Source organism: Achroia grisella, unplaced genomic scaffold (assembly GCF_030625045.1).
Source record: "Achroia grisella isolate CSIRO2021 unplaced genomic scaffold, CSIRO_AGI_Agris_v1 utg460, whole genome shotgun sequence".
In the NCBI taxonomy this organism is placed as follows: domain Eukaryota; kingdom Metazoa; phylum Arthropoda; class Insecta; order Lepidoptera; family Pyralidae; genus Achroia; species Achroia grisella.
The window spans coordinates 1,572,279-1,860,636 of record NW_026712870.1 but is presented as its reverse complement, the minus strand read 5'-3'; the positions used below and the strand labels follow the sequence as shown (position 1 = coordinate 1,860,636).

General features: G+C 38.3%; 11 protein-coding genes and 2 long non-coding RNA genes across 15 annotated transcripts; 6 read left to right on the top strand and 7 right to left on the bottom strand.

Moving 5' to 3' along the window:
* Positions 1-34,592: 34,592 nt before the first annotated feature.
* Positions 34,593-39,463, bottom strand: LOC131845208 (uncharacterized). The gene is made up of 2 exons (XM_059194249.1): positions 36,747-39,463; positions 34,593-36,645 (listed from the first exon to the last, which is right to left on the bottom strand). The coding sequence occupies exons 1-2, from the start codon at positions 39,461-39,463 to the stop codon at positions 34,593-34,595; spliced, it is 4,770 nt and encodes a 1,589-aa protein (XP_059050232.1).
* A 25,973-nt stretch (positions 39,464-65,436) lies between these two features.
* Positions 65,437-108,637, top strand: LOC131845207 (follicle-stimulating hormone receptor). Its single transcript, XM_059194248.1, has 13 exons — positions 65,437-65,572; positions 65,739-65,847; positions 77,005-77,073; positions 77,938-78,081; positions 88,776-88,916; positions 92,030-92,095; positions 98,273-98,416; positions 101,018-101,089; positions 105,171-105,297; positions 106,277-106,442; positions 106,563-106,739; positions 106,819-107,013; positions 107,136-108,637. The coding sequence occupies exons 1-13, from the start codon at positions 65,437-65,439 to the stop codon at positions 108,458-108,460; spliced, it is 2,871 nt and encodes a 956-aa protein (XP_059050231.1). The 3' UTR covers positions 108,461-108,637.
* Positions 108,638-109,793: 1,156 nt separating this feature from the next.
* Positions 109,794-115,983, bottom strand: LOC131845190 (uncharacterized). Of its 3 annotated transcripts, none has more exons than XM_059194230.1 (3): positions 115,523-115,983; positions 111,934-112,114; positions 109,794-110,529 (listed from the first exon to the last, which is right to left on the bottom strand). In XM_059194230.1, exons 2-3 carry the CDS (start codon positions 112,045-112,047, stop codon positions 110,245-110,247), a joined length of 399 nt encoding a protein of 132 aa, XP_059050213.1. In that variant the 5' UTR covers positions 112,048-112,114; positions 115,523-115,983; the 3' UTR covers positions 109,794-110,244. The 3 variants fall into 3 exon arrangements, with proteins under 3 accessions (XP_059050213.1, XP_059050214.1, XP_059050215.1); XM_059194231.1 differs by lacking the exon at positions 115,523-115,983 and adding an exon at positions 113,632-114,100; XM_059194232.1 differs by lacking the exon at positions 115,523-115,983 and adding an exon at positions 113,453-113,524.
* Positions 115,984-116,591: 608 nt separating this feature from the next.
* LOC131845189 (thioredoxin-like protein 4A) lies at positions 116,592-119,870 on the top strand. Its single transcript, XM_059194229.1, has 3 exons — positions 116,592-116,912; positions 117,863-117,999; positions 119,574-119,870. The coding sequence occupies exons 1-3, from the start codon at positions 116,835-116,837 to the stop codon at positions 119,785-119,787; spliced, it is 429 nt and encodes a 142-aa protein (XP_059050212.1). The 5' UTR covers positions 116,592-116,834; the 3' UTR covers positions 119,788-119,870.
* Positions 119,871-121,181: 1,311 nt separating this feature from the next.
* Positions 121,182-170,674, bottom strand: LOC131845206 (uncharacterized). The gene is made up of 25 exons (XM_059194247.1): positions 170,436-170,674; positions 169,302-169,345; positions 168,299-168,529; positions 143,762-143,875; positions 142,744-142,866; positions 137,229-137,434; positions 136,536-136,665; positions 135,665-135,759; positions 134,620-135,633; positions 134,242-134,342; positions 133,984-134,094; positions 133,549-133,717; positions 131,718-131,841; positions 131,121-131,282; positions 130,025-130,405; positions 127,794-127,897; positions 126,910-127,025; positions 126,439-126,608; positions 125,633-125,838; positions 124,985-125,254; positions 124,269-124,377; positions 122,858-123,684; positions 122,536-122,725; positions 122,202-122,502; positions 121,182-121,458 (listed from the first exon to the last, which is right to left on the bottom strand). The coding sequence occupies exons 1-25, from the start codon at positions 170,527-170,529 to the stop codon at positions 121,184-121,186; spliced, it is 5,667 nt and encodes a 1,888-aa protein (XP_059050230.1). The 5' UTR covers positions 170,530-170,674; the 3' UTR covers positions 121,182-121,183.
* LOC131845216 (uncharacterized) lies at positions 163,893-165,564 on the top strand. Its single transcript, XR_009357626.1, has 4 exons — positions 163,893-164,287; positions 164,743-164,869; positions 165,190-165,324; positions 165,506-165,564. It is a non-coding gene; the product is annotated as an uncharacterized LOC131845216 (long non-coding RNA).
* On the bottom strand, positions 164,928-166,566 carry LOC131845217 (uncharacterized). Its single transcript, XR_009357627.1, has 3 exons — positions 166,549-166,566; positions 166,234-166,454; positions 164,928-165,172 (listed from the first exon to the last, which is right to left on the bottom strand). It is a non-coding gene; the product is annotated as an uncharacterized LOC131845217 (long non-coding RNA).
* Positions 170,675-171,005: 331 nt separating the features above from the next.
* LOC131845193 (protein cereblon) lies at positions 171,006-184,426 on the top strand. The gene is made up of 10 exons (XM_059194234.1): positions 171,006-171,156; positions 171,362-171,480; positions 172,837-173,036; positions 175,258-175,428; positions 176,236-176,343; positions 177,365-177,489; positions 179,838-179,977; positions 182,504-182,606; positions 183,373-183,517; positions 183,907-184,426. Exons 1-10 carry the CDS (start codon positions 171,144-171,146, stop codon positions 184,049-184,051), a joined length of 1,269 nt encoding a protein of 422 aa, XP_059050217.1. The 5' UTR covers positions 171,006-171,143; the 3' UTR covers positions 184,052-184,426.
* A 4,917-nt stretch (positions 184,427-189,343) lies between these two features.
* On the bottom strand, positions 189,344-192,124 carry LOC131845203 (uncharacterized). Its single transcript, XM_059194243.1, has 4 exons — positions 191,657-192,124; positions 191,243-191,373; positions 190,383-190,555; positions 189,344-189,636 (listed from the first exon to the last, which is right to left on the bottom strand). Exons 1-4 carry the CDS (start codon positions 191,978-191,980, stop codon positions 189,488-189,490), a joined length of 777 nt encoding a protein of 258 aa, XP_059050226.1. The 5' UTR covers positions 191,981-192,124; the 3' UTR covers positions 189,344-189,487.
* A 541-nt stretch (positions 192,125-192,665) lies between these two features.
* LOC131845195 (vacuolar protein sorting-associated protein 26C) lies at positions 192,666-197,710 on the bottom strand. The gene is made up of 7 exons (XM_059194236.1): positions 197,560-197,710; positions 197,331-197,474; positions 196,354-196,602; positions 195,741-195,902; positions 194,454-194,550; positions 193,490-193,615; positions 192,666-192,865 (listed from the first exon to the last, which is right to left on the bottom strand). Exons 1-7 carry the CDS (start codon positions 197,614-197,616, stop codon positions 192,780-192,782), a joined length of 921 nt encoding a protein of 306 aa, XP_059050219.1. The 5' UTR covers positions 197,617-197,710; the 3' UTR covers positions 192,666-192,779.
* A 288-nt stretch (positions 197,711-197,998) lies between these two features.
* Positions 197,999-263,971, top strand: LOC131845194 (kinesin-like protein Klp68D). The gene is made up of 12 exons (XM_059194235.1): positions 197,999-198,370; positions 202,034-202,129; positions 209,305-209,430; positions 215,503-215,775; positions 239,490-239,683; positions 257,477-257,641; positions 258,084-258,220; positions 259,313-259,451; positions 259,589-259,638; positions 260,235-260,553; positions 261,817-262,159; positions 263,542-263,971. The coding sequence occupies exons 1-12, from the start codon at positions 198,266-198,268 to the stop codon at positions 263,656-263,658; spliced, it is 2,064 nt and encodes a 687-aa protein (XP_059050218.1). The 5' UTR covers positions 197,999-198,265; the 3' UTR covers positions 263,659-263,971.
* A 3,315-nt stretch (positions 263,972-267,286) lies between these two features.
* LOC131845197 (uncharacterized) lies at positions 267,287-269,958 on the top strand. The gene has a single exon (XM_059194238.1). It carries the CDS (start codon positions 267,384-267,386, stop codon positions 269,349-269,351), a length of 1,968 nt encoding a protein of 655 aa, XP_059050221.1. The 5' UTR covers positions 267,287-267,383; the 3' UTR covers positions 269,352-269,958.
* Positions 269,959-270,788: 830 nt separating this feature from the next.
* On the bottom strand, positions 270,789-281,976 carry LOC131845196 (eukaryotic translation initiation factor 2D). Its single transcript, XM_059194237.1, has 12 exons — positions 281,818-281,976; positions 281,481-281,739; positions 280,507-280,679; positions 278,667-278,808; positions 276,471-276,642; positions 275,797-275,926; positions 274,987-275,083; positions 274,239-274,444; positions 273,347-273,488; positions 272,530-272,682; positions 271,683-271,826; positions 270,789-270,976 (listed from the first exon to the last, which is right to left on the bottom strand). Exons 1-12 carry the CDS (start codon positions 281,871-281,873, stop codon positions 270,881-270,883), a joined length of 1,770 nt encoding a protein of 589 aa, XP_059050220.1. The 5' UTR covers positions 281,874-281,976; the 3' UTR covers positions 270,789-270,880.
* Between the last annotated feature and the right edge of the window lie 6,382 nt (positions 281,977-288,358).

Sequence of the window (288,358 nt, the reverse complement as noted above, 5' to 3'; positions counted from 1 at the left end):
TTTTAAAGATTTAAACATACAGGGACAGACAGACTGCGATAGTGACTTTGTTTTATACAATGTAATGATTATACTGGCTCGTTGGTATTTCATTACTTTATTCCTGCGTGGGTATTTACAATAATATACTTTGTTTATCAAACTCTCGTCCCTCATGGCTCTCTAACAATGTTCAACTTGAAGAATGTACAAAAGTTGAACATTCTTTGGTTTGCTCTCAAAACGTGGATATTAATAATATGCAAAACCTTTTTAATGTATGAATGTTTCACGTGCCCATGACACAACTGAGCCCAGGTGACTGTTTACTCTCACACTTGATACTTATGCTCCTCCGATCGATCCCCCGTACAATTCAAACGAGGACCGATGTTACGACGGCCTGAGCCGAGATTCGAACCCCTAGCGATGCCCTTAGACTAAAGTCGTATCCGTCAGGCGGAAGTTGGCCTTCAGCCGCTCCATAAGTCCTTCCTTTGGTGTGGAGTATCATCTGCACTGGCCCCCTATCGTCTGGTGAAGCTGCAAAGGCCAACTGCGGTCACAAGCAGAGTAGTCCGAAAAAAAACTTGATACTTATAAGATTAAACGAAAATGAAATGGCACCGATGAAACTTGCACTTCACAAATAAACATTCGACTATTTAAAATACTGTAATAATAATTTATTCATTTTATCTTGAACTAGCTGTGCCCGCGTCTTCGTTCGCGTGGTCATCAAAAACACTACGCAGCGCAAGCAACGGAAAACCTCGAATATGAATAAATTTTCTCAGTTTTTGCAACATTTTTCACTGATGCTTTGCTCCTATTGGTCGTAGCGTAATGTTATATAACTTAAAGCCTTCCTCGACAAATGGACTATCCTACATAAAATGAATTTTTCAATTCGAACCAGTGTTCCTCACATTAGCGCGTTCAAATAAACTCTTCAGCTTTATAATATTAGTATAGACTAGCTGTACCCGCGACTTCGTCCGAATGGAATATAACTTAATTTTTCTAAAATAAAAGTAGCTTAAATTACTCCTTATTACATCAGCTACCAGCCAATAAAAATCCCGTCCAAATCGGTCCAGCTACTTTGGTGTATGTATCGTATTTATATTCATATGCATGTAGTAAGAAGCGGTTATTTCAATATTACAAACAGACACTCCAATTTTATTTTTATGTATAGAGTTAAAAATGTTGTTGTTTGTTGTCGCGACCGGCCGCCCGCCGCTGTCACCACCGCCCCCTCCGCCGCGCCGCCGCCCTACTAATAAGCTCCCGATAAAACGTAGCAATCACTTCCTATTTATTCTCTCTTCCGCGGTATTCTAATTTAAGTGTCGTTTTCGTAGAATTTATTGATTTTTTTATATTATTCATACTTATTTGTTTTGAATTAAAATGAAATAAGAGAAGTATAGTAAATACGAGGTAAGGGTAGGCCATATTAGGGTGGCAGGGTCGCCATATAAGGGTGGTGCTTGTTAGGCAAATGATATGTACGACATTTGAGTTTAGTTGTTTTGTTTTAAATAATAATAATAATAATATCAGGAGAATTCTCACAGCGCCATCTAGTCCCAAGTTCAGCTATCTAAAGCTTGTGTTACGGGTACTAGATAACTGATACAAGTACATTGATTTTGTTTTTCGTAAATACATAGATATTATACATAGAAAACACCCACACCGATACAAACAATCATACTCATGAATACAAATGTTTGTGCCGTGCGAGGAATCGAACCCGCGACCATCGGACGTAAAGCGATGTGCTAGACCGCTAGACAACCGAGGTCGTCGTTTATTATCCTTACTAATATTATAAATGCGAAAGTAACTCTGTCTGTCTGTCTGTCTGTCTGTCTGTCTGTCTGTCTCGCTTTCACGCCAAAACTACTGAACCGATTTAAATGAAATTTAGTACGCAGATAGTCTAGACGCCGAGGATGGACATAGGCTACTTTTTAATGCGAAAAAAGGGTTGTAAGGGGTTCAAAATGGAAATACAAGGTTATCTTTATGCGGTTGAATCCTTATTCGTCATCTTTTCATTTCACTAGCTAACAACCAATCAACACATCGCGTGCGTTTGCGCCAATAAGGTATCCATCACAGAGAACAAAACCACAGATAACATAATGTAAAACGAAAGATCTTGCCGGAAACATGACGTTGACGTTTAGTGAAAATATTGTTTTTGACACTTTTTTATGATAAAATCGTATATCGTGTGTATGTGTTTTTTCTTTAAACCTGAAATTGGCCGATTGCGAGACAGATTTGGCGATTTTTTTTATCAATTTGTTTTACGGCTCTGGATACAAGCCCAGTTTAGCCCAACTTAAAGTTTTACAATATAAATTACAAAAATTAAAGTCAATATCCAATGTTAAATAATAATAAATGTCAAATGTTGTTTCCCTGTTCTGAACAACTTAAAAAAAAACTATTAAGTTTTCTTTTTAAGTTGTTCAGTACAATCACAATTTCTTCAAATTTTATTATTTACATTTTTTAAAGAATGTTGTGGTGTGGCACTATCCGAAATTAAATTATTTACCCATTTTTGTAGGTTATACAGAAATAATGTGTGGGTGTTTATTTAAAAAGCATTAACACAAAATTAATAAAGTATAGGTATTAATAAATATATGGTTGTTGTATCCTAATAGAATTTTCTTATTTTTCACTAAAATAAAAACTAACTGTCTTTTTTTATAAAATAAATGACCTTTTCATTATGCCATATATTATGGAACTATTTAAATTATTTAGCTGATTGTAAGAAACAAAATGTTGGTTTGTAGATTAATACTGTAAAATTATTATTTGTACGGAAACGATAAAAATATATTTTTGTGCTGCGACAAAAACTAATATTATAAATGTGAAAGTAACTCTGTCTGTCTGTCTCGCTTTCACGCCAAAACTACTAAACCGATTTGAATGAAATTTGGTATACAGATAGTCTAGACCCTGAGAACGGACATAGGCTACTTTTTAATGCGAAAAAAGGGTTGTAAGGGGTTAAAAGGGGGGATGAAAGATTGTATGGAAGAATCGTCATTTTTGAAGCTAGAAGCTTGAAACTTATTTTTGAGACTGTTGATTAAATATAAATAAAAATGACATTCAATGTTTGTAAAAAATTACCCTTAAGGGGGTAAAATAAAATAGGGGATGCAAGTTTTTATGTAAATTCGTCATTTTTGAAGCTAGAAGCTTGAATCTTATTGTTGAGACTGTTGATTAAATATAAATAAAAATTAACATTCATTGTTTGTAAAAAAATTACCCTTAAGGGGGTAAAATAAAATAGGGGATGCAAGTTTTTATGTAAAATCGTCATTTTAGAAGCTAGAAGCTTGAAACTTATTTTTGAGGCTGTTGATTAAATATAAATAAATATGACATTCATTGTTTGTAAAAAAATTACCCTTAAGGGGGTAAAATAAAATAGGGGATGATAGTTATTATGTAAATTCGTAATTTTTGAAACTAGAACGATGAAACTATTTTCATTGGTTCTTTTGGGGTAGATTTTTAAAAACCCCACTAATGTTATAACTGTGAAAGTAACTCTGTTTGTCTTTCTGTCAGTCTTACGCTCCAAAACAAAATAAAAATTTAAATGAAATTTGGTACACAGTTAGTTTACACCCGGACAAAGAATATAGGGTACTTTTGAATGTGAAAAAAGGATTGTAAGGGGGTTGTAATGGTAGGCTGTATGGAAGAATCGTCATTTTTTAAAACTAGAAGTTTGAGACTCATTTTTAGGCTGTTGTTTAAATATCAATAAATATGATATTCAATGTTTGTAAAATGTTTACTCTTAGGGGGGGGGGGTAGTAAAATAAAATAGAGAATGAAAGTTATTGTGGAAATTTGCTGTTTGTGTGGTTGTGGAAGCTAGAACGATTAAACTTTTTTCTTTGTCTTTTTAGGGTTAGTTTATTAAATACCTTACTGATATTATAAATGTGAAAGTAACTTTATCTGTTTGTCTCGCTTACACGCCAAAAATACTGAACCGATTTAAATTGAAATTTGAAACAGACATAGATAGACTAGATCCTGAGAAAGGACATAGGTTACTTTTTAATGTGAAAAAGGGTTGCAAGAGGATTAAAAGGGTAGATCCAAGGTTATATAGATGTATCGTCATATTTAAAGCTAGAAGTTTGAAATTTATTTTTTAGCCTATTGATTAAATATTTATTTTTACTTTTTATCATTTTTGAAGCTAAAACGATGAAACTTATTTATTTGACTTATATTGTGTTAATTGAGTTAAATATTTTTTCATTATTTACGCGGACGAAGTCGCGGGTACAGCTAGTATGCTTATATATTAGTTACTTACTAAGTACATTCATCCTTACAGACTAACCATGAGGAAGGTACCAAATAAATTTGTTTACCACTCTGATCTCTGGTAGACTAGTACGTAGGTTACACAGTTTTTGTCTGTTGTACATCATCATCATCATCAGAATGACCGACATAGCCCGAAGAATTGCGATACTGAAGTGGCAATGGGCAGGGCACATAGCTCGTAGACAGATGGCCGGTTGGGGCAGTAAAGTCCTCGAGTGGCGACCGCGGACCGGAAGACGCAGCGTGGGAAGGCCTCCAGCAAAGTGGACCGACGATCTGGTCAAGATTGCTGGAAGGCATTGGATGCGAGCAGCGCAGGACCGATCGTCATGGAGATCTTTGGGGGAGGCCTATGTCCAGCAGTGGACGTCTTCCGGGCTGAGATGATGATGATGATGACTCATGTATGTGTTATTATGAAGAAAAAGAGATTTTAAAAATTGTAATATAACCAGTACGCAATTATTTTAAACTGGATTATGATGTATATATTCAGTAGATACATATACAGTAGTAAATATAATTTGTTCTCGTTCCGATCAGTTGCACGTTACATATCAACTGTTACTTAGCAACATGATTACTTATTTTAAATGTGATGGATTACAGTTTTTCTTCTAAAATCAATATGCCTAATACCGTCCCTCAATCCATTACATTGAAGACAATTCTACATCTCTACACTTAAATAACATACATAATATAAAACAATATACAGAAGAGTAAACAATAGAACAATAGTAGCAAAAAACATATAAAAAACTAAATCTGTTAAAATACTAATCACTAATTATAGTTGGACCTATACATGAAGAAATTATTTTAAACTAGATCCATAAATGATATTCTAATTTTATTATATTTATTGAATTAATTTAATAATAATGGCTATAACAGAACAGTAGAGAGGTCCATCCTCTGCCACTGCCACCACTAAGAAATAGACCGTTTTGTCTCGATTATTACTTCTAAATTTTATAATAAGCAGCAATTGTAATATTTTATTACTTGAGACAACTAAAAATTATTATTATATTTCGTTGAACATCAAAATAACATCTATTGAACATTTGTAATTACGGAGCATATCTGAAATGATAGTGTTGTATCTTGTTAATGAAATTAATCTATGAAATTATTCATTGTACCTATATTTCCTTGAATTCATTCATTTCATCTTGGATGCATTTCTTAAGGAATTGCTCATTCTACAGCAATGAATCTGAATGGATGCTGTGCACGGAATGGAAACTAAGACGGAGGGCACCGTGACAGAGAACTAAGTTCAGCACTATACTAAAGCTGACTATCATTGCACACACAATCACGTTCCCTCTAACGAAAAATTATCTGTATATAAATGAAAGATTAAGGGAAGGGAATCGCAGGCAAAGCTAGTTTATTAATGTAATTTCTAAGCTCACTTATGACCGGCTATTGTGGTGGAGGCGAGCTCATTGGGATTCAGCTGGCGAGCGACACTCCGCAAACAATACACGATCTATTTATTCCACTAAATAAGTAACAAGGCGCAGATGTCATGGCTGTAAGCCGGATTAGGAGCTCGTGAGTGTTCCGATTATACAAACAGACCACTCCACTATCTATTATTAATACATTCCCAAGCAAACATTGACCAAATAGTCATTTATTTATTTAAAACTGTTAGACCTACAATGAAAATCACTAGCAGTTTTTATATTCGTTTATCCATATTTAAAATATCATCATCATTGCTTTGCCTTTATCCCACTATCTGTGGTCCGCGCAGTATGTCATTCTCTTCCACTGATCTCTATCGGCCGTCATATCTGAGCATACTCTCCTTTTATTCATATCATCTTTCACACAATCCATCCATCTTTTTTTAGGGCGTCCTCTCCCTTTCCATCCATTCACATTCATACACTTTCCTTAAGATATAATCCTCGTTCCTCCATCGAGCATTACATGCTCCATATCAGCTCAATCTGTTACCTCGCAACTTTTAAACTTCCTCATATATATACATTCCTTATTTTGTCATTCCTGGTGACCCCATACATCCATCTCAACATTCTCATTTCTGCCACATGCAAACGCCTTTCGTCCGTCCTCTTTACAGCCCACCATTCAGATCCATACAAAATTTGATCGGGCATATGTGTTAGCCCGGATTCATATTTAAAATATGAAAGCGTGCTATAATAAACGTCTATAAGCATCTCCCTTATTTTCATTTATAATTACTAAAAGTTGTAATCGAAATTCAAAAACACCACACTATCATCATCATCATCATTTTTCTAGACAAATGTGGAAGTTGTAATAAGTCAATCACCTGAAAGTTAACTGAACTTTTTTAACATGTAATATTATTGTTGTTAGATAAAAAATGGAGAGTTGTTGCTTCAGATGTGGTGATACTACTGGTGGTGGCTGGTGCTATTGCACAAAATAAATTGCAGTTTAACACGTGAAAAGCATACCCACCAGCAGTTTATTCGTTGGTCTCTCGAAGCGATACTGCATATTGCGGACTTAGTTACATAACTTGACATTTGACAACAATAAAAAAAAGACAATCCCTATGTGAGAAATAAGATTTTTTCAATGTGTTAAACAACCACCAACCAAAGAGGTCTCAGCGATGTGCGAGCTCCTTGTCGGTTCCATACGCCAGGGTATGGATCTTCACACAATAAGTAATGTTTGCTTGCAGATGTTGTAGGCGACACGTAAATATCCAATGTTTAATATGTGATATACTTAATGTTAATAAAGGCGGGTTATGGCGAACGTAGGTACGAACGAGCGCCACCGCAGAGCCTCTCGCGTTTTTTCATTGTACTACACTGTTGCCGCGCTTCTTGTTCTTTCAACGGCTCGCGCGCACCTCCGCAACGCAATAAGCGAAAATAACCTAAAAATGTATATTTTCTTCTGCATCGTCAACAGATCTGCCGAAGACAACTTCATAAGCGAGGTGGATAGCAGCTCGGTGGGCGGCGCGCGGTCGCTGCGCACGCTGCGGCTCGCTCGCAACCTGCTGCGGGAGGTGCCCACGCACGCGCTCGCCTCACTACTACACCTGCAGACGCTGTCAGTACAGGATTTGATTTTTTGATTGACCGAAATTTCGTTCTCGAAAATCTCGGGATTTTTTGTAACAAATCCCGGGATTTTCGGGATTAACAAAATTTTTTTTGCACGAAACGAAACGAACTTAATGTCTATTTAACATTTATCGGCCATCTTGGATAATGAGCTGATTGCGGAATTAGTTTGTGACGGCGTTGTGTGTGGACGTGTACAAAAGTTCGTCTTCACGGCGATTTTAGATATGAATTTCGTAGTAAATATTTCGTTGACTATAAGCGCAACGTGTCTTTTGTTAGAACTATAATGATATGTAAGAATTACTATATTTGTCGAAGTCGATGGTTTCGCATTCCTACTTGTCTTACATCCCTATTGGTTGTAAGGTATATTTCTAGGTTTCTCTAAGTGAGTCTAATAAAGTTGATTTTCTCAAACTTTAATTTTTAGTAAGTATGTATTACAATTTGTAAACTACAAATATTAGTCTTCAACGTAATTAGAAGCATAGTTTTGTTTGATATAGCTTTAAAATAAAACTTATTACCTATTACCAAAATAAAAATAATTTACTGACTTTTCATTGCCACTGCATTCCTAAATTGATCCCGGTATTATTATTCAGTAATCCCGAAATCCCGGGATTATAAAAACTAGTCGGGATCATACTCTCTTACTGTGAGTACCACATCACTCAGTCTCCATATGCTCTGTTACAGTATCGGTTAAAAGGTTCAATTTGACATTACAAGTATGGTATTTTTAATTTTAAATACGTTACATTGTGTTCATTCAATGAAAATAATAAAATATCTTCTTGTTTTTCGTACGTACGTTACACGTATGTATGACTATTCTGGTTATTACACTGTCCTATAACATTTTCTAGGTTTGCGAGAGGAAATCTCTTTTTAGAGAAAAGCTCGCCCTTGTACATGACATTTATTGTATCCCTGTTTTTATTTCCTACTAGCTGTACCCGCGACTTCGTCTGCGTGGAATTTAACTTTATTTTTCTAAAATAAAAGTAACCTAGGTTACTCCTTATTACATGAGCTAGCTGCCAAAAAAAGTCCCGTCAAAATCGGTTTCAGAATTTCAGAGATTTGTTGGAACAAACAGACAGACAGACAGACAAAAATTGTAAATAATGTTATTGTACAATAAAGAATAAATAAATATTAACAACTGATTCCTCATGTGTTGGACCGTGTCTGTTCAATATGTATAGTAAGTGTGAAACAATTTGAACATTATTTGACAGTGAAGTTATTGAGGCTGTCTGAGGAAATAAATAGGCCGTGTAACATTTCACAAGTACGTTCTCACGCATATAGCAATATGCTAATCTGGTGATATTTTCACAACATATTATCCTAATTCCGGCGCAGATGTCACACAGTAATACAGCGATATTTCACCACTCCCCCCACCCCCTACCGCAGTCTCCGCTCTTTTTCTTCCCCCCCTCGCCCCCGCCTCACCGCGCCGCACGTCGTTACATCATCACACGCAACGTCATATTATGAACGTATTCCTACTACCTCCTACTACCACATGTAACATAATGGGGGAAGGGGATTGTTAGTAATGGGTAGTAGTAATCCCCATTGCGAGCGATGTACCATGTTAGGTACCTCCACGCGGTTCCTTCTGGAAACCATCGTGATAAATTCTTAGTGAATTTGTCGATGTGCTAACTGACCTGACCTCATGTTCATCCGATCACCCTCCACTGGTGCCCCGCCAGCGTAAACCGTTAGCGCAAGGCCATACCAAGGTGTACCATTACATTATCATAAAAAAAAAATACCATCATGCCATAAACAATAAATAACTCAATATTTATGTCTCTGGTAAATCGCAAGTAGAAAAAAATTGTGAGTTCATTGAGCGAAAGTTCGCTCAGTGAACTCTCAATTTGTAGATTACCGCCAAAGTGTCTAAAATGCTTTAAACGCGTTATCAGTAGGTAATGTACGTAATGTACGACGCGATGACTGGCGCCGTTAAAGACGTTAAAAAATATAATGTACGTTATATCTTGTAGTATAGTACGTAGTACGAGTATATTACGCCCTCAGATGAGTTAGGCTGGATTTCACCAATCGTAGTATAAACACGTTCAAGAAAACGGAGTTCAGCGTGAACTCGAAAAAAAGAACGACGTTGATCGCGTTTTACTTTAAATGGAATTCACCAACATTATACAGATCGCGTTTATCAAAATTAAGTTTAGATGTTCATTCGTTCACAGTGTTACACGCTCATAAAATAATATTCGATGCAGTGGGTAATTTAAATAAAATAATTCTAAGAAATATTTTCCCGATATTATATTGTCAAAAATTTGATTGATGACTGTTTGACAACTTCTTTAAATACGTTTAAAGAGTAAACTGTAGCAAATAAGACACTACAAATTTCGCTAAACACGTTATGAATGTGTTCAATTCAGAATTTATAAACGTGTTTAGCGAAATTTGTAGTGGTGAAATGCAAAATGAAGCTTTGAACTCATTTAAACGTTTTAATGGCGTTCAGTTTGAACTAAACTCGATCAGTTTCTTTGGTGAAATCCGACCTTATTACTCTCTAAACCTCGACCAACATTATCTCTTCTCATTTATAAATGTTAAAATTATGTATGTCGCAAAATTTTATACTAATTTACATATTCCTTTAATGTCTGTGTACACATGAACTAATGTGTACCAGCAGCCTTCACCACGAGCCTGACTTTTAAGTTAATGTTGATGTAATAAAAAGGTTTCATGAAATTTCCACATCAATGAGCCGGCTCTCCAAACACTTATATTTAAACATCATAAAGTACGTCCGTGCATATGACACTCTAGTACGTGAATATTTCATGATGAGCATGTTATTTCAATTTTATGTACATCTATCTATATATATAAAAATGAATTGCTGTTCGTTAGTCTCGCTAAAACTCAAGAACGAGAACGGCAGAATCGATTTGGCTATTTTTAGTCTTGAAAAATTTATGGAAGTCCAGTAAAGGTTTAAACGGTGCTAAAATATGAATTGTATTATATTTTCCCGTACAAACTGCTGATACCTGTCAAACGGGTGCGTTCAGAAATTTATTGCGTTACTAAATTTCAAAAAAACATTACTAATTCAATTTTGAGGCGGAACGGAGTTAGCGGGGTCAGCTACTAAAATATATAATTACAAATATGTGAAATTGAAATAGGTTTATAAAACTGCTACGCAACGAGTCCAAGTCCGTTTGGGATGTTTTGCAATCTTCTCTATGACGTCATTAGGGCGCCATCTGCCGCGTTGTGGTACTAGTGAAATATTCGGCACGATCCGATGGGAAAGTTCAATTGGTTTATATAATTTCAAGTTGAGTTTGTTTATACATTTGAAGACGAATTTAAATTATTATTATATAACATTTAGTTGTCGGGAACAGCAAGTCAAGATCCTTTCCTCAGCTTATATTAAAATATTTCGTGCATTCACGCGCGACAATCCATTAGGGCTTCATCTACTATACGTATAAGAAAAACTAAATTATTATACAGCAAATAATTCATAAAATGTAAACGATGTAGATAACGTTATATGCTTAGTTAATAAAATTAACCACTATATTCAAAAGCAACGCGTAGTCGTGTTGACATAACTATTTTTAATGACTGTATATTTTATATTAATAATTTTAATTCGAGGAGAAACTACGGTCGCTGATGGTAAAGATATATATTTTAAAATCGACAACAAAAATAGAACGAAGGAAAAATACTATTTAAAACGTTGTTTAGGCTGTATATGACAATGCTGTTGCTCATAAGTTATAAAAAGACAATATGTAATCTTGAATCAAATATCATGGAATTTACACGGAAATTTTATTGTTAGACAAATTATTTTTATTTCCATCAACCTCGAATTTATTCAAACGTAAATATAAAAAAAATAACAAAAGTCTAAAAAGGTGCGTCATGCACAACTATACTTAACTATATCTATAGTACATAAACATATTAAACTGACATGACACAAACAATCTGTTTACAGTCTCCCTCAGCAAAACAACCCCTCACCTATAGTGAGGCTGCTATAGCCATCACAGGTTCTGTACACGAGAAAATGTCTGTTAAACAAAAGTAAGTCAACATTTGCGTTATCAATTACGAGAATAAAACCACAGAACCTTGTTGCCTCTCGTTTCGTCTCGTTTCGTCTGGATTTTCTTAAATTCAGTGAAGTAGAATGTCTTGTTTCCTTATTTAGCCCAATCCTCTACAATTTAAAAGCTTATCTGTGTCCCTAATATCTAAGTACTATATAATAGAAATGCTCGCCCGCCGCGGCGCCGTCGGCCCGTAGTATATTTACTTGTTGAATTTTCCTTTCCTTTTACGATAAAACTATAAGACCCCTTAGCTTCGGCAAAGGTAATCTATCTATATTTACTTTGAACAAATTCAATTTATTTCTGTAATATATTTATCTTCACGCCGAGTGCTGTACGACATAGATAGAGCGAACCTAGCACCACAGTGTGCTACTGTCATTTATCATACAATATAGTCGTGCCAGTTCTTTACGATTATACAAAAAAAAACTATAAGACAAAAAAAATTACGTTCATAAGCAGCTATAATGTCCTACATGAATAAATGATGTCTAAAGTTCAATTTGAACATGACATTTATAGTTGATGGGAAATTATAAATGTTTTTGATACAATTTGTCTAACAGCATAATATATAGGTAATATCTCAGTAAATATGTCAGCTTCTTGCAAGATAAGTAAATAAATGACCATATACAACTGACACGCTCTACTCACCTCGTTACAAACAAGGCAGATTTGGACTTTTACTACATATATTTGTAAACTCACACATATACATAATAAAACACCCCAAAGTATAGTAACAACCATACTTATAAATAATTATTACTGCGCGTGAATCAAACCCGGTAGAATTGTAGTGGGCAAGGTCAGGATCGTGAACGTAAACTTTTATCATCCATTTTCTGAACTGGTCTGTTCTAGTTCCGGTGACTTTTGATTCCTTTCGACAGTACGTGATCCATGTATTTCCTCAAATATATAAATAAAATACTTACAGTAAATAATTGATTAACAATAAATAATCCTCATCACTGTAGCTTTATATATGTTGTGATGAGGTGGCGCTACATAATATATTATTTGTTGTGTAGTATGTAGGTAGTGAGTATACCGGTAAAATGATTGCACTATTTATTAGACGTTATTAAGTTATTGGTAGTGAGTGTGCTACATAAATATATGTTAGTGGACACGTAAACTAAGGAAAGGGTCTCAAATGTCGACAGAAATATTACAAGTGTAGGCACAAATGCATGATAATGACATGGTGCACCCGCCTGCGCTAACGGTTTACGCTGGCGGGTCACCAGTGGAGGATGATAAGATGAGCATAAGGTTAGGTTAGTTAGCACATCGTGACAAATTCACATGGAATTTATCACGATGGTTTCCAGGAACTGCGTGGAGGTCAACCTGACATGATACATTATTAGCAATGGGATTAAAAGTATATTGTTTATTGTAAGTATATACCAGTGAAATAATTGTACTATTTATTGAATATTAGTAAGTTTATTTTGTGGTGTCCGGACGTAGACTGACTTTACACTAATTTAAATCTATGTTAGTGGAGTGGTAAACTAATGGAAGGGTCTCAAGTGTTGACAGATATATTACAAGTGTAGGCATAGCTTAGCACTTTTTTCTAAATCGTCTCACTCACGTATTTCAATATTGTAAGTACGATCGCCGGCCTTATACGTACAAACCATATACTGGTAGGTACGTATTGTCTGCCGTGGACGTGTGTCAAAGTTGTCTTGTATGTATTGTATAACTTTAGGAACGACATTACATTAGAAGACGAGGAAGTATGAAAGTGGCGCCGGTGTCAGAGAGGTTGAAGAGTAATCGTCTATCATGGTATGGACATGTAATGCGTAGGAATGAAGATCATATCTTAAAGAATGTGTTATATATGAATGTGGATGGTTATAAGGGCAGAGGAAGGCCGAAAAAAGATGAATGGACTGTGTGAAAGATGATATGGTAAGAAAGTAAATAACGAGATGACTGCGAACAGAGATGAATGTAAGAGAAAGACATATTACGCCGAACACAAATAAATGGGATAAGGAAGAAGCAGATGATAAAAAACGTTAGATTACGTTTTCCCCGTTTCTCCTTCTGAGAACCTTGGGTATCAAACTTTTCCACACTGTACTCGGAGGCCTATTTCGAAATTTGAAATCCGAATCCTATGCGACCAATACTCGTCAGAACTTCAAATTAATTTGCGAACTCTCAAATTATCAAAAAAAATTATGTTAAGTAGCGTAGTGATCTAAAAATCAAATCAAACGAATTCGTTATAGAATACGACTGAACACCGTTGAAAAAGATTACTCGTAGCATACCTCTACTTTATATAAAAATAGGAAATAATGTTATTATATGTTAATTTTTTGACGTGAATATAATATTGTTGGTTCTGTTATCTGTACGAAGTGTATCTGTTATGTTATATACTCTTTGTTGCACTTTGAAACTTAAAATAGTGTGAATGTTTTAATGTAGGTTTGCTCAATCAACGTACAATAAGTTGAGTCCTGTGTAGTCATTTCACTCGTCTGTTTCAGATTGTTGCCTAGGAATTGTAGATATATTTAACACTAGCTGTTCTCGCGCTTCGTACGCGTGGAATTTGAGTTTATTTTTCTAAAATAAAAGTTACCTAAGTTACTCTTTATTACATCAGGTACCTGCCAAAAAATATTCCCGTCAAAATCGGTCCAGTCTTTTTAGAGATTAGTCGGAACAAACAGACAGACAGAAAAAATGGTAAAGAAATGTTATTTTGGTGTATGTACCGTATTTATATTCATATATATGTAGTAAAAAACGCTTATTTCAATATTACAAACAGACACTCCAATTTTATTTATATGTATAGACAGAGTATCTATGTTCCTGTAGGACGCGGCCGCAGCCGCCGCAGCCGCGCCGCCCTCTGAATAAATTACTTTAATGGTCTCGAAAAAATAAAATAGTTAGCTAACTCGGTTTAACGGCAGAGAACTCCGTAACGACAGTTGCTTCGACATCAAAATGTGATTTAAAAAGTAAAACAAAATCTAAACTGCGATAGAAACTTCAAGCAGCGATTAATAAATTTATATTTATTAATCGCCGCTTAACGCTCGCCTGCCCAATAATGCAAAATTATGATTATTACTTGGACTGACAATTATGACGCGCGCAAACAAATTATGACGCAAACTTAGCTCCCGTTTATGATAGACATTAATAAGGATAAAGATGCATTCAACGTCCTCGACGTTGTTATAAAGATCTTTGGATCCAATCCAACAGGCGAGATTTTATTATGTTGCATTTTATGATGAAACTTTAACATTTCCGCTTCTTGTTTGAAAAAAATATAATAATAATTGTCTAATACTACCAAGAGTACACTATGGTAATCATTACATAGTACAAAATAAAGTCTACTAAAATAACGCGACGTATTTTGTGATTTTGATTGATGAGAATGGTTTATCCTATGTTGGAATTACCCTTAAATGAATTCAGAACATCTGTTAAATCATATTTACTGAGCAAAGCCTATTACTCACTAAACGATTTCTTGAATGACGAGCTTGCATGGCAATAGTTATTCATGCACGGGATTTTCATTTAATGTTAGACATAGACACCTATATAAATATACATTGTAAATAAACTAGCTTTAAAAAAAAGTAATTCAATTGAGTTTCTTGCCAGTTCTTCTCAAGTTGGATCTATATACCGAACTGGACGGTAGGGAAAAAAATAAAATTAGAATGTAAAAATTTGACGTTCATAAGCGGCTAAAATGTCCTACATGAATAAATGATTTTTGAATGTGAATTTGAATATATGTATAATTCATGTACACCCGTGCGAAGCCAAGGCGAGTAGCTAGTATAATACGAAATCTGTTATTACAATGAATAGTAAACATACTGCACAGCACGCTACCGTCGCTGTCAAAGTTACAACTGAGGTCGGAATTGCAAAGTCAAAAATAATATACGACGGTACACAGCCAAAACTATAAACCACAACTCACATTTGACTCGCGAAAGTCACACGGAGGCTACTAGTGTATACGTAATGCGACCAGACGTCCCGTTTTGAACGGGACAGTCCCTTTTTATAAATACGAGTCCCGGTGCCTGTAAAATAAATTCTGGGACACAAAATTATGCCATTTTCGGTAACCGTGCGAAATTTTGAGTAGCCTAGCCGGTTGTTGGTAATTAAAGTGAATATAAAAAACGTGACAATAGTGTCATTCTTACTTAAAATCTCTTAAAAAAGCTAATTTGATCCTCCGATAAATATATAAATATAACTATAAATATAAATCTGACTGAACAAAATGTTTAATTACATTTATCATTTATATTATATTTTTAAATTCGTAAATTTTAAGCTAACATTTTCTGAATATATAAATTTATTGAAGAGTTTCTTCATTAATTGTTAATTGCCCTAAATAAACCGATGTCCCGTTTTGAGCCGAAGAATGTACACATGAGAGGTGTGAGCGACGCGCGACGGCAGGATGCTGCACGTCAGGCCCCGCCGCCGCCGCCGCCGCCGCGCCGGTCTAACAAACACGCACACATCTAATTGAATCGTCGTCATGTTTGAAACGAGCCGTCACCTACGTCATGCTCGTTTACATTGCACTCGCACTAGAGTGCTTCATTAGAAACGTGTAAATGTTAGCTTTCAGAAGGTTTCGGAAGTGTGTACACGCCGTACTAAAGCCCTTAAAGACGGATAGAATAAAATAGAATAGAAAATCATTGATTCCAATAAACTTAATCTAAGCACTTTTAGTCATATTTAACTTTTTTTTAATTTACTGCTAATTCGGAAAGCTCATCACAAGAAGAACGTGCAATTTGCGTGTTGTAACTTTACATTTTCATATGTAATGTAGAAAAGAGCTTATTCCTTTTTAAAAGGCCGACAACGTACTTGCAATTCCCCTGGTATTGCGGGTGCTCATGGGTGAGCGGTAATCACTTACCATCAGGTGAGCCGCATGCTCGTTTGTCCCCTGTGTTATAAAAAAACATCGTATTTAATAATATGGGTGGAATTAATTATTTATTAAGCACAATATAGGCTGACACTCAGGGATGCTGTCTTGAGTATTACAGCAAAAATGTTCTAGCTTCAGAAAAGGAATATTATTTTGTATGCATCCGTTGTAGTGGACTTAACAAGCTATGTGTTGTTCATAATGTTGTGAGTGATTGTTGTGTGAGTGTTGTATGTGAGTGGTGAGAGTCGATGATATATAAGATTTTTTAAACAAGTTAGTTTTTGTATAGATAGATAGATAGATAAGTTCTTTATTCAGCCATTACAAACACATAGCATACATGAGATACATTTTATAAATAGAAATAAAGTTTGTATGAAAAGTTTGTTTGAAAGTATGTATGATAATGGAATGCACCGCCTGCGCTAACGGTTTATTCTGGCGAAGCACCAGTGGAGGATGATAACATGAACATGAGGTCAGGTCAGTTAGCCCATCGTGACATATTCACCAAGAATTTGTCACGATGGTTTTCAGGGGAAACCGCGTGGAGGTCAACTTGACATGTTCCACTACTAGCAATGGGGTCATCAGTCCTCCCTCAACCTTTCCCCCTCGCAGCTTCAATCACAACATGTATGTCATGCAAAATAAAAATCAATTAACAAATTCTTGGTGAATTTGTCACGATGGTTTCCAGGGGGAACCGCGTGGAGGTCAACCTGACATGGTACATTGCTAGCTACTATTATATAAACGCAATATTATTATTAACTCCGTATTAATGTTAAGTTCACTTACTTTGACTCCACGATACAGGCATAGCCTGGGTCATAGATCAAATGTTACTTAAGTTTTCCGAAATAAAGTGATTCTTTATTCTATTGCTGTCCCCAACTATCGTTTAGAAAAAGTCCATAGGTCTTTTATGGGAATGGAAAATATAATAAAAACATATATCAATCATATTCACTGAGCAAACCCCTATTACTCACTAAACGAATACTTGAATGACGAGCGTGCATGGCGATAGTTGTTCATGCACTGGATTTTCATTTAATGTTAGACATAGACACATATATAAATATACATTGTAAATAAACTGGCTTTAAAAAAAATAAGTTCAATTCAATTGGGTTTCGTGCCAGTTCTTCTCAATTGGATCTATGTACTGAACTGGACGGTAAGGAAAAAATAATGTATAATATAAAAAAAATTGACGTTCATAAGCGGCTAAAATGTCCTACATGAATAAATGATTTTTTTATTTTAATTTGAGTTCTATTCTATTTTGGTTATAAATTCACTACATCGATATAAATCATAGTGATGGACCGTTCGCGAAATATATATTTTTTATTTGATAGTGATATCTTTACCTCGTCCGCCTTTATAATGTACAGCAGACATTTGTTACGAGTGATGCCCAGTTGTATGTATCCGTCCGGATGTAGGAGATGACAGGCCCGGGCCCGGGTGGACGACGACCCTGACGGAACACGGACATGTTTATGTATAGTAGAAATAGAAACAGAAACAGAAATAATCTTTATTAGAAATAGAAACAAACTTAATATAAACACTTTTGAATAGTCACATTTTTTTTATTCTACCACTCATTCGTGCAAACTCATCACAAAAAGAATATGCGAGAAACTTGTGTGTTGCTCTTGTTTTTTTATAGATTTACAGTAACAAGGATTACGCATGCGACAATCAGCATAGAAACCTCTACGAACTTAATCTTTGTTCAATCAGATAACATTGTCAGCGCTATGAAATACTAGTCCAGGGGTTCCCAAACTTATTTTGTCTATTGCCCACTTTGAGAATAAATTATTTTTAGCGCCCCCCTTTAGGGCTGCAGCGCCCACAAGGGGCGTTATCGCCCACTTTGAGAAAGGCTATACTAGTCAATAAGTAGTAACATTAACATGTGGTAATACTCCGGCAGGAACCTGGCGGGGAACTTGATCAGCGAGCTGACGGACTCCTCGCTGCCGCCGCTACCAGCCCTCCACACCCTGTGAGTATATTACACTACAAACATATATGACTTCTTATTCATAACTAGCAGTTCCCGCGAATTCGTCCGCATGGAATTTTACTTTATTTTTGTAAAATAAAAGTAGCCTAAGTTACTCCTTATTACATCAGCTATCTGCCAAAAAAAGTCCCGTCAAATTCGGTCCAGCTATTTTAGGGATTAGCCGGACCAATCACACAGACATAAATTGTAAAAAATGTTATTTTGGTGTATGTGCCGTATTTATATTCATACGCGTGTAGTAAAAAACGGTTATTTCAATATTACAAACAGACACTCCACTTTTATTTATATGTATAGATGTATAGATAACGTGGGTTTGGTTATTCTCTATCAAGCCATTTTCTAAAGTCAAAAGATAATGACTTCACACCCAAATAATTAAAATAGGTTTGTAAGATAGTCTTAATCTTAATTATAATCATTACATAGTATAGAACAAAGTCGCTGTCGCTGTCTGTCCCTATGTATGCTTAAATCTTTAAAACTACGCAACGGATTTTGAAGCGGTTTTTTTTATAGATAGAGTGATTCAAGAGGAAGATTTATATGTATAATACATGTACACCCGTGTGAAGCCGAGGTGGGTAGCCAGTAATATTATAAACGAGAAAGTATTGTATTGTAAGTATGGATGTTTGTTACTCATTTATGCAAAAACTTCTTAACGGATTTCGATGAAACTTTACAGTAATATAGCTTATACGTCAGAATAACACATAGGCTATATTTTTTATTGAAATTTAACGGGTGAAACCGCGGACCCTGCTAGTTTATGATAAATACACTGGTCACAAATAACGCCTTTGTTTGAATCTCAGACGGGAGGCTGTTTAATGTAATCTCAGTATATTATATGCCTGAGATAACTGTTTAAATATTAGAGAGATGGCTTCGGTAGTCTAGCGGTTTAGTACACCGCGTTACACGTGATGATCACTGGTTCGATTCCTCGTACGGTACAAACATTTGTATTCATGAATATAATAGTAATCCCCTCCGATTGATCCCCCGTTCTATTCAAACGGAGGTCAGAATTACGACGGCCTGAGCCGAGGTTCGAACCCCTAGCGGTGCCCTCAGACTAAAGTCGTATCCGTCAGGCGGGAGTTGGTCTTCAGCCTCTCTATAAGTCCTTCCTTTGGTTTGGAGTGCCATCTGCTCTCGCCCCCTATCGTCCGGTGAAGCTGTAAAGGCCGGCTGCGGCCGACAGCATTAGAGCAATCTGAGAAAAAAATGAATATAGTAGTTTGTATCGGTCTGGATTTTTTTCTATGTATATTAAGTATGGATTAACATAAAAAATATCCATGTATTTATATCAGTTATTTAATACCCATAACACAAACTCTGCTTACTGTGAGACTAGATGGCGCTGTGTTAATTGTCGTAACATAACTTATTATTATTATTCGTCAAATTTTGTTAATTAATATCACTGTATCCAAAGATATATTACTAATTAAGTGTGTACACTGTTACATTGTAGGTAATGTGGATATTTGTAGGTATCTGTCGGTCTGTTTGTTACAAGTAGATATTTGTAACAAACAGACAGAAACAAAAATTGTAAAAAATGTTATTTTGGTGTATGTACCGTATTTATATTTCAATATTACAAACAGACACTCCAATTTTATTTATAGGTATAGATGATAATAAATAACAATAGGAAAATGTAAGGTGGGGTGACACAGTTTAGACACAGCAGTGCTTTGTAGACAATATTGAATTTGTCTTACCAGCCATTATTAAATGCAATTATTATATTGATGTATCTGGGTGACTGTGTCCTATAGACTTGATACATACACAGTATCATATTACAGCTATAAATACGAGAGCAGCGTTACCTTCGCACGTTGCTCGCCAACAGACTCCACCAAAGTCAAACACTGTGTTTACTCACGACTCACGACGTAATTAGCAATGTTTGTAAATAATGCAGAGCACAAACAATAACATTTAAACAGTATTCAGTACTGTATTTGTTCACAGTAAATTTAATTGTAGGTACTGTATTTGCTCATTGCCTTTAATGTCTAGACTGATTGAACATAGTTTCGATGTAGACGAAAGGGTTGCCAGGTTTACATGGGAATCCTTCATTGATCTATTTCGGCTATTGTAGCTATTTCTTGTTAATATTGTAAATTCTTTATTTAAATAATAGAAATAGAAGTAGAAGTAGAAATCGAATTCAAATAAACTCATTACAAGCACTTTTAAATAGTCATATTTTGATTATACCACTTGTTCGGAACACAGATTCGTCACAAGAAGAATGAGCCAGAAACTGGTGTGTTGCTCTTTTAAATACATGTTTTTTGTTATATAATTACAGTATAACAAGTAAAAGGCATGTGATAATCAACATAGAAATCGCTACGCACTCATTATTAGTGTAATCAGATAATATTGTCAATATGTTGATATAAATGTAAATTATTTATTTAAATAAACTTAAATTTAAACACTTTTGAATATTCATAATATTTGTTTTAATTTACCGCTCATTCGTAAAGCTATCTCATCACAAGAAGAACGAGCAAGAAACTTGTGTGTTGCTCTTTTAAATAATCCTTATAAATTCACTTTTTACAATTCGAAACATGTGAATACAAACCACCCCCTAGCACTAATTTATTTAGACTCAAATATAAATATACATTAAGATTAAATCAGTCGTAACGATAAGAGCAGAACAGTACAAGTAACACTCGTTCACGAGTATGACGGATGAGCCAGCCGTCACTGCGTTCGACCATAGTTTCGATGTAGAAGAAAGGGTTGCCATGTTTACATCAGAATCCTTCATTAATATATATTTCGGCTATTGTAGCTATTTCTTTTTTTATATTACAATTTTACTAAATATCTATCCAAGATGATAAGGCGCGAAAGTGCCGTCGTTTAGAATAGAATAGAAAATCTTTATTCAAATAAATTTAAATTTAAGCACTTTTGAATTGTCGTACTAATTTTTTAACTGTACTGGTCATTCGGCCTTTTCATTACAAGAAGATGCTATGAGAATTGTCGATGATTCCAATCTCTCTGGCGGTATCGAACCACTTAGCTTGAGGCGAGACTTCGCTTTATGTGTTCTACCGAATATACAACGGACTATGTTCTGAGGAATTGTTCAACATGATACCTACGGCCACTTTTTATCATCGCACCGCTCGCCATTGACAGGGAATATGTGGGTACATACCACTAGAACTTAAGTGGTCTCGGACAGTGCGGTTTCAGAGGAGCTACCTTCTGCGTACACTTAGATTGTGGAATGAACTATCTGCCGAGGTTTTCTCAGGAGACTACAGCATAGGGTTTTTCAAGAAGGGTTATTAAGGTTTCCTAAGGGTCTGTAACGCGCACGTGACACCTCTGATGTTTCAGTCGTCCACAGGCTACGGTAATCCATTTACCATCAGATGAGCTGTATGCTTGTTAGCCACCATAGTAGTATAAACAAAAAGAAAACAAATTTTTAATAATAATTATAAATGTGTGAATAAAAACTACCAAATAGCATTAATTCAATACATTAGTAACTAAATAAGAGTAATCAGTCGTAGTGCTGAGATCAGACCTATACCTACAAGCAGCACTCCTTCACGAGTATGACGATCACTCGGCTACCAATATCGCGGAATACTATATGTATACATTGTGATAAAAGTGCTACAGCCGCACTAATTTATTTACAGCGCGCGCTAAATGTCAGAGGAAGCGTGGACACTATTGATTACAGCAGCGGCGGGTGCGAGCCGGCCCAGCCCGCCCCGACAAACAACGAAACGACTATTCGCAGGGAAATAAACATCGCATCGAGAACGTTATTTATTTGTACACTTTACGCTATAACGGCACAAGGCACAGCCCGCTCTAAGTCAGGGGCGGATCCACCTAAGGGTTTTTGGGCCGCAGCCCGTGGCACCAAGGATACAAAGGGCCCCCAGTCCCCACTGAAACGATATTTAGAATATAAAAAAATACCTAGAATTTTAAAAAAGCCTATCATAAGCTTTTTATTAGAGGATGATAATGGAATGGTGCATCCGCCTGCGCTAACGGTATACGCTGGCGGGGCACCAGTGAAAGATGATAACATGAACATGAAGTCAGATCAGTTACCCCATCGTGACAGATTCACCGGGAATTTATCAGGATGGTTTCCAGGGGACACCACGTGGAGGTTAACCTGACATGGTAGATTGCTGGCAATAGGATCATTAGTCCTCATTAACAATCCCCGTCCCCCCCTATCGTAAGGTTGGCAGCTCTGAGATCAATTAACCCATGCAAGCGCGTTTATCGAAAGGAATTTATTTTTTTAGTTGAGTAACATAAGTTAGGCTCAGGGAGTAGACTCAGCCCAGGGCCCCACAAAGTCACGACCCGCCCCTGCTGTAAGTAATTCAAGCAGAACACAATTAGTTTGTTAGCAAGTTTAACGGAGCATTTCCGCACACGGGCCAACACATACCCAACAAACAAGCTCTGATACAAACACAATTGTTACTGTAATCACAATTAAATTTAATTTCTAATTATAACACTCTGTAACTGCGTGCGTGGTACCGTAGAATTAAAACCCAGAATCATTCATTTGTATAATAATAATAATAATGCTAAGGCCCGCGTGTTTGAATGTATTACCCCTGTAAAAAGGGAGATATATATAATTATAATATTAATAAATAATAATAAAATAATAATCGTACATACCAAGATTACCGGCAAAAACAGTATAAGCTCAACACATACAACAAACATACAGCTCATACTCTCGTATGAGCTGTATGACCAGTATGAGCTATTTTTATTTTAAAAAAACAAAAATAATAATAATATCTCAGGACAATTCACACAGCGCCTAAATGTCCCAAGCTAAGCAGAGCTTGTGTTATGGGGGTACTAGACAACTGATATAAATACGCAAATACATTTTTTTATGTAAATAAATACATATTTTACATAGAAAACACCCAGACCGATACAAACAATCATACACATAAATACAAATATTTGTACCGTGCGAGGAATCGAACCCACGACCATCGGATAGTAAAGCGGTGTACTAAACCACTAGACCACCGAGGCTGTCAATAACCTTTACATTTAATGTACTGTTATTTTATAATAACCAGCTATCGGTATAGTTATCGCTATACATGTATTATACATATAAACATTCTTCTTGAATCACGCTATCTATTGCTAAAAACTGCATTAAAATCCGTTGCCTAGTTTAAAAGATCTAGAGGGACAGACAGCGAAAGCGACTTCATTTTATCCTATGTAGAGATATATCGGAATGTGTTGTAATGAACTACCTGCCGAGGTTTTCTCACGAGACTACAGCATGCTGTTTTTTAAGAATGATTTCTTAAGAGTCGGCAATGTGCACGTAACACCCCTGGTGTTTCGGGCTTCCAAAGGCTACCGATGATGGTAACCATTTACCATCAGATGGGCCGTGTGCTTGTGTGCCACTATAGTAGTATCACAGATAACATAATATTGTAGTATAAAAAAAATATTATGACCGCTATAATGTCTGCGTGAATTGACCAATAGCTTACCCCAGCTAATAACACGATGGCTCCCAACAAGGTGGGGATGTGAGATTTAGAACAGCTCCCCTGTGTAGAGACGGACTCCTCAGAAAGATTTTAGTTCATGAAGTAATTATTTATTTAGTGAAACCTATAAATAATTTAATGAAGAAGTTTTCTTTAGGGTCGTTACAGTGCGTTGTTTCAGTTTCTAGGTCGAGATGCAGCGAGTATCCATACTTATTACAATGGAACTGAACTCGATCTGTACATCAATATTATAAATACTAAAGTTTCTGAGTATATGGATGGATTTTTGTTACTCTTTAATGCAAAAACTACTGAACGGATTTCGATGAAACTTTACAGAAATATAGCTTACATATCAGAATAACATATAGGTTAAATTTTATGCAGGTGAAACCGCTGGCACAGCTAGTAAAAGATATATGAGAAAAAAATATATTTGTATTATTGTTTACTAGCTACTGGCCCCGGCTTCGCCTGGGTGTACATGTGTTATATATATAAACCTTCCTCTTGAATCACTCTAACTATTAAAAAAACTGCTTCATAATCCGTTGCGTAGTTTTGAAGATTTAAGCATACGTAGGGACGGACAGACAGCAACAGTGACTTTGTTTTATACTATATAATGATGCGCCAATTCTCACTAATGTACTTTGAAATAACACGCACGTCGCCGCGGGCTCAGATAGTAGTTACAATGCAAGGCGCAACAATATATAATATATGTATTCATATTTTTTTTAATGAACTGTTATCAATATTACCTCTGTGTTACTCATTCCTACAAATAAATATCACACCAAACTGTGAAAACTGTACGTACACAAGATCATTAGCACAGTGACAATATCATCACGTTAGAGTTAGCTCATACAAATAACATACAACATACAATATCGAGACGTGTGCGGGGCGTTGTATGAGTAGGGTGGGGGGGTGGGAGGGGGGGGGGAGACCTTGGGTGAGTCACCACCGCCGTCTTACTATCGTGTTCCTGCATCAGTTCCCGCGTACAATATTAATTTGCAATCAACATTGTCGAGTGACATCCGACATCCGAGTGTCCGGCGGCGCGGAGTCGAGATAGCGGCTTCCTTCCGCGACGATGCAGTTTGGTGCGACCGGCCCTGTACCCCGGTACCTACCTACTCAGCGCCACATCAGTATGCAGCGCACGCCGCGGTCGCAGAGTCGAATGCCGCGTGAGGAAAACACGCCGGCTGCCTTTAATGTATCGATGACGACGTGCGAGGGCCATTTCTGTCTTTTATTGCCCGAAACAAAGCGGTTAAAAGAACGACAGCAATTTCGGCAGACGATCTCCGCAAATTTGGGTCGTGGGCTCGGTGTGCCGTCGAAACAAAGGGAAAGGGCCGCCCCCGTTTTGTACTGCGAAGTTCTTGGCTAACGACGAATACCATACAGAGAGGGCCCTATTGTACATTTGTACCGCAGCCGCCGTACACTTTGCTTGTTTAACCTTAAACGTACTGAAAGCATTTAAGGAGGACAGACGAACAGTCAATTAATGTATTGCAACAACCGGCTTTCGTAAGTTGTACTCGCAATGCTAATTGCTCATTCCAATCGACTGTAGGTGGATGGAAATCTTGTATAATAATATTTTTAGTGTGTATGTTATGAGATGTCGTGTCAAAACTGATCAGATTTTTTCTGGACAAAAATATTCTAATCTTTGTATAAACGATGATAGATACCTCATTTATAAACAGACTGTAATGGGATCAATATCTCTATATATGACGACCTCGGCGACGGGTCTAGCGGTCTAGCACTCCGCTTTACGACCTATGGTCGCGGGTTCGATTCCTGGCACGGCACAAACATTTGTATTCATGAGTATGATTGTTTGTTTCAGTTTGGGTGTTTTCTATGTATAATATGTATGTATTTACTAAAAAAATATCTATGTATATGTATCAGCTATCTAGTACCCATAACACAAGCTTTAGCTAGCTCAACTTGGGTCTAGATGGCGCTGTGTGAATTGTCCTGATATTATTTTAGATTATAGGTTATGATAGTTAGATAATGAGACTGATCGACTTACTGAGCAATAAATAATACGCGTCCCATCCATTCAATTACTACGCATAAAATAAAGACATTTGAGAGGGTTTAAATCACTAGAAACAGTGATTTATAATACAATCTCAAAATGCATATTTGCAATTCAAAAACCGAAGAGTTTTCTGTGAGTCTGCAAAATGAACCGCTCGCGTGTAAATTCAGCGTCAAAGTTTCTCTACGTCTGCACTCTGACATACGTATTTTAGCAATTCATATCAATATTGTAACTTCTCGAACATCATTTGAAAGTATTGCGAAAATTAATACATCACCATTATCACCTCAGCCCGGAAGACGACAACTGCTGAACAAAGACCTCCCCCAAAGATCTCCACGACAATCGGTCTGCGCTGCTCGCATCCAATGCCTTCCAGCGATCTTGACCAGATCGTCGGTCCGCCTTGCTGGAGGCCTTCCCACGCTGCGTCTTCCGGTCCGCGGTCGCCACTCGAGGACTACTGCCCCAACGGCCATCTGTCCTATGAGCCATCTACCTGCCCATTGCCACTTCAGTTTTGCAATTATTCGTAAATTAATACACTCGATAGCAATTTGATTTACTATCAAACTAATTCCATAACATAAATTAAGGTCATCGGATTAGATTATGTGGGATAATTAAACTAAAACGTCGGCTACATTAATCAGTGTACACGTTGTATAATACAGGACCCAATGTTCTGGCTCACTGAGTGTATGGTGTGGAGCGGGCTTCATCCACTACACAAGTTCTGTTCGATCATTCCAAAGTTTTGGTCGCATTGGATATTCATAACTGTTGTAGTTCTGTTCGGTATTACTATACTTACTGTGTACTGCTGTGTGTAGTTATATTATATATATGATAATTACATACGTGTATCGTATTCATATAACGTCGCATTTGAATCGCGGAAAAAATAGCAGGTTCAAGAAGTGCGTAAGCTCTTTTTTCCTTAACATTTAAAAGAACAGAAATTTCTTTCTTAAAAAAACTTACATAGAACCACTTTTGAACCGCCCTAATTTTTTTTAATCTGCCGCTCATTCGTCATCTGTCTCATCACAATAAGAACGAAAAAGAAACTTGCATGTTGTTCTTTTAAATAATTTAAAAGAGGTGGCAAAGAGACCCGGTTGATCGTATGCCGTGAGGATGCTCCTGTACGGCGTTGGTTTTCACACTGATACAAACAGTCTTACTCAGGAATACAAATGTTTGTACCATGCCAGAAATCGTACCCGCGACCATAAGAAGTAAAAGTAGGTGTGCTAAACTGCTGGACCACAAAACATAATATTATATATAAATTTAGATCTCCTAACTAGTGTTTTAGTGTATCAAAACTATAATAGCTTTTGCCCGCGGCTTCGCTCGCGTTAATTTATCCCCTTAGGGGTGGAATTTATCAAAATCCTTTCTTAGGGGATGCCTACGTCATAGTAGCGTTATGCATGCAAAGTTTCAGCCCGATCGGTTTAAAATTGACAAAGTTTCATATAAACTTTTATGCCCTATTTTATCCCTTTGGGGGTAGAATTAATGAAAATCCATTCTTAGCGGATGCCTACGTCATAACATCTACCTGCATGCCAAATTTCAGCCCGATCCGTCCAGTGGTTTAGGCTGTGCGTTAATAGATCACTACGTCAGTCACCTTTGAGTTATATATATTTATATAATGACCTAATTGAAATACGCAGTAAAGTGCGATAAAGAACGAATCGTATGGAAAGAAAGGGTGCTGGAGTAAAAATGGGCGATTTCAGAAGATTTTATGAGGGCTATCAATTTGGTAGGGCGCATCTCAAACGGCGGCGGCCGGTGTACGGCGCGACAGAACTGGACTTATCTCTACTGCCGGCTATTTGCCTTCGAGAGCTCTTTAACGCTTTGTAGCCACGTGACAGTATTGGATTTTATGGTTTATTGCCTTCTCTATAGCTTCACATTGAACTTTCCGTTTCGATTACGAGCAAAAAATTTTGAGAATCATTTTACTTTCAGTTTATTGGCTAAAGATATGATCAAAAACTACATCTGTATTTTTTTATACTACTATTGTGGCAAACGCATAGGCACAAAGGCATACGGCCCATCTGATAGTAAATGGTTACCGTTATATCTGTATGTACCAGTTACGATAATTTATTATCAATGATTAACCAACACTTATCCAGTCCAGTAAAATTTTAAATTAAACTTGATGTGACCAGTTTTGGCGCAATTTATATTTTTTAATATTTTCTGTAACTGGTGCAAAAAATATTTTTGCACCAGTTACAGAAAATATTAGTTAATAAAAAATATGTACACTTAGATTGTGGAATGAACTACCTGTCGAGGTTTTCTCGAGAGACTACAGCATGGGGTTTTTCAAGAAGGGTATATTAAGGTTTCTTAAGGGGGTCTTCCTATGTGACGGCCTGTTTTTTAGGGATATTTTAGGATTTTTTTTCTACGACCAGTAAATATTTAGAGCTTCAAGTTTTTTATCATTTATTAACACATATTTGGACAGTATAAATATAAAATTTCAGCTAAAAATATTCAGTCAAACTAGAGTTACAGCGCTCTGAACACCCCCGCCTCGAAAAAAAGAACGCACGCAAAGCACGGAATGACCTATAATCAAATGAATATAAAAAAAATTGGATTTTTGATAGACATTTGAAATAAAAGTTGCAAATTAGGCGTTTTTTTTTGTTTTTTGCTATAAAAAAATCGAAGTTTTGAAAATTTTCGATTGATAATAGTTCATTCCATGCGTTTACATATATTGAGTGTGCCCTGTAAATTTCAAGTAATTCGGTCCAGCCGTTTCTGAGATACAATGGAGGAAAGTTTGAAAAACACAGTTTTGAGAAAAACGCGTTTAAAGTTTCAAGTCCGTTAAAAACTATTAAAATATCAACTTACTCTCAATCGGCGATGCCTGGTCCATAGAGTATTCCTTCCTCTTCCTCGTGAAACTCTTTTAAAGCAGATTGTTCAGCTCTTGAGTCAATCCTGGCTTGTTTAACGACATCACTTACGCGCCGCTCAGAGCGTAAGATTCGCTTTTCATCCCGTTTCTCAACATACGCTTGGTGTTATGGCCGGTAAATAAAATCCCAGGGTTACTTCACTGGTTTAATTTCTTGATAGTTACAACTTGCTGACCGTACTGAACTACTGAACTGAATATATAATACTGTACTGCGTAGGAATATACTGAACTGGTACTGGAATAATTTTTCATATTATTATTGGGTCGTCCGCTGGTCCTAACTGGACCGCTGGGTACGGGCCCCGAGCTTGCGCTCCTTGCCCGGGCATTCTGCTGGGGTGAACCATCCCAGCGTCGTTCTTTTACCGGCCGACCTGCCGGCCGGCCGGAGGGCGGCTGCTTCTAAGCAGCCGCCTGTGGGCGTTGTGTGGCAGGAATCATTATGTCGCTCGCCGAGCCGGCTTAACGCCGCCACGTCACGTAAATGACGTGATCACTCGGTGGAGAGTAGGTCGCGCGGGAGCGCGCGAGTGGCGTCCGGTGGGCGCGCGTGGAGAGGGGCGAGGTCGCGCAGGTGCGCTTCGCGCCCGCTGTCCGCGCGCGAGAACATCGCGCGCGTCAACCGGACGACGAACTGCTCCACCGATGGGACCTTGAGGTCGCGGGCGATCACGTCATTACGGACGTACCGTCCGGCATTTGTGCACAGACGGAGGGCGGCGTTCTGTTGGACCTGCAGTCTCCGCCGCTGTGAGGCCGAGCACAGTGCGTACCATGCGGGGGCGGCATATGTGAGCCGCGAACGAATGTAGGTCTTATAAATGCCTACTTTCGTCCGCAGCTGCAGCCTGGATTGTAAGACCGGTCGCAGCATAGCGCGCGCGGCCTTGGCTTGGGTGACAACCCGGTCCACCTGCGGCTTCATACGCAGCGACCGGTCGATTTCTACCCCTAGGTAACGCACTGTGCGTTCCCACTGTATGGGCTGGCCTCTCAGTAAGAGGGGCGGCGGGCATTTGCACCCGGGGCGGGTAAGCAGCGCCACCGTTTTACCCACGTTAACGGTGGTACGCCACTTATCCAGCCACTCGGGGAGCAGGTCCAACAGCCGCTGCATTTTGCGAGCGGCTGCGTAGGCTCGGCGAGACGACGTAAGAAAGGCACTGTCGTCGGCGAAAAGAGCGAGGACGACATCCCTCTCTCCCTCTCGGAGCTCATCCCTCAAGGTGGGGATGTCGTCTGTGTACGTCGCGTAGAGCGCTGGCGAAATGCAGCTGCCCTGCGGGACTCCGGCGGCAATTGGGCGTGTGGTAGAATCACAGTTCTCGACCGAAACATAGAAGCTCCGGCCCGAGAGGAACGAGTCCACTACTCGCACGTATGCTGACGGCGTGTTGGTGTCGAGCAACTTCGACACCAAACCGTCGTGCCACACACGGTCGAACGCCTTCTCTATATCGAGAAATACGCCGACCGTGTAGTGGCCGCGGTTGTGCTCGACAGCCATATGGTGGAGCACGCGCGTCAGCTGCAAAGTCGTCGAGTGTCCGCCTCTGAAACCGAACTGCTCGTCGCGAGGCGACAGAGTCGGTCTCAGGCGGCGGAGCAGGAGGCGCTCGAACGACTTTGCTACGTGCGAGAGCAGAGTGATGGGCCGGTAGCTTGCCGGCAGGCGCTTGTCCTTGCCGGGTTTCGGGAGGACTATGACTCTACCCAACTTCCAGTTGGTAGGGAAGTGGCCGGTCCGGAGTATGCCGTTGTAGAGCCTCGCTAGACACGCTAGGGCTCTACGGGGCAGCTGTGCGAGCGCTGCGGTGCTGATCCCGTCCGCTCCGGGCGCTTTGCGCTTCGGCAGGCGGCTGACGAGCCGCCTTACCTCGCCGGGCGAAACGAAGCTCACTTCGTTTACGTCCGGCGACGGAGCGGTACGGAAATCGCATACGCGACGTACGACTCGCTCGTGGTGCTCGACGACAGTGCTGGGTGCGTCGGCGGCGATTGGATTGGCCGTGAATTGCCCCTCCAAGTGCTGTGCCAGGATTTCTGCCCGGTCTTGGGCTGCGTAACGACGTCTGCCCGTCTCGTCAAGCAACGGGCAGACGGGGGGTCGTGCATTGGTGAGCTGTCGATTGAGTTTGTGCAGGTCGGTATCGTGTTCGCCGGCCCGGGATATGACACCCTCCCAGGCGGCTCCACGCCAATCCCGCACTCCCTCCGACAGCTCTGCAGCCAGGCAGTTGAGCTCACGCTTGACCCGCGGGCAGCGGGTTCGGGCCCATAGGCGACGGAGGTTCTTTTTCCGGGCGAGTTTTTCGCGCAGATGGTGTGGCAATTCCTCTCGACGGCGAGAAGCCACGTTTATTGTGGTAGTTGCCGCCTCTACGGCGGTGCGAATTCGCTCCGTTAGGAGTGTAGAGGCGGCTTCGACACCCGCTGGCGATGATAGTTCGCCGTCGAGGTGTAGATGCTCCAATTCTGCGCGAAAAACACGCCAATCCATCCGCCGCCTCGACGGTCTCGTCGGTGTGGTGGTGGTGGAGAGGTCAAGCGTGGCTAGAACTGGGAGGTGCTGCGTGTCAAGGTCGTACAGCACCTCCAGTAAGACCGGGCAAGGCACAGCCTGCACTAGGGCAATGTCCAGAACGTCTGGGCTATGTGTGGGATTTGAGGGTACGTGGGTTGGGTGCGCTGGGCCCAACACCTCGTACCCGTGGATCTGCGAATCCTGGAGGAGTCTTCGACCTATCGGCGAGCACAGACGGGAACCCCAAGCCGTGTGCTTCGCGTTTAGGTCGCCCATAAGCAGGGTGGGACTCCTCCCATCCAGAACGTTCCGGACATCGGAGGGGCTGAATTCCAGTCCCGGGGGACGGTAAGCTGCCAGGACCTTCAGTTCCGCGCCGTCGACGTTGATGCTGACTCCTATGGAGCGCATGACGCGGAACTCGGGGCGCTCTAACTCCACGTGGACCACGTCCCGACGGACTAGTACCGCCGTACCGCGGTACGCAATGCCCGCCGGTGACGTTTCGTCGCGTCTATACACGTGGTAGTTAGGCACCCTCAACGTCTCCTTTTCTGTGAGCTTCGTTTCACCCAGGAGTATGATGTGCACATCCTGGGTGCGAGCTAGGAGACGGAGGTCCTGGACTTTATCCTTTATTCCCCGGGGTTCCAGTACACAATGCGCAGGCTAGTACCCGCCATTTGTGTACTGTTGGATTTTGGCCAATCCATTTAATGCCGCCGACTTTGTGTCCGCGCCGGCCGCGAGCGTAGTTAGCAGCTCCGTCAACAGGCTAATAAGCATGTTCAGTGCTCTGTCGACGGGCGCTTGTGTGAAGGGCGCGGGCGCGGCGTGTGCCGAACGCGGCGCGGGGTATGCGGTGTATGTGGGAGGCGCGGGAGGTGCGCGTCTTACGTCCGCCAAAAGCGGCTTGAATGCCACTCTCGGCACAGTGTGTGCCGGTGGCGCCGCCTGGCGGCGACGTGGCGCTGCACGCGGGCCCTGATTTGGGACGGCATGCATGGGAAGGGAGGGGGGTGCGTTGTACGCAAATATTGGGGTGGGATCAGGTAGGAAGGGGATTGGGGTTGATGCCGTCACGGGGTCATCTCCGCGCCTCTTCTTGCCGCGTCTTCGGCGGCGGCGCTTTTTAATTGCACCGGCGTCGGCGCCTCGTTGCGTCGGTTCGTTAGCCGGCGCCATTAGGTTGGCGCCAGCGGTTTCCTCGACCGTTATTACGGGAGGGGGAGCCTGGGCGACGTATGTACGAGGCGCCGCGGTGGGATTATTGCGCCGCCGTTGCTGCGCCTTGGGCGCCGTCGACGACGCAGTGGGGACGGGGGGACGGGGCTTGATTCCCCTCTGCCGGGCCTCTCTTTTATACACCGGGCACTTCCGGTCGTTGGCGGTGTGAGGTTTTGCGCAGTTGGCACATGTCGGCTTTTGGTCACGCGGCCTGTCGCAGTTCGCCGCCGGGTGCTCCCCACCACAGCGAACGCATTTTACAGGCCGGTGACAGTTGGCCGATGCATGGCCGAATGCCTGGCATCTGTGGCATTGTGGCAGCACCGATGCCGGCTTCCACGCCTCAACCACGACGCCCCGCATGTACAGGAGCTCGTCAGTCGCGTACAAGCGTGTGAGCTCGTCCCTGTCCATGGGGTCGAGTTGGGCGTGGAAAATGCAGCCGGGGCGGCCGCGACGCGCGGGTATGCCCCGCACTAGCCGCACTCCGAACCCCTTCTCCTGCAGTGCCTCCACAATCTTTTCGTTGGGCGTGTCGGCTGGGAGTCCCCTTATCGCCACCTTGGTGGGCAGTTCCGAGGCCAGACTGTAGAAGTACCAACTTATAGTTGGGTCCTTCTCGCTGGCTTCTATGAGGTATCTCTGGACGGCTCGGAATTCGTCGTCCGTCCTTGGCAGGAATCTGACCCCACTGCCGAAGGGTCGTGCATTTGGAGCCTCCCCCAGGACGCGCCTGAGCTGGTCGAAGTGGCGCGTCCAGTTAGGGAGGCGTTCTACCACTATGGGGGGGTACTTTCCTCGCCCTGTGGCGGGTTCGGCTCCTGCGTCGGCGTTCCTCGTCTGAGAGGGGAGGGGCGGAGCGAGTGCCGGGGCACCCGAGGTGGCAGGGGCTGGGGTGGCGGGGGCCGAGGTGGCGGGACCCGCCGCTACTGCCGCGAATGACGGCGGGGTTCGTCGTCGCGGCGAGGGGACGGGGGGGAGCATCGGCTCGGGCGATTGTGAAACCGCCTCGAGTGCCGCATTTTTCATACAAATTTCGTTGGTTACGTATTCCGGAGGCAATACCTTATCGCGAGTTCCGTGTTTTTAGCTCGATTCTAAAGTTAATTTTCATTATGGCTTTTGGAGTTTTTCGATGTTATTACCTCTGTAACACGTTTTCCCCCTTATAATTCTTATTTACATGTGAACTTTGCATAATTCCCTATCTAAAAAGTACACATACATAATCATCACAATAGTATTTCTTATAAATACAAGGTAAATTATCTCTAACTTACACCGATTTTCACATTTAACAATAGTGAAATACTACAACTATAACAGGAACATTACTTATATCTAGTTCGTTATAGTTATTTTAATCATATAGCTTATATTTACATAACTAAATACGGTTTACATACATTATTGCTCGTTTTTTCATATATCATACTGTTTGTATCATTTACATTATTTTAAACTTATCTATATGATATTACGCGTTGTATTTTAATTTTACATTATTATTGATCTTATTCTACGTTATTTCACGCTGTCCTCTACATTCTCCCCCCGGCGTAGTGACGACGTAGCCTCTTCTGGTGACAGCGAGGTTAGTCTTGCATCCTGGATTGTCTCCTGCAGCACCGCTAGCTTGGAGGTTGGTCGCCGGAACACTCCGCTCCGTGTTCGGACGTCCGCACTGCGCACCTGACCATCTGGGCCCGGATATACATGTTCCACAATCCCTCGCGGCCATGTATTGCGAGGCAGTGACGAGTCGACCACGATGACCACGTCCCCTTCAGCGATCACTCGGGGGTTCTGTGGCGTTCCTCGTCGTGGCACGAGCGTCGGCAGGTACTCGTGGAGCCATCTCCTCCAAAACTCGTCTGCTAGTCCTTGAGCTGCTCTCCAGGCTCGTCTGTCAGCCAATTCGCAGGGTCCCACGTACGGCTGGCCTGTTGATGACCCGATCAAGAAGTGGTTAGGAGTTAACGCTTCAGGGTCGTCAGGATCCACCGACACGTGCGTGAGGGGTCTCGCGTTGATAGAGTATTCTGCCTCTGTCAACACGGTCTGCAGCACCTCCTCTTTCGGTGCCTTCTCGTTCAACGTAGCGATCAAAGCGGTTTTTACTGACCGCACCATTCTCTCCCATGCTCCACCTTGGCTGGGAGCTCCAGGAGGGATGTACTTCCACTGCATCCGATAATGGAGTCCTAGTTCCTGCATGGCTGGAGTCCAATCCGCGTAGGCCTGTCGGAGCTCAGCATCTGCTCCTTTGAAGTTCGTCCCATTATCGCTGTACATGGTTATGGGCCATCCGCGTCGAGCTGCCATTCTTCTTATTGCCATGATTGCGGAATCCGTAGATAAGGATGCTACAAGCTCTAGGTGAACCGCTCGCGTTGTCAGGCACGTGAATAGAGCTCCCCACCTCTTCTCATGACGTCTACCGATCGTCACCGTCATGGGACCGAAATAATCCAGCCCGCAATGAGAAAAGGGTCTGTGGAAGGCTCCCAGTCGTTCTTCGGGTAAGTTTCCCACAGGCGGCTTCTTAGGATTAGCTCTTCTCACGTGACAAAAGGCGCAATCCTTCGTCAAACTTCTGACTGTCGGTCTTAGCTTTAGGATCCAGTATCTCTGACGCAGGTCATTCACCACTCTCTCTCGGCTTCCGTGTCCCGCTCTTCTGTGCTCCTTCATTATTAATAATTTGGTGAAGGGATGGCGACCGTCCAACACGATGGGATTCTTCATATCCGCGGACACGTGTGCAGCTTCGATTCTTCCATCCAGCCGTAATAATTTTTCCTTATAGATTGGATGAAGCCGGTGTAGTGGACTTGTTCTCGGAAGTGTCTTCCCCGTCTTCATCAGTTCTATTTCGGCGCGGAAGCTGTCGTTCTGTGCCTTCTGGAGCCATAAAAGTTCTGCCCTTCTCAAGTGATCGACGTGTAGAGCAGCCCGTCGATCACGGCACTTCTCTGGGAACAGCAGCGCCATTGCTGTCGCCCTGATAAGACGCTCGTAACTAGAGAAGCGTGTTACATCAGGTAGGCAATCTAAACTGCAGTCGTCTTCTACTGCGTGTAGAATGATCTGTTCGTCATCTCGTTCTTCGATGATCGAGTGTTGTTGAGGCCATTCGTTCATTGGTCTCGATAGGAATTCCGGACCGCGGAACCATGGGTCTTCGGGGTTCTCCGGCACGTATCCTGGTCTGGTCGCTATGTCGGCGACGTTCTGCTTGCTCGTTACCCATCTCCACTGGTGTACTGACGTCAACTCGGCGATCTCTCCCAGTCGATGCGATACATAGGGTGTATATCGCAGATTCCCGTTCTGAATCCACTGTAGAACCACTTGAGCGTCAGTCCAGAAGAAAACAGCGTCGGCTATCCATCGATGATCTTTCACAATATTGCTTCCTAGCCTCGCACCGATCAGTGCGGCTTGCAATTCCAGTCGCGGGATCGTCTGGCTTTTCAACGGAGCTACTTTAGCCTTTGCTGCTGCTAAAATAGTCTTAACGTCTCCGTTTTCTTGTTCCAGCCTCCAATAAGCTGCTGCGGCGTAGGCGTCCTTGCTGGCATCGCAGAAGATGTGCAGCTGTCGACTTCTCACTGGACTCCCCCGTTGTAACTTCGCGGTAGTTCGAGGCGGCTAATATGTTCGAGGTTCATTAACCACTTGGCGAAGTTTTCAGAGGCTTCTGACGGCAGCGGTTCATCCCAGCCCAGTTTCTGTCGCCACAGGTCTTGGAGTATCATTTTCGCGGTGATCGTATAGCAGCTGAGTAATCCCAGCGGATCGTATATACTCATGACTGTGCTTAGAGTTTCTCGCTTGGTCGGTGCACGAGTCATATTGTATACTTCTCTGGGAACTCTATTCAGTGAAGTATTAAATTTCAACACGTCGTTCACTGAGTCCCATAACATTCCCAATGTCTTCTGTTCATCTTTGGTGATCGCTTGCGTTGTGTTTTTCGCATGCCGATCTTTCGGTATATTCTTCATAATGTTGATATTGTTGCTCGTCCATCCTCTTAATCTGAAGCCTGCCTTCTTGTGCACGTAGTCCACTTGACTTATTACTTTTTCAGCGTCTTCTTTTGTGGCGTAACTATCCACATAATCGTCCATGTAGTGGGCTTCCGTTATTGCACGAAAAGCTTCGGGATGCGTTTCATTATATTCTTGTGCGTTCTTATTTCTGACAGCGTGCGCCAGAAACGGTGAACTCGTAGCGCCGAAAATCATCGCTGCCATCTTATATGTTGTGGGCGGTTGATTTTCATCTTCCCTCCACAGGAACATTTGCGCAGGTTGGTCTTCTTTTCTTATTTTTATTTGAAGAAACATTTCTTCCACGTCGGCTTTTACGGCGACGGCTTCTTCACGGAATCGAAAGAGTATTCTCATCAGTGATATCAACAGATCAGGGCCTTCTAGCAAGAAATCGTTCAGGCATACTCCGTGGGTTTTAGCTGCGGCGTCGAACACCAGTCGCACCTTTCCCGGCTTGTTTGGATTTCTAACGGGAAAGTGTGGTAAGTACCATTGCACTTTGCTGCCTGTTTCTGATCCGTCACACTTTACAGCGTATTTCTTGTTTACCAAGTTCTGTATTTGTTCTTCGTATTGTTGTTTCTCTTCAGCTGATCTATTCAATTTGTGCTCTAGATTTTTCAGTCTTCTGAGAGCGTTGTTATAATTTACAGGTAACTTGATGTCGTCTCGGCACCATAGGAGTCCGACCTCGTAGTGTCCGTCTTCTCTTCGTTTCGCTGTTCTCTCGAAGATGTCAACGGCACGTTGATCCTGTTTATTTAACTTCTTTTCTGTCGCTATTCCTAGTGCGTCGATTTCGAAGTGTTTCTTTATCATTTCTTCTAAGTGATCGCCTTGTGAGATGACGTTCACTACGTGAAGGATGTTCTCGCAATCTTGCTTTATAATCTTTTTCGGAACGCTTCCATGGATCACCCAGCCGAGCTGTGTTTTAGAGGCAGCTGGTTGATTTTTCTTTCCCATTCTTAGTTCTCTGGACACGATCAGTTGCCAGTTGTCGGTGCCTATGAGAAGTTGTGGTTTCTTATTCTCATAGCACAAGTCTTCTTGTTTGAGATCTTGAAGATGTTCTAAGTCCAATAGCTTTTCAGGTATTGACTGACTTAATAAATTCATGCCGGTCAATGTTCTGGCTGTCATGACGTGTTCCTTTCCGTCTTGACTGCGAATGTTCAACTTTATTGTTCGGCTGTTCATCTCTTTATGTTCTGAATTTATTCCATGCATTAATAATGCCTTAGAGGGTCCGTCGGCTCCAATCGCTTCTGCTATGTCGTTATCCAGCAGCGTGACTGTTGAACCTTCATCGAATAATGCATAGATCTTCGTTTCTCCTTTTGGTCCACTTATCGTTACAGGTCGTATTTTCAGTTTTATTTCTCGTCCGTGAGCAATAGATGCTGTTGCCACGGTGTCTTCGGTTTCTGAGACGGTTGTTACGGATGATGCAACCGTTTCCTGGTGAAGTAGCGCATGATGCGGTCGCTTGCAGCCGTTGCTTCCGCAGCTCTTCGCTCGACAGTTCATTCTTCTATGTCTTCGGGATAGACATTTGAAACATAGCTTAGCGTTCTTCGCCGTGTTCCATCTTTCTTGTATGTTCTGATTGAGGAACTTAGAACACTTAGGTAAGTTGTGTCCTTGTCCACAAGCGGGGCATTTCATGATTTCCTCTTCGTTTTCCTCGGTGTTAATTGCAAAAACCGGCTTCTTCATTCTGAGTTCTGTGGTTTTAACAACAGGTCGAGGTACTTCTTTCTTCACTGTATAGAACCCGTGCTTCAAGGCTCTATCAGCTTCTCTCATCAGAAATTCCGACAGCATAATTATTTCTGGCTTGCTACTTGTTTCTGAAGCCTCTACTGCGTAGTCGTACCACCTGGTCTTCTGATGAGGGCTGAGCTTCTCCAGTATGTCTCTGATAAGCAATGGATTGTGAAGATATCCTTGCTTTAATCTTCTCAGGATAGCTACAGCGTTCTGAATTTTAACGGCGAATGTATTTAATTCGACGGCTGTTCCGCTGAGTCTCGGTAGTTTTTTCATGTCTTCCATCAATCGATCTATGATGACTTCCGGTCGTCCGAAACATTGTTCTAATGTCTTCATTATTTGATCAGGCGGTGTTGCGACACCTAGTAACGGTGCAACTGCTTCTTTAGCTTCCCCGCGTAGGCAGTTACGAAGGCGAGCTAAGTTTTCCATCGGCGTGAAATTATACATGGCAGTTGTATCTTCCATTGCCGTCTTGAATTGTAACCAGTCGGTCGGTGCGCCGGTGAATATTGGTAGTTCGGAGGCTTGACGAGGCGGCGGGCGGCGGGTCATCATTTTTTCTAACACCTCCGCTAATTGTTCTACCCCTCGGCCACGTGATCTTGCTGGAGTAGGAGATTTTTCTCTGTGTGGTGTCTCCCATCCGACACGCGTTTTATAGCCTTCTGTTGTTCGTCTTCTGTGCGGCGTATCTACTGGTTTTGATTCCATCGTTGCAGTAGTGGTGATCTGCGGAGGGTAGGGTGCAGTTGACTCCCCCGTGCTGTTTCCTGGTCGGGGCCACTCTCATTCAGCCAGGCAGTGACGCGTTGCTTCACTTGTTCTGGTGGCTCCTCTTCTTCAGTATTACTGTCCTCTTCTAGCGCGGCCATGTCTGCAGCGAGCTTCTTTTTAATCAGTTCCGCTTCTATCTGCAGTTCCCGTCTTCGTATGGCTGCTAGTTTTTCTTCAGCTTCATACTGCATGCGAGCAATAACGCTTGCAGTGGAGCGGCGCGTTCGTATAGAAATCGCCTTTCGTGGAGTAGTGTACACTGGATCTGGTACATTCTGTACGGTTTCTCGGGCTTCAGGTACTGGCGCTTCCCTTGTACTGGCTGCGGTCGCGTCCGTCCGGTTCGCGGCACGATCGGCAACTGTAGCTCGGGCCTCTCGGTCGGTTTGTTCAGCGGCGCGTGTCCCTCGTTCGGTATGTATCCCGCCGTGTGCAGGATGCTGGCTCGACGACGCTGCTGCCGACGGAGAGCGTGGGGGCTCCGTATATACCCTTCCCGTTTCTTCGTTCCCAGCTTGACTTCTTGTAACGACCATTTTTTCTTCCGTAGATCCGGCTACTCGAAGGACCACACAATGTTATGGCCGGTAAATAAAATCCCAGGGTTACTTCACTGGTTTAATTTCTTGATAGTTACAACTTGCTGACCGTACTGAACTACTGAACTGAATATATAATACTGTACTGCATAGGAATATACTGAACTGGTACTGGAATAATTTTTCATATTTTTTATTATTGGGTCGTCCGCTGGTCCTAACTGGACCGCTGGGTACGGGCCCCGAGCTTGCGCTCCTTGCCCGGGCATTCTGCTGGGGTGAACCACCCCAGCGTCGTTCTTTTACCGGCCGACCTGCCGGCCGGCCGGAGGGCGGCTGCTTCTCAGCAGCCGCCTGTGGGCGTTGTGTGGCAGGAATCATTATGTCGCTCGCCGAGCCGGCTTAACGCCGCCACGTCACGTAAATGACGTGATCACTCGGTGGAGAGTAGGTCGCGCGGGAGCGCGCGAGTGGCGTCCGGTGGGCGCGCGTGGAGAGGGGCGAGGTCGCGCAGGTGCGCTTCGCGCCCGCTGTCCGCGCGCGAGAACATCGCGCGCGTCAACCGGACGACGAACTGCTCCACCGATGGGACCTTGAGGTCGCGGGCGATCACGTCATTACGGACGTACCGTCCGGCATTTGTGCACAGACGGAGGGCGGCGTTCTGTTGGACCTGCAGTCTCCGCCGCTGTGAGGCCGAGCACAGTGCGTACCATGCGGGGGCGGCATATGTTCGTCAAACCGCGAACGAATGTAGGTCTTATAGATGCCTACTTTCGTCCGCAGCTGCAGCCTGGATTGTAAGACCGGTCGCAGCATAGCGCGCGCGGCCTTGGCTTGGGTGACAACCCGGTCCACCTGCGGCTTCATACGCAGCGACCGGTCGATTTCTACCCCTAGGTAACGCACTGTGCGTTCCCACTGTATGGGCTGGCCTCTAAGTAAGAGGGGCGGCGGGCATTTGCACCCGGGGCGGGTAAGCAGCGCCACCGTTTTACCCACGTTAACGGTGGTACGCCACTTATCCAGCCACTCGGGGAGCAGGTCCAACAGCCGCTGCATTTTGCGAGCGGCTGCGTAGGCTCGGCGAGACGACGTAAGGAAGGCACTGTCGTCAGCGAAAAGAGCGAGGACGACATCCCTCTCTCCCTCTCGGAGCTCATCCCTCAAGGTGGGGATGTCGTCTGTGTACGTCGCGTAGAGCGCTGGCGAAATGCAGCTGCCCTGCGGGACTCCGGCGGCAATTGGGCGTGTGGTAGAGTCACAGTTCTCGACCGAAACATAGAAGCTCCGGCCCGAGAGGAACGAGTCCACTACTCGCACGTATGCTGACGGCGTGTTGGTGTCGAGCAGTTCTTTGACACCAAACCGTCGTGCCACACACGGTCGAACGCCTTCTCTATATCGAGAAATACGCCGACCGTGTAGTGGCCGCGGTTGTGCTCGACAGCCATATGGTGGAGCACGCGCGTCAGCTGCAAAGTCGTCGAGTGTCCGCCTCTGAAACCGAACTGCTCGTCGCGAGGCGACAGAGTCGGTCTCAGGCGGCGGAGCAGGAGGCGCTCGAACGACTTTGCTACGTGCGAGAGCAGAGTGATGGGCCGGTAGCTTGCCGGCAGGCGCTTGTCCTTGCCGGGTTTCGGGAGGACTATGACTCTACCCAACTTCCAGTTGGTAGGGAAGTGGCCGGTCCGGAGTATGCCGTTGTAGAGCCTCGCTAGACACGCTAGGGCTCTACGGGGCAGCTGTGCGAGCGCTGCGGTGCTGATCCCGTCCGCTCCGGGCGCTTTGCGCTTCGGCAGGCGGCTGACGAGCCGCCTTACCTCGCCGGGCGAAACGAAGCTCACTTCGCTTACGTCCGGCGACGGAGCGGTACGGAAATCGCATACGCGACGTACGACTCGCTCGTGGTGCTCGACGACAGTGCTGGGTGCGTCGGCGGCGATTGGATTGGCCGTGAATTGCCCCTCCAAGTGCTGTGCCAGGATTTCTGCCCGGTCTTGGGCTGCGTAACGACGTCTGCCCGTCTCGTCAAGCAACGGGCAGACGGGGGGTCGTGCATTGGTGAGCTGTCGATTGAGTTTGTGCAGGTCGGTATCGTGTTCGCCAGCCCGGGATATGACACCATCCCAGGCGGCTCCACGCCAATCCCGCACTCCCTCCGACAGCTCTGCAGCCAAGCAGTTGAGCTCACGCTTGACCCGCGGGCAACGGGTTCGGGCCCATAGGCGACGGAGATTCTTTTTCCGGGCGAGTTTTTCGCGCAGATGGTGTGGCAATTCCTCTCGACGGCGAGAAGCCACGTTTATTGTGGTAGTTGCCGCCTCCACTGCGGTGCGGATTCGCTCCGTTATGAGTGTGGAGGCGGCTTCGACACCCGCTGGCGATGATAGTTCGCCGTCGAGGTGTAGATGCTCCAATTCTGCGCGAAAAACACGCCAATCCATCCGCCGCCTCGACGGTCTCGTCGGTGTGGTGGTGATGGAGAGGTCAAGCGTGGCTAGAACTGGGAGGTGCTGCGTGTCAAGGTCGTACAGCACCTCCAGTAAGACCGGGCAAGGCACAGCCTGCACTAGGGCAATGTCCAGAACGTCTGGGCTATGTGTGGGATTTGAGGGTACGTGGGTTGGGTGCGCTGGGCCCAACACCTCGTACCCGTGGATCTGCGAATCCTGGAGGAGTCTTCGACCTATCGGCGAGCACAGACGGGAACCCCAAGCCGTGTGCTTCGCGTTTAGGTCGCCCATGAGTAGGGTGGGACTCCTCCCATCCAGAACGTTCCGGACATCGGAGGGGCTGAAATCCAGTCCCGGGGGACGGTAAGCTGCCAGGACCTTCAGTTCCGCGCCGTCGACGTTGATGCTGACTCCTATGGAGCGCATGACGCGGAACTCGGGGCGCTCTAACTCCACGTGGACTACGTCCCGACGGACTAGTACCGCCGTACCGCGGTACGCAATGCCCGCCGGTGACGTTTCGTCGCGTCTATACACGTGGTAGTTAGGCACCCTCAACGTCTCCTTTTCTGTGAGCTTCGTTTCACCCAGGAGTATGATGTGCACATCCTGGGTGCGAGCTAGGAGACGGAGGTCCTGGACTTTATCCTTTATTCCCCCGGGGTTCCAGTACACAATGCGCAGGCTAGTACCCGCCATTTGTGTACTGTTGGATTTTGGCCAATCCATTTAATGCCGCCGACTTAGTATCTGCGCCGGCCGCGAGCGTTGTTAGCAGCTCCGTCAACAGGCTAATAAGCATGTTCAGTGCTCTGTCGACGGGCGCTTGTGTGAAGGGCGCGGGCGCGGCGTGTGCCGAACGCGGCGCGGGGTATGCGGTGTATGTGGGAGGCGCGGGAGGTGCGCGTCTTACGTCCGCCAAAGGCGGCTTGAATGCCACTCTCGGCACATTGTGTGCCGGTGGCGCCGCCTGGCGGCGACGTGGCGCTGCACGCGGGCCCTGATTTGGGACGGCATACATGGGAAGGGAGGGGGGTGCGTTGTACGCAAATATTGGGGTGGGATCAGGTAGGAAGGGGATTGGGGTTGATGCCGTCACGGGCTCATCTCCGCGCCTCTTCTTGCCGCGTCTTCGGCGGCGGCGCTTTTCGTAGCACCGGCGTCGGCGCCTCGTTGCGTCGGTTCGTTAGCCGGCGCCATTAGGTTGGCGCCAGCGGTTTCCTCGACCGTTATTACGGGAGGGGGAGCCTGGGCGACGTATGTACGAGGCGCCGCGGTGGGATTATTGCGCCGCCGTTGCTGCGCCTTGGGCGCCGTCGACGACGCAGTGGGGACGGGGGGACGGGGCTTGATTCCCCTCTGCCGGGCCTCTCTTTTATACACCGGGCACTTCCGGTCGTTGGCGGTGTGAGGTTTTGCGCAGTTGGCACATGTCGGCTTTTGGTCACGCGGCCTGTCGCAGTTCGCCGCCGGGTGCTCCCCACCACAGCGAACGCATTTTACAGGCCGGTGACAGTTGGCCGATGCATGGCCGAATGCCTGGCATCTGTGGCATTGTGGCAGCACCGATGCCGGCTTCCACGCCTCAACCACGACGCCCCGCATGTACAGGAGCTCGTCAGTCGCGTACAAGCGTGTGAGCTCGTCCCTGTCCATGGGGTCGAGTTGGGCGTGGAAAATGCAGCCGGGGCGGCCGCGACGCGCGGGTATGCCCCGCACTAGCCGCACTCCGAACCCCTTCTCCTGCAGTGCCTCCACTATCCTCTCATTGGGAGTGTCGGCGGGGAGGCCCCGTATCGCCACCTTGGTGGGCAGTTCGGAGGCCAGGCTATAAAAGTACCAACTTATTGTTGGGTCCTTTTCGCTGGCCTCTATCAAATACCTTTGGACGGCACGGAATTCTTCGTCCGTCCTAGGCAGGAATCTAACCCCAGTGCCGTAGGGTCTTGCGTTGGGTGCCTCCCCCAGTACGCGCCTGAGCTGGTCGAAGTGGCGCGTCCAGTTAGGGAGGCGTTCTACCACTATTGGGGGTATTTGCCTCGCCCTGTGGCGGGTTCTACGCCCGTGTCGGCGATCTTACCCTGTGAGGGCATTTGCGGGGCTGGAGCCGTGGTGGCGGGGGTTGGGGTGGCGGGGCCTGCCACTACTGCCGCAAAGGACGGCGGGGTTCGTCGTCGCGGCGAGGGGACGGGGGGAGCATCGGCTCGGGCGATTGTGGCACCGATTCGAGTGCCGCATATGACGTGGCGTCATACTCGCCCCTATCTAGCGTATAGGAGCGAGGTAGCGGCGAGGGCACACGCGAGGGTGCTGGCGAAGGCTCAGGCGAGGTCGCAGGCGACGTATGTACGTCGCCGTAAAAACGCCTGTCTTCCCCTTCCTCCTCGCTCCCGCTATCCGGCGGGGGGAGGGTGAGCGCGGAGGGGGTGAGGGCTTTCGCCGCACGGTACCCGACTGGGACGGTAGGGGTTGGTAGCCCTTGTCCACAAGCCGGATTCTCGGCGTCGGCGGCACCTTCACTAGGTCAAGGTCGCGGGGGGGGGACTCCTCTACGTCCCTCCGTTTGTCGCCTCTAGCGGGCGAGGTCGGCGACGGCGGTGCGCGTCTTTTAGATGGGCCAGGTTGCGCGCATCTTTCCCCTCTGCCTGGTTCCCGGTCGGCGGCATCATTGCCGCTTCCCGCGAGGGCAGAGGGGGTGCCCTTGGATGCCGGGCGAGCGTGGAAGGTCCCCAGCTCAGTGGCGGGGACCAGCTTGGTCGGGTTCCTTAAATCCCGACGCACAACAGTTCGGGGAGCTCCCCTGTCAGGAGGTTTCCTGGGGGCTTTGCCCCTTTGCGACATCACGACACGAAAGGGGACTGGAGGGGTGGAAGAGGGTGATGTGGGGGCTGGAACCCCACGACGAACCTACCGAAAGATAGGGAATTCCGCCCTGAAAGGGCAAGTGATCACACTGTAAGACAGTCGCAAGTGGATTGCAGCAACGAATTTGCGTCAACAAATTCGGTCTACAATCCTAGCGCGTTCTCTTGCTAAACAAAGTACACTTTGTGTAGTTGGATTACGCACTGTATCGCTCTCAACAATTTGCGCAAGTGGGCACCAGTTGCGGGGCTCACTCTGGAGACTCGACGGCGAACCGGAGTCTCACAGAGGATCACACGACCAACGGTAAACTCAACAAGCAACAAACTGGAAAGCGACCCTCAATTTTTCATACAAATTTCGTTGGTTACGTATTCCGGAGGCAATACCTTATCGCGAGCTCCGTGTTTTTAGCTCGATTCTAAAGTTAATTTTCATTATGGCTTTTGGAGTTTTTCGATGTTATTACCTCTGTAACACGTTTTCCCCCTTATAATTCTTATTTACATGTGAACTTTGCATAATTCCCTATCTAAAAAGTACACATACATAATCATCACAATAGTATTTCTTATAAATACAAGGTAAATTATCTCTAACTTACACCGATTTTCACATTTAACAATAGTGAAATACTACAACTATAACAGGAACATTACTTATATCTAGTTCGTTATAGTTATTTTAATCATATAGCTTATATTTACATAACTAAATACGGTTTACATACATTATTGCTCGTTTTTTCATATATCATACTGTTTGTATCATTTACATTATTTTAAACTTATCTATATGATATTACGCGTTGTATTTTAATTTTACATTATTATTGATCTTATTCTACGTTATTTCACGCTGTCCTCTACACTTGGGCTTCACGACCAACAGGGCATCCCATAATCGACATAACTTTTAAAATACCTTGAAAACCTTCATTAAAGATAATAACTGCTAAGTAGCTAGCAATTTCAACAACTTTGGGACCAGAATGAAGATGTTTAGGAGCGAAAGTCCAAAATATCGCGATATATAAGATCGCGAAATAGACACGTCACTTTTACAAGTTTTACATATAACTATTTCAGAGATTGCAGCAAATACAGAAACAAACTCCAAAATGCAATATGCGAAATTCGAAGCGATGGGAACATTCATGTTCATGTTATTTTTAAGTTTTTTGGCCGAAGCTGATGTAAATACCGTATCATTTTGGTGGGTAAAACGGTTTCCACTAAACTTTCTTTTTTTACTACGACCAGGATGAACATTTCCACTCGTACTTCCTTTCCGTCCACTCATTATGAAAAAAAATAATTTGTAGCTGTTGCTCTCTTCGAAGTTCAACCAAGACTAAAATAACTTCGGTAAAATATTATAACAACAGAAATTTCTGTTTGTCAAAAAGTCTGTAGAAACGTGTCTAAACTTGTATAAACAAATATATTAATAAAAGGGAGGCCAGGTATAAAGCCGACGGTACACAATAGGCCCGGTCTCTAACTGCCAACTCACCGCTCCGAACCGCTCTTTCTTTTACCTGCTGTATCTTTAAAACGACTTCGAATTTTCTAAAATCGCTTTACTACCGTATTCTAGACATGTTAAGGGAGCAATTTATGAAAAAAAAAAAATCGATTTTTTCAACCCATCACATAGGAAGACCCCCTTAAGGGTCGGCAACGCGTATGTGACACCCCTGGTGTTTCAGGCGTCCATAGGCTACGGTAACCGTTCACCATCAGATGGGCCGTAAGCTTGTTTGCCAGCTACGTGGTATAAAAAAAAATGCATGTACAATGACGAGTACAAAAGGCGTCCTTATCGCTAAGCAATCTCTTACAGGCAACCTGTAGGTAGACGGTGAAGATATAAAAAAAAGAGTAGAAGAGGTTTTATTTAAAACAAATTATCCTATTTCTGATCTTATAAAAAAAGGCGTTTTTTAAGCTCTTTTTTTAATTGTTCATCCCTTACGCATTGACTTAAATCAATATCTTTTTGAGTATTAATGAGTAAAAAAGTAAAAGTTTCAAACAACAACGCTAACATACAGCAAATTAATACACACATTTACAACTACATATATAATTTTATCAAAAACTATTTATAAACAGCCACTATAAAATATTACATGGTACCTTAGAGGAAAGTTTATCACTAATCGTTATATATGTATATATGTGAACAGGAAATTTACGAGAATATCTGCACACGAAACAGCTGAGGCGGAACCACACTCTCTTGCCCTATTGTTTTATTACAGACTAGCTGTGCCCGCGACTTCGTTTGCAAGGATTTGAGGATGAACGACGAATTTCCACTCCATTCCCTATTTTACCCCCTTAAGGGTAAAATTCGTACAAACTTTGTATGTCATATTGATAGTCAAAAGCTTAAAAAATAAGTTTGAAGCTTCTAGCTGTAAAGCTCTCTTTTCAACCCTGTTTAAAACCTTTTTTGTACATAAATAAAAACATCATAAAAAACAATTGAAATATATTCACATAAGTCAACAGACAACAGTCTTTGATTTCATACATAATAATGTATAATATATAAAAGAACCGGCAAATACAAACATTTAGTGGTCCTTCGAGATTTTTAAAGCCAACATATGGCAAAATATTTATTCAACAGAATATACCAACAGGTAACCATATAAATAAAAAAGACTTCGACAACACAGAAGTCCGATCAACAGATCTTACAATACAACATACAAACCGTAAGTAAATTACGATATAACTATATACGTTAATATTTACAATATATAATAATCAGCATGGCTGAATTGAAGCGATTGCTTAGCAAACGAGCAATATTAAAAGGCAATCTCACACGCCATTATACATTTATTAGTGATGTCAACAATCACGGCAAAACGTATGAAATAAAAACTAGATATACAAATTTAGAAAAAATGTTGGATGATTTTATGGAAATTCAATTAGAAATAGAGTGTCTACAAGATTTAGAATCAGATATAATAGAGAGAGAAAGTTTTGAGAATAAATATTATGAAACTACAGCTATATACGAGAAATACAGAAACATTAAAATAAACGATAATTCTAATATTAATAGCATTCCTATACAGAAATCAATACATGTCCCTATACCCCAACTAAATATACCTATATATAGTGGAGAGATCAGGGACTGGAATAACTTTAAAAATTTATTTTTATCTGTAATTAATAACAACAACAATTTAACTAAAATTGAAAAATTTTATTACTTGAAGTCTTTTCTAAGGGGTGAAGCCGCAGGATTGATTTCCTCATTACCAATTATAGAGGATAATTATGACATCGCATGGATGACACTTGAGAAACGCTACGAAAACAAAATGTTGATTGTCAATCACCACTTGAAAATATTGAATTACAATACCATTACAAGAGACAATATCAAACATTTTCTTAGTAATCTACAACAATCTTTAGATGCATTAAATACGATGCAAGTTGATACAACGGAAGTAATATTGATTTATTTAATTACACATAAATTGGACAATTCCTTAAGAATGGCATGGGAATTGAGCAGGCAAACTACTGAACTGCCAAAATTGCTGGATTTAATAGATTTCTTAAACTACAGATCAGTTGCTTTCGAAAACGTTAAGGATAAGAATACGAATACTAATACATTTAATACAATGCCGCATACTCATATGAAGAGGACGTCTCAAGTATCGACTTCTCAAGCTTCTGAAACTTGCCCACTATGTCATGAAAAACATTATTTACAAGGATGTGGAAAGTATTTAGCAATGACGCCGCGACAACGTAGTGACTATGTACAGGCTAATAAGCTTTGTTATAATTGTTTATATTCTTATCAGATACCTCATAAATGTAGCAAGGTTACTTGCAAGTTCTGCCGAAAGCGTCACCATTATACTTTACATATGAATATGCATCCTAGGGCAGGTACATCCACTCAAAGCGAGATTAGTCCTGTTATTCAGTCCACAAATGAACATACAATGTCGGGTAATATAGAGACATCAGTCCCACATGCAGCTGCTCTTGTCGCCAGGCCTACTCAATATCCAGGTACGGTTTTATTAAGCACCGCAATAGTTAGGTTGCGTACTCAAGGGGGCGACTGGATAAACGCTCGCGTATTACTAGATTCAGGTAGCGAAGTAAATTTTATAGCTAAAAACTTAACGGACAAATTAAATTCAAAATTGATCCCACACAGTTGCCAAATACAAGGCATTGGTAATTCTCCTAAGATTACACAATATTATACTACATTAAAAATATATTCAACATTCTCTAATACTACTTATATACTTAATTGCAACGTTACTGATAAAATTACTGTTCCACTTCCTCATATGGATATTAATATTGCTAGGTGGAATATACCTTCGGAGTTTATATTAGCTGATCCACAGTTTTTTATAAGTAAAGATATTGATATGCTCATTGGAGCCGAGTTATTCTTTCATATTGTAAATGGAGAAACTATATCTTTAGGCTTTAGGCGTCCATCTATGATTAAATCGACATTAGGATGGCTTATATCTGGTCCGGTAGAGCTTAGGGGTAATAATAATAATAAGGTTGTTTCTCTTTGCTCTTACAATGATATTTGTTGCAAGGACTTATTGACTAAGTTCTGGGAGCAAGATGAAATTAAAGATCCTTCACCGTTAGTTGCGACAACAGCGCAACAGAAATGTGAGGATATTTTCAAGAGCACTACGGTTAGAGATAATAGGGGCCGATTTACTGTTAATTTACCTATCGACGAAGAAAGGTTACAAAAGATAGGCAATTCGTTTAATTTAGCTTATAAATATTTGCTTGGATTAGAGTCTAGGTTTAATAGGTTACCAAATTTAAAATTACAATATAAAGAATTTATCAATGAATACATTGATTTAGGGCATGCATATATTGTGCTTAATTTTAGTTATAATGAAAAAGAAGTTGCGTGTTATCTGCCACATCACGCAGTAATACGTACCGAAGCAATCTCTACAAAGCTTCGAGTAGTATTTAATGCTAGTGCTAAAACATCTAGCGGTTTGTCACTTAATGACGTTCAATACGATTGCCCAGACATTCACACAGATATTGTAGATATTTTATTGAGAATACGTTTATTAAAGTATTTTTTTTGTTGTGATATTGTAAAGATGTTTAGGCAAGTAAATATAAACAGATCGCAAACATCACTACAACGAATATTATGGCGTGACAATCCCACAGAGAAATTACAGTGCATAGAGTTGACAACAGTCACTTATGGTACTAAATCTGCGCCATATCTTGCATTTCGCACGTTATTAGAATTGGCACGACAGGAGGGTGACCACTTTGCATTGGCTTCTAAGGCTATTTTTCATAATACATATACTGATGATGTTTGTTACGGTGCATGCACACTGGACGAATGTAAGAAGGTGATTTCTGAATTAGTGTCGTTACTTGCTAAGGGATGTTTCCAATTACATAAATGGTCAGCTAACCATCCCGAAATTTATGATCATATAAAAGCATTGCACAAAAATAACAATTTAGTCAGTAAAACGCTTATTGCTACAGATAAGGATATAATTAATATTTTAGGCGTTGCGTGGAATAGAAATACTGACGAATTTGTTATGAACATTTCTTTCAATGAGTTGAATGTTTATACTAAAAGGTCTATTCTTGCTTTTGTTGCCAAAATATATGATCCGATGGGTATGTTAGGACCTGTTTTAATAAAGGGCAAATTATTTTTACAAAAGATATGGAAATTAAAATTAGGATGGGATGAGGATTTGCCTGAAACACTTAAGCAAGATTGGATAAAGTACCAACATACACTACGTCATGTTAGTGACATATGTATACCTAGACGCATATTTAAATGCATCCCATTTGAAATTGATTTAGTTGGTTATTGTGACAGTAGTTCTGTTGCTTACGGAGCATGCATTTATATGCTTTTACACTATCCCAAGGAAAACTCTACATGTTCTTTGATATTTGCTAAGTCGAGAATAGCACCTATGAAGGGTAGTACTATCCCTAAATTAGAACTCAATGGTGCTCTATTTTTATGTACTATGATTGATAAGGTAAAAAATATATTTTCTGTAATTTGTCAGATTAAAAATACATATTTATTCACTGATTCGTCTACAGTATTATATTGGATTAATTCAAACTCAAAGCACAAAGAAGTTTATATTAGGAATCGAATTGCAAAAATACGTAATTTATCTAATATTTCACAATGGGCTTATTGTAACACTAAAGATAATCCTGCCGATCTGCTTACAAGGGGTATATCAGTACAGGAGCTGCAATGTTCTAACATTTGGTGGTCAGGTCCTATATGGTTAACAAATCAGGATATCAATTCGTGGCCAATTAAAAAACACCCTTTTCATTTAACAGAAGTTGAGACTGTTCATTGTCCAACTTCACATGTTCTTGCTATAGAAATTCCTTACTTTTCGTATAGTTATTTTAATTCTTTGTTTAAAACCTTTTCGAGTTTCAATAGATTGCAAAGAGTAATTGCGTATTGTAAGCGTTTTACATATAACTTACATAATAGAATTAAAATTACAGATTATCTATCCGTGTCTGAATTACAAGAAAGTCATAATTTCATTATTACAGCTGTACAGGCTGAGTGTTTTAAGAATGAATTATCTAATTTAAGAAAAAACGAAGATATTTTTAATAGTAGTTCCATAAGAAGACTATGCCCTTTTATTGATGATAAGGGACTATTACGGGTAGGTGGACGATTAATTAAGGCAGATATACCATACAACCAAAAGCATCCTCTTATTTTGCCGAATAATAATCATGTCACCAAACTCATAATCCGTAAACTACATTGGCATTTATTTCATTCTGGTATACAAACTACTCTCGCTAACTTACGTTTGAATTACTGGCCCATAAAGGGTAGAAATCAAGTAAAATCTGTTATATATTCATGTATTATTTGCTTAAGATATAGGGGTCGTACTTGTGAACAAAAGATGGCTAATTTACCATTTGCTCGCGTTACTCAACAAAGACCATTTTTACATGTAGGTATTGATTTTACAGGTCACATAATGATAAAACTAAATCGTAAAAGGTGTAGTACTTTTGTTAAGGGTTATATTTGTTTATTCATATGTTTATCAACACGTGCAATCCACTTAGAGTTGGTTTCTGATTTATCTACAGAAGCTTTTATATTAGCATTGAAACGTATGATCTCGCGACGTGGTATTTGCAACACAATTTATTCAGATAATGCGACTAATTTTAAGGGTGCTCATAATGAACTCAATCGTCTTGACGAAATGTTTAAGGATGATAAGTTATATAGCAAAATATTATCATTTACCACAGATTTATTTATTAATTGGAAATTTACAATCCCGTTAGCTAGTCATATGGGAGGCATATATGAGGCAGGAATAAAGGCAGCTAAGAATTTGATGAAACGACAGTTAGGTGATACAAAACTCCCTTACGAAGAATTGAATACAATAATAATACAAATAGAGGGAATTTTAAATTCTAGGCCGTTGTGTGCTATGTCAGATTTACCAAATGATTTAACTTGTCTTACTCCAGCTCATTTTTTGATAGGCAACTCTTTGATGGATCTGCCTGAACCTACCATGATGCATATTCAATCAAATCGACTATCATTATTTCAAAGAATTTGTGTGTTAAAACAACAATTTTGGCATCAATGGAAATTACAATATTTATCAGAGTTACAAAGTCGTCCTAAATGGATGCATCTCAGAAGGAATATACAGACGGGTGATCTTGTCATAATTAAAGGTGAAGACACTCCTCCATGTGTTTGGTTAGTGGGTAGAGTCATTGAAACATATCCCAATAAAGACGACGAACTTGTCAGATCTGCGTTAGTAAAAACAGTAAAGGGAAACTTTCAAAGACCGATAAACAAGCTTATTCACGTACCACTGCAGCACTGTTAGTTTTTTTTATTTCCTGTATATCATTCATTTTATCCATCAATTAGTTAGTTAATATTCACATCTTCTAAGGTGGAGTATGTTTAAAACCTTTTTTGTACATAAATAAAAACATCATAAAAAACAATTGAAATATATTCACATAAGTCAACAGACAACAGTCTTTGATTTCATACATAATAATGTATAATATATAAAAGAACCGGCAAATACAAACAAACCCCTTACAACCCTTTCTTCGCATTCAAAAGAAGCCTATGTCCTTTCTCAGGGTCTAGATTATCTGTATACCAAATTTTATTTAAATCGATACAATAGTTTTGGCGTAAAAGCGAGAGAGACAGACAGACAGAGTTACTTTGGTATTTTTATTAGGATTAATATAATCCAAAGGATATAGTTTATCAAGTTCCTTAACAAGAAAATAAGAAGGTTTCTTTTCGCTGTTAATTGAAGGCATCTTTACTCAAATAGTTATTGCTAAAAACTTAGTTCAACTTTTACAGGTTGTCTATATGAAATTGTTGTTAGCAATGAGACCGCCTTTTTAACCGCCAGAAGGCGGTCTCCTCTTATTATACTTTGTTTGTCTGTGCGCAATAAAGAGTTATTATTATTTTTTAAACTTAAAAAAAATCTCATCTCCCCTCTTAAGGAGAGGAAATGGCAACTTACCCTCGGCAGAAGCACAGTCGGCCGGGGTTCAGGGCCCCAGGGAGAGAAACCGGCGTACAATGCGAGCAGAATCTAAACTAATCTAATCTAATCTTATTATTATTGTTGTTTTTTTTTTATTTTCTCTCAGCTTTTGCTGGTTTTTTTTTTTTTTTATAATTATTACAATAATAGTTTGTTCTTAAAATGTTAGCTACAAGATCAATTTCTTTACTCAGGATATCCGTATTCGTATATTACTGTACCTCCACGAAACAAATTGACAGCAGAACAAAATTATAAAAAGACTAGCTACTCGCCCCGGCTACGCACGGGTGTACATGTATTATATACATAAACCTTTCTCTTGAATCACTCTATCTATTAACAAACCGCTTTAAAATCCGTTACGCAGTTTAAGATTTAAGCACACATAGCGTTGTTTTATACTATGTAATGGTAATGAAGCGTCGGTAGTCGCAGGGGGCGGCGGCGCGGCGGGGCGGCGGTGGGGCGGGGCGGCGGCGCCTCGCCGTCTGCGTCGCCCGCAGTCCGCACAACTCGCCACATAAAAAACAAACAAACAAAACAACAAGACGTACTCCACGATTTTGACACGTGGCTATTACTATTTTGACGGCCTCGGTGGTCGTCCTACTTCCGATGGTCGCGGGTTCGATTCCTCGCACGGCACAAACATTTGTATTCATGAGTATGATTGTTTGTGTCGATCTGGGTGTTTTCTATGAATAGTATGTATTTGCGAAAAAATATCTATGTATTTGTATCAATTATGCAGTACTCATAACACAAGCTTTAGCTAGCTTAACTTTGAAATGTCCTGAGATTATTATTATTATTATTGCGATCCCAAATTGCTGTGACATATTTTAGTGGTGTTCAATTCGATTGGATGGAGCACAATAACTATATTTTTGCTATAACTAGCTGACTCACCTGATGGGAAGTGAAAACGATCTTATCTCCATCGCGGGCAATTTTAAAACAACTTGGATTAGTTTTTTTTTATCGGCTGAGTACCTCTAATGTTATATCTACATTATCTTGTCAGTTAATACTCCAATAAACTAATTCTATTGAGTAAAAACAATATACATGCATCATGACTAGGACCCTCACTGGTCACTATCGTTTCCTCTTCCATTAGGCTACATTTTTATTTAGTTTTTGTGTAGGTATGGTTTTGTTTTTGGATGATAATGGAATGGTGCACCCGCCTGCGCTAACGGTTTACGCTGGCAGGGCACCAGTGGAAGATGATAAGATGATCATAAGGTCAGGTCAGTTAACCCATCGTGACAAGCTCACCAGGTATTTGTCAGGATGGTTTCCAGGAGGAACCGCGTGGAGGTCAACCTGACATTGTACATTGCTAGCAATGGGGTTATCAATCCACGTTACTAACAATCTCCTTTCCCCCGTGTAGGTATGGTTGTAGTCCACTAATGCATAAACGAAATGTCTCCTTACGAAAGTACACACTATCCTGAAGAGATAAACCATCGCTCCTAAAAATATCCTTCAACTCTTCTTCCTAACGAGGTCAAACAGGTCTAAAGAGCCGAGAAATAGCCGAAATCCTTTAATAAAAAAAATATCACGTCACGATTGAATTTGGCTTTAAATTAATCAAATAGTAAGTTGTGTGGAGCGGGTGAGGCGCGGCGTCAGCAGCCATCCGGCGATGATATCGGAACCGGAGGGAGCCGGCCGGCGCGGCGCGGGGTCGACGGCCCGACACTCACCCGGACCGCCAACAACTACTAAAATATCTGGAAGCAGTCTAATAATATATTTATTTCCATTAGTTAACATAAATAATCTGTATAAAGAGTTATCCGCCTCCGTACCACAACACATGTGAAGATTTATATCGCTCGATACTGAATGTATACTAATGGGCTATCGATAATGTTTTGAGCAATATCAATACTATATATCAATAGCATATTTTTATATTTATAAATATCATTACATAGTGTAAAATAAAGTCGCTGTCGCTGTCTGTCCCTATGTATTCTTAAATCTTTAAAACTACGGTTTACGACTAAGATAGAGTGATTCAAGAGGAAGGTTTATATGTATAATACATGTACACCCATGCGTAGCCGGGGCGAATAGCTTGTATTTATATTATATAGTATTTATATACCTATAAATATTGAGTATATGTGTAATTATTTACTTAATTTTATGTATTATACTAGCTGTACTCGCGACTTCGTCTGCGTTCCACGCAGACGAAGTCGCGAGTTCGGTTAATTTTTTTTTTCTAAAATAAAAGAAGCCTAAGGTACTCCTTATTGCATCAGCTATCTGCCAATAAATGTCCCGTTAAAATCGGTCCAGCCATTTCAGAGATTAGCCGGAACAAACAGACAGACAGACAAAAATAGTAAAAAATGTTGTTCTGGTGTACACAAACTATGGACTATGGGACTATGGGAAGGCGTTTGTTAGTAATGTTATGTAATATTATATTATCTGTGGTAATGTGGACTAATATTATATTATATAACTAATATCATTGCATTATCATCCCTTAAAAAATATCACTATTCGCCAACTAAACGCTGCCGTAGTAGCATGGGTTCACTTCCAGGCCGGTGTAGTGCGTGTGTTGAACCCTTGTCGGCGGGGCGTCGATCATCCGCGGGGACACGTGTCGCTCACTGTTGATTTATGAGGGTCCAGCGCAGCGATCCGGTCGCTCCGCCACCCTCCGCCGCCACCGCCCGGGCGCCCGAGCTGATGCCGCCACTATCGCCTCTGACACAGCCACCACTCGTTATAATGTCATATTATTTTTTACTTGAATAAATTGAATAGGCTTTGAAGAGGGTCCACTCATTTTCCTAATATCGAGACTCGTTTTCCTAATACTCTATACTAGCTAATCGCTCCGGCTTCGCACGGTTGTACATGTTCTATAAATATAAACCTTCCACTTGATTATCGTAGTTTTAAAGATTTAAGCATACATAGGGACAGACAGCGACAGCGACTTTATTTTATACCATGTAATGATGAAAAGCTTTTTAAACTGCTTATTGCACATTACCCATTTTCTGCAGATTCCTTCGCGTGGAATTTTCCATTTCCATAGAGATTTAACAAACGTTATCTCAGCGCGCATCTTACTATACAAATTCAAATTCAAAAATCATTTATTCATGTAGGACATTTTACACGCTTATGAATGTCAATTTTTATATTATAATTTAAATTTATTCCTATCGTCCATTTCGGTATATAGATCCAATTGAGAAGAACTGGCAAGAAACGCAAATGAATAATTTTTTTCAAAGCCAGTTTATTTATAATGTATATTTATGTAGATGTTTATGTGTAACATTAAATGAAAATCCCGTGCATGAACAACTATTGCCATGCACGCTCGTCATACAACATCCCTGCAAAAGTTAAACTTGGAGTTGCAGGTCGCTCGACTGCGCTGCTTTTGTGTTAGTTAATGTTTCAATCAGATAGAAGATAAAAGTTAAACTACTGACCAACCTGGTCAGTAGTTTAACTTTTATCTTCCTTGTGATATTTTTGAAGTAACAATTCTTGTCAAATATTATGTAATACGCTTCTAGTAAACATGTATTTTTAAACTTAGAATACGAGCTGAGATTCTTATCAGTTGTTCTCATCTCGAAATCATTCCGAACTGATGGTAGATTTGATATATCATAAGAGTCTGTAATAGACCTACATGAATAAAGTACATAAATATTTTGAATTGGATTTTACTTACATTTTAATTTAATAACTGTCACATTATACTAATATTATAAACGATGTTTTTTTTTATACTACCTAGGTGGTAAATAAGCATACGGCCCATCTGATGGTAAACTGTTACCGTAGCCTATGGACGCCTGAAACACCAGGGGTGTCACGTGCGCGTTGAAATGGATGCATCTTTGTACTATATAGTATACTCTTTCACGCAAAAACTATTAAATGGATTTTAATGAAATTTTACAATAATATAGCTAATGCCCTGAAATAACACATATATAAATTTCACGCGTGTCAAACCACAGCTAGTTAATCTATACATATAAATAAAATTGGAGTGTCTGTTTGTAATATTGAAATAACCGTTTTTTACCACTAATATATGAATATAAATACAATACATACACCAAAATAACATTTTTTACTATTTTTGTCTATATGTCTGTCTCTGAAACAGCTGGACCGATTTTGACGGGACTTTTATTGGCGGGTAGCTGATATAATAAGGAGTAATATAGACTGTTATTTTAGAAAGTAAATATATCATTAGAACAGTACTTCTACTGTTTTAAATTCACGCGTGTCAAACCGCAGACTCAGGTAGTTAATTATTAAATACAGCATTAGAAATAGTCTACTGTTTTAACAGTTTACTACAATAATACAGTACCAATAAATCGGTTGTGTAACGAATGCAAGTTAGTTACGATAATATCACCCATACGAGAGCAATCATTGCGGCGTCTGACTGAACAAAGGAGCAGACTGTCTGCTCAGCGATCACGGGGCGAGCGTTGCTCCTGCGGCGGGGAGTGCTCCCACCAACCACCAGACAGACAGACAGACGTGTACATTACATACATGCGGTCGTCTCGTGTCAATAGTACACAGCAATGTCACGACGCAGACACACCAAGTTAACGCTCTAGGATACCGCACTAGAAATACAATAAATCTGCCTGAAAAAATATTTTAATGTCATATAAAATATTTTGTAAAATAGCTTACTATAAAATTGAATTCGTTAACGATAATAATGTTTTTATAGAAAACTTAAAATATATAACGCTGGCAATATTATCTGACAACACTAAGAATGAGTGCGTAGCGATTTCTATGTTGATTATCGCATGCCTTTTACTTGTAAATAAAACATCTATTAAAAAGAGTTTCAACACACAAGTTTCTTGCTCATTCTTCTTGTGATGAATCTGCATTCCGAATGAGTGGTAGATTCAAATTGTGACTATTCAAAATTGCTTGTAATGAGTTTATTTGAATAAAGATTATTTCTATTTCTAATGATGACGACCCCGGTGGTCTAGCGGTTTAGCACACTACAATATTTTCGATGGTCGCGGGTTCAATTCCTCGCACGGTGTCAACATTTCTATGATTGTTTGTATTGGTCTGGGTGTTTTCTATGTATATTATTTATGTTTACAAAACAAAAATATATCTAAGTATATATATTTTTTCATACATAATATACATAGGAAATACCCAAACTAATACTATATACATAATATAAATCATAGTATAAATACAGATATTTATACATACATACATACACACACATGCTCTAATGCTCATAAATTATAAGTATCATTTGTTTTATTTTATATACATAGTCTATAATACAGTATACATATAAACAAAATTGGAGTGTCTGTTTGTAATATTGAAATAACCGTTTTTTACTGCGTGCATATGAATATAAATACGGTAGATACACCAAAATATTTGTTTTTACAATTTTTGTCTGTCTGTGTGTTCCGTCTAATCTCTGAAACGGCTGGACCCATTTTGACGGGACTTTTTTGCCAGGCAGCTGATGTAATAAGGGGTAACTTAGACTATCATTTTAGAAAAATAAAATAAAATTTCACGCGGATCAAGTCGCAGGTACAGCTAGTATAAAATATATGAAATATTGTATTTATTTAAATTGTATACAATGCTCTGGAGATGGATACAAATAACTGCGACACAGTTTTTTTATATATTAATGTAGTTGTTTACGTTGAACATGTTATTGTTACAATTTTGTATTTGGTTTGAATAAATTCTTTAATTTATAACCGAGCTGTTAAACTGGTAACATTTTTCCAACTTGTATGTTTGCATGATCTAAATCTAAATATATATAACTCAAAGGTGACTGACATAGTGATCTATCAACGCACAGCCCAAACCACTGGACGGATCGGGCTGAAATTTGGCATGCAGGTAGATGTTATGACGTAGGCATCCGCTAAGAAAGGATTTTGATTAATTCTACCCCCAAGGGAATAAAATACGGGATGAAAGTTTGTATGAAACTTTGTCAATTTGAACCGATCGGGCTGAGGCTTTGCATGCATAAAGCTACTATGACGTAGGCATGCCTTAAGAAAGGATTTTGATAAGTTCTACCCCTGTGGGGATAAAACAGGGGATGATGCAGGATGTAAATGTATTAGTTTGAACCTATCAGTACCTAATGGAACGAATAAATTAATACGAACAAAATAATTTTTAGTTCTTTAGGCTACTTTTAGAAACATAATAATAATAATAAAGTCAAATTCTACGCGGACGAAGTCGCGGGAACAACCAGTTTTTGCATATGCACAATACTTACGCAGTTGAAAGACGAGTATTGCATGACTGCATGTGAAGCACATTCCTAACAATATAATATAACTGTACAGTAACAAATTAAACTCATTGTTTTGCACAAAATTGACGTAATTACAAATTATCCAATACCAGGTACTTTTAAATATCTTACGACACTTGAATTTTCTTGACAATTTATATACCTAATAGCCATTTCTGTCATAATACCAATTACGTAATCCATACATCTATACATATAAATAAAATTGGAATGTCTGTTTGTAATATCGTAATAACCGTTTTTTAATACGCATATGATATGAATATAAATACGGTACATTCACCAAAATAACATTTTTTGCAATTTTTGTTTGTCTGTCTAGACAGACAGACAGACAGACAAAACGTACATTCACCAAAATAACATTTTTTACGAAAAATTGTAGTCGGAACAAACAGACAACTAAATAAGATAATTTGAATTATATTTTAAATCTTATTCAATAATTATTTTCTACATCCATTCGGTTGACGATATTGTATTTTAATATTATATTTTATGTACCTATCGTCACAAAATAAAATAGATTAATTGTTTGAAAAAAAAGTAGTAAATTTTCGTTTGGTCGCAACCGGTACCTACTAATAAGCTGGTCCTCCGGTTCCTCTCTGTTCATACTCCGCCGAGCAGCAAATTATTCGCACATCATTATAATAATATCGTCGTAAAACACCAAATAACAGATGAAAATGATGCAATTACTGATGCAGGGATAGGAGGGTCGTTTCAGCGCACTCCACGATGATGTCTGACAGAATAGAATAGAAAAATGTTTATTCAAATAATTGAAGCACTTTTGAATCTGAATTTGATATTTGGGGGAGGCCTATGTCCAGCAGTGGACGTCTTCCGGGCTGAAATGTTGAAGCACTTTTGAATAGTCACCACATTTTTTTCAATCTACCACTCATTCGGTAAGCTGTCTCATCACAAGAAGAACGAGACAGAACTGAAACACGACTACATACTCATCGGCGGTACCCCTCTGATTGATGCCCCGTCCTATTCAAACGGGGATCGAAATTACGATTGCCTGAGCTGAGGTTCGAACCCCTAGCGGCGCGGCGCCCTCAGACTAAAGTTGTATCCGTCAGGCGGGAGTTGGCCTTCAGCCGCTCCATAACTCCTTCCTTGGTTTGGAGTGCCATCTGCACTCGCCCCCTATCGTCCGGTGAAGCTATAAAGGCCAGCTGCGGCCAGCATTAGAGTAGTCTGAAAAAAATATTAAAAAAAAATCGAGGCGGTCGTAATAAACTCTCCTAATGCAATAAAGCCGCTTTCTTTGCTCGGGGATACTCACAATCAGTAGTTCAAACAAGAATTGTGCCTCGTTTATAAGAAGCACTTCTGAGGAAAACTATATTTATACAAATAAAATAAACATCGGGACGGGTTTCTTCGGGAGATAGGGGAAAGAAAGAGGTCGAAGTAAAATCAATATTGTCCGAGCAGTGATAGCGTTGTGAAGAGTTAAATATAACGTTGCAGCCGATCGCTTTGTGGTCCTGTAATTGTTGTTTGTGTTGGCCGAGTGTACGGCGTCACGTCGCGTCGTGCCAGTGAGTGGCGTGCGCCACGTTATTGTTGTTGTGTTGTGTTGTTGTTGTGTTGTGATGCGTTGTGTTGTGTTGTGATTTTTTATGGATGATAATTGTTTGGGACTGTGTGTAGTGGTAATTAAAGGCGCAATATGAATGTATAACAGTATATTATAAAATATATGTCGTAACATAACTAGTATGGTAACAGAAGGCAAGAGCAATAAAGGAATAACAAAATTAACGAACTATATCTTTAAAACTACGCAACGGATTTTGAGGCGGTTTCTTTTAAATAGATAGAGTGATTCAAGAGGAAGGTTTATATATATAATACATGTACACCGTTGGAAGCCGAGGCGAGTAGCGAGTCGACAATAAAAAGATAACTTTCAAACTTACAACTGAACTGCGACAGGTACATCATTAACATCACAATGTTATTATGATGTTATTGACGTCACATTTCAGATATTAGATTGTTATTAGACATTTCACAATTTTGCTTAAACAATAACAATAAAAACAATAATAAAACATGACTATAAATATATACCAATGTGGTCACAAAAGGTGGCAGATTTTTTATTTTTTTATACCACGATGTTGGCAAATAAAGCATACAACCCATCTGATGGTAAACTTTAAATTCAAAATCATTTATTCATGTAGGACGTTTTAGCCGCTTATGAACGTCAAATTTTTACATTCTAATTTTAATTTTTTCCCTACCGTCTAGTTCGGTATATAGATCCAATCGAGAAGAACTGGCAAGAAACTCAATTGAGTTACTTTTTTTTTTAAAAGCCAGCTTATCTATCGACGCCTGAGATACCAGGGGTGTCACCTGCGCGTTGCCGACCCTTAAGAAACCTTAATATACCCTTCTTGAAAAACCCCATGCTGTAGTCTCGTTAGAAAACCTCAGCAGGTAGTTCATTCCACAATCTAAGTGTACGCGAGAGGAAGCTCCTCTGAAACTGCATTGCCCGAGACCACGTAGGTTCTTGTGTAGGAATGAATTCCCTGTCGATAGCGAGAGGTGCGATGGTAAATAATTAGATTTACCCTTAAATAAATTCAAAACATCTGTTAAATCATATTTACTGAGCAAAGCCTATTACTTACTAGACGATTACTTGAATGACGAGCGTGCATGGCAATAGTTGTTCATGCACGGGATTTTCATTTAATGTTAGACATAGACACCTATATAAATATACATTGTAAATAAACTGGCTTTTAAAAAAAAAAGTAACTCAAATAAGTTTCTTGCCAGTTCTTTTCAATTGGATCTATATAAAAAATCTAAATTATAATGTAAAAACTTAAAGTTCATAAGCGGCTTAAATGTCCTACATGAATAAATGATTTTTGAAAAGGCAGTGAGTGAGTTTGGGCATAGATTATCCCAGTTCTGGACACAGTTCATGTGAGATACATCTGAAGCTATGTAGTCTACAGAAGCCACTTTTGTAATTAGAAACTTAATATTCTGAGCGTCATTTTCCGTCTTGCAGTACTTGCCTATTCATCTGTCAGTCGGACGCCTACGTTTCTTTACAACAATTAATTAGAACTGTCAACAATGTCGTCTTCAAAGAGAAAAGGGGTAATTAACAAAATGTTAAACAATACTATAGCTACGTACATCTAATACAGAACCGATGCTCGCTGCAGTAGGCGTGTTCTAGAGTGGAGACCGCGAATTGGCAAACGTAGTGTAGGACACCCCGCAGCTAGGTGGAGCGACGACATACATAGGGTTGCGGGTAGTAACTGGATGAGAAGGGCTGAAGATCGTGCCCAGTGGCGTGCCTTGGGAGAGGCTTATGTCCAGCAGTGGACTGAAGTAGGCTGATGATGATGATGACATCTAATACAATATAACTTATCACGCGGCTCTACTCGTGGTCGTCTGTGTGTATTTATAATACTTTTATCCAATTAGTAGGATATTATCTCGCATATTTCGCCACATATTATCAATAATATGTCAGGACGATTTACACAGCGCAATCTAGTACCAAAGTTAACCAATGTTATGGACACTAGACTTGCAGAGGAAAATCCGGAAGTTGATATTTGCTCAAAAGTTGACGTTCCTTGTCACATCACAACGTTGTTATATTTGTATGTTTTATTGTATATATTATTTATTTATTCACTTATGTTTTTATTTTTTATAGACTAACATACATATAATATAATATTTAAAAACTAATACAATGATATTGCCTGTATGATCACGGCACTGAAGACGGCAATCTGCCACAGTAGCGCCGATATACCACACCTTTCGGCCAGTAGTCCTCTTTCATGAAGGTGGGCAGAAAGTCGGTGGGGACCAGGGCCACAAACGCTTTGAAACTCGCGTTGTGACTCGACTTCAGCTGCGTCACCCTCAATGTCAGGTTACTCTTGGTACGGATATAATCGACAATGTCCTGATCCTTAGTGGCGTAATGTAGACGGGACGGGTACATTGTCGTGGTCGGTGCAGCAGTATTATTGGTATCACTTAACTTTAGTTAATATTATTGACATGTGTAATATATAATAGCACGCTGTGGTCACCTATAAATATAACAACAGTCAGTATAAAACCATTAGAATTGTATAGAATCACCACAGATTTTTATTGTTGTATCTTATGTTGGTAATCCTTAAAAATACATAAATAAATAGACAACAGATATAAATACACACATAACATAAAAAATATTCAGACCGATACAAACAATCATACTCATAAATACAAATATTTGTAGCGTGCGTGGAATCGAAGCCGCGATCATCGAAAGTATGGCGCTGTGCTAAACCGCTACACCACGGCGACCGGCGAATACAATACTTTAGCGTTAAAAATATTCAACATCATGAACAAATATATCTGGCTTTTTTACTTTATATATATATATAGAATATGTGTATAAATGTATCATTACATAGTTTTTTAATACGTTATATTGCTGAATCGGGGGCTACTCTTTGAGAATCAAACACAAAATGTTGAGAGAGAACATGCGAGTTTCAAGTAGAGCAGAAGATTCTGCTATACTTGAAACTCGCATGGATCATCGTAGATGACTACCCTGAATTTGACTGACTCTCCGGCGAATGAAAAATGATCTGCGAAACAGTGCGCCGGTATGTTCACCCCTACCATATTCTAATATATCCAGCGAAAAAACTGCCTGAAAAAACCTACAAATATCTGTTGGGACTCCGTGTCCTGTCTATATTTCCAAGTGTCTGTGCGTCTGTTTCACCGTAACTCCGGTGCGGTGTACCGAAATGGTTTATGTGCTCGGCGACGACTTCATCCCCGAGTTTCGTTTATGGCCTTCGAATTACCATAATGTGATACCCGTTGCCGTAATGGGCATTGTTTCCGCACTTTACGACTCAAGTTCGCAGCGAGATGAACAGCGTTCGTCATTTACGTTAAGTATCCATTGATACGCTGTTTTGTATATTTATTTGATGACCCAGTTGGCACGGCGCTGCGTGCCTCGCGCTCGAAGGGTTCCGGTCTCGATTCCGGGAACGGGACTGTTTTTGTTGTGTACAATACAAATAAAATGTATCGGGAACAGTGGCGTGCTGGCGACTAATGTTACGTCTGTGTCGCAGGGTACTGAAGCGGAATCGAATCACACACATCGAGGACCGCGCCTTCGTCAACACGCCCTCCATACGTGTCCTGTAAGTACCTACTACATTTTTTTATTTACCTAGAATAGCAAATAAAACTTTGGACCGGTAAGCCGTAAGTAACCCTTACCTATGGACATGATCAGAACTACAGGCATTAGGTTATTTTTTGACGGCCTCAGTGGTCTAACAATTTAATACACCGCTTTGCTACCGATGGTCGCGGGTTCGATTCCTCACATTGCACAAACATTTATAGTCATGAGTATGATTGTTTGTATAGGTCTGGGTGTTATCTGTGTATATTGTGTATGCATTTATAAAAAAATTACATTTATTTGTATCAGTTGTGTAGTACTCATAATACAAGCTCTGCTTAGCTTGGGACTAGATGGCGCTGTGTAAAGTATCCTGAATTATTATTATTATAGGACACCACTCATGCGTTCCCATAAGATATCATGCCTTTTATGGTACACAGTTACCTAGATACATCAATATTATAATTGCATTTAATAATGGCTAGTAAGACAAATCCAATATTGTGTACTAAACACTGGCAGTGCTTAATACACAATATTCGATTTATGTGCGTGTTTGTTGTTTTTGTCCGTGTCTAAACTCTGTCACCCCACCTTACATTTTCCTATTGTCATTTATTATATAATATCAATATTTTTATGTACATATTATCAGCCTATTATTACTCGTAATATACATCGTCTCAACCAACGACATAGTATTGTTACCCGCAACACCTCTGTTAGGTATGTTAATAAGTTATAGTCGGTTAATTGTATATAAAAGTAGTATATTAAAATAAAAGTAAATTGCAAACATATAAAGTTATATAGAACGGCATAAAATAATTAGGAATCAGGAGTACAACAGTTTATCAGAATGTCTGAAGAAGAAGCCATTTTGTAGTTTGTTATTTTTCCCGCGCAAACGTAACGTGCCACAGATGCAGAATATTGGCGCGCAGCCGCAGTACGATGACGAGGGCGTACAGCTATGCTGTATGCGCGATGTTAATATGACTATTAACACCTCTTACATTTGACTACATTATTTCAGCCTATAACCGAAATACAGCTTTCAAAGTCTGCTGTAGGGCAGCCAAAATAGCTGACCATAAAGTGGTTACGCTGACAAATTTTCACCGTTTACCTGTGATGCAAACTATCACATCATTTAATCTACCTGAAACCCAACTAACCTTTCACTAGCAATCAATTTAAATTACTTCGACTACATTCAACAGGGGCGGATCTACCTAAGGGCTTTTTGGGCTGCAGCCCAGGGCCCCGAGGATGCCAAGGGCCCCAGTCCCCACTGAAACGATATTTAGTATATAAAAAAATACCTAGAAAGTTAAAAATACTATCATAAGGTTGGCAACCCTGAGATCGATCAACCCATGCAAGTTCGCGTCTATCGAAAGGAGCGGGGAATTTCTGGTCGCTTGTTTTTGGTCGGTGTATTTTTTTTGTTGAGTAATATAATTAAGTAAGATAGCCCAGGGCCCCACAAATTCACGATCCGCCCCTGACATTTAAGCTACATTACTGAATTGAAATCACTAACTTGTAATGTAGAGCGCGTTAAGTTCAGTGGCGACATTTAAAACACTTTAATAATTCTTTTTAAACAGACAATTATTGTAATTGTAAAATGGCTGACTTATGCGAGTGGCCTGTGTGACTGGGGTGGTGGAGCACTATGTGCAACTAACGGCGCTGATCTCTATTTATCGGCATACAATTTATCCAAATAATTTTTGTTAAAATTGTTCGTCGTTTATTCGAACATATTTTTTCTGTAAAATATATCTAATATATATGACAGCCTCGGTGGTCTAGTGGTTTAGCATACCGCTTTACTATCCGATGCTCGCGGGTTCGATTCCTCGCACGGTACAAACATTTGTATTCATGAGTATGATTGTTTTAATCGGTCTGGGTGTTTTCTATGTATAATATGTATTTATTTACAAAAAAAATGCATCCATGTATTTATATCAGTTGTCTAGTACCCAAAACAAAAGCTTTAGCTAGCTTAACTTGGGTCTAGATGGCGTTCTGTGAAAAAAAAAAAATTAAGTAAAATTTATTTTATTATAGGGAATTATAATAATTATGAATAATATTAATTATTATATAAGATTAATTGTTAAATTTATAAATTTCAGATAAATAAATAAAATAATGTTACCACGTAAGTGTTTGTACTACAATGCGCCGCTTACTAACTTCTCAGTTTGCTTTATGGTTGGCTGGGAGAGAACGCCCTTAGGTGTTAAGTTCGCCATATGTACAGTTATATATTATATTTTTGCATTAAATTTTAAATAAATAAATATTAATATTTATCTAAATTTGCATACCCGAAATGTACCTGAATATGTTTAAAGCAAATAAATTTAAAAGTAAATAAATATATATTATAAAACCTGTTTAACCTATATCACTAAAAAAATAAACCCAAGCCAAATGTACCTAAGTAGTATGCGCAAGTGGTCTCAACATCTACGTGCAACTAACTATCTACATTTGCAGCAGTCTGCAGCTCAATATAAATAAAAAAGATACGTTAGTGGTCGTTGTAGCTTATCTGTGGCTAATATTGTCGCCGCCGGCGCCACACACCACCCCACCACCTCACCACCACACCACTTACTTACCTTACATTATACTATACCCACTTACCTTATATTATACTAGCTGTGCCCGCGACTTCGTCCGCGCGGAATTTAACTTATTTTTCTAAAATAAAAGTAGCCTAAGTTACTCCTTATTACATCAGCTACCTGCCAAAAAAAGTCCCGTCAAAATCGGTCCAGCGATTTTAGAGATTAGACGGAACAAACAGACAGACAAAAATTGTAAAAAATGTTATATTTATGTATGTACCATATTTATATTCATATGCATGTAGTAAAAAACGGTTATTTCAATTTTACAAACATACACTCCAATTTTATTTATATGTATAGATTAGGTACATAAACACAGCATACAGTTTCAAATTTGACGCGGTCGTTATTATACGTATAATTAGTAAAAATCACGGGATCTTACCACGTTTTATATTTACTGAGTTCCCGATATTTCGGCAGTGTTTCAACCGCCGTAATTACGGATAAACTGCTTACCCGATTGATTTTTACTAATTATACACAACATACACTGTTGCCACTACGTGTGACAGTCCCAATTCACCACCCACTCTTATCTATTCCTTTATCAATAAGTCCCAGTCATTAATTAAACGTCCAGATTAAATCCGAGCTAAGACCATCCAGTCCAAGGTTACACGCAATCTTCAAATTAATTTTAAATCCCCTATGCATGTTTAAAAAAGAGGCGGAAGGCCTCTCAAGAAGGGAAACTAAACTATAATATTTAAACCATTAAATATTATAGTTTAGTTAATTGTCTATGTTTAAGTTAAACATGACCTATTAAAACATTGATAGCACATGAAACCCTTTTTGTAAAAAAGCCATAAAATTATTGTAATAAAAAATAAATAAAAATCTTTTTTATTTCTGTAGACACGGTCTATCATTTTATATTAATTTTATTGATTTCAAGGTAGGATTTCACCAAACAAACTTTAGTTCGAACTGAACGCCAGTAAAAAACGTTTAAACGTGTTCAAAGCTTCATTTTGCATTTCACCACTAAAAATTTCGCTAAACACGTTTATATCTTCTGAACGCACGATTTCCTACAGTTAACTCTTTAAACGTATTTAAAACAGCTGTCAGTTGTCAAACAGTCACCTATCAAATTGTTGTCAGTATAATATAGGGAATAAAATGAAAATTGCCAGTAGTGTAAAAAAAAATCCTCAATAAAATAATGTTTTACTAGTTTATAAGTAAAGGTTGTTGTTATATATTTTGAAGTCGTCGATAATTATTAAATTAATAACTAAGAAACTTATCCTAATTATCACATAATTGAATTACAATTATTTCTTAAAATTATTTTATTTAAATTACCAATTACATCAAATATTATTTTATGAGCGTGTAACACTGTGAACGAATGAAAATCTAAACTTAATTTTGGTAAACGCGATCTATATAACGCTGGTGAATTCCATTTAAAATAAAACGAGATCAACGTCGTTCTTTTTTTCGAGTTCATGCTGAACTCCGTTTCCTTGAACGTGTTTATACTATGATTGGTGAAATCCAGAATGTATTAAAAATAGATCAGAGTTAGAAAGGCAAACAACTTTTAAAATTGCCTATTGCATGAATATCACTCAGGATGTCACAGCAATATTTTAAATAATCAATATTTAGATTATTATTAAAATAGAGCGGATAAGGGAAATGTACCTGATTAAATACCGAAGACAGAGTGCGTTCCGGTACGAGTCGTCCGGTCGCGCCGCTCCGGTTGGTAACACGTGGTGATCAATCTCTGCCAGGGGCGGATCGTGAATTTGTGGGGCCCTAGACTAAAACTACTTAGGGGCCTGCCTACCTAATTATATTACTCAACTAAAAAAACTTCCGCAGACGCGCTTCTCTCTGATCGGTTTTTTTAAATTTTACCTTTTTTTTAATCTAAATATCGTCTATTCTTTTTATTGTAGTTTTTTTTATACTACTATGGTGGCAAACAGGCATACGGCCCATCTGATGGTAAACTGTTACCGTTTCCTATGGACGCCTGAAACACCAGGTGTGTCACGTGAGCGTGTTTTTGAAAAACCCCATGCTGTAGTCTCGTGAGAAAACCTCGGCAGGAATTTCATTCCACAACCTAAGTGTATTATTGGGGGGGGAGGGGATTGTTAGTAATGTGGACTCATTGGCCCATTACTAGCAATGTACCATGTCAGGTTGGAAACCATCGTGATAAATTCCTGCTGAATTTGTCACGATGGGCTAACTGACCTGATCTCATATCCTCCACTGGTGCCCCGCCATTATTATCATCCTTAAAAAAAAAAAGTGTATTATTGTGTATAGATAAAACGAAAAATACGGAGAAAGAATTGCAAAACTGAAGTGACAATAGGCAGGGCACATAACTCGTAGGACAGGTTGCCGTTGGGGCAGTAAAGTCCTCGAGTGGCGACCGCGGACCGGAAGACGTAGCATGGGAAGGCCTCCAGCAAGGTGGACCGACGATCTGGTCAACATCGCTGGAAGGCATTGGATGCGAGCAGCGCAGGACCGATCGTCGTGGAGATCTTTGGGGGAGGCCTTTGTTCAGCAGTGGACGTCTTCCGGGTTGAGATGATGATGATACGGAGAAAATGTATTCAGAAAGACTATTGACAACAGACTGAAAGAATTGATATATCAAACAAGAATGTACAATATCAGGAACTAAAAATTTAGAATCTAAAATAAATATCTGATTAAACAGATACAACTGTTTTCAGTAGGGGCTGCGGGCCCTTTGTATCCACGGGGCTCTGGGCAGCCCCTAAAGCCCGTAGGTAGATCCGCCCCTGTTCTCGGCTGCGACTAATCGCAGCGACCGCCGCCCGGTTTATCTCAATCTGAGCCAACTAACGGAAACCGCTTAATCTCGCTCCAGACCCCCCGCTGACAACGCCGAGCTAAATGTCTGGAACGGGCCTCAGACCTCTACGGAGCGTGGTATACTAAAACATTATCATTATAGTAATATTTTTGTAATCATTTTTAACTATCAGATGGCAATTGTAAGTAGCTATGACGTGGTCTTGAGTGGTCATGCTCACTAAAATGTCCAGACTTGTGGCGGCGTGGTGGGCCGGGTCATTGAACTCCTTAAAATATGATCGAGCGCAGTGATGGCTGGCTCCTCCGTCATACTCGTGAACGAGTGCTGCTTGAAGGGACTGATCTGCTCTAATCACTACGACTAATTTACTCTTATTTAATTGTTTAACTAGTCGTTTATATATTTAACATTTTTTCTATTTGAGTATATAATTGAATTAGTGCTAATTGGTAGTTTGTATTCACACACTTCAACTTAAAATGTAACAATAAAATTATTTAAAAGAGCAACACGCAAGTTTCTCGCTCGTTCTTCTTGTGATGAGCTTTCCAAATGAGCGGTAGATTAAAAAAAGTGATGACTATTCAAAAGTGCTTCAATGTAAGTTTATTTGAAAAAAATATTTTTTATTCTATTCTTGGATTTAGTACAAAATCACTGCTTTGTCACAAGTTATAGGGCTCCATTAATAATTTTATTCCCTTGCAAAGATTATTTTAATTTACTTGGATTCAATTTATTTAACTCAATTACCACGCTGGTCACAGGTTGTAGGACTCTATTAAGAATTTTCATTCTCTTGCTGAGATTGTTTGTACTTGGTCCATTTTACTCCATCCGGTAGTTGAGCAAGTAACGGATTATAATGTAGTATGTGTTAGAACCTATTCTGAGCGTTTTTTATTCTTTTACTAGCTGATCCTACCTTACTACGTACCGCCTCAAAATTAAATAAATCAAAAATTTTTTTTTTTAGTTACACAATAAATTTCTGAACGCACCTTGTTTGACAGGTATCAGCAGTTTGTATGGGATAATATAATTGTTTTTACTATTTTACATGTAATTTCTTCATATTTAATTTATTTATTTTAGGAAGATTAACAGTGTAATTTGACATATTAAATTGTCCTATAATTAATAACCGTTGATCACCGTTTAAACCTTTCTGGACCTCCATAAATAGTTCAAGACTAAAATTAACTAAATCGGTTCAGCCGTTCTCGAGTTTTAGCGAGACTAACGAACAACATCATTATTATTCACCTTTAAAAAACTATACAAGAATTATCTATGTACTATTTAACCTATAAATCTTACGGCAAAGTAGTTGTATATATATGTTTAATGTTTATATTTATTAATGTTATTTTATTCTATTTTGTTCTTTCTAGTATATGTAATTGGTTTCTATTTATTAGTTGTAATTTTGTTTTAATTATTATCATTAATATTTTAAATAGTGCCCTCTCTCTCTCTCTCCCCCTTTTATATATATATATTTGGTGCCACTGAAAACCAGCTGTATGTTCACCTAGGACATACATTAAAGCTGAGTGGAGCCATTTCAGTGCATTTTTGGATGTAAAAAAATGATTATTTTATGTTTATATTTAATTATCTACATGGTAAATTAAGTTTAATTATATGTACATTTTATTTGCTCTTTTTTTTTCGTTTGTTGTTTATATTGTATTTTTTACATTGCACTGAATAAATATTTTTTTCTTTCTTTCTTTCTTTCTTTCAACAATTCATTTTTATATAGATAGGTTGGAACAAAAAGAAAAGCTTATGGTATGGAATATTCTATAATATCTGCCTGTATCACAAAATTACATATTGTTGTATACGTATATGTATATACTCACACTATTCCTAATGTATAGAAAAAGAACAGTGGCATCGATGACACCTTCTGCTAGAGTAACTATTCCAGCTATTCTGAGGGTGGTTGTGAGAGGGCGCGAGGGGTGCGTGGTGCGGGTGGCGCGTGGTAGGCTGCACCTAATGCCCGCATTTGTCTCCTGGATCCGTTCACCTCGTGTACTTATCCCGACCTAAGCACGCCTAATGAATCGAGGGACGTTTATAAATTGACACCCGATTTGAAAACTGTTGTAACCATGGCTCATGTGGATACTTGGAACAATGGCGGATGGTTAGTAATTATAAATATTGGCCCATCACCACTACTGTATCCCTGTAGCTGTCCCCAAGTATCGTTTAGAAAAACTCAATAGGTCTCTTATGGGAATAGTTATAAAAATTTACAATAAGATACCAAAGGATATAATGGAATTGCCCTTAAATAACTCACTAAATAATTACTTGAATGACGAGCGTGCATGGCAATAATTGATCATGCACGGGATTCTCATTTAATGTTAGACATAGACACCTATATAAATATACATTGTAAATAAACTAGCTTTATAAAAGAAAGTAATTCAATTGAGTTTCTTGCCAGTTCTTTTCGATTGGATCTATATACTAATATAGATCCAATCGAGAAGAACCGTCCAGTTCGGTATATAGTACATAGTGTATATACCGACATGAACGGTAGGGAAAAAATTAAAATTATAGTGTAAAAAACTTGACGTTCTACTGTCTAAATGTCCTACATTAATAAATGATTTCTGAATTTGAATTTGAATTTGTATCACGTCAGGTTGACCTCCACGCGGTCCCCCCTATAGATATAGATAGACTATCCAACCTAATTCTTCCTATCATCATCCACTGATTTTCAAGTGCAAGGTGAACAAGAATACTTAGATACAAAGACATTTTTTAATACGTACATAATATACATAGAAAATACCTAAACCGATTCAAACAATCATACTCGTGAATACAAATGTTTGCATCCTGCGAGGATTCGAACCCACTACAATCTCAAGTAAAGCGGTGTAATAAACTGCTAAACAACCGAGGTCGTCAAACTATACGTATACAGTAGTTGATGAGTAGTTTCATCTCTCCGAGTCCGGCCATCCACCTCCCGGGTCGGTTGGTAACTTAGCTGTTTCTTCATATTTCTAACTTACATTCGCTTTCGAGAGTTTATTCACTAAGTTTCTGCAAATGTCCATTAGCTGCCAAAGTGGCAACTCGCACGAAAATTCAAACAATACTTTATTGTATAAACTTGCTTGGCCTCCGTATCTGGGGTTGCCAACCGTACTCTTAAATAGAGTAATCTACTCTATATTGTGTATGCGTACTGTATAATCTATAACATTAATAGAGTAAGCTATAATTTATTTAGTTCTCATAATATTATATAATAATAATAATAATAATAATAATAATCTTAGGACAATTCACACAGCGCCATCTAGTCCCAAGTTAAGCTAGCTAAAGCTTGTGTTATGGGTACTAGATAACTGATACAAATACATAGATATTTTTTTTTGTAAATACATACATATTATATATAGAAAACACCCAGACCGATACAAACAATCATACTCATGAATACAAATGTTTGTGCCGTGCGAGGAATCGAACCCGCGACCATCGGTCGTAAAGCGGTGTACTAGACCGCTGGACCACCGAGGTCGTCAATATTATATGTAACTGTTTAATTTGACTAACTATTAATAATTAAATATTGTCATTCACAAGTACCTCGAACCAAAGTTAGTGGTGTTGAAAATGACGTTTGTTATAATATCTCGGTCTAGGACACGGGAGGAGATCAATTCAGTTGATGATATCAGCACCTCGCAATTAACAACAGCGTACAACAACAATAGTAACTATTACAAACACAAGTGGCTGTACACGTCGCTATAGAGTTACATTAAAGGTTTACTTATAACGACTTCGATGTCTTAGCTGGCAGCTTCTATATAGTCTATAATAAATATATGTATAAATACTACATATATATAACTCAAAGGACTGACTGACATAGTGATCTATCAACGCACAGCCCATACCACTGGTCGGATCGGGCTGAAATTTGGTATGCAGGTAGGTGTTATGACGTAGGCATCCGCTAAGAAAGGATTTTGATTAGTTCTACCCCCAAGGAGGTAAAATAGGGGATGAAAGTTTGTATGAAACTTTGTCAATTTTAAACCGATCGAGCTGAGACTTTGCATGCCATAAAGCTACTATGACGTAGGCATCCCCTAAGAAAGGATTTTGATTAATTCTACCCCCAAGGGGATAATATAAGGGATGAAAGTTTGTATAAATCTTCATAAATATTCGACTGATTGAACTGAAATTAAAGATTGGAGCTACTATGATGAAGACGTTTGCTTAAATAGGATTTTAATAAATTCATCCCCAACAAGTTTCTTAGGCCCTAATTTTTTACACACGCTAAACAATTACTTTTGTTTAGCGTGTGTAAAAAATTAAAAAATACTAATAAGCCGCAAATACTATACCTAATTAATAATAAGACTTCTTAACGCGAGCGAAATGGCGAGCAAAAGCTAGTTCTTTTTATAAACGTTGTACTTTTGATGTCTGTTTCTGTATGTCACTTTTGATTGTTGTATCTCTTCGTTGTGAGCCCTTTTGGGAAATATACATATTTATTTATTACTACTATTCTGATTTACAATAAAATAGTGGTCGTGATCCCGCTCCAGACTCACTCTTTTTTACACAATGTTTACTATACAAGTGGCAATGGCAAAAATCATATTGTTATATGATATGTATGTGCTGGAAAAGCACTAAACAATACCGATTAAAAAACACCAATTATTTAAAAATCATTATTACAAGTATAAAACAAAGTCGTTGTCGCTGTCTGTCCCTATGTATGCTTAAATCTTTAAAACTACGCGACGGATTTTGAAACAGTTTCTTTAATAGATAGAGTGATTCTAGAGGAGGGTTTATATATATAATACATGTACACCCGTGCGAAGCCGGGGCCAGTAGCTAGTATAAAATAGAAGATACTCTTTTTTGGAAGTCTGTACTCTTTATTTACCTCCTTTTAAATCAGATATACTCTATTTTTATTATTAAAAGTTGGCAACTCTATCCGTAGCTATTAGTTTTAATATATGAGAGTACAATACGAGTATACACTCGTGTTATGTGAATAGTCGGTTCCTTTATTGTGACTGCAGAAGAAAAGAGGGTAATGGCTAAACGCCTGACAGATTTTAATAAATCGTAGAATATATATATCTTTATTTTAGGAGCGATCGGCCAAACTTTGTAGTACGGATCAAACTGCTTTCGTTTGAGCTGTACCTATATTGGTATTGTTATTGTTTATATCAACTGAACAAGGTCAAGTGTAGGGCAGGGCTCCTGTCGCGTTTAGCTTGCACAGTATGAGTTTTATTTGTTTTTTTTTCCTATAACATATTTGTAATTATCATACATGTGGGATTAGATGGCGCTGGGTGACCAACTCACCCATCGCCATCTAATCCCAAGCTATGCAGAGCTTGTTATGGGTACTAGATAACTGATATACTTTTACAGAGAAACAATTTTTTTTTAAATACATACTTAACATACATAGAAAACATCCAGACCGATGCAAACTATCATACTCTAGAATACAAATATTTACAACGTGCGAGGAATCGAACCCAACGAAAGGTAGTGAGCGAATCCCTAGACTACCGAGGCTGTCTGTGGGTAACACGACTTTACTTGCAAATATATTTTTTAATAACTTAACATTTGTTACATGTAGACGGCTAGAAGAAAACCTGCTGACCGTGGTGCCAGTGGCCGTGCAGCACCTCCCACTGCTGGAAGACCTGTAAGTAACGATACCACGAACTGGAAGAGTTGACTCTATGAACTTGTCAAAATGTACTTTTACATTTTTAGAATGGACTAGTATACCCTCCAGAACCAATTTCATGGAAAGTGGTAATTGTTGTCTAAAGACGTTCCTGAATTCACTGATATGGCCGTAGTAATGTTTCCAGTCCTGAGAGCCGATGTCGTGCCTACGTATCTTGTAATTTCACTCCGTATCTCAGTCTTTAAACCAAAACATATAAAGTTACCGTGTTGGAGCAAAGAGTAGTAGTCACAGCACCAGGCACGTCGCCGACACTAAACAAACTTTTAAGATTGAAATTTCTAACAGAATGGTTTTAAAAACAACTGCATGTTAGTATAGTTTGCAGAAGAAGAAACGCCACTACACATCCTATGTGGCTGTAGCCCTCTCATAGATAAACGAAATATGTCCTTTGGAAATTACACTATATCCTGAGGAGATAAAACCATCGCTCCTAAGAATATTCTTCAATTCTTGTCTCTCACGGCTAGACCCGTAGTGTAGCGAACTTTTAATATAACGTATCATTACATACATAGTATAAAACAAAGTCGTTGTCGTTGTCTGTCGCTTTGTATGCTTAAATCTTTAAAACTACACAATGGATGTTAAATCGTTTTTTTTTAAATAGATAGAGTGATTCAAGCGGAAGGTTTATATATATAATACATATACACCCGAGCGAAGCCGGTGTGAGTAGCTAGTCTTTGAATATAATATTCGGTAACGAGCACTACAGATCTATACAGGTCGCAGTGTTACAGGTCTTAGCAACTGATAACAGCCCAAACCCAAAAAAATAAAAATTGTATAATTTGTTGTGTCTTGTTGTAGGTCTGTGGCGAGCAACCGTGTGGAGTCTGTGGAGGAGGGCACGCTGCAGCCGTGCAGGCGACTGGCGCGGCTCGAGCTGCGCGCCAACCCGCTGTCCAGGCTCCACCACCGCGCCCTCGAGCACCTCCCCTACCTCACTACCCTGTAAGTACTACACTTGCTACTTGTGGCAGCTCCGCACTCTGTGATGATCATTCACATCTTTACATAGTATAAAACAAAATCGCCACGGCTGTCTGTATGTTTAAATCTTATAAATTACGCAACAGATGTTAATACAATTTTCAGCAATAGATAGAGTGATTTCAAGAGGAAGATATGTATAATACGTGAAACATTATAGAACAGAAATGTCGTAAAATTAAAAAAAATGTAAACTAATACACGCGTAAGAAGCCTTGGCGTCTCGCTAGTTATGTCACTTTATTATCTCAAATTTAAAATGAATCTGTATTATTTTAAAACATTTTTTTGAAAAGAATATGAATTGTTTCTTGTCAGTTCTTCTCATCTGGAAATCATTCCCAACTGACGGTAGATTTGACATATCATAAGAGTCTGTAATATACCTACATGAATAAAGATATTTTGATATTTTTTTAACCGGTCTCCAATAACATTAACTTCATTTTTTGAAAGATGGCGAGATCTCATCTGATAATTACCAGAATACCGTGTGTCAATTTAAAATGCTGACTTGTCCTTCAGTACTAGAAAGTACCAATAATACCATATAGTTACTTGATGTACCCTTGTATTGAACACTTAATCTACAGTTGTTAACAATGTGAAACCCTCGACGTCATTTGCAGTGTTGCTAAGCCTACAGGTAGATAAGACCATTGTTTGCATTTCAATAACCACCAACTTTGATTAGATACCTAACATTGAAAATATATAGGTGTATCGATAAATATACTAGGTCGCCCTGCCTACCCCCTACATATGTAATGTCCAATTTACACTCAGCCCGAGTGGGCAGGGAAGTGAACAGCGCGAGAGTGTAAACACGAGTGGAAACACTTCCCATGCCATTGGCGCTGCCACTCGCGCTGCCCGACGCACCCTCGATTGTCGGTTTTTCGTGCGCGAGTCAAAGGACTGGCAGCGCGAGTGGCAGCGTGTTTTTACATTCAGCCCTCTCGCTCAGTTGTCGCCGGCAATATTTCCGGCGAATGGCAGGGGAAGCGGCTGAATGTAAACGTAGCATAAGGAGCACTAATAAATGATGACGACTTAGGCTTTGAAGCCGGCTACCGTAAGGAAAACAAAGTATGTTGTGTTTACCACAAACTGCACAACACTGGGGTTAAAGTCGTACGTTTATGTAATGCTTACCTTCCAGAGAATACCTTGACTTCAAGGAAATAGTTTCGCTAATTATGTTGTCAGTACAGCACAGCACGTCCTGAGATAACGTGTCGCAACCACTGTCTCTTTTATGTTATTTCTTTGTTATTATTCTCGCTGTACCCGCGGATTCACACGCGTGAAAATAGCCTATATGTTATTCTGATGTATACGCTATATTACTGTAAAGTTTCATTAAAATAAAATCAGTAGTTTTTGCGTGAAAGAGTAACAAACTACTCGTATATGTAATATATTAGTTAATAATAATACTCACTTAAATCTTTAAACAGGTGGCGTCGTGGTGGCTGCCTGAAATATATACTTAACTATTTTATAATTTTGTGATTTTTGCTATTTGGCAGTTTGTATTCTCATACAAAATGAAAAAATGTTAAGTTGGACAATATTCGAAGGAGCAGCACGCAAGTTTTTAGTTAAACAGCTGATATAATAATAAATACTTTTCTTCCTTCCGCATTCGGAATATAAATGCGAAACACAAAGACTTTTGACTTAAACTGTGAAATTAAAATATAACAAACGTCACTTCAACAGCTCGTGGTCAAGTAACTCAAAACCAACAACTCCCAACTACCGACCTTATTCACGACAGATATACTGACAGCGTGATTGACTGAAGACTGACAGTGTATTGTCGCAGAATGACACTATCAACGTAACGTATGACATGACCCAAGGCTATAATCTTACACCCGTAATTATATTCATCTGGAGCAAGGAACATAATACTCTAAAGAGAAGTGTAACGTACAAAATAAAATGCGTAATAATCCAATACTACTAGCGCAACAAATTCCGCACGGAATATTTTTGCACTAATAGTGGAGGGAAATTCAAATATTTTGCATTTATAATTTTATTACTTATGTCTTTATACGGTCAAGAGCTTCATCAAACACGGATATTTTGCCTTTATGAACAAAAAAAAACCAGGCAAATTTAGACTTGAATGGCAAATATAACATGTGCTTGATCAAGCTGTTGGCCGTCTGCAGGCTTCATAAAAACTACCATACTTTGATAGATGATCTGGAGCAACCACTTGTCGTCACTACACGCATGATTAAGGACGCTTTAGTATCTTGATTGATTGATATTCGACAAATTAATCAAAACATCTTTGTGCTCTCATCTCGGTCTACAGTAGATTCGTGAGATAAGTAATTTATTTGCATACTGCTACTTCAGAAAGCAATTTCAGCCGAGAAAAACTGGATACGTAAATTAAATTTTAATTGGAGTTGATATTACTTTCAAATCGGTAATTAATTTCTTAAATTAATTTCAAGAAGAATACCACTTTATTGTTTTATTATTACTAAATTAAAGGCCTCGGCAGTCTAGTGGATACACACACCGCCTTACTTCCTATAGCCGCGGGTTCGATTCCTCACACAGCACAAACATTTGTATTCATCAGTATGATTCTTTGTATCAGTCTGGTTATTTTCTATTTCTAATATGTATGTATTTACAAAAACAAGTTATCTATTTGTATCAATTATAGCTTTAGCTAGCTTAACTTGTGTCTAGATGACACTGTGTGAATTGTCCTGATATTATTATTACTAATATAAATTTTATTCGTTTTTGGAGCTGTGATGCACATTAAACCTAAACAATCAGTTGTATCGTTTTTAAGATATAATTAATGTTCTGTTCACTACAACTATCTTTAAAAAGAACACACTGACACTTCACAGAACGTCATATTGACCTTACTAACAAATACAAACCGTACAGTGGTACCCTCTACTGTTTACTGTCTGTCCAGTACAAGCATCGGTTGCTCACTCTACTTAGTAGCATAGAGTAACCGGTTGGTCACTCTATTTTCTTGAAATTAAAAATGAATCTGTATTATTGGAAACATGTGCAACATTTTAAAAGAATACGAGCTGAGTTTCTTGTCAGTTCATCTCGAAATCATTCCGAACTGACGGTAGATTTGATATACCATAAGAGTCTGTAATAGACCTACATGAATAAAGATATTATGAATTTGAATTTGTTTACCGTAAATATTTACGACGATCTATTTATCATACAATTTCTCTACAGTAAATATAATATTTTAGGAATTATTTCCATACAAAATTTATGTATTTTTGTATGGAAATTATAGACCAGCAAATTTACCTACATGAATAAAGATATTTTAAATTTGTTGCAACTTACAACACGTGTTACGTAACTATAACAAGCTCAGCACGCCAAACTTTTTCCAATATACCCGATAGGTATCACTTGTATCTAATTAAGTATACTGCAGTATAAAAGAATCTTTACAGTGCATTTTTTCATAAAAAATTGCTATAAGAACTAGAGATAAACGGATAGCAGTTTGGCCGGATACCGGATACCGGATATTCGGCCGGATACCGAACAGCCGGCTTATCTAACTAATAAATACATTTTATTTCTATAACAGTCATTTACTATTGAGTGATTAAAAATTTAAAACTAAAACTAATTTTATTCCTTAAGTAATACTAAGACTAACTAAATAAAGCAAATAATTACTTAAAAAAGTATTTTTTATACCCAGATATTTTTTACTATTCGGCCGGATAATACTAAGGTCACCGGGTAGGCCGGATACCGGATAGTTACCGGATATCCGTTTCATCTCTAATAAGAACTGTACCGACAACCGAAATCTATTAGTTATTTAATTAATTTTCAACTACCACTTTCATTAATTTCTAATTCACATGGCCACTGTATTGTTTTTACGAAATCAATTTGCCAGCATTCATCTGCAAAGGCGACGCAAAGTTTGCAGTCAAAACTCATTTCCGTGTATCTAACCCAATTCAAGTTATAATTTATATTTATTCGAAAAGAATACTGAGCTGAGTTTCTTGTCAGTTCTCATCTCGAAATCATTCCGAACTGATGGTAGATTTGATATATCATAAGAGTCTGTAATAGATCTACATGAATAAAGATATTTTGAATTTGAATATAGTCAATCCTCAACAACTTGATATACGAAGTTCTACCAAAAACATGAATGAAGCCATCTAAGGTACCTCATCCAGGGACGGGGTAGCAGGTGCTCCATCACTTTGTAAATAACATAATTAGTTTTGGTGCTCGCCTCCGTTTTATTATCGAATGTTAGTTTACGAGTGCGTCTGTTCAGTTTGTCCTTTCTATTTACGATCTCTGAAACTACACTGCCTATTTGTTACGCTAACATTTGTTTTGTGACTTCGTCTATGTATATTTCTTAATTATGATTATATTTAATATACTAATGATACTTCTACCATCTTGTGAAGTTTAATTTCTAATTAAGTACACTGTACTGCTGGTACCTATGTATCGTGCACTTAACATGCACAAAAACCAAATCACAGTTCTTGTTCTGTGCCTTGATATACAAAGTACGCCTCAATACTTAGAATAGAAAGCTGATAAAAAAATAATTCTGAAATTACAAATAATATCTTGTTAACTTTACATGAACAACGTTTTTTTTCGGACTACTCTAATGCAACAGCTGGCCTTTAGTTTCACCGGACGATAGGGGGCGAGTGCAGAAGGCACTCCAAATACACTGAAGGACTTATGGAGCGGCTAAAGGCCAACTCCCGCCTGACGGATACGACATTAGTCTGAGGGCACCGCTTGGGGTTCGAACCTCGGCTCAGGCCGTCGTAATATCGAATTTTTGAATTGGACGGGGGATCGATCGGAGAGGTCATGAACAACGTATGGACGTCAAAATACATTACGTCGTTAACTACACTCCTCGTGCGTTATCTCTGCTGAGGATTGAGATGGAACATGTATTCACATAGTTATCACTTCAAATCTGAACACAGCATGCCGGGAAACATATAAACAGTGTTACACACTCCCACGCTGTTGTTAGTAACATTATTTTTAGTTATAAACGTAAGTAGTAAGTCCGCCGCCTCGGGTGTTGTAAAACCTAGCCGCGTCCTTTTCTGACATAAATTTCATTTGTGCTACAAGTGCAAAACCGTTGACACGCCGACATGTCATAAAGTGAGACATAAAAAACGTCCTCGCTGCGCCAAAGATCACGAAAGTTAAGTGGCATCGGGTCATCCGGTCGTCCGGCGCCCGGCGCCCGGCACGGGGTCGATCGTCCGGCTACGCGAACCACTCCGACGACCTACAACTCTCCACACTCTCAGATATCGTCGGTTAAATAGAAAAATGACACTATTCAAAATGTACCTCTTTGTTTTGTCTTATAGACATTCATTTAAAGTTTTTAAATTTATTTAAATTAGATTTCCCTTTAAAGTTTTTATTTACACAGAAGTATTGTATATCATTTTAAAAGTATTTAGATAATGATTAAGACGGCGTGGTTAATTTAATTGTGTTCGGGTTGTACCGAAACTATAAAGATTCTGATAAATGATACTGATAGAAACTTGATTAAAACTGTATATTGAAACTTAAAATATAACTGATTAATGATTGTAATGAGTACGCGCCGCGTCCTTGATGACCGAGTGCGAATTGATTTTAATGAAATGTGAAATGTAAAATAAAATGTTAATGTTGCGAAATAATGTACGATGCTAGCTCGTACAAATTGACTTATATAGAAGGAGGCAATTCTAGCTTATAATTTTGGAAAATGTCATTTTTCTATTTAATCAACGATATGAAGTCATATTCACACAACATCGGGTCCGGACACACCATTACGCAGGAGAACAACTTAACTAGTAAAACTAACTTCACAGTGGCCACTGGCCGTCGTATCTACCACTACCAGTCACAGTTCGTTTTGGCGAAACAGCGACCGCGGACGGCGCCCGGAGCGCTGGAACCTGACCACTTATTTGTGCAAACACTTGAGAGTAGGTACGAGCGGTAGGTAGGTACCGTGTAACAACGTTGATCAACACATTACGTTGCCCACGTGCACTTGTAACATTGTGAAACTATTTTAGTCTTTTTAAACTACTTCCACGATGTTTTCGATCTCTTTACGATCAAGAGAAGAATGAGTAAGAAACTTGTGTGTTGCTCTTTTGAATAGATTTTTTTAAGAAAGAGGCATGCGATAATCAACATAGAAACCGCTACGCACTCATTCTTAGTGCAATCAGATAATATTATCAGCTCTATAAATTTTAAGTTTTTCTATAAAAACATTATTATCGTTAAAGAACTCTTCAATTTTATAGTAAGCTTTTTTACAAAGAAAGTGTTTTATATGACTTTTAAATCTTTTTTCAGGTAGATTTATAAAAACGTAATGTTGGGCTTGTGAAGTGAAGGTTTAGTCACGATTATCATGGCAATCTGCTGCCGTAATGAACAATCACATCTATCGATGAATTAAAATTACATACAGTTATCATATGAGAACAATTTCCTCACTTTATAGTACAATAATTATAATATATCATACTTGAACTCCAAATGTTATAACAATCTCAAAAAAATTCACACTGAGCCATCTTGACCCAAGTTAAGCTAACTAAAGCTTGTGTTATGGGTACTAGATAACTAATACAAATTTATAGATTTTTTTCGTAAATATATATTATATAAAGAAACACCCAGATCCAGAACAATCGTACTCATGAATACAAATGTTTGTGACGTACGAGGAATCGAACCCCCGACCATCGGAAGCAAGACGGTGTGCTATACCACTAGACCACCGAGGCCGTCATGTTAAAATGTAGAGAAAAATGATTTGAAATTCAAGAGTTTTCTTGTTATTCAAAAGTTCAGAATGTGATTCCAATCAAGATATTAATTTCCCTTTACATGTTATAAGAGCAGAGGAGGACGGAAAAAGAAATGGATGAACTGTGTGAAAGATGGTAAGAAAGGTAAATAACGAGATGACTGCGAACAGAGATGAATGGATTTGAAAAACATTAACATTACGCCGACCACAAATAATAATAATTAATAACTCTTTGTTGTGCATACATAAACATAGGACAGTAAGTACAATACAATGAAAATAAATGTTTTACAAAAGGCGGTGTTATCGCTATCAGACATCCTTAAAATAAACGGGATAAAGAAGAAGCAGATGATAAGTTTTACTGTATATTTATGTAACCAAATATCCAAATCCATATTGTTTACAATAACCGTAAAAAATCCAAAGACATTGTTACCTACTTTTCAACTTTCAGTACAGTTCTGTAACGTTCTGTAAGTTGAACGAACGTACATTTTCCTGTAACAAATGGAATGAAGTGCGTCACGTTTTATTTCTTTAATTTGGTCCAATAAGCCGGCGGACAGTTTCCTTATGAATGTTTACAGTGCTATGCGAATACGGTCGCCGATGGACCGGGCCGGCCTTGTAACGGAACATAATTCCCTCGAGCGACTGACGAGCCGGAACTTTGTAAGTTTGACCCAAAAATAACGGAAAGTAAATCTCGTTCATAAGGGAGAATGGAGTCGACCGGCCAGTATTCGAGTATAGTATATACGAGTACGTACACTCCCACAGGATGGAACATGTTTTGTGATACTTACTCAAGAAAATATACATACAAATGCAATATTAGTAAATTATATATATATGATACATATGATAATTATATATATTTGTACCTAAAAAAATATTTATGATTAAAATCTGTTAAAACTGAATTTACCACTAGGATTCCCGTGTCTATTGATAATCTATAATGTTTCTATTATACAAGTCCAGTAAAGTACCACTGTTATTTGTTTCTTTTCATTGTCATTGTTATCTTATATATAAAACTCTCGTGTCACAATGTTAGTTACCACACTCCTCCGATGTGGCTCTATGAAATTTAATGTGCATATTCAGTAGGTCTGAGAATCGGCTACTATATATTTTTCATACCCTAGACAAGGGTTGTCTATCACCAACCCCTATGTTTTAATAGCGATTTTAATTTATATGGCAAAACAACGTTTGCTGAGGCAGCTAGTAATAATCTAAATATATATAACTCAAACGTGACTGACTGACTGACATACTGATCTATCAACGCACAGCCCAAACCACTGGACGGATCGGGCTGAAATTTGGCATGCAGGTAGATGTTATGACGTAGGCATCTGCTAAGAAAGGATTTTGATTAATTCTACCCCCAAACGGATAAAATAGGGGATGTAAGTTTGTATGAAACTTTGTCAATTTTAAACCGATCGGGCTGAGACTTTGCATGCATAAACCTACTATGACGTAGGTATCCCCTAAGAAAGGATTTTGATAAATTCCACCCCTAAGGGGATAAATTAACGCAAGCGAAGCCGCAGGCAAAAGCTAGTTTTAAATATTTTCAATACTTTTACACGAGCACAAGTATTGTCTAATATTACTTCGTATATTGTTAATTGCACTTTGTTCTTTTAGCAATAAAATCAATATTCGAGTAGCATTCAACCGAGGCGGTTTTATTTAGCAAAAACCCCTCATCAATCAATCAATCAATCAATCAATCAATCAATCAATCAATATATCAACTAATATCATTATCACAGAACTGTGGACTTAAAGAGGAAGGCCGAAAAAGAGATGGATGGACTGTGTGAAAGATGATATGGTAAGAAAGGAGGTAAATAACGCGATGACTGCGAACAGGGATGAATGGAAGAGAAAAACATATTACGCCGACCACAAATAAATGGGATAAGGAAGAAGCAGATGATGATGATGATGATGATGATGATGTGGACTTAAAGCCCCACAGTAATGAAATATGCAATGTAACATTCGTTAAATAATGACAATACCGATAAATTAATTTCAATTACTGGATTAGAAACGGTCGAATCAAGTTGATTCTGATTGTATTGGTTACCTAATCAATTACATCGTACTCTCACCGGAGTATCATTCTCGGAGGAATGCTGTCCACCCTGTCCAACCTGTCTCTTGTTACAGATAAAAAGAAAGATAACAATATACCTGTTAAACAACACATTATTGACTAGTATAACTGTGGTGTATTTTTGTATTCATGAGTATGATTGTTTGTATCTGTCTGGGTGTTTTCTATGTATAATATGTATGTATTTACAAAAAAAAAGTATCTATGTATATGTATCAGTTATCTAGTACCCATAACACAAGCTTTAACTAGCTTAACTTAGGTCTAGTGGCGCTGTGGGAATTGTCCTGAAATTATTATTATTATTATTATTATGACTGTGGTATAGTGTTTGCTACCGTTGCAATTCTGATGGAGATATTCAGTGGAATATACAGTAGCAAATATAATTTATTCTCGATCTGATTCAGTTGCACGTTACATATCAACTGTTACTTAGCACCATAATTACTTATTTTAAATGTGATGGATTACAGTTTTTCTTGTAAAATCAATGTGCCTAATAAATTTCTCCCACTCATATGAGACAGCTGTGATTGGAGCTGGAACACAACTATTAATATAAATCTTTAATAATTGTCATAAACGTGTATATTCCCCGATAGAGTTCACAGCGAAAAGTAACAACAACTAGTCAAAATAGACATAAAAATAGATATCAAAAATACAAAGTTTATAAAAAGAATGGTAGACAAGCTGCCAGCAGCTGCCAGCATCTGTCAGCATCTGTCAGCAGCTGTCAGCAGCTGTCAGCAGCTGTCAGCAGCTGTCAGCAGCTGTCAGCAGCTGTCAGCAGCTGTCAGCATCTGTCAGCAGCTGTCAGCAGCTGTCAGCAGCTGTCAGCAGCTGTCAGCAGCTGTCAGCAGCTGTCAGCAGCTGTCAGCAGCTGTCAGCAGCTGTCAGCAGCTGCAGCTAAGACATCGAAGTCGTTATAAGTAAACCTTTAATGAAACTCCATAGCGACGTGTGCAGCTACTTGTGTTTGTAATAGTTACTATTGTTGTTGTACGCTGTTGTTAATTGCGAGGTGCTGATATCATCAACTGAATTGATCTCCTCCCGTGTCCTACACCGAGATATTATAACAAACGTCATTTTCAACACCACTAACTTTGGTTCGAGGTACTTGTGAATGACAATATTTAATTATTAATAATTAGTCAAATTAAATAGTTACATATATTATGGGAACTAAATAAATTATAAATCGAATCCAGTATGTAATTGTTTATAATAAAAAATCATTATATATTAATTTTATTATAAAAACTTTCCATTTACTGATTGAAAACTTTGTAAATTGTAGCATATAATTTTATGTATTTATATACGACTGAAATGGCCACTCTGTTAATATATATGAAGTGTTAACCGATTCCTACTGACTTGCACATAATATAACTACTATATGTAGTACTAGATATCGCTTATTTTTGTATGGACGATACTATAAAGATAATACAGTGATTTTTCTACAATATCGATACAATACAATAACCCTAACATCTGCTAGCTTCCACTAATCGGCATTAAAGACCTTCCTGGAAGTGACTGTTGATGAATAAACATTCATTAACCTGTACTGGTTTGTGTTGTGTGTGTTGACGTTCCATTTTGTTGCAGCGTGCTGTCGGAGTCCCGCAGTCTGCGCGAGCTGCCGTCTCTCAACGGGTCGTGGCGCGTGCGCACGCTGCGTGCCGACCGCGCTCGCCTCACACACCTACCCCACGATCTCTGCAACCACGTGCCGCAGCTGCGCGCCCTGTCAGTACCACTTGAACAAATACCTCCGCTAACTCTTGCATAACCCCTCCTTAATGTTAAGGGGATTGTTAGTAATGTGTCCTAATAACCCCATTGCTAGCAATATACCACGTCAGGTTGACCTCCACACGGTTCCCCCTGGAAACCATCATATTAAATTCCTAGTAAATTGCATACATGCTATGCTAGAAAGTCTCCATTAAACTTACTTATTAAACACCCGCGTTAAATTTCAATTTCTAAAGGTTAAACATTTAAATATTATATTCACTAGATCCTTATGTCCGGAACACAATATAGATAGATTGGCATAAGAAGCAGTGAATTCACTTTTCATCTTAAATACTACCCTTATAAAGAATTTTATGGTCGACTCGTAAAGTACCAAACAAAAAGATAATATTTAATAATATTACTAAAGCTTATATAAAAAAATAGTTCAATCATAAACCTTATTACACCAGCTACCTGCAAATAAAAATCCCGTCAAAATCGGGCCAGCCATTTCAGAATCTTTTCTCAGAGTCCAGACTGATTTTGACGGGACTTTTATTTGCAGGTAGCTGATGTAATAAGGAGTAACTTAGGCACTTTTCTTTTAGAAAAATAAAGTTAAATTGCACGCGAACGAACTCCCGGGTACAGCTCATGAGTGATGTCCAGATGAACGGATCCGATATGGATCAGGTCGGTAGTGAACGTTTGAAATATGAAATTCTTGGATGATATCATCTCGTATATAAATTATTATGTAAATAAATACAAACACAAGCAGATCAAGGACTTCGTTGAGTTGAATTTGAAGAATTTGCAATTACGTTATACTGGCGGTACAGCCACCCTTCACACACAGACATGCATGTCATTTTATAAATTCCATTGTTGAGAATCTCATACACGAGTTTATAAACTGGGTTAAGAAGAAATGACACATATCCTGAACAGAGAAATCTGTATAAATATGTTGATAAGACACACTGGTGCTATTGTACACTTAAAAACACTTACGTCACTTGTGCATTTTCATACATAATTTATCTTACTCGATTCTTTAGCAGATTATTTCAGATTTAAAACAAGGTTATTTAGTTACTTTATTACATAGTATAAAATAAAGTCGCTGTCGCTGTCTGTCCCTATATATGCTTAAATCTTGAAAACTACGCAATGGATTTTGAAGCAGTTTTTTTAATCGATAGAGTAATTCTAGAGAAAGGTTTATATATATAATACATGTACACACGTGCGAAGGCGGGGCGAGTAGCTGGTATAAAATAAAGTCGCTGTCGCTGTCCCTATATATGCTTAAATCTTTAAAATTACGCAACGGATTTTGAAGCGGTTTTTTTTAATAGATAGAGTGATTCAAGAGCAAGATTTATATGTATAATACATGTACATCCGTGCGAAGCCGGGACAAGGAGCTAGTGTAACATAAAATAAAAGACAATCCCGCAGAGTCCATTCAGATGTAATAAATTCACTTCCAAAATTTAAATATTAAGCTTTATGACACCCATAAAGGGACGTAGCGTCGGTTGAGCGGCGCGGGTGCGGCGGCGCGGCGGCGGTGGAGCGTGCCGGCCGAGTCAAGGTCCCGTCACGGGCTGTTATGGATATTACATTTCGGATATAGGAATGCTTATTATACCGGATATGGATACGGATGCCTTACGTTCGAATAATTTCTGTTACGGATATAAATTTTATAAGGAATTTCAAAAGTAAAATATAAATAGCTAATAAAATAGTTACATAACGTGTCTCTTGTTCATTCTTGTGATTAGTCTGCATTCCGAATAAGCAGTAGAATTTTGTTTGAATAAATATTATTTGATATTTCTATTTCTCAATTAGGCTCCGTCCCTATGCGATATTATCCGAAACTTTTATTTCTGATTCGGTTACGGTTACGAATGTTTTTTATATCGGATATCCGATAGTTTCGGTTACGGTTACGGAGCTCCCTACCATCCCTGGTCCCGTGATATAATCCCGAGTTTAGCCCGCATCGGTATTCGATTTGCATAAATCGAGTGCGGCGGACGCTAATCGCCGCCCGCCCGCCGCGCCGCCGCCCGCCGACCGCCCGCCGACCGCCCAACAAACGCCGCCCGCATTATCGCACCAATTTGTCGGCTTTTCGCCACTCGGAATAAATTGCTTTTTTATTATTCCACAGTGAGAATCTTAACCCACTTGTGTCACTGAACAGGTTTTCCACTCGAGCGGTCTGCTCGGCACATCAAAGCTTTTCAATTTGTAATGCGCTGATTTATAGTAAAGTTAATAGATACTGAAATTGTACACTACAGCGTAAGAAGATCCAATCTTTTAATATACATTTTTAATGTTTGGTAGTATATTGAACATATATATATACTTACACGTTATGTAATCCACTTTAATACTCGTATAAGCACTAGAAATATGTAGTCATATTATGCCCTTTTGTGGAATCAAAATTATAACTACATTAAACAAATGAAATACGCTATTTACAATTATAAAAAAATAATTTATTATGTAGCATTGTGCAATTTTTTTTATTCTATTTTATTACTCACTAGCTGTACACACGACTTTATTTTTTTAAATAAATAATAGCTTAAGTTACTCCTTATTACATCAGCTACCTGCCAAAAAAGTCCCGTCAAAATCGGTCTAGCCATTTTAGAGATTAGCCGGAACAAACAGACAGACAGACAGAGAGACAAAAATTGTAAGAAATGTTATTTTGGTGTATGTACCTCATTAATATTCATGTAGTAAAAAATGGTTATTTCAATATTACAAACAGACATTTCAATTTTATTTATATGTATAGATGCACAATAATTGTATTAATTTTGTTGTATAAGAGATCGTTGACAACGATAGCACATTAAGTTCTAAACTACTACTAACAAAGTAAACATATAGAGTCGTTATTTCTCCTTGACCTGCAGCTATTCAGATAATCCATTCTCAATAGATCGGGTCTAGCTCCGCATCGATGAAATGAGTCAATTAGTGAGACAGTTTCTCAGGACGAGACTTTTTGAAAATACACTTTGAGCAAATATTTGTGGTCTGAGTAGTATTGATTATTGTGTGTGTGTGTGTGTGTGCAGGGACCTGAAGGCGAACCAGCTGGAGCACGTGCCCGACCTGCACAACTGCACAGAACTGAGAGTACTGTGAGTATGCACCACACCTACACTTTACACCTATTTACATTATCTAAACCAGTGTTTCTCAATCTATGAGTCGCGACCCAAAGAGGGGGTCGTCGCCTGAAAGAATCTGTGGGTCGCGAAATAGAAAAACACTGATCTATTCTTTAGACGTTACGTGATTGCGGCTTCTGTTTTATGTACATTGTTGCGGGTGAATAATAAGATGTTGCTGGTCGAGACGATGTATATTACTGATGATGATAAACTGACAATGTGTACATAGAAATAATGATTTATATACTAAATAAAAGTAGGAAAATGTAACAAACAGACAGACACAGTTTAGATACAGCAGTGCATAGTAGACAATATTGAATTTGTCTTACTAGACATTATTAAATGCAATTATTATTTTATGTATCTAGGTGACTGTGTCCCATAGATATTCCCCCCTTGAGAGAAAAAAATATATATATTATACACAAAAAAATTATAAAAGTTAATTATGAACAATATAAATTAATAAAATATTTTTTTTTTTTTTTTTTACAAATTAAATCTCACTGTAGGATAAGATGTGCGTCCATAACGTGTCACTTTCAAAGGTCGGCTGTCTTTGACGAGCGGTGTCCGTTACGAAGCCAGCAATTGCTTCGTTGTTTATTATGAATGCTGGCTTGAGTCTATCTATTGACACATTTGTTTCTTTTTCGTCACGCTTGATTGTGAATACTTTTCCTTTGCGTTTGACAACAAAAAATGGTCCTTCGTATGGTGGTGTCAACGTTGGACGTAATCTGTCACATCTCAGGAAGACGTGTGAGCAATCCATTAAACGAGGATGTACAAAAATGTTTTTATTTGTACTCTCTCTCTGTGGGATGGCTGCAACTCGGCTAATATTATTTTTAATATCTTTTATGAAGTCAGCATACGTGATTTTCGGCTCATCATAGAAAAAATTTGCCGGTAACTTGATAGTAGTGCCATATACCAGTTCGGCGGCGCAGCAACCAGTATCTTGTCGATAACTTGAGCGTAGTCCGAATAGAACTGATGGCAATTCTTTTGTCCAATTTCTTGTGTTGGCTCTGGCTTCTAATGCTGTTTTCATTGTTCTGTGTAATCTTTCCACTTTTGCATTAGATTGTGGATGGTACGGTGTAGTACGGAGAGAGAGGCAAGTCCTCTGAAAACGTCGGACTCGAATTGTCGTCCTTGGTCAGAGGTGATGTAGTCTGGACATCCAAAGCGGCAAATCCATCCCTCGTAGACAACTCTTGCAACAGTTTCTGCAGTTATATCTGCAACTGGAAAAGCCACCACATGATTCAGGCCATGAAGTGCATCTGTCGATTATAGTGATAATATATCGTTTATTTTGCGAAGTAGGTAATGGTCCTACGATATCAATGTTTACATGTGAAAAACGCGTAGCAGGCAAATATTTACCAAGCGGTGAATTTGTATGTCTATGCACTTTCGATTTCTGACATTGTAAACATGATTCACACAATTTATTTATATCTGTATTCATGTTTGTCCATATATAATTATTGCCAATTAATTTTCTTGTAGTTTTTTTACCAGGATGACTAAGATTGTGGTAACTTTCGAAAATAGTTTTTCTGAAATCTGGCGGCAAGTAAGGACGTACTATTTCAGTGGAAATGTCACAATATATTTTTTTATTTGTATTTGGTACTTGAATTAATGACATACGTAATGATTTATTCTTTTTGAGTTGTTGTAACTCAATGTCATTCTGTTGACTTTTTTCTAAGTCGGATAAGTCGATAACGGTTGGAAGTGATATTGTTTCGATGACTTAAACAATGTGATAATGCATCGGCAACCGTGTTATCGTGTCCGCTTACATGCTGTATATCTGTACTGAATTGTGATATGAAATCCAAGTATCTGATCCTTCTAGGTGACTCGTCCACCGAAAGTTTCTTCGCAAAAGCATGAGTTAGTGGTTTATGGTCGGTGTATATTGAGAAAACACGACCTTCAATTAATCGTCTGAAGTGTTTTATTGCCATATATATTCCCAATAACTCCCTTTAGGTAGTATCTCGTTTGAGCTTCTGTTAACGATTTGGAGAAAAATGAAATTGGCTTCCATTCGTTTTTAATTTTTTGGTGAAGAACTGCGCCAACACATTTTAAGCTAGCGTCAGTCATCAATGCGATCCTTGCGTTCGACTCTGGAAACGTCATAGTTGTGACGTCACGCATGTCTTGTTTACATTGTAGAAATGCTTGTTCTGCTTCCGTATTCCATACGATAATTGTTTTATCGTTTTTCTTGCTATTTCTTAAAAATACATTGAGCGGAGCTTGATGCTTGGCAGCGTGTGGAATTAGGTGCCTATAAAAATTCACCATACCCAAATAACGACGTAAATCTTTGACTGTCGTGGGTTTAGGGTAATCGTCGATTGCTTTTAGTTTCTCTTGTGTCGGTTTCATCCCTTGGCTCGTTATATGATAACCAAGAAAATCTAACTCATTTTTGAAAAACTCGCATTTGCTCATATTTATTGTAATTCCATTTTCATTTAAACGAGTAAAAATAATTTCTAAATGTTCGTAATGTTCCTTCTCGCTCTCGCTGGCTATCAGAATGTCATCGACAAATATAAAAATAAAGTCTAAGTCTCTGAATAGCGAATCCATAAATCTTTGGAACGTCTGACCCGCGTTTCTTAAACCGAATGGCATTCTTGTAAATTCGAAAAGTCCAAACGGAGTTATAATAGCGGTTTTCTCTGGCTCTGCAGTGGGAATGGAATGATAAGCCTTCCGGACGTCGATTTTGCTGAAGATGGATTTTCCACTAGCAATATACGAGAAATCCAATAACCTTGGAAGTGGATATCGGTCCGGTACGGTAATATTATTCAATGCGCGGTAATCACCGCATGGTCTCCATTCACCATTTTTCTTTTTTACCATGTGCAGTGGACTAGCCCATGGACTGCTTGATGGTCTGCATATGCCAATTTCTATCATGTCCTGAAATTCCTTTTTGGCAGCCTTATATTTATCTGGAGGAAGAGGACGAGCTCGAGCGCATACGGGAAATCCTTTTGTTATGTTAAATAATAATATATAAGTAATGTATTGTTGTATTAAATCGCATATTTTCATGTTTGCGATCGGCCATTTCGCTTAATTTGTCCAGCGTCAATTGCTCAGTAACCGCTAAAACGGTTGTGACTGATGGAGGAAGCTTTCATCCATAATAGTCGGATGGTATCCTCATTAATTTTCCCGCAACCAGCTTCTCTCATTTTCCTCAATAACTGGGACGGTTTTTGATCTCCCAGGTATCATTTCTGCGAGCAGTTTGTGGAAACGTCTGTTCGCTCTCCTCATAACAGTCAACCAATCTGTCTTTAATGACTGAGTATTTATTCTCTGGTGGTGGATTTTAAGTATATCGCTGACTTGGTGGACGACCTCTTTTGGCAGTTTGGATATTACTGTATTATATTTATATTCGTCGCCTTGTTTTTGAGGTGCGATTATTGCCTCAAATTGTGCAAACCACAAACGTGGCGAGTCTGTCCAGAACTCAGGTAACCGCTCTGTGACGGTTATTGCAGCGATGTCTATACAGCTAGTGGCAGACATGCCCGGTGTGCTAGGCATGTTTGTTCCTGTTAATGGCATAACGAGCCATTGTTAACGTTTGATGATTGAACAGCTGGCCAGTATTATATGGCGGTCAGTAGTATGGCAGGGTTCCTTGTTGCGCAGTGTAGCCAACGATTTTTGTGCCTCTTGAATTTCCGTACCGGTGAGACCCGCTTCTGGGAAGCCGGTGGAAATGTGCAATCGTCGGTGCGCAGGATGCCGTCAGCCAGAGATCTCTTGCTTGATCTCGTCGTTTTCCCAGGTTTCGTCTTGATCACGTCGGGCAGATCACGTCGGGGTCACCACTGTTGCGGGTGAATAATAAGATGTTGCTGGTCGAGACGATGTATATTACTGATGATGATAAACTGACAATGTGTACATAGAAATAATGATCTTATATACTAAATAAAAGTAGGAAAATGTAAGGTGGGGTGACACAGTTTAGATACAGCAGTGCCTAGTAGACAATATTGAATTTGTCTTACTAGACATTATTAAATGCAATTATTATTTTATGTATCTAGGTGACTGTGTCCCATATACATGATAGCCTGTGTCCGTATCCTTAATTATCTGTGTAATTCAAACTACCCTCACGTCAAATTTTATTCAGACAATTATTTATGACAATGTAACAAATAGACAGACAGTTTCGCATACATTATACTAGTATGATGTTTCATACGATCGTAGTCTCGAATGAAGATATTGTTTGTGTTAGTCACGTTTGTGATGGCCACTGGGAATCGATCCACGAGGTTCTATTTCTGCAGCCGAGCAGTTCGTTTACTAAACAGCGCTGAAAAATTTATTCTCATACTAGAGCAAGCGGCATAACTGCACCTTCTTCGTCGTTCTTGAGGTTCCGATACGAAGACATTTAATCCTTGATCGAAAAGAATGTCATAAGTCATTATAATTCCTGATTTCCATGGAGTTCAATGTCACCATTTCATTGTAGGTTTATACTACGATGGTGGTTAATAATCAAGCATACGGCCCATCTGATGGCAAACGGTTACCGTAGCTTATAGACGCCTGAAATAACAGCTTTTTACCGATCCTTATGAAACCTGATTGCTTTCTGAAAACTCTTGAAAAACCTCACACTGTAGTCTCTACAGAAAACCTCGGCAGGTAGTTCATTCCACAATCTAAGTGTACGCGGGAGGAAGCTCCTCTGAAACCGCACTGTCCGAGACCGCTTAGGTTTTAGCCTGTGGGGATGAATTCCCTGAAGGTAGTCGTAGGCATCATGTCTTCTTGGTAGATGCATTATCAGGATTGAGAAGAGAAAGGGAAGAACACGCCTTGGAGTACATGGTGACACGCAGTGTGGAGAGTACCCGACCAAACCTCGGTGCATTGTTTTCACATCTCTCCCGATATTCTTACATAAAAATTCAAAATTCAAAATATCTTTATTCATGTAGGTCTATTACAGACGCTTATGATATATCAAATCTACCGTCAGTTCGGAATGATTTCGAGATGAGAAGAACTGACAAGAAACTCAGCTCGTATTCTTTTCAAATAAATGTTGTACATGTTTACAATAATACACAGCCATTAAAAATCAAATTTGGAACGAATAGAGTGACCACCACCACCACCACCGCCACCACATGCTATCGCAAAGAACAAAAAATTTAATGAGTGTTCGCAACCAGAACAGACCAGTCCCCACAAGCAATAATAATATTATTATACCCAGTTACTGTACACTTCGTGAAGTTCGAACGTTGCAATTCTAATAGTCTACATGTAAATAGTTACTACACACTGTAGAAAATCTATACAGATAATGTTTGATTGCTCTCTGTACGTGGTTAACTTGAGTGCGGTTTCAATATTCAATTCGAATTTTATTTTAGCTTTATTCAAATTAAATATTTTCTACAATGAAGGACCAAAATGTAGGCGATAGATTGAGTGGACAGTATGTGTGATATAAATCAAACAATGGATAGAAAATGGTAAATACCAGATATGTTATCGATATGAAATTTCGGATACGGATAGATTCGGATATAGGAATGATTATTATACCGGATATGGATACGGATGCGGATATGAAATCATTTCGGATTATCCGTTAGTTTCGGATAATTTCGGTTACGGATAATAATTTTAGAGGAATTTCAAGTAAAATACAAACAGCTTATAAATGGTTTCATAACTTGTCTCAATAGGCTCCGCCCGTATCCGATATTGTCCGAAACTTTTATTTCGGATTCGGTTACGGATATTTTTTTATATCGGATATCCGATAGTTTCGGTTACGATTACAAACGGTTGTAAGGCACAAAGTGACAATAAAAATATTATTCTCACTTGTGCCTTACAACCGTATATACAATCTACCGTTATAACAATTCTAAATAAAATATTTTTAAAATTGATAGAGAAATAAATATATAAAAATGTGCAAAGAGTTTTCAACAAACAATCTTAATAAAGTAGTATTTATTTTTGCATTTTCTGGCTGTGGCCTGCGTGAATCACGCGTGTGGCGGATGTGGCGGATGTGGCGGATGTGGCGGCTGTCAGGGAGCTATCAGACAATGCAGTGAGGACGCTCGGCGGCGGCGCGCTGCGCGGGCTGTCGCGGCTGCACGACCTGCTGCTGCCCAGGAACAGGCTACGGCGCCTGCCCCGGGATGCCTTCCTGCACACGCCGCGGCTGCAGCTGCTGTCAGTATCAACACACCACACACCACACCCCACACCACACCATATACAGTTAAATATTAAGAAACATAAATAATCTATAATATCTTAATCACATTCTTTTGTTTCTACCGATCATTCGTAACGCTGACTCAAGAAGACTGAACAATTAACTTCCGTCTTACACTTTCGAATAAATGTTATCTATACACATATAAATAAAATTGGAGTGTCTGTTTGTAATATTAAAATAACCGTTTTTTACTACATGCATATGAATATAAATACGGTACATACACCAAAATAATAATTTTTGTCTGTCTGTATGTTTGTTCCGACTAATCTCTGAAATGACTGGATTTTGACGGGACTTTTTTTGGCAGGTAGGTAATGTAATAATGAGTAACTTAAGCTACGTTTATTATAGAAAAAATCTTTTATTTTAGGGAAATAAAGTGAAATTCCACGCGGACGAAGTGCCACCACGCGGGTGCATCTAGTTTTAAATAAATACACATTTGGAAGAGGCCATAATTCATATGCCATAATCAACAAATCTAATCTAATAAAAATCGCTATGCATTCAGTCTTTGTGCAATCCAATAATATTACAACACTATGATCTTTAAGTATTTTCTTTAGATTTAAGATGAGCGTTTAAGAGGATTTTATTCCAATTTAAGATGACATAAGTGGTGCAATCTGCTACAACAAGATGTCCCTAACCTTCGCACATACTACACTGCTTGCCTCCACTGATTTCTGCCACACCAAAGGTCTAAAGCAGTGATTACCAAAGTGGTCTATATCGACCCCCAGGAGTCTATAACAAACTGCAAGGGGTCTACGACAGCGATCATCTTGTTGTTTTTACTTTATGTTACTAAACTTTACTATAGTTATAAATTTACATAAAATCTATACCAAGTAAGAAAGGTGGGTTTACCCAAAACCGAAAAATATAGCACGGGGTATACGACACAAAAAAAATTGGGGACCTCTGGTGTAAAGTGTTCGCTAAAGTAAATCTCGAAATAACTTTCATTCTCGTACGTAATATATAATATCAATAGTTAGTATTAAACAGCAGTAATTCTACGATGGCGGGTAAAGTAACAAACAAACTCCTGTCATATTTACAACATCGTAGATTCCCAGCGTCTACTTTCTTCTCCATTATCTTCCACCTCTCCGAGGGGGCTGGGGGCTAATTTATTTTACGCGTGACGTAAAATACGATCCAACGCGGTCCCGAGACATCCCCGACGGGCGGCGAAATTAAAATTTGTAACTTAATCCCGACTCTCACGTAAAGCGGCGTATTTCTCTCAGCCACTTCGTTGGATGTTATTAAAAGGGCATCGAGAGTTCGTTATCGCAAGCAATCGCTCCAACTTTGAGGACGGCGGGACATTCTTTGTTTGATATAGGTACTACATTAGGGATTAGGGTTTCTTGAAAAAATGTAATTCAATTGAGTTTCTTGCCAGATCTTCTCAATTGGATCTATATACCGAACTGGACGGTAGGGAAAAATTTAAATTACAGTGTATAATCCTACCTGAATGATTTTTGAATTTGGTTGCCAAGCCCAAATTTCAAAAACTAGTAAATTGAAAGGTCAAAAAACCAGGACTGTCCAGTTCATAAACAGAACTCAGTAATAGTGTTGCAATAGTTATATTAATATGTAGTAAAATTCAAGTAATTAATATAATCAGATTTTTAATAACAAGTATTTGATAAAATTATACTGTTGAAAATCAGTAATTAAGAGGCGCGCATATTTTAAAACCCCAGCACGCTGCCAAATAACTATTCAGGACTTTCCAGGACACTTCAAAAACTAGGATAGTTTTTGAAGTGTCCTGGAAAGTTCTGGGAAAAATGACAATGTGGGACAAATGACAAAATGACAATGGGAATGGCAACTCTATACTAGATACTAGCGGAGAGGTGGCTGCGATACCAAATATTTTCCCTTAGTTCAAGTTAATTGGAAAAAGTTTCGTCACCGGTTATGCGACCCGCCGCCTGTCCCGGACACAATGGGCCTCCGGTTCGGTTTTTTTTTTCGCTCTACTCTAACGCTTTTGGCCGCAGCTGGCCTTTACAGCTTCACCGGACCATAGGGGGCGAGTGCAGATGGCACTCCAAACCAAAGGAAGGACTTATGGAGCGGCTGAAGGCCAACTCCCGCCTAACAGATACTGATAGTCTGAGGGCATCGCTAGGGGTTCGAACCTCGGCTTAGGCCGTCGTAATATCGATCCCCGTTTGAATTGAATGGGGGATCGGGATGGGAGTGCCATCTGCACTCGCCCGATGAAGCTTTAAAGGCCAGCTGCGGCCAACAGCTTTAGAGTAATCCGCAAAAAAATGTATCTGCAATTCGATTCCATCTAATTCTGTACCGTTCAGTTCTAAAAAAGAATATATCAACCACCTGTACCTCTATTGTGTTTCTATTCATTGAACCGATATTTAGTATACCTTGATTCAGTATGAACACGTAGTTGTTGATTTGTATTTCTACACTTGTACCTGCATTACTCTGTTTTAAAAACAACTCGTATTAAATTGAATGTATCTCAATTAATTGCATTCCATTCAATTACTTTGCAGGAACCTTGAAGAGAATCAAATAGAACACATCGATATGGAGGCATTCGTGCCGATCTCCAGACTGGAGGACTTGTGAGTATTAATAGCAACTCGTAAACAAACAACACATTCCTAGTTCCTACAGATAAGGTGACCAACTATATTCATTTACTCAGTTTTGTACTCCTTTTTTCCCAAACCGTACTCTTTTCATATCCTGTACTCTGAAAGTACTCATTTGTATAATTTCATACTCATTTATGTTTCTAAAACATTTTTTTAGATTTATTTCAATTATATTTAATACTAGCTGTTCCCGCGACTTCGTATGCATGGAATTTAACTTTATTTTTCTAAAATACAATTAGCCTAAGTTACTCCTTATTAAATCAGCTACCTGCCATTAAAGTCCCGTCAAAACCGGTTCAGCCATTTCAGAGATTAGCCGGAACAGACAGACAGACAAAAATTGTAAAAATTGTTATTTTGGTGTATGTACCGTAATTATATTCATATGCATGTAGTAAAGAACGGTTATTTCAATATTACAAACGGACATTCCTATTTTATTTATGTGTATAGATTATTTTGACAGTGATTTCAATTTCACACGCTAATATTGGTCGCCGTTTCAGGCACTAATGCTGCTGTTGAAAGTGTATTTTCACTAGGGAATGATTATTGGAGCAGTGAGTAGTCGAAACTTTCTGTAAAAACATTATCTGTCCGTTTTAACAGTCAAATTTAATATACGAAATGAGAATCGTTCAGATGTGGCTACAGTATTTAACGAACATCCTCATTTAGCAAAAACAAAACCATTCCGAAGATAAATATGTTTTTAAAAGAAAATAATTTTAATTTTTATCGTTATTTCTTCTTTTTTCACCTAAGGGCCATCATTCATTCATTCATAATTTAAGAGCTACGCTCTTGTCGGTGGAGCTCTTGCCACTTTCCGCGATCTTCCATCATGCTCTTTAATTCTTGATACGACACGACTCCCATTTTGTCCTCAATTTGTTTGATGTAGCTATTCCTTGGTCTTCCCCTCCCCCTCTTTCCTTCTATTTTCCCCTCAATAATAATTTTTATGAAATCATCGTGCCGTATCAAGTGTCCTAACATTTTTCCTCGTCTATTTTCTATTGTGTTCAATATCTGCCTTTTTTCTTTTACCCTGTGTAGTACTTCTTCGTTTCTTACTTTATCCTTCCAGCTAATTCTTTCCATCCTCCTCCAACACCACATTTCAAAAGCCTCCAGTTTGTCTCTTTCCTTTTGGTTTAATGTCCACGTCTCACACGCATACAAGGCTATACTCCAGATATAGGTTTTAATAAATCGTTTCCGTGAGGTCTTTGATATTTTAGCGCTAAAATGTATACCTAAGGGCCAAGAAAATAATTTAAATTTTTATCGTTACTTCTTTTTTCACCTAAGGTCCATTCAAGTATTACGTATACTGTATGGGGGGACGAGGGGGTCTTTGCTTTGCTTATTTTGGATGACATGGGAGGGGGTGTTGGGGGAGTCTTGATGACGATGACGTCATCGGTAGTTATTTACTTTTTTACACGAATGGCAACCCTCACATAGTCTTTGCTAAAAACAATACATTAATTGAAAAATGTTTACGTAAGCATGGGGGGAGGGGGTAAGAGCTTTGATTACTTTTGCTGACAAGGGGGATGGGGGGTAAATAATTGTAATAAATCTGATTACATAACACTTGAACGGCCCACTATGAAATACTCTGTTTGAACAAAAAATAGTTGGTCACCTTACTACAGAATATATATAGTTAAATATTTACTGACGCCCAAGTCTCACTAACAGCATATTGTTTATGGTTCAAATATAACAGTTACCACCGTATAATTCTACACTCGGAACATTGGCCAAATATTTAGATATCGCTATTTAAAGCTTGCGAGTACTAAATCAAACCCTGGTTTAGTTATTTAGTTTAGCGCAGAGGTTCCCAAACTTTTTTGTGTCGTAGACCCCTTGCCATATTTGTCGGTTTTGGGTAGACCCCCCATTCTTACCTGGTAATGTTTTTTTGTAAATTTCTAACTGTAGTAAAGTTTAGTGTTAAAAACATAAAATAAAAACAACAAGATGACCGCTGTGGTAGACCCCTTGTAGTTTGTCATAGACCCCTGGGGGTCGATATAGACCACTGGGAATCACTGGCTTAGCGTATTTATCATTATGACAACAAAAATGTTTAATGGAGTTTTGTACCCGCCTGCACTAACGGTTTATAATAATAATAATAATAATATATTTCTTTGTCTCCACAAAATCATACATAATATAGAGTGCTGCAGAGCCTTTGAGGCATGTAAAATTCTATCCAAAAATACAGATTTGTTCTCCACAAATCTGTATTTTTGGATAGAATTTTACACTGGTGCCTGTACTAGGTATCCGAAGAACCTGTATCACGGGTCACCAGGTCCCCCCACTAGATCTTACATGCTAAAATTTATATGTAGGTACTTTAGATGAGGGATATGATATGGCTACTACATTTAATGATACAGAGAATATTATGTAAAGAAAGAACAATTAAATCTAGTGGTACGTTAATAATGTAAAAGTATCCAACAGAGAAAGAACACTTGTATGCTTGGGTCCATACCCAAGCATACAAGTGTTCTTATTGGTTCGTACTGGCCCTACGCTATAAGTCTTTAGTGTTGATAAATTACCTCTAGACATAGTTATGCAGCACCAGTGGCTAGTGGCGGATGATAAGATGAGCAATTTCCACCTGAATTTATCACCATGGTTTCTCGAGGTCCTTGGAGGTACTTGGAGGTACCTGTAGAGCTATTCTGTAAGCATCACTTACGAAATCGAAAGTGGAATCCGCAATGAGTTTCTACATTGGTATTCTGTTAAACTCGATAGCGACTGCAGCGCCACACGCTAGAAATCGTGGTAGAGAAAAATAGGCATTAGTGATTTTTTTATATATAAAGGCAAACTCGATAGCTCTTTATATTATTATTAGTAGGATCTTTATATTTGACAAGTGATACGAGTGCCTCCAGTGAAGCGATAAGTGAAATGAGTTGATCAAACGCTTACAGAATACCAATGCTGATATAATTTATTTGTCCACATTACATTAATTAATTGTTAACAAATGTGATTCTTAACGGCCTGAGTGGTCTAGCGGTTAGCGCTTATTTTCCGATGATCGCGGGTTCGTTTCCTCACACGGTGTAAATGTTCATGAATATGATTGTTTGTATTTCTCTAAATATTTTCTATGTATATTGTGTATGTATTTAAGTATTTATTTTTTATTTTACCTTCTGTTTTCTCTCCTCTACCAAAAGGTTTTCTTGAATAAATCGGTTAAGCTATTAGACCGCCTTTGTACCTTAATACTATGAATATTGTTTTGTTTTTGTATTTTTTTAAGGTGCAATAAAGAGTTACAAATTAATAAATAAAATTATATATTTATAGCAGTCTAGTAGGTAGTCATAGTACAGGTTCTACTTGGCTTACGACTCGACGGAGCTGAATTACAAGCCAAGTCACACTTGTAATTCGTAATTATTATTATATTATATGTCATAACAACATTATTTTTAAACATATCTATGTAGTTTTAATTATAAGTACCTATAACACACTGGTGCTATGGGTACTGACTAGTGATGCCGGATCGTCAAAGATGTAGATCCGCGGATCCGCTGAATACAGATATTTAGTGTCAAGATCCGCGGATACGGATACCCGGCACATCACAACTACTAGCCCATAATAAATGTTTATATATTCTCAAAAAAAAAATATTCTTATATCTTTGTATCTTGTATATTGTGTTGGTATCTGTATTTTGGACATTATATTTTTATGTATGACATTTAGTTGTAATTATTCATGACATTTTTATTAAATTAATACTTGCACATTTTGACCCACTCAATACTTCCCATGCCACGCTGTATTGGGTTCTCTTTTAAAGATAAGTCCTCCTTTGTTAACATTAGTTGTAATTAATATACTTACAAATGTATTTAAGTGCAATAAAAGAAGATTTAAGAAATACCTGCGCGGAAGATAATTTTCAGATTTAAAAGGGTGTGATTGTGCGGCAAGGGTTCGTTAATATGGCTGTGTTAATAATACGCGTGGTGTTGTGTAGGAACGTGGGCAACAACGTGTTCCCGTGGCTGCCGGCCAGCGGGCTGCAGCGGCTGCTGCACCTCAAGGCCCACAACAACCCCAACCTGAGGCACTTCCACCCCCCGGAGCTGTTCCCCAACATACAGGTCCATTTACATCATTACTTACTTACATCTGGACAACCAACGTCATTGTATAAATTATATCAATTAACTAGCTGATAGTCGCAGGTTCTATTCCTCGCACGGCACAAACATTTGTATTCATGAGTATGATTCTTTGTATCGGTCTGTATGTTTTCTATGTATAATATGTATGTAGTTACGAAAAAATATCTATGTATTTGTATCAGTTATCTAGTACTCATAACACAAGCTTTAGCTAGCTTAACTTGAGTCTAGATGGCGCTGTGTGAATTGTCCTAAGATTATTATTATTAATTTTATTTCGTAGACGTTTAATTAAGACGGTTCGAAATTAGCAAAGTTTCGGAATATAATATTTTAAATAATTCTACTAGTCCGAAATTGTTTAAGGCATAGGCAACATTTTGTTTTTAATAATTTAATAATTAACTTATTGAAATCAAAATTTTACCTAGTGTTATTATCCAGGGGAAAGCCGGAGAATACGATTGTAGGCAAAGATACTGTCCATGTTTCCTCTTAATACAAGAAATATCACAAAATAGTGAACAACAATTAAGTGAACAATTCGTTGTTCAGTATGTTTCTCTCTGTAGATACTTGAGAAAATTAATATTATTAGAATAGAATAGAATAAAGTGAACAATTGGTTGCTCAGTATTATTTCTCACTCTCTCTCAATTTCCCACTGTAGATACTTGAGAATATGAGAATATTTATTTCTCCTTGTTGTTGAGTTTCTTACTTGTCCTTGTTACATAAATAAACAGTTACATATGTTGCGTTTGAGAATATCTATTTCTCCTCGTTGTTCTTGAGATTCTTACTTGTTCCTGTTGCTTGACAAAGTTGCATGTGTTATGTCCTAAGGAATAATGCTGGGAAACTATGCAAGTTTCCCAGCATGGGAGGAGCTGCGTCACCTGTGTGTGCGTGTACTCGTATGTCACTAACGATGTGTGTTTATCTTTGGATGCAGACGTTGGTGCTGTCGTACGCGTACCACTGCTGCGAGTTCATGCCGCTGATGCAGGAGAGCGGCGAGCTTCCCGAGGAGGAGGGCCTCAGCGACTTCGTGCTGGTGCCGCCGCACCATGTGGACCTCGCCGCCTGGGCCAACGTCACCGACATCTGGCCGCACTACAGTCAGTGACTACACTCTACCCACCAAACTGTACACCCACCCACACTCGTCACATGTACCATATGTAACACCGTGCTACGTACTATATCTCACATTCTTTCTAATTCTAACTATTGTGCAGTGAACGCAAGCGACGCGCGAGTCCGCGCGGCGTTGGCGAGCTTGGCTGCGAGCGGCGGAGCGGCGTGGGGAGTGGGGGGCGCGGGGGGTGCGGGGGGCACGCGCGGCGCCGGCGACGTGCGCGCCTCCGAGCTGCGCGGGGAAATCCCGCGCCGCGTGCAGTGCATGCCGCTACCCGGTAAGTGCCATATGCCGTATGCCATCATGGATTGCATATCATGTTAATAGTTCAATAATTATGATTTCATTCACACCAGGTCCTTTTCTGCCGTGCGTCGATTTATTCGACTGGTGGACTCTGCGGTGCGGTGTGTGGGCGGTGTTCCTGCTGGCGCTGCTCGGTAACGGCACTGTGGTGTTCGTGCTGGTGTGCAGCCGCAGCCGCATCGACGTGCCACGCTTCCTCGTCACTAATCTCGCCGCCGCGGACTTCTTTATGGGGATATACCTCGGTACTTACTATATTGTAGAAGAACTACATTCGATATATAACTACGGGAAATGCGTATTATTATACAAACTCATACGACGTGATTTTCTAATTTGCAATTATTATTATTTAATTTTTTGCCAGGTTTCTTGGCAGTGGTCGATGCCGGCACGCTGGGCGAATTTAGAACGCACGCTATCACATGGCAAATGTCAGGAGGCTGCCGCTTGGCTGGCTTTCTGGGCGTGCTGTCGTCTGAACTATCGGTGTACACGCTCGCCGTGATCACGCTCGAACGCAACTACGCCATCACGCACGCGATGCATCTCAACAAACGACTGTCGCTGCGACACGCGGCCGTCGTCATGGCCGTCGGCTGGGCGTTCTCGCTGGTCGCCGCCGCGCTGCCTCTGTTCGGCGTCTCCGATTATCGCAAGTTCGCCGTGTGTCTGCCCTTCGAGACCAGTACGCCCGCGTCGCTGGGCTACGTCGTGGCGTTGCTCGTGATCAACGGCGTCGCCTTCCTCGTCCTGCTGGGTTGTTATCTCAAGATGTATTGCGCCATTCGGGGCTCGCAGGCCTGGAACTCCAACGATTCGCGGATCGCCAAGCGGATGGCGCTGCTCGTGTTCACCGACTTCCTGTGCTGGTCGCCGATCGCCTTCTTCGCGCTCACGGCCGCCTTCGGCGCGCAACTGGTCTCCCTCGAGGAGGCGAAGGTGTTCACCGTCTTCGTGCTGCCGCTCAACTCGTGCTGCAACCCGTTCCTGTACGCGATCCTCACGAAGCAATTCAAGAAGGACTGCGCGCTCGTGTGCAAGGCCATCGAGGAGTCGCGGGTGACGCGCGGCATCGGGCGCTGCCGGCACTCGTCCAACTTCAGCAACCGGCAGACGCCCGCCAACACCAACAGCCTGGCGGAGCGGTCGTCGCGCGGGCAGCACGGCGCGGCGTGCGCGTGCCGGCGGCTGCTGCCCGGCGCGGGCCCGGCGCCGGCGCCGCGCCGCTCGCTGCTGCGCTGGCTGCGCGCGTGCCGCCGCGCCGCGCCCGCGCCCGCGCCCGCGCCGCGCCCGCCCGCCGCCGCGCCGGCGCGCGCCGGCTCCGTGTCCTCGTCCGTCGAGTTCTCGTCGTCGCGCTCCGACTCGTGGCGCGCGTACGGCCGCGCGCCGGCGCCGCCGCGCCGCGCCGCCTCCTGGCTGGTCGCGCGCAAGACGTCGCAGGACTCGAACCTGTCCTCGTCGCGCAACGACTCGTCGGGCTCGAACGCGACGGCGTCGACGGGCACGTGGCGCACGTCCCGGTCGGGCGGCAGCGCGGGGGGCGCGGCCAGGCCCCGCCTCACGCGGCAGCCGGCCGTGTCGGCGGAGGAGCCGCCCGGGTCGCCGGCCGCGCTGGCGCCGCGCCTGCTGCACACCATCCCGTCGGCCGCCGAGCCCGACCTCCCGCCGGACGACGCCGCGCCGCGCTGACCGCGCCCGACCCCGCCCTCTGCCCGTTTCGAAGACTGAATCCCCGATGTCCGTCGTCGAATTTGACGTTCGACGACGTCCCACCTCCGTAAGACGAGTCGAGTCTGAGAGTCGGCCTCGCCCCGCTCGCCGCCGCCCCGGAGTGTCTTATGTAGCCGTCCATTAGCCCCGCCCCGCGCCGCCCCGCGCCGCCTCACCACCGCCCTCGTCGACTGGACTGCGCCCGCAATCCACCAGAGAGTCGACGATGAATGTTCCGAAATAGTGTTTGGACGACTGTCCGTGCGGTAGGCCGTACACCATTGTAGACAAATAATATGATGATTAACTATTTTGTACAGTATTATGTCGCGACACTTATATGAGACGAGTATTAAAAGAAAATTAATATATATTTAGAAAATTTTATGAAATAAGTATATTTATAAATATTGATTAGATTATACCTAGTTACATAATTATTTACAATGATATATAGGTGCGGATCGTACTGTGTACGTAAACTAAGTGATATTATTGTACATTTTAGAATAAAATTATTAATAAAAATTAAGAGATCGTTACAGTTGTTACATACGCCTTACCCGGGCAATGCCACGCTGTATTCCAATTTGTTATAATTCAATTATTACAATTTTATGTACTGAACGGTAACAAACAAGCTAAGTTTTTTTTACAAGAAAAATGACGAGTAAGGTCAAGATCGGGGCGGAGTATAATAGCTCCGCACCGCCTCCAATTGTCACGTCGCCCGCAGTCGTGTCGAGAAGTACTACCAGCTACTTGTACTTATATAAGAGGCAGCAGTTTTAAGAGGATTCCTATGCTCTCAGCTATGATAGCCAACATTGAAACTAAATTCTAAATAATTAATTTCAAGTAAACAAAAATCTGTGAATAATTTCTAATGGTAACACGTAATTTGTAATTCTACCTTTTCGAAAATATTTCAGTTCAATAATTTACTTTGTGGTTGTCTAGAAATTCATTATTATTGTCAGAAATATCTTTATTTCTAAATATTTCAGTACTTATCTCTATCCTTACAGCCTGCCGGTGAGTAGGTACAGTACAACAAATTGTTTGGTATTAATAGGTAACTATTATTCTCAAATTCTGTGTTAATTAATGTCAATTGGGACTACGATTAATATAAATTAATATTAAAATAAATATTTGGAAATGCATTTTAAAATATACCTAAAAGGGTATTATGATACTATTTTGTTATTACTCAAGATTGTTAAAATTATATAAACTTAATATGAAATTACAATACGATGTGTGCCACTTTGTACAATAAAGTAATTATTACGGGTGTGATCGAGATTACACGTAAAGCGGCCCACACACGATACTACAATGAGAGGCAATATCGGAGCATTGGTGGGCTTCCTACATCGCCGCGCGTGTAGAGGAACCAGAGTCGATTTCTGATAGTGTTCCCGACGATGCGATTTTATCTCCAATACGACATCGCCAATAATGCCCCTAATTATAGTATCGTGTGTAAGCCGCTTACCTCTAATATAAAATGGATGTACATAGAGGTGTCTATTTATTGAGTCGTTTGAGAGACGCGTGATTGACGAGACGGTGTTATTTATTTAATTTATTGTAACCAACAATAAATAAATTTATTGTCTATACTGTTCTTTTATTCGTCGGCCCGTCGTACACTAGTAACGAGCACAGAGTAGAGTACGCACACGTCGCGCTCCGAATTCGTGTCGATCGTTGATCGCCGGTCGCGTGGGACGTCGTGTACCGCCGCCAGCGGGGGCTCAGGTGGTGGACGCCTGGTGCAGGGCGGAGGGCTCGCTGCCCGCGCGCTGCAGCCCGCCGGCGGGGAGCGCGGGGGGCGCAGGGGGGACGGGGGACGAGGGGGCGGCCGCGGGGGGCGGTGACTGCGGCTCGTCTACATCGCGCTCGCGCAGCACGTCGCGTCGCGCGCGTCGGCGCCTGAACTCCGCGAACTGGCGGCCGAGCGACTCGTCCAGCAGGTCGGGCCGCCGCCGCCGCTCCTCAGATACTTCAGCGCACGCCTCCTCGTTCTCCTCATCCACTTCCTGTAATTTTGATAATAACACTTTTTTTTTAAAGTTAATGATGCCTAGCACTCGGTAAATAATTTTAATCCACTACACTGACTGCCTACCTGACAGGCAAATGACAATTGGAGGAGATTGTTATTAATGAGGACTAATAACCCCATTGCTAGCAGTATCTATACTATGTTAGGGTGACCTTCACACAATTCCTCCTGGAAACAATCAGGTTAAATTCGTGGTGAATTTGCCACAATAGGCTAATTGACCTGACTCATCCTCCACTGGTGCCCCGAAGCTAGCGCCGCTAGCGGAAACCGTTAGCACAGGCAGCTACACTGTGGCATTATCGTCCATTAAAAAATCAGTCTCATATAATGTTACTATGTCCTGAGAATTCGGACAATGGACACTCAACCATTTGATGACATGAGAATAAACATTCCTATTGAGAATACACCCTGTATTCTCAACAGGAACGTTTATTCTCATCGTTATAACTTTCCAACTATTTATCAAATAACTAGTGAATAACAACGAATAAAAATGGATAAGTCATTTTATTATAAATTAATTTAGTAAAATCATAAATCAAATTTACGATACCAATATTTAGGTAAATCTATTACAGACTTATGATAATATGGCAAAATTACAGTCAATTCGAATTGCTTACGAGCTAAGAAAAACTTATAAGAATATCAGCTCTTATTCTATTCAAATGAATTTTTAATATTTTACAATATTATAGATTCGTTTTTAAATTAATTTAACGATAAAATGTGAACATTAATCGAGAGTGAGTCATAAAAATCAGTGGCCGTAACGCGCACAGATCAATCCCCACAAGCAGCACCCGTTCACGAGTATGACGAGAGTACCAGCCACATATTATCATTGCACTCAATCATATTAGGACTACGATGGTTACAAATAAATATGTTTGCCATCACTGTCCGAGACCACTCAGATCTCAACGTATGGGGATGGATTCTCAAGACATTTTATTACTAGTAGTAGGTAGTAGAGCTAAACTATTGATTTTATTAATGAAATTACTTGACACTTAGCACTACACAATTTGTTTTTAAATAATCTACTCATTATTCTCATGTACAACCTACATTACTGTAAAGATCCAACAACATTTCTTTCAGTAGACAGTAGGTTTTGTGCGAAAGAGCAACAATACAAACATTAAAAAAACTTTCACATTTGTAATGCATATTAGTAGAATTGAACTTAAATCAATTTAGTACCAAAAATTATGTTATAAAAAACATGCAAACAGTACTTCAGCAGTGGGTTACGGCCTACTCGCAGCTAAAATAAGTTTGTTTACAAACTGTCTATTTATACGCAGGACTCATTGTTATTTCTGGTGCGCAAGATTAGGATAAATAATCAGATTGTTTCTCCCCTCACCTTGATCTCGGCGAATGTAACGGGCATCGTGCGGTGTCTGAGCCGCGGCTCCGCGCGCCGCAGCCTCCGCCCGCGCGCCAGCGCCGACGCCGACGGTGGGAACACGGTCTCCATGGCACACTAGCACCGTGCACCATACACCACCACCATCACCTTACTGCTCCAGACTTGTGGACCACACCTGCAATTAAAGAGGCGAGACGCCTCAGTTTGAAGCTCAAGAACCTAAAACTTATCAATGTGTCTACATTTGTAATTTCCCCTCTGATCGATCCCCAGCCCAATTCAAACGGGGATCTATATTACGACGGCCTGAGCCGAGGTTCGAACCCCTTGCGGTACCCTCAGACTAAAGTCGTATCCGTCAGGCGGGAGTTGGCCTTCAGCCGCTCCATAAGTCTTTCCGCGGATTTGGAGTGCCATCTGCACTCGCCACCTATCGTCCTGTGAAGCTGTAAAAAGACAACTGGTAATTTGTCTCCACAGAATTTAGATTTAAGTTCACTAGAAAGTCAGTTCACGTTACGATTCCGCGTAGAGCATTTCTAATAAGCCATGTAGAAACTTAGTAACTCATACAAAATTTTTTAAATCTATCAATATAAGAAGGCAAAATAAGAACTTCAAAATTGTAAAACAAATTTACAACATAAAGATTTGGAACAAAATAAATTAAAGAGTTAAAATCTTTGTTATCTAATTTAACAAAAAAATACGAGTGTGCTCGATCTATACATATAAATAACATTGGAGTGTCTGTTTGTAATATTGAAATAAACGTTTTTTACTACATGCATATGAATATAAATACGATACATACACTAAAATATTTTTTTTTCTGTCTGCCTGTATGTTCCGGCTATTCTCTGAAATAGCTGGACCGATTTAGATGAGACCTTTTTCACAGGTAGCTGATAAGGAGTAACTTAGGCTACTTTTCTTATAAAAAAATAGTGTCAGGTCAGTATCAGTTATATATCATAATTCCCTAGGATTTTACCATGACGGTTTCCAGGGGGAACCGCGAGGAAGTGAACCTGACGTGGTATATTGTTGTTAATGAGGGTATTAGTCCACATTACTAACAATCCATGTCTCCCAGTTATGTGTGGTTATTTATTTCGTTTTCTTAATTATTTGTATTTTTATTTCACTAAACTAATGTTAAACGATATCTGTAAGCCATCGCATGCTCTATCTTTAAGATCATCCTAAAGGCAGAAGCGAGATATTACATCTCTGTGCATTTTCTACCGCATATATCACGGGGAGTGTTCTGAGGAATTGTTCGGATTAATACCAGCTGCTGAGTTTCACCACCGTACCACCCGCCAGAACCTAAAATACCACCTGATCATCTGGATGAACGGCGGTCCTCCACAGTGCGGTTTTCTAGAAACGTTTTGCCACGCACAACCACATTGTGGAATCACCTTCCAGGAATGGTATTTCCGAACCGATACGATATTGAAACCTTCAAGAAAAGAGCTTATTCCTTTTTAAAAGGCCGACAACGTACTTGCAATTCCCCTGGTGTTGCGGGTCCTCATGGGCGGCGCTATTCACTTACCATCAGGTGAGCCGCATGCTCGTTTGTCCCCTGTGTTATAAAAAAAAAGAAAAGTTCACGAAAACTCGACACTGTTTAACGTAACACTGAACACAACACGTGATCACAAGGTAACTACGGGTACTTACAGCAAGGTGGGAGAGCAGAGATTTACAGCGTTCTATGTAAATGCACCGGTCGCTAATAATACGCAATGTTTAGTGGAGGCCCACGTGCGGCTCGAAGCCCGCGGCTGCTGTCGGCGCCTCCCCACAGCCGCTCGGCGGCAGGTACACGGTCACGTCACTTGCACGCAGTACGTAATCCAGTAAATATCGACTCATCACCAATTAAAACAAATATCCCTGACCTTCACACACCACGATGCTCGCTACTTTGTTAGGCGTACCAACTTTATACTAACAAATTGTATTGAAGCGAAGATATTGTTAGAATACATGTCTATTATTATCCGTTTAATTTCTGGTGGATTCGTCACAATGGACTAAATATCATGACTTCATCCTCAGTCGATTATCCTCCTCTGAAACCCCGATAGTGGGGGCAGTATGATTGTTAGTAATGTGGACTGATAATCCCATTGCTAGCAATGTACAATGTCAGTTGGATCTCCACGTGGTTCGTAGTGATAAATTCATGATGGGCTAACTGACTAGACCTCATAAGTTCTGGTCAGTTCGCCTATCATCGTGACACAGGCGGGTGCACCATTCCATTGTCCATTTTTCTAATGGATGATCCATTAGACAAAAAAAGACGTCAAAAAGACACTAAAAACAAGAAAAAGATACAAAAGTACGGCTTGCGCAGGCGGTACCGCTAAATATTGTCCATTTACCATTTACAGTTAAAATATTCTTCAATAGATCACAATTTTAAAGCTACCACCCCATATAAAAAATATTTTTTAACCTAATTTGCTGTGATTATTGGTACACCCTAAGTATAGATTGTATCACTGTAAATTTCTACAAAACCAAATCTAGATTAGAAACTTTAAAAATGTCAGCTTTAGAAGGTCAGCTTGAAAACACCCGTATATGTTTTGGGTAATTCAAGCGTTTTGAACGAATCTTTCAGTGCTACCTACATCTTGTGTTTGTCCATGGATACTCGATACCATTAGTTGATACTATTATTTGCAGTAAATCGAAGGATCGCTTTCTACAAAGCTTGAAAGTTTATCCAGCAAGAATGATGAGCAAAGTGAAACGGCTCACGGGAGTGCAAATCATTAATAAGTGTATGTAGATGGCAGAGAAAGTATTTCTGCGGTGCATATTAGTCCTAAGAAATGCAACCTTCGAATGCAATGTATCCGTGGTGCGGTTCAAGTCTTTAAATGATAACTATCATAAAGAAACGATGCATGTAACTCAATTTGTATGAAAACTTAATGTGTCATTACTGAGCTGGAAAGATCGATAGTGTGGGATGTATATTTTATGTGCAATCGTAGATAATTCATGGCTTGCCGCCACTAAGTCAATGTAAGTACCCAGATCTTAGCAGAATGTTTGTAAACTATCTTTACATGGGTAATGATCCCATTAGTGGGGGGAAGGAGACAGTTAGTAATGTGAACTAATAACCCCATTGCTAGCAATGTACCATATCAGGTTGACCTCCTCGTGGATGGTTTTCAGGGGGAACCCTTGGAAACCATCGTGATAAATTAATGGTGAATTTACCACCATGGGATAAATGATCTGACCTCATTGTATCATCCTCCACTATTGCCTCACCAGCGTAAACTGTTGACGCAGGCGGGTGTACCATTCCATTATCATCCATAAAAAAAAATGCACCAGAATCATATATAATGATCAATGCATTGCATCAATAAATGATTCAAACTATAGTTTTTGGAATCCGAATGGAAATTTTATGCAAGCAGTTGCGACATCTGTTGCGAAGTCCGAAGAATCTGGTGCTCGTATTTTCCATTTCATATCGTAAAATGAATTAGTAGTAGAAATAGCTTAAAATAATATTTTGAAATACACTTTAGATACCTACCTACACTAACTTCAATGCTATTATATTGTTCACCGGAAATGTTATGGTTGTATAATTCACTTAATATTTAATTTGTACGCGCACAACGTCAAGGAGACGTCGGCCGGCACGTTACTTCTCAGCAACGGTGGCTGCTGATTGACCTCCGAACCATTAATACACCTGCACTCCTGGCCTGCTCAGCAAAGTAAACACTTGTGACAGATCGCTCATAACAATAAAACGTCTGTATTTTAACACGAGTATACTGTACCGACGAAATGTGAACATGGCATAAATTGCACGCTAACAGTGGGCGCGCGTGTCGTCGCGGCGAATGATCGAGTTCTGGTGCAAGTGCTCGTTATTTTTTGCCGAGAAATCTGTGTTTTGGTGTGTGACCGCGATCCGGTGGCGAGGTGCCAGCCGGACCGCGCCCCTCCCCCGACCGCGCGTACCTACCACCGCCGTCGGCACTGCGAGCGGAGCGCCCGCACCGGACACCACGCACCAAACCACCATCTACGCTTCGCACGGGTCAATGTTACAGATTCTACAATAATATACATTTGATACAAAAGTAAACCCCATCGATTGCAAATCAATCCACAATGGTGTTTTTAAAATAAACTTGTGTGTATGTAAAAGCAACCTCACGATGACCGTGGTGCATGTACATCGGCGACGGTTACCACCTTCCATCCGGCTAGCCTTCAACTTTTTTTGCTATTCCAGTTAAAAAAGTACATAAAATATTATGAAAATAAGTATAATACACAGCCAACGCTAAGCAGACCATGTACGAGTACTATGATGATAATCACAGATGATAAGAAGTTTCCTGTGGTGATAATGGTTAGATAAAATTTCGTATTGTTTTAGGTGTTCATTTGATCATGCACGGGATTTTTTTTTGCTGTTTTTTTTAACGAAAAGGCAAAGAGATTAAAATATTGAATTATAATAATGACTGTTTGACTGATTAAACAGTATCTGTCAGTGTTGTGTCATAATGTCATTTTTGACATTTCAGTCAGAGATCTGAATTTCATAACGAACGAAATCTGTGCGCAATGCAATTTATAACAAATATTTTGTCTCCAACTTATTATTTAGTCACTGAAACGCAGTTTTTAGAATGTTAATATACCTTATTTATTTTTGTAGACAATAAATATATAATATAATTAATCTGATAACATTATTGAATAAGCTGAATTTGTACGTGTTGTTCAGTGTTTATTTATATTGTCATTAATTGCTAATCAAAGGCAATCTCTTGCAGTATTTCACCAAACTTAATTTCTGTAAGGTTTCTAAATAAAATACCACCATGAGTTATATGCTGGGACATCTACACAACGGCTGGCAGGTGGATCAAGCTATATTATCTGAAGAGGATCGTGTAGTGGTAAGTGATTGCCACTTATAATTACTCTGCGTTTTATATTAACACATTTATGTGCGGGGCAGGTTCTAGAACTCGTTCCGCACATTACCGTTTAAAAGCGGGGAACGTATTAGTACTGATTTAAAATAAGTTATTTTAAGTAATACAAGGGAAAAATGTATATATATATATTAGATTCCAAGTTGCAATAGGGTGCTCATATTACTAAATTGGCGAGTCCACTTAGTTCTGCCACTTATGTGGTAAGAAGAATTAGACAATTAACAGATGTTGCAACGGTTAAACTTGTCTACTTTAGTTATTTCCATAGCATTATACCGTATGGTATTTTGTTATGGGGCAAAGCAGCTGATATAAATACAATATATTTATTCATGGGTACAAATACCTGCCCCGCTCATAATGTATTAATATCTAAAATGTTCTGTTACAATAGAATACTCATTAGTTGTAAATGTATATGATTATATTCATGTATATCTCAACCGATCTTTTTTCATGTGTTTCAAAGCAAAACTAAGACACATTGTGAATGTATCCTAGCTTAGTTATATTGAAGTATTGAAAATTACATACTAAATGATTATTTCATGTTTTTATTAAATTATTAGGATTTACAGTATCATTTATAATTGATTTTCAAATTGTATTCATTGTGACAATAAATCAAGAATTACATATCACATTATTTGTCTGCGATAGACTCCTAAACGACTGAACCGATTGCAAATTTGATTTGCACATTGTGTGCAATTAGATCCAACTTGAAAGATAGGATAGCTTACATTTCAATCTATAGTTGTAATATTTTGTTGCCTTAACCACAGCAACGCTAGCTGGGTCTGCTAGTAAAATATAAAACACAGTTGCATTCTGTAGCAAGTGTGAGCAGTATAATAATTCTTTGAAATAAAAAATATGAAAAATGTAATGATTGTGTTGGTTTGTAGGTGATAAGGTTTGGTCATGACTGGGACCCGACATGTATGAAAATGGACGAGGTACTCTACAGTATAGCAGAGAAAGTTAAAAACTTTGCCGTCATCTATCTAGTGGACATCACAGAGGTGCCCGACTTCAACAAAATGTAAGTGTACCATAAATATGTGTATATTATGACACACACCATGAGGGTGTATGCACAGAACAGACAGAGAAGTAAGTGCAATACACTACTGTTATCATCACACAAAACACTGGCTTCATAATTTCATAACTAGTGTTATGTATGCAATGTTAACATTAATTGCCACAATGATATCAGAAAAATTTTAACATTGGCCACCATAACTTTATTAGATAATTTAGATAAAGATGTATCAAGGAATTTTTATAACAAAAAAAAATTTTTTGCCAAAATTCCCGGAAAAACACAAACATATGACTGACATGGCATTATATTAAAACTTTTTTCTCAACAAGCTGTGTCAGTCTGATGCATCCAAACAAGATACAATAAGTATTAATGCATTGTTTTGATCACAGCGCCTTCTATCAAACCGCGTATATCAGACATATATGTCTGACATGGCTCATCTAGAACTTCTTAGCCTCAGACACATGACTGACATGGCAATTAACGTGTTAACTCTGCTGTATAAGATAGCAGATCTTATTTAAATGTCAACCTATTCTTCCCCCATGTGATGTTTCGGATACTGCTTTATCAGAGGTAGACTGTGATAAGTCGTCAGTGTAAATATTTCAATCTTAGGTATTTCAGCTGCCTAGTAGCTTGCTTTATAAACTTTTATTTATTTATTTTATTTCCACGCTTACATCTATTATACAGATCTTAGGCTAACACAATAGTGCAGCAAACATTATTTTTTAAAATTTAATTGTAGCATATAATAAATAAAGTGATCTTCGTGAACTCATTCAGAGTACAAGAAAATAAATCTATTTGCTCCATTATATGATTGAATGTACGCAGTGCTCTTGTGACCGGTGCTTTGCCTAGTAAGTGCGTGGCCCCGCGCGGCACAGTCTGCAGTTGTACATATTTGTCCGGAACACAGAACTTCACAGAACTCAACACCTGGCTATTGTTAATTTTACCCCGGTTGTAGGGGGCAGTTTAGGCAGTGACATTACAGGTTAAGAGGAATCTTGTAGATATCGCATAAATAACTTTGCCACCTTGTGAGTGGTATATTGTGCAATCACTTTCCAGTAATAGTATATTCAAACCAATATGGTCTTAAAAGGCCGGCAACACATTTGCAATTCTCCTGGTGTTGCAGGCGGTGGTAATCACTTACTATCAGGCGAACCTCAATCTCCAGGGGGGAAGGGGATTGTTAGTAATGTGGTCTCATGACCCCATTACTAGCAATGTACCATGTCAGTTTGACCTCCACGCGGTTCCCCCTGGAAACCATTGTGATAAATTCCTGATGAATTTGTCACACGATAGGCTAACTGACTTGACCTCATGTTCATCTTATCAGCCTCCACTGGTGCCCAGCCAGCGTAAACCGTTAGCGCAGGCTGGTGCTCCATTCCATTATCATCCATAAAAAAAAAAAAACCTCAATCTCCAATGTCTCCTATGCTATAAACAAAAGGATTGACAGTTAATGCTGAATACTAATAATACAAATTTGTAATAATTGACTATGATGTAGGATGGTATATAACTTGTGGAATCATTTCCAGGTACGAATTGTACGACCCGTGTACGGTGATGTTTTTCTTCCGCAACAAGCACATCATGATCGACTTGGGCACCGGCAACAACAACAAGATCAACTGGCCCCTCGAGGACAAGCAGGAGATGATCGACATCATCGAGACCGTGTACCGGGGCGCTCGCAAGGGACGCGGTCTTGTCGTCTCACCCAAGGACTACTCTACAAAATATAGATACTAAATATGTAATTTGTATAGCATTAATATTTAAAAATATCGAGCATTGTTTTAAATGTTCTAATTTGTACATTTCTATGATAAAATTATATGTATACAAGATTTATTTGTATTATTACATATCTGTTATTCCCATCCTATATTACTAGTTGATACGTTGAAAAACATCTAAACCTAGTTTACATATTTTGAAGTTAGAAAAACCAGGACAATTCATTCATTCCAATTTGCTCCATAATCAGATGTCTTCCATTTTGCAATGACGAAGTCGGTTTTGTCATCTCAGAAATAAATTTCACTTTATAAAGGCCAATTTACACTCGGTCCGAGTGGGCAGGGAAGTGAGCAGCGCGAGTGTAAGTACGATACTTCCCAGGCCATTGGCGCTGCCCGGCGCTCCCACAATTGTAGGTTTTTCGTGCGCGAGTCAAAGGAGTGGCAGCGTGTTTACATTCAGCCTTCTTGCTCAATTGCCGTCCGGCAATATTTCCGGCAACGCGAGCGGTAGGGGAAGCGGCTGAATGTAAACGTAGCATAAAATATACTAAGCCACTTAGGGTTTTACAGATAGCAACAGATTAATTGTGTTAAATTCGATATCATTACATATAAAGGGAACCCAAATCGATATATATGGAAAGTTAGAAAAAACTTTAGAATTAATTTTATAAGTTAAAAATTACGTTTCAACAAATCGGAATTATAGGCACATTCAGCTTCAGCTGGTAACATTATTAGAAGAGTTGACATTTACAACTGTCAAATTAGAGACAGCTCGAAGGTCGAGCGGCTACGTTCTAATTGCTTACACGGTTGTGTGCGGAATTCTGGGAAGGACAGTTATAAGGACTAAAGGTGGCACGTGTAGAAAGTATGTTGCTACAAATCTCAGAGATTAAAAGGCAGAGGTAAAGTTATTTCAAAGGTGCACGATTAAAGAATGCGGGAATGCGCGAGCTGGCCGCGAGCGATTTGCATTCTCATTGTTTCTTGCGTGAAAGGACACGCGTCGAGTATCGAGGCATTTTGCAATTTCATCATTGCCTTGCCTTTATCCCATTATTTGTGGTCGGCGCAGTATGTCATTCTCTTCCACTGCTCTCTATCGGTCGTCATATCTGAACATACTCTTCTTTTATTCATATCATCTTTCACACAATCCATCCATCTTTTCTTAGGGCGTCCCCTCCCTTTACATCCATCCACATTCACATTTCGGTACTCGTAAATATTACTCCCACTAGTAATAACGTCGGGCTGATCGTCGTCGAGCTGAAAAGGCGGTAGGTAAGAATGAGACCAGGGAATCGGTTGGTAATGTAAGTTTATTCAGTCTCAAAGAGAGGGTCGGGCGAGGAGTGTCGTGGGGGGTGGGGGGGTGGGGGGTGCGGGGGCGGCGCTCAGCGCGGCTCCGTGTCGTCGGGCGGCAGGCGCCAGTCGCGGCCGGGGCCCCAGATGCAGGCCAGCGACTGGAACGGGTCGAAGGCGCGCGCGGGCCGCGGGGCCGCCCCGAACCCGGGCGGCGGCCGCAGCGCGTCCCCGGCCTCCTCCGCGTCCCACTGCCACGGCTGCGGCTCGGGCGCGCCCCACACCGAGCCGGCCCCGTACGCCGCGCCCCCTACGCCCCCGACGCCCCCGGCGCCCCCCGCGCCCCCAGCGCCCTGCTCCGTCCGCTCTGGAACATCCACACCATGCAGTTTACTACTCATTATAGTTATTTTTAATTGATGATCATTATATTACGTCTCGGACCACTCATTATAAACGAGTACATACGATAATCCGGCCCTGTCTCATACGGCCCCCCTTGTAATCCGACATAATCTTTTATTTATTATTTAATATTTTTTTGATAATATTCGCTAATGTATGACTGAACAAGTTTGAACTTGTACGCATCACCACTGTTGTACCTACTCGACGCGTAATGTATTGTTTTGATTATGATTGCTTAGTTAGTACAGTATAGCATTTATTCATTGTTTACTATTTATTCATTGTGTATTACGAACCAACTCAGAAGCGAAAGCACAGAACACTGACAATTGAAAAAAAAAATGCGATGTGACCGCATACCGCGTAACGAAACTTTTGACGATTTGTACTTCAGAGTGCATATACATACATACATATATAACATAGAATCTTAGCACTGGATCTGTAATTTGTCGGATTACAAGGTATTCTTTTGTATCCGGACTATAGGGGACCCCTTAAGCGGTATTGTATAATCCGACAAATTCGATGGTCCGACACTGCCCCGTAAAACGTTCGTCGTACAACCGGAAAAATATAACAACAAATTAAATACATCAACAAAATTCTTTCTACAAGATAGTAATTTGTTAATATAGCACGCAAAAGGTAGTTCATAGCTTCATAAAAAACATTGAAACGCGGAAGCGTCGCCGTACTCACCTCCGAAGGCGGGCGTCGTGGAGAACGGGGCGCAGTCTGCGGGCGGCGCGCGCCACCCGTAGGGGGGCTCCGGGGACTCGTTGAAGTAGAACAGGGAGTGCGCGGCGGGGGCCCGGGCCGGCTCCGCGCGGCGCCGCACGTCCGAGCCGATGGGGGCCAGCGGCGCCGCCGCCGGGCCCTCCGCCACCACCGAGCTCCACGTGGCGCCGCGCCGCAGCGTGGCCGGGCCGCGCGCGTCGGGGGCGGGCGCGGGGGGCGGGGCGGCCGCCCGCTCCGCGCCGCGCCGCCGCGCCGGCCGCTCGCGCCGCGCCGCCGCCCGCCCCCGCGCCCGCGCCTCCGCCTCCGCGGCCCCCGCGCGCGCGCGCCGCGCCGGGCTGCCCGCGCGCCGCCCGCGCCCCCGCGCCGCCGGCTCCGCCTCGGCCCCGGCCGCCGCGCGCGCGCCCGCCGTCCTGCGGCTCTTCTCGATCTCGTCGACGGGAGTCGGCGTCGGGGTCGACTCGTCCTCGGCGTCGTCGCGCTCGTCGAGCTCGTCGGCCTCGTCGGGCTCGTCCGGCTCGTCGGGGTCGCCGGGCTCCTCCAGCGAGTCGGGCTCGTCGAGGTCGTCGGGCTCGTCCGGCTCGTCGGGCTCGTCGGGCTCGTCGGGCTCGTCGAGGTCGTCGGGGTCGTCGCGCTCCTCGCTGGGCGTGGAGTCGTCGGAGCCGGTGAAGGTCGCGTCGTAGTCGCGGTCGTCGACGCCGCGGTCCCGGTCCCGCGGCGACTCGAAGTCCTCCGGCTCGGCGGGGGAGCCGTCCGCGGCGCGGTCGGGGCGCCGGTCGGGCTCGAGGCGGTCGTCGCCGAGCGCGCGGCGCAGCACCTCGACGCGCCAGCGCTCGAAGGCGCGGCGCTCGGCGAGCGCGTCGTGCGGCGCGCGCCGTGCGGGGCGGCGCTTGCGCGCGCGCGGCGGCGGCGCGGCGGCGACGCGCGCGCGCTGCAGCTGGTCGCGCATGTCGCGGTGCGCGCGCAGGTCGAGCGGCGCGCGCGCGGCGGGGGGCGCGGGGCGGGCGGCGCGCGCGCGCCTCAGCTCGCGCTCGGCGTCGAGCGCGGCGGCGGCGAGCACGAGCGCGAGCGCGAGCAGCGCCAGCAGCGTGCCGGCGGCGCGCAGGCCGGAGTCGAAGGGCGGGCGCGGGGCGGCGGCGGCGCAGGCGGGCAGCAGGCGGGCGGGGGCGGCGGCCAGCAGCGCGAACCGCCGCCGGCCGAGGTCGGTGCGCACGTGCAGCGCGCAGGGCACGCGCGCCAGCGTGTAGTCGGGCGCGAAGGCGAGCCGCAGCGTGCGCGAGCGGTTGGGCGCGAGCGTGAGGGGCGCGCAGGGCTGCAGCCGGAAGCCGCGCGCGCGGCAGCCGCGGCCGGCCAGCCGCCAGTCCCGCAGCCGCACGGGCACGGGCCCCGTGTTGCGCGCCACCACCGTGCGCACCACCTCCGCGCCCTCCTCCGGACACTCGCTCACCTGCCCCGCGACGCGCACTACATTAGCCGCCTTTACGCGATGCGTTCTTTCACTCGCGGTCGCGAGCTCGCGTCGAATTCGACGCACGCAATCGAGTTATTGCCTTTACGAATTTTGGTGTTTACTATTTCGCTGATTACGGCTGTGCTTAGTGTTAGTACACTTTCTTTTAAATTTATATTTTGTATTCGACAGGTATTATTTTCCAAAGACACTTTTAAGATTTAAAAATTATAAATAGATAATTCTATAATTATGTCTATGCTTCATAATCGGTCTGCCATTTTGCAATGATAATTAATTATTACAAAATGCCGCTAAAACCACGCACGATTGTTGAACATGGAAATACGCAAAATCTTTGTCTATTGTTATATGCATATTCTTTCCTACGTGAAAGTCTATTCTCTCGTGAAAGAGCATGCGCGTAAAGACTCTAATATTATGATTATGTAGGTATATGGCAGGTACAACTTCTTTTAATAAAATAGTATGCCACCATCGTTGTATCAAAAGTTGGATGTAGCTTAGAAATCCAAGAGAGTTACAAATTTTGTTTTAATAATGAAACTAGTCCAGCTCACCTCGAACAGGAGCGGGTCGTCAGTGTCGGGCGCGCGTCCGTCCAGCTCGAAGGTGGGGTGCACCCCGCGCCCCCGCACCACCGTGCTCTCCAATATAGTCAGGTTGTTCCTATATTGGAACTTCAAGTTATTGGGGATTGAAAAATTCAGGTTGTTGGGGATTACGACCACGTCGCATTCAGAAGCGACTTACATTGAGTTTGAATTAATAATAAAATAATTTTGAAATTAGTCAACCGTGTACAGACATTTCTCTAATAGCGGTGGCTCCTTTTTTAGTCAGTCAACTAAAGATATCATCGCTTCTGCAACTAGTTGCAAAGTATCACCACTCGATTCCTCAAACGATGAGTCACTGCATTTTTTAGAATAGAATAGAATAGAAAATCATTTATTCAAATAAACTTACATTGAAGCACTTTTGAATAGTCATAACATTTTTTTTTAATATACCGCTCATTCGGAATGCTGTCTCATCACAAAAAGAATAAGCAAGAAACTTGTGTGTGAACTTTTAAATAATTTATTCTTACTTACAATTTAAGTTTAAGTGTGTGAATACAAACCACCGATTAGCACTAATTCAATGAAATAATAAAATAGAAAAAACATTCAATATACAACAACTGGTTAAACACATGAATACTTAATGTAGATCCATTATTTTCGTTTTCAAATGTCGATGTAATAAAATATTCCTCATAGATAGCACGAACCTGAGATAGAGCCAGGTGGCGAGCGTGGCGGCGCGCGTGGGCTTGAACACGACGTCGAGCTCGAGCTCGGCGCTCGGCGACAGCAGCAGCATGCCCGGCGCCGGCCCTGGGCCGGGCCCGGTGTCAGTCCCGGGGCCCGGGCCGGCCTCGGGCCCGTCCCCGGGCCAGGCCCGCACGCGGCCCCGCACGGCCCGCCACTCGCGCAGGGAGAACGCCTCGCGCTCCCACTCGCAGCCCTCGCTACTGCACGCCGCCTCCAACTCGCTCCACCTGCACCACACCCCGACACACATACTCATGTACACGTTTTAGGACAACATCGATTCTAAATGTACAGAGCGACGAAGTACTTACGAAAATGGCCGTCAGATTACGTTTTTTATTCTGCCACCCGTAGTGCTGTTAAATTTTTGTAGACACAATTAAGGGCGCTAACGAGACCTTGGCTCCTGCCCCCAGCTCCCGCCGGGGCTCCCGGAACGAGAGAAAGACGAGAGGGGCACGTACCGCGGGCAGGCATATCACAGCAAGTCGCGGGTGGCGGGGGCGGCGGGCGAGGGGTTCATACCGTGAACCCCTCAATTTCAGTTCAATACCGTTCATACCGTGGCACGTACCGCAGGGGTGGCGGGTGAGGGGGGCACGTACCGCGGGCAGGCGTGTTGCAGCAGGTCGCGCGGCAGCGGCGCGGCGAGCACGGGCTGCAGCAGCATCGGCCGCGTGCCCGGGTTCCGAACCCGCACCCGTACGGTCGTCTCACCGCCGACGCCCGCCAGCGCGGCGGGGGGCTCCGTGTCGGGCGTGAGCTGCGGCCAGTGCATCCGCACCGAGCCCGTCACCGGGATCTGCACCACCTGCCCCGCGCACATTATATAAGGTTGTTAGTAGTCCGTTTGTGTGTGACACTAAACGCTGCTTATAAACGACATATTCCTTCATGCAATCAGGAGTTCGTGCAATAGTGCGTGATTGCATTTTACTATAATCTGTGATCACATTTTCGTGGGCGATAGCGCGAATGATTGAAATCATTTCATTATTTAATAAATTATTTTTTTTCACAAATTGTAACTCGTATAATGATGTATTTGCTATAGTCAGTTTCTAATGATAATAATTCAAAATGGCACTAACTAAAGCACTCATCATTAAAAAATGGAGAATGGCCTGCGTCGCCGTTCACTAGTTAACATTTACATACAAAATATTTCCGCGTGAAATAGCGTACAAAATACGTATTTTCGATATAGCAATTACAGTGGTGAATCTGCCATTTTGTAATGATAATCATGAAAATGGCGCTAGCTAAATCACTCATGATTAAAGAACGCGGGAACGCGTCTACTGCTGGCGTGCTCCCGTTTTCTTTGTCTACATATTTACGTACACATCTCCGCATAAAAAAGTAAGTATTTTCGTTAGTTAGTACAATAGCGAGTGACGGGGTGACATACGTGGTCGGTGTGCAGGTAGAAGGAGATGTTGATGACGGTGTGCGCGTGCAGCGCGAACAGCTCGCGACGGCCGCCCGCCAGCGCGGCGTCGGCCGACAGCGCCCCCGCCGCCCCCGCAGCCCCCGCCGCCCCCGCAGCCGTCGCAGCGCGCCCCCACCACGCGGACCCGTCTGAGGGCAGGGGGCAAGGTTAGAGTGGGCCACGACCACCATACGTGTTGGGGTGAGGAGCATCACTCGACTCGTGCAGTCGCCTACGCGAGCAGTCGTGTCCTGTTTGGATCTGTGACGGGTCGTAATAGGGTTCGAAGTATGAAAACGCCAACCTAGTAGCCATGTACGGGAAAAACCGATATAGGGTGTCCCGGGGGGAGGCCGGGCACACTACACTCACCGGGGTGTCCCGGGGGGAGGCCGGGCACACTACACTCACCGGGGTGTCCCGGGGGGAGGCCGGGCACACTACACTCACCGGGGTGTCCCGGGGGGAGGCCGGCCCAGCAGTGCGGCTCGCAGTGCAGCTCGGCCGCGTACCGCACGCTGCCGACCGTGCATCGTCCGCCGCGCACCACACTACCGCCCTCGGACCTGGGGAACATTATATAAATATTAAAAAAAACTATTATTGTTTGAAACACTTTCTGGGACTATCTTGTATATATTAGAAGTAATTATGTTATTTAAAATATGATATGTGCATTAATACAAAAAAAAATAGGTTTATATATTTATTACCTGCATTTTTAATTTGTTTTCATTAAAACACGTTTTCTTTATTTTATTTTTTTTGGGTTTGTTCGGGCTATTGTCAGATGTTTGTAGCACCTGTAGCACTGCCACCAAAATAGATCTATTGTGCTCACCCTTTTTCAAAGATCGTTACCTAGACCAGTCAGGGACAAGGATTTTCTTGAGAGCGATGGTTTTTATCTCCTCGGGAAAGAGTGTAAACTTTCCAAAGGAGATATTTCGTTTATGCATGAGTGGGCTACAACAACATAGGATGTGTAGCGGCGTTTCCTCTTCAGTTTGGCAGAATCTAAATTTTTTTGTCGTGCATAGACCTAGTTTTGGCATATGCTTGTTTAATTTGCAGTGTCCTGTGAGGGCCGTAGTCATCATGCATATGATGTTTTTACTCAATAGCAGTAGTCTATTGGATTACTTGTTCGAGTAGCCCAACTTAAAACACAGACTTAAATATATAATAAAAAATACATCATCGTCATCATCATCATCATCGCAGCCCGGAAGCCGTCCACTGCTGGACATAGGCCTCCCCCAAAGATATCCACGACGATCGGTCCTGCGCTGCTCGCTTCCAATAAAGAAATAATACCAAAAAAAAATACATACATAAATATAATTGCCGGGTCGGGTACGTCCTGCGTTATGTTGACGACGTGCATCGTTATCGGCATCGTGTTATCCAGCACCAGCGGCGCCGACGACAGCGTGTACTGCAACGACGACACGAGCAGTGAGCGTGAGTTGTATCTACAGAGGAGGGGGATATGGAGGAAGAAGGTAGGTCAAGCTGGCGCCCAAAATGCTCGGAGTGCTCAATAGAGTGAAGCGGCATCGTGATATCCAGCACCAGCGGCGCCGACGACAGCGTGTACTGCAACACGAGCAGTGAGCATGAGTTGTATCTACAGAGGAGGGGGATATGGAGGAAGAAGGTAGGTCAAGCTGACGCCCAAAATGCTCGGAGTGCTCAATAGAGTGCAGCGGCATCGTGTTATCCAGCACCAGCGGCGCCGACGACAGCGTGTACTGCAACGACGACACGAGCAGTGAGCGTGAGTTGTATCTACAGAGGAGGGGGATATGGAGGAAGAAGGTAGGTCAAGCTGGCGCCCAAAATGCTCGGAGTGCTCAATAGAGTGCAGCGGCATCGTGTTATCCAGCACCAGCGGCGCCGACGACAGCGTGTACTGCAACGACGACACGAGCAGTGAGCGTGAGTTGTATCTACAGAGGAGGGGGATATGGAGGAAGAAGGTAGGTCAAGCTGGCGCCCAAAATGCTCGGAGTGCTCAATAGAGTGAAACGTTGCTTCACGGTTGTCCAAAGACTCTTATTATATAATTTACAGGTTCGCCCGCATATGGAGTACTGCTCTTATTCTTGGGTCCTTTTGATTCGATCCAGAGACCTGCTAGGAGAGTTGTAATTGATTTCGATTCAGAGGTCTTTGGTGTAGGTAGTATCGAACCATTTAACTTTAGGCGAGACATCGTTTTGTGTGTTTTATCAAATATACAGCGGATGTTTTGAAGAATTGTTCAACATAATGTCTACATTAGGTTATCTTTTACTATTGCATAGTTTATTATCGACAGAGAATTCATTCTCACTTGCTGGAAACTCAGTGGTCGCGGCCAGCGTGGTTTCAGAGGAGCTTCTTATTCTGTAGAGACTACAGAATGATGTTTTTTAAGAAGGGCATATTAAAGTTTTTTAGGTTATACCCTTGGTAAATATACATATATATAGGTGGTAATATGTATCTTTTATAGACGATAATGAAATGGTGCACCTGTCTGTGCTAACGGTTTACGCTGGCGGGGCACCAGTGGAGGATGATAAGATGAGCACGAGGTCAGGTCAGTTCTCCCTGGTAATAAACAAACATACCACCTATCTATTCCGAATACACGATTCGTAGTAGATAGGTCGTATGTTTGTCGACTTCGTACTATAAAAAAAGGCGACAGTGACACGCTGCGGCATCGGCCGAGTGGAGGCCTTTTCAGCTCATAGCGAAATATTACTTTTTAAGTTTTGTATATTTTCATTTTGTACTATGATATGATAATTGTTGAATAAAGATTTGAAGTTGAAGTTGAAGCTTCGCAGATTTGGAATCCTAGATACAAAACCTACATACTACGTCTCGAAAATATCCAAAAGAAATTTATTCGTTTTTTAGCCTACAGATTACGAGGTCCTTATGATTCCTCTACGTATCTTGAGTTCTGCAAAAAACACCACCTTCTGTCTCTTGAGAGGCGTAGGGAAATCGCGGATATTATATATCTCATGAGAATAGCCTCTGGTGCTCTCGACTGCCCTAATCTCCTGAGTAAATTATCCGTTAATGTACCAGGAGTATCAACAAGACACAATCCTCTCCTACCTGTTCCCCTAGTGTCATCGAATTATAAGCAGAATTCATTTCTCTGGCGAGCTAGTAACAATTTTCATAAACTATCTAAAACAGTTCATATAGATATATTTTGTAATAATATTAAATCAACGAGACACCAACTAAGCGAGCCCTTCTTTAAATAACAATTAATTATTATTGAAAATCATGTATCTGTTATATATTTCTATAAATTCACTATTTGTTACTGTAACACTTGTTAATTAATTTCATATTCTGTTAACTTTATAATGCTTTTATACGTAGTGATGTAAATTTTTTAAGAATTAGTCTATTATTAGTAGTGAAAGCCCGTCAGTGGCTTACTATGACGTATATATTGATTTTATTTAAGATGTACTTGAATAGCCTTGGTTTTCCTTTAATAAATAAAAGAACTTATCAATCTATGTATGTATGTAAGTATAATAGTCACCGGTGCGACGTTGGCGAGCCGCAGCGGCACGGCGTGTACGGCGCCGGGCAGCGCGCGCAGCGAGACTGCGGAGCGTGCGCGTGCGTGCTGCGAGCGCACCCACACCGCGCCGCGCACGCACCGCGCGCGCGCCGGCGCGGACACCCGCAGCGCCGCGCGCGCCGCGCCGCCCGCCCGCACGCACCGGCACGCGTGCCGCGCCGCCGCGACCGTAGGACACCCGGCCAGCGACAGCACCGCGCCCGCCAGCTGCGCGCGCAGCTCCTCCGCGCACAGCGCCGCGGGCCCGGCGTTGTGCAGCCGCAGCCACACGCGCCGCGTCGACCGCGTGCTCACCGCGCCCACGCGCAGCGCGCCGCTAGAGTTCGGCCACTCCCACTCCTGCGCGCGTTCATACACACGCTTCCATCTAAGTATATATCGCCCCAAGGCGACCGACCTAGTGATCTATCGACGCACGGCCAAAACCACTGAACGGATCGAGCTCAAATTTGGCACGCAAGTAGATGTTATGACGTAAGCATCTGCTAAGAAACGATTTTGATTAAATCTAGGGTAAATTTAATCAAAATCGTTTCTTAAAAGAATTTAAATAGGGAAAGAAAATATATATGAAACTTTATCAATTTTAAACCTTTCGAAATAAGACTTTGCATGTATAAAGCTACTATAATGTAAACATTCCCTAAAAAAAATTTTGATAAACTCCACACCTAAAAGGATAAATTAACGCGAACAAAACCACAGTCAAAAGCTAATCTATACATATAAATAAAATTGAATAATATTAAACTAACCGTTTTTACTACATGCTACGAAATAATACGATACATACACCAAAATAACATTATTTTCAATGTTTGTCTGTCTATTTGCTCCAGCTAATCTCTTAAATGACTAAACCGATTTTAACAAAACTTTTATTGATAACTAACTAATGTAATAAAGAATAACTTGAACTACTTTTATTATAGAAAAATAAAATTAAACTTCACGCAAACAAAGTCGCGAATACAATTAACTTAAACATAAAATACTAAACTAAATTTGTGTATGCGGAAATAGGGGCAGGAGCGCAGCCCTAACTGATACGTACCAGACGAAAAGCGCCACTGTAGATGTGTAGCGGCACCTGATACCGCGCGGCGGCGGTCCGCAGCGCGAGTGTGAGGTTTGCGGGCGCGGCCGGGGCGCGTACTCTCAGCGCCACGCGCACCACGCCGCCGGCCTCCACCGACGTGCCCTTCCACTGCGGCTTCTGCGGGAAACCACAAACTAGGATAAGTCTACAATGTCAGTTTAACAGACAGTTCAATTACATCAGCCTTTCCCAAAGTGAGCGTTAGCGCCTCCTCGTGAGACTCAAGACAAAGATTTATATGTACGATACATGCATAGTACATAGAGAGAATTTACAAAAATAAATTCCAAACTCTAGTGAATTTAAAAGAAAACATTCAATGCGAAATAAAAACGATTGAACCAAGTTTACTGCAACATGTGGTGCGGAACACAAGGCTCTATTGAACAGTGAATGCAACTCAATGAAAGACATTTCAATGAGAAAATTTTAAAAATTAAATCCACATAACTATCAAATAATTTTATTTTTATTTGTTGAAAATATAAATCTACTATCAGACACCCTGTATAAGTAATACAAGAAATAACGCAATGATACGAGTTGACTCACGTGGAAGTATTTGAGCAATTCGGGCTCGTACTCTATGTCGATGATGTCCACCGCGACGGGAAACTCGTTGTGGAACCGCAGCTCACGCTCCTTATATAAGTCCTCCTCCTTCTCCAATATAAAACTGCAACCAATATATACTTTTTATTATTGATGGAATTTATTTTTTTTATTATCGGGTCGTGGACACTGACGATAGGATTGGGCCGCCAACTCAAAGTCGCTAAAGGAGAGCTATGCTTGGAGAATTTACCTGAACTTAGGTCACCGACATAGCTCTCCGTATTTGCAAGTTCAAGTGGCAGTGGGCTGGTTATATCTCTCGCTGGAGTACACGTGTTCTAGAGTGGAGACCGCGAATTGGCAAACGTAGTGTAGTACGCCCCGCAGCTAGGTGGAGCGACGACATACGTAGGGTTGCGGGTAGTAACTGGATGAGAAGGGCTGAAGATCGTGCCCAGTGGCGTGCTTCGGGAGAGGCCTATGTCCAGCAGTGGATTGCAGTGGGCTGATGATGATGATATAACACTGATGCCCGGATGTCATTACAGTTACTGTACTGATGATATTATATTTGGAACAGTTTCAAATTCAAATTAGAAATATCTATATTCTTGTAGGTGTTCGACCAATATCAATTAAAGTTCTCAAAATTTATACTAGATGGCGCTAGGTGAAATGTACAATGTATACTGACTGCAGCTGTGCGGACTCGGCACGCACATCGACACTTGGTGGAAAAGTTCACACTTATGTAAGTTTGTTTGTAAGGTCTAAGGAGGGTAGTGTGGTATACTGACTGCATCTGTGCGGGCTCGGCACGCACATCGACACTTGGTGGAAAAGTTCACAGTTATGTAAGTTTGTTTGTAAGGTCTAAGGAGGGTAGTGTGGTATACTGACTGCAGCTGTGCGGGCTCGGCACGCACATCGACAATTGGTGGAAAAGTTCACAGTTATGTAAGTTTGTTTGTAAGGTCTAAGGAGGGTAGTGTGGTATACTGACTGCAGCTGTGCGGGCTCGGCACGCACATCGACACTTGGTGGAAAAGTTCACACTTATGTAAGTTTGTTTGTAAGGTCTAAGGAGGGTAGTGTGGTATACTGACTGCAGCTGTGCGGGCTCGGCACGCACATCGACACTTGGTGGAAAAGTTCACACTTATGTAAGTTTGTTTGTAAGGTCTAAGGAGGGTAGTGTGGTATACTGACTGCAGCTGTGCGGGCTCGGCACGCACATCGACACTTGGTGGAAAAGTTCACACTTATGTAAGTTTGTTTGTAAGGTCTAAGGAGGGTAGTGTGGTATACTGACTGCAGCTGTGCGGGCTCGGCACGCACATCGACACTTGGTGGAAAAGTTCACACTTATGTAAGTTTGTTTGTAAGGTCTAAGGAGGGTAGTGTGGTATACTGACTGCAGCTGTGCGGGCTCGGCACGCACATCGACAATTGGTGGAAAAGTTCACACTTATGTAAGTTTGTTTGTAAGGTCTAAGGAGGGTAGTGTGGTATACTGACTGCAGCTGTGCGGGCTCGGCACGCACATCGACACTCGGTGGAAAAGTTCACACTTATGTTAGTTTGTTTGTAAGGTCTAAGGAGGGTAGTGTGGTATACTGACTGCAGCTGTGCGGGCTCGGCACGCACATCGACAATTGGTGGAAAAGTTCACAGTTATGTAAGTTTGTTTGTAAGGTCTAAGGAGGGTAGTGTGGTATACTGACTGCAGCTGTGCGGGCTCGGCACGCACATCGACAATTGGTGGAAAAGTTCACAGTTATGTAAGTTTGTTTGTAAGGTCTAAGGAGAGGTAGTGTGGTATACTGACTGCATCTGTGCGGGCTCGGCGCGCATGGTGCCGGGCAGCACGTGCACGGTGTAGGGCAGGGCGGCGCGGCCCAGCCGCACCCAGCCCCAGCACCACGCGCCAGGAACGGCTTTTTCTTTCTCCATCAGCGCCTCTGGTTCCTCTAAGTAGCTTTCCCACAATCGAGAAACTGAAACATTTCACGGCCTCGGTAATCTAGCGGTTCAGTACACCGTCTTACTTTCGATGGTAGCGGATTCTATTCCTCGCACGGCACAAACATTCGTATTCATGAGTGTAATTGTGCGTATCGGTCTGGGTGTTTTCTATGTGTATGTAATATTTATCGTCCGGTGAAGCCGTAAAGGCCAACAGCATTAGAGTAGTCCGAAAAAAAACCACGATATAAGGTAGTAGTTGGTTGGTAACAGTTTTATTGATCAAGTAGGTACGTACAGTTGAGCGTGAGCGTGGCTGCGTGCTCGGGCTGCGCGTGCGGCGCCAGCTCGCCGCGCACTGCGGACACCGTGGCGCCGGGACCCCCGCTGCTCGCGCCGGCACTCTCACCTGTCATTAACATAATTATAGCTTCATGTACTAAAGTTTAGAGAAAATTAGGATTATATAAAATAAACACGTATATTGTGTACGTATCTGGGGGGTGCGGCCCGCACACGAGGTGTGTGGGGTGTGAGTCAGGTCGGTGAGGGTTACCGTTGGCGGCGGCCCCGTTGGCGGCGTGGTCGGGGTCGGCGGGGTCGGCGGGGTCCCGCGGGAGGGGCGGGGGGTGCGGCCCGCACACGAGGTGTGTGGGGTGTGAGTGAGGTCGGTGAGGGTTACCGTTGGCGGCGGCCCCGTTGGCGGCGTGGTCGGGGTCGGCGGGGTCGGCGGGGTCCCGCGGGAGGGGCGGGGGGTGCGGCCCGCACACGAGGTGTGTGGGGTGTGAGTCAGGTCGGTGAGGGTTACCGTTGGCGGCGGCCCCGTTGGCGGCGTGGTCGGGGTCGGCGGGGTCGGCGGGGTCCCGCGGGAGGGGCGGGGGGTGCGGCCCGCACACGAGGTGTGTGGGGTGTGAGTGAGGTCGGTGAGGGTTACCGTTGGCGGCGGCCCCGTTGGCGGCGTGGTCGGGGTCGGCGGGGTCGGCGGGGTCCCGCGGGAGGGGCGGGGGTGCGGCCCGCACACGAGGTGTGTGGGGTGTGAGTGAGGTCGGTGAGGGTTACCGTTGGCGGCGGCCCCGTTGGCGGCGTGGTCGGGGTCGGCGGGGTCGGCGGGGTCCCGCGGGAGGGGCGGGGGGTGCGGCCCGCACACGAGGTGTGTGGGGTGTGAGTCAGGTCGGTGAGGGTTACCGTTGGCGGCGGCCCCGTTGGCGGCGTGGTCGGGGTCGGCGGGGTCGGCGGGGTCCCGCGGGAGGGGCGGGGGGTGCGGCCCGCACACGAGGTGTGTGGGGTGTGAGTGAGGTCGGTGAGGGTTACCGTTGGCGGCGGCCCCGTTGGCGGCGTGGTCGGGGTCGGCGGGGTCGGCGGGGTCCCGCGGGAGGGGCGGGGGGTGCGGCCCGCACACGAGGTGTGTGGGGTGTGAGTCAGGTGTGTGGGCGTGGCGGCGTGGTCGGGGTCGGCGGGGTCGGCGGGGTCCCGCGGGAGGGGCGGGGGGTGCGGCCCGCACACGAGGTGTGTGGGGTGTGAGTCAGGGCGGTGAGGGTTACCGTTGGCGGCGGCCCCGTTGGCGGCGTGGTCGGGGTCGGCGGGGTCGGCGGGGTCCCGCGGGCGGGGCGGGGGGTGCGGCCCGCACACGAGGTGTGTGGGGTGTGAGTGAGGTCGGTGAGGGTTACCGTTGGCGGCGGCCCCGTTGGCGGCGTGGTCGGGGTCGGCGGGGTCGGCGGGGTCCCGCGGGAGGGGCGGGGGGGTGCGGCCCGCACACGAGGTGTGTGGGGTGTGAGTCAGGTCGGTGAGGGTTACCGTTGGCGGCGGCCCCGTTGGCGGCGTGGTCGGGGTCGGCGGGGTCGGCGGGGTCCCGCGGGAGGGGCGGGGGGTGCGGCCCGCACACGAGGTGTGTGGGGTGTGAGTGAGGTCGGTGAGGGTTACCGTTGGCGGCGGCCCCGTTGGCGGCGTGGTCGGGGTCGGCGGGGTCGGCGGGGTCCCGCGGGAGGGGCGGGGGGTGCGGCCCGCAGCGCGCCCCCCACACCCGCGCCGCCGCCCGCACCGCCTCCGCCGCGCTGTTGCCCGCCTCCACCTCCCACTGCGGACACGACGACACAACACACGTCACGAAGGGCTCTCCTCAGACGGTACACTCGGATACATTTATTATGCGACTACAAACAACACATGATTAAAAAAAAATCAAAATATCTTTATATAGGTTCTATTACAGACTTTTATGATATTTGACATATATCGCGTATCTTTCATACACGAATAGGCTTCAATCATTATAAAAAAATCAATCAAATTCAAGAAATTCAAATTTGGGAGAATAGAGTGACTACCAACATATGCTAGTGCAAAAGCAAATAGTCTAATCAGTGTTCGTAACCCTAACAGACCAGTCTTCATAAGCAGCTTAGTGGTAATTTTCACTTATATACATATGCAACAACATTTTATCACGACGTCATACGATGTCAAAACGTATGCTATACCGTACCACCGCTATTGTAGCCCCTTACAAGTACAGGATTGTTAATACTGTGGACTCATGACCCCATTACTAGTAATGTACCATATCAAGTTGACCTCCACGCGTTGTCCCTGGTGAATTTATCCCGATGGGCTAACTGACCTGACCTCATGTTCATCTTATCATTCTCCACTGGTACCCCGCCAGCGTAAACTGTTAGCGCAGGTAAGTGCTAAATTATGGTATTTCTATACCCTATAATTTTGATAGGAATAGAAACAGATAGCACTATGCAGCACGGTGGGGCCCGTCGAAGGTAGGTCAGGTTACCGTATGAAACAGACAACACTTCACGGCAGCACGGTGGGCCCGTGGGGCGAGGTGGGTCAGGTTACCGTGTGCGGGGGGTCTCCGGCGCCGCGCACGCGCAGCCTGAGCTGCAGCGGCCGCAGGTACTCCCCGGGCGGCGTGGGGCGCGCCTCCACGGCCACCACCAGGCCGCCACCGGTCATGTTCGCCTTGATCCTGCGCATCACACACTACACGCTCCCATATACGTCTCCAAATGCCGCTGCACTGCAGCGGAACCGAAAACTAACGCTCGATGACATATCGAGCATATTTATACTCAACTAGCTATCCCGGAAAACGTTGTTTTGCCATATAAATTATTAATGCTATAAAAAAAATAAGGGTTGATGATAGAAGGGTGAAAATTTAAGATTGTATATATTTTTGTATGTTGTATCATAAAAAAATAGAAACTAAAAATTTTGTCTAAAAAAGAAAAAGTTAGTGATGGACTACCCCTAACATTTAGAGGGATGAAAAATAAATGTGGCCGATTCTCAGACCTATTCAATATGCTCACAAAATTTCATGAGAGAATAGGTTAACGAAAACTGTGACACGAGAATTTTATATATAAGATAAGGGAGAAAGGAAACGAGGGACAATTAATAGAGAATGAATAACCATAAAGTCGGTAAGGCCATAGGTTGTAAATTCATTCTACTCATCAATTAAGCCAGTGATCAATGAACTGACCTACCGTACCCTGGTACCTGCACCCTGCAGGGTGTACGCACCTGACGTAGGCGGTGAGCGGCTGCAGGTGGTGGTGGTGCCGGTGGTGGTGGTGGTGGTGGTGGCGGTGCAGGTGAGGCCGCAGCCGCAGCCGCACGAGCGCGCGGTGCTGGCGCGGCGGCAGCAGCCAGTGGTCGCGCGGCGCGGAGGCGGCGGCGGCCGGCAGCTCCAGCGACACCCACGCGCCCGACGAGTACACCTCGCTCACCTGACGCGACACCAAGCACGCACTCACTACTCGCTCACTCCTGCAGTCCTGATAAACTGTCGGACGAACCGCAGTAGTGTGAGTGGCACCGGCAGAAATTAATGCTTCCATAACCCACGGGTCCAATGTGTACCATCTCGCGTAACTGCGGACGCACTCACTACTTGCCTACACTCCTACAGTCTTAGTAAACTCTCAGACGAATCGCAGTAGTACGAATGGCACAGACAGGAATTAACGTTTCCATAACCCATGCGCCTCGTACACATCGCTCACCTCCGCACACGCACTCAAGCGCTCACTCACTACACTACTAGACGCCTACCGCCCTGAAACACTCTCGGTCGTACCGCAGGAGTGCTAGTGGCACCGGCAGAAATTAACGCTTCCATAACCCATGCGCTAAACGAGTACACCTCGCTCACATACAGACACGCACCCAAGCGCTCACTCACTACACTACTAGACGCCTACCGCCCTGAAACACTCTCGGTCGTACCGCAGGAGTGCTAGTGGCACCGACAGGAATTAACGCTTCCATAACCCATGCGCTAGACGAGTACACATCGCTCACCTCCGCACACGCACTCACTACTCGCCTACACTCCTAAAGTCCTGGTAAACTGTCGGACAAACCGCAATAGTGCGAGTGGTACCGACAGGATTTACCTCTTTAAAGAAATTAGTAATTTCTAAGTTATGTTAACAATGATACCTATACCAGTGGGGATCAATGGCATAGTAGCCATTTTTAGTTCGAAAAACGGATTTAGATGGCGTCATTGGTATCGGATGGAATTCAACATTGTTTTGTAATCGTTTAAAACCCAAAACTATGTTTTTAAAAAGGTTTAATCTATTTTTAAAAAGTCATATATAGATGTTAAAATGAAATAATGCGTTTTGAAAAGTAATTTTCATATATTTACTCATTTTGTTGTTGCCCTGTATTTGTTTACAATTTAATCATTGCTAATTGGGGCTTATTGTTTCCAAAATACTTTCATAGATGGCGCTGTTTTCATTTGTATCACCGTATTTTAAATGTTTATTTTATATTTTCAAATAATAAGTACTTACTATATTATTATGATAAATTAAACATAAAAAAAGTTTAAGTAAATATAAAACAGCTAAACAAGAAAACCATATTATTCCAGTAATACTTATTTAGAAAGTGTTGCCATATTAAAAATAAATGCATAGATTTATCGATTTTTTCGAATAATCGATAACAAGATATTACAACGCATTATTCGATGGTGCTTTTAATTAATCTTTGCAAACAGTAAAATTTCATCATTTTGTATTATACTCTTATTTGGAACGAATTGCAATGCATAATTTTTACTCGACGACGGCAAAATAGAGAGATTTTGACAGGTATGCAAGTACTATATATTTATCTGTTCGCTCATAACTTCGAAACTTGAAGAGGGAAATATTAATTAGATTGATCTGATACAAGTGTACTCTATTATATCAACCTCCACGCGGTCACCCTGGTAATTATAGCAATTAATGACATTAGTGACACAGTTCTTCTATTAAAAAAAATAAATACCTACTTATTGTAATTTAATGAATGAGAATTGAATGTGGTATAGAGTATATAAGGTCAGCTATACCTTTATGAAACCTCAATAAACAAGTGTTATATGGTATCTAAATTACTGACATTGGTAGCTAAATATGAGGATCCTCGAATTTTTAAAAATACTCATAAGAAACTTTACAAATACTCGAATTTTGCTTTTGTAGAAGGATATTTTCAACCTTACTAAATTGTACAAGGTTTTGAAACGATAATCATTCATAATACTATGATATATTACTGATCCTAGTACCTACTATTCATGATAATTAGTTTTTTAATATCTCCATTCGAGGGTAGGTTATTCATAATTTATATTATTAGATTTCATCACAAATAAAAATATCGATTTAAAATCGTAGGTTGGTCCATATTTTTTTATTATATCGAAATGACAACGAGTACTGGCAACATAAATGAAAGGTTAAAAATATAAAATATAGGAATAAAAGAATAGGATAAACGACTTTAAGTCAAATGCTTAAAACATATTTTCACTAGCATTGGATTTTTTCTCTTTTTTCATCATTTAATTTAAGTAGGTACTTCAACTTTTGAATTGTTCCTGTTCAGAGTTTCAATGAACTCTGAACAGGAACAATTCAAAAGTTTTATTTTAACTTCTTATTTTTTTGTCAAACTCAATAATTTAAATGTGTCTAAGGACTACTACAAATATTTAGTAAACTATTGTGTCTTTGAGGATTATCTCATACCAGGTATAACTATAAGTTGTTAAAAACTTGCATATGTATGCGTGTGTATCTTTCATATTAAAATATAATAAACATAGGTACTTGGTGACCGCTTTAATGTGGTATTATTATGTTTTTATTATTGTTATGAATGTAACTTCAAAAAACTAACACTGATTTTATAATTTTTGATTGATTGAGAAAATACTGAAAATTATTAATCAAAATAAAGTACTAAACAGTAGTATTATTTTTATATTTTATTAGAACTGAATGAATATGATGTATGAATAATATGTTTATTGTGCTAATAAGGTTACAGTTTAGTTACTTTCATGTAAATTCATTCATGTAAGTTCATGAAAATGTAACATGGTATATGATATTGTTTTCAGATTTTCCTGACATCAACAACTGTACTGAAATAAACATAACACAACAAATACTGAACAAAGTTTAAACAAATAAGAGATGATATTCTAAATCTCCTAGTCATTCAGATGAAGATAAATAACATTTTTACTGTAAAGAACAGGAGTTCAAAAGAATAAGAAATATATATATATATATATATATGAACATTTTACTGTATAAAATAATAATGCAAGTAAAAATAAGAGAAAAAAGCAGACGAAAAATCTGTAAATTATTAATCACAATGCAATTAATAATATAATTAAATAAGTAAGAAAGCAACGGACTAGTGATGAGAAGAAATTCCAAGTAATTATATTATGTGTAACCGACTGCAAATAAGTTTATGATTTAAGCTCATGATTATTATTATATTGCTTCATCAACAAATCCAGGAATATTTTGTGTACCAGGAATTAATTATGAAATGATTTTGATGAAATATTATGTCTTGATATTGATTTATTTGGAATATAATATAAAAATAACAGAAGTGTTTGAAGTTTTAGTGGTATAACAGACAAGCAGTGAAAGAAATATTATTGTAAATTATTAACAATTGTTTATTCTGTGATTAATAAATTATTTAAAAGTGTTTTATTACCTGAAATAAAAATTATTATTTATCTTCAAGTGTTGTGTTCATGCAATGTTAGTTTCACCTCATTCGATTTAAAATGTCAGGAATTATTTACTACATAATGATTTTGTATTAGATGGTAATCATATATATTTTTTAATGCAATGTGTATAATAATTCCCATTTACATCAAAAAACTTTGTGTAAATCTATATTTCTCTGTCTATAGACTTTGGTTGTGGAATACTAATAAGAAACAAAATCTAGAGACTGTAGTATATCACAGCATCCCAGAACCTTGTATTTAAGTCATATAAGGACTTAGTACCTACCTAATACTTGCTACTTTTTTAATCAATTAATTAATTTGATCTCAATCATCATGATGAACAATGATGATAATGTTGAGAATACTGCCAATGATGAATTTTATGGTGGTCATAAATAAATACCACCGTCACTATCGTCAACAGTCATTATTTATCTCATCATCATCACCGTTACCCTCCTTCATCCATATTGTCAAAAGTTACTACCTACTATTATGAACTGAAATGGTAAATAAGCTGACGATCCATCCAACCACGACGCTATCCGACGTACATACATACACATATATTATTAAACAGCATTACGTCATCATGTCGTGCCCGCTATATCCCGCATACGTTATCATTCCGGAGAACATAGATGTTATGTCCAAATATCCTGTAATTTCGCAGCTTAATTTCAACTGAATAACAACTTACATAAATACGAAAAAACTAGCAGTAAAGGCGTAGTTTGTAGATATCGAAGGTTCTACAAATAGGTATAACATCAAAATAAGTACCTACATGTCATTAGCACCGATGTAGTATCCCTGAAAGAACCTATACATATAACAGATTGATGGTTTGCAGATATTATTTTCAGTTTTACAAATTGCCAGTTTACCATAATTAACTACATATTGAGAAATAATTATATACTGAAAATTATATGAGGTACCCATATGCACATCAATTGATTATAGCTAAAATCTATCACTATCACATAACAATTTAAATAAAAAAAACCGTATTAAAATCGGGCTATTCGTTAAGGAGCTATTGCTCCTTAACCGATAGCCCGATTTTAGTGCAGACGCGTTACGACATATCTTCGTCGGGAGAAAAAGTAGGCATGTAAAAAAGTAACTGTAACATAGTACATAGATACATAGGTACATTAGCCGTGTCTGTAGACTGTCAGCGAACAATATTATACCTACATTGAATTTTCGATTGTACCCAATCAGGAGTTCGATACAGTTATATATCTATTATGTACGTATCTTTGCTAAACAGATGTCATGTAGACCGAATTCTCTGCCATCTATTTTCATGCTTTATTACTAATCACCCACTAGTAATCCGAACTGCTTCAGATATAGCGACATCTAGCGCCTACGGCGGCGAAATAAAATAGCCCGAAGAATAGCCCGAGTTAGGAAGGAACCATTTTCTTGTATGGGATGGGGTATCTGTATGTAATATTATATTATCTGTGCCTATACTATGATCATAAAACGTAAACTTGATCAAAGAACGACAACCGTTCCACTGCTAGCCAAGCTAATATAAAGTAATATGGACTCTGAATATGGCCTTTGTGCCTCTAGAACGGAGATCCGGCGCGAAGGACCATAAAGATGTATGACTCTGCCGTGACCCACACAATCAGGATGCTGTGATGTATAAATGATAAGTCCGGGCTACTTTCCAACTTGATATATTGACTGATGCTGATGCTTGTGACTATTTGGTGTACTGAAGGGAAAATATGGTATGTGTGGGCGTTATATGGACGCGGAGCAATGTAAAATGCTGACGACTGTACGGTAACGCATCGTACAACTAGAATAGCCAGCCAAGCTCCTCTCAGAAGCGCAGAAGCGTCCCGATATTCTTACAGACTTCACCTCGTTTGGGACCTCACCGTTCGTTATATATTAAAAAAAAATAGATAAAAGAATATAATTCCTAGTGATGTAATGTTTGGATACCTGTATAGATTGATCGGTGGGATTGTACATGGTGAGCAGCGGGTCTACGGTGGCGTTGAGCGGCACTCGAACCCCGATCAGCGGCCACACCTCCCACTCGCTGGCCACGCCCTCCGCCGACACCTGCACAACACATCAACGTAAATCTTGATCTTAATAATATTATAAACGCGAAAGTGTATGAGCATAAAAAAATAAAATGTTTGTTACTCTTTCACGCAAAAACTGCTGAATGGATTTCAGTGAAACTACAATAATATAGCTCACACATCATATACCCATAAAATAAATATACGTTATATTTTTTATTGAAATTTAATTTATAATTAATAGGTGAAACAGCAAGCACAGCTAGTATGGTATAAAGGCATTCCAACAACTTTATAATAATTTTGTCCAATATTATTGTATTGTATAAAAATATACATATATTATGAATGTACATTTTTATACAATTAAAGTAGCCTTTAAGCCTACTTCCTTGCATTTCCGGTTTTTCGAGATTAGTGCGGCACGAGATGGCGACCTATGAACAGTGGACAAAATCATCTATTATTTATTCCGAGGAAAATTTATAATGCTGTTAGGGAAAATACTGTTTATGGAAGCGTGAGGTAAGAAGTGGCAATCCAGTACCTGAATGCTAAGGTTAGGACACAAGATGGCGACCTATGAACAGTGACTCGGACAAAATCATCTATTATTTTTTTCCGCAGAAAATGTATAATACTGTTAGGGAAAATACTGTTTACGAAAGCGTGAGGTAAGAAGTGGGAGTTGAATGCTCCGATTGGGACTTTCCTAGGCTCCTTGCCAGCATTCAGATGATGCTCGCACTTTCTTTCACTCACTTTACAATTTATTATTCCAATTAGGGAACGAGCTCGAGCGTGTCGAGGCAGTTTGTACTGTCATAGCTAATGAAAAAAAGTGGGGCAGAAATTAACTGCCCCTAATTGTAATCTGCTGCTTATTACAATAGGCGTAAGGTTTATTTTAAACACTGCAATGTACATACAGGATACTTGTGCACTCCGAGCGAGGTGTGTATGTAGAGATGTGCTGACACGGGCCCCTCGTGCCGGCCCAGGTACACCACGCTGAATGTGGTGTTAGCTTGCGGCGCCAGCGTCTGAAACACACCATATCAGAGATGTTACGAATATTCGGCTACTACTCGGTATTCGGCCTATTTGGCCATTTTTTTTTAAGTTTTCCGATACAAAATCATAAAAAAAAGACACGTCATATTATTTTAACTTAAAATAGGACATTTTACCCTTGCCAACCCATAATAAGTGATCAAATAATAGTTCAAATTTAATAATTATATACAACTATATATATATATTAAATTGAATATGATTTAATTTGAATATTTGCATACCTCTAAGGGATGCTGCATGTCATGTACTTTTATTAGTTAATAAGATCCGAAACTACCTACATGGTAGCAAATAAATAAATTATTATTATTATTATAAAACAATATATCTATCCAGCTGGACAAATCTCACATCTAGTCCATACTGGACTGAATTAAAAATTACAAACTTTTTGAAAGTAGACTTTAACATTGAAATATTTAGAGTGATTTTTCAAAGTTTGTAAATTTATGTTATCCATGTGCATTTATCAGACACCTAGTCAATACTGGATTGAATCAAAAATTACGTATTTTTTAAAAATTAGACTTTATCGTTAAGACGTTTAGAGTGAATTTTCGAAAGTTTGTAATTTTTAGTCATTGCATATATTGAACTAGGTGTGTCATATGTAGGTTTATATGAGACCTTGTGTCTACTTTGTTAATAATAACTGAATGTTTTGTTATGTTTAAGCCAGTTTAATCTTGATAACGTACAGCTGTTTTTCGCCAATTTGCTTGCAGATACATTCTCCTGAAAATGTAATTAAAATTAACTTTTATAATATATTAGCTACTCGCCCCGGCTTCGCACGGGTGTACATGTATTATATATATAAACCTTCCTCTTGAATCACTCTATCTATTAAAAAAACCGCATCAAAATTCATTGCACAGTTTTAAAGATTTCAGCATACATAGGGACGGACATACAGCGACAGCGACTTTGTTTTATACTATGTAATGACGATTGTAATCGTCTATCAGAATTATCAATTATATCATAATTACTTACTTATATGTCATTATGTATGTGTAGATTAGATAATCAGTTACAAGTTCAGCTGGTGGGATGACTACATCTCTTATCAGATAACGTTTGCGTGATAACGCGCAGAGCTATTAATAGTTGGCAACACTCTTGTAAATTCCCTGGTGTTACGGATGTTTATGGGCTGACTTATACTTACACTAGCAGACCTGGCCACGCGTTTCTGTGACCGTTTATATATAAGAACTAACTGTTCCAGCGACTTCGTCCGCGTGGAGTTGTCTGCACGTTGTCCGCGTGAGTATACTGTCTGAAGGAGAGCTTAGCAATTTTCAAAACTACATATGTATGTATGTAATTTATACTAATATTATAAAGCTGAAGAGTTCGTTTGTCTGTTTGAACGCGGTAATCTCAGGAACTACTGGTTCGAATTGTAAAATTCCTTTTCGCTCAAAATAGCCGGCCATGTAGTGCTTTTCTGTAAGTATCACTTACAAATTCGAATTACATTGGTATTCTGTAAAACTCGATAGCAACTGCAGCGCCACGCGTTCGAGAGCGGGATGGAGGTAAAACAGGCACTAGTGATTTTTTTTTAGAAATATAGGCAAACTCAATTGCTCAGTATGAACTTACTAATTTTGCCAAACGATTTAGCACATACTCGTTCCAGTTCTCATATAAAAAAATGAATGCACTTTGCAAGTGCTAAACGCATTAGCTACAAAAATTAGACTATGATGCCACTGAACAAATTTTAAATAGTATTACCAGTGGCACTCAATGAGGAAATAGCCATTATTATTGCTAAAAGTTGCATATAGATGGCGTGATTGGTATCGATGGAATTCTTCATAGTTTTGCAAACGTTTTAAAAAACAAAACTGTGTTTTCAAAATAGTTTAATCCATTTATAAAAAATATATATACATGTTAAAATGAAATAATGCGTTTAGAAAAGTAATTTTCATATATTTACTCATTTTGTTATTTTCCAGTACTTAATTACACTTTAATCAGTGCTAATACGGGGCTCAATGTTTTCAAAATGCTTTCATAGATGGCATTGTTGTCATTTGTATCGGCCTAATTAAATGTCTTTTTTATATTTTCCAATAATAAGCACTTAATACATTATTATTGTAAATTAAACATATAAAAAAAGTTTAAGTAAATTAAAAATAGCCGAACAAGCAAATAATACTATTTCCAATAATACTTATGTATGAAGTGTTGTCATATTAAAAATAAATACATGTATTATCGATTTTTTTTAATAATCGATAACAGGATTTTATTACAGCGCATTATTCGATGATGCTTTTAATGAGTCGTTGTGAACAGTAAATTTTCATTATTTTGTATTAAGTATAGCAGTATTCCGTTTCAAAGAACGGAATATAGTAGTACATTATTAGTGTCGTTGGTTATTTACATTTGTACTGAAAAATCGATTACATAATAATTTAAAATATCGAGTACGAATCGTAGCTGTCTTCGAATACTGGCAACTGGTAAGATTAAAATAGTTTAAAAAAAGAGAGAAATCGACCCTAACTCGAATACCATAAAGTTTATTTTCCTTTCTCATTAATATCATAGCAGTTTGTTTTTAACTTGCGTATGACTCTGTGGTATGATGTTTAACGTGTATTGTTATTGTACGGTGCATACATTTCAAAAATTATATTTTAATGTAGGTACAAACATTTCTTTCATACATTTCATACATGTCAAAAATTATCTTTTAATGTAGGTACATACATTTCTTTCATACATTTCATACATGTCAAAAATATCTTTTAATGTAGGTACATACATTTATTTCATACATTTCATACATTTCAAAAATGAACTTTTTATGTAGGTACATACATTGTTTTCATACATCTCATACATTTCAAAAATTATATTTTAATGTACATACATTTCTTTCATACATTTCATACATTTCAAAAATGAACTTTTTATGTAGGTACATACATTTCTTTCATACATCTCATACATTTCAAAAATTATATTTTAATGTACATACATTTCTTTCATACATTTCATACATTTCAAAAATGAACTTTTTATGTAGGTACATACATTTCTTTCATACATCTCATACATTTCAAAAATTATATTTTAATGTAGGTACATACATTACTTTCATACATTTCAAAAATTATATTTTAATGTAGGTACATACATTTCTTTCATACATTTCATACATGTCAAAAATTATCTTTTAATGTAGGTACATACATTTCTTTCATACATTTCATACATTTCAAAAATGAACTTTTTATGTAGGTACATACATTGTTTTCATACATCTCATACATTTCAAAAATTATATTTTAATGTAGGTACATACATTTCTTTCATACATTTCATACATTTCAAAAATGAACTTTTTATGTAGGTACATACATTTCTTTCATACATTTCATACATGTCAAAAATTATCTTTTAATGTAGGTCCTTACATTTCATACATTTCAAAAATTTCATACAATACATTTCTTTCATACATTTCAAAAATTATCTTTTAATGTAGGTGCATACATTTCACACATTTCAAAAATTTCATACAATACGTTTCTTTCATACATTTCAAAAAGTATTTTTTAATGTAGGTACATAACACCCCATGTCAGACCCCTTATATTTGGAAGAAACTTAAAAATAATGCCAAAAATATTAGATGAATATATTTTTAATACGAATATTGTTTTATTTTTGTTCATCAACTTTATCCCTCACTAACAATACTAGTAGTAGTACATAACCTGGTTTATACCGCTAAAGATATTGAAAGATATACGAGTAATTCAGAATGTTATCAAGTTCAAAATAAGCACACATTACTTGCTTAGATAACAGAGTAATATTACTAGTAATAAAAACATTTGTAATACCCATATGTATACTACGTATGTATAGTAAGTACTTACGCTGCGGCGCCGTGAGACTCGTCTAAGTACTTCATCTACTCATCTACGCGCGGTAACCGCGCCGACCGACCAATAGGATAGCGCCTCTCGTGTTTCCAGAAAGTTCGCGACTAACGGACGATATAGTAGTAAGGCAATGAGTGTCCCAGTGATATCATTATAATATTTTCTCGTTAAATTTTATTGTAATATACACAATTTCGCACTAAATAACGTGTTACCCCGTTACACATTTCTAATAATGAAAAACCTAGACCGACCCTGTTCACTTAATCTTACAAGATCTGACTTTAAAAATTACGATATCCTCATATAGCCTTTCATTTCCCCTTTCAATACTTTTTCGCATTAAAAAGTAGCCTTTCTCAGGGTCTACATTATCTGTCTACCAAATTTCAATTAAATCAGTTCAGTAGTTTTGGCGTGAAAGCGAGACAAACAGACAGACTGAGTTACTTTAGCATTTATAATATTTGTAAGAATATCGCTATTTTTACAATCACTAGTATCCTGACGACTTAGGCGTAATGCCGGTTAGTCAGGGAGAGAAACACCTCAATGCCTACAATATTCACAATTACCTATTTCTTATTTGTTTTTATAACAATATAAACACTTTCGCTCCAAAACTCCCGCTGCCTCCGTTCAATCATCCGTCATCCACTTGTCAATGTCACATAGATTACTTTGGCTCTGGCCTCTGACGTTCCGTTTCAGGTTACATGATTATTGACTTTACCATTTTTAATTAATGGTGCGTCACACGATAGTTAACAGTCGGCCATCCTGCAATAGTGTCTGGCCCAGACACATAGGTAACTGATGAGCGTAGTCATGCTTATCAAAGGATATAATGTCTACAGGATCATATAACAAATACTAAACTAAATAAATTAAAGATACACATTACTTTCATAACATTGACTATCTTAGTATACTGTCAAAGGTTTACAATCTAAAATCAATACTAACAGAGCTAAGTTTCGGCATGCATTCAGAAATGCACAAAATATAACATAACATATATTAATTTACATAATCCAAATCACCCAAAAACACGAACAACCTTTTAGAGTAACAAACAATTATTTGGCGGTGATTGACTTCTATGAGTCAGACTGTAACATATCACATTACAAAAGGTAAAACTTAATTACCTACATATATAGAAAAAAAAATATAAAGAGAAAGTAATATTCTCGTGACATAAAATTAGAACAAAATCGCTGCCTGCCTTCACCTAACCAATAGAAAATAACAGGTCAATATTATTCAAGTGGTTCTAATACCCTCAATACTACTACTACTATTTTACTTCGACGATACTCTTGATTTACCAGAGAATTATTTTAATATAACATAATTCATTGAATTTCAGTTATGATTTACTTAATAATACCATCAGCTCACTGGTCAAGTAATCTATTGCACCCTTTGAACCCTGTACATTTAGGGGACTATAAATGATTGTAGATACTGATCTCAATTTTCTTTACAACACCAGTTTAACATAAACCAAAACCCAATGTTCCAGATTAATGTGAAATAGAAATAATCTTTATTCAAATAAACTTAATATAAGCACTTTTGAGTAGTCAAGTTTTTTGAATCTATCGCTCATTCGGAACGCAGATTCATCACAAGAAGAACAAACAAGAACCCTGTGTGTTGCTCTTTTAAATAAATATTGATTTCCTTATATTTAATTAACAACAAGGATTAGGCATGCGGCAATCAACATAAAAACCGCTACGCACTTAATCTCCGTTCAATCAGACAACATTGACAGCGCTATGAATTTCAAGTTAGATATTTTCTAAAAAACACTGATTTATAAATGATGACATTTATAAATTCTTCAATTCTATAATAAGCCTCTTTTTTTTTACAAAGAAAATATTTTATGACACATTTGATTTCTTTTTCTGGCAAATTGAGTACAGACTCTGGGAGTTCGTTGCAAAACCCTGCGCAATCTCCATAAAACGAATTACCAACTTTCGTTAAACGAACGTGAGTTTAGTAAGCCTACTATTCACTTTATATTTAATCGATGGTATTCGTAGCCACTTCGGCCATCCAACGTTATCGAAGGGCCTCATTCGATATTATCATAACAGTTAACATCGGGTAATATAATAAAATTAAAATCATATAAAATTTAGTTTGAGATAATTTACATACTTAAAATATGAAAGTTGCCACTGACAACTACACATTACATTTCAACATCATGACTTCAGTCTTTGTTATATTTTTCCGCCTTAAGTTGTATCACTTAATTTTTCACACCAGGTACTAGACAGCATCTCTGCAAACACGGCTGCCTAGCTAATTAGTGAAATACCTGTTAAAACAAAACATTTAAAAAATGCCACCGCTTGCCCACTATGAGCTACGGTCTCAACAGATCTGGATTTTATTAGACTCAGCCACCGCTTGCCCGCACAAGGAGCTACGGCCTCAAACTGGTCAAATTCTCATTAGACTCAGCCACCGCTTGCCCACACAAGGAGCTACGGCCTCAAACTGGTCAGATTCTCATTAGACTCAGCCACCGCTTGCCGCCACAAGGAACTACGGTCTCCAACTGAAACACATCAAATATTTAACAACTGGTCATTTTCTCAATGAGGCATTCACCGCTTGCGCACACAAGGAGTTACGGCCTCCAACTAGTCATATTCTTTATGGTACTATGCTATTTTTACTTCAGCCTCAAGTGCTCTACATCGCAACTCAACTATGGGTTATATGCACTCCCATCAAATTTTACTATTACTTTTTATTCTATTACATTTCTTTAAGAACAGGATTTCCTGGTTCCATTTTACTATTTCTCCAACGCTTTAAAGGACATTATAACATTTCATCATAAGTTAATTCAATTTAATTATGTACCAAATTCGAATTATATATCTGGTTGATATATATCTATCAATTTCTGAACGAACTTGCAATATATTACTACCACATACCCTACTCCTATTATTATCTACCAAATCTTGAGTAGCATCAACAAAAAGCGAGTCGTTCGTTGTACGTCGCATTGAGCACACGCGGATCCCCATTTTCTCCGTGAACTAACGTATACGGAACCATCAGCCGCGATCTCAGCGCAATCATCTCATCAGTATATCATCAAATCTAAATCACCATCATTTACCTTAAAATCCATAAATCGTATTCATAGTCATATGATTATTATATTAATCTCATAATTTCATCAAAGTATTGCAAATCATTTTTCATTGTCATATCAACCGCCCGTTCTATTAGCCATTTTGCTCATAATTCAGCTTGTCATCGATTGTAACTCATCATTGTATCACTAGCATTCCTTAATCTTTCAGATCTATTCGTTCATGTACAACTCTTCACCGCGTATATTTACCGACTATTTTCCATCGAGGTGTATCAAATTTTACCTTGTGATCGTCCTTACTACAATCTTGCAGTGTAACTATCTTGTACACCCCGAGCGCTTTATTCATAATATTTCTAAAGTGTCTGTATACGGTGTCTGGGTTCTATAAATTAGCACCTCTTCTAATTTCCCATTAATTACAACACATTTTCTAAAATATTCTGCGTATTCGGCTGTAACTTTCTGCTTACTAGCAGACCATGTTATCAAGCCATTAGTTGTATTTAAATTTCAGACACATAAAATCAGTTCTGAAAGGATTAATTTCAATTTAAACTATTTAGTTAGTACAACAGTCAATCCGATTTCTCCAAAGGGCGTTCAGCCACACATACAAGAGCATATAGGTGCTCAGACTAATCTATGGAATCAAATGCCCAGCATTTGATTGCGTTGATCATTATTCATAAAAATTTTAACTTCCGTCGTCGTCAAAGACAACGCTTTACATTTAATTCAATCTTATTTATCTGATGAATATCAACCAAATATTTGAAAACAACATCACCGTTATTATTATAAACTTCCAATATCTCTACACTTGTAATTTTGTACAATTCAACATTAAAACACCCTCACTTATTTAATACATCCGTTCTCGTATGCTATGCAAGTGACAACATCAATTCTTATATGTTGATGAGTTCACTATTAAAAGCCTTAGTTAACACTTTTATTTTACTTCAACTCAACAATTATGTCAAAAGTTACAATGGTCTAAATACAACACATCCAATCTCATATTCAAGTCAATTGAGTCAACATGTATACCAACAATTCTTACATGCTCGTTAATTTAGCATTATACGCTTCGATTATTCTCGTTTTTTTTTTTTTTAATCAATTAAAATCTTAATAGATACAATATCTCAAGATTTAACAAAGGTTAACTAGAAATTAATAAAATTGGCAAAACCATCTACAACAGTAATTTATAACTGTAAACTGTAATCCTTAACAATATTTAACTTTCTTATATCTTAACTTTCATTTATATCCTCTAGTAACTTTTCTTATATATTCCTGGGATTAAATTGACAGATATAGCCTTACTTCCACAACTTATATTCTCTCTCATTTTATTTGCATTGGATATAAAGGTCTCTTAAAACAGTTATAGGTTCAATAGGATCCTTTCAACTTAAATCTAGTATACCTATGTACACTTTTCAAAACTTTAATGCTCATACATTTAACAACAATCAATTGTCCTTTTGAGTTTTTTTTTCTTTTAACTACCTGTGCTTCTTAAATTTGTATTCACTATAATACCATTATAATTAAACAACAATGGCTCAGCTCGCAAACATTTTCTTAACAAATACTTCTCTATAACATGTAAAACTTATTTTTTATTCTTCATATATGCTATTCATAAAGTAGTTTATTATCCATCAGTAAACCATATAAAAATCTCATAAATTGCGCCAGTATCCATATTCATAAACCAGCTCGTCCATACTGACTATCCACGTCTCTCCCTATGGAAGTTTGCATCCAGTCTTTTCCTGCTGTTTCCTTTTTTTTTTTTTCCTACTTTTCTTTTGTCTGTCGTCTCTGCCATTTTCTTCTATAATAATTTTAAAGCTTATGTACTTTGAATATCTTAACATTGCCTCCCACAGAGACTATTTAATAATAACTAATTAATATACAGAAACTTCATTAGTCAAATCATAAAATATTTTATAATCCTGTAGTATACAAATACATAAAAGGTAAGTTACATAAACCATTTAAAAATAGTATCCAATTTTTCCTTTCTCCTCTATTTCACCATATCACAGTTTACATGTATTCACTTAATTCTCTCCCATCTGTCCATACCTATATACAACAAAAGAGTGCTATGCACTCATTTATTTCCATTTTCCTGCCATAATATCTGAATTATAAAGTTTATTATCCAAATTTCACAATTCTAGACCACACTGTTTGACACAATCCATGTGCTAACTTCAAGATGAGTTCATTATTAACTCATGAATGCTTTAAATCAGTTATTATCATCTTCTGATATACATTTATTTATATTAATATTCAATAATATATTCTATATATTCTATTTTTTTTTTATTATCTGTACTTCACAAATATATAATACAATTTGAATTTAAACAATTATGATTTCCTCCTTGGTTGACATTTCAATTCCAATACAGATTTAACAATGAATCTGTCCACTTTATAGTTTCTTAGTACTGTCATTCTACAAATAACACTAAATAATAAAACTCAAAGGATAACTTAAGCTCAGATCCTTGCAGCAAATCTTCAGTTCATTAGCTTATGCAGTACACAAGATTGGACAATATAGCAATACATTGCAATATATTACAATAGTCTATTTTCATTATTGTGATAACAATTGTCTTATGTTGTACATATTCATATTATAAAATCATGACATTTTGTGCAATTTACTGTATGGAGAGTTATAACTCATCAAAAGGCAAATACTCTCACTGTTGCGTCTCAATATATATATCCAAACATTCTGTATGTACACAAATATTAACTTATTTCCAAAAACTTTTATTCATATTCATAACACTAATAGTAAATTTAAAGACAAACTTGTTGCTCAAGTATTGTTTAGAAAATTCAACAGGTTTCTTGTACAATCAATAATACAATCAAGAGCCAACAACATTCATTGCTGGCTTTACCAAAAGCTTTTCTTTAGGTTAAAAGACAACTTCATAAATTATAAAACTAAACTAAAGTCAACAGGTCTTTTGTACAATCAAGACCCAACAACATCCATTTCTGGCTTTACCAAAAGCCTTTCTTTAGGTTAAAAGACAACTTCATAGTTTACAAAACTGAACCATGTAAGAATAGTCTTACCTGTAATCTATCACTTTCTAACATGTCACATATTAATTGGGTGCTTATAAATTCCAACAATCACTTACTAAACATTGTCTCAAATGACAAATGTACATAGCTACAGGTACCTGCACAGGACCTTTAAGTACCTTTATTGATCAACAATGGCTGCTAAGGGCCATTCTAATGAATTTCAAGAGAAGCATCAAAGAAGTGAACCAATTGCTCAAACATATAATACATTCAATATGAGCATACATATAATATATAATTCCAGCATAATATGACACCTTTGAGGAATTGGATATCATCTCTAGGTGCTTTTTCAACACATTAATAATCAATATTATATGATTATGATAACCTTGAGGATCCTAATAGATCTCAATTGGATTTTATACTAATTAATATTTAAATAAGGAACTATTAATAATAATAGTTTACAGTTATTCGGTTTTTAACATTGGAGTTTACTACCAATTGTTACCCATTGCTATATATATATACATTTATAAAATTCAAAACACAGCAAGAAATAAATATAATAATTGTACTATCAGAGTTAAGTACTATTTTCACTGAGAGCTTCACAGCTAATCATGAGATAGCATCTAAAATGTCTTTAATATGTAATATTATGAAATATAACATGTTATGTAGCTTGTATCAGTTTATGTCAACAATATACTGTGTCTATCTATATTAATATGCTTTATTAATTCATTAATAAACACATATCAAAGTATCAACCAATATAATATATATATGACAGTATCTCAATTTGGGAATATAACCACAATCAAGACATATACCTGGACTATGCCTGTGATTGTCATTTATCTGAAATGGGATCATCAAACATATATGTGTACCTATGTAAAGAAATAATAACAATTCTTCAATTCAATTCACGTAGAACAAACACACAAAACTGAACAGTAAGTTTGACTAATTTACTGTGAATTAGCAACAAACTCAGCAATACCATTACACTGTTTATATGTATAACATGGTATGTGTTCTCATGTTCAACCTGTATGTCAACATAGTTAATGTAACTGTTTCTAATCTATTGATATCCTATCATACTCTATCATAGGCATTAATAACATAACAATAGTTACTCTGTATTTTAAACTAATTAGATATCCATGTTGTTTTATACTTAATGTATTCATAATACTTCTTTCTTAGGTATATTGTATACCTCAATATCGTGCTACATGTCATGTCATTACTCTCGCTAGTTATCGTACATACTAAATCTATTTAATATGTAGAAAGCAATTCATCCAAAAGTTCAATAAAACAAGTGAGATACTGCGTTTAATGGTATGCGTGTTATTAACGTAAATTCACTTACCACAACTTCTAGTCAGAATTACCTTACGGTCGAATTTGTAGGTGGGATTGGTACCGCTTCTGAACTTTTACAATCACTAGTATCCTGACGACTTAGGCGTAATGCCGGTTAGTCAGGGAGAGAAACACCTCAATGCCTACAATATTCACAATTACCTATTTCTTATTTGTTTTTATAACAATATAAACACTTTCGCTCCAAAACTCCCGCTGCCTCCGTTCAATCATCCGTCATCCACTTGTCAATGTCACATAGATTACTTTGGCTCTGGCCTCTGACGTTCCGTTTCAGGTTACATGATTATTGACTTTACCATTTTTAATTAATGGTGCGTCACACGATAGTTAACACTATTATAAATAGGGGTTGGTGAAAGACGGGTGAAAATTTAGGCGTGTATGTATTTTCAATGTAACATTATAAATAAATAAAAAATTGTCCATAATACAAAAAAATATTTTTTCGGGGTAGGCCACCCCTATGACTTAGGGGTATAAAAAATAGATAACAACCCTACCTCAGACCTGGGAAGTATACATATCAAATTTCATCAAAATGTGGGAGAAATATGGCAACTAACACTGTGATACAAAATTTATATATAAGATATAGCGGAATTCTCATTAGGTAAAAGAGGGGTACATCGTAGAATACATGAGGTATATACCAGTAAATTAATTGTAGCTAAAATCAGTCTCATACATATAACGATTGAAATAAAAAATCGTATAGCCCGATTTTGATACGTACGAGTATAAATGTATCAAAATCAGGCTATACGTATAGCGCAGACGCGTTACAACATATCAAAAAAAATAGGCATGGAATGTAAAATAAACCATAACACAATAGGTATATACATTGGCACATAAGCCATATCTGCAGAGTGTCGGCTAACGATATTATACCTACACATTTACATTGAATCTTGAATCGTCCCTAATGAGGTACACGATACAGTTACCTACATATCTATTATATACATATCTTTGCAAAACAGATGTCATGTAGACTGAATTCACTGCCATCTATTTTCATGCTTTGTTACTAAGCACCCACTAGTAATCCGAACTGCTTCAGATCTAGCGACATCTAGCGGCTACGGTGGCGAAATAAAATAGCCCGAAGAATAGCCCGAGTTAGGAAGGAACCATTTTCTTGTATGGGATGGGGTATCTGTATGTAATATTATGTTATCTGTGGTATTACGTATAACCTATAATCCCAAACAATCAATAATATAATAAGAATGTTAACAGCGTATAATTTGAGCAATTTAATGGACTATGTACATATCATATGTACATACATATCATTTAACTTTATTTTTCTAAAATAAAAGTAGCCTAAGTTACTCCTTATTACATAAGCTACCTGCCAAAAAAAATCCCGTCAAAATCGGTCCACCCATTTCAGAGGTTAGCCGGGACAAACAGACATAGACAAAAATTGTAAAAAATGTTTATTTTGGTGTATGTAGCGTGTTTATATTCATGTATGTATATAGCATGTAGTAAAAAACGGTTATTTCAATATTACAAACAGACACTGCAATTTTATTTGCAATAAAATAATACTGCTTCTATAAATTGAGATGTAAGCTATCGTATCTCGTATAGATGTAAGATATCGTACAAATAAAATGTGCAGTCGGTTCAGTAGTTTAGTAGTCCATCGCGGACAAACAATGTGACACGAAATATTTATACCTATATAAAGATTGATGATTATTTTTGCTATAGTCTGCAGTATCCCGTTTTGCTCCGATACAAGTTTTTTCGTCAAAACAAAATTTTCACGATACGTGTCAGTGGTTGTAGATATTTTAGTTTTTATAAAACAATTATTATTATTTCAAATTTAATGTTTTTTTAGTACACATAATATTATATATAAAATTCTCGTGTCACAGTTTTCGTTCCCATACTCCTCCGAAACGGCTTGACCGATTCTCATGAAATTTTGTGAGCGTATTGAGTAGGTCTGAGAATCGGCCAACATCTATTTTTCATCCCCCTAAATGTTAGGGATAGTCCAGCCCTAATTTTTATTTTTAAGGCAAAACAACGTTTGCCGGTACATATATTAATTGAATGAGCATCATGATTGTTGTTTTGTAATACATTTTATTCTAATGTCATACAAATATTTTCTTCTAAGTTTTACCCGCGGCTTCGCTCGCATTGAATCCATTAAATAAAAACTATTTTTTTTTTAAAGAAAAAGTATTCTATGTTCATTCTAATACCTCTAAGAACATGTGTACAAAATTCATGACGATCGGTTCAGTAGTTTTTCCGTGAAAGCGTAAGAAACGTCCCTACTTTCAAATTTATAATATAAAGCTATATTACTGTAAAAGTTTCATCAAAATCCGTTCAGTAGTTTTTGCGTGAAAGCATAACAAACATCCATCCTTGCATACTCATTAACTTTCGCGTTTATAATATTAATAAGATTCTATATTTATGTATTTATGTACTTGCTTTATTTACATTTATCGAATGAGAGTTATATCTGTCATGACACATGTGAGATTACCAGACTACCGATTTATTGGTCGAGATAAGCAAACGTAGAGTTGCGTCACCGAGCAGTGATAGTGATGCTGGAGACAGCAGCAAGGCCGACAAGCCGCAGTCTGCCATTGACGTATTATGTATCAAAACGTAATAGAGAACGCTGTCTATTCGATACATATACTAATATCATAAAGCTGAAGAGTTTGTATCTTTGTTTGAATGCGCTAATCTCAGGAACTGGTTCGTAGTAAACAATATTTTTATGTTGGATAGTCCATTTGTCGAGGAAGGCTTTAAGATATATAACGTTACGCTACGACCAATAGGAGCGGAGCTGCAATGAAAAATATTGCAAAAGCTGGGGAAATGAAACGCAGACGAAGTTGCGCGGGTCAGCTAGTGCAAGACAAAACGAAAAGTTACTTGCATATTACAATAAACATTTACATTTCTTACGTTTTCTTATTTTTTTGTACAATTTGTACAATTTATTTTAAGGCCTCCGCTGAAAATCAGCGCTGAAGCCGGCTGCAGCGATATGCTGAGTCCTTTTTAGCAAATATCCTTACTAACTTAACTTACATTTATAATGCGAAAGTAACTCTGTCTGTCTGTCTGTCTGTCTGTCTGTCAGTCTGTCTGTCTGTCTCGCTTTCACGTCAAAACTACTGAACCGATTTAAATGAAATTTAATACACAGATAGTCTAGAACTCTAGACCCTGAGAAAGAACATCAGCTACTTTTAAATTCGAAAAAAGGGTTGTAAGAGGTTGAAAGTAGTGATAAAAGATGATATGGAAGAATCGTCATTTTTAAAAGCTAAAAGCTTGAAACTTATTTTTTAGGCTGTTGATTAAATATGAATAAATATGACATTATAAAGTTTCCAAAAAATATACCCTTAAGGGGGTAAAATAAAATGAAAGAAAGTTTTTAAATCAGAATAATATATAGACTATAATTTAGAAATTTATTATGTAAATTAGCCGACATATAATATTAAGTGTGATGCAGACCTGACAAGGTATATTGTAATTAATAAGGACTTGGGGGTTACCCATTGCTAGCAATGTACCATGTCAAGTTGATCTACAATTCTACACGCAGTACTCCCTGGAAACCATTGTATAAAATTCCTAGTTATTTTGTCACATGGATTAGTCCATTAATCCAAAATGGCTGCCTTTATGCTCCGCCTAAACCTGGGCTAACATTAACAGGTTCAGACCGAACGAGCATTGTACCATGTTAGGTCGTCCACGCGGTTCCTTCTGGAAACCATTGTGGTTAATTCCTGGATGGGCAAGCTGACCAGACCTCACGTTTGTTTTATCATCCTCCACAAGTGCGCTGCAAGCGTAAATCGTTACCGCAGGCCGCTGCACCATTCCATTATCATACATAAACTACAGCTGCTCTAGTAAGTTGGTGCGTAATACCTCAACATTGGTGACCGCGCCAGTTTGTCGACGGCCGGTCGCGAAAACTGGTAAGATAACAAAATTGTCTCCACGTGCAAATGTAACTATCGTATTTTTTATTTCATGGCAATAGTTGTTCATGCACTGAATTTTCATTTAATGTTAGACATAGACACCTATATAAATATACATTGTAAATAAACTGGCTTTAAAAAAAAAAAGTAATTCAATTGAGTTTCTTGCCAGTTCTTCTCAATTGGATCTATATACCGAACTGGACGGTAGGGAAAAAAAATAAAATTAGAATGTAAAAATTTGACGTTCATAAGCGGCTAAAATGTCCTACATGAATAAATGATTTTTGAATTTGAATATAGCATAGGAGACAAACGAGCTTACGGCTCACCTGATGCTAAGTTATTATGAGCATGAGCCGCCGCAGGATGGTCAAGATATTGGATAACAGCGCTGAGGGCCTTTTATTGCCCTTTTTGTGTAATAATTATTTCCAAGTACCCTCAAATGTGTTGAAGTTAAAAATCTGTGTCCCGTTCCGTGAACAATCTTCTACACTGTGCTTACGATCTTTTTGTATTGCATCACACATCATAACATAAACTTTTTAATATTGTCGAACTATGTTTTGTCCACATTTATATAGGTAAATGTAGAATAGAATAGAATAGAATAGAAAATCATTTACGATTATTTATCTATCTATTATTATTCTCAATATATGACTGAAACTTCTTACTCAACTGAGCAAAAGTGTAACATATTTGAAACGCACAAGTGGCTTTTAATGTACCAATTTAAATAAATGAGTAATTCTTTATACCACATTTTTGTGAGTGCCTACTTTCAGGTACATTATGACAAATTGATATTAATTATTATGTCACGGTTGATGGATATATTGATCAATTGATTCCCACAGTAACTATCTCTGAAATATTTATCCAGCGTTCTACTTTTGGCACATTAATACATTATAAACTCGAAAGTCTGTCTGTCCAATTCGCTACTAAACGTATCTTAATGATATGTGACATATGTATAAATTCAAATTCAAATTCAAAATATCTTTATTCATGTAGGTCTATTACAGACTCTTATGATATGTCAAATCTACCGTCAGTTCGAAATGATTTCGAGATGAGAAGAACTGACAAGAAACTCAGCTCGTATTTTTTTTTAAATGTTGTATATATTTACAATAATACTATTTCATTTAAATTCAAATTTGGGAGAATAGAGTGACCATCAGCAGATGCTATATAAATAAAAAACATAGATCATAACCAGATATCACAGTGGACATAAACTATTTAAAAAATGCAGACGAAGTCGCACTTAACAGCTAGTACAATTGCCAAAGCACTTTTTTCCATTGACACGAGTATGGGTACATGACAAATATGTTATTTAATCAACCATCAAGACTAAATAAATAAATCTAAATAAAACAAAATACAAATTTCATTTCAATCAGACTAGTATTTGTAATTTTAATAAAAATAATTCGAAAGTATCAAACTTAACACTTTTACTTCTAATGTATGTTTTTGTGGAGAAAAATAAATATATTATTATTACACAGTATAAACCAAAGTCGCTGTCTGTCCCTATGTATGCTTAAATCTTTAAAACTACACAACCAATTTTGAAGCGGTTTTCTTTAATAGATAGAGTGATTCTACAGGAATGTTTATATGTATAGTACATGTACAACCATGCGAAGCCGGGGCGACTAATTAGTCACTATATAGTATAAAACAACGTCGCTGCGCTGTCTGTCCCTATGTATGCTTAAATCTTTAAAACTACGCGACGGATTTTGAAGCGGTTTCTTTTAATAGATAGAGTGATTCCAGAGGAATGTTTGTATGTATACTACATGTACACCAGTGCGAAGGCGGGCGTGTAGCTAGTTATTTAAATTAATTCTGACAAAGACGAAAATGTACATAATAATATATAGGAAGTATTATAAACATATATATTGTGTTACCCGTTTTTGCAACCTATTATAATAGTTATGTACATCTATACATATAAATAAAATTGGAGTGTCTGTTTGTAATATTGAAATAACCGTTTTTTACTACATGCATATGAATATAAATACGGTACATACACCAAAATAACATTTTTTACTATTTTTGTTTATCTGTCTGTCTGTCTGTTTGTTCCGGCTAATCTCTGAAATGGCTGGACCGATTTTGACGAGACTTTTACTGGTAGATAGCTGATGTAATAAGGAGTAACTTAGGCTAATTTTATTTAAGAAAAATTTAGTTATTTTAGTAAAATAAAGTTAAATTCCACGCGGACAAAGTCGTGGGTACAGCTAGTACTTAATAATAATAACTTCTATTATTATTTCCTTGAACAATTTGTGGTTTTGTGGTTTTAATATATCAGTATTGTTAACCATACACGGCCATAAAACTGTATCAACATACATGTGTGGGACTGTGTGTAGAGTATGAGATCGGTGCAGCCAACGATGGTGGTAATTAAAATCGCAATATGAATGTATAAAATATATGTCGTAACAAAACTAGTATGGTAGCAGAAGGCAAGAGGAATAAAAGAATAACAAAACCATAGTGTGGGAAAGGGGATTGTTAGTAATGTGGACTGATGATCTCATTGCTAGCAATGTACCATGTCAGGTCGACCTCCACGCGGTTCCCCCTGGAAACCATCGTGATAAATTCTTGATGAATTTGTCACGATGGGCTAACTGACCTGACCTCATGCTCATCTTATCATGCTCCACTGGTGCCTCGCCAGCATATACCGTTAGCGCAGGCGGGTGCACCATTCCATTATCATCCATAAAAAAAAAACCATAGTAACCAAATATTCATCTATACATCTATACATATCTGTCTGTCTGTTTGTACAGGCTAATCTCCGAAATGGCTGGACCGATTTTGACGGGACTTTTTTTGACAGGTACCTGATGTAACTTAGACCACTGGTATTTTAGAAAAAATCTCTTATTTAGAAAAATAAAGTTATATTCCACGCGGACGAAGTCGCGTGTACAGCTAGTATAAAATATAAATATTTAAAAATAACAAATGTCGTGCCAGCTAGCCGCTCGAATGTAAGCTGTAGAAAACATATGACATACATACACCACGACACCACAATCTACACGGGTTTTTTTTTATAATGAACCATAATGATATGGTGCACCCGCCTGCGCTAACGGTTTACGCTGGCGGGGCACCAGTGGAGGATGATAAGATGAACAGTCGGTCAGATCAGTTAGTCCATCGTGACATATTTACTAGAAATGTATCACGAATGTTTCCAGGGGGAACCGCGTGGAGGTCAACCTGACATGGTACATTTCTAGCACTAAGATCATCAGTCTCCATTACTAACAATTCCCTTTCCTCCCAGTAAGAAGAATTTGTCACGATGGGCTAACTGACCTGACTTCATGCTCATCTTATCCTCCACTGGTGCCCCGCCAGCGTATACCGTTAGCACAGGCGGGTGCACCATTTCATTATCATATATAAAAAAATACTTCTTATTACGCTGTTGACAGAACGATCGTGGTCATTATGTGGTGGAGTTAGAAGCAGATGTCATCCACTGCACGATACCTCGTCATTTCTCTTTACTGGCTGCTATTCTGGTACACTCATGGAGTGGACCACCTACCGCTACTTTGACTTGGTCGTGGCAAATTATCAGAGATATTAGAATAACATTATGAGATTATGTTTACAGGAGGAAGCGCGTGGAGGACAATCTTATATGGTATTTTGCAAGCAATGGGGTTATTCATTCATATTGACGACCTCGGTGGTCTAGTGGTTTAGCACACCGCTTTACGTCCGATGGTCGCGGGTTCGATTCCTCGCACGGCACAAACATTTTGTATTCATGAGTATAATTGGTTGTATCTGGGTGTTTTCTATGTATAATATGTATATATTTACGAAAAAAAAATATCTATGTATTTGTATCAGTTGTCTAGTTCCCATAACACAAGCTTTAGCTAGCTTAACTTGGGTCTAGATGGCTCTGTGTGAATTGTCCTGAGATTATTATTATTCTTATTATTACTAACAATCCATTACCCCCAATCAATATGTACAAGCGTATTTAGAACATACTATGTTTATATGTTAAATGGTCATTTTTCGTGTGATAACAGAATGCCTTATATGTTATATAATATATAACAGATAATAGTAATAATAATAGTAGTAGTAAAAATAATATATAACATATAATAGATAACAGAATGCCAACCGCAATTGGGAGCACAGGGGGCGTATTATGAACTCTTATTCCCATTCAGTTTACGGCTTAAACTGAACTGCCTGGCGATTTCGTATTACGAACGCTATTAGCCAGCCAGTCAGCGGTCACGTGACAGCTGAACGTCTTCTGCCCGAAAACTGACCGGCTATTTCGTATTATGAGCGTTTCATTTGACAGATCTAAGCGGACGCAACTGTCAAAAGACCGTTTAAAAACAATTCAGTTTACGGTGGCTTCATATTAGCTTTTATAGAATTGTTTTCTAATTTATAGCTTCATTATTGTAATTTGGTTATTATTTCTATTTCTATGTCAGTTTTTATTATGTTTAAAACATGTTTGTGCAGTTATTTCGATTGTTTTTGTTTCGTTTTAATTTTAATTATGTGTGATGAACTCGAAGTATTGGAGTTTTTGGAAATGTGCACCCTACGAAAAAGAAGTAAGGAAAGTGAAAAGACGGCGATTACGCGACCAATCCAATAAAAATGAACAATTTAGAAAACGTTATAATCTAAATAAAGATTTGGTGCGTAATATGCGTGCGAACTCATATGCCGGTATCATCGAAATTTACAGACCTACCAGTGGAAACTAAGGTATAGTGTATTGTAATTATTTCACTAAATCACTAGCTGACTATATCAGGTTTTAGTAGGATTATTATTTATGCTACAGGCATATTTATCAACGGCCTATTAGTGATATTGCTGTTCATTCTTTAGCACAGCCAATGGCAAATAACCGATTTATTGCATTTACCCAACATCCAAAAGTAAATACATATATAAAATTCCAAGGACATCTGAGTAAAGGATAGATAATAAATATTCAAAGGTATCTATTTCTAGTAGCAACTGTTATTGTTGCAAATACATCTATGAGTACCATGTACCATACCATATGATATAGTGATAATATATATGGTAAAATGTATGCATACAAGTAAAGCCTAGAAAGCAAGTATACAAGTATGCAACAGTCTGATGATGTGCAGTCTCTCCGGCACTTTCCTCCGAGGACAATTAATTAAATTAAATTAATTATATTTTAGGTTTTATAATTGGAATTTGGAATGCTGGGTGTATTGGGCTGTATTTGACTGTACACATGCCACCCCATTGTAAATTAAGAAGAGATATTACTGTAGAAAACAATACCATTCATTAAATATATAATTGGTAAGTGAAATATAAAAAGACATGTTTAATAATATAAACACTTTTAATATCTTTTTTTAATATAATTATATAAATTAACAATAAACAAGATTTTAGACATGCAAAATATGTTAATGATTATACATCTCTAAAGCTACTTATATACTAACAATAAATTGTTTACTTAAATATTAAATGACCATAACACTTAGACATATGTTTCAAATAATCTGTATCCATGTAATTAATCTCATATGTTTCAAATAATATTTATCTATTAATTATTCTCTTATGTTTCAAATAATCTTCATCTATGTAATTAATCTGGAAAAAAATTTTAGGTTAGTAATGCTGACATGGAGATTATAAGTGTGGATACCAACTGGAACTGGAGCTACTCATGACATTTGGGCAAACCAGAGGCATTAAGCAACATCTAGAGGACTTAAGCTGGAATAAATCCTTATGATTACTTGGTAAGCACAAAATTTTATTATGAAACTACAAACATCATTACATCTAAGCTCTAAACTTCAGTAATTTAGAAACATAGTTATTTATCAGCACCAACAGTTATTGTGCTGTGTTTTAATGAAATAATACTTTTTGTAAATAAATATTAATATTATAGTATATAATATGTTGTTTTTTTTTTAGGAGATCCAGGATATGCTTTAGAGAAGTATACTCCCATCTCAAATGCTATACCAGGACCAGGACCACAAGAAGCATATTACACTGTAAGAACATGGAATATCATTGAGAGCACAATTGGGCTTCTAGATTTAGATGCCTATATGTACTTTGAGTTCTTATAGAGAACTAAATGAAGGTCTAGCTGCTAGACAAACCCATGTTGTTTAGTTGTGGAACTAAGAAATTGAAACATTTATAAATAATAATATTGTTAATAGGTCAATGTTTTAATTATTTGTTTTTATAATAAATGATATAGGTACATTATTTATGTCTTTTATTGGTAGTTATAATTAAAGGGATATGATAATTTTATTATATACTAGTTATTACCTATGACTTTGTCCATATGGCATACCTAGTTTTTGTTAAAATAAATAAAATATCTCAAATAAAAGCAACTTGTTACTCCTTTACACAACTCATTACATATGACAGTGAAAGTATCCCCCAAATTTGGTCCAGCTGTTTCAAAGATTAGCAAGAACAAACAAACGGACAGACAAATATTTTTATTTTTTAATGTCATTTATCTTACCTTATATATGTATGCATTTACTGAAAAGCTGTTGTAACTGGTGAACTTCAAAATTACAAACAGATACTTCAATTTATTTGCATAGATACATGTATTTCAGATTTTACTGAGATTCCTATTAAATGAAATAAATTAAAATTCAGATGGTTACCTTATAACACTTAAACTTGACAATCCTTTCCAGTCTTTAAAACCCCCTTTTCCTAAGGAGTTTAATTGTTGAGCGACGTCCTCACACAAGCGATTGGTATGGTATTCTTGGGCGGACTTATTAAAGCCACTTGCCATTTCCCTATGGGATTTTAAAAATCCCATATAATTTTAAATTACCGGTACGATACACGACGTTGGCGAGGGGTTTCAGTCCGTGATCTACAATTTAGTTAGATAAATATACAAATATAAACAGTTAAATATTTGCATCATTTTAAAAAAATATTACTAAGAAAATGTTAGGAATACTTACGTTACATTAGGTATATTTACAATAATTGAATTATTAAATTTAACTGGCGTATATAAAGTCATGGAAAGGCTAAGTTTCAAATTGTACATTAAAATCAGAATTAAGTACTTTGCGCGGAATTTTAAGTAGATGCACAAAGTTCGTTTGGATATTACAATGAAAATATTTTTTACAAATAAATCCGAATTATTAAAAAAGACAATAAAACTGTCTGGAATATTTTTGTATATTACACAAATTCTACCGTTGTATCTTAATTACTGTTTTCTATATTTAATTTACATTTATTTAATTAATATTTTGTCCAAAAAGTGACACACAAAAACTCAACTTAACGTTGCAACAAATGTATGCGTATCCGAACGCAGCGCGAGAAAATCCACTAACCAGCCAGAGACAAACTATCCAGGCAGAATACGGTTTGAATTTGGACCCTCATAATACGAAAAAGAACAATTCAGTTTAAGGCCGTAAACTGAACTGCCTGGAAACTGACTGGATTTTAAAGAGTTCATAATACGCCCCCAGCACACCGTCTACGAGCGCGAGGCCAATGACAGCAATCGTGTCACGCCACGACATCCCGCTGATAACCTACACCGACACCCAACTATTTATATCACTTCCTAACTATTCCTGTAGTTTTAATAATTACTTTTAGTAAATATATATTATTTATGACATAGTTATTATTTTTCTTATTCATTACATTTGCACCGCCTACAGTTTCTCTGCACAACTGTGGTTGACTGGTAGAAAATGCCGTAAGGCGTTAAGTCCGTCGTACTTTTACCTTGGTGTTTTGTGCATTGAAGTTATATATATAAATAAAAATGACAAATAAACTCTGCGACGATGAAACAGACAATAGGCGTGTCTCCAGGTACATAGGATTCGAATATACGCGTGTAAATGAAATACTAGTAAGTATGTTAAGAGTAGCAATAATTTACCGAGGAAGACTTTGTAAATAGTCGTTTACGATACCCTAGCCTCACATATTTCAGGCTGAAAGCAGCTTTTTTTTTTATACCACGTAAGTTGCAAACAAGCGTACGGCCCATCTGATGGTAAACGGTTACCGTAGCCTATGGACGCCTGAAACACCAGGGGTGTCACATACGCGTTGCCGACCCTTAAGAAACCTTAATATACCCTTCTTGAAAAACACCATGCTGTAGTCTCTCGAGAAAACCTCGACAGGTATAGTTCATTCCACAATCTAATCTAAAAAAAAACAATGATAATATCATATATAATATCGTTGTTTTTTTTTGTCTCTATGTCTGGAGATTGCAGCTCATCCCATGGTATCTTATTAACGGCGCCCATGAGCATACGCAACATCAGAGGACTTGCCAATGGCAGTTTTTTTAGAAAAAAAAACTTTTCTTAAAGATTTCGATATTATATCGATTCGAAAATATCATTGCTGGAAGGTGTTTCCACAATGTGTTTGTGCTTGGTACAAAGTTTCTGGAAAAACGCTTTGTGGAGGATGGCCATATTGGCCATTCATTCCGATGATTAGAGTGGTATTTTAGTTTTTGCGATTCAGCAGCTGGTATCAAACCGAACAATTCTTCAGAACATTTCGTGATATATGTTGTAGAACATACACAGAGGTACAATGCGTCGCCGTAGAGCCAATGGGTCGAGTCCATTACAAAGATATATATAGCACAGTACATGTCCAATAAATAGCAGAAATTGTTCAACGTTGATGGATAGTACTATTATTGACAATTACCTTGGACTCGAAGAATGACGCGTGGAAGTCAGGCGTGGTGCCGGCGACGGAGGCGAGGTGCATGGTGGTGTTGGCGGTGTTGGTGAGCGTGACGGTGAGCGCGTGCGCGGCCGCCAGCGGCGCCCGACCGAACCGCAGCGCCGCCGGCGACAGCCGCAGCGCCTCCGCAGACACCGCGCCCGCCGCCCCCGCGCCCGGTCCGCCCTCCGACACTGAATCTTTACCCCATTCCTGTGTAAATACCAATATTTAAACACAAACAATACATATTATACAGAGACCACAGCTAACTACATATCTTCACTAGCCGAACCGCGCAACTTCATCTGTGTTTAATTTCCCCACGTTTTTGCAATATTTTTCATTGCAGCTCCACTCCTATTGGTCGTTGCGTAATGTTATATAGCTTAAAGCTTTCCTCGAGAAATGGCTACCCAACAAAGAATTTTTCGATTCAAACCAGTAGTTCCTGAGATTGCACTAATCTCAGGAACAAAAAAACAAACTCTTCGCTTTTTGGAGAAGTATGAAAGTGTTATTGTTATTGTATTATTATTATTGTTTTTTAAAATATATATATTTTATATCTCCCTTTGATGGAGTGTTAAACTTGTCATTGCGGGTGAATAACAATTACAATTATAAAAGAAATGATTATGATGACAAAAATTTGCGGACTATTCTACAGGTGTTTAGAATTACAGCTATTTGGAGAAGTATGAAAGTAAGTAGGTGAAGCTGTAATATTTTGAGGCTAGAGGGTAAGCTGCTGGAATGACACCTGTGGACGAAATAATAATTGGGAATGTTTTTACTGTTTATTATTATTATTATTATTATATATATATATATATATTATATCTCCCTTTTTATGGGGGTAATATATTCAAACTTGCGGGCCTTAGCCAAACATAGATGAGTTATGTGATGAAGAAAGAATTTTCTTACTATTATTATTATTATTATTAATTACAGTAATAGTAAATTTAGATGTAAACATTACCTGAAATGATAGCCCTTCAATTATGCTATCATGAACTGTTATTCCTGTAAATAAAAAATATACTTGTATTATATGTCTTTTTCCTTTCATTAGTTGGACTATCCACCCAACAGTAGTTTTAAAGAAAATACTTAACAGTAAAACTGCACTTTGTATCAGTTAATGCATATTTAAATTATTTTTTACTAGCTACTCGCCCGGCTTCACCTGGGTGTACATGTAGTATACATATAAATCTTCCTCTTGGTCCACTCTTTTGATTAAAAGAAATGGCTTCAAAATCTGTTGCATAGTTTTAAACTGCGACAAGCGTCAGCAACTTTGTTTTATATTTGGTGTAATAGAGAATAATTAAAAAAAAACTTATACACAACACCTCTTCTATTGTTTTAATAATGCTGCATCAATTAAGAATATATGTCATATTTAAAAGTAAAAAAGTACAAATTTATGCCTCTTTAATGGATTTTTTAAAGATTTCTTTGACCTATATGTTGACCACATTTAAACACATATTTTGTGAAAATATCATCCTAATTCTTGAAACCATTTTTACATATAAATTTAACTGATAAATTTGTCAGTTTTCATATCTTTATGTTTTTATTATATGATACCCTATGTGATTTTCTAAATAATATTGAAACTAATATATTATTAATTTATTTGTTAAATAGCCCTGTCAGAAAACAGATATTGAACAACTACTCTATTTAATTAAAATATACATTTAATTATAATATATGAAGAAGTTTCAAATTAGAATCAGATTATATTTGTCTATACATAATTATGATTAAATAACTATGTTACTTTTCATAACATCTGACGCGCGTAGTTTTAATTATCTTCGGTGACAGATACCCTGTTTGTACAGTGAAAGAACTTACTACTCGACTTTCCTAAGACTAAAATATCATTTAAAAAAAAGTGTCAAACAAATGTAACTCGGCCCCGATCTAAAATAACATCGAACCGCGCACTACCCACTAACCCATGAAACTTAACTCTTATGATATTTTTTAATTTAGTTTTTGCTATTTCACGTTATTGGACTACAACATCAGTCAAACAAATATCAAATTCGTAGGATAAAATAGAAAATTTTGATACAAAATTAACAATCGATTTTACCATGACTCTTTCCCTGGGCTGTCAGTCTGGTCTTCAGAGATATATCCAATAAAGTCAATACAAAAATGTAACACAACACTATTTTTCGATACATTTTGATCAATTGTACATAATGAAACACTGTTTAATCACATTTCTTTTAGCACAATCTAGCAATTTATAAAAACCCGTGCATTTCTTCTTCGAGCTCAGAAGAGCAAGAAGACTAATATGACATACTGCACAGGACAGGATACAGATCAGGGTGATTATGCGTTCAAAAACTTGGAAATGTCACAAATCAGACATTTCGACTGCCACAGATTATACATTATAACTAGACTTTACAAAGTATGCTATGATATAAGGGTGTAATAATGTAGAAAAGTCATAAAAACGCTAGAAAAAAAATAAAAAATATATGAATTCAATAATAACTATGCAACATAAAAAATATTTAACGTTTATTATAACATTTCCATAATTTTAATTATATGCATATAAAGAGTAAGGTTTTTTGCCGTTGTTAAATCGATTAAATTATATACTACAATCGAAACCTTTTTCGCATGCTCTGTAAACTTACTAAAACAAAAAGAACGCAATAATTGCATTCTGAAATTGCAGTAACTTTTATTATACTTATCAAAATACCAGAATATTATCTAAAAAGATAAATAAATTATAATCTTCAAAATTGCGCTCCTCCGAGAACTACTTAGGAGAATAATGGAGGACAACGGTAAATACGGCAATGTGATTTGACACAAAGAATAAACATTATTTATTATTGCTTTGCTATGATTTTTGAATTTTATTTTCTTTTTAAATACAATTAAATTATATATTAAACATTTAATTACACTTGTAAACTCGAAGAAATATATATAACAGGTACAAGAACGTTGTAAACAAATAATTCGTAATGTTTTTGTTGGCATTGCTAGCTACGGATGATGGTGACCACAACGAGCCGGATAGCGGCGGGGGAGATCCAAACGACGAGGACGAGGACACGGACGAGGAGGAGCAGCAGTTCGACATATCGCTAGCGGCATCTCACTCGGTAACCAATTAGGTTTTATTACTAATTTTACTTCAACTTGTATTTATCTAATCATGGCAGTCCATCTATGCTAGAATATTCACAAAGTAATACATAAATTGCTGAAAAGGTATAATAGGTATAAAAAAATACCGAAGAATATATTGGAATTACCCTTAAATAAATTCAGAACATCTGTTAAATCTTATTTACTGAGTAAAGCCTTTAACTAACTAAACTATTACTTGAATGACGAGTGTGCATGCAATAGTTGTTCATGCACGGGATTTTCATTTAATGTTAGACATAGACACCTATTTAAATACCTATATATTGTAAATAAACTGGCGTTTAAAAAAAAAGTAATACAATTGAGATTCTTGTTAGTTCTTCTCAATTGGATCTATATACCGAACTGGATGGTAGGATAAAAAATTATAATGTAAAAACTTGACTTTCGTATGTAATGTTAATAAATTATTTTTTAATTTGAATTTAACATAACTAATAGTTTTGAGTACTGTCTGAATAACTTTATATATGAGTCATGTTGCAGATAAATGAATTGACTCAGTCTCAGATTTATCCTTTGCTTCTAATCACTATTGTAAAACTTGAGAATTGACCACTGAATGAATAAGATTATTATATTAGAATATATTGGCTTATGGCATATTTTTACCTTCAAGTAGTGTTTATGATTTAGATTGAGTTCTTAGTTAAACATAATGGTAGTACATCTATACTAGGCAGATACATAATAGAATATAATTAAATTTAATAATTGCATGGAGTCAAATTTGATTGACTATATTGACTAACTTTATGAAAATAAATATATTGAGAACATGTTGATTCTAAATTTAGAAATTTTAGTTATTTTATGTATATAAATATAACTGATAAATGACACAACTTGTTTATTGCATGTCAGGAATGACAGTGCACAGGAATGTATGACAATGCACAGTACTAATATATATTATGTTAAACCATCTTTGTAAAACCACATTTAATCAATAAATTTTATTTTATTTTATTTCAACAATTGGACTAAATATATTGTGGAGTGGATTTAGTTATGTTTCTACACTATATGCTCAGTAGCATTAACATTTTGTTTCAGTCTTGAAAGTTGACAAATTTTACAAATTATAACTTAGTATTTCCGCTGTACCATATTTGTAATATATGAAATCATTAATAACTGTATTAACTTAAATGTAGTAAGTGTTAAATGTAAAATTAGTAACTGTCACCTGTGCCATGCTACAGTGCACGCACACAGTGTAGTGTGCATTGTAGAATAATAGTAAATGGGTAAGAAATGTAATGATATAGAAACAGTAAGCTGAAGTGAGATGTGGTGGTGCGCAGTATATGGGCGCGGGGCTGGTGGCTGTGGGCGGGCGCTGCGTGCTGGAGGCGGGGTGGGAGGGTCGGGTGCCGGTGCTGGCGCACCACGGGGCGGTGTTCCCCGGGGAGACCGTGCCGATGCTGCTGCCGCACGCGCACGACGCCGCCGTGCTCGCGCGCGCCATTAAGAACGACAAGCTGTTTGGTCTGCTCTGTCCTGAGTAAGTGTTCGATGGTTGTGGTAGCCTTTATACAGTATATATAGTAAAATTAGAGTTGATTTTGTTTATTTATTACTAACTGTACCCGTGACTTCATCCACATGGAATTTAACTTTATTTTTCTAAAATAAAAGTAGCCTAAGTTACTCTTTATTACATCAGCTACCTGCTAAAAAGTCCCGTCAAAATCGGCTCAGCCATTTCAGAGATTAGCCGAAACAGTAGGGCAGAATAAAGTGGAGTGGTAGTCTCATTATTTGTCATGTCACCCGACTCAATAACATGCATGCCTCTAGTACTACAATACGCATCCATCAGCAGTGGGCTGACATGCATTTCCTACATCATAATAAAAACCAATTTTATCCAATTATGATATTAAAAGCTTATGGAATTTATAGAAATTCTTGCGAATTTAAAAACATATATTATTATTGCTTATATGATTTTTTAAAAGCTGTGCATCTCTCAAAAGTTTAAAGTTTTGCATCTATATATTTCACGGCAAACTAAAGTAAATGGCATGCGACAAGAGTATAAATGTGGATGATAAGCTATATTTGTCTTATAGAATGATGCTTGGCACATAAGGAAACACAAACTGAAAAGCAAAATAAACAACAACGCAATTTAAACTCACCAGCCAACAAGATATTATGAATATTGTTCAAACACATCAAAAATTTGAATCATTCATACAATCAATACACTATATACTACTAGCTGTCCCGGCAAACGTTGTTTTGCCTTAAAATAAAATAAAAAATTTAGGGGTGGACTACCCCTAACATTTAGGGGAATGAAAAATAGATGTTGGCCGATTCTCAGACCTACTCAATACACTCACAAAATTTCATGAGAATCGATCAAGCCGTTTCGGAGGAGTATGGGAACGAAAACTGTGACACGAGAATAGTAGTGCATAGTTTATCATCTTGTTATCATCATTAACTTGTACCATTTAAATATTAAATAGATTGTAAGAAATTGTTGATCACCTTGTGTTACATACCCCATCAGAGCATTGTTGTATTATTCATATCAATCAGCATTTTACTTCACATGCATTCTCTCATTTCGTGTGGCGGCAGGATGTACGGGCAGCCGCACATGCCTGCTTACTGTGTATTGTGTACTGACACAATTGCCTACACATGCAATTTCACCTCAATATATTTATTTTAGTAATAAAAATCAGTGTTCGAGTAGCATTCAACTGGGGCGGTTCTATTTAGCAAAAACCCCTCATCAATCAATCAATCAATCAATATATCAACTAATATCATTATCACGGAACTGTGGACATAAACCCCCACATTGAGTGCCTCTATTATACTATATGTTATATTGTATTATGTGTATTATATACATGTGTCTAACATGTACATAATATCTGTATTAGAAGAAAAATTATAAACAAATGTAGTAAATGTGAAATCTGTGTATAATATTGGTATAAATAGCTATCTTTACAGGACACATTCTTACAAGCCCGATCAGGAGCTTTGTTTTGTTCACTCTTTCACATGTTTGCTAGTTGAGTTTCTTGTCAGGTCTTCTCATCTCGAAAGCACTCCGAACTGACGTTAGATTTGACATATCTTAAGAGTCTGTAATAGACCTACAAGAATAATGTTGATAATTTGATTGATTTTTCGATATGATTTAAGCCTATATCCGTCATACTCGTGACCGGGTGCTGCTTGTGGGGACTGGTCTGTTCGGGTTACGAACACTGATTTGACTATTTGCTTTTGCAATAGCATACGAGGGTGGAGCACTCTATTCTCCAAAATTTAAATTTAAAAATGAATCTGTATTATTCTAAACATGTACAATATTTATTTGAAAGTGAGTTTCTTATCAGTTCTCATCTCGAAATCATTCCGAACTGACGGTAGATTTGACATATCATATGAGTCTGTAATAGACCTAAACGAATAAAAATATTATGATTATTTTAAAATTTTATTCACGTATGAGAGAGTCATGTAACGTTCAATCAGTCTGGGTCGTCCGCAGGTCCTTGCGGACAGCAGGGTACGGGCCTCAAGCATATGCTCTTTGCCCGAGCGTACTACTGGCGCATGCCACCCCAGCGTCGTTCTCCTACCGGCTACTCTACTCTACTACTGCTATCTCTACCGGCTCTTTTCAGCAGCCGGCTGAGGGCGTCATATGGCGGGATTCAATTTAATGTAACGTTGTTGTGTGGATGCAGCGAGAGCGGCACGATGGTGTCGGGGTACGGGGTGCTGTGCGAGGTGTTCGAGGCGGGGCTGGCGGAGGGCCAGGACGCGCCCTCCTCGCTCACCTTCAAGGCGCGCGCCAACCACCGGTTCCGGTTCGTGGAGATGCCCAAGCGCTCCGTGCCCATACACATATACAAAAGGTAATGCTACTCATTACTGATGTTCTCTACTACCAATTACACGAACTCTGCTTGGCTCGGAACTAGATGGCGCTGTGTGAATTGTTCACAATTATTATTTTACTATTTTTTATGATCATTGTTTTGCACGTGATAGCGCACATATGCTATCAAGTCAGTTCAGTTTCTTTTAAAGTTTTCCTTTTTATTTCATAGACTTTTTCCAGAGACACGTTTAAGATTTGTAGGCAGATATTGAAGTCAGTTCAGTTTCTTTTAAAGTTTTCCTTTTTATTTCATAGACTTTTTCCAGAGACACGTTTAAGATTTGTAGGCAGATATTGAATGCTATAGAAAACAGACGGAAAAATGTTAGAACATAGATACGGCACTATGAATTTATGAAAGTTATTATTGAGGTAAAGAGGGGAGAGCGAAAACCAAGGTACAGCTACATTAAGCAAATGAAGGACAGAATTGGAGTCGTGTCGTATCAAGGTTTAAAGAGTAGATGGAAGATCGTAGAAAGTGGCAAGAGCTCCACCGACAAGAGCGTCGCTCTTAAATTTATGAATGAATGAATAATTATGTCTTTGCTTCGGAGATGTTTTTGCGATATTAATTTAATATTATAATAAGTCTCTAAAACACGTACGATCGAAGAACGCGGCAATGCGCTCACCGTTTGCGAGCGCCGTCTTTGTCATTCGCTTTATCTACATTTACATGCACAATTGCAGTCTTTCCTGCGTGAAAGGGTGTAGGTGTAGATAAGGTAATGTGTGTAGTAGTGTAGTATTGTGTGTTGTTGTGCGGTGCGGTGGTCAGGATGCGGTCGGTGGAGGTGCGCGTGCTGCCCGAGGTGCAGCCCGGGGCTCCGCTGCGGCACGCGCGCCTGCTGCCGCCGCCGCCCCCCGCCGCGCCCGCCCCGCCCGCGCCGCCCCGACCTGTGCCGTGCGTACCGTTTTTTTTCTTAACTCTTCTCAGTTTCCCGTTTCCACCCTCCGTGGGAGACGCACCGGAATACGGGATGCGACTCCCCCCATCTCGGCTCCCGTTGTGGACGGCAGACTTGATCTCCTGACCCTACCGTCCACACAGAGCCGCGCCCGCTCCGCATGTGTCTGCGATACAACTGGAGCGGGCCACCAAAGCACCGCTTGATGCCCGGGACCGACCCCATCTGGGTCTATTTTTCCTACCTGCGCTGCCCCTCACGTCTGTTTGCCACTATGTTAATGTTAACCGAAGGCATTATTACCATACTGTCCGGAACGCATCAGAACCAAACATTGCTCAGCCATCGTTTCGTGTGGACATATTCACAGCGATAGGAGACCTAATAATGCTGGAACATACATGTCCGACCTCGCACCCCACCGTGCGCTATGCACGGCGGGGTGCGAAGCTAACTCACCCCCTATACTGTCCCTTTCTTTACATCTATCTATCTTTACAAATAATAAGATTGAAGTGTCTGTTTGTATTTTCAAATTTGCAGCTTCACTAAATGTGTATAAAAGTACATATTTATGCTAAATATATATTTTTTTTTAACTGTCTGTCTATTTATTCTTACTAATCTCTAAAACGCTGCACTGATTTTGACGATACTTTCACTCGCAGATACCTAATGTTATAAGGAAAAACTTAGGCTAATTTAATATACTTATTTAAAAATAATTTAATTAGGTATAGTGAGTTTTTAGTCCGGACTACTCTAATGCTGTTGGCCGCAGCTGGCCTTTACAGCTTTACCGGGGGCGAGTGCAAATGGCACTCCAAACCAAAGGAAGAACTTATGCGGTTGAAAACAAACTCCCGCCTAATGGATGCGACTTTAGTCTGAGGGCACCGCTACAGGCTCGACCTCGGCTCAAGTCGTCGTAATTTCGATCCCCGTTTGAATTTCACGGGAGATCGATCGCAGGGGGTATAGTGAGTGCTTGGTCCGCAGGCTGGACAGCCGCATGCGCAGCATGGACGCGGTGGTGACGCCGTGGCCGCTGTTCCTTTACGACATCTTCGACTATCGCCGCATGCGGCAGATCATCGAGGAATACTTCAAAACTATCATGTTCGGTGAGTCCACGATTTCTTATACAAAGGGCGAGCTTAATGCCATACAGCATTCTCTACCAGCTAGCCTTTAAGTAGAAATAAAAAGCTATATATATATTGTTAGGTAAAAAAGGGAAACTAAGGACCAACCTGGTTCGTGTCGTCCCCGCGTGTAGGTCTTATTATACGCGTAGCCGTTTCACTTTAAAAACGCACAACACTACGATGAATTTCACTGGATGATGTACTAAACAGATGATTGCGCGAAGATCGCGGCTGATGGTTTCGTTTACGTTGATTTGCGGAGAATATGCTGATTTGCGTGTGCTCGACGCGACGTACTACGAACGACTCATTTTGTTGATGCTACCCCCAGATTTGGTGGATAAAAATAGGAGTAGGATTTAGGGTAGTAACATATTGAATGTTGGCTAGAAATAAGTAGATTTATATCAACCATATTATATATATATGTAACCATGTATATATAAACTATAATAGAAATACGATATACGGTATGATGGCTTCGGTAGTTTAAAGGTTTAGCACAACGATTTGCCAATGGCTCGCGGGTTCGATTCCTTCGCACGGTGCAAGCATTTGTATTCATGAGTATGATTGTTTGTATTAGTTTGGGTTTTTTTATGTGTAATAGAAATAGAAATAGAAATAGAAATAATCTTTATTCAAATAAACTCATTACAAGCACTTTTGAATAGTCATATTTTGATTCTACCACTCATTCGGAATGCAGATTCATCACAAGAAGAATGAGCAAGAAACTTGTGTGTTGCTCTTTTTAATAGATGTTTTTTTTTTATATAAATAATTACAGTATAACAAGTAAGAGGCATGCGATAATCAACATAGAAGTCGCTACGCACTCATTATTAATGTAATCAGATAATATTGTCAGTGCTATAGATTTAAAGTTTTTCTATAAAAACATTATTATCGTTAACGAATTCTTCAATTTTATAGTAAGCTTTTTTGCAAAGGAACTGTTTTATTTGACATTTAAATCTTTTTTCTGGCAGATTTATAACAGACTCTGGTATTTTATTGTAAAACCTTACGCAATTGCCATAAAACGAATTACTAACTTTAGCCAAACGACATTTAGGTAAAATCAGTTTGTTATTGTTACGTAAGCTTTTATTAGTGCAATCACTAACTCTTTTGAAACTGTCTATATTCCTTCTGGCATAGATGATATTTTCATAAATGTATTGAGAAGCAACGGTGAGGATATTTGATTCCTTAAAACACTCTCGCAATGACTCCCTGGAACCCATACCATAAATGGAGCGAATGGCCCTCTTTTGTAAAGTAAATATTGTATTTATATCAGCTGCTTTGCCCCATAACAAAATACCATACGACATAATGCTATGGAAATAGCTAAAATAGACAAGTTTAGCCGTTGCCACGTCTGTTAATTGTCTAATTCTTCTTACCGCGTAAGCGGCAGAACTAAGTCGACTCGCCAATTTAGTAATATGAGCACCCCATTGCAACTTGGAATCTAATGTGATACCTAGAAATACAGTATCGTCAACAAAATTAATAGATTTATTGTCCAATACGATTTTTGAATCTACCGGCCTTACATTGGGGAGAGTAAATTTGATACATTTAGTTTTATTTGCATTTAGTAGCATATTATTTGCCGTAAACCATTTTAAAGCATAAGAGAGAGAACCGTTTACTTCGTCCATATCATCAATATGTCGATTGACTTTGAATACTAATGAAGTATCATCAGCAAACAGAACTATGTCAGCTATCTTTTCTACCATATAAGGAAGATCGTTTATGTAAACTAAAAATAAGAAAGGACCTAGAATAGAGCCCTGAGGAACACCCATTTTAATACTAGTTCCCTCAGACTTTACACCATTTATTTCAACAACTTGCATTCTATTATTTAGATAGGATTTCATCATGCATAGTGCTTCATATCTAATACCGTAATGTTCTAATTTGAGTAAGAGTGTTTCATGATCAACGCAATCAAATGCTTTTGAGAGGTCACAGAATACACCGATAGCATCCTGTGACCTCTCCCAACAGTCAAAAATGTGTTTCATTAAAGCTACACCAGCGTCAGTAGTTGATTTACCGATTTTTAATATTTATGTATTCACAAAAAAGTATCTAATTATATCAGTTGTCTAGTATCCATAACACAAGCTTAGCTTAACTTGGGACTTGGTCACTGTGTGAATTGTCCTGGATTATATTATTAAAAAAATATATATTTATACTTAAATATATAAGTAAAATAATGCGAAAGGATTTCCAACAAACTGCTATCTTTCTAAAATACTTAAGTTCATTTTAGAATTGTCTCCTTTAATTGTCCTCAGACAAGCTGCCGGAGGACCCCGTGTCGCTGTCGTTCTGGGTGGCGTCCAACCTGACGCTGTCGGCGCGGGACCGGCTGGCGCTGTTCGTGGTCGACAACGCGCTGCTGCGGCTACACATGGAGGTCAAGCTCATCAGCAGGGTCAGTCTCACCCACCCTCGTCTCCCCCACCACCCCTCCCCCTAGAATTGTCAAGAGAAGAGGCCTAGGGGATTAGCCCCTTTCTTTCGATAATTCTAGTTTTATTTTACATATAGTCCGTTCTTGTTTTTAATTACAGAGATTTAAAAAAAAATTGCTGACTATTCAGAAATGTATTCTATAATTATTTGAAAGTTTGACATTTAAATCTGTCAATTTAGTCTCTGGGATTAAAAAACAGACTATAACTAGCCGTATCGGCAAACGTTATTTTGTCATGTAAATTAATATAAATGGGGGTTGATGGTAGGGTGGAAATTTACGGTTATATGTATTTTTTAATACCGAGTTATGAAAATGTGACAAAATTTTGGGGTTTTCCACTCTTAGATAACAATTTATTGTCAGAACTACAGAGTACACATATAAAAAGAGCAAGTCACAAAAAAGATGACAACATTTTTTGGGTTTTCCACCCTTATCATATAGGGGTGTAAAAAATATATAGCTACTTATTGTTATACCTACACAGTATACATATAAAATTTCATCAAAATCAGTTAAGGCAAACGAAACTTATCAGTTATCATCTATACATATAAATAAAATTGGAGTCTGTTTGTAATATTGAAATAACCGTTTTTAGTACATGCATAGGGTACATACAGCAAAATAACATTTTTTACAACTTTTGTCTGTTAGTTCCGGCTAATCTCTCGAATGGCTGGACCGATTTTGAGTTTTCTTGGTAGATAGCTGAAGTAATAAGGTAGTAAGGAGAAATTAAGGATACTTTTATTTTAGAAAATTTAAGTTAAATTCCACGCGGACGAAGTCGCGGGAACAGCTATTTAATAATATATATAGTTTTGAAGTGCTATGTTATTTCCTTCCAAAATATTATGTCTAATGGTATATAAAGTCGATGTTTACATATGTCTGTTTATCCGCTTACTTCATCTAAACCATGCATCGCATTTTGTCACAAACATTCACCCGTGCGAAGCAAGGGCGAGTGGCAAGTATTATTCATATTCTTACATTATTACGTGCTTTATCTAACAGAAATATGTTTCATACTGTCTATATATATTTCTTTTTATATATGCATAGATACATTTTATTCGGTTTTCAAGCCTCAGTTTTATTTTTAAGCCAACGCCACATATTTTCTTCTACATTTATAATTTTTGCATTTTTTTATTCTTTCCTTATTATTGCAGCGTCTGATTTTGTTGTGTGTGCTACCATAAATCTCTGATTAGAGATTTAAAGCATTTCAAATCTAAATATATATAACTCAAAGGTGACTGACATAGTGATCTATCAAAGCACAGCCCAAACCACTCGACGGATTGAGCTGAAATTTGGCATGCAGGTAGATGTTATGACGTAGGCATCCGCTAAGAAACGATTTTGATAAATTCTACCCCCAAGGGGATGAAAGTTTGTATGAAACTTTGTCAATTTTAAACCGATTGGACTGAGACTGCGTACATAAAGCTACTATGACGTAGGCATCCCCTAAGAAAGGATTTTGATAAATTCCACCCATAAGGGGATAAATTAACGAGAGCGAAGCCGCGAGAAAAAGCTAGTAAAATATAAAACGTTTTTCTAAAGTATTTAAATACAATACAAAAACAGTTATTTTTTTAATTTTCGTGTTTAATTTGTTTTATTTATTTGCCATAAAATTATTCGTGTTAAGACCCGGTTAATAATGTAAACAATACAAAAATGTTAATAAGTAATTTTCATTTTCATTCAAATTCTATTATTTTTAAAAATCACATCTTTGCTTATAACCTTATTAATACATTCCTTGGACTGTTTAATAAGATGTTTGCAGTACATGTTACAAAGCATTGATACCTGCCCCCCTCCGACCGATCCCCCGTCCAATTTAAACGGGGATCGAACTTACGACAACCTGAGCCGAAGTTCGAACCCCTAGCGGTGCCCTCAGACAAAAGTCGTACCCGTCAGGCGGAAGTTGTCCTTCAGCCGCTCCACAAGTCCTTCCTTTGGTTTGGAGTGCCATATGCACTCGTCCACTATCATCCTGTGAAGCTGTAAAGGCCAGCTGCGGCCAACAGCATTAGAGTAGTTCGAAAAAAAGTTCAGGTTATCAGGGTCCTCATTGAGTTACTAAATTTTCTGCATTTAGTTTAGTTATTATATTTATTTCTATTACTTTACTTAATGTTGTGTTAATGTAATTTATATGATATACATAAATATACATTATTATTATAAGCAGCTTGCATTGGTAGCAATTGTTTTCAATGAGAGATTGCTGTGCAAATATATATTAAACTTTACAGCACCTGCTGAGTTAGTTCCTTTTGCTTAGAATATGTGCTCTTGATATTTTACTGTTTGAGTTATTTTATTTACCTGAAATTCTATGTAGTTTAATAAGTTTTTTTTTTGTTTTCTTTAGTAAACAGTGTATGCATGCAAATGTATGATTGTGTTGTTTTCTATCAATAAATAAATATTAATATCATTATTTTACAATAGAAAAGCGTGCTGTGCTGTTCTTCCTGTATGGGGGAGATCGCGCGGCGGGAGAACATATTTGCCATGTCCAGTGAGGGTGTACACTCCAATTACACGAATTTAGGTAAGCACTGCTATTTTATCGTTTTACTATAAATTCAGTGAGGCTGTTACATGGATAGATTTTTATTTCTTATTATTTCTATTATTCCTTTTTATATATATGTTATTTGTAAAGTCTCAGCAGAGTTAGCAGCAAGAATTGTATAATTTCAAACCTAAATGTAAATTATTAACGATTAAATAAATTTAAAAAATATATAATTAACTAATTATATATCAAATATTGGATAGTTCAGTATTATTTTTATATTTTCTGCATTAAAAAAAAGAGAAAACCCTGTAATATTCAAATTAAAAAGTCATTTAGCCATACAGAACATTTTGGCTGTTCGTTGTTATTATGTTATCTGTGGTTATTATATATATTATTACCTCTCTGATATCTGCTATAATGTGTATACATATAGGTTTTAGTTTCCATAGTTCAGGGAGATTATAGCTTGTGTGATTATTATTCTTAATATTAATGAAGACGAAACGTTTCATTAGTTGGTTGGTTGTAATGAATAAATAATAGAAAAATAATATTAGACAGATTTTTAAATTTCTTCAGTAAGCTGTGATTCTCAATTAGTAAAATTGTTTTAAAAGCTGTGTAGTTCAGTGTGAGATAGAGTAAGATGGGTGTGGTGTGTGTGCAGGCGGGTTTGTTATATAGTAATGCGGGTGTGGTGTGTGTGCAGGCGGGTTTGTTATATAGTAATGCGGGTGTGGTGTGTGTGCAGGCGGGTTTGTTATATAGTAATGCGGGTGTGGTGTGTGTGCAGGCGGGTACATGCACGACATCGTGACGGTGTCTGCTGCCACCAACACGGAGCTGTCGGGCTCGCCGTCGGCCGAGTACTCGTGGTTCCCCGGGTACACCTGGACCGTGGCGCTCTGCCTCGGCTGCATGGCGCACGTCGGATGGAGGTCGCTCATCACACCCTCGCCCTCACCGACACTTGCACATTAATATCTTATTCTAAATACTTCATCTCAATTACCTTTGAATTTAATTTTGTGTTAGATATGTTTTATAAAAAAGGAACAGTATTTTTAGGATAGTTAATTCTCGATGGCGAGTTAGAGGTGTTAACAACATAATGCGTTTAGCAAAACTGAACATGTCCATATTTTTTTTAGTATCTGAATGTCATGAGTTTCTTGTCAGTTCTTCTCATCTCGAAATCATTCCGAACTGACGGTAGATTTGACATATCATAAGAGTCTGTAATAAATCTACATGAATAAAGATATTTTGAATTTTGAATTTCATGTGACAATATATAATTCTATCAATGTTTGCATCCGGGGTGCAGGTTCGACGCCCAGAAGCGCAACTTGAGGCCGCAACGGTTCTACGGTCTGTGTCGCAACTATGTGCAGCCGCGCGCACACGACGACCGGGACCGCTCTTATACACCGCCGCTGCCGCCCGGGCGACAACTGCTGCTGCCCGACTGAACTGCGGCCCGACCTCACCGCTCCACATACACCACCACCGCCGCTGCCGCCCGGGCGACAACTGCTGCTGCCCGACTGAACTGCGGCCCGACCTCACCGCTCCACATACACCACCACCGCCGCTGCCGCCCGGGCGACAACTGCTGCTGCCCGACTGAACTGCGGCCCGACCTCACCGCTCCACATACACCACCACCGCCGCTGCCGCCCGGGCGACAACTGCTGCTGCCCGACTGAACTGCGGCCCGACCTCACCGCTCCACATACACCACCACCGCCGCTGCCGCCCGGGCGACAACTGCTGCTGCCCGACTGAACTGCGGCCCGACCTCACCGCTCCACATACACCACCACCGCCGCTGCCGCCCGGGCGACAACTGCCGCCCACATACACCACCACCGCCGCTGCCGCCCGGGCGACAACTGCTGCTGTTACCATCACCATACCACCACCGAGATCTCGGAGCCTACCTCAGGGTTTCGTTAGCAAAGTTTCAACCGCAACTCCAGCAGCGATAGCCCGTTCTCTACCTGTTATAAGGCGAAGGACAAGACCACTACATTCTCATTTTCATATTTAACACGTCGAAGACCGCATTGAACAATCTTATTTCTCACATAGGGACCGCCATTTTTTTTATTGTCAATTACGTATATTATTTTATAAATATGTTTTTAGTGTACAATAATTTGAGATAGTTTGAGTGATGGGTGATCAACCAGTCCCAACGTGTAAATTTACATTCGTTGTGACCCCTCCGATCGATCCCCTGTCCAATTCAAACGGGGATCGAAATTACGACGGCCTGAACCGAGGTTCGAACCCCTAGCGGTGCTCTCAGACTAAAATCGTACCCGTCAAGCAGGAGTTGGCCTTCAGCCGCTCCATAAGTCCTTCCTTTGGTTTGGAGTGGCATCTGCACTCGCCCCCTAACGTCCGGTGAGGCTGTAAAGGCCAGCTGCGGCCAACAGCATTAGAGTAGAGCGAAAAAAAAATTCGTTGCGGAGTGACCCACCGGTGGGCATGCGGTCTTTAACGTGTTAAGTTAATATATTACGCGTTTAGTTACGTTACGTTCGATAACGGAATACAACTTTTATATAAATTTTATATGAATATTTGTAGCCGGATACTGCAGGTAACAGTGTCACTGAATGATACGACGAGATGATAGTATATCGAACTATCGGAGATGTTCTATACGCCAGGGGTGGCCAACTTGATTAGACCCAGGATCTGTTTACCATTGAAACCCTGTGCGATTTACCAATTACATACTTATTGAAATCTTAAATGAAACCGCACAGTTCAGTACACAATCGTGTATTATTTTATTTTATTAAGAGAGAAAACATAAATGTGGAAATTATTCTTAGTAACTAAATACTTATTTGCCTTTATACTAGTGTGAGTTGCATCTGAGCATCCACTAGTTTAGCATAATCAGGGTTGTAGTTGGAAATTGCCAACTTTTTTTACGATTATGTTGCGCAGTCTGCAATTTATATTTTTTGCCTTGCCACGATCGACCTGTTGGCCACCCCTGCCATACACTATTGAGAAGACAGACTGCGGGTTTGATCTCTACGCATTACAAATGTTTGTAATATTTTTTACATCTGCGTTAGTTTCGTAGTATTACATATTTATTAAAAAAATTAGATCTATTTGTTGTTTGTTTAGCAGGTGTAGTTTTTGAGTTCCTCGTTGTATGGGACTAGATGGCGCTGAGTGAAGTCTCGAGATATATTAGAAATATGTTGTCAATTTGAATGTATGTACCTACAGATATTCTGACAGTATTCCAGGGTTGTTCAAAAGGTAAGGTGACTTTGTTTTTCTCAAAAAATATGTATATATAATAATTTTGTCCCCTTCAAAATAATCCCTCTCAGATATAATACACTTGTACCAACGCTTTTACCAATCCTCGAAGCACTTCGAACAATCATTTTGTGCTACAGCCTTGAGTTCATTCAGCGATGCAATTTTTTATCTCTTAAATCGTTGAAATCGATGACCTTTCATGGGTTCATTTTAGAAAGAGATAAAAATTGACAAAAAAATAATTTCTTTCACAAAATAACAAGGAATGCTATAGTTGAAACTGTGATTATATGGTCATGACGAGTGTACCAACACAACAAAATAAAAAAAACAAAATTTGAATGTACATAACCTGCGAATTTTGAAGTTACCTTACCTTTGGAACATTCCGCATATATAACTTGTTGTACAAGTACTATACTGCTATGATTTAGTTGTAATGGTATACACATTACTCTTAGCCAAAAGTTAGTATACTTGAGAAATTGAACCACTATTACCAAGAAACTAATCATGTTTTTTTCTGAATCAATCACTTTTTATATAAGTTTTTAATATTATATCGTTTTCCACTTGATTTCATGAGGAAATTTGTTTCGTTTAATGAGTAGTGTCAATGACTTTTGGCTTGGTAAACATTTTAATACTAACATTGTATAATATAGTCTGACTATATTACAACCTGTATAATATAGTCAGTGAATCATCATCAAAAGTCATCATTGTATATTAGGTTATGTTTAGCAAGTAACTTAGTTGCAATTTGCTCACCTCAATGAATATTGCAGAGCGGGAACTTAGGAAATTATGGTGAAGCCTGTAATATATAAGTAGCTAAATTTCGAGGATTGTTTTAATTTATAAGTTTATATGTTAAGTATATATTAGATGTTTAATTTTTAATTCTATATCCTTTTTAATAATAATACTGATCACCAAAAGGAAATATGTAAGAACGGTGTTAATTATTAAAAATTACCAGAGGATTAATAATTAAAATAATAAATTATAATGTGACACACAAATGTGAATAAATGTTTTGACTTTTGAATATCTGTTGCTATATTAAATCATTTGATACTTTGTTATGGTTCATTTTAGTAGAAATAAATATACAAACTAAAAATTTTGTCGATAACTTTGTATCGAGTTTACTAATCTATTTTTATGGTGCAAATATTTTCAATCTATTAAATTTTTTGTTGTAAGTAGCAAAATGTTTCGTTGCACAAATTTAAAAGGGTTTGCAATATAAATGAGTGTATATTAAAGGCGTAGGCACACCTAAACTATAGTCCACAGGTTGGATCTTGACTACTTATTATTACTATGCATTTTGCATATTTTTACTAATATTATAAATGCGAAAATTTGTAAATATAGATGTTTGTTACTCTTTCACGCAAAAACTACAAACGGCTTCTGATGAAACATTACAGTAACATATTTGTTTTATTGAGGCGTTTGTGTCTGGTGCTTGGACATGTAGCACTGCGACCTGCATAGACCTATTGCGCTCTCCCTATTTTAAAGGTTTACAAAAAAATATATTTATATCAGTTATCTAGTAACTAACCATAACACAAGTTATGCTTATCCTGGGACCATAGAGAGCGCTGTGTGAATTGTCCTGAGATATTATATTATTATTATAAAAAATAGGTTCCTAATATATATTTTTTTAATTTATTCATTTAATGGATATCCATCCATATTGTGTTAGTTAATTACATTTATATCCTTTGAATTCATGTATCTGTCCACGTCCAGAAGCACTGGGTCCGCAGCAGTGCCCTGATGTCCAGTGTTTCTAAAGCGGACAATACAACATATTTGTTATGGTGTTTAGGAGGCTGTTTGCGCTCCATATGACGCATATGATGAGTCCGAGGCGTTTAGGTGTGTACCCGTCTTAAACCGAATTTACAGTCAATGTTATTTACGTAGAATTTTTATCGGTAATAAATAATGACTTGTACATACATTATGTTTATAACGATATTTATATAGTCACGATTATATACTGAAATCATTTGGGTTCGTAATTTGTCAAAACAAATGACCGTGACATTATCTGTAAATAGTAAATATTTATATTGTAAAATTTTAAGTTGGGGTAAAAAGGACTTGTATCCAGAGCCGTAAAACACATTAATAAAAAAAAAAGGTATTACTATATGTATGCCATTGGTGTTACCTAACCTTTAAATTAAGAAAATAAAGTCTATTGTTACTGTCGTCGTTGCAGTTATTCACACCCTTATATTTATCACATTATAGTGACCAATACTCAAATTTAAATCATCTTTATTCATGTAGGTCTATTACAGATTTATGATATATCGAATCTACCGTCAGTTCGGAATGATTTCGAGACGAGAACTGACACGAAACTACTCATATTCTTTTCAAATAAATATTATACATGTTTACAATAACACAGATTCATTTTTAAATTCAAATTTGGGAGAATAGAGTGACCACCGGCATATGCTATTGCAAAAGCAAATAGTCTAATCAGTGTTCGTAACCCTAACAGACCAGTCCCCACAAGCAGTACCCGGTCACGAATATGACGAATAGTCACTAAAATGTTTAGACATGTGGCGACGTGGTGGTCCCGGTCACTTCCCTACCTAAAATATATACAAGCGCAGTGATGGCTGGCTCATACGTCATACGCATGAACGAGTGGGACTGCTCTAATGAATACGACTGGTTTAATCTTAATGAATTAGTGCTAATTTGTAGTTTCTATTCTCACATTTTAATTCAAGGAAAGTTAAAATTGAAAAGAGCAAATTACAAGTTCGTTCTTGTAATGATACAGCTTTCAAAAATTGGTTGACTAACGGTTAAGAAGAAATTTTCACCAGATAATCATACAGAAATATAAATTGACAGTTTATTATGGGTCAGACTTCAGAACAGAACAGAAGGGTCAGAACTCGACCTTGAGGGTATAAATCATGGTAGTAAACAAAAATTAAAAAGGAGTGCTTTCTACCAATACAAATAATCATATTCATTAATGCAAATGTATGCGTCCAACCTGCGACCATTGGTAATAAGGCGATATGCTAAACTACCGGGATACAATATTGCGTAGTTAAATAATAAAATTCGTATTCAAAAAGGAATTCACTTCATAAATTAAATTTATTCTAAATAGTAGGACATACTTTTATATATATGTACATTGATCAACCTTAATAAATAAAGTCTTAAATTAAATCTTTAACCTTAATAAATTTACAACTAAATTCTAGAGATGAATCGGATATCCGGTAACTATTCCGTATTCGGCCGGATAACTACTATTCAGCCGAATAGACCCGGCGAATTAAAAATATAATCTGGATAAAAAAAATATAAGTAATTATTTTTTATTTAGTATTAAATATTAATTTTTATTCTGTAATAAAATTAGTTTTAATCTTTTCATCACACAATAGTAAACTGTAATAGAAAGAAAATGAATTAATTAGTTTGCTAAGTTCCGCCGGATATCCAGCGGCCGGATATTCGGCTATTAGGTCACATAGTTGGCCGAATATCCGATATCCGGCTAAATGCTATCCGTTTCATCTCTACTAAATTCCTAATATTTATGAGAATCCGTGGGCGGTGAGCAGGTGCGTTGATGGCGCTCCACAGATCACAGCCGATTGTAAAAATGGCGCGTTTTCATACTGCACCGTAGCAGTTTGCTTTTTCATGTTTTCTGCTCTTGGTCTTCTCTTTTTTATTTGTTTTCCTGTAAACGTACAAAATGTGTGAAAAATCCTTCCAGACTGGTGTTAACTGTATGTTGACCGGTTATTGAATGAAGTTGTATAGGGGATAGCAATCTCTCGGAACGCACTGTTCGGTTGCCAGCCCGCTATCGCTAGTTTCCGGACACAGAGCACGTCCTGTATCTATTAATAGATAACTCGAGCTAGCTCTGCCATAGTTGTTCGTAAACAATATATTTTCTGGATGTAGATTTTGATTTGCAAAGGTCAAAATTCAATTTCACATAATACAGACATGAAACATGGACAAGACGAAAATCCATGTTCTTGACATAAATTGATACAAGCAACATGCTTTTTTTTATAAGACAAACGGGCATGCGGCTCACCTGATGGTAAGTGATTACCGCCGCCCATGAGCAACCGCAACACCAGGGTAATTGCAGGGACGTTGTTGGCCATTTAAAAAGGAATAAGCTTTTTTATTGAAGGTTTCAATATTGAATCGGTTCGGAAATACCATTGCTGGAGGGTGATTCCACAATGTGGATGTGCGTGGCAAAAAGTTTCTAGAAAACCACACTGTGGAGGACTGCCATACATCCAGATGATCAGGATGGTAGTTTAGTTTCTGGCGGGTAGTAACATATTGAACCTATCTATATACCTATACACTTTATTAATAAACAAAGTATAAAAATAGTACCCACATCTATATATATAACAATTTCTATAATCTTGAAATGCATAGATTAAATATGCATACCTGTGCCCTTAGATTTGACTGGATCCTCTTTACTCCTGGGGAGATGCTGTAAGTCCTTGTGAAGGATGGTGTGCAGTGTGGTACGAGACAGTCTCAGCGCCACTGCGCGCTCCCGCAGCGACAGCGACGGCGCCGATCGTATTGACGCTGCCACCTCCTCAACTTTAATTCGACTGAAAATATTATAATGAAATATTATATTGGCTGTATATTTGTCTAAGGGAATGAATTCTTTTCAACAGATTTTCTCTTAAAACTGAATTTCATTTCTCCACTGTATATACTTTGAGTTGTTTCAGTACAGATTCAGTTGTATGTAATATGTTATGTTGTTCATTATTATTAACTAGCTACTCGCCCCGTCTTCGCCCGGTTGTACATGTGTATTATACATATAAACCTTCATCTTGAATGAATAGCTATAAAAATACTGCTTCAAAATCCGTTGCGTAATTTTAAAGATTTAAGCATACATGGGGACAGATTTTATTAGTATAAAACAAAGTTGCTGTCACTGTCTATCTGTAATACATAGTATTACATAGTTGTAATAATGATTTGTAATGGTATTGCCAGTATTAATATTATGATTTTTTTACCATTCTATTCTAGCACCACCTACCACCTTTTGTCTTTTCTCCTCTACCCAAAGGTTGTATGGAAGAGCTTGTATAAGTGATAAGGCCACCTTTGTACCCTATTACTCTGTTGATTTTGATTCATGTGGTTTATCTTGTACAATAAAGAGTATATAAATAAATGATGGCTGATGGAGCAAGACAGGAAGATGCCCCCATCTTATGTTATCAACTTCTTACATCACACCTAATAACATATGCACTGATGAATTAATTACATACCGATTTATAGGGCGGCCAGGTCTGGGTGCATCATGCACACTACCCAATGAAAACAGCTTGCGTTCCCATGCCAGCAGTGTGTTCTTTGCTGGTGGTTCACGGCCAAACCTCTGACGGAACTCCTTTTTTATCTACACATATAGCAAAATATTTTGTAAAAATATTGAACAAAAAGTAAACAACAGAGTGATAAAACAAAAATATCTTTTGTAACAAGGAGATTATAGATGTTGTCAACTCAATTATACTTTATGTCCAGACAGTGACTAAATAATGTGTCTTACAACACATTATTTAGTCTCGGATGTTAAAGAAACAACTAGATTTTCATTTATAAATTTTAAAAATTCAATTCGTACAAAAAATCAGTACTACAAGCAACACAGGTCAAATATTTTTTAACATAAAACGTACATGTCCCAAGGTAGTTTTCGAACGTTTCCTCTCATGTACCCAAACGGCCGCAACTAACCGTTCTTCTACAGTAAAATTAGAAGTATCCACTGCCGATTTCTTGGGGCTCAGTTTATTTGGTTTCTCTTTAGTCATTTCCAGAGTTTTCATTTTATTGTCACAATCTTGCGAAGTAGGTACATTCTCCAAAACTGTATATACATTATTGTGTATGGAAGATGAACAATTTTGAGGTTTATCTTCCTGGAAACTTGGGCAATGTTGAGCTTGGTTATTGTGGTATGCATGATCTTGAAAATATGGGTGATTTTGAAAATGGTACATCGCGCACAATAATTTTGAAGCAATTAATAAATACTTATGAACTGGTGAAATACATTTTAATCACAACTGAGACGATGAATAATTATTACTATAATTATAATTTATTTTAGTTTTGTTTATCAACAGAAACATAAGAACATTATATTTGAGTAAATGTCAAGTGTCAATGTCAACATTTGAATGTCTGAATACAGATTAACAGAGTTACTCTGTAATTTATTTTAAATATCTTTGATACTTACTCTACTACTGTTGTCTTTTATCTCGTTTACGCACAATTCGGATTCAGCTGATCAGTAATAAGGTTTATTCAAATGAACTTATAAGCACTATTGAACAGTCATATATTTTTGATTTACCTTTCCAGCTCTTTCGGAAAACAAACTCATCCTAAAAACGAGCAGATATTAATGACCTTTTAGATTTCAAATACATTGGTATATAACTTTTGAGATTTAGTTACTAAATTGTAAGCCTATGCAGAGACGCAGATTAGACAGCCAATTTTGACAATGCCTTAATGCACATTGTGATCCATGGCTGCGTAGAGGCAAATGAGATATTAAGAGAACATGGTATGGATTATTATTAGACAGAATAGTAACCCACACCTATAGGGGTAATAGTAAAGATGAAAAAAAAGTCTAATATTTTGTAAACAATTTATAATACTTAACTTATTAATTATATACAATTTGTATTGGAAAAACATTGTATCACGCATAATTTTATATATTTAAATAGCAATCATTACATGTTTTATATTAAATTTATATCCTACTTAAAACATTTATATTTTTTATCTGCTTCGTAATAAGAGAATTGGAAAATTTTCTGTCACCAAGTAGTCATCTTCGAATATCACAGCAATATTTAATTCAAATTCTGGAATGAAAAAAAACTATTAAAGTATATAGGAGAAAAAATAAATATAATACAAAAGTTTGTTTGAAGTCCTTTAGGTAGATACTGCTCAAAACATGGCGGGTAAAAATATAGCAAGGACTATACATATAGCGTCATTTAGTCGTAAGCTAAGTAGTGTTTGGTTATGAGTACTAGGCAACTAATATAAACACTTAGTATTTTTACTAGAAAGGGGGAAAAGAGGATTGTTAGTAATGTGGACTCATAACCCATTACTAGCTATGTACCATGTCAGGTTAACCTCCACGCGGTTCCCCCTGGAAACCATCGTGATAAATTTCTGATGAATTTGTCATGATGGGCTAACTGACCTGACCTCATGCTCATCTTATCATCCTCCACTGGTGCCCCGCCAGCGTAAACCGTTAGCGCAGGCACCATTCCATTATCATCCTCTAAAAACTAAAATATACCATGTCGGCGAATTTGTCACGATGACGATTGACACGACGCAAACCGTTAGAACACACGGGTACACTATATCATTATCATCATATGCTAAAATTACTGAATTTGGTGTAACATAGCTTATAGACGCACCCTAACAGTCTACTCTTGCATTGAATGTTAGCAGATATATACCGATTTTGAAGTTGACAGTAGTGGTGGTGGGGCAGGTGAACAGTCGCGGCAGCACCATATACAGCGGCACGTCGCGGCCGCGCCGCACGTCCCCGTCGCCTATCTGGATGTTCTGAATTTCTGTTGCTGTGAAAATATTACATTACATATACAACAATTGTAGTGTGCCTGTCGAGGTTTTCTCTAGAGACAACAACTTTTTCAAGAAAGGTATAATAAGGTTTCCTAAACGTCAACAAGCATGTGATACCCTGGTGTTTCAGGCGTCCATAGGCTACGGTAACTGTTTACGATCAGATAGGCTGTCTGCTTATTTGTCACCATCGTTGTATAAATAATAGTATTTGACTTCCCTATATCTATACAAATAAATAACTTTGAAGCGTCTGTGTCTGTAATTTGAAATTATCAGCTCTTAACGAAATGCATATGAAAATATAAGGTACTTACATCAATACCTTAATTAAAAAAAAAGTCTGTTAACAATCTCTGTAACGGCCGGACCCTTTTTGACGGTACTTTGACATGCAGGCAGATTGCTAATGTTTTACGGAGTAACTTAGGATGAATATTCTGTCAGAAATTAACTATTTAAAACAATATAAGATAGTTACATTACACGCGGAGGAAGTAACGGGAAATAACTAGTAGAAGCAATACCTTAATCTTAATAATATTATAAACGCAAAAGTTTGTATGTATGGATGTTTGTTACTCTTTCACGCAAAACACAACGTATTTTACATTCAACGGATTTTGATGAAATTTTACAGTAATATAAGCTAATAGAAACATATTTTATTTAGTTTTAACGCAGGTGAAAACGCGGTCACAGCTAGTAATTACATATTTTCGTATTATGCTTCAACTGAGAAAAAGAACAAAAATGTTGAGATTCAGAACCAGTTGATTATCAAAACAGTTATTTTATGTAACATGGTAGATGGTAGATGAGTGAGCCTACCGTCTCTAGAGTATCCTTCAGCACAGCCGCATGTCTCTACGCGCACCAGTTGCAGCTCTATAGACTTGATGGGCACAGAACATTCGTCTACCCGAATCTGTCATCAATAAGCAGACATTTAGACTATTTACTATTTAAAAACATTATGTTAGTCTCTATCTCAATTTAGAATACAGCTGTGTCCACTAGATGGCGTTGAATGTATTTAGTTAGTATTAAAATAAAATTTAAAAATAGCTAAATATTATGCTAGTAGAGAACAAAAAAGACAATGAGGGCGACAGAGAAAGAGGTGGGAGGATGATATAAGGGTAGTGGCGGAACCAACATGGAGAAGGAAGACGTTGGACAGAGGAGCCTGGAGTCTTTTGGAAGAGGCCTATGTCTTGGCACAAGCTGATGATTGTCAGCACAAAGTCTATAAAAAAAAAGTATTATACATTGTACTGATAATTTTCCTAGAATTTCAAATGTTTGTTTATTCATTTTTTTTTTATCTCAGGACAATTCTCACAGCGCCATCTAGATCCAAGTTAAGCTAGCTAAAGCTTGTGTTACGGGTACTAGACAACTGATACAAATACATAGATAATTTTTTTTTCGTAAATACATACATATTATACATAGAAAATACCCAGACCGATACAAAAAATCATACTCATGAATACAAATGTTTGTGCCGTGCGAGGAATCGAACCCGCGACCATCAGACGTAAAGCGGTGTGCTAGACCGCTAGACCACCGAGGTCGTCATTTTATTACTAGAAACATGTTGCATATGTATAAAAATCATCATGTAACAAAATCAAAATATCTTTATTCATGTAGATCTATTATAGGCTCTCATGATATATCAAATCTGCCGTCAGTTCGAGTGCTTTTGAGCGGAGAAAAACTGACAAGAAACTCAGCTCGTATTCTTTTCAAATGAGCTTGTACATGTTTACAAAAATACAGATTCATTTTTAAATTCATATTGGACAGAATAGAGTGACCTCCAGGATATGCTATTATAACTTTGACAAAAGGAAATAGTTCAATTTAAGCATGGTAAAATAGTATAAGTGTAACAAATATTCAAATAGCTTTACAAATTATTACATTATCTTTACAAATCATCAGATAATCTTTCATTCATTCATTTATAATTTAAGAGCTACGCTCTTGTCGGTGGAGCTGTTGCCACTTTCCGTGATCTTCCATCATGCTCTTTAATTCTTGATAATCTTTATATCCCTCCTAAAGAAAAATATATAAACTTTTGTATTTTCATTAAATTAGCTTTACCTTCCCAGTCAATGGCTTGTCCAATGGACAAACTGTGGTATCAATTTCTGCATAGATCTGAAACTGTGGCATCGTCGCGCGGCCTCCACTGCTGGTGCTGGACGCTCGTATTGTAGATGGTGTTATCTCACAACGAACTGGCTTCAATGGCGCTGGCTCTTGCTAAAACAATAAGATGTGTCCATGATGATGACGATGATGATGATAGGATAATGATGATAATGATAAGATGACCATGATGATGTTAGGATGATGATGATGATGATGATAACGAGTCTGTAATAGACTTACATGAATAGTATACATTTAGTTTCCATGTCATTTATGTTGTATTAAATTAATTATTTCCATGTTAGTTAAGTATATGTGATATCTATATCTATATCTTACATTGCCTGGGGTCACCATTTATCTTAACACTAGCTTTTGCCCGCGGCTTCACTGGCATTAATTTATCCCCTTAGGGGTAGAATTTATCAAAATCCATTCTTAGGGGATGCCTACGTCATAGTAGCTTTATGTATGCAAAGTCTCAGTATGATTGGTTTAAAATTGACAAAGTTTCATCTATATATTTAGAAAAACAAAAATACTACACAAACATTTCACTTACTTGTTTATGTTGTACAAAGAACTGGCAGCTAGCATTTACAGGTTTATTTAAAAATGATCTCTTCATGTTGCATTTGAGTACATACATAACATTCACAAACACTCCATGATATGTCTCCAACAGGCCTGGATACCCCGGGGAGACCGCCTGACGGGCTCGAAGAGGCACCTCAAATGGTATCTCTGTAATACCCACTGGTATCTTGCCTGGTGGCACTAGTTCCATTGATGTGTTTATTAAATTTATTGGCTGGAATAGAATAATAATAATTAATACAGAATCTAGGTCCCAACTTCAATAAACTAACAAGGTAATGTATACATGCATACTAGTATTATTAATGTGAAAGTTTTTCCATCTGCTTATTTGTTACACTTTCATGACTAAATAGGTGAACAGTTATTAATAAAATTTAGTATGGATGTAGATTACATCATGAGTAAGGATATCATAAAAAAAAAGATAAATTTGTGGGCACAGTGGGCATATAGCACAGGCCAAATATGAAATGTTTGCAGGCCTTTTAGCTATTATGGTTTTAAAAATATTCTTATAATAGATGATGATGTGAAGGATAATAATAATCACTGCTGGGACACCATTGGTAGATAATAATATAAGTAGGAAGTCAGTTTAGACTGTTCTCATCTAGAAGTTTTTAGGAGAGAGCTGTGTGTAGCTGGATAAGATACACTGTCAACAATAGGGCATAGGGTTCACGTCAGTGGATGTGATTTATTACTGCACCCATTGGTTTCAGTGTTTACCCTGCACATACCCTACTATTATCATAATCATCTACCTTCCTTATACCAAATTATTTGCAATTGGCATAATCATATTATGTCTACAACTTCCATTCATCTCTGTCCACAAGTATCTCTGTAATGGATTACAGATTCCATTTATAGTTTTTCATTTTCATCCACTTTTTATTTGATCTCGTGCTATTCTCAAGAATCCATATGCATCCTTACCTTGATACTATTGGAGAAAGCTTCAAATATGCCTACATTCTTGGTACTAAGCTGCAGATTTACGAACCCTTCCATGGCTAGTGTCAGACCTTCATGTCGCAAGTCACCGGTGCTCTCAACCACAACCACGCCGGCTATAGTTTCCTAATTCAATATAAATTAAATAAATAACATTGATAGTTTTTTTATCACAATGTAATATTAAATTTGCAATTTTAATTAAACTTACACCTTCATTGTAAACTTTGCTAACTCTTTTTAGATTAATAGATAGATTTGTAGACATCGTTTAAGTTGTATAATAATTAAATATCATAAATATGAATTTATTTAAAAAAATGTTTTGTAAACAAATACGTATGTTTTTTTAACATAATTCTTTAAAGAATAGACAAATATGGTACACAGAGAAAATAATACAGAGTAGGACGACACCAGGGAAATAATATTTTTTGCTGCAAAATATGTATATTATTAAATAAATATATTATATAGCGAACCTACTTAATAATCTAACCATTTTCACTATTATGTATTTTAATATTGTTTTATAGTTTGAACAAACTCATGTTCAGAAATTTACATTTTTTATATGGCAACTTAATTTCGTTGTCAAGTAAACATGTCATGTCAATTTTACAAATTAAGAAGTAGTTGTAATCAAACGTTCATATATAGTGGTCGCTACGAATCTTCATTAACTAAATATTACGATTTTATTTATTTTCTTGAAGATAAAAATATTTAATCGTGTGCGACAATATTTATAGTGATCATTTGTGGAATTTTAGTGAACGTTGTGTTCTGGAAATCAATATATATTATTTTGTGGGATCGATTCGAACAGGTGATGCCGTGTTATACACCCCGGATGGATCGATATCGGTGACTTTGTGTTTGTAAATTTACTTGGTGTCGTCGAGGGGTAGTGGAAGATGGAGAAGTCAGCGCGGCCACGGACGGCCTTAAACGAGTGTGTGAAGGTAGTGGTTCGGTGTCGGCCACTCTCCGAAAGAGAGAAAAAAGAGGGCTATGATGAGGTGAGTTGGTCGTCTCGCTGTACTTTGTATCGGGTGCTAGGACTGCGCAGACCTGGTGCGTCGGCTTCTTCCAATAAGAAAACTGCTGATAATTAATATGTGGCATTAATTTTGATTACGATATTAATCAGAGCAACGTCACCGGGGCCGTAGTGATAATACGATTGCTAACTCGACATCGCACATTAGTAATTAATTAATTTCGAGTACATCGTCGTACAATGGTCTGAAGGTGTGATTCACGTGCGTGGGTTATCATATTCCTTGAAATTCGACGCCCATACGTAAATTCAGTCTGACTCTTAAAACAATCCATATTGCTAAATATATATATATGCACAAATTTCTTAGTACCTATCACTAGATAGTAAGTACAGAACTAGTATACTGAGTTACTCTAGTTTACAATAATGCTAGACAGAAGATAGTGTCAATTCTGTTAGTTTATATATGGAGGGTATTTTTTTAAACCAATGCAGTTAAATATCTTTTTAATATTTGAAATGTAGGTATATCATCCCTAACAGACATGCCTAAAATAAAAAAAATCGAATTAGGCCATATCAGGATGTTACATAAGATGTAAATAATAGGCATATAAATCTGTGATCTCACAATTTTGTTTTATAAATCAGTAGGTAATAAATAAATATTGAAAGTAGGTAAAAAGAAAATTTGTCACAGCAAGTTTTATATAGAAACCATTGGAATATAATTAATATAATAAGAACAGTAACTCTTTGTTTCAATATTTACATAGACTGCCCACATATTAATTGGATCTAATGATGAAGTATAGTTTCATTAAATTCTTCATTAATAATAATACCATATTATAATATGAACAATAGGATCAAAAATGGTCACTGTAAATCCTTGTGAATTTATTAAAATTGTCTACAAAAAAAAGGTTTCTTTAAAATATTAGTTTTTATTTAGGACCAGTAAATTATTATTTGCAGTATATTAATTGCTATAAATAAACTTATAGAAGTGCTAGTCTGTGGTTGGAATTGATGTTGTCAAACCACACTACTGCCCTTTACTTTTGTAATATATTTACTACATTTAATTAATATGACATGTGACATTACAGATACATATCCATACAGAATTTAAATGTATTAATATGTTTCTGTATGGGTAATTTAATGTGATACAATAATTGATATCTGCTCCATAAAGTATAATATATATATTAATAAAATATATAATATATATAATAATAATACGGTATTAGTTTTACTTTACTTTTTATTTAATCTTTTTTTTGTTTGGTTTTTTATATTGTTTTGAAAGCACTGAATAAATATCTTTTTCTTCTTAACTTAATAAAATGAAAGTAAATCGCCAATGTGCACAATAATCAACTGACATAATTCCTACTTTAGGAATAGTAAGTAAGATTGTAGGTGTGTTCCAACCCACTTACATTGTCTGTTCAAATTTCTGCATGGCTTAACTATTTGCAATGATCCTAGTAAAGTAAATGTTTTTAACAATAAATAAGCAATACTGTTGATTTAATGTATTAGATTGTAAGCTGTTGGTTTCCTAATAAATAAATAAATAAGCATGTTGAGTATATTAAATACTTGTTTTTGTTGATCATATAATAATAATAATAACGACTTACGCCCGTACATACCAAAACTAACGGCGAAAGCCGAGAAGTAAATTAATAAAAAAACAAAAAAAAAATACTTTCTTCTATGGGTATTGTACCCAAAACATTTTAAAATAGTCTGCAAACATTAAATATTCACCCTTCCAAAACATATCTCCTACAAAAAGCCATAATACTAAATACCTGTCGCATAACCCGAAAACTCTTAACCTCAACAATATCATCACACAGCACAACCTCTCCCACACTTGGCTAAGACCTGTATACATGAGTATTAGCTTCTTTTAAAATTTTTAAAGGAAGGGAAAGAAAGAGAAAAGATAAACAATAATAATAACAGTCATCTTTATTTGTCTCAAACAAAAACTAATACAATTGTTGTCCATACAACAATAAAATTTAAAAGTAATGAAGGAGACAAAACGGTCTATAACTCAGTGGGGGCAGTGAGTCCACTCACTCTCATTCTTATAGCCTTTACCAGTAAATTAATACAATAATAGATCAACTACTACGCATACTTAATATACTGAAATAGGTACAATGGCTAGCAATTTATATCAAATGGCGATTCGACACAATTGAACCGGTCCCCTCCGATCGATCCCTATCCAATTCAAACGGGGATCGAAATTACCACGGCCTGAGCCGAGGTTCGAACCCCTAGCGGTGCTCTCAGACTAAAATCGTACCCGTCAAGCAGGAGTTGGCCTTTAGCCGCTCCATAAGTCCTTCCGCGGTTTGGAGTGCCATCTGCACTCGCCCGCTATCATCCGGTGAAGCTGTAAAGGCCAGCTGCGGCCAACAGCATTAGAGTAATCCGAAAAACTATTGACCTACTGTTCATAATACTGGTCGATATATACACTACTTATATGTGTATATGTATATGCATGTACTTAGGTATTCTTAAAATAAATCAACAGGCACGCAATGAATGTTGTGCGTGCCATACTGATGTAGTTGATGTGAGTAATGTACCGAGTAATAATAATGGCCATATGAGATTTGTCCATATTTGGTGTAGATCATCTGGCGTGCAGCCTTCTGTTGCATCGAGTCTTAGTACTCATTTACCTACTTGCTCACACGTTATCATATTAACTCAATCTATACATACAAATAAAATTGGAGTGGCTGTTTGTAATATTGAAATAACCGTTTTTTACTACATGCATATGAATATAAATACGGTACATACACCAAAATGACATTTTTTACAATTTTTGTCTGTTTGCACCGGCTAATCTCTGAAATGGCTGGACCGACTCGACCGACTTTTGACGGGACTTTTATTGGCAGGTAGCTGATGTAATAAGGAGTAACTTAGGCTACTTTTATTTTAGAAAAATAAAGTTAAATTCCACGCGGACCAAGCCGCAAGAACAGCTAATTGTAAATAAAGTTTTACACAAAGAATAATACTGCCGCACCTTTGTATGTATTGTAGGTATTTAATATCCACAATATATCGAGAGAAATGACTTTGAGATTGTTTCTTTTCACAAAACTATTTATCTCGACTCACTGCGACGGTATATTTTAAGGCAGAATAGTTATACTCTTTTGCCTCTTTCTTCCAAAGCATTGAAATAGAAATATTCTTTATTCAAATAAACTTAATATAAGCACTTTTGATCAGTCATAATTTTTATCAGTCTGCCAATCGTTCGAAATTCTTATATTATTAATTCAAAAATACCTAATTAGATATGTAGGTTTTACTTTTTATTAATAAGAGAGTATGTGTACATACAGGTCTACAGTCTAGCGCCCGATGCTTTACCATTTGTAATACTATAATTATATATTTATAAGTATGTATTATATACGAGACAACGTTGAACATTGTGTGAATTTTTTAATTTTTAAAATATTGATTTGATGAAATGTATCTACTGTGTTACTTGCAAGCGTTAATTTACTATTGAAAACAATATAATTCTACAAGAAACTATTAACAAAATGTTAACAATATAAATTGCCGCTTATTTACTATAAAAATGTTAGTAACATTTAATAGATCCCAAATATAGGTGTCAAAGAGGCGAGCGGAGATGAAATGGTTCGAGCGGCTGTCTTCGAATACAAAGTCTATCGTGCCCGACAAAAAGTTTGACGGACCTTTACAGGTGTGAATTGTCTGCTCTATCCGCGGTAACATCTGGAGAATGGTGGCACTAACACAGGCTCTGGGGCTCCAGGGCGGTAGGGTGGCAGGAGTACAACAATCATCAAATTTATCAGTAGTTGCACGATCTGTCCATATGTCTGCGGCTTTATTGACGTCCATTCTAAAATCTTTATAGAATAGAAAATCTTTTATCCAAATAAACTTAATTTAAGCACTTTTGAATGGTCATAACATACTCTTTTAAATAGTTCTTGTAAGTTCACATTTTACAAGTCGAAACGTGTGAATACAAACTACCAACCAGCACTTTATTAGGGTCAAATATTATATATACATATTATAGATATCATCATCATCATCATCATCGCAGCCCGGAAGACGTCCACTGCTAGACATAGGCCTCCCGCAAAGATCTCCACGACGATCGGTCCTGCGCTGCTCGCATCCAATGCCTTCCAGCGATCTTGACCAGATCGTCGGTCCACCTTGCTGGAGGCCTTCCCACGCTGCGTCTTCCGGTCCGTGGTCGCCACTCGAAGACTTTACTGCCCCAACGGCCATCTGTCCTACGAGATATGTGCCCTGCTCATTGCCACTTCAGAGTCGCAATTCTTCGGGCTATGTCGGTCACTCTGGTTCTTCTGCGGATCTCCTCATTTCTGATTCGATCACGATAGATATTATAGATATATATTATATAAATTACGTGTCACGTTGTTTGACCGTGATGGACTCCTAAACTACTGAACCAATTGCAAATTTGATTTGCACATTTTGTGCAATTTAATCCAACTTGAAAGATAGGATAGCTTACATCTCAATTTTATTTTATTCAAGAACCTTAGACACAGCAACGCGTGGCCGGGTCTGCTAGTTTATCTATAAATATTTAATGATTAGATATGGAATTAGTAATTAGCGTAGTCGGACGCTAATGGAATATTCTAGTAAGGCACCTGTGGAAGATGATAGGATGACGATAAAGTCAGGCCAATTCATCACTAGAAATTATCCATGATGACTTCCAGAAGGAGCGCGTGAATGTTGCATGGTGCATCGCTTGGAATTTAAGGCCTTTATTGTCATCTTCTTGGGTCCTTGCCTTTTTCTGGAAGCCAGTCCGCCAAGTTGGTTTAAATTGGCCACTTTCCGATGGGTCTGGCCCGGGCCTACACAAGCGTGGACTGATCTCATTGAGCTCTATTCTATTCTTCATTACAAACAATTCTCCGAGGGGCGGGACGAGGCACTATTCCATATTTATCCATAATAATATATTTGAATATGTAGCAGCCTTTTCGATCTTAAAATTCTTACTTGAAATATTCAAATTAAAAATCATTTATTCATGTAGGACATTTTAGCCGCTTATGAACGTCTACCCTACCGTCCAGTTCAGTATATAGATCCAATTGAGAAGAACTGGCAAGAAACTCAATTGAATTACTTTTTTTATTATATACCTATATAGAATATCCCAAATCCAATGTCATTGCTTTTTTAAATGAATAAGTTGGGCATATACTTAGTGCCACAGAGTAGAAAAGTACGTAACTCTGTTCTTTATTCAGTGTCATCTAAGCCTAAATTACGCGGATCTTGAATGATGGGACATAAAATACTTATTTTTAGATGCATGATACAGGATCTGAACGGTACAGTAGAGTAATACATCGCTTCACTTTCTTCTAGTTTTCTATTCTCCCAAGTTTGAATTAAAAAATTAATCAGTATTATTGTAAACATATATAATATTAATTTGAAAAGAATACGAGCTGAGTTTCTTATCAGTTCTCATCTCGGAATCATTCCGAACTGATGGTAGATTTGACATATCATAAGAATCTGTAATAGACCTACATGGATAAAGATATTTTGAATTTGATTCGATCCTAGTACAACAAATATTTGTATTCAAGAATATGACTAATCAACGGAAACTGAGACAGTATGCTAAATAGCTACATCAGCGAGGACACCGCAATTAATTTAAATTAATTAAAAAGAGCAATAACAGAAATAATAGAACTCGTACACAATACCCAACAGAAGATTATGGTAGAATAGTTCAGTATTTCGAAACGCATAACGAGGATAAAACTAATGTAAATCTGCATTACATTGGCCTGATTATTTAATCAGTATCTTTATAATTTGGTCATGATAACGCTTATAAATAAACTAGTTTTTGCCCGCGGCTTCGCTCGCGTTAAATTACCCCCTTATGGGTGGAATTTATCAAAATCCTTTCTTAGGGGATGCCTACGGTATAGTAGCTTTATGCATGCAAAGTCTCAGCCCGATCGGTTTAAAATTGACAAAGTTTCATACAAACTTTCATCCCCTATTTTATCCCCTTGGGGTAGAATTAAACAAAATCCTTTCTTAGCGATTGCCCACGTCATAAGATCTACCTGCATGCCAAATTTCAGCCCTATCCATCCAGTGGTTTGGGCTGTGCGTTGATAGATCACTATGTCAGTCACTCACCGCACTGATTTGATAGAAATAAAGGTAATACGTGCTGTTTGTTTTATACTAATTTTAATATCTATAGGCACCTATGGATATTAAAATTAGCATAACATCAATAAAAAATTTTAATCATTGAATACAGGACTCTTTAGATTTATATATTTTTATATGTATATTTTCTTCCTAACATGGTTTCGTTATTCCTCTTGCCTTCGTCTACAATACATGTAGTTTGTTATGACATATATTTTTTACTGTTATTCTTCCATTGCGTTTTTTATTCGAAATTAAAAAATCATTTATTCATGTAGGACATTTGAGCCGCTTATGAACGTCAAATTTTTAATATTATATTTTATTCCCTACCATCCAGTTAAATAATATAGATCGAATTTAGAAGAACTGGCAAGAAATTCAATTGAATTACTTTTTTTTTAAAGCCAGTTTATTTGCAATGCATATTTATATAGGTGTCTATGTGTAACATTAAATGAAAATCCCGTGCGTGAACAACTATTGCCATGCACGCTCGTCATTCAAGTAATCGTTTAGTGAGTTAGGCTTTGCTCAGTAAATATGATTTAACAGATGTTTTGAATTACCACCATCGTTGGCTGCACCGACCCCAGTCCCAAGAACATAGATAGATATATAGATAGATAGAATATAGATACTCTTTATTGATAATGATGAACAAGATGCCTGAACATACAACTGCTCGCTTCATATGGACAGATCTTTTGATAATTCTCATCTATAATATAAACAGCTTTAATTGTAGTTACAGATAATGTAAGGTGGCGGTTAGCGGTACGCTTGACCTCATTCAGTAATAACATCTATCGATATCAGTTGATCTCATCTTAAAAGACTCATCAAATAATACGCGCGGCGACCGGGCACTAATTTATTAATATGAATTCAAAATAATTATGAGTAATTAATGTATATTAGTATAAGATATATAAATTGTTTAATATTTAACAGAGTTTTGGTGTATGACCTATCTAACTAAGTTTTTTTTATGGATGATAAAGGAATTTTCACCCGCCTCCGCTAACGGTTTACGCTGGCGGGGCATCAGAGGAAGATGATAAGATGAGCAGGAGGGCAGGTCAATTAGCCCATCGTGGTAAATTCACGATGGTTTCCAGAGGGAACCGCGTGGAGGTCAACCTGACATGGTACATTGCTGGCATTGGGGTTATTAATCCTCATTATTGACTATACTCTTCACAATCCCTCTTCCTTAAATGCGAAAGTTTGTGAGTATGAATGGATGGATGTTTGTTACTGTTTCATACAGAAACTATGATTTTAATGAAACTTTACAGTAATATAGCTTATATATAAGACTAACACATAGGTTATAAATTCCATGCGGATAAAACCGCAGAAACAGCTAGTTCTTTGTTGCGAGTGAGTGATACGATGTTGTTGGTCGAGACGATGTATATTACAGATGATAATAAACTGACAATATGTACATAGAAATATTGATCTTATATACTAAATAACAATAGGAAAATGTAAGGTGGGGTGACACAGTTTAGACACAGCAGTGCTTAGTACACAATATTGAATTTGTCTTACTAGGCATTATTTAATGCAATTATTATTTTGATGTATCTAGGTGACTGTGTCCCACTGTGTCCCATATTCTTAAATATTTACCAACCCAATAAGAAATTATCATAAAATTATTATGGTTTTGCTATTCTATTATTATAATTTGCACTTCCTGTGATCTAACAGAGGGAAACTGGAGTGCGGTTACGATAATACGAGTAAGTATAAATAGATTACGTACAGTTTTACAGTCTTACTTTAAACGCGGATTTGATTCTTTCACCCACTTTTTCTATACTATAAATGTTTTAATACAAAACTAAGAACATCCTAGAAGATTTCGCTGTGTTTCTTTTAATATAACTATAGAATTTTACTCACTATCAAACATTACATAGTATATATATATAATAAAGTCGCTGTTGCTGTCTGTCCCTATGTATGCTTAAATCTTTAAAACTACGCAACGGATTTTGAAGCTGTTTTTTTTAATTGATAAAGTGATTCAAGAGGAAGGTTTATATATATATGTAACATGTACATCTGTGCGAAGCCGGGGCGAGTACATAGTAATGTTATAAACGCGAAAGTTTGTGAGTATGGATGTTTATTAATATTGGCCTTGCGGTTTGACCAGAGTTAAATTTTAATAAAAAATATACCCTCTGATGTATAGTATACTTACTGTAAAAAACTGACTTATATTATTGTAAAGTTTCATCAAAATCCGTTCAGTAGTTTTTTAATAGATAGAGTGAATCAAGAGGTAGGTTTATATATACATATATAGCATGTACACCCGTGCAAAACCGGGGCGAGTAGCTAGTATTCTATAAACGAGACATGGTAAATGTCTCTTTCATGTAACGTGTAGTTGACATAATATCATTCCTAGATCTTTTCTGATACTAATTGAGTAAAAATAGAACATGTTCTATATGCATGCTTGTACGTCATGCATCCGCCTACACTTTCGGCATATGCTGACGGATGAATAGATGTACTAACCAATGTAATGATTGTCAGAAATAAATCTTTTGTTCCAGTTTTATGATTAAAAGAAAGTAGATCTCTGCCAAGGTTTTGCTGCACCAATGTAATATATATGACGTCCAATTTAAGTCCCATTCGGTGTGTTTTTGATTGTGCTATTCATTTTCATTGGTACTTTCCTACATTTTTTTTATTGTTTTACTAGCTGATCCGCGTAACTTCGTCTGCATCCCACTTGCATGACATTTATCTTTATATTTCGCCTAATTTACATAATATCTTTTAAAATTATAGCCTACTAGCTACTCGCCCTAGCTTCGCCCGGGTATACATGTATTATACATATAAACCTTCCTCTAGAATCACTCTATTTAAAATCCGTTGCGTAATTTTAAAGATTTAAGCATACATAGGGACGGACAGACAGCGACAGCGACTTTGTTTTATACTATGTAATGATGTGTTATTCTGATATATAAGAAATATTACTGTAAAGTTGGATAAAAATACGCTCAGTAGGTTTTGCGTGAAAGACTAACAAACATACATCCATATTCACTAACTTTCGCGTTTATAATATTACTAATCTATAACTTTCATCCCCTATTTTATCCCCTTGGGGAGACAATTAATCAAAATCCTGTCTTAGCGGATGTTTACGTCATAACATCTACCTGCATGCCAAATTTCAGCCCGATCCGTTCAGTGGTTTGGGATGTGCGTTGATAGATCACTATGTCAGTCAGTCACCTTTGACTTACAGTACGGTTTTCTAGAAACTTTTTGCCCCGCACAACCACATTGTGGAATCACCTTCCAGCAATGGTATTTCCGAACCGATACGATATTGAAACCTTCAAGAAAAGAGCTTATTCCTTTTTAAAAGGCCGACAACGTACTTGCAATTCCCCTGGTATTGCGGGTGCTCATGGGCGGCGGTAATCACTTACCATCAGGTGAGCCGCATGCTCGTTTGCCCCTGTGTTATAAAAAAAAAAACATATATATTCAGTATTAAGATTACAGATATATTTGTTTCATTTTATACAAATTACACAAAACTTACACTGTATAATAAATATTCTAGATGTTGTTGATACGTCTGTATTTCCCAGGGTCAAGATTATATATTTTACAATACCTATAAAATGAACTATTCCATGTTATATATTTATTACTAATTTTATAGTATAATTACAGTGATTTTCCAGTTCATAGAATACTATGATGTTTATGATCATTGTAACAAGAGATAATCATTTTTAGTACTTTGCGTGTTTGGTATAAAATACAACAAACTTATCTTGAATTCAATATTTTATATATATAAGTATTGCTATTACAAATTTATACACATATCTATATAAATAAATATAACTGAAGAGTTCGTTTGTAATTTCAAATTAACAGCTTCTCACTAAATGCATATGATACTTACTTAAAAAAAATTAACTGATCTCTGTAACAGCTGTTCCGATTTCGACGGAACTTTCACTCACAGATAGCCTAAATAGGTAATGTCATAATGAGTGACTCCTTATGACATTAGCTATTTGCAACTGGGCTAGTTTTATTTTAGAATTTTTATTTACTTTAATCCCACGTGGACAAAGTCGCGTGTAGCAGCTAGTGTACTATGATATTAAAATTATAATACAGCAATTGTCTAAATTATCAGAGATATTCTGATATTTTTTTCTATATGTTTCTTAACATATTAATATATTCTCTATATTATGCTGTATACAGTTTTAAGTTTTATGTAACGTTTAGTATATACATATGTAATATTATGTTATCTGTGCATTTTATATATTGACTAGCTGTTCCCACGACTTCGTCCGCGTGGAATAGTGTCCTCGTACAGCATAAAATATTTAAAATTAGTATAATAGTAACAGGTTGAGAGTAAGAGTAAGAGATATAAGAGCAACTTTGGTATTTTTGTTGTATGACTGTTATGTGCCGAAATAAAATTAAAAAAAAATATCACGATGGTTTCCAAGGGGAACCGCGTGGAGGTCAACCTAACATGGCACATTGGTAGCAAAAAGATCATTAGTCCACATTACTAAACATTCCGCTTTCCCCCTATACGGGTATGTTGTAATGTGTGTTTGTTGTGGGTGATGACAGGTGGTGAAGATGTGGCCGGAGCGCGGCACCGTGCAGGTGTACAACCCCAAGGGTGAAGACAAGATGTTCACATACGACGCCGCCTACGACGCAGCCGCAGACACGCAGACCCTCTACGACGAGATGGTGAGTTTTTTTATACTACGATGGTGGGAAACAGGCATTCGGCTGGCTCATCCGTGACGTCATACTCATACATGACTTCGGTAGTCTAGCTTTTTCTTTTTTTTTTTCTTTTTCTCGAGCTGAGAAGAACTGACATGAAACTCAGCTCGTATTCTTTTCAAATATGGTTGTATATGCTTACAGTAATGAAGATTCATTTTTAAATTCAAATTTGGGAGTACAGTGACCAATAGCATATGCTATGGCAATTTTGTCAAAAGCAGCCTAATCAGTATTCGTAACCCGAACAGACCAGTCCCCACAAGCAGGTCACGAGTATGATAATATTAATCTCAGGACAATTCACATAGCGCCATCTAGATCCAAGTTAAGCTAGCTAAAGCGTGTGTTATGGGTACTAGATAACTGATACAAATACATAGATTTTTTTTCGTAAATACATACATATTATACATAGAAAACACACAGACCGATACAAACAATCATACTCATGAATACAAATGTTTGCACTGCACGAGTAATCGAACCCACGACTATCGAAGGTACGGCAGTGTGCTAAACCGTTAGACATCCAAGGCTGTTATATTAAGTTTACTGAAGAATAACACCTTGACGACCTCGGTGGTCTAGCGGTCTGGCACACCGTTTTACGTCCGACGGTCGCCGGTTCGATTACTCGCACGACACAAACATTTGTACTCATGGGTATCATTGTTTGTATCGGTCTGGGTGTTTTCTATGTATAATATGTATGTATTTACAAACAAAAAAAAAATCTATGTAGTTGTATCATATATTTGTATCTAGTACCCATAACCCAAGCTTTAGCTAGCTTAACTTGGGTCTAGATGGCGCTGTGTGAATTGTCCTGAGATTATTATTATTATACTCGTGACCGGGTGCTGCTTGTGGGGCTGGTCTGTTCAGATTACGAACACTGATTAGTTTACATAGAAAACTCCCAGACCGATACAAACAATCATACTCAGAAATACAAATGTTTGCACCGTGCGAGGAATCGAACCCACGACTATCGAAGATACGGCAGTGTGCTAAACCGTTAGACATCCAAGGCACAAGCTTTATCTAGCTTAACTTGAGTCTAGATGGCGCTGTGTGAATTGTCCTGAGATTATTATTATTATAACAATTTTAGAATAGACATTTTTAGTTTGAATATCGATAGCGACAGAGTTATACAATCGGGCGGCCGGTAGTCCTATTCAGTGCGGAGGCGGCCAATCGACATAATTAAATGTTAATAAAATACAATGTGCAGCGAAATGTGCAATATATTTTACGATTTCTACATCACCCACCGCGCCGTCGGCCTCCGTCGTCCGGGTGCATTTTTTCCGTTTCGCGGACACTGCACGTGTGTGATTCGAGCATTAATTTCAGCCGGACACTCTCGGCACGCGGTTAGTTAATACATTGTACATTTCGTAAATGAGCCGGACTTTCTATTGTATAATTCACGTTTAATGTCCATTTCCTCGTGCGTACTGTGTATGTCAAAATTGCAATCATAAAGCGTGTGCAATTACAATTGAGAGGGCAATGGAGAGGAGAGGGCAATGGAGAGGGCTATGCTCGGAGTTATTCTGCGTGATCGAATCAGAAATGAGGAGATCCGTAGAAGAACCAGAGTGACCGACATAGCCCGAAGAATTGCGACTTTGAAGTGGCAATGGGCAGGGCACATAGCTCGTAGGACAGATGGCCGTTGGGGCAGTAAAGTCCTCGAGTGGCGACCACGGACCGGAAGACGCAGCGTGGGAAGGCCTCCAGCAAGGTGGACCGACGATCTGGTCAAGATAGCGGGAAGGCATTGGATGCGAGCAGCGCAGGACCGATCGTCGTGGAGATCTTTGGGGGAGGCCTATGTCCAGCAGTGGACGTCTTCCGGGCTGCGATGATGATGATGATGAATTACAATTACAAAATTTATTATACATTAGAGCCCGCACCAGGCGAACCTGTATCGCGGGAATCCACAAAAGAATTGCCAAATAATTATTAACTATTACAGATCAGTGAGTTTGACATATCAGACTAATTAAGATTTTTTAGTTTGATTTCATAAAAACACAATTGTTGACTATATAAAAATAAAATCAAATGAACAGAGAATATATTATTTTAAAAAGAGAAAATTTCATTGCAATGTATTGTAATTTGTTAACTGGTTCTATAAATAGGTTGTTTATATTGCTCGCAATTTGTTTTCTCGTATTTCTCTGACATAAAGTACATAGTATAAAACAAAGTCGCTGTCGCTGTATGTCTCTATGTATGCTTAAATCTTTGAAACTACGCTACTACTTTTTTTATTAGATAGAGTGATTCAAGAGGAAGGTTTATATGTATAATTCATGTACTCCCGGGCGAAGCCGGAGCGAGTAGCTAGTTAATATTATAAACTTGAACGTTTGTGAGTATGGATGTATAGATGTTTTAATATTGCTTATACATCAGAATAACACATAGGCTGTAGTTAAAAAAGATAGTATGTAAATTGGGCGAAACATAATACATGTTATGTAAGTAAGATGTAGACCAGATGTTACCAAACTTTTTTGTGTCGTACACCCTTGACATATTTTTCGGTATTGGGTAGACCCCCTGTCTAAGTTTGGGAACCTCTGGTCTACATCTTACTTACATGACATGTACCTGGCATTGATTTTTCGTAAATTTCTAACTGTAGTAAAGTTTAGTGTTATAAACATAAAGTAAAAACAACATGATACCCGCGGTCGTAGACCCCTTGCAGTTTGTCATAGACCCCTGGGGGTCGATATAGACCACTTTGGGTATCACTGATGACGAACGACGACAATGACGAAAGACGAACTTAGCAAGTATATAATAAAATTGTAAAATTGTGATTGGACGTAACGGAATTTGATGAAACTTTACAATAATATAGCTTATACATCTGAATAACAGACTATAAATTTCATGCAGGTTAAACCGCGGGGAACAGTCTTTAATACTAGCTCACCCGCGCGACTTCGTCTGCATCACACTTACTCGACATTTATCATTATATTTCGCCCAATTTATCTAATATCTTTTTAAATTATAACCTATGTGTTATTCTGTGCGTATAATAGTTTGTATTGGTACTTAAATGTGTGTTCTATGTATGAATTTACAATAAAAAAATGCTTCTATGTAGATCTATCAGTGGTCTAGTACCTATAACACAAGATCTGCTTATCTTGGAAATAGATGTCGCTGTGTGAATTCAAAATTCAAAATATCTTTATTCATGTAGGTCTATTACAGACTTATGATATGTTCCATCTACCGTCAGTTCGGAATGATTTCGAGATGAGAAGAACTGACAAGAAACTCAGCTCGTATTTTTTTTTAAATACATGTTGTATATTTTTACAATACAATTTCAATGATGCTATTTGTTGATATGTACTTCTTTGGGTGAAGGCTTCCTTCATATTTTTCCAATATTCTCCGTTTTTTCCTATACTTAAATTCAAATTCAAAACTCATTTATTCATATAGGACATATAAGCCGCTTATGAACGTCAAATTTTTTACATTAATTTTTAATTCTTTCCTTACCGTCCAGTTCAGTATGGATCCAATTTAGAAGAACTGGCAAGAAACTCAATTGAATAATTAATTTTTTTAAAAGCCAGTTTATTTACAATTTATATAGGTGTCTATGTCTAATATTAAATGAAAATCCCGTACATGAACAACTACTGCCATGCACGCTCGTCATTCAAGTAATCGTTTAGTGAGTAATAGGCTTTGCTAAATTAATTTAATTCTAATTTCTCAATTTCCATGTAATCAATTAGCAACAACTAAACTATTCAATTCATCAATCAATCACTCAAATGGATACATAGGTAACATCCTATTCGTGCGTCCCACGCGACATCTGCCAAAGAAACCTTCTCGCTTTCAATGATGACCGAGCGCCGAAGGTTTGTCTGTGGTTTTACCATTTTTATTCTATAAAACAACCATTAGAGTGGGCGGACGGTTTGTGAAGACCTCGAATTTGCAATGTCATTTATTGTGTTCAATAATAACAATGTTGCATTTGGTTTGGTATTTACTTGGTTGTCATAATCTATACATATAAATAATTAAAGGATTGTCTGTTTATACGTATAATTAGTAAAAATCACGGGATCTAACCTGCTTTATTTTTTATTTATTTGAAACCATCATGATCACGAGTAAACTGGTCAGTTCACCCGTGATCATGGTGGTTGAAACACTGCCGATATATTGGGAACTCAGCAAATAAATATAAAACGTGGTAAGATCCCGTGATTTTTACTAATTATACGTATAAACAGACAATCCTTTAATTATTTATGTATATAGATTACGTACTAATTATACGTATAAATAATGGCCGCGATAAATTTAAAACAGTGTCTGTTTGTATTATTGAAATAACCGTTTTTTTTTCTACATGCATATGAATATAAATACGGTACATGCACCAAAATAACATTTTCTACAATCTTTGTCTATCTGTTTGTTTGTTACGGTTAATCTCCGAAATGGTTGGATTGATTTTGACGGGATTTTTTTAGCAGGTAGCTGATGTAATAAGGAGTAACTTAGGCTACTTTTGTTTTAGAAAAATAAAGTTAAATTCCAACATCTAGTTATAAATAAATATTTTATTGGCGCCCCTTCTGAAATGCATTCTAGTGTTAGTTAAATGTTAGTTGCTGCACGCGACCTGCTACCAGCCACCGTCGCCGTCGCTTGATGGTCGGCAACAGTATCAACAAGTGCTTACTAACTAAATTCGCCTGGAATTTTATGGTTTAGCGTGATTCTATTATAAATGTATTGTTGTAACTAGATATTTAGTGCAATCTTAATAATATTGTAAATGTTTGTTACTCTTTCACGCAAAAATTATTGAACTGATTTTGATGAAACTTTACAGTAATATAGATTATGCATCAGAATAAGACATATATTGAAATTTAAGGGTGGTGAAACCGCGAGCACAGCTAGTATAATATAATAATATAAACGTAAACAGTACAGTTTTTATGTTTTTTTATCGAGTATATCACAAAAAATAATGTTTCTAAATTATAGCCTATATTTTTAACAATTTTTCTTTTATATTTTACTACTTGTGCGCGCGGTTTCACACGAGTTGCCTATGTGTTATTCTGATCTATAAGTTATATTACTGTAAGGTTTCATCAAAATCCGTTAGTACAAACATTTATTTCTTTTATTTATTTATCTATCTATCCATACTCATAAACTTTCGCGTTTATAATATTAGTAGGATGTCCTCACTGTAAGCGAATACCAGATAAGAAGTGTCCACGTTTGTGTAGCATTTTATGGGACATGTTAATTTTGTCGCTGCATACTGTTACAGTGTTATATGTCTGGTATGTTTGTTTAAATTATTGCCTTTTGTTCTCTTAATAATTCATTGTATATAACAATATAATCTACAAAGGAGCGTGTTGTTTGAATTCATCAAGGCTAGCTGTATACTGCGTACTTGCTCGATGCTCTTGATGACGTCAGCGCGTGAATTACATTCGGCTATATATTTTTGTTAAATATACATAATATATATGTTGTATATCTTAATCCTAATCATTATATAGTATAAAACAAAGTCGCTGTCGCTGTCTGTCCCTATGTAGGCTTAAATCTTTAAAACTACGCAACGGATTTTGACGCGGTTTATTTTAATAGATAGAGTGATTCGAGAGGAAGGTTTATATATATAATACATGTAGACCCGTGCAAAGCCGGGCGAGTACATAGTAATATTATGAATGTGAAAGTTTGTGAGTATGGATGTTTATTAATTGCCCTTGCGGTTTCACCTGCGTTAAATTTTAATAAAAAATATACCCTATTTGTTATTCTGCTGCATAAGCTATATTACTGTAAAGTTTCATCAAAATCCGTTCAGTACTTTTTGCGTGACAGAGTAACAAACATCCATCTATCCATACTCATAAACTTTCGCGTTTATCATACATATTAGTAAGGTATGAAGATATTAAAATAAACTTTATCTTTATCTAGTTACGCCCTCTGGTCGCGTCCGTGCTGGACGGGTTCAACGGCTGCGTGTTCGCATACGGCCAGACGGGTACGGGCAAGACGCACACGATGGAAGGCACCGCCGAGGACGAGGGCGTGATCCCGCGCGCCTTCCGCCACATCTGGTCACATATTGAGAACAACGCGTCGCCGGATGTTACTCACCTGGTGGCCTGCTCCTACGTGGAGCTGTACCTCGAGGACGTCAGGGATCTGCTGTCCAAGGATAACAAGAAGCTGACCATCAGGGGCCAGGTAAGGGGCTTGTTATATATGTTAGTATATAGGAGAAGTCTATCACAACTGTGCTGACCTTAGCTTAGCTGCCGAAAAACTGTGAAATTGGTAGTGTAAGATTTATATAATTGTATATGCATATTGGTAAATGTAACTGGCTCCTAATAAAGATAGGTGACACTGCATGTTGTCAACTCACCCGGCCGGCCATCGGCGATTCTGGGCCAGACGGATAAGGTCTGCCTCGGTGCAACTGTTAGGCAAATTGTAACACCTCGGCTGGAGGCTCCTCTGGAGTTGTACAAAAGTGGAAATTAAAGAAATATAATAATATTAAAGTAAATTAAAAAAAGGCACGGACGAATATGTCTGTGGAAAATTATATTAAAAAAAAAAAAAACTGCTGACCTATGACTTTATTTCTCACCACATTACAAGTATGTACCTCCTTGATTTTTTTTTAAAGGATGATAATGGAATAGTGCACCCGCCTGCGCTAACGGTTTACGCTGGCGGGCGGCACCAGTGAAGGATGATAAGATGAGCATGAGGTCAGGTCAGTTAGTCCGTCGTGACAAATTCACCAGAAATTTATCACGATGCTTTACAGGGGGGACCGCGTGGAGGTCAATCTGACATGGTACATTGCTAGCATTGGGGTAATTATGATGACGATTTAGGCTTTGATGTCGTCCAACGGGAGAGAAACCCCAAGTAATGCCGGTGACTTGTGACACTGGTGTAGGTTTAAAGGGCCCTTTTAAAATGCATTTATAATTTACTAAACAAACAAAACTAATTTAATAGTTATATTACAGTATTTTTTTGCGAACAACTTAATAGCAACTTGATAAGTAAATCTCGTTATCAGCAAATCTCGTCAGTACAGTCCAGTAGGTCCTCATAAGTTTTCATTAACACTCACTTTCACTACTTGTAGTTTTCCCCGCAGTCCCAATTATTTTAATTTATTTGTATAATTTTGCCATCTTAGTCAAATAAACCACATTGTTTAATAATAAACTCATTTCTAATACTCAATGTGAACCCTAACAATTTATATATATAAGACACCATACTCCTCTGAAACGGCTTGACCTTTATGAAATTGTATATGCATATTCAGTAGGTCTGAGAATCGGCTACTATATATTTTTCATACCCCTAAGTGATAAGGGTTGTCCACCCCTGACATAATTTTTTTATTTTTTGGGCAATATTTTTTTATTATGTGTCATTTAAAAATACATACAACCCTAAATTTTCACCCTTCTATCACCAACCCCTATTTGTTATAGCGTTATTAATTTATATCGCAAAACAACGTTTGCCGGGACAGCTAGTATATCTTCTAAATATATATAACTCAAAGGTGACTGACACAGTGATCTATCAACGCACAGCCCAAACCACTGGACCGATCGGGCTGAAATTTGGCATGCAGATAGATGTTATGACGTAGGCATCCGCTAAGAAAGGATTTTGATTAATTCTGCCCCCAAGGGTATAAAATAGGGGATTAAACTTTGTCAATTTTAAACCGATGGGGCTGAGACTTTGCATGCATAAAGCTACTATAACGTAGACATCCCCTAAGAAAGTATTTTTATAAATTCCAACCCTAAGAGGATAAATTAACGCAAGCGAAGCCGTGGGCAAAAGCTAGTTATATATATATATATGTTTATGCAAACTACACATATACTAAACCATTTTAAGGGCACCATGTCGTGCCATGACGTGTGTTCATTGACAAAACCATATTAATGAAAGTCCATATAATATAATCTTTGCATACAATAGTTAAACGAGCAGTTATGCACAATTTTATAGCATGGTTATGCGTACGTACAGAGTAGACTTAGTTCTGACGTACAGATACTCCAGCGATGTGTAACATTACGTCTGTTGCCCAAAAGTCACGTATCATCTGAGACTTTATTATGTAATGTTTGTAACAATTATCATTTGAAACAGTTTGACGATCTCAATAGTGTAGCGGTTAAACACAACGCTTTGGTGATGGTCGCGGATTCTATTCCTCGCACGGCGCAAATTAGTATTCACTACCTGTACCCGCGACTTCCTCCGCGTGGAATTTAAGTTTGTTATTCTATAATAAAAGATTTTTTTTAAAATAAAAGTAGTTGTGTGTGTTTCTAGTTTGAAATAAATTTAAATTAATAGTTAGTTTTTCATTTAATCATTTCACAGTTACCATTCTATACATTATCGGCCATGTACATATTTTATTTATTTCAGATATGTACATATCTATATTATGTTAGTAAACGACTTGTAAAATATGTTTATAATTCATATATTTATGCCTATTTCCACGTCCAGAAGCACTGGGTCCGCAGCAGTGCAGCGATATCCAGTGGCTCAGATAAATAATACATATTTTTGTATTTTCAAAAAAATATATATGTATTGAACATACTAAACATGTCTGTATATATAGATAACACCCAGACCGATATAAACAATTATATCTATACATATAAATAAAATGAATGAGGACCATGTCTTATGGAAAGTGTATAATATGAATGTGGATGGATGTAAAGGGAGGGGACGCCCTAAGAAAAGATGGATGGATTGTGTGAAAGATGATATGAATAAAAGAAGAGTATGTTTAGATATGACGACTGATAGAGAGCAGTGGAAGAGAATGACATACTGCGCCGACCACAAATAATGGGATAAAGGCAAGGCAATGATGATATAAATAAAATTGGAGTGTCTGTTTGTAATATTGATATAACCGTTTTTTACTACATGCATATGAATATAAATACGGTACATACACCAAAATAACATTTTTAACAATTTTTGTCTGTCTCTGTTTGTTCCGGCTAATCTATGAAATGGCTGGACCGATTGACGGGACATTTTGCTGGATGTAATAAGGAGTAACTTAGGCTACTTTTATTTTAGAAAAATAAAGTTAAATTCCACGCGGACGAAGTAGCGAGTAAAGCTAGTTTGAAGTAAATTTAAAATAGCAACATTACCTAAGAGTAAACTAAATGTATTTATGAATGAGAACTTATGGCCTGACGGAATTGCTTTCCGTAGATTTGTTACCTATAAAAGTAAGGTTAATAAGCAGGAGGGGTAGTACCTATAGTCGAGTATATAATATATTTATTACTTAATTTATTGTATGTATATAGATTTTTGTTTTGATATTTAATAATGGATATAAATACACAAAATTATGATAATTATATTGCTAAATGTGTAAGTTATAACTGTAAGTCACTAAAGAGGTCGATTCAATGTATACAAAACTTATGTAAGAATGTTGACATTATTGCCCTTCAGGAGACATGGCTGTTGCCACATGAGCTGGCGGTACTGGGTACCGTAGATAATTATTTTGGTTATTTTGGTAAATCTGCCGTTGACATGTCGATGGGGATATTAAGAGGAAGACCCTTTGGTGGAGTAGCACTCCTGTGGAGAAAATCTGTATTTACGTCTGTCTCTGTTATTCCATGTTTAAGTGACCGTATCGTTGCCGTTAAAGCTACATTCAGTGATCGCACTATGTTGTTTTTCAGTATATATATGCCAACGAATTCTCCTGATAATTTTATTGAATTTTGTAATATATTGAGTGAAATAGTAGCTATTGTTGAGAGTTCAGGTACTGAAAATGTATATATCATGGGAGATTTTAATGCGCATCCTGGTGAATTGTTCGAAACAGAATTATTAAATTTTTGTAATGAACAACATTGGAGTTGTGCTGACTATATTAAGTTGGGCAGGTGCTCGGGTACGTTTACGTTTATTAGTGATGTATGTGGAGGTAAACGCTGGTTGGACCATTTTATTGTGACTAAAGCAGCGTTAGGAACCGTGTGTGATGTCGAGGTTTATGACGATGTGTATTGGTCTGATCACTTTCCGCTTGTAATGCATATTAACCTGGGTGTAATGACTACGAATACCATAGTAAGATACCAAGAATGGCTAAGAGATCCAGTTATATGGGGCACGAGAACAGTGGAGCAGATGGATCATTATTACCAGTTGTGTACAGAAAGTTTGAGTGTTATAAATGTTCCTTTCGAGGTCAGTCATTGTGGTAACAGCATATGTTGCAATGAAGAACATAGGCAGGCAATTGACATTCTCTATAGTAATATTATTTCAGTAATTAGAAAAGCGGCTATTTGTAGTGGCAAACCGGGAAAGGGCACACGGAGAAAGCGTGGTGTGCCTGGCTGGAATAGGTATGTTAGGGATGCTCATAGAGAGGCGAGACAGGCTTTTATAAATTGGAAGTTTTATGGACAACCCCGATACGGGCCTCTGTTTGTAAATATGAGACAAAAGAGTAAATTCTTTAAGCAAAAATTAAAATATTGCCAAAATAATGCAGAACAAATAAAGTTAAATATTTTGAGTGCAGAGCATAAGGGCAAGAATTTTATAAAGTTCTGGAACTTAGCTAAAAAACTTAGCCCTAAACCTTCCGTTCCTGTGAGCGTCAATAGCTTGAGTGACCCAAAGGACATTGCGGATTTGTTCAAAAACCACTTTAAAATTGATCCAGTTCTACAATCCCGAGTGCGATCGGATTGTCCTGGAAGTGCTAAGTCGGGGGTACCAGTACATTTTTCTACGGAAGAGATAAAAGACGTTATTAATTCTATGACGAGGGGTAAATCCCCGGGTCACGATTCGCTCAGTATAGAACACTTCCAGTGTGCAGGTCCGCAACTCCTTAGGGTATTGACTATATTGTATAATTTATGTGTACAACACTCTTATCTTCCGAGTGCATTAATGAGGACTATAGTTGTACCCATTGTAAAAAATAAAAATGGTGATCTATCTAACAAGGACAACTATAGACCCATTTCATTGGCTACGATTGCTGCGAAGGTGCTTGACGGTATTCTTGAGAGGCGAATATGCAAATATTTTAAGTGTCACGATGCGCAATTTGGTTTTCAGCCAGGATTATCGACTGAGACTGCTATTATGGCTCTCAAGAAGACTGTCAGGTACTATACCGATCGAAGTACACCTGTTCATGCGGCTTTCTTGGATCTTTCCAGGGCATTTGACCTGGTTGATTATAAAATACTATGGTCAAAAATGCGCCGACTAGCTGTACCCGATGAGTTGGTTAATTTGTTTAAATATTGGTACGATCATCAAATTAATCAGGTCAAATGGTCGGGATCATTCTCGGAGGAGTATACCTTGGCGTGTGGGGTGAGGCAGGGGGGGGCTGTCTTCTCCTGCACTCTTCAGTATGTATGTGGATGATCTAATTGAGGGGCTTAGCAGTACCGGGATCGGGTGCTCTATACATGGAACTATAGTTAATAGTATAAGTTATGCGGACGATATGGTGCTGTTGAGTCCGTCAATTAGTGCACTTCGGCGGCTACTGAAGATGTGTGAGGAATATGCAGAGTCTCACGGGCTCCGATACAATGTGAAAAAGAGTGAAGTCATGATGTTTCATAGTAATAATACCAAACTAAAATATATGCCAGCGCTGTGTATTTATGGTACACCATTGAATCGGGTGTCGCGATTTAAATACCTCGGTCACATTGTATCGGAAGACTTAAGTGATGATTCTGATATAGAGAGGGAGCGAAGAGCGTTGTCGGTCCGATGTAATGTGCTGGCCCGTAGGTTTGCACGGTGTAATAACGACGTGAAGACAACGTTGTTTAAAGCGTATTGTCAGTCGTTTTACACGTGCAGCCTGTGGTTTAGGTACACGCAGAGGGCATACAACGCTCTTCGCGTACAATATAATAATGGGTTTAGGATGTTGTTTGGGCTCCCTCGATTTTGTAGCGCATCAGAGATGTTTGCAGCAGCGCGGATAGATGGTTTTGAAGCCATAATGCGAAATAGAACTGCATCACTGATGTGTAGAATTCGGGGGAGCGCAAACAGCCTCCTAAACACCATATCCAATATGTCGGACTGTCCACTTCAGGGGCACTGGATATCGCTGCATTGCTGCGGACCCAGGGCCTCTGGACGTGGACAGAGACATAAATATATGAATTAAATATATGAAATTGTAAATTACTAACATAGTTAATAAGTTGTTTTACTAACATAATATGGATGGATCAATATCTGAAATAAATGAAATAATAATAATAATTACATAATAAAACATATGTTGGTCTGTTGGTACGTACGTACAGGGGTTTATTGTTTCGTTCATTGATTGATTAGCATTGTACCTTTTGTATAGCCAGGGTCACTGCAATTTGAAATATGTGCTGTTGTCAAGGTCCACAGTATAACAGAGCGACTAGTATTATATCTGTAGTTCAAAAGTAGACAAATCAGCGATATAATTTAGTTTAGTATTTAATAACCTCGGTGGTATAGCGGTTTCGGACATCTTTCGGGGGACGCGGGTTCAATCTCTTCGCCATTTAAGACATAATACGTGATTTTTTTTATGAAAGTGTAGGAAAGAAATTAAGAAGATCACAAAGGATATACTGGAATTACCTTTAAATAAATTCATGATTTTAAATAAAATTAATTAATCTGTTAAATCGTATTTACTGAGCAAGGCCTATTACTCACTAAACGATTATTTGAATGAATTGAATGATCATCATCATCATCTGCTTCTTTCTTATTCCTGGATGTACGGTAAAACTCTCATGAAAATGATTGAAAGAGTTGATGAAAGGCCGTATAAGCTTGAAACTTATTTTTTTAGGCTGTTGATAAAATATAACTAAATATAGGATGTAAAAATTTTACCCTTAAGTTGGTAAAATAAATTATTATGGAAATTCGTCATTCTTGATGCTAGAGAGATGAAACTTTTGATTATTAGATATGTTTTCTTTATCAAGGTCACTACGCCACGCGGACGAAGTCACAGGCACAGCTAGTGCAGTATAAGTCCAAGATTACCATTTTTAAATTGCAATATAAATATTAACGTCATAAAACGTATGTCAAACAGCTAGGTGTGACATCCACATGTGTATAAGAAACATCAATATTGTCATAACGTGCCGAGCCGCGGCCTTCCTGTTTGTTAGGAAAATACTGACATCACCACATCACCACTTCAGTAAATAACAGCTACAACTTGTGGGTCAGTACTTGATATAACTCTGTTGCGTGCAACGGCGTATTTAAGGGGGGTCATGGGGGGTCATGACCCCCTCCCACTCAGCTGGTTCCAGGACTTAGGTGGACTACCAATTGAACATAATGATTTTATTTATATATTTTGACACCATACAGATTTTATGTAACTATATACCTTCAATATTCAATTAATTATATTTAATTAGTGCTTCTCTGGATGTCTTCAAGAGAAGAAGGCAATATGTACAAGTTATTATGTGTTAAGTTTTTCAAGTGTACAATAAAGAATAAATATTTTTAAGTACAGTACTTACGTACATTAATAAAATACCTCCTTTTTACTTGTAGCTGTTGTTATCAAAATATAATTATAAGTTCTTGACTTGACCACGACTATGTGACCATCTCCTGGAGTCAAAGCTGGATCCGCCCTTGAAAGTAACTAACTATAATGATAATAATGTTTAACATGCATTACTAATAGTAAAAATACTCATCAGACGCTTGGTTTATATCCTCAAAAAAAGGTTAATATGAAATGTTTAAACCGCTTCATTTTATTTGTCCTTTAAAAAACAGAAACGCGTTGGAAACATCATTTATTCGTAATTGTTTCATGGTCACACAATCAATACATAAATTATATGATATCAGCAAGATATTGATTATCCACCGATAGCCGTGTGACGTAGTCAACGTGCGGAGTTTGAACGACGGTCAATATATATATATATATTTTTATTTCTTTTTAAATTTAGGGACTTTTGTACCATCTAAGTACATGTCAATCCCATTGTACCCTGAAACCAATCGCTCCATTACCTCACCAGTGAACAAATTGCCTTAGCCGCACCGCCAGGTCAATAAAATTTGTAAACAGCATTCGTTAGTGGGACAAGCAAATGCTGTGTCGAATATACATACAACAAATCACTCTAAACAAGTGCGGTTTCAGAGGAGCTTCCTCCCGCGTACACTTAGATTGTGGAATGAACTACCTGCCGAGGTTTTCTCACGAGACAGCATGGGGTTTTTTAAGAAGAGTATATTTATTAGGCACATTGATTGAAGTAGAAAAAGTATAATCCATCACATTTAAAATAAGTATTGTTGCTAAGTAACAGTTTGTGTGTAACGTGCAACTGCAATCGGAACGAAATAAGTATAGGTCCAACAGAAATTGTTAGTATTTTAACAGATTTAATTTTGGATATGTTTTTGCTAGTAGTTCTATTGTTTACTCTTCTATATATTGTATATTATGTATGTTATTTAAATGTAGAGATGTAGAATGTCTTAAATGTAATGGATTAAGGGACCGTATTAGGCACATTGATTGAAGTAGAAAAAGTATAATCCATCACATTTAAAATAAGTATTGTTGCTAAGTAACAGTTTGTGTGTAACGTGCAACTGCAATCGGAACGAAATAAATTATATTTACAACTGTATACGTAATCCACTGAATATCTCTATCAATATTAAGGTTTCTTAACGGTCGGTAACGCGCACGTGATAACATTTTTTACAATTTTTGTCTGTCTGTTTGTTCCGGCTAATCTCTGTAATGGCTGGACCGAATTTGACGGGAGTTTTTTTTGGCAGGTAGCTGATGTAATAAGCAGTAACTTAGGCTACTTTTTAGAAAAAAAAGTTAAATTCCACGTGACATATTCGCGTGTACAGCTAGAATAGAAATAAAATAACAACAATATGAGTTCATTCAGTATCATAAAAAACGATTCATGCTTTCTTTAGCGGCACACGAAATCTATGAGACAGCATTCCGAATGAGCGGTAGATTAAAAAAAAAAAAATGTTATGACTATTCAAAAGTGCTTCAATGTAAGTTTATTTGAATAAATGATTTTCTATTCTTTCTATTATTGATTCATAAATTGGTAATATTGCTGGTTCAGTCCATTCACCTGATAACGAGTTAGCGCCGCAATATCTGGCGCTCCGCCAAGACTAACATTACTTCTTATCGCTCAAAAGAAATAACCCAATAAACTTTAGCATTCATTCACTTTATTACGTGTACCATTTTTGTCAGGATCGATATGATAGTGATCAAAATACCATAGTTATTATTAGTCTTCACGATTTGAGAGTTATGTTTTCAACTAGCAAATGCCTTTTTTTTAAATTTATGTAGAAAGCTAGAAAAAGCGTGGACGACCCCGATTTTTTATTTATTTATTCACTTATTTCAGGCAACTAGGCCCATATTATAAATACTTTATAGACTAACATACATATAATATAATATTTAAATACTAATACTATGATATTGTCTGTGTGATCACGCCCCTGAATACGGCAATCTGCCACGGTAGAGCAGATATACCACACCTTTCGGCCAGTAGTCCTCTTTCATGAAGGTGGGCAGCAAGTCGGTGGGGACCAGGGCCACAAACGTTTTGAAACTCGCGTTGTGACTCGACTTCAGCTGCGTTACCCTCAATGTCAGGTTACTCTTGGTACGAATATAATCGACAATGTCCTGCTCCTTAGTGGCGTAATGTAGACGGGACAGGTACATTGTCGTGGTCGGTGTAGCAGCACGCAGCAGAAAGTTGGGCCCAGTGAGTGCAGTGCCACAATGATTCCTATTGACCCTGTTTGTGCGCCTCTTCTTTTGTACCACGACGAAGCCATCATCGTCGCGGTTACCAGTGGCAGCACACGTAGGGTCAATGTTCAGTGCCGTTTTTGGCACACGCCACTGTACTGAAGCAGTCGGTTTGTTAGCGACGACGGCGGCAAAATCTCGACGCTGTGGTTGCACCGAGGATTTTGTTAGCGCTGCTTCCACATTAACATGGATGTCAGTAGTTAGTAAGGACCTTAAGGACAAAGGAAACATAGAGGCAGCAACAGTCCAAAATAGATCCACTGGAGAAGAAAGATTAGGAGAGCCGACCCCAAATGAAATGGGATAAGGCCGGAAGAAGTAGAAAGGTAAAAATGCCGGTCTCTGTTGCAGTTTAGAATAATTTTGAGGTCAAAATAATAGATCAAGCCCTCTAGTATATTTGTAGAGTAATGTAGTAAACTCACTAAACGATTACTTGAATGACGAGCGTGCATGGCAATAGTTGTTCATGTACGGGGATTCATTTAATGTTAGACATAGACACCTATATAAATATACATTGTAAATAAACTGGCTTTTAAAAAAAAAGTAATTCAATTGAGTTTCTTGCCAGTTCTTCTCAATTGGATCTACATATATACCAAACTGGACGGTAAGGAAAAAACTAAATTATAATGTAAAAACTTGACGTTCATAATCGGCTAAAATGTCCTACATGAATAAATGATTTTTTAATTTGAATGCTTCATTACATAGTACAAAACAAAGTCTGTCGCTGTCCTTCCCTATTTATGCTTAAATCTTTAAAACTACGCAACGTATTTTGAAGCAGTTTTTTTGGAGGATGGTATTTTAGTTTCTAGCGGTTAGTATGCTGGTGAAACTTAGCAGCTGGTATTAATCCGAACAATTCCTCAGAACACTCCCCGTGATATATGCGGTAGAAAATGCACAGAGATGCAATATCTCGCCGCAGATCCGATGGGTCGACTCTGCCACAAAGACGTTGATTAACAATGGTTATGGCTGCTCGTTTTTTTTTCTTCGGACTACTCTAATGCTGTTGGCCGCAGCTGGCCTTTGCAGTTTCATCGGACGATTGGGGGCGAATGCAGATGGCACTCCAAACCCGCGGAAGGACATATGGAGCGGCTGAAGGCCAACTCTCGCCTGACGGATACGACTTTAGTCTGAGGGCACCGCTATTGGTTCGAATCTCGGCTCAGGTCGTCGTAATATCGATCCCCGTTTGAAGGGGATCCAGGGGATCGGAGGGGACTGCCTGCTCAGTTCTGCTATGGTATACTATAATCCTTTATATTTAGAATACCTATCGTATATTGTTCCAGTTGTCTCTGGTCATCAGTTTGGCCGTCAGCATGTTTCCATGATTATTACATAAAAAAAACTTGTTTCCCAAAATAAATCGAAGATGTACACTTCGTACTTGCGACCGGGGTACGGACAGCAATTACTTTTACTACTAGGTCAAGTGGCTCGTGACTATTGCTTGTTTTTTTTTTCTTTATCGGATGACTGGCCACTGGGTATGCAATAAATAATTCAAATGTACGGAGGCGCGTAATTCGGAAACATCAGTTCAGTATATTTTTTTTTTTATTAATAATGGGTGAAGACGTCCGCGCCGCGATATTCAGACAGCCCAAAAACCTCGAAATGAAACACCACATACGAGGGAAAGAGTATAATGATATCAAAAATGGTGTAACAAAATACTGAATAATAAAATTTTACAATCGTGTATATCAATCGATGAAAACGAAATAATATCGAGTTTCAGAAATCTAACAGCGCCATCTAGTATTCATTTCGGAACTAAATTACGTAAACAACATTTGCATTCTACAGATAATCATTGTGAGATATATAACTTATTTGCTACATTATTTTTATACTAACAGTACTATTTAATTATACAGATACTATATTTATAATTAATACGTACTAGATATAGTGGCGCCCTCAACAATGGGATTGCGCGTATTCTTATCATATTACTAGCTGTTACTCGCGAGTTTGTCCGCACGGACCTAGTTTTTAATTAAAATAATAGCATCATAAGTTACTCTTTTATAACATTAGCTAATATTGGCGAAAGTCTCATCAAAATCGGTCCCACCGTTTCTGAGATTAGCAAGAACAAATGAAAATTAAATTAAATTAATGAAACAAGCAGACTTCTGTCTGACATTTTTTTTTGTTATTAATTAAATTTTTGGTGCATGTAATGTCTATATTTGACTTTATAGTGTACTAGCTACTCGCCCCGGCTTCGCACGGGTATACACATGTATTATACATATAAACCTTCCTATAGAATTACTCTATCTATTAAAAAAACCGCTTTAAAATCTGTTGCATAGTTTTATAGATTTAAGCATACATAGGGACGGACAGACAGCGACAGCGACTTTGTTTTGTACTATGTAATGGCAATATGCATTTACTGGTAATTTGATTTGATATGATCGAGATCTGAGAATATTTCGGTTTCACCTTTAAATAAATAAATTGAAAATATTTCTTATTTAGAATGTTTTATTAAGAAACACATGTTGAGTAAAGAGTATTGCATTGTAAACGACAGAAGATATGTACATATTCTGTGCAAATATTGTGTTAACACATTGATTATTTATCAGAATACTAGCTACTCGCCCCGGCTTCGCACGGGTGTACCTGTATCATCAACAACCTTTCTCATGAATCACTCTATCTATTTAAAAAACCGCTTCAAAATCCGTTGCGTAGTTTTAAAGATTTAAGCATGCATAGAGACGGACAGACAGCGACAGCGACTTTATTTTATACTATGTAATGATTAATACGTGAAGCAAAAACTTTTTTTTTTTTATTCATTTATTCATTTATTTATTGCTATTACATGTTGTAACAAAATTGGTCTTAATTTACTAAAAGTATAGAATCAAACATGAACCCTGAAAGGGCACAGCAATCACATTAATAAATCTTATATAAACTACATAATTAAATTTTTACATTATATATATGTATCGTCGATTAGTATAAAAAATAAAAAAAAAACTTTGTAACTCTTTTTACGATTATTGCCCCCCACGGAGGGGTAAGAAATTTCGCACACTTACAGCCGTGCCCGCGTTTCACTCGCGTTATATTTCTATATAAAATATAGCCTATGTGTTATTCTGATGTATAAGCTATATTACAAACATACATCCATACTCATTGATTATCGCATTTATATTAGTAGGATAGGGTTGCCAACACCAAATTTAAAAAACTAGGATTTGAAGTTGGAAATACCCGGTCAATTTAGGTTAAGACCAGTAATATACTTGTTATAATTATATTATTATACTAGCTGTTCCCGCGACTTCGTCCGTGTGGAATTGATCTTTATTTTTCTAAATTTTATTTCTAAAATATTTTTTTTTTTCTAAGTTTCTCCTTATTGCATCAACTGCAAAAAATGTCCGGTCAAAATCGGTTCAGCCATTTCAGAGATTAGCCGGAACAAACAGACCGACAGACAGACAGTTAAAATTATAAGAAATGTTATTTTGGTATATGTACCGTATGTATATTCATATGCATGTAGTAAAAAACAGTTATTTCAATATTACAAACAGACACTCCAATTTTATTTATATGTATAGATTTATATATAATGTCAATAGGCTAAATTCATAAAAATCAAGTAATGGTTATAATTAGTCTTTAATACTTAGGTAAAAGGATTTAAAAAAAACTTTACTATTCGATTCTAAAAATGGCGCGCGTATATTGAAAATACATGATCTTACAAGGGCGTTTTAAAAACCCAGGACGCTGCTTAAAAACTATCCAGGACACCCCAGGACACTACAAAAACTAGGACATGTCCAGGGAAAACAGGACGGTTGGCAATTGTATAGTAGGATGAACTGTGATCGAACCCACGACTATTGAAAAGTAATGTAGTTGAACAACTGGACCGCTGAGGTCAGTTAAAAGTTGTTATTATAGAACGTTACGTCTGAGTTAGAGATGTGCTAACTCGTAATAAACATGACTCGAGTTGAAATCGAGTTAACTCGAGTTACCTGGAATAAAAAGTTTTTTTTATTTCCAACAATTCTAATGTTTTTGGGCGCAGCTAGCCTTGAAAGCTTCACCGAACTATAGGGGGCGAGTAGAAATGACACTTTAAAGCCGCGGAAGAGCTTATAGAACGCATAATCATTTTAATGATAACATAACCGGACGAATATGTGAAACAAAAATGATAACAACCTCAAATCAATACTGAAATATTTGTGACAATTGTATGATATGAAATGATCGGAAAATTTTATGTCATTGTTAGCTCGATGACAGAATCATGCTCTCGCTCTTTCACTTGATTCATTCATTTACCAATTTGAATTCTTTCAACTCGAGCTGGCAGAATTCAACTCGAGTTAACTCGAGTTGACACATCTCTAGTCTGAGTGTCTATGTACGTTTACATGTAATTATTGTGTATTCAATACTTTATTTTGCAACAGCTATATAATTTAAATATACTTCCTACATGTAATATTGAAGGTCATAATTTTATGATTCACGTGCTGTACTCACCATTTCGCTCGCGTAGAAAAGTAACTTCGGGCAGCATTTTTAAAATTCAAAATATCTTTATTCATGTAGGTCTGTTACATACTCTTATGATATGTCCAATCTACCGTCAGTGCGGAATGATATAGAGATGAGAAGAACTGACAAGAAACTCAGCTCGTATTCTTTTCAAATAATAGTGGAATATGTTTATGATAATACACAGTCATTAAAATTCAAATTTGGGAGAATAGAGTGACCACCAGCATATGCTATCGCAAAGAACGAAAAAATTTATTCAGTCTTCGTAACCGGAACAGACCAGTCCCCACAAGCAGCACCCGTTCACGAGAATGACGGATTTAATTATTTAAGCTAAATGTTTTCATCCCCCATCCAACCTTTTACAACCCTTTCGCATTAAAATGGCCCTTTTTTGTCTATTGGTATATGTTCTTATTTTTTTATACCATGTAGTTTTCCAAATTTCATTTAAATCGGTTCAGTATAAACGTGACAGCGTAGCAGACAGACAAACAGACAGTTACTTTCGCATTTATAATATTAACTAGCTACCCACCCCGGCTATGCACGGGTGTATATGTATTACACATATAAATCCGTTGCGTAGTTTAAAAGATCTAAGGGAGCAGATATGGAAAGCGATTTTATTTTATACTATTTTGTTAATTACAAGTAATTTTGTTGCCTATTAATATGGGTACCTATTTTCATCATATTCTCTCTCACTCTCTTTCTCTCTTCCTAGCTATATATCCCACATGATCATGGAGTCAGCTTTAACAAAAATAAGTTTTGTCTACCACTGACTCCTGTCCCAGACATCGATCTCAGAGACCTCACACTCTATGCTAGTTGGGATGGGAAGATGTTGTTGCTATTGACATGTCCCTAGTAACAACATCTTCCCATCGGGGATAGGGGATTGTTAGTAATGTGGATTCATGACCCCGTTACTAGCAATGTACCATGTCAGGTTGACCTCCACGCGGTTCCCCCTGGAAACCATCGTGATAAATTTCTGGTAAATATGCCACGATGGGCTAACTGACCTGACCTCATGTTCATCTGATCATCCTCCACTGGTGCCCCGCCAGCGTATACCGTTAGCGCAGGCGGGTGCACCATTCCATTATCATCCATGAAAAAAAACACATCTTCCCATCCCTACCTTAGCCTGCCTATGCCCCTTCGACCAGGAACAGAAAGTTGCAGTTTTTTCAGTTTTATAAATAAAACAATAAGATGTCTATACACTACCGATGTATTGATCACGGACACCCACGGTTGAGGGTGTCCCGCCATTTATGTAGGGTGTAACGGTTTAGCACACCGCTCCACTTGCGATGATCGCGAGTTTGATTCCTCACACGGTGCAAACATTGTATTCATGAACTAGCTGTTCTCGCGACTTCGTCCGTGTGCTTAAGTTACTCCTGATTACATCAGCTACCTGCCAAAAAAACTCCAGTCAAAATCGGTCCAGCCATTTCAAAGATTACCCGGAACAAACAGATAGACAGACAGACAAAAATTGTAAAAAATGTTATTTTGGTGTATGTACCGTATTTATATTTATATGCATGTAGTAAAAAACTGTTACTTCAATATTACAAACAGACACTCCAATTTTATTTATATGTATAGATATAATTGTTTATATTGGTCTGGGTGTTTTCTATGTATATTATGTATGTATTTACAAAAAATAGCATTACCGTGGAACTAGATGGCGTTGTGTCAATTGTCCAGGGGAAAAAAATATATATGTATATATTTTAATGTAAGTACCGTACATTCATTCATATGCATTTAGTAGAAACGCTGTCAATTTGATATTACAAACAGACACTCATTTTACTTATTTATATGTTTTTTTTGTAATCTCAGGAAAATTCGCACAGCACCATTTAGACCCAAGTTAAGCTAATTAAAGCTTGTGTTATGAGTACTAGATAACTGATACATATACATAGATATTTTTTTTTTGTAAATACATATTATACATAGAAAACACCCAGACCGATACGAACAATCATCCTCATGAATACAAATGTTTGTGCCGTGCGAGGAATCGAACCCGCGACCATCGGTCGCAAAGCGGTGTGAAACCGCTAGATCACTGAGGTCGTCAAATGTGTTTTCTACATACAATGTTAGTATGAAATTTATGGTTTCATATCAGTCAGTGTCGGTATGTGAAACGATGCGTGCGGCAAAAATGAAAGTGTAATTTGGCCAAATTACAAATTAATTCTGTGTTAAATTATTAAATTATGTATGTATGAGAACGTAAAGAGATGGATGGGCTGTCTGAAAGATGATATGGTAAGAATAGAACCTAGATCGGTAGTTGCTGCGTCTGTTTGTGTGTGGCGACGACAGTCGCAGTGTCGTGCAATGACGTCGGCGGTGACTGTTGGCTGTACAGACAGCATTTTTTGCTTTATTTTTCCAGTTTCAATTTTTCGTCCAGAGATTATATCAGTGTTTTACTGTAAATAACGAGATGACTGCGAATAGGGATGAATGGAAGAGAAGAACATACTACGCCGACCACAAATAAATGGGATAAGGAAGAAGCAGAAGCAGATGATGAGTCGTTCTCTGTTAAATTATGTATGAGAATGTAACATTATGTCGGACCGTTTGTCCCAAAAGTATCGTATATATTTTATGGCACGCAATCTTGTACAGATTTAATTTGTAGGTGTACGGAATTTAGGACTAGGCTTGGCTCACACTCAGCTCTGGATCTTAATTTTTCTCGAGGTGGGGCCAAAACAAAAAAATTTCCCGCTCGCCCCCTCCGGCCAAATTGCCTCTCCTAACACTCCCCCGCTCGCCCCCTCCGGCCAAATTGCCTCTTCTAACACTCCCCCGCTCGCCCCCTCCGGCCAAATTGCCTCTCCTAACACTGCCCCGCTCGCCCCCTCCGGCCAAATTGCCTCTCCTAACACTCCCCCGCTCGCCCCCTCCGGCCAAATTGCCTCTCCTAACACTGCCCCGCTCGCCCCCTCCGGCCAAATTGCCTCTCCTAACACTCCCCCGCTCGCCCCCTCCGGCCAAATTGCCTCTCCTAACACTGCCCCGCTCGCCCCCTCCGGCCAAATTGCCTCTCCTAACACTCCCCCGCTCGCCCCCTCCGGCCAAATTGCCTCTCCTAACACTCCCCCGCTCGCCCCCTCCGGCTAAATTGCCTCTTCAACACTCCCCCGCTCGTCCCCTCCGGCCAAATTGCCTCTCCTAACACTCCCCCGCTCGACCCCTCCGGCTAAATTGCCTCTCCTAACATTAACCCGCTAGCCCCCTCCGGCCAAATTGCCTCTCCTAACATTAACCCGCTAGCCCCCTCCGGCCAAATTGCCTCTCCTAACATTAACCCGCTAGCCCCCTCCGGCCAAATTGCCTCTCCTAACATTAACCCGCTAGCCCCCTCCGGCCAAATTGCCTCTCCTAACATTAACCCGCTAGCCCCCTCCGGCCAAATTGCCTCTCCTAACATTAACCCGCTAGCCCCCTCCGGCCAAATTGCCTCTCCTAACACTCTCCCGCTCGCCCCCTCCGGCCGACATTTTCATTTGCAAAATGCTATATATTTAGCATAGAATGTGGTTATTGCTGTTAATTTATTATGGCTATATTAACAGTTATATCTTCATTTTTAAATGCATTGAACACAAACAATTTACTTGACGTCCGATTGTCAATGTCAAAGGTGCCTGAAAAATTATGAGTTATATATTTTTTTTTATGGATGATAATGGAATGGTGCACCCGCCTGCGCTAACGGTTTACGCTGGCGGGGCACCAGTGGAGCATGATAAGATGAGCATGAGGTCAGGTCAGTTAGCCCATCGTGACAAATTCACCAGTAATTTAACACGATGATTTCCAGGGGGAACCGCGTGGAGGTCGACCCGACATGGTACATTGCTAGCTATAGGGTTATCAATCCACATTACTAACAATTTCCTTCCCCCCTGAGTTATATATTCGTCTGCCAAGTTTGAATCTGCCGCCCCCAGAACGTGCCGCCCCTTAGATCCGGGGTTGCTTACACTGATCTATAATAATTACATTTTTTTTTATTTTTGACCCTCAATTTTATTTATATGTATAGATTGGTAATAGTATTTCTCATATAGATTTATATTGTGTACACAATAATGTTACACTATTATATTATTAGCTATAGATATGTAGGTACATAAGTTTGAGACAATCGTGTAAAAACAAATTTGACAATATAATTGAGGAAATACATATATGTATGTGATTGTTAGTCAAAATTATTGTGTGTATATAAATATAATCGTACGACCTTGTTCAAATACAATATTTACCTGAATCTTTGAGGTGTCAATTATACAATACATATATGATTTAACTGCGGCATAAACAAACATACTTCTAGCTGTTACGTTGGAGCCGCTATTATTTATGTTTATTGTGGTCTTTGTAGTACCAGGAAGAGGGAGTTGAAAAGAATGAGACCAGGTTGTGGCTATGTACATATTTCTACATAATAATAATTTCGGCCCGTAAGTGTGGAAAAAAACCAACAAATGCTGAGAGAATGAGACGATAGAGAGAATCACACACTTAAACTTAAAAATGTAAAGTAATAATAAAATTATTTAAAAGAGCAACACGCAAGTTTCTTGCTCGTTCTTCTTGTGATGAGACAGCTTTCCGAACGAGCGGTAGATTAAAAAAAACTTAATGACTATTCAAAAGTGCTTCAATGTAAGTTTATTTGAATAAATGATTTTCTAAAAAAAAAAAAAATAATTATAATAATAATAATAAATAGGAAACATGCAAACCAATACAAACGATCATACTCTTGAATACAAATGTTTGTACTGCGAGGATTCGAAGTGACGGGCAGTCAGGTGGTGCGCTAAACCACTGGACCACCGAGGGCAGCATGAGAGTACCTGCTGAGGAAATAAAATAAAACAATGTGTGTAGATGATCTAGATCTCGTATTTGTATTGTAACAGAACGTACCACTTTTCACTCATGAATGCAAAACTCGTAATAAATCCTTCATCAAGTATTGTAATGCAGGATGAAGAAATAACATTATGGGTGATTATGGAAACCAAGGAGTTATCGTAAAATGTATAGATTTTATATAATATACTTATACAAAGAAACACTACTAACTAAGAAAGGATGTAAATAACACGATGACTGCGAACAGGGATGAATGGAAGCGAAAAACATATTACGACGACCACAAATAAATGGGATAAGTAAGAAGCAGGTGATGATGATGACAAAGAAACACTACTAACTAGGGCCAGGAAGGGAAACCGAAAGAAGTGACAATCTTATATATAAAATTCTCGTGTCACAGTTTTCGTTCCCATACTCCTCCGAAACGGCTTGACCGATTCTCATGAAATTTTGTGAGCGTATTGAATAGGTCTGAGAATCGATTCTATCGAATTTATTTATATATATTCGAATCTATTTTTCATCCCCATAAATGTAGGGTAGTCCACCCCTAAATTTTTTTTTTATTTTAAGGCAAAACAGCGTTTGCCTGGACAGCTAGTATATATATAAAAATGAATTGCTTATTACGAGTTTGTCTCGCTAAAACTCGAGAACTGCTGAAATTGATATTCGTGAAAGTCTAGGGAAGGTTTAAACGGTGATAAAATATGAAGACATTCATTGTTTGTTTTCCAGATCAATACCTGTGTAAATGTGCGCTGAAAGTATCATCTGTTATTTGTAATTGTCTAAAGTACTCTGCGTGAGCCACTCAGTCTCTCATACTTTATCATTTACTTTAGTGACTCAGTCTACACCTAATCCAGCCGTCATTTGCTGGGTCCTATTGTGTTTGAACCCGTCCGAAACTCCACTGATTTTTGTGTCTATTTGTAATATTGAAATAACCGTTTTTTACTGCATGCATATGTATATAAATACGGAATATACACCAAAAAACCACTTTTTAAAATTTTTGTCTGTCTGTCTGTCGTTCTGTTTGTTCCGGCTAATCTTAGAAACGGCTGAACCGATTTTAACGGGACTTTTTTTGGCAGGTAGCTGATGTAATAGGAAGTAATTTAGGCTACTTTTATTTTAGAAAAAATCTTTTATTTTATAGAAAAATAAAGTATAATTCCACGCGGACGAAGTCGCGGGTACAGCTAGTATAGAATGTAATTTGGTATTTCAAACTAAATAAGTAGCCTATCAATACATACTATAAAATAAAGTCGCTGTCGCTGTCTGTCCGTCCCTACATATGGTTAAATCTTTAATCTTCTTTCTTTTTTTAAATAGATAGAGCATTTCTAGAGGAAGTTATATACATATATAATACATGTACACCCGTGCAAAACCGGGGCGAGTATCTAGTTATGTAATAAATTGTTATTACCTACTACAATTTGGAAACGGTTTCATACTAAGTATAATATTGTGGGCAGATGGTTGCGTCCGAAAATTGCGGTAATGTTATGGATATAGTTGCGGTGTGTTGTGAAAAGTTGATGTGGCCCCGTAACGGCTGGATGTTTATATATGTCGGATTATGCAATGTAAACATCACGCTCGAATAATTATAAAACATCCGACAGCCTTTGTCCGAGTTGATTGTGGTCCTTCAAATGGAGAATACAATTATTTTTATAACTAATTACATAATATGTTTAGGTTAAAATCTATCTTTACAGCTCCGTTATAGGACTATTCGTTTACCATGAGAAATATATTTGTATTATAATAAAATATTATTCATATACATAATTGTATATATATCTTACTAATATTATAAATTCGAAAGTTTGTAGGTATGGATGTACGTTGGTTACTGTTTCACGCAAAAATTACTGAATGGATGATGATATTTTACAGAAATATAACTTAAACATCAGAATAACACATAGCCTATAATTTAAAAATATATGTAAATTGGACGATATATAATGATAAGTGTGATGCAGACGAAGTCGCGCGAGTCATATAATATATAATTATTATTATTAAACAACAAGAACATAATTACATAGTATAAAACAAAGTCGCTGTCGCTGTCTGTACCTATGTATGCTTAAATCTTTAAAACTACGCAACGGATTTTGAAGCGGTTTTTTTTAATAGATAGAGAGATTAAAGAGGAAGGTTTATATATAATACACTAGCTTTTGCCCGCGGCTTTACTCGCGTTAATTTATCCCCTTAGGGGTGGCATCAAAATCCTTTCTTAGGGGATGCCTACGTCATAGTACCTTTATGCATGCAAAGTCTCAGCCCGATCGGATTAAAATTGACAAACTTTCATCCCCTATTTTATCCCCTTGGGGGTAGAATTAATCAAAATCCTTTCTTTACATCTACCTGCATGTCAAATTTCAGCCCGATCCATCCAGTGGTTTGGGCTGTGCGTTGATAGATCACTATGTCAATCACCTTTTGAGTTATATATATAGGTAATAAGCAAGATTACAAGTTGCAATACGTGAATCAACTTGCGCATGACTGAATATGATATATTTGCGGACGTAAAAAATGTACCTATTGTGGTTTTAATGATCGCTAACAAATTCCTATTTTTTTATAGAATACGCGTAATAAAATGCCTTCTTGTTACATTTAGAATAGAATAGAATAGAAATCATTTATTCAAATAAACTTAATTTAAGCACTTTTGAATAGTCATAATATTTTTTTTTAATCTACCGCTTAGGGGATGCCTAAGAAAGGATTTTGATAAATTCCACCCCTAAGGGGATAAATTAACGCGAGCGAAGCCGCGGGAAAAAGCTAGTTTCCTATATATTAACTAATTTGTTTTATGGTTGCACTTCTAATTTATCAAATTCGGGATTTAATACTGTCGTCGTTGCTTTGCCTTTATACCATTATCTGTGGTCCGCGCAGTATGTCATTCTCTTCAACTGATCTCTATCGGTCGTCATATCTGAGCATACTCTCCTTTTATTCATATCATCTTTCACACAATCCATCCATCTTTTTTTAGGTCCTCTCCCTTTCTACCCATCCACATTCATATATTAAATACTGTATCAAACAAATTTATTAAAAACAAATTTGCAATCATTACATAGTACCTATAAAACAAAGTCGCTGTCGCTATCTGTCCGTCTCTATGTATGCTTAAATCTTTAAAACTACGCAACGGATTTTGAAGCGGTATTTTTCATAGATAGAGTGATTCAAGAGGAAGGTTTATATGTATATATAATACATGTACACCCAGGCGAAGCCGGGGCGAGTAGCTAGTTTGTAAATAAAAACAATATAATACTACATTGAAATGCATCCGAAAAAACTGATTGATCAACGATTGTTTCCAGTTCAGTAGTATCTGAAGGTTATATTTTTCAATCGAAGATTTCTTAAAGCAGAGCTAAATCATTTCTCGAGGTTAAGTTTTTATTACTTGTAAGAAATTTAGGTTTTACAGGAAAACTAACTATATTTTTATCTCTAACTGTGTTGACTTGGATTACCTCTATCTCACCTATTTCTGCTGCCAAGGAGTTTACTTTATAAGGTTTTGAAGACATGACGAGCGTGGATGGCAATAGTTGTTCATGCACTGGATTTTCATTTAATATTAGACATAGACACCTATATAAATATACATTGTAAATAAACTGGCTTTTAAAAGAAAAAGTAATCCAATTGAGTTTTTGCTAGTTCTTCTCAATTGGAACTATATATTGAACTGGACGATAAGGAAAAAAATATAACATAAATTACAAAATTGAAGTTCAGAAGCGGCTAAAATGTCTTATATGAATAAATGATTATTGAATTTTGAAGGCTAAGATATACAGGACTCATAACTCCCATGCCACCAGGCTGGTACCACGACCGTCACGTGACGAAGTGGCAGTTTCCACTTACCATCAAGTATACCGTGAGCTTGTTTGCTAAATTATGTATTTATTTGACTTTAATGTACATAATACAAATGGTAAATAGTATATTTGGTAGATTTAACGCCAAGCGGCATTTTCTGTCAGTCAACCAGAGGTGGTACAGAGAATAATTAATGATAAACAAAATGCAACTAAACATATATAAACACAATGCAAATTATAAACTCTCAAGTTCAAATTCAAATTCAATAATTATTTATTCATATTGCACTTTTTTCTCGTTTTTGAACGTAAAATTTTTTATATTGTATTGTTTTAACTTAGATGTAATAATATATTACATAATTATCTCATATCTCATATATAAATATGAACAAATATTATATTATATTTAAATGTATACCAAATAGTCTGAGTCACAGAATCATAGAGAGTAAAATAGAAAAATGTGACTAAGACAGAACTGAGAGAAGGAAAGAAACAAAAAAATTGTTACAAATTTGGATATTTTATTTACGTATCATCTACATTGTCGGCAGGAACTGAACGGGTTCTACATCCCCGAGATGACATCAGTGGTGTGCAAGTCCGCCGCGGAGATGGTGCGCGTCATGAAGGCTGGCAACAAGAACCGAGCCGCCGGCCGCACCGACATGAACGAGCACTCTTCGAGGAGTCACGCGGTGTTCCTCGTCACCGTGGAGACGGCGCATCGCAAGACCAACCGCATACGGTCAGACATTACTTTACTTTATTAATACATTCGATACGTTGCTGGCGGAGACGACGACCTTAACCACTCCATAAAGCTTCATTAACTGGGCGCCTGCGCGATCTGCCCCTGTCGCTCTAATCGATCTCCCATCCAATTTAAACGGGGATCGAAGTTACGACGTCCTGAGCCAAGGTTCAAATCCTTAACGGTGCCCTCGGACTAAAGTCGTATCCGTCAGGCAGGAGCTGACCTTCAGCCACTCCATATGTCCTTTCGTAAGTTTGGATTGCGCTCTGCACTCGCCCTCTATCGTCGTGAGTTTCTCAACTGAAGTAGCTTTTTTGTCTTGTGGAAAAATCTTCATCGGCCCGCTGGAGCCACTAAAAGCAATAAGCTACGATTTTTTTTTTAAAGGTTGATAATGGAATGGTTCACCCGCCTGCGCTAACGGTTTACGCTGTCGGGGCACCAGTGCAGGATGATAGGATGAACATGAAGTCAGATCAGTTAGCCCAACGTGACAAATTCGCCGGGGGTTTCCAGGGGGAACCGCGTGGAGGTCGATCTGACATGGTACATTGCTAGCAATGGGATCATTAGTCCACATTACTAACAATCCCCTTCCCCCCAATAAGCTACGATTGCCGTTGCCGGAATCACAAGGTCGTTTTAGCATAACTATCTGAGCTTCGGCGACTTTAGCCCACCGTATATATGGTGTAGGATAGGCCCAATTTCGTTGTTAGGTCGATCTATTTCAACGTACGCAATTCTGTAAGCGACGGTGCACGTGTTTCCAGGGACATTTGATGGAGGACCTGCCTTTCTTAAGGCGAGCACCCTGGCCTCAGTGGAGAATAGAGGTGGGGCGGAGCTGGTTACTCCCCAGCATCTAGGGCGGACTCTTCTTCTGCGCGAATTAGTAGAGCAGAAGGATCAGAACTTCTGACCGACTGCCATTTGCCAATTTTAATCAATTTTCTATTTCTCTAAAGTGTATTGTATTTGTTAAATATGTGGCACCTGGGACGTGTTGTTAATCACAACTAGTTAATCTGATAAACACGAGTCACCAGAACGTGTGAACGTCCATAAATATAAATTTTCTTGGCATCTACTCGATTTTTTTTCATATGTATTGGGAGTTACATAACATGTTTGTGTAGTTAACACATCCATATGTATATGACGTTTAACGAAGATGGTAAACAAGGATACGGCCCACATGATAAACGGTTACCGTAAGCTATGGACGCCTGAAACACCAGGGGTTTCACGTGCGCGCTTTCGATCCTTAAGAAGTCTTAACGTGGATTTATATTTGTCTGATATCTCGTGACGTTTCGTGTCGTGAGGTTACGTCTGTTTTCACATTTCTATGTCATGTTCTGACGCCTTTCGAAGATATTTTGAATCAATACAGCCGTAACGCGGGAAGATGAAACTCTGACGCATCACAACACAACACTGACACTTGTATATGTGTCTGATGTGCCATGACGCCCTATTCACACGCCCCTCCCCTTTGACTCAACCGGTATCGTTTCTGATCCCTTTTTTTTTCGCACTACTCTAATGCTGTTGGCCGCAGCTGGCCTTTACAGCTTCACCGGACGTGAGGGCACTCCAAACCCGCGGAAGGACTTATGGAGCAGCTGAAGGCCAACTCCTGCCTGACGGATACGACTTTAGTCTGAGAGCACCACTAGGGGTTCGAACCTCGGCTCAGGCCGTCGTAATATCGATCCCCGTTTGAATTAGATGGGGGATCGATCGGAGGGTATTTCTGATCCGATACAATAGAAGTTATCACAACTCATTACGCGTTACTAATATGAACGTTTCCATACTAAATACACCAATTTATATTATGAAGTCTGATATGTCGACCTACTTGAAATCCTTCTTGAAAAACCCCCATGCTGTAGTCTCTAGAAAATGCCTCGGCAGGTAGTTTGCTTCGCAATCTACGTGTTAATGCAAAACGTAATCAAAGCTCACGAGAAAAATGAAGTATTATTTTTAGACTAGTGTACCCGCAACTTCGTCCGTGTGGAATTTAACTTTATTTTTCTAAAATAAGAAGCTTATATTACTCCTTATTACATCAGCTACCTGCCAAAAGTCCCGTCAAAATCGGTCCAACCATTTGAGAGATTAGCCGGAACAGATCGACTGTTTGACAGACAAAAATTGTAAAAATGTTAATTTGGTGTATGTACCGTATTTATAGTCATATGCATATAATAAAAAAACGGTTATTTCAATATTACAAACAGACACTCCAATTTTATTTATAGGTATAGATGTATAGATTAATTCCATCGGACATGTCTGATAATCGAATTAGGATCTACTAATAGTTTGATGTGCTCCAATTTCTCAAACATCGTTACTCATACTGGATTCGTTGATCCTGACATTGTCCGTCATAATGAGTACTCGTCATAATGAACTCAATTTGCTCACCGTAATTACAAATGTAAAAGATATCATGGCTCTGTGCCAAACTCAATTTTTTACATAAATAAACACTCACTCACGTCATACAATTCTTTTTAATCTACATGCATCACGTCGGGGTCACCAGTGTGGTTATGGTTGGCGTGTTGATATACAGAAGGAGTGATATTAATAAAAGATTGAATATATGACAGTGTATATAATAACAGAATTAAAAATAACAAATAATAATTAATTTAACAACTCATTTTGATCAGTAATTTGCAAGCGAATTAATGTGACATTTTTGACAATATACTTTTTATTCAAATGTGTCTGTGTTATATGTCTAGTTTATGCAAGGAGGTTGGTAGCCTACACATGTAATCATACAAATGATTGATTTTCTTATGGATGATAATGGAATGGTACACTGAATGATTTAAGCATACATAGGGACGGGCAGACAGCGACTTAATTTTTTACTATGTAATGATAATAATGATAACAAATCATCAAAGAACTGCAACATATAAATGACGTGTCTGATGATGCTGTTAATAATAATTGTGTGTATGTACATTAGGATTATTGGGATAACAGAATAACGTAGGAGGCTCAAGATTGGATGGCCCAATTTAGAGATGATGCATTCGACCCAGCTTATTACGTGTTCAGCATTCAACCAACTGATACATGTACACCCATAAACGTCATTGCTCTTGAAATTGGTAAAAATATCAACATATTGAACGTGCCAAATAAAAATTTGTTGTTTGTAACAATAATGTTTTGGTTTAATGAGTGCAATGAAGATGGGAAAGACATTTATTCGAGGTAGGTTCAATTCTTGACTTTATGTTACAACTATCTAAAACTAATAGTCACGACTGTAATCCCAGATAAGGTAGACAGGGTTAGTCAAAAGTCAGTGTTGTTGTAAACGCGTTTGACATGGTAATCCCAGATAGTCATTGTCAATAGTCAATGATGAGAGGGGATTGTTAGTAATGTGGATTAATGATCTTATTGCTAGCAATATACATGGCAGGCTGACCTCCACGCGGTTCCTCCTGAAAATCATCGTTATAAATTCTTGGTGATTTGTCACGATGGACTTACTAACCTGACTTCATGTTCATCATGTCATCCTCCACTGGCCAGCGTATACCGTTAGCGCAGGCGTGTGCATCATTACATTATCATCCACTAAAAAAAATAGTCAATGATAGTGGAAAGGGGATTGTTAGTAATGTGGATTGATGATCACCACAATACCAGCTACTTCCATTTGACTGCATTCAGAACCGAGCAGCCAGAATCATTGGTAATTAACGTCTATGTGACTCGACTCGACCCAGTGGCTTTGCGGCGAGATATTGCATATCTGTGCATTTTCTACCGCATATATCACGGGGAGTGTTCTGAGGAATTGTTCGGATTAATACCAGCTGCTGAGTTTCACCACCGTACCACCCGCCAGAAACTAAAATACCATCCTGATCATTTGGATGAATGGCGGTCTTCCACAGTACGGTTTTCTAGAAACTTTTTGCCTCGCACAACCACATTGTGAAATCACCTTCCAGCAATGGTATTTCCGAAACGATACGATATTGAAACCTTTAAGAAAAGAGCTTATTCCTTTTTAAAAGGCCGACAACGTACTTGCAATTCCCCTGGTGTTGCGGGTGCTCATGGGCGGCGGTAATCACTTACCATCAGGTGAGCCGAATGCTCGTTTGTCCCCTGTGTTATAAAAAAAAAAGATCTTATTGTTAGCAATGTACATGTCAGGCTGACTTCCACGCGGCTCCCCCTGAAAACGATCGTGATAAATTCTTGGTAAATTTGTCACGATGAACTAACTGACCTGACCTCATGCTCATCTTATTACCCTCCACTGGTGCCCCGCAAGCGTAAACCGTTAGCGCTCCAAGGGGATTAACTAGGGGATGAAAGTTTGTATGAAACTTAGTCAATGTCAAACCGATCGGGCTGAGACTTTGCATGCATAAAGATACTATGACGTAGGCATCCCCTAAGAGAGGATTTTGGTGAATCCCTAAGAGGATAAATTAACGCGAGCGCAGCCGCGGGCAAAAACTAGTTATATATGTAAACCTTCCTCTTGAATCAGTCTATCTGTTAAAAAAAAACCGCTCCGAAATCCGTTGCGTAGTTTTATAGATTTAAGCAAACATAGGGACGGACAGACAGCGACAGCGACTTTGTTTTATACTATGTAATGAAGATAATAAAGGATCAGGCATTGCTAATAGAATGACACGAACGGTACGACCCAATTTCATCCCCATCGAATGTTCCCCTTGTCACGCTATAGTGGGCACCGCCGTTTTAAACTAGGCTGGGGCCCTTGGGCAGTCAAGAATTCGGGGCCCTGTTTTTTTTTATATACTCAGCGCCATCTTAGGCTCAAGTTAAGCTAGCTAAACCCTGTGTTATGGGTACTAGATAACTGATACATATACATAGATTTTTTTTATGTAAATACATACATAGAAAGCACCAAACCGATACAAACGATCATACTCATGAATACAAATGTTTGTGCCGTGCGAGGAATCGAACCCGCGACCATCGGACGTAAAGCGGTGTCATTGACTTGTGACACTATATGATCGCAGGTGCGGTACTCCTTACCTTACTATATATAGGCTAATCTATACTTCCTATAGACACAATGATTGTCTGTGGCAGTTTGCGAAATGTTACTGTTGCGGTCAGTTGCCCAATACTAGAGTAATTTGGACATCTTAATGTACCACTCTCAAGCGTGAACGAATTAGATGCTGCTCTCGTAAATTGCAATTGCTCGCGGTTTACTGAATATAGACTTAATGTAAATAGAATAAAGTTGCAAATAAAATGTAAATGGTAAATAATGTACATTGATCATGTGAATTGTTAGAAATAGAAATGGAAATAATCTTTATTCAAATAAACTTAATATAAGCACTTTTGAAATAGTCAAGTTTTCTGATTCTACCGCTCATTCGGAATGCAAACTCATTACAAGAAGAATGAGCAAGAAACTTGTGTGTTGCTCTTTTAAATAAATATTGATTTACTTATATTTAATTAACAACAATGATTAGACATGCGACAATCAACATAGAAACCGCTACGCACTTAATCTCTGTTCAATCAGATAACATTGTCAGCGCTACGAATTGTAAGTTAGATATTTTTTACAAAAACATTATTATCATTTATAAATTCTTCAATTTTATAATAAGTTTTTTTAAAAAGAAAATATTTTATAACACATTTGAATTTTTTTTCAGCCAAATTGAGTAAATGGAAATAATCGTATATACATATAAATAAAATTGGAGTGTCTGTTTGTAATATTGAAATAACCGTTTTTTACTACATGCATATGAATATATATATACGGTACATACACCAAAATAACACTTTTTACAATTTTTGTTGGTCTGTTTGTTCCGGCTAATCTCTGAAATGGCTGGACAGATATTGACGGAACTCTTTTTGTTATCAGATTTTAATCAGAATTATCAATTATATCATAATTACTTACTTATATGTGTCATTATGTATGTGTAGATTAGATAATGAGTTACAAGTTCACGAACTCATAATTATAAATGTTTGTGTAATGAAATTTGAACCCGTGACCGTTAAAATGTGAGGTAGTGTGCAAACCGCTGCACCACCGAGGCCTTGCAGTGGCTAGTTGGCAGTGAGTGGCAGTTGTGCGGGCGTGGAGGCCCTGGCCGGACGGCGCGGACGGTAGTTGACACCTAGAGTCACGCAGCCCTCGGCAGACGGGTGCCGCCGCGCCGCCCTGTCGCCGGGTCAGACTTTTTTCTTTTCCAGACCAAAACCGTTAATTGTAATAGTCTAAAATACTCTGTGTGAGCCACTCAGTCTCTCATATTTTATCATTTACTTTAGTGACTCAGTCTACATCTATTTCAGCCGTCATTGGCTGGGTCCTATTGTGCTTCAAACCGTCCGAAACCCCATTGATTTTATAAATAAAATTGGAGTGTCTGTTTGTAATATTGAAATAACCGTATTTTATTACATGCATATGAATATATATACGGTACATACACCAAAATAACACTTTTTACAATGTTTAGTTCTCTGTCTGTTTGCCTGTTCCGGCTAATCTCTGAAATGGCTGGACCGATTTTGACGCGACTTTTTTTGGCAGGTAGCTAATGTAATAAGGAGTAACTTAGGCTACTTTTATTTTAGAAAAAATCTTTTGTTTTAGAAAAATAAAGTTAAATTCCTATGCCTAGTCCTTGTTAATGTGTATTTATTTATAACAACCTTTATTTAAAAGAGCAACACGCAAGTTTCTTGCTCATTCTTCTTGTGATGATACTGCGTTTCGAATGTGTGGTAGAATCAATTAAGTAAGACTATTCAAAATTGCTTATATTAAGTTTATTTGAATAAAGGTTTTATATATTTATATTGAAAAATATAAACAAAAATTCGTTCTAATCTTAAGCCGTTTAGGAGAAGTTAGGTAACAAACACACGTACAGAAGAATTATATGAACAAGTATTAAGATATAAATTGAAGGCTTTTTTAGGACGCTATAAACTCTGAAACTACCAGTCGGATGTAAGGAAATCATTCCAGATTTTACGAGGATAGCATAATGCTTACAGTTTATGGGCTATTCAAACATCACGCTGCAACAACTTTAAGGTGTCAAACAGAGAGTAAAAGAGAGTTGTGCTTCTTTGCTTGAGTGTGTGATGTGATGGAGTCGGTTGAAGATCGATATTCTCAGATATACTGAATATAAAATTTCATTTCAGATGAGTATAAACACGAAACTTGCGACATGAGAATTTTATATATTAACTACCATAAAGTAATTTTTGTAGCTGTGACGTGGTCGAGTGGAATTAGTAGTCATGCTCACTAAAATGTCCAGACATGTGGCGGCGTGGTGGGCCGGGTAATTGGGCTCCCTAAAATATGGTCGAGCGCAGTGATGGTTGGCTCATCCGTCATACTCGAGAATGAGTGCTGCTTGTAGGGACTGGTCTGCTCTTATCACTACGACTGATTTAATCTTATTGTATATTTATATTTGACCCAAAAAATTAGTGCTGGTTGGTAGTTTGTATTCATTCACACGTTTCGACTTGTAAATGTAAACTTACAAGGATTATTTAAAAGAGCAACACACAAGTTTCTTGCTCGTTCTTCTTGTGATGAGACAGCTTTCCGAACGAGAGGTAGATAAAAAACAAATTGTTATGACTATTCAAAAGTGCTTAAATTAAGTTTATTTGAATAAATGATTTTCTATTCTATTCTATTCTATTAGATATCCAATGGAATGTCCTGTAAGGTCATATCACTATTTGTTTGCTCCAAATGATCGTTGTGTTGAATAGAAGGTTAAAAAATGTAATTGTGAGCGGTGAATGTGGCTGAAGTCGTGAAAACCTCGGATCCTTCACGGTACAGTGCCCTTCCTAACTCTCCCCACTCCCCACCACCAGTTGCGCATCAACCACTTTTTTTTACAATTTTAGTATATGGATAACTAGCTGACCCGGGCGACTTCGTCTGCATCACACTTACATGACATTTATCATATGTCGCCCAATTTACATAATATACTTTAAAATTATAGCCTACTAGCTTTTACCCGCGGCTTCGCTCGCATAACTTCACACTGGCTGCTAGATGGCGCTGATTTATAATTTATTAGTGCAGTGAGATGGCGCTGAAGTAGCAAAATGTTGATATTAGTTTTTTTATAAAAAATACTTGTTGTTTTTTTATTATAAAAAGTATCCTATGTTCATTCTAATGCCTCCAAGAACATGTGCACAAAATTTCATGATGATAGGTTCAGTAGTTTTTGCTTGAAAGCGTAACAAACATCCCTACTTTCAAATTTTTAATATTAGTAAGGATGTGTTATTCTGTATGTATACGCTACCTATTACTGTAAAGTTTCATCAAAATCCGTTGAGTAGTTTTTGCGTGAAGGAGTAACAAACATCCATACTCACAAACTTTAGCGTTTATAATATTACCTGCTTTTGCCCGCGGCCTCGCTCGCGTTGATTTATCTCTTTAAGGCTGGAATTTATCAAAATCCTTTCTTAGCGGATGCCTACGTCATAACATCTACCTGCATTCCAAATTTCAGCCCGATCCGTCCAGTGGTTTGGGCTGTGCGTTGATAGATCACTATGTCAGTCGCCTTTGAGTTATATATACGTAGATTATGATTAAGATTTAACTACCTCCAAATAGTGTATACATTTATAAAATGATTAATCGATTGATAAAGTTACACGTGAGTAATAGTATAGTATTACTAGCGTGTGTGGGAGTGAGTTATATTCACACATTTTTGAGGGTCAATGTTGTCAGCTGTCTTCCTACATGGCGGCGGCCGTCTCGTGTGGGCTGAGCTTATAGTGCTAAATGTAATGCTAATCATGATAACGACATGCGCTTCCTGAAATATTTTAAGTTTAGAGTTTCCGTATCACTTCACTACATAGTATAAAACAAAGTCGCTGTCGCTGTCTGTCCGTCCCTATATATGCTTAAATCTTTAAAACTACGCAACAAATTTTGAAGCGGTTATTTTAATAGATAGAGTTATTCAAGAGGAAGGTTTATATATATAATACATGTACACCCGTACGAAGCCGGGGCGAGTAGCTAGTTACTAAAGCTGTATTGCATATTTGTATTTACTTATTTAATTTAATGCAAAAAATAATTAATATGTTTATAAGGGCAGAGTAAGGCCCAAAAGAGATGAATGGACTGTGTGAAACATGATATGGTAAGAAAGGAAGTAAATAACGAGATGACTGCGAACAGGGTTGAATGAAAGAGAAAAACATATTATAACGGTGTATGTATCGCATTTATATTCATATGCATGTAGTAAAAAACGGTTATTTCAATATTACAAACAGACACTCCAGTTTTATTTATATGTATAGATAGGTACACGCAAGTTTGTTGCACGTTCTTCTTGTGATGAGTCTGCGTTCCAAATGAGTGGCAGAATCAAGAAAATGTGACTATCAAAATTGCTTATATTAAGTTTATTTATATAGAGATTATTTGTATTTCTTTATCCTCTTTAAATTGTTTGAAAGTAGACTGTATGTGTTTACACTTACGTTTCATTTTGCAACTATACATGTGTTCATTTTGCAATTTTATTTATATGTATATTTAAGGACAAACTAAATACTGAAAGATGATTCATATTGGTTTCACGAGACATGAATTCGTACGTTAGAATTAGATTGGTTTAGTATGAAAACTGTATCATAGGTATTTCAGTATTTAACTACACTACTAACTTCAGTATTTAACAAACTCTCAGTGACTCATGAAGTTGTACCTACAATTACATTGTAGTAAGGGAAAATAATATGTAAAATATTACCTACATACATATATGTACATATCTTATTATGAATTTAAATATCTTATTGTGTTTTTATATTGTGCCTAAATAAATTACTGCTGGTTGGTAATTTGTATTCACACGTTTCAACTTGTAAAATGTGAACTTACAAGGATTGTTTAAAAGAGCAACACACAAGTTTCTTGCTTATTCTTCATGTGATGAGACAGCTTACCGAATGAGCTGTAGAAAAAAAAAATATTGACTATTCAAAAGTGCTTAAAGTTAAAGTGCTTAAGTTTATTTGAATAAATGATTATCTATTGCATGGTAATGCAAAATGGTATTCATTTGGTAGATGTTTAAACACACGACACTCATAATTATAATAAACTGAATTTCAATAAAACACACTAAACTAAAAAAACTTAAAAACATTGCAATAATTGCCAAAAAAACCGTTTACCATTTAGTATTATAAAGGTACTTGCATGTGCGCGTGTGTGTACGTGTGCGTGGGCAAGTGTATGTATCAAATGGAGACCAATCATACTCATGAATACAAATGTTTGTGCCGTGCGAGGAATCAAACCCGCGACCATCGGAAGTAAGGCGACGTGCTAAACCGCTAAACCACCGAGGCCGTCATATTATAGAAGGCAAGGCTATTGCGTATACTCAGCATCTTGGACCTAACCTAAAAATAAGTGTAATAGTTAGCCGATGTTTGCGTATTGCCTCAAAGATTGTCCCTTTAGTAATAACGTTCTTACATATATACTATATTATTATTATTAATATTATAAAGCTGAACAGTTTGTTTGTTTGAACGCGCTAATCTCAGGAACGAATGGTTCGAATTAAAAAAAAACATTTTTGTGCCTGCATTTTATAGCTTGTCAGGTCGACCTCCACGCGGTACCCTTTTGAATACATCGTAGTCAATTACTAGTAAAGTCGCCACCGTGGGCAAACTGACCTGACCTCATGCTCATTCTGTCATCCATCAGAAAGAAAAGAAAAGAAAGAAAGAAAATTGTTTATTAGGTACACTGACAATAATTTTTAAAATTTAATTTACATTTTATATTAATAATTAGAGTACCAACTAGGTCTCCGCTCAGCATATGTCGTGACGGGGTGCCACGACGCTGGTTTTCAGCGGATACCTTCATATACAATAAACATAATAAAATAATAATAATAATACACATACATACATAAATCCAGGCGGACAACACAAAGCAAACATTTACGACATACTACCATATATAAATAAACATCAAACATAAACTACACACTGAAACATAAAATATAATCACTGGTGCCCCGCCAGGGTATACCGTTAGCACAATCTGGTGTACCATTCCATTATCATCCCTAACAAATAAAAAACATTATGTTACGACCAATAGGAGCGGAGCTGCAATGAAAAATATTGCAAAAGGTGGGGAAATTAAACACAGGCGGGTCAGCTAGTCTATATAAAATTCTCGTGTCACAATGTTAGTTACCATACTCTTCCCAAACGGCTTGATCGATTTTTATGAAATTTTATATGCATATTCAGTAGATCTGAGAATCGGCTACTATCTATTTTTCATACCCCTAAGTGGTAAGGGATATCCATCGCTAAATATTTTTTATTTTTTCGACATAATATTTTATTTTCATTTTATTATTATTTATTCAAATTCAAATTCAAAAATCATTTATTCATGTAGGACATTTTAGCCGCTTATGAACGTCAAATTTTTACATTATAATTTTATTTTTTCCCTACCGTCCAGTTCGGTATATAGATCCAATTGAGAAGAACTGGCAAGAAACTCAATTGAATTACTTTTTTTTTAAAGCCAGTTTATTTACAATGTATTTTTATATAGGTGTTTATGTCTAACATTAAATGAAAATTCAGTGCATGAACAACTATTGCAATGCACACTCGTCATTCAAGTAATCGTTTAGTGAGTAATAGGCTTTGCTCAGTAAATATGATTTAATTTTAAATTTGATGTTTTGAATTTATTTAAGGGTAATTCCAACATTGGTATCTTTAGGATTGAAAAATACGTACAACCCTAATTTTTCACACTTCTAGCATCAACCCTGTAGCCGACGTGCCTCGCGACCGGACCTGTAAAATAAAACATTAAAATATTAATAAAAATAAACACATAACAATATATAGAAATAACCATACAAATATGAATGATTACTTACCTTTTCCTACATGTATGCTTAAATTGATACTTCACTGTTAAAATACATTGTTTGTTTGTAGGGTGTATCTGTAAAACTTAATGTTACATAGCTGTATACCTACTTATTTGGTAATTAAATTGATACCACCGCTCGTGCGTAAATAATAATCTCAGGACAATTCACACAGCGCCATCTAGACCCAAGTTAAGCTATCTAAAGCTTGTGTTATGGGTACTAGACAACTGATACATATATACATAGCTATTTTTTTTTGTAAAAACATACATATTATACATAGAAAACACCCAGACCGATACAAACAATCAACTCATGAATAAAATTGTTTGTGCCGTGCGAGGAATCGAACCCGCGACCATCGGTCGTAAAGCGGTGCACTAGACCGCTAGACCACCGAGGTCAAATAGCGACACCTATAGCAGTTATCACTTCCCTCGCACCGCAGGCGTACACGTCCACTATCCTCACGCTATATATGCGCAAGCGACACGGACAGCTGTAAACTTCAATCGTTTTTCATTACTGAATATTTCACCACTCCACGCTTAACTGTATCGGCTTCAAACCCCTATTCTGTCCCGGCAAACGTTGTTTAAACGTTGTTTAGCTTGTATATATAGCTGAATCTATTTACTATGCGATAACAAGTGGCACACGTAATAACGTTTGTATGTATTCACTTGTATGGTAATAATGATTTGCGACCAGTTTTTATGTCAGCAACTGAGGTCGCGATGACAAATACAGTAGGTGAGGGCCACTACGTACTCCCGTCTTTAATCTCGCGAACTAATGACCATCCGAGTCCACTAAAAACAATATCACAATAAGTTACAGTGAAATTGAAATCGGTTTAAAAAAATATTCATCCTTCAACTCGAAATGATGACCTCGGTGGTCTAGCGGTCTAGCGCACCGTTTGCGACCGATGGTCGCGGGTTCGATTCCTAGCACGGTGCAAACATTTGTATTCATGAGTTTGATTGTTTATTTCTATGTATAATATGTATGTTTTACAAAGTAACAAATATCTATGTACTAATATCAGTTGTCTAGTACCCATAACACAAGCTTTGCTTAGCTTGGGACTGTGTGAATTATACTGTGACTAGCTACTCGCCCCTGCTTCGCCCGGGTGTACATGTATTATATATAATAATAATAATATAATAATCCCAGGACAATTCACACAGCGCCATCTAGAGCCGAGTTAAGCTAGCTAAAGCTTGTGTTATGGGTACTAGATAACTGATACATATACACAGATATTTTTTTTTAAAACACCCAGACTAGAATTGGTTGGCATATACATATGTATCCATACGTAACAGTGATGGTAATAATTGAAATTTCCGCCCGTAGGAAATGGTAAATAGATATCCGCCGAGGGTCCCGACGCGGCGACGGTAGGGTTCCCCGCAGGCCTGGCTAACTCACTTAGTGACAACACACACAAACATACACTTACATTATATTAGTTACTAGCTGTTCCCGCCACTTCGTCCGCGTGGAATTTAGTTTTATTTTTCTAATATAAAAGTTGCCTAAGTTACTCCTTATTACATCAGCTACCATCCTAAAAAAGTCCCATCAAAATCGGTTCAGCCATTTCAGAGATTAGACGGAAGAAACACATAGACAAAAGTTGTAAAAAATGATATTTTGGTGTATGTACCGTATTTATATTCATATGCACGTAGTAAAAAACGGTTATTTCAATATTACAAACAGACACAAGTTTTGTACGTTCTTCTTGTGATGAGTCTGCGTTCAAGAAAATGTGACTATCAAAAAGTGCTTATATTAAGTTTATTTATATAAAGATCATTTATATTTCTTTATCCTCTTTAAATTGTTTGAAAGTACGTGTTTGACTTGACTGTATGTGTTAACGTTTACGTTTCAATTTGCAACTATACATATCGTCCATTAAATAGAAAACTATAAAAATAATAGACAAAAATTATAAAAAAAATTATTTTGGTACATACACCAAAATATTTTTTTATTTATATTCGGTATATATAAAGAACGGTTATTTCAATATTACAAACAGACACTCCAGTTTTATTGCAATTGCCATAAAACGAATTACTAACTTTAGCCAAACGACATTTAGGTAAAATCAGTTTGTTATTGTTACGTAAGCTTTTATTGGTACAATCACTAATTCTTTTGAAACTGTCTATATTCCTTCTAGCATAGATGATATTTTCATAAATATATTGAGAAGCAACGGTAAGGATATTTGATTCCTTAAAGCACTCTTGTAAAGACTCCCTGGAACCCATACTATAAATGTAGTGCGAGTACTCAACGATACTCAACAACTGTGAGTTTATTTACTGGCCGGCCTGGAATATTGTTTAGAATAGAATAGAATAGAAATCATTTATTCAAATAAACTTACATTGAAGCACTTTTGAATAGTCATTACATTTTTTTAATCTACCGCTCATTCGGAAAGCTGTCTCATTACAAGAAGAACGAGCAAGAAACTAGCGTGTTGCTCTTTTAAATAATTTTATTATTACTTTACAATTTAAGTTTAAGTGTGTGAATACAAACTACCGATTAACACTAATTCAATTAAATAATCAAATAGAAAAAATATTGAATACACAACAACTGGTTATACAATTAATAAGAGGAAATCAGTCATAGTGATAAGAGCAGACGAGTCCCTACAATTCCTCGACGAGGCACCCTTAATCATCTTTCATTTCATAAAGATAATGTGTAGATATTCTTTATGTAAGAAATAACTTATTTCTTACATAAAGATGCTCATGGGCGGCGGTAGTCACTTACCATCAGGTGAGCCGCATGCTCATTTGTCCCCTGTGTTATAAAAAAAAAATCTCTTTCTGTAGCATACACATATATTTACTTGAAAAAACATTTCTTTAAAAGAGCAACACACAAGTGTCTTGCACATTCTTCTTGTGATGAGTCTTCGTTCTGATTGAGCGGTAGAATCAAGAAAATGTGACTATCAAAAAGTGCTTATATTAAGTTTATTTATATAAAGATTATTATATATTTCTTTACCGTTTTTCAATTGTTTGAAAGTAGACTGTATGTGTTTACGTTTACGTTTCAATTTGCAACTATACCTACATATGTGAAAATATGCTCCAGATCCAAATCTCAACTCATAGTGCGAGTACTCAACGATACTAAACAACTGTGTGGTTATTTACTGGCCGCCCTGGAATATTGTTTACCTACCTACCTATCATGACCCACTTACGTATTTTATATCTCTACTAACTATTACACGCGAGTTCGTCCGCGTGGAATTTAATTTTTTTAAAATTAAAATATCTTTTCTGAAATTAAAATAAATTGAGTAGTTTCTTTGGGCATTAGCTATCTGCGAGTGAAAGTCTCGTCAAAATTGGTTCAGTCGTTTCAAAGATTATCAAGGACAGACGGACAAAAACTGATTTTTAAAATTATTTTTTGACATAAGTAGCGAATCATGTGTTAGTAGCTGTACCCGCGACTTCGTCCGCATGGAATTTAACAAATAAGTTAATTACAGTAGAGAATCTTTCTAAAATAAAAGTAGCCTAAGTTACTCCTTATTACATCAGCTCCCTGCCAAAAAAGTCCCGTCGAAATCGATCCAGTCATTTCAGAGATTAGCCGGAACAAACGGACAGAAAGACAAAAATTTTACAAAATGGTATTTTGTTGTATGTACCGTATTTATATTCATGTAGATTTAGTAAAAAACGGTTATTTCAATTACAAACAGACACTCATTTTATTTATATGTATAGATGTATAGATTACAAATAGACACTTTAATTTTAATTATTTAGTTGTAAGTAATTAATAATAAATATCAAATCAAAAATGTCGATGTCAGATATTTCCTTAAAAAAAAAAAAAAACCCTACTCCAAACATAAAAACAAAATGCAATCAATCTGAAAGTATGTATATTCAAAGAAATAATTTCCCAAATTTCAAAGACCGAGTTATAAATTAATCATCATTACATAGTATAAAACAAAGTCGCTGTCGCTGTCTGTCCGTCCCTATGTATGCTTAAATCATTAAAACTACGCAACGGATTTTGATGCGGGTTTTTTTAATAGATAGAGTGATCCAAGAGGAAGGTTTATAGCTTTGCACGGGTGTACATGTAATATATATAATATATATTACATGTACACCCGTGCAAAGCCGGAGCGAGTAGAGTTATCCAAAAAGAAAATGTACCATGTCAGGTTGATCTCCATACGGCTCCTCTTGGAAATCATCATGGATTTTGGAAGCGGTTTTTTTTAATAGATAGAGTGATTCAAGAGGAAGGTTTATATATATAATACATGTACACCCGTGCGAAGCCGGGGCGAGTATCTAATATTAATAAAAATATAATATAATAATAATTAAAAAAGAAAACAATCAAATTGAGAACCTTCTACTGTTTTAGAGTTACAAATATCACTTTTCCCCCTTGGCCTGTCGGTGTTTTTTTTTTAAGCCGCAAGTACTTTTTTGCGACGTACTTTTTGCCACTACTGTTTACTGTTGTAATTCACCGCAAGTCTTTCGATATGGAGGACTTAACATTGATGTCATAACATCTTTTTTATGTAATTGGCAATGGTTGACGGCCTATTTGATGGTATGTGGTAACTGGTGACCGTCGTCTGTATACAATAATATATAAATATATATAATAAATAAATAAAATTTATTTTGAAAAAATATTTATTAGACAAGATTTATTATAGCACTAGCTTTTGCACGCGGCTTCGCTCGCGTTAATTTATCCCCTCAGGGGTGGAATTTATCAAAATCCTATCTTAGGGGATACCTACGTCATAGTAGCTTTATGCATGCAAAGTCTCAGCCCGATCGGTTTAAAATTGACAAAGTTTCATACAAACTTTCATCCCCTATTTGATCCCCTCGGGGGTAGAATTAATCAAAATCCTTTCTTAGCGGATGCCTACATTATAACATCTACCTGCATGCCAAATTTCAGCCCGATCCGTCCAGTGGTTTGGGCTGTGCGTCGATAGATCACTACGTCAGTCAGTCACCTTTGAGTTATATATATAATATTTAGATAAACGAATTTCTGGGTGACGAACAATCCTACAATCATTACGTAGTATAAAACAAAGTCGCTGTCGCTGTCTGTCCGTCCCTATGTATACTTAAATCTTTAAAACTACGCAACGGATTTTGAAGCGATTTTTTTAAAGAGTGATTCAAGAGGAAGGTTTATATGTATATTACATGTACACCCGTGCGAAGCCGGGGCGACTAGCTAGTAATATATATATATTGTCTTCAATCGTATTTGTACTTATTTAAATTTGCGTAATTGCAGAAGACAGTGAAACTTACTATTTCTTAAGACCTTTGTAACACTTCACAAGTAAAAATTTTATAATTTTAATTTTATTTATTTTAATTTTTGTTTTGGTCTGAGTATGAGTCTGAGTCTGAGTCTGAATCTACATCACGTTTTGAAAATTTTATAAATTTAAAGAATTTTTTAGTGTATCATTAAGGTTCCTTAAGGGTCGGCAACGCGCACGTAACACCCCTGGTGTTTCGTGCATAGACTACGGTAACCATTTACCATCACATAGGTCATATCCTTGTTTGCAACCGTAGTAGTATAAAAAAAACATGTACATCTGTGCGAAGCCTGGTAGTATATGTATACTAGCTACAATGAATATGTAATGTTGTTGCAGAGTGGGCAAGCTGAATCTGGTGGACTTGGCGGGGAGCGAGCGGCAGCGCAAAACTGGTGCCTCCGCGGACCGTCTGCGAGAGGCGTCACGGATCAACCAGGCTCTCTCCTCGCTAGGGAACGTCATCTCCGCACTCGCTGAGAACAGCCCACATGTACCCTACAGGTATATTGTGTACTAGCTGTAGCCGCGACTTCGTCCGCGTGGAATTTTACTTTATTTTTCTAACCTAAAAGAATTGTTTTAAAAGTAGACTAAGTTACTCAATTTTTCATGACCTATCTGGCAAAAAAAGTCCCGTCAAAATCGGTCCAGCCATTTCAGAGATTAGCCGGAAAAAATATACAGACAGACACAAATGGTAAAAAAATTATTTTGTTGTATATATCATATTTATATTTATATGCATGAAGCAAAAAATAGTTATTTCAATATTACAAACAGACACTCCAGTTTAGATTTATATGTATAGATTAAGTTGCCTGAAACAAGTGTTCGCAAATTGAACAGACCAGTCCCCACAAGCAGCACCCGTTCACGAGTATGACGGACAACTCGACTACTTCACAATTAAGTGGAATATTTCTAAGTGTGGCGTGATGTTCAGGGACTCGAAGCTGACTCGCATCCTGCAGGACTCGCTGGGCGGCAACAGTAAGACCATCATGATCGCCAACATCGGCCCGGCGTCGTACAACTACGACGAGACCATCACTACCCTCAGATATGCACACCGCGCCAAAGGTACACTTACCAAACTTTTTTTTAAAATAATAATTGTATGCTGCACCAGCCTCCGTTAACAGTTTACACGGGTATCAGTGGAGGATGATAGGAGAAGCATAAAGTCAGGTCAGAGAGCCCATCGTGGTAAATTCACCACAAATTTATGACGATAGTTTTCAGAAGGAATCATGTGGCACCTGACAGTGCACCACGGTGCTTTACAATGGTCCGGATATGGATGTGGACTGACATTATCCTGATCATGGAAAGTACCGTGATTTCTAAATGATCTTAATACCAATCATCCTGTATACGATATTATTAGCTGAAGATTGCTACACTCAGTATTTTCAAAGATTCTATTGACAGCTATTGGTTTTTAATGGCTCATAACGGTGCAACAGCCAGCGCTAGCGGTTTACGTTTTTTTATATTCTCTATTATCTGTTCACCCGTATTAAAAAGCGAGGACGACACGTCGATATAACTGTATCTATAATTAAAAAAACGGTGTATGTGAGCAGGGTTAGGTCAGTTAGCTTTTTATGACAAAATCAGGAATTAGCCACTATTATTTCCAGGAGGAAAATAGGTGTGTATATATAATACACACTACAATAAATCACTAGTCATCATTACTAGTAATTCCCTTCTCCAGTGGCGTAGCTACCTAGGGGCTAGGCAGGGCAGTGCCCCGAGGCCCTCAAGCTCAGGGGCTCGAACCCTTATCTCGATCGAATTGAACTTTTGAAAATTTCTCCCATTTTTATAATAAATATGACAGGCTGCAACCCGATTTTAATCATGGAAATTCAGTTGAGAGAAAATCGAAAGTTATACCTTCGGAATTCCCCTAAATTCTTTCTGTGGGTTGGCAGTGTTGTAAATTTGGAAATGGATAGCGTGCGTTTTCACAAAACTGTAATGTAGGGCCCCACTACTGAGCAGTGGGGCCCCATTTTTTGATTTGCCCCAGAGCTCTTGGTTACCTAACTACGCCACTACCCTTCCCGCACACCTTTTTGGAAATTGTTATTATTTTTGTGGAGTCTTTGTCTGATAGGAATATGACGGTGCCTCAGTAACATAAAATCGTGATGTGTGTTACAGCGATAAAGAACAAGCCGGTCCGCAACGAGGACCCGAAGGACGCGAAGCTGCGCGAGTACCAGGCGGAGATCGAGCGGCTGCGGGCGCTCATCCAGCAGCGGCGCGAGACCGAGCCGCGCGTGCGCAAGGCCCCGCGCCCGCGGCCCCGCCCGCGCCCCGCCGACGCCCCCCACGGTCAGTAGCCCCCCGCCCCCCGCCCCCCTACACCAGGCGGAGAGCGAGCGGCTGCGGGCGCTCATCCAGCAGCGGCGCGAGACCGAGCCGCGCGTGCGCAAGGCCCCGCGCCCGCGGCCCCGCCCGCGCCCCGCCGACGCCCCCCACGGTCAGTAGCCCCCCGCCCCCCGCCCCCCTACACCAGGCGGAGAGCGAGCGGCTGCGGGCGCTCATCCAGCAGCGGACCCCCCACTTTCCCTCCCGGACGCGCCATTAGTAGCCCCCTCTCACTACTGAACACCAGGCGAAGATCGAGCACGTCTATCATTTTCTACACCATCCGCCTTTGACTGACCTTGACTGACAAGTTGACGGTCCCTTCAATCAAAATATCATTAGACAGTCTCGGTGGTCCAGCGATTTAACACACCAAGCGGTGTATTGTATGTAAACCGCTGGACTCGACTTCAGAATGGACCGATACTGCAGATGGTTGCGGGGTTCGATTCCTCGCACGGCAACCTTAGTTGGTATGATGATGAAAGATGATGAAGAAAATACAGACTTTATTAGTATTTAAACATAAGTTACCTACCACTTGATACAATCTTGATGTGAAAATTAATGACAATCTTAAGTCATATTCCTCTGAATAATATATGACTAACAAATATATTTTTTTTCGATTCAATTCAATCAAACATTTGTTTCGTTATCAAATATCTCATAGTATTATAACGGACAATAATTAACATATTTACAGAAGAAGAAGAAGAAACAGTCAGCATCGAAAACGAACACATAATAGCAGAATCCACAATAGAGCAAGAGAAATGCAAGACGGAAGAGTTGGAGACACAAATCAAATCGTTAGAAGAACGGCTAGTGCAGGGCGGCGGGGGAAAGGATCTTATCAATAACCTGAACGAGAGCCAAATCATCCTGGAACAGAGGAACATGGAGATAGCGGAGAGGAAGAAGCGGGAGGTGGAAATGCAGCAGAAGATAGACCTCGAGGAGGAGACTACGGCGATTGTGACGAACACGTTCACCACTTTGCAGCAAGAGGTCGACCACAAAACACAAAGGTATGTACCTACTGTAAAGGTAAACTGGTAAAGGTATCTTACCTTAGCAGCAATATGTACCACATGTACACTTACCGTTTATTTTTTTATGAAAGACTAGCTGTTCCCGCGACTTCGTCCGCGTAAAATTTAACTTTATTTCCCTAAAGTAAAACAAATTTTCTAAAATAAAAGTAGCCTAAGTTACTCCTTATTACATCAGCTACCTGCCAATAAAAGTCCCATAAGAATCGGTCCAGCCATTTCAGAGATTAGCCAGACAAACAAGCAGACACAGACAAAAATGATGAAAAATTTTATTTTGGTGTATGTACCGTATTTATATTTATATGTATAGATAATGGAATGTTGCACTCGCCTGCGCTAATGGCGAGGCAACAGTGGAGAATGATAAGATGAGCATGAGGTCAGGTCAGTTAGCACATCGTGACAAATTCACCAAGAATTTATCATGATGGTTTCCAGATGGAACCGCGTGGAGTCGATTTGACATGGTACATTGAGATCATCGATCCCATTACTAATAAGTCCCTTTACCACACTTATTTAAGCACTATCAATTTGTTGGATGAAGATTCGTTGATTGAAGATCAAGATTGTCTGTTTGGTTGAAGAGTGTTGATTGTTGGATTGAGTAAATTTTAGATTGATTGCAAATTAAATTAGTAATTGGAATTAGTTATGGTCTGTAATGATTTGTACTGGTTTTGAGGGTGTTTCTTCTTTATCTTTTTGAAAATATCGTATAAGGAAATGATTTGGAAACATACGATTATAATAGTATAATGGTATGCCATTCACACAATTCACACAATGCCATCAATTCTAAGCAGAGTTTGTGTTCTAGGTACTAAATAAGTGATAGAAATATTTGGATGTATTTTTGTTTTGTAAATTCATGCCTACATATGTAGGAAACAGCCAGACCCATAAACAAAATAATATTCACCGTAACAAACATTTGTACCGTGCGAGGAATCGTACCTGCTACCATCTGAAGTAGGACGGATGATGATGATAATGAATTTATCCAAGATCATCGAACATTATAGCTAAGTCAGAAGCTCACAGCCGACGTTTCTTAGTGTCTTTGGGCATTGGTGTATACTCATTTTGAATTTACGTGTATATTAGAAGTGGGTTCAGATGGTACCTGTCTGGTTGCATAGATTTAGACCTATCGAGTTCGAAGTCCTAAAGTAGAGTATCGAAAAGTTACGCAGTCCAATCTGTCGGTATCTGAGAGGCGTCCACGCGGTGCAGGTTAAAAAAGTGCCTGTCGAAGTACGCGAGCCTGCGCGAGGAGATGGTGGAGCAGCGCGAGGCGCACGACGGCGAGCGGCGCGAGCACGAGGCGCTGCAGGCCGCGCTCATCGGGGAGCTGCGCCGCCGCCTGCTGCTCGCCGACAGCTTCGTGCCCGAGGCCGGCCGCGCCACCGTGCTGCGCCTGCGCTACGACGACGACGCCGAGCTCTGGCGCCCGCCCGACGCCGCCCCCGCGCCCCCGCCGCCCCCGCCGCCCCCGCCCCGCCCGCGCGCGCCCCCGCTCCGCCTGCAGCCGCTGCCCCTGCCGCCCACCACGCGCGCCTACCGCCGCCCCCCGCAGGTACAGTCTATCTAAATATATATAACTCGCAGGTGACCGACACGGTGGTCTATCACCGCACAGCCCGAACCACCGGACGGTCGAGCTGAAATTTGGCATGCAGGTAGATGTTATGACGTAGGCGTCCGCTAAGAAAGGATTTTGATTAATTCCACACCTAAGGGGATAAATTAACGCGAGCGAAGCCGCGGACAAAAGCTAATTATACATATAAACCTTTCTCTAGAATCACTATCTATTTAAAAAACCCGCTTCAAAGTCCGTTGCGTGGTTTTAAAGATATAAGCATACATAGGGACAGACAGCGACAGCGACTTTATTTCATACTATGTAATGATATTTCAAATTTCATCCCTAATATGAACTTATAACAAGTACCGCGACAGTATTAAGTATTTAGGATTCTCTTCATATTATGTTTGTTTCTTTTCTCTGAGTACATTTGCTATCAGTCCCAGCACTATGAGCGAATCTATTCTGTGATGCTGTCATGTAGAGTGACTTCCCATTGGAAACATACTCATCTGTTTGTTTAACTTCACTAATGTAATGTGTATATCTGTTTTTATTTTTGTTCTTATTATTACAGTGCCTTGTGTGTGTGTGTGTGTGTGTGCCTTTAACGTGAATAAATTTTTTATCTATCTATCTATCTGCATCCTAGAGCAACTGCCGATCTTGTAGCTCCAGGATATGATGGCGTTTTAGTTGTCTCACATGCTGATTAAAATATTATGTTAATAAACGTAGTATAATTATGTTAGTAAATTACAGTACATATCTTTATACTTTCAATTCTTATATCTATGTCCACGTCCAGATGTACTAGGTCCGCAACAGTGCAAAGATGTCCAGTGCCTCTGGAGTGGACGAGCTATAATGTTTATTAATATTAATAATAAAAGTATATCAGACTCCCGAGTCGCAGAGGGGCACATGCTCAAGGCCAAGGATTAGCCAAGAAGTCGAGCATCTTAAAACAGTTCAAACAATGCCATCTAGTGGCATAGTAAGCAGAATTTGTATTATAAATAGTAAATGACTGGCTGAAATACTTAAACCACTTTTTGTACATACAGATAATCTCATAAAAATAAAATATATATAAAGAATTCACAATCCGAATTCCTAAAGATCTGAATTACTGGAGAAAAATTCTGGATGGAAGTGGTAGATCTTCTCGGTGAGTTACCCAATTGCAAGTCGATGGGCGGTCAGTCAGTAGCCATTACTCATTTCGGTGGTCGGTGGGATGCAACTATAAAAACTTGAAAAGATCACGATGAAGATTCTTGTTACAATTATAGTTGTTCTTCCCAAAAAATAAGTGATACTGAAACGTTTTTCTCTTTAATAATATCAACGTCTGTTCTCGTTTGCAGGTACCGGAGGCACCGGTGAAGAAGGAGCCCGAGATGGAGCCGGCGCCGCGCAAGCCCACCGCGCGTCCCCGGCCCCCCACCGCGCACCACCGCCTCGGCACCGCCGGCGGACGGTAGGCGCCGACCGTCCGACACTCGCAGCCACTCTCAGCCACTCTCCGCCACTCTCCGCCACTCTGCGCCACTCTGCGCCACCGTCCGCCCAGCGCGGTGTACTCTCCGCTGTTCAATTATTCAAACTAGGAAGTGTAGGGCATGATACTTTCATTCCCATTTATTTTATTTTATTTATTTAAATGAATTTTTAATGACATATTGTAATGCAAAGGTACTAGGAGAGTAAAACCAAATAGGAGGTCAATTACAGTTGTAACCCCACACTTTCTCCCAGTGGTTCAAAGTTTGACTGAAAATCTTATATTCTAATTCTAAGGTGTTTGGAAATATTAATTTTATAAAAAAATATTTTAGCTCAAGTTTTCTATTGTACACGTAACTATTACAAACAAACAGTATCAACAATGAAATATCTTAATCAAATCACTTTTTGTTATATTGTAATGTACTAATGAAATGAAATAATAGAACAATGGAGGGTACACCGACTTCGCGACGCTCCAGTCATGTTGTACCTGCAGTCGGATACACAGGCGGCCGTGCGCCGGCGCAGCGTTGATCTCACTCGTGTTAGTGTCCAGTATAGGCGGATAATAGTCATAGATTATAATGTCTCGACCCTATCGGGCGCCATTGCGTCCACTCTGAACAAACAAGTATATTTCCACTTGTAAAGTAAGAAAATCAAATAAAATATTTTGTCAAATAATCATATATATACAAAAAATACACACATACAGACAGACTATATACGTATATAGTGTTACAAGTGGCAAAATACATTTTTGTACAACCCTCTTGTTTGTCATGGTTAAAATGGCCGCGGTGAATCTACATTTTTTTTACTGAAAGTCAATTTGGCCTATCCATGGACATAATAATCCTAGTACTTCGGAATTAATATAAAAATCACAAAAAAATCTGCTAACCCAGTATATTATGTCATAAACGTACTTATGTGTTTATGCTTTCAAGCATAGAGAATTTTGTGGTTTTGGAAACCCTTATGGACGTTTATCACCCGGAGTCCTTAGATTACGATGGGCGTACCTATCGATACAGCTTGTCGATCGTTTTGATTGTTTTTATTTTATTTACCGTTGTTGTTGTTTCTTTTTTTTAATTTAATTTTGTGCTTCGGTCGGTTCGTTTGTGTCGAAGCATGTGATATTAGGTAGTTTGTTATATTCCATATTGTAATTCATGTGAAATTTTAAAGTATTTTCAATGTAAGTATTTATAATATTTTTATGAGTCGCTAAGTAGACCGACTCGTTATATTGTTGTTCAAATGCGTTACCAAAGATAACAGTCCATTCCATGAACGAGTCCGGTCCCGACGTGTTAATGTTTATCACGATCAAGTTCCTTTATTTGTAAATTTGTTTGTGATTTTATCTTACCTATATTAATATTTATTTCAAGATACGTTTTCTAGTCAATGGCTCTTGTATACAAATATTGTAAATATATTTTAGGGATTTATAAAGTATAGATGTAATATAGGTAGGTTGCTAACGTTCGCACAATACTTTTTAAATACGTGGTGAATAAATCAATTATTTAACAATATAGTAGTCATAAACCAAATATTAATATTATTTTATTATGCCGGAATCATGTGAAATGAAATCTCCTGTAATTAAGTTTATTTGCTTCGCAAATTGTTTATATACGTGATGTATTAGATAATTATAGTAGAAACTATAATTTGCTTTCGTTTACGTATGTATGAAATTGGGAACGATGTCGATAGGAGGCAATCATGTGATATGTCAGTGGAGACCGCTAGTCAGCCGTGCCGCATACACGCTTATACTCACAAATAAAATATATAAATTTTTTTTGGTTGTTTTATTTGTCTATTTTCTACCAAATTAACCTTGCATGATTTTTTAAAGAATGTAGTTATTCATTTTCTATTGCAATACTATTTTATCCTAGGTACATTAAAACAAGTAATATCATTTTATTTATTGTGAATAGTATAAAAAATGTTAGATTTATTTTGCCTATACCTATATAATAAAAAATATTCTAGTGGTACTACTAGTAGTAATTAGATACAAACAAATAAATACATTTATTTAGAGGAAAACAAAGTAGGTACCTATCTTTATTTATTTATATAATTACTTGCATGTGCCTATTGCAATAGTGTGTATCTAAGGCATTTTAAATCCTACTACCTCCACATATTGCAGTATGTTCACACAGAAGTATAGTTTACAAGAAAATGCTTGATTTTAAACCAATTACACAATAAATTCATTTTCATAGGATGTATTTGACTGAAAAGAGAGCTACTTTTTAGTTGCCCTGTCCCACTCTTACAAATGCCAGTGTATTGCCATAGCAGTCCATCAGTTTGTGCAAAAAATATATTCAACTATAACGTTTAATGGAACTATAGTTTATTATTTATATAAAGAAATAAAAATATTCTTTAATGAAATAAATTGTATATGGGTCATATTTTTGATTCTACCACTCATTCGTAACGCAGTCTCAACTCGAGAAGATTGAATAAGAAATTTGCATGGTAGTTCTTTTTAATAAATGTTGTTCAGAATAACACTTTCAAAATCTGTGAATACAAACTGCCAAAAAACAAAGTTGACATGTGTAAATAAATAGTTACTTGAGTAACAAATAAATTAGTCATAGCTATCAGACCAGGTCGGTCGCTACAAGTAGTACATATTATCTATAAATGTAAATAATTTTTAATTTATAATTACCACCCAGAAAAGCTGTATGTAATTTATTCTCTTGTCTGGTTTTTAGACGATGAAATATATAGCATAGTGATGGACGTATATCGATGTTGAATGATTCATATATTTATTGTTGTTAACCGTTAAAATTAACTATGAACATCATCATGATCTGTCTTTTTATATATATTTTTAATGAACATGTGATGCAAAGTAAGACTGACTTATTTATTCATTAATAAGTAACTAAAGCTTTTGAAGCACATTTATTAAACGTTAAAAATATAATAAAATCAAAAGACTGCTAATATATCGCTTTTGACAGGACATTAATTAGGGACCAAGAGTAAAACTTTAACGGTTTTTATACTTTGATGATAAGTAATACCTAATTAAAAACGTATATATCATGTGAATCATCATTCTATGTATAAAGTCGAGTAGAACTTAAATGATGGTTTATTCTCTTGCCGATTTCCTTATGGGGTTGATAAAAAGAAACGTGATCTAAAAAATGGTATGATTGGTTTATTGAAAATAGCTATATTTAACAAGCTAAGAAATTTACTTTCTGTATTTTAAATTCTATCTTGTCTCGGTCGTCATTATGTGGACGGTTCGAATTAGGACGAATTTTTTTTATAATAAAAACGAATAGTACCCATATATATATAATAGTACCTTTTTTTTTATTAAAACTAAAATTTCTACATTTTATATTAAAAAAATGATAAAGACAAAAGTAATACTCAAGTAATATTTTATATAAATAATATTATAAGAAGTTATGAATTAAAAATTTAAACCATCACGTAGATGAAGTCGCGGGGAAAGCTTTTTTTATAATATGAAAAAAACACTTCATCGACTATCGACAAAGTAAGCTTTAATTAAACGCGTCACTAGTCTCCAACAAATTTAACCGTCGTTACGATTTAAAATCTTTTCGCCCTTTGTTTCGGTCGCAAAATGTGATTTTTAATATTAATATTGAAATTAATAACGCTAATGATGGAAAAATTGAAAGACTATCAAGTGTTAGACGTATTTTGCGGTGGTACGTTCTACAAAGTGAGACACAAGGTCACCAGTAACATTTTTGCATGGAAGGCGTACAATTGCTCCGCGTACTCGGACAAACAAATACAAAACATATTTGTAGAAGTGAAAACACTAAGTAAAGTGACATCGGAGAGTTTACTACGATACTACCACACCATTTTTCACGGGCCTTCCAAAACTTTGTACTTCGTCCTTGAATACATCTCTTGGCAAAGTGTACAAGAATTACTGCAGCTTTGTGAGTCCACCGACAAATATATCGCCGAGGGATTCATCTGGCAGCTATTGTTCGAGCTCGGCCGAATCTGTAAACAAATCGAGGAGTTGCAATTTACAGTGTTACAGAAATGCATCACGACTGGATCGATCTTTGTGAGCGACAGTGGAGAACTTCGGGTGAATTGCTTCGGTTTGGATACTGGGGTGAGGGGAGACGTGATGCGGCAGGTGGGAAACGTGTTGCACGCGGTTTGTTACCGTCCCGGCTCTCGCCAACACCCAATCAAGGAGTTTCATTACAGTGATGACCTTAGGGATGTGATCAGCTTCCTCACAGACGACAGGAATGTAAACTTGCGACCTGATGTCGTTCTTTACCACCCAACAGTGCTAGCAAACATAGAAACACTATCTGCACCCATCCCATTAAGTGAAATACTTGTATCTACTGATTATACATGTACTTTGTCTGATGCTAACAAATGTGACTCACAGAAGGCAGTAGACTTGTGTAGACCTGTGGAGCCACTCCCTAGAAAACATCTGAGGAATGTAGACAGCCCTATTTACTGTAATATCAAACCTAGAAGGAAGCTAGATGTAGTACATGAGGCAACAAACTCGGATTGTGGCTCTTTGTCTCCTACATTGAAAGCCTTAGCACTGGAGTTGCCTGGCTTTGTGCCTCGCAGTCGAAGACCATACAGCAATGCTCTAGATAAGTACAACGGTCCACAACAAGTCTCAGAAGACACTTTAAGCCAACAATGGATATCTCGGCTAGTTGCACTGAGGCATAGAGAGGAATCACTCAACAAAAGGGAGAGAGATCTGATCGCTAAGGAAATTGTGAACAGTCCTACCACCAAGATTGTACCTATTGATGATCCCGGCCTTGTCTGTGATAGAGAGAGTAACGGTATAACACTGCCGCCTGTGTTGACACAGGTTTCTGTTGAGAAGAATCAGTGGACGTCACGACGCCATCGGCGGTCGAGTTCGACTCGGTCCCGCCCTCGCAGGAAGAGCTACGCGTACGAGGACCTGGACAGCTCGCTGTCGGCGGACCCCGGCGACGGTAGCATGATCATAACAGCCACAAAATTCACTAAAGAGAACATGCCTCGCCGCAACATATTCCCCGATGTGTCCACCAAGAAAGTGCATTTTACATCTGCCAATCCTTTTACTGAAAGTGATGAGAGTGTGACTTTGACCTTTTACGACTTGGAGAACATAGACAGTGAAGGTTACCAGGTACCGAGGCAACAGGAGGACAAGAAAGACATCACAAAGTTCAAGTACTTAGATCCTGAGAAGTTGATCACTGAGAAGAGATCTGCTGTGAACTGGGCGCACTCATCACCTTCCAAGCAGCCTAAAGTGACAAAGAACATATTCAGTGATATCACCAATATGAGTCAGACTAGTATTAAAAAGACTCCATCTAAGTCGAGTCTTATATCTAAGGGTTCCAATACATCGAGGTGCTCCATGTTCTCAACACACAGCCAGTGGAGCATGGACTCGACTTGCAGCAAGGTGAGTGAAAATATTGCAGACAGAACTCGCTCCAGCATGCGGCAGTTCCTCACGCAGACACCAACTGTCCCTCCAGAGGTGAAAAAAACTAAAAGAAAATCTCTGCTTCCTTTTAAAACGCCATTTAAATTTAAAACTTCTACAAAAGTGTAATACTTATTCTTCATTGTTGAATGAATTGTGTTATTTAGGATCTTGAAATAGTTAATAAAATATCAGTGATCAATTTGTAAACTATTCCCACAGATTAATAATTCAAACATTAAATACTTAAGACAAAATAATAATGAATCGAGGATAATTTACTCAGCTTTTTCATAGAACTTATGTTTTTAAACTTGTATAAGGTATGTTTAAGCTTTGGTTGGCACCCTGAGATTCAATTGTATATTATAGTATTCATCTCATCATACTATACATCATAGAGATGCTATTTTTTTTATTATATGTGAACTATTTTGGTTGTGGTTACCCTTTTAGTTAGTACATAATGTTTAGTGTAAGTTCTCAGTGTATTCTTTTAGCATTCTAGATCTGAAACCAGATTATTATTGTAATGATTTGTATATACATGATACGGACACCTACCCACCCTAACCCTAGTATAGTGAAATTATATATTTTTATTTGAAATTCTGTATGCTGTTGTGAACAAATTTTTAATAAAGCCTCACAAAATGCATCTTTTAGTGTTCCATGCTGAATATACAGTAGGTTCAAAGTGTTTGCAGTGAATATATTAATATTTAAGAAAATATTTAGGTCAGAAGTATGATAATCAAGAACTTATTTTTTATCCCATATACTTCTTGTACTTAGGCAGTAGGAGTAAGTAGTCAGTTGTGGGGGGTTTCATTAGTTTAACTACCCCCTCTGACCTCAAGCACCCCTATATAGAGATTGGTTTGGGTATGAAATGTGCTTGAAATAAATTGGTTAGTAGTTTTTAATTTTAATTGCTCATACAACAGCATACTTGTAGTATAGATATGTCATATGCATATACAAATATGTGTATAAAATGAAATTAATGATTCAATACATTATTATACATTTCAATTAATGAAATTATTATTGCATTTGTAATTAGATATATTTTTCTCATATTGCTACTTATGTTAGTGAATATTCTAGTTATAAATTTTTATATATTACATTTTTTAACGGCAAATGTAATCTAAATGTATTATATCAACAGTTTGCAGGCACTGTGCAAGTTTGCAAATGCCTTTATATTAACTATTGTGATCATTTTTAGTCTTTTTTTGTCTTCCATTTTATATTATAAAATAATAATATGAAATACAAATCAAAATGAGGGCCAGTAGTGTTGTTTCTTCTTGTCATTTAAAATATGCCTCACATAGGAAATTACAGATATAGAGATTATTTTATAAAGAAAATATTATATATCTTTTGAATTTAATTTAATGTTTAGACAAAATGTATCTATATAAATAATTAGGCTATAAGTATAAAAGAAAGAATGATTCAATTGTTGCCATGAATTTTAATAAAATATTATAAAATATAAGCTTTTATATCAAATTAAATATTAGTAATAATGGTAGTAATAGTTTAAGGTAGTTATAATAATTAAATATACAGAATCTTAGTATGTGTTTTATTTTATAATACCACATAAAAATATATCACATTTTCAACTTATTAATATTGTATTTTTAACACTTTTTCTTCTTCAGTGCTTTGTCGGCGCCCTCCACGAATTTCTTAGGTAATCCATATTTTTCAATTAATAATTTCGCCACATAGTAGGTCTGCAAGGAAATTGAACAAAGTTTATTTGAATATACATAAAATATAGACTTTTAACACAAGTTTCTTGCTCATTCTTCTTGTGATGAATGTGCGTTCCGAATGAGCGGTAGAATAAAAAATATGACTATTCAAAAGTGCTTGTAATATGCTGAGCGGAGACCTAGTGGGTACTCTAATTATTAATATAAAATGTAAATTAAATTTTAAAAATTATTTTCAGTATATCAAATAAACAATTTTCTTTCTTGTACTGAGTTTATTTCAATAATATTTCTATTTCTATATATTTCACCATTCTCCTTTCATTATTATATACTTTCAAACCAAATTCATTGCTACTTTTTTTTATCTTAAAGAATGTATGATTTTAGTTTATACGGCTTAATAAGGCATACATTATGCAATCTTTATCACATGCACATTTGGGGTCTGGTTGTCAGGCACAGGTACAAGGTGCAATTTTCATAGTAATTTTGGTCTATTATTGTACTGTTGTATCTTTACATTTTTAGTTTTATTGTGTGAATAAAAACCAATTCAAAATATTAAATACACAACCAAGTGGTTGAGTAACTAAATAAAGTAGTTCAGTGGTGCTAATCAGACAGACAGTTTCTACAAGCAGCAGTCGTTCACGAGTATGACTGATGAGCCATTACTGCGCCCGAACATATTTTATGAATGAGCCAATGAGGTATGGCTAACCTGATCTCCCTGTAGCATTAACTGGTCGAACTTGGAGCCAGGCGACCTGGTGACCCCGCACGAGGCCGCCACTCCATGTTGGCACTCTTGGCTCAGTGATTGCAGGTTGAATCCAAAGGACTCGAGGTTTGATACCAGGGTAACCTATACAATAATGTTTGATAAGTAATTTGTTATATTAATTCATTTTGACAACCATAATGATTAAATTATGGTTGTCAAAAATTCATCGAAAAAAAAATTTATATAAAGCATTTATATTTGATGAGTACAAGAATTATTACATGCGATATAATATTTCATAGCTATTATTTCAAACTAGCTGTTCCCGCGCCTTCGTCCGCGTGGAATTTAACTTTATTTTTCTAAAATAAAAGTAGCCTAAGTTACTCCTTATTACATCAGCTACCTGCTAAAAAAAGTCCCGTCAAAGTCAGTCCAGCCATTTCAGAGATTAGCCAACTAGGAACTAACAGACAGACAAAAATTGTAAAAAATGTTATTTTGGTGTATGTATCGTATTTATGTAGTAAAAAACTTATTTCAATATTACAAACAGACACTCCAATTTTATTTATATGTATAGATTAGCATTATAAATGTATGTCTAAGTCAAATTGGAATTTATTTTAAAGTTTACAGTTAGTTTAACTTTATAATATTGTAAAGGACGAGTTTTACATGGCATATATATAAATCTGAAATCATTATTCTTTTTATAAATATTTATAAATCAAAAATAATTTACTTATGTCAAATTAAGTCACGTCTAGATTTGTATTAACATTTTTTCAATACCATCCAGTTTATGGGACATGATTATTATTTAATTGTAGTGTCTGCAAACCTTTTTGTTGCCGCTCCTGGTAGCAACTTGCATTTTAATTGGCTCCAGTTTGGATTTAATGAGCTTGACGCTGCCGTCTGCGAACCGCATCTCTGTACTCGACGTCATCTTGTTCTGTACGCCTGACATCAGCTCTTCCCACTTTATGTGATCCTGGTCATTACATACATAAAACAAATCTTGAAGTATGCACATTATTACATAGTATAAGATTAATTCGCTGTCGCTGTCTGTCCGTCCCTATGTATGCTTGAATCTTTAAAAGTACGCAACGGATTTTGAAGCGGTTTTTTTTTAATAGATAGTGATTCTAGAGGAAGGTTTATATGTACAATACATGTACACCCTGGCGAAGTCGGGGCGAGTGGCTAGTATCATATAAATGTATAGGCATTCACTGACCATACCCAGAAATAGAAACTATTTAAAAACAACTGTATCTTATCTTAATAGTAATATAAACGCGAAAGTTTGTGAGTATGGATGTTTGTTACTCTTTCACGCAAAATTTACTTAACGGATTTTAATGAAACTTTACAATAATATAGCTAATACATGAGAATAACACATATGGTATAATTTAAAACGCAACTTCGTCTGCGTTTCATTTCCTCACATTTTCCAATATTTTTCATTGCAGCTCCTATTGGTCGTAGCGTAATGTTATATAGCTTAAAGCCATCCTCGAGAAATGGACTATCCAAAACAAACATATTTTTTCAATTCGAACAAAAAGTTCCTGAGATTAGCACGTTCAAACAAACAAATAAACTCTTCAGCTTGTGTACTGAATTCCATAGCACATTGGTTTACGTACCAGTTCAGGTTTGCTGACAATCTTCGACAGCAGCGCGTCCAGCGTGACGGCGCCTTTCTGCTGCGAGGAGTTGAGGTTCCTCGACTTGACATACTCCGTGAGGGTGGAGCGGACCTCCGCTGGAGTCAATGGTGTGCCTTTTCTGAGGAGTAAAGTATGCTTGTGTTGGAAATTAAACCTCCTTGTTAATACGAAGGGCGGGTCCAGCTTTGGCGCCAGGAGGGGGTCACATAGTCGTGGTCAAGTCAAGAACTTAAAATTGAATTTTGATAATATTGAAGGTATGTAGTTACATAAAATCTGTATGGTGACAAAATATATAAATAAAATCATTATGTTCTATTAGTGGTCCACCTAAGTTCTGGAATCAGCTCAGGTGGGTCATGGGTCATGACGCACCATGACCCCCCTGGATCCGCCGTTGGTTAATACTTTTTTATAGCCATATACTTTTTAAATGTTCCTGTCAATGTTCTTCTTTTGTTTTTTGTTTCAATTCATCTTTTCACAATATACGGAAGCAAATTATTTTTATCCATAATTACCTAGTTTTATTACCATAATAACCAACTGAGAAATCTACTATACGGGGAGTATTATCGATTTATCAGTTGGTTATAAATGAACTTTGAAATATATATATAAATAAAAATGGAGTGTCTGTCTGTAATATTGAAATAACCGTTTTTACTACATGCATATGAATATAAATACGGTACATACATCAAAATAACATGTATGTCTGAAATCGCTGGACCGATTTTGATGGGACTTTTCTTAGCTGATGTAATAAGGAGTAACTTAGGCTACTTTTATTTTAGAAAAATAAAGTTAAATTTCACGCAGGCGAAGTCGCGGGAACAGCTAGTCATCTAATAAAAAAGAAACTGACTTGTGCGCGGGGAACAGTTCAGCGACGGCGGCCGTCACGCAGAACATCTCTCGCACGAGCGGCGGCTGGGCCGGCGCGTGTGTGGGTGTGGTCCGCGTGGAGGTCGCCCGGACGGCCGCGTGTGCGGCTACTAGCGGATGCGCCGCGTTGAGTGCCACCACCGCGTCCACGCCCTTCTCTATCTCGCGCACCTCCAGCAGACCTTGCTGTAATGCATCATCAACATATTGTATTTTACGATGTACAGTAACTACTAAACATTGTCTGTCTAATTATAAAAAGACTAGGTGTCCCGGCAAACGTTGTTTTGCCTTATAAATTAATAACGCTATAAAAAAATAGGGGTTGGTGATAGAAGGGTGAAAATTTAGGATTGTATGTATTTTTGTATGTTGTATCATAAAATAAACTAAAAATTTTGTCTAAAAAATAAAAAAAACATTTAGGGGTGGACTACCCCTAACATTTAGGGGGATTAAAAATAGATGTTGGCCGATTCTCAGACCTACTCAATACGCTCACAAAATTTCATGAGAATCGGTCAAGCTGTTTCGGAGGAGTATGGGAACGAAAACTGTGACACGAGAATTTTATATATAAGATATAGATATATTGACGGCCTTGGTGGTTTAGTGGTTTAGTGCAACGCTTTACTTCCGATAGTCGCGGGTTCGATTCCTCACACGGTACAAACATTTGCTTGCCTGATGATTCACCGAGGTCGCCTATACATATGTATGCATCGAACCTGCTGCATGCTTTCTAAGAATTTCCCCATCTTCTTGTAGCTGGATTTCTTCACCTCCAGAGTTCGGTCTGATGGACACAGGGACATCAGGTGATTTCTGTAATCGACAAACACCTTCATATGTAATTAGAATTATAAATACCGTTTGTACCGTGCGAAGAATAGAACCCGCGACCATCTGAAGTAAAGCGGTCTGCTAAACCAGTATACCACCATGGCTGTCTAGCCTTTTGTAGATTTCGAAATGTGACACCACGACACTTATGATTACTCAATTCTCGTTAAAACTGGGATGGTTAGACGAGATTGAGTATATACTCAATCTCGTCAACCCATCAGATTGTCCTCGACGAGGTTCCCCTTAGGAAGCAGCCCATCGTGACAAATTTACCAGGACTTTATAATGATGGGCTGACCTCATGCTAATTATATCATCCCCTACCGGTGACCCACTAGCGTAAACCGTTAGCGCAGGCGGGTGAACCATCCCATTATCATCTATAAAAAAAATCACATATGGTCGTCTCATCTCCCCAGTGTGATGTATAAAATAATAATAATAATAATAACTCTGGTCCTAAGTTAAGCAGAGTTAGTGTTATTGGTATAACAAGTGATATTAATACATAGATATTTTTTTTATAAATAAATAGATACTTAATATCAGTACATAGAAAATATAAAATGTTTATACTATGCGGAAGGAATCGAACCCGCGACCATCGAAGAAAAGCTGTGTGCTAAACCGCTAGATCACCGCGGCCGTCCTGGCGTCTAATAGATAAATTTATGGTAATTAATGGAGCTTACTTGTATAGTAAATTGGTTTTGAGCGGTAGCTCTATGCGCTTGCTCTCTAGTTTGATGAAAGTCAGGAGGCACCACTGTAGCAGCCCGTCCATATCTGCAGGTATACTAGGCTCCTCCACTTGGGGACACTCTGGAAATTATGATAAAACTCTTAAAATTAACTGATGCTTATCGCTACCTTCTAGCATCGCACTGCTTGCCATCATCAGGGAAATCTTATCTCTCCCTACACGCTGGAACCTAAGTGGTCTCGGACAGTGTCGTTTCAGAGGAGCTTCCTCCTAGAGATTTGCTAACTCGTAATAAACATAACTCGAGTTTAATCGAGTTTAAATTCAGGTAACTCGAGTTAAATCGAGTTGAAATTCAAGGAACTCGAGTTGACTCAAGTTACCTGGAATAAACAGTTCTTATTTTGTTTTTTTTTTTATTTTTTGAACAAATCTAATGTTTTTCGCGGCAGCTAGCCTTGAAAGCTTCACCGAACCATAGGGGGCGAGTAGAAATGGCATACGCATAATCATTTTAATGACAGTTCTTGGGAAATTACAGCATGGGGTTACTCAAGGTTATATTAAGGTTTCTTAAAAGTCGGCAATTTAACGGTCGCACGTTACTCCCCTGGTGATTCAGGCGTCCATAGGTTTATATAATAATTAAACGAAAAAACATACCTGTTATAATACTATCCTCATTTTCAATTACTTCAGTATTATCTACGGTTTCAGTGTGTGGTATTTCTGGTATTAATTTTGGCTCATTTGGTACCGGCGCGGGCGCTTCCGTTTGGTCCATCTGTTTTGTTAAGCTTGGCCATTCTTCTTTTACATTTAGTTGTATATTTAACTGTGGAAAAAGCAATACAGTTACGATGATTGCTGTCCCCAAGTATCGTTTAGAAAAAGTCAATAGGTCTTTTATGGGAATGGGTATAAAAAAACACAATAAGATACAAAGGATATATTGGAATTACCCTTAAATAAATTCAAAACATCTGTTAAATAATATTTACTGAGCAAAGCCTATTACTCGCTAAACGATTACTTGAATGACGATCGTGCATGGCAATAGTTGGTCATGAACGGGATTTTCATTTAATGTTAGACATAGACACCTATATAAATACATATACATTGTAAATAAACTGGCTTTTAAAAAAATAGTAATTCAATTGAGTTTCTTGTCAGTTCTTCTCAATTGGATCTATATACCGAACTGGACGGTAGGGAAAAAAGAATATAATGTAAAAACTTGACGTGCATAAGCGGCTAAAATGTCCTACATGAATAAATGATTTTTGAATTTGATAATGGAATTGTAAAACAATTCTTGTGCTAAAATTGTATGATACAGGTATTAGAAAGTGGATTAGTGCCCACGGAAGTATGAGAGGCAGAGTCAAAATCTAATATATTTAATAGAATTAGGTATTATTTTGTGGAAGACTATTTCACTACTCGATGATTTATATTATTTTGTTCAATTCCGCTGGCTAAAATTAGTTACAATATTTCGACATAGATGGCGCTCTAGTGTTAAGTGATTGAAGCGCATTTACTTTTTTTTATTCCTGATTGTTGTAATGGTAGTCTTTAATACAGATACGTCAAATCTATACCGGTGTTTTAATTAATAACAAATTAGGAAGTTAAACAAACACGCTACAATTAGCACGTGTGAGACCACAAATATTCAGTGCGGAAACTTGACTATCCGTTAGTACCTTCTCTAATATAATAATAATAATCTCAGGACAATTCATAAAGCGCCATCTAGTCCCAAGTTAAGTTAGCTAAAGCTTGTGTTATGGGTACTAGATAACTGATACATAGATATATATTTTTTTCTCTAAAGGTGATCAAATTCCAATTGTTATTGAATCTATCCATATTGCGTCGTGTTTTGCTTCTGAACGAGGCATCTTCTGGCATTGAATAGTTCGGATCAATTCGCAGTTTGGTCGCCGAAGAGTTAATATAAATTCATTAAGAAAATAAAATAAATCGGTTAAATAGCAAAATCGAAAAATCATTTTAACATTTATTCACGTAGGATATTTGAGCCGTTTATACAGATGAACTGGAAAAAAACCTAATTGATTGTTTTTTAAAGTCAGTTTATTTACATTGTATAGTTATATCTATAGGTAAATATCTATAGATAGTAGGTTAGTGTATATCTATAGGTGTCTATATCTAACATTAAATGAATATCCCGTGCATAAACTATTGTTATGCACATTTTTTTTCCGTACTACTCTAATGCTGTTGGCCGCAGCTGGCCTTTACAGCTTCACGAGTGAGCGAGTGCAGATGGCACTCCAAACTAAGGGAAGGTCTTATGGAGCGGCTGAAGATCAACTTCCACCTGACGGATAGAACTTTAGTCTGAGGGCGCCGCTAGGGGTTCGAACCTCGGCTCAGGCCGTCGTAATTCGACCCCCGTTTGAATTGGACGGGGGATCGATGGAAGGGGTTATATTTATCATTTAGTGAGCAATAGGCTTTGCTCAATAAATCTGATTTAATTTCATTCATTCATAATTTAAGAGCTACGCTCTTGTCGGTGGAGCTCTTGCCACTTTCCGCGATCTTCCATCATGCTCTTTAATTCTTGATACGACACGACTCCCATTTTGTCCTCAATTTGTTTGATGTAGCTATTCTTTGGTCTTCCCCTCCCCCTCTTTCCTTGTATTTTCCCCTCAATAATAATTTTCATGAAATCATCGTGCCGTATCAAGTGTCCTAACATTTTTCCTCGTCTGATTTAATAAATGTTTTAAATTTATTTAATGTAATTCCAGTATATCCTCGTGAGCTCATCATTATGTTTATCATTCTAGTTACACAAATAAAAAAGGAACTAACTTGACTAATATCTGTAGCGAGGCTGTCAGGGGTAGTGTTACCATAGGTTGGAGGTCCAAGCTTCGGTCGCTCAACTTTGTCAAACTTTGTTTCTTTGCATAAAAGGTCTCCATACACTTGTATAGATTCTAAACATGTACCCCTGAAAATTATAACAAGGTTGTTAATTATAGCTTTACTAAAATGAATAAATTTATGGTAAATAAAAGCTTTACCTCTGTCAACGAAGTTGAAAAAACAGCTGGCGCCTACTGACATTGATATAGCCGTTATTCTGGTCTGCTTATGACCACAGCTAGTGCAACCTAGCCGAAACGTGTCGAGAGGTAAATACTTTTATTTACATAAATATACATAACGCGTATTAAACACTGGTGTTTTAAGTAGTCATGCTCACTAAAATGTCCAAACTTGTGGCGGCGTGGTAGGCCGGGTCATTGGGCTCCCTAAAATATGGTCGAGCGCAGTGATGGCTGGCTCAATCGTTATAGTCGTGAACGAGCGCTGCTTGTAGGGACTTGTCTTGTGTCACTACGACTGATTTAATCTTATTATATATTTATATTTGACCCTGATAAATTAGTGCTGGTTGGTAGTTTGTATTCACACGTTTCGACTTGTAAATGTAAACTTACAAGGATTTTTTGTAAGAGCAACACACAAGATTCTTGCTCATTCTTTTTGTGATCGAGCGTTAGATACTGGTCTGCTCTAATCAAATCACTATGACTGATTTCCTTTTATTAATCGTTTAACCAGTTGTTGTGTATTCAATATTTTTTCTATTTGATTATTTAATTGAATTAGTGCTAATCTGTAGTTTGTATTCACACACTTAGACTTAAATTGTAAAGTAAGAATAAAATTATTTAAAAGAGCAACACACAAGTTTTTGCTCGTTCTTCTTGTGATGAGACAGCTTTCCGAATGAGTAGTAGATTAAAAAAAATGTGATGACTAATCAAAAGTGCTTCAATGTAAGTATATTTGAATAAATGATTTTCTATTCTATTCTACACGAAAGTTAAAAAAAATTAATAAACGTAAATTAAATTTCTTACTTATTTTTAATTATTAGAGATAGTTTGATTACGGCGTATGGAGGCATAACTCCTTAAATATACATGCAGTGAACCAGGCTATCATATGTATTTTGTGATGTCTGAAGTATTTCTATAGGCTACCATTACCACTGTTTATTTACTTGTTGTTGGTTGAGTCATTGAACTTGTGTGAATTATAAGCACGTGATATAAAAAATTGCATTTTTCTAATTACATATACAAAAGTAAACTCGCAAACCAACATCATTACATAGTATAAAATAAAGTCGCTGTCGCTGTCTCTCCGTCCCTATGTATGCTCTTTTAAAACTACGCAACGGATTTTGAAGCGGTTTTTTTAATAGATAGAGTGATTCAAGAGGAAGGTTTATATATATAATACATGTACACCCGTACGAAGGGCAGGGCGATTAGCTAATTAACAATAATACTAAAAAATATAAATGTTTACGTTCTGCTAGAATTAAACATGTGACAGACAGTGCAGTTTCAGAGGAGATTCCACCATAATACACTTAGATTATGAAATTTAAATTGCTTGCAGAATTTCTCTCGTCAGAGTACAGCATAGGGTTTTGAAGGAGGGTATATAAATGTTTGTTAAGGGTCGGCAACGCGCACATGACTCTGGTGTTTGAGGCGTTCATAAGCTATGGTAACTGTTTACCATCCGATGGGCCGTATGCATGTTTGCCACCGTCCTAATATAAAAAAAAAACAGGTGGTATGTTAACAAATACACCGATTAATTGTCAGATGAAGTAATATCAACTCACGCAGCTCTGAGCAGCATATCACCACTGGAGAGCATGGAGCGGCCCACAATAGCAGCAGCGCTATTGTCCAAGGTGCATGCTGCTAATAATGAGCCACGGGCAAATCTTGGAAAGCCCACACCACCCGGTGGCAGTGTCACCCCGGGCAGGTATAATGGAGCACCACCCAGCACCTGAAACAGTCACAGTAGAGCATTTTTTTTGTAGAATAGCGAACAAGCTGACGGCTCGACTTATGTACCACATCATTCATCATTCACTGAACCCATGTTCCCAGTTTCACTGCTATATCTCACCTACCAATAGAAACACAATCCGTCATACTCGTGAACGGGTGCTGCTTGTGGGGACTGATCTGTTCAAGTTGCGAACACTGATAAATTTTTTTGTTCTTTGTGATAGCTGGTGGTCACTCTATTCTCCAAATTTGAATTTTAATGACTGTGTATTATTATAAATATGATCCACTCTTATTTGAAACAAATACGAGCTGAGTTTCTTCTTTTCAGTGTCATCTCGATACCATTCCGAACTGACGGTAGATTTGATATATCATAAGAGTCTGTAATAGACCTACATGAATACAGATATTTTGAATTTGAATTTGAATTTCTTGAAATAACTTAACTTTTTTGCTAAATAAATTTATATTATTACTTATTATAAATTTACCTTCTGATACAATTTTTTTATATACCGAGTCCCATGATAAATTAACATTCTTCTATGTTATTGGTATTTAAATTGCATGGAAAAAGGACTTACTTTTCAACAGTCATTTAAAAATAGATTGAACTATTTGCATATCATTGTTTACCACTTAATAAATTGAAATGTGATAGGTTATCTATAAGAGAATATTATACATTTGTTAAACACCTTCTTATATAGTGTTTGTTGCATTAATAGCATGCAACAAAGAATTCTATTATTATTGGAGTATAGACAGTCTATATCCATTGGAGTGAAATTACCTTAGCCAGCACTGGCGTGTGAATTGTGATGGTTGGAATCAGATCAGGGATCTTCCACAGGGCGCACACAGTTGGCACTAATTGTTCTTCAGTTTCAATCATGATAGGTAGACCGTCCACCACATATACACCCACTGTTTCACCAGAATGCAGCACCAACTTCATACAACTGCTAGTAGACTTCACTGGCACCAGGTCTTTAACTTTTTCTTCAGTAACCCCCGGAAAATAATGTAGTATTCGTTGAGCGAGGTGTTTCCTGAAAATTACGAACAGGTGTAATAAAATTAGTCTTTGTTTGTGAACTCATAAAGAGGTTAAAGAGAAATGCGTGTACTTTTCTGTATTCTTCAGTGTATTATTTGATTTTAATTTATAAGGTTTAGCAAACATCGTAGATAATTTTCTAATACAACTTCCAGTCGAATATTCTTAGAAAAAAGCTTTTTACATGCTTTCATAAATCGATGTAGAAGTATAATAAAATTTAAATACAGAAAATTGGCAGATTTTTATTTACAGTATTTTTACCACCTGACATTGACAATGACATTGACAACGACAACAGATAAGACAGCTCTCGACAGAAGAACAGATTACAAAATGCAAAACAGTATCTATCCACAAATTTTTATCCCCTTGAAGGCTGCGGATGAACGATGTATCGAAATTTAGTCATTTTGACAATGCATGTCTGAATGACAAAATTTTAAATTAAAAAATTATGGCTATATACAGTTACTATCAGATCGTCTTGTCTTGCATTCAATGCATAATTTTGAAAACCTTTACTTAACAGAGACTTTTAGTTTAAATGTTCTGTTATGGTCAGACTGCCTATTTAGTCTGCGTACAGAAGACAGATTGATAATAAGAAAGAGTCCAGTAGTACCTAAGGTAAAGAATAGATTTATTTACATAAAGTATACCTACCTACTCCTGCAGAAACGTATCTTGCAACTTGATAATTGTAACCATTTTTTTCATTATGAATCTTTTGCTAGGTAGATACGGAAATCTCTTTGCCTCTACTTTTTTTTTAAATGGACGGTAATAATGCATTGCATTCGCCTGCGCTACTGGTATACGAAGGCGGGGTGCTAGTGACGAATATATAGGAGGAATATAGGAATGAAGATGAAGTCAGGTTGGTAATCAATTGCGCACATAACTAATTAAATCAAAATTCGTAAGCCCTTTTCCATTTTAACACCGACGCTTTCCAATAACAATATGTAGTAAAAAACATTTATTTAGCAGTAAATACACAAGTTTCAGTAATACTTACAATATTTGTTTTTTATATTCTAAGGTAAAGTAAGGTAACGTTGAATGTAACTCCCACATCGATACGTATAATTAAATTATACTGACTGACTGGGTCGTCCGCTGGTCCGTTCTGGACCGCTGGGTGCGGGTCTCGAGCCTTAGCTCATTGTCCGAGCATTCTACTGGGGTGAAACACCCCAGCGTCAGCGTTTACCGGCCGGCCGGAAGCCGGCTACTTTACAGCAGCCAGCTGTGTCATTTATGTAAATTATACTACAGCGCAGATTTCCCGACACGATCCTTCATACAGATAGCTAAAGAAAATAAAAATATCAGGAATAAGAACTATATTATAAATAGGTATAACTTTTATTAATATTATTTCTTTATACTTTACTATTAGTATGTAATATTATGTTATCTGTGCTATTAGCAAACCCCCTTCGAATGATTCACCGTCCAATTCAAACGTAGATCGAAATTACGACGACCTGAGCCGAGGTTCGAACCCATATCGGTGGCCTCAGACGTCGCCCAAGTCGTATCCGTCAGGCGGGAGTTGGCCTTCAGCCGCTCCATAAGTCCTTCCGCGGGGTTGGAGTGCCATGCACTCGTCCCCTGTAGTTCGGTGAAGCTGTAAAGGCCAGCTGCGGCCAATATCATTAGAGTAGTCCGAAAAAAAGCAAATAATCATCATACCTAAGAGATCCCTTTAACTTCATATTGTTCTTTGATTAATAGAATCATAGTTCCCTTCATACTTTCTGAAGATATGTATGTGCATTATTAAGTATATGTATGTATACGTATGTTAATATCTAAATATATATAACTCAAAGGTGACTGACATAGTGATCTATCAACGCACAGCCCAAACCACTGTACGGATCGGATTGAACTTTTGGCATGTAGGTAGATGTTATGACGTAGGGATACGCTAAGAAAGGATTTTGATTAATTCTACCTCTAAGGGGATCAATTAACGCGAGCGAAGCGGCGGGCAAAAGCTAGTTTTATTATATATATTAATAGGTATATTATGTACAATTGTATATGTACATATTTATGTTCATTATGTGCACCACCTACCCCTTTCTTATCTTAATGTTACTTTCTCTAAGTACTCTGGAAGAGATTTCTTAGTGATGTGACCGCCTTTCGTATCAGTTTATGTAATATATCATTTTGTGTGTTTTCTTTGTCTGGTGCAATAAAGAGTTTAAATAAATAAATAATTAAGAGGGCGATAGATATATGACCTGTATATTATTTTTTTTTCGGACTACTCTAATGCTGTTGGCCGCAGCTGGCCTTTACAGCTTCACCGGACGTTAGGAGGCGAGTGCAGATGGCACTCCAAACTCGCAGAAGGACTTATGGAGCGGCTGAAGGCCAACTCCTGCCTGACGGATACGACTTTAGTCTGAGGGCACCACTAGGGGTTCGAACCTCGGCTCAGGCCGTCGTAATTTCGATCCCCGTTTGAATTGGGCGGGGGATCGATCGGAGGGGAATACCTGTATAATATACATACGTTTGGTAAGTGGTGTAATCAGGGCAGCCGGCGACAGCGGTGCTAGGTATCGGAGGTCGAAGCTGACAGACACGCTGTTGTCTCACGCAACGTACGCCATTGCTTTTAAAAAACCTCACTTTAACATGAACACTATATCAATAAATAACAAAGCGATGAACTGAATGTACTGACAGAAAAACTTTAACTATAGCAAATATTGATCTCTTCTAGGGATAAGTCCACCTTTGCTCACATTGTCTCTAAATTATAATATCTTTGTATTATCTGTGCAATAAAGAATATAAACATTATGTTATCTGTGACAGATACATAGCCTAGTGTGGGGTCATAGATAAAATGTTACTAAAGTTAAGTTTGCGAACTAAAAGTTATTCTATTCTGAGTACACTCGGAATTTAGGATTAATGCTTGAAAAATCATTCTATTCATTCATAAATAATTGAAGAGCCACGCTATATTGTCAATGGAGTTCATGATAAATATAGTTCTTAAATGCAAGTGAATTATTTTTTAATATTTATCATTTAATCGTCATAAACATCATCATCATCATCATCATCGTCATCAACACCTACAAAGTTTATTCTCTGACCACACTGAAGGTCTGATACGGACTGGAGATGAAATATAAAAAAAAATTTTTTTTAATATCATATTACTACTTGAGAAAGTTGCTCTGTATTTCAAACACTGAATACAATAGCAACACACTAGTTTCTTGCTAAAAAATAAGTATGACTATTGAAAAGTGCTTAAATATAAGTTTCTTTGAATAATGGATTTTCTTAATTAATAAATTATATATTAAATTTTTATATAGGCAATAATATTATTTATGCTTCTATTAAAATGATTATTAGATTTACTATTATTTTATATATATTGCTTTTCGACGCGTATTTTCTTATTGTACTTGTATCCACCACTCCACAATTCCTTTCAGTCACTCAAAGGTTGACTGGAAGAAATCCCTCTTTTGGGATAAGTCCGCCATTGTACCATTTATTTATTTTTTTAAGACATATGTATCTATTAATATTTTGTACAATAAAGAATTACAAACAAACAATATTAATAAAATTTAAGTGTCTGTTTGAAATAACCGTTTTTTACTACATGCATATGAATATATATATACGGTACATATACCAAGTTAACATTTTTTTATAATTTTTGTCTGTCTGTCTGTCGGTATGTTTGTTCCAGCTAATCTCTGAAATGGCTAGACCGATTTTGACGACACTTTTTTTGGCAGGTAGCTGATGTAATAAAGAGTAACTTAGGCTACTTTTATTTTAGAAAAATAAAGTTAAAAACCACGCGGACGAAGTCGTGGGTACAGCTAATTAATAATATATTAAATAATTAATTCCAATTGCGTCGTAGATCAGTAATATGAATATTAAAAACGTATCGGTGTAAACAAAGACCCACACTGCTCACCCACGTGGCGGTGCAGGAATTGCACCGATCTATTCTAATATTATGAAGCCGAAGAGTTTGTTTGTTTGTTTGAACACGCTAATCTTAGGAACTACTTGTGCGAATTGAAAAATTATTTTATCTGTTGGATATCTATCTTGGAGATATAGGAATCACACCATATAATAAAACACAATGGGGAGCACAAATTCAAAGCCTCGCAGCGAAACTGAGTTCAGCAGCTTTTGCCGTGCGTAAGGTTGGACAGTACACAGATTTTAGTTATTTTTTATAGTTTAGTCTCTTATGGAATATTATTATGGGGAAAAGCGGCAGATATTAAAAATATATTCATATTACAAAAACGTGCCATTCGAGCGATCTACTGTATGAAGAGTCGTGACTCATTAAGAGAGAAATTCAAAGAGGCCGAGGGAGAAAATATTCTCACCGTTGCTTCTCAATTTATATATTCAAATATCCTATATGTTCATAAAAATCTTGACTTATTTCCAAAAAACAGCAATATTCATAATATTAATACTAGATATAAAGACAAACTTGCTGTCCCTAAGTATCGTTTAGAAAAAGTCAATAGGTATAAAAATTTACAATAAGATACCAAAGGATATATTGAAATATTTACTGAGCAGAGCCTATTACTCACTAAACGATTACTTGAATGACGAGCGTGCATGGCAATAGTTGGTCATGAACGGGATTTTCATTTAATGTTAGACATAGACACCTATATAAATATACATGGTAAATAAACTGGCTTTAAAAAAAAAGTAATTCAATTGAGTTCCTTGCCAATTCTTCTCAATTGGATCTATATACCGAACTGGACAGTAGGGAAAAAATTAAAACTATAATGTAAACATTTGACGTTCATAAGCGGCTAAAATGTCCTGCATGAATAAATGATTTTGATTTTGAATTTGATAGTCCATTTCTCGGGGAAGGCTTTTGTTGTACCTGGTTAATAAGATATATATTTTATATGATAAATTTGTATTTGAATATATAGTTCTTTAATTATTAGATACATTCTTGTTTTAATACATCACTTCACATTCTGTTGTCAATACTATCCGAATATATATATTTTCTCCGTATACCAAATCTTTTGCCTTTTACCTATACAAATATAAAATAAATAATAATAATAATAATAAAAACACTTTACATCACCCTTCAAAAAGCTGCCATCTTAAATACCTATCGTACAGTCCGAAAATTTTTCGAAATCGATGAAAATGATATAACACCAGTCACACCAGGCACACAATAACTACACACACACTCACACATACATACACGCGCACACACACATACACACACTCTGCACTTACTTGGTTTCGGCCCGTAAGTGTGGAGAAAACCAGCAATAGCTGAGAAAAAATAAAGAATTATAATAAAATTATCCATCCTCATCATTCATAATTTATACTGTCATTGTTTGGTGATTTTTACCCGCAATTATCTATTACCTAATCAATGAGAGATATAACATATATATATATATATAAAAATAATAATAATAAAGATGCAGAAAGCGGTGCTCTTTAGATTCTGCCCGCATTGTACGCCGGTTTCTCTCCCTGAGGCCCTGAACCCCGGCCGACTGTGCTTCTGCCGGGGGTAAGTTGCCATCTCCTCTCCTCAAGAGGGGAGATGAGAATTTGTTTTAAGAAAAATAATAATAAAACTAGGCTTTAAACTATATAACACTACGGCCAATAGGAGCGGAGCTGCAATGAAAAATATTGCAAAAGGTGAATAAATGAAACGCAGACGAAGTGGCGCGGGTCAGCTAGTTGATATAATGACATCAATAATAAATAATAATGACCATAAAACTGTCCACGTGTACACTTCCGCCTACACCAAATATTTTGCGTCGTTCAATATTATATTTATAGGTGCATGACAATACCATACCATAAACAAATATATGAGCATATATCCCCTCCGATCAATCCCCCGTTTGATTCAAACGGGGATCGATATTACGACGGTCCGAGGTTCGAACCCCTTTGGGGTGCCTTCAAACTAAAGTCGTATCCGTCAGGCGGGAGTTGGCCTTCAGCCGCTCCATAAGTCCTTCCGCGGTATGTAGATCCAATTAAGAATTGACAAGAGACTCAATTAAATTACGTTTTTTTAAAGCCAGTTTATTTACAAATACTATATCTATATTTTAAACTAGCTTTTGTCCGTGGTTTCGCTCGCGTTAATTTATCCCCTTAGGGGTGGAATTTATCAAAATCCTTTCTTAGGGAATGCCTAAGTCATAGTAGCTTTATGCATGCAAAGTCTCAGCCGGATCGGTTTAAAATTGACAAAATTTCATACAAACTTTCATCTCCTATTTTATCCCCTTGGGGGTAGAATTAATCAAAATCCTATAACAAAAATTCTTAGCGGATGCGTACGTCATAACATCTACTTGCATGTCAAATTTCAGCACGATCCGTCCAGTGGTTTGAGCTGTGCGTTGATAGATCACTACGTCAGTCAGTCACCTTAGAGGTATATATATTTAGATATACCTACTATTCCCCAAAATAGGTATTGGAAATCCTTGGTATTGGTATGAAAACTGGAAATTGGTCCATAATGGCTATATCCATTCTGATATTATTGC

Excerpts from the sequence above, each read along its gene's own strand:
- LOC131845189 (XM_059194229.1), top strand. The coding sequence starts at position 116,835 with ATGAGTTATATGCTGGGACATCTACACAACGGCTGGCAGGTGGATCAA. Across the intron at positions 116,913-117,862 it reads CTGAAGAGGATCGTGTAGTG|GTGATAAGGTTTGGTCATGA; the intron begins GTAAGTGATTGC and ends GTTGGTTTGTAG. Across the intron at positions 118,000-119,573 it reads GTGCCCGACTTCAACAAAAT|GTACGAATTGTACGACCCGT; the intron begins GTAAGTGTACCA and ends AATCATTTCCAG.
- LOC131845195 (XM_059194236.1), bottom strand. The coding sequence starts at position 197,616 with ATGTCTACAAATCTATCTATTAATCTAAAAAGAGTTAGCAAAGTTTAC. Across the intron at positions 197,475-197,559 it reads GCAAAGTTTACAATGAAGGT|GAAACTATAGCCGGCGTGGT; the intron begins GTAAGTTTAATT and ends ATATTGAATTAG. Across the intron at positions 194,551-195,740 it reads ACAAGCCATTGACTGGGAAG|ATTCGGGTAGACGAATGTTC; the intron begins GTAAAGCTAATT and ends TATTGATGACAG.
- LOC131845193 (XM_059194234.1), top strand. Across the intron at positions 177,490-179,837 it reads CTTCAAAACTATCATGTTCG|ACAAGCTGCCGGAGGACCCC; the intron begins GTGAGTCCACGA and ends AATTGTCCTCAG. Across the intron at positions 183,518-183,906 it reads ATGGCGCACGTCGGATGGAG|GTTCGACGCCCAGAAGCGCA; the intron begins GTCGCTCATCAC and ends TCCGGGGTGCAG.
- LOC131845196 (XM_059194237.1), bottom strand. The coding sequence starts at position 281,873 with ATGTTTGCTAAACCTTATAAATTAAAATCAAATAATACACTGAAGAAT. Across the intron at positions 275,084-275,796 it reads AAAACCAATTTACTATACAA|AAATCACCTGATGTCCCTGT; the intron begins GTAAGCTCCATT and ends TGTCGATTACAG. Across the intron at positions 272,683-273,346 it reads TTGTCAGCAAACCTGAACTG|GATCACATAAAGTGGGAAGA; the intron begins GTACGTAAACCA and ends TGTAATGACCAG.
- LOC131845207 (XM_059194248.1), top strand. The coding sequence starts at position 65,437 with ATGGTTTATGTGCTCGGCGACGACTTCATCCCCGAGTTTCGTTTATGG. Across the intron at positions 88,917-92,029 it reads GTGCCGCAGCTGCGCGCCCT|GGACCTGAAGGCGAACCAGC; the intron begins GTCAGTACCACT and ends GTGTGTGTGCAG. Across the intron at positions 106,443-106,562 it reads CGACATCTGGCCGCACTACA|TGAACGCAAGCGACGCGCGA; the intron begins GTCAGTGACTAC and ends ACTATTGTGCAG.
- LOC131845203 (XM_059194243.1), bottom strand. The coding sequence starts at position 191,980 with ATGTACCATTTTCAAAATCACCCATATTTTCAAGATCATGCATACCAC. Across the intron at positions 190,556-191,242 it reads CCTGGCCGCCCTATAAATCG|TCGAATTAAAGTTGAGGAGG; the intron begins GTATGTAATTAA and ends TAATATTTTCAG. Across the intron at positions 189,637-190,382 it reads AGTCAAATCTAAGGGCACAG|GAAAACAAATAAAAAAGAGA; the intron begins GTATGCATATTT and ends GTACGTTTACAG.
- LOC131845197 (XM_059194238.1), top strand. The coding sequence starts at position 267,384 with ATGATGGAAAAATTGAAAGACTATCAAGTGTTAGACGTATTTTGCGGT.
- LOC131845194 (XM_059194235.1), top strand. The coding sequence starts at position 198,266 with ATGGAGAAGTCAGCGCGGCCACGGACGGCCTTAAACGAGTGTGTGAAG. Across the intron at positions 258,221-259,312 it reads ATATGCACACCGCGCCAAAG|CGATAAAGAACAAGCCGGTC; the intron begins GTACACTTACCA and ends TGTGTGTTACAG. Across the intron at positions 260,554-261,816 it reads GTCGACCACAAAACACAAAG|GTTAAAAAAGTGCCTGTCGA; the intron begins GTATGTACCTAC and ends CACGCGGTGCAG.
- LOC131845206 (XM_059194247.1), bottom strand. The coding sequence starts at position 170,529 with ATGTATCGAAAAATAGTGTTGTGTTACATTTTTGTATTGACTTTATTG. Across the intron at positions 168,530-169,301 it reads TTGAAGGGCTATCATTTCAG|GAATGGGGTAAAGATTCAGT; the intron begins GTAATGTTTACA and ends GTATTTACACAG. Across the intron at positions 134,343-134,619 it reads CAACGGGGCCGCCGCCAACG|CCCCACACACCTCGTGTGCG; the intron begins GTAACCCTCACC and ends ACCTCACTCACA.
- LOC131845208 (XM_059194249.1), bottom strand. The coding sequence starts at position 39,463 with ATGATGACCCGCCGCCCGCCGCCTCGTCAAGCCTCCGAACTACCAATA. Across the intron at positions 36,646-36,746 it reads TCTGAAAACTTCGCCAAGTG|CAAGGACGCCTACGCCGCAG; the intron begins GTTAATGAACCT and ends CTGCGATGCCAG.
- LOC131845190 (XM_059194230.1), bottom strand. The coding sequence starts at position 112,047 with ATGGAGACCGTGTTCCCACCGTCGGCGTCGGCGCTGGCGCGCGGGCGG. Across the intron at positions 110,530-111,933 it reads TTACATTCGCCGAGATCAAG|GAAGTGGATGAGGAGAACGA; the intron begins GTGAGGGGAGAA and ends TCAAAATTACAG.